The sequence below is a fragment of the Hibiscus syriacus genome, unplaced genomic scaffold, assembly GCF_006381635.1.
Source record: "Hibiscus syriacus cultivar Baekdansim isolate YM2019G1 unplaced genomic scaffold, ASM638163v2 tig00116951_pilon, whole genome shotgun sequence".
In the NCBI taxonomy this organism is placed as follows: domain Eukaryota; kingdom Viridiplantae; phylum Streptophyta; class Magnoliopsida; order Malvales; family Malvaceae; genus Hibiscus; species Hibiscus syriacus.
Window position 1 is genome coordinate 5411389 of NW_024063482.1, and position 283635 is coordinate 5695023.

The 283635-nt window shown below is 34.5% G+C and overlaps 21 protein-coding genes, 2 long non-coding RNA genes, 3 other non-coding genes and 16 pseudogenes across 29 annotated transcripts; 21 read left to right on the plus strand and 21 right to left on the minus strand.

Annotated features, from left to right (window-relative positions):
* Nucleotides 1-10498: 10498 nt before the first annotated feature.
* Nucleotides 10499-19123, plus strand: LOC120188521 (cysteine-tryptophan domain-containing zinc finger protein 3-like). Of its 2 annotated transcripts, XM_039191924.1 has the most exons (12): nucleotides 10500-11044; nucleotides 12492-12564; nucleotides 12674-12804; nucleotides 12937-13287; nucleotides 13420-14660; nucleotides 14865-15295; nucleotides 15386-15826; nucleotides 16145-17196; nucleotides 17294-17454; nucleotides 17583-17743; nucleotides 18345-18505; nucleotides 18923-19123. In XM_039191924.1, exons 1-12 carry the CDS (start codon nucleotides 10880-10882, stop codon nucleotides 19115-19117), a joined length of 4563 nt encoding a protein of 1520 aa, XP_039047855.1. In that variant the 5' UTR covers nucleotides 10500-10879; the 3' UTR covers nucleotides 19118-19123. The 2 variants fall into 2 exon arrangements, with proteins under 2 accessions (XP_039047854.1, XP_039047855.1); XM_039191923.1 differs by having other exon boundaries at nucleotides 10499-11044; nucleotides 15386-17196.
* Nucleotides 19124-30988: 11865 nt separating this feature from the next.
* On the minus strand, nucleotides 30989-31069 carry LOC120189185. Its single transcript, XR_005522484.1, has one exon. It is a non-coding gene; the product is annotated as a small nucleolar RNA Z155 (small nucleolar RNA).
* A 73-nt stretch (nucleotides 31070-31142) lies between these two features.
* Nucleotides 31143-31239, minus strand: LOC120189182. The gene has a single exon (XR_005522482.1). It is a non-coding gene; the product is annotated as a small nucleolar RNA R41 (small nucleolar RNA).
* A 1773-nt stretch (nucleotides 31240-33012) lies between these two features.
* On the minus strand, nucleotides 33013-33093 carry TRNAL-AAG. The gene has a single exon. It is a non-coding gene; the product is annotated as a tRNA-Leu (tRNA).
* Nucleotides 33094-34904: 1811 nt separating this feature from the next.
* Nucleotides 34905-36032, plus strand: LOC120188779 (annotated as a pseudogene).
* A 1358-nt stretch (nucleotides 36033-37390) lies between these two features.
* Nucleotides 37391-42034, plus strand: LOC120188528 (annotated as a pseudogene).
* A 5117-nt stretch (nucleotides 42035-47151) lies between these two features.
* On the plus strand, nucleotides 47152-54180 carry LOC120189044 (putative GTP diphosphokinase RSH1, chloroplastic). The gene is given in 25 exon segments (XM_039192383.1): nucleotides 47152-47176; nucleotides 47445-47635; nucleotides 48159-48329; nucleotides 48445-48510; nucleotides 48607-48699; nucleotides 48784-48915; nucleotides 49022-49123; nucleotides 49199-49276; nucleotides 49351-49422; nucleotides 49523-49630; nucleotides 49813-49910; nucleotides 50453-50513; nucleotides 50620-50682; nucleotides 50768-50824; nucleotides 50914-51015; nucleotides 51155-51313; nucleotides 51435-51446; nucleotides 51448-51567; nucleotides 51669-51755; nucleotides 51847-51918; nucleotides 52357-52443; nucleotides 52537-52987; nucleotides 53440-53501; nucleotides 53581-53649; nucleotides 53915-54180. Coding segments are annotated over 25 exon segments (2643 nt in total). The 3' UTR covers nucleotides 54020-54180.
* A 1578-nt stretch (nucleotides 54181-55758) lies between these two features.
* Nucleotides 55759-56658, plus strand: LOC120188529 (annotated as a pseudogene).
* Nucleotides 56659-61295: 4637 nt separating this feature from the next.
* LOC120189075 (fumarate hydratase 1, mitochondrial-like) lies at nucleotides 61296-65700 on the minus strand. The gene is made up of 15 exons (XM_039192409.1): nucleotides 65553-65700; nucleotides 65212-65479; nucleotides 65006-65116; nucleotides 64271-64354; nucleotides 63371-63469; nucleotides 63166-63216; nucleotides 63035-63084; nucleotides 62796-62877; nucleotides 62569-62663; nucleotides 62410-62476; nucleotides 62175-62321; nucleotides 61952-62050; nucleotides 61807-61836; nucleotides 61552-61617; nucleotides 61296-61473 (listed from the first exon to the last, which is right to left on the minus strand). Exons 1-15 carry the CDS (start codon nucleotides 65624-65626, stop codon nucleotides 61387-61389), a joined length of 1410 nt encoding a protein of 469 aa, XP_039048340.1. The 5' UTR covers nucleotides 65627-65700; the 3' UTR covers nucleotides 61296-61386.
* Nucleotides 65701-67323: 1623 nt separating this feature from the next.
* LOC120188530 (LEAF RUST 10 DISEASE-RESISTANCE LOCUS RECEPTOR-LIKE PROTEIN KINASE-like 2.2) lies at nucleotides 67324-67692 on the minus strand. Its single transcript, XM_039191934.1, has one exon. It carries the CDS (start codon nucleotides 67690-67692, stop codon nucleotides 67324-67326), a length of 369 nt encoding a protein of 122 aa, XP_039047865.1.
* LOC120189076 (rust resistance kinase Lr10-like) lies at nucleotides 67343-70571 on the minus strand. Its single transcript, XM_039192410.1, has 3 exons — nucleotides 69666-70571; nucleotides 68576-68610; nucleotides 67343-68466 (listed from the first exon to the last, which is right to left on the minus strand). The coding sequence occupies exons 1-3, from the start codon at nucleotides 70070-70072 to the stop codon at nucleotides 67730-67732; spliced, it is 1179 nt and encodes a 392-aa protein (XP_039048341.1). The 5' UTR covers nucleotides 70073-70571; the 3' UTR covers nucleotides 67343-67729.
* A 3895-nt stretch (nucleotides 70572-74466) lies between these two features.
* Nucleotides 74467-77338, minus strand: LOC120189077 (probable protein disulfide-isomerase A6). The gene is made up of 11 exons (XM_039192412.1): nucleotides 77101-77338; nucleotides 76784-76868; nucleotides 76464-76561; nucleotides 76298-76353; nucleotides 76008-76125; nucleotides 75872-75899; nucleotides 75700-75791; nucleotides 75450-75606; nucleotides 75221-75345; nucleotides 75004-75106; nucleotides 74467-74532 (listed from the first exon to the last, which is right to left on the minus strand). The coding sequence occupies exons 1-11, from the start codon at nucleotides 77253-77255 to the stop codon at nucleotides 74467-74469; spliced, it is 1083 nt and encodes a 360-aa protein (XP_039048343.1). The 5' UTR covers nucleotides 77256-77338.
* A 647-nt stretch (nucleotides 77339-77985) lies between these two features.
* Nucleotides 77986-80398, minus strand: LOC120188531 (annotated as a pseudogene).
* A 763-nt stretch (nucleotides 80399-81161) lies between these two features.
* On the minus strand, nucleotides 81162-82147 carry LOC120189078. The gene has a single exon (XM_039192413.1). The coding sequence runs from the start codon at nucleotides 82109-82111 to the stop codon at nucleotides 81242-81244; it is 870 nt and encodes a 289-aa protein (XP_039048344.1). The 5' UTR covers nucleotides 82112-82147; the 3' UTR covers nucleotides 81162-81241.
* Nucleotides 82148-83852: 1705 nt separating this feature from the next.
* On the minus strand, nucleotides 83853-86654 carry LOC120189079 (annotated as a pseudogene).
* Nucleotides 86655-89566: 2912 nt separating this feature from the next.
* Nucleotides 89567-90074, plus strand: LOC120188532 (annotated as a pseudogene).
* Nucleotides 90075-90472: 398 nt separating this feature from the next.
* On the plus strand, nucleotides 90473-91594 carry LOC120189081 (gibberellin 2-beta-dioxygenase 2-like). The gene is made up of 2 exons (XM_039192415.1): nucleotides 90473-90874; nucleotides 91310-91594. The coding sequence occupies exons 1-2, from the start codon at nucleotides 90584-90586 to the stop codon at nucleotides 91364-91366; spliced, it is 348 nt and encodes a 115-aa protein (XP_039048346.1). The 5' UTR covers nucleotides 90473-90583; the 3' UTR covers nucleotides 91367-91594.
* A 341-nt stretch (nucleotides 91595-91935) lies between these two features.
* Nucleotides 91936-93476, minus strand: LOC120189080 (ADP-ribosylation factor). Its single transcript, XM_039192414.1, has 6 exons — nucleotides 93314-93476; nucleotides 93137-93207; nucleotides 92652-92771; nucleotides 92448-92566; nucleotides 92254-92335; nucleotides 91936-92156 (listed from the first exon to the last, which is right to left on the minus strand). Exons 1-6 carry the CDS (start codon nucleotides 93459-93461, stop codon nucleotides 92151-92153), a joined length of 546 nt encoding a protein of 181 aa, XP_039048345.1. The 5' UTR covers nucleotides 93462-93476; the 3' UTR covers nucleotides 91936-92150.
* Nucleotides 93477-95257: 1781 nt separating this feature from the next.
* On the plus strand, nucleotides 95258-96956 carry LOC120188833 (heavy metal-associated isoprenylated plant protein 4). Its single transcript, XM_039192222.1, has 4 exons — nucleotides 95258-95380; nucleotides 95469-95650; nucleotides 96470-96557; nucleotides 96637-96956. Exons 1-4 carry the CDS (start codon nucleotides 95278-95280, stop codon nucleotides 96954-96956), a joined length of 693 nt encoding a protein of 230 aa, XP_039048153.1. The 5' UTR covers nucleotides 95258-95277.
* Nucleotides 96957-99920: 2964 nt separating this feature from the next.
* On the plus strand, nucleotides 99921-101118 carry LOC120188799 (annotated as a pseudogene).
* An 11204-nt stretch (nucleotides 101119-112322) lies between these two features.
* Nucleotides 112323-113895, plus strand: LOC120189142 (annotated as a pseudogene).
* Nucleotides 113896-120568: 6673 nt separating this feature from the next.
* LOC120188849 lies at nucleotides 120569-121171 on the minus strand. The gene is made up of 3 exons (XR_005522447.1): nucleotides 121113-121171; nucleotides 120768-120862; nucleotides 120569-120698 (listed from the first exon to the last, which is right to left on the minus strand). It is a non-coding gene; the product is annotated as an uncharacterized LOC120188849 (long non-coding RNA).
* An 8455-nt stretch (nucleotides 121172-129626) lies between these two features.
* On the minus strand, nucleotides 129627-130047 carry LOC120188850. Its single transcript, XR_005522448.1, has 3 exons — nucleotides 129997-130047; nucleotides 129814-129846; nucleotides 129627-129727 (listed from the first exon to the last, which is right to left on the minus strand). It is a non-coding gene; the product is annotated as an uncharacterized LOC120188850 (long non-coding RNA).
* A 2217-nt stretch (nucleotides 130048-132264) lies between these two features.
* LOC120188832 lies at nucleotides 132265-132983 on the plus strand. The gene has a single exon (XM_039192221.1). It carries the CDS (start codon nucleotides 132372-132374, stop codon nucleotides 132864-132866), a length of 495 nt encoding a protein of 164 aa, XP_039048152.1. The 5' UTR covers nucleotides 132265-132371; the 3' UTR covers nucleotides 132867-132983.
* A 659-nt stretch (nucleotides 132984-133642) lies between these two features.
* LOC120188533 lies at nucleotides 133643-136634 on the minus strand (annotated as a pseudogene).
* Nucleotides 136635-138169: 1535 nt separating this feature from the next.
* LOC120188706 lies at nucleotides 138170-142860 on the minus strand (annotated as a pseudogene).
* A 1140-nt stretch (nucleotides 142861-144000) lies between these two features.
* On the plus strand, nucleotides 144001-149208 carry LOC120188534 (annotated as a pseudogene).
* Nucleotides 149209-149594: 386 nt separating this feature from the next.
* LOC120188882 lies at nucleotides 149595-151577 on the minus strand (annotated as a pseudogene).
* Nucleotides 151578-166048: 14471 nt separating this feature from the next.
* Nucleotides 166049-167927, plus strand: LOC120188686 (annotated as a pseudogene).
* Nucleotides 167928-169784: 1857 nt separating this feature from the next.
* LOC120188536 lies at nucleotides 169785-176173 on the plus strand (annotated as a pseudogene).
* A 3642-nt stretch (nucleotides 176174-179815) lies between these two features.
* LOC120188726 lies at nucleotides 179816-180565 on the plus strand. The gene has a single exon (XM_039192127.1). It carries the CDS (start codon nucleotides 179893-179895, stop codon nucleotides 180358-180360), a length of 468 nt encoding a protein of 155 aa, XP_039048058.1. The 5' UTR covers nucleotides 179816-179892; the 3' UTR covers nucleotides 180361-180565.
* A 5297-nt stretch (nucleotides 180566-185862) lies between these two features.
* LOC120188566 (probable polyamine oxidase 4) lies at nucleotides 185863-190424 on the plus strand. The gene is made up of 10 exons (XM_039191954.1): nucleotides 185863-186256; nucleotides 186353-186456; nucleotides 186538-186626; nucleotides 186979-187092; nucleotides 187541-187628; nucleotides 187731-187816; nucleotides 187911-188013; nucleotides 188407-188504; nucleotides 189369-189798; nucleotides 190004-190424. Exons 1-10 carry the CDS (start codon nucleotides 186235-186237, stop codon nucleotides 190259-190261), a joined length of 1392 nt encoding a protein of 463 aa, XP_039047885.1. The 5' UTR covers nucleotides 185863-186234; the 3' UTR covers nucleotides 190262-190424.
* A 5113-nt stretch (nucleotides 190425-195537) lies between these two features.
* Nucleotides 195538-195981, plus strand: LOC120188537 (RING-H2 finger protein ATL56-like). The gene has a single exon (XM_039191936.1). It carries the CDS (start codon nucleotides 195538-195540, stop codon nucleotides 195979-195981), a length of 444 nt encoding a protein of 147 aa, XP_039047867.1.
* Nucleotides 195982-215199: 19218 nt separating this feature from the next.
* Nucleotides 215200-216703, plus strand: LOC120188579 (uncharacterized oxidoreductase At4g09670). Its single transcript, XM_039191971.1, has 2 exons — nucleotides 215200-215729; nucleotides 216045-216703. The coding sequence occupies exons 1-2, from the start codon at nucleotides 215259-215261 to the stop codon at nucleotides 216675-216677; spliced, it is 1104 nt and encodes a 367-aa protein (XP_039047902.1). The 5' UTR covers nucleotides 215200-215258; the 3' UTR covers nucleotides 216678-216703.
* Nucleotides 216683-218194, plus strand: LOC120188538 (annotated as a pseudogene).
* Nucleotides 218195-220543: 2349 nt separating this feature from the next.
* Nucleotides 220544-222751, plus strand: LOC120188860 (PSME3-interacting protein). The gene is made up of 7 exons (XM_039192244.1): nucleotides 220544-220700; nucleotides 220823-220897; nucleotides 221024-221081; nucleotides 221167-221222; nucleotides 221543-221605; nucleotides 222075-222143; nucleotides 222490-222751. Exons 1-7 carry the CDS (start codon nucleotides 220644-220646, stop codon nucleotides 222721-222723), a joined length of 612 nt encoding a protein of 203 aa, XP_039048175.1. The 5' UTR covers nucleotides 220544-220643; the 3' UTR covers nucleotides 222724-222751.
* Nucleotides 222752-224014: 1263 nt separating this feature from the next.
* LOC120188859 (protein decapping 5-like) lies at nucleotides 224015-231061 on the plus strand. Its single transcript, XM_039192242.1, has 8 exons — nucleotides 224015-224252; nucleotides 225114-225214; nucleotides 226296-226367; nucleotides 226552-227556; nucleotides 228597-228677; nucleotides 229724-229894; nucleotides 229990-230100; nucleotides 230763-231061. Exons 1-8 carry the CDS (start codon nucleotides 224099-224101, stop codon nucleotides 230907-230909), a joined length of 1842 nt encoding a protein of 613 aa, XP_039048173.1. The 5' UTR covers nucleotides 224015-224098; the 3' UTR covers nucleotides 230910-231061.
* A 1562-nt stretch (nucleotides 231062-232623) lies between these two features.
* LOC120188871 (translation initiation factor eIF-2B subunit delta-like) lies at nucleotides 232624-237121 on the minus strand. 2 transcript variants are annotated; one of them, XM_039192254.1, is made up of 8 exons: nucleotides 237116-237121; nucleotides 236478-236968; nucleotides 235745-235879; nucleotides 234959-235323; nucleotides 233751-234495; nucleotides 233550-233646; nucleotides 233416-233470; nucleotides 232624-233025 (listed from the first exon to the last, which is right to left on the minus strand). In XM_039192254.1, exons 2-8 carry the CDS (start codon nucleotides 236932-236934, stop codon nucleotides 232963-232965), a joined length of 1917 nt encoding a protein of 638 aa, XP_039048185.1. In that variant the 5' UTR covers nucleotides 236935-236968; nucleotides 237116-237121; the 3' UTR covers nucleotides 232624-232962. The 2 variants fall into 2 exon arrangements, with proteins under 2 accessions (XP_039048185.1, XP_039048184.1); XM_039192253.1 differs by lacking the exon at nucleotides 237116-237121 and having other exon boundaries at nucleotides 236478-236986.
* Nucleotides 237122-239686: 2565 nt separating this feature from the next.
* On the minus strand, nucleotides 239687-240796 carry LOC120188875 (allene oxide cyclase, chloroplastic-like). Its single transcript, XM_039192258.1, has 3 exons — nucleotides 240489-240796; nucleotides 240233-240354; nucleotides 239687-240108 (listed from the first exon to the last, which is right to left on the minus strand). The coding sequence occupies exons 1-3, from the start codon at nucleotides 240721-240723 to the stop codon at nucleotides 239707-239709; spliced, it is 759 nt and encodes a 252-aa protein (XP_039048189.1). The 5' UTR covers nucleotides 240724-240796; the 3' UTR covers nucleotides 239687-239706.
* An 8948-nt stretch (nucleotides 240797-249744) lies between these two features.
* Nucleotides 249745-252213, minus strand: LOC120188539 (annotated as a pseudogene).
* A 2176-nt stretch (nucleotides 252214-254389) lies between these two features.
* Nucleotides 254390-269912, minus strand: LOC120188873 (EVI5-like protein). Of its 2 annotated transcripts, XM_039192255.1 has the most exons (11): nucleotides 269713-269912; nucleotides 268857-269099; nucleotides 268511-268706; nucleotides 268212-268391; nucleotides 264050-264220; nucleotides 263853-263969; nucleotides 263554-263751; nucleotides 263404-263463; nucleotides 263222-263320; nucleotides 262778-262892; nucleotides 254390-254405 (listed from the first exon to the last, which is right to left on the minus strand). In XM_039192255.1, exons 2-10 carry the CDS (start codon nucleotides 268985-268987, stop codon nucleotides 262815-262817), a joined length of 1230 nt encoding a protein of 409 aa, XP_039048186.1. In that variant the 5' UTR covers nucleotides 268988-269099; nucleotides 269713-269912; the 3' UTR covers nucleotides 254390-254405; nucleotides 262778-262814. The 2 variants fall into 2 exon arrangements, with proteins under 2 accessions (XP_039048186.1, XP_039048187.1); XM_039192256.1 differs by lacking the exons at nucleotides 268212-268391; nucleotides 269713-269912 and having other exon boundaries at nucleotides 268857-269219.
* LOC120188874 (S-adenosylmethionine decarboxylase proenzyme-like) lies at nucleotides 257557-260424 on the minus strand. Its single transcript, XM_039192257.1, has 4 exons — nucleotides 260360-260424; nucleotides 260177-260261; nucleotides 259138-259294; nucleotides 257557-259028 (listed from the first exon to the last, which is right to left on the minus strand). Exon 4 carries the CDS (start codon nucleotides 258878-258880, stop codon nucleotides 257759-257761), a length of 1122 nt encoding a protein of 373 aa, XP_039048188.1. The 5' UTR covers nucleotides 258881-259028; nucleotides 259138-259294; nucleotides 260177-260261; nucleotides 260360-260424; the 3' UTR covers nucleotides 257557-257758.
* Nucleotides 269913-283635: the final 13723 nt, after the last annotated feature.

Genomic DNA, 283635 nt, shown 5'->3' on the forward strand with positions numbered 1-283635 from the left:
ATACTAGACTGATAACTATTGTTATAAGCGAACTCTGCCAGCGGTAAATACTTTTCCCATGATCATTTGAATTCCATTACGAATGCTCTCAACATATCTTCCAATATCTGAATAGTTCTCTCTGATTGCCCATCAGTCTGAGAATGAAAAGTCGTACTAAAGTTTAAACGAGTTCCCAACGCTCCATGCAAAGATTTCCAGAATCTAGAAGTGAATCGAGGATCTCGATCAGAGACTATGGAAACAAGAACTCCATGCAATCTAATAACTTCTCTAATATACAGCTCCGCATACTTTCCATAGAGAAATCTGTTCTAACCGGAAGGAAATGCGCTGACTTAGTTAATCGATCAACTATTACCCAGATTGATTCTTTTTTGTTCGGAGTCAAGGGTAACCCCGAAACAAAATCCATCATAACATTTTCCCATTTTCATTGAGGAATGAAAAGCGGTTGCAATAATCCTGACGAAATTTGATGCTCAGCTTTGACTTGTTGACATATCAAACACTTAGACAAAAATTCGGTGATGCTTCGTTTCATCCCTGACCACCAAAATTGATCCTTCAAATCTATATACATCTTGGTTCTATCGGGGTGCATCGTTAATAGACTGCAATGAGCCTCTGTTAATATTTCTTTCTTCAAGTCCTCATTGTCAAGTATCACAAATCTTCCTTTGTAATACAAAATTCCATCTGACTTAACCTCAAAAGTCTTTGATCTCTTTGCTCTTCACTTGCTCAATTCTTTTCAAACACGTTCTATCTTTACTTTGCAGTTCTCCTATTCGTTCTAACCATGCTGGTTTCAACTGTCTTGATGCATACGCTATCACTTTCCCTTCTCGCATAAGCACACAACCCAATCCATTATGAGATGCGTCACTGAATACTACAAAATTCTTGTCAGATTCTGGTTGAACCAATACATGAGCTTCTGTCAAAATTTTCTTTAAAGTTTCAAAGCTATCTTGATATTCATGAGTCCAAACAAACGGTACGTTCTTTCTCATTAACTTCGTTAAGGGCAGCCCTATCATCGAAAAATTCTTAACGAATCTTCGACAATAACCGGCAAGTCCCAGGAAACTCTGAACTTCAAATACATTCTTTGGAACTTCCCAGTCCCTTATAGCTTTAGCCTTCTGAGGGTCCACTCTAATCCCAACTGCCGAGATCACATGCCCCAAGAAAATTACTTCGTTTAGCCAGAATTCACATTTGGACAATTTCACATAAAGATTCTTATCCCTGAGAATTTGCAAAACTAGCATCAGATGTGCGCTGTGCTCTTCAATGGATTTCGAGTAAACCAGTATGTCATCAATAAAGACAACAACAAACTGGTCCAAATAGGGCTAAAAAATCATGTTCATGAGATCCATGAAAGCAGTTGGTCCATTCGTTACTCCGAATGACATTACGATGAATTCATAATGACCATATCTCGTTTTGAAAGCCATCTTCGGAATATCTTTCTCCTGAATCTTCAATTGATGATAACCCGAACGTAGATCGATCTTCGAAAATACCGAAGCTCCTTTTAGTTGATCAAACAAGTCATCAATGCGCGGAAGGGGATACTTGTTCTTGATGGTCACCTTATTAAGATGTCGACAACTTATTAAGATGTCGACAATCAATACAGAGACGTATTGATCCATTCTTCTTCTTAACAAATAACACCGGAGCTCCCCAAGGTGACACACTTGGTCGAATAAATCACTTTTCTAACAACTCTTGCAATTCTTTCGGAGCCATCCGATAAGATGCCATTGCAATTGGAGCGATTCCTGGCATTACTTCAATTTGAAATTCTACCTCTCTATCTGGAGGTAATACTGGCAACTCAGCCAGAAAAACATCAGGTAATTCTTAAACTATTGGAATCTCTTCTAGCCCTTTCTCTATAGCTCTTAAATCTGTCACATTTGCAAGAAATCCTTGACATCCCTGTAGCAATAGCTTCTTAGCTGACATTACATTTGCTAAAGGATTAAACCTTTCACTACTCACACTTATCTCTGTTCCTCCTGGACTTTTCAGGGTTACCTTTTTCAATCTACAATTAACATCTCCATAATAACGGAACAACCAATCTATTCCCAGAATCACTTCAAACTCGTCAAAGGGTAATTCCATCAGATTAGCAGGGAATTCAATTCCCTGAACCTTTATGGGACACCCCTTACAGACTTTATTCACCTGAGCACTATGGCCTAAAGGATTTGTTACTATAATCTCATTACTCGTAGCTTCTAAGGGAATCCTCAATTCCTTTACTAACTTACTTGTAATGTAAGAATAATTAGAACCCGGATCAATCAATACCAATACTAATTTATCATACAGTTGAAAAGTATATGCTATAATATCAGGGTCATCACGGTATTCACTTGTCTTTAGATTGTACACCCGTGCGGTTGACCGAACTTCAGGTTGAGCAGAGGGTTCAGACTGGTTCCTTCCTCTGCCTCTTCCTCGTCCTATTTATGAGGCAGAACCAACTCTTTCAGATGGTGCAGGCTCACCAACCATCAATGGACAATCCCGGATAAAATATCTGGTATCTCCGTATCGAAAATAAGTCCCATTAGCCATCCGACAAGCCTTGGAATGGTTTTTCCCACAGTGCTGACACTGTCTCGCTTGACTCGAAGTAGATCTCCCAACACCAAATCCCACTGACTGCATCTGTCTAGGTCTTGCCTGACTTGCTCCCCTAGCAGACGATGCAACTGATTCTGATCTAGCTTGTGATCGAAATCCTGAGTCTATTCCTCTTTTTGATGGTGCTGAGCTAGAAGAAGCATCCGTTCTCTTTGATGTGTGAACTCTAAAATCCCCGAATCTCTCATTCTAAGCTCTTTCAAGAGCCTTGGCACGATTGATCACCTCTTAGAACGAGGACAAATTCAATACTATCAACATCTCTTTCAATCTAGGGCGTAAGCCCTCCACAAACCATTCACAAGCCTCTTTTTCAGTAAGCACAAGCTCAGATGCAAACCTGCTCAGCTTGTTGAACTCACATTCATACTCATATACAGAGCGGTTCATCTGTTTCAAATTCAAAAACTCCTGCTTCATCTGTCGAATAAATTGATCTCCAATGTTATTGTTTTTAAATTCATCTAAGAATAAAGACCAAGTCAACTAGTCACTGGGCATCCTCATGGTGACGTTCGTCCACCATATTCTCGCCTGACCCCTCAGCAACGAGACAACTCCATCTAACTTCTCCACTTTAGAGCAGTGGAGACCATCCAACATGATTTTCAAATCATTTAACCAAAGATCCGCCGCAACCGGACCTTCCTCGGCTTCTCCCTTAAATTCGGGAGCTCCTAAACCTCTCAACTCTTTTGCTACATTCATCCTTTGAGTTGGTGGAGCAGGAGGTTGAAGACGCGTCAGAATAGCGTCTAACGTTCTGAAGAACATATCCTGATCTTACACAGGCACTCCTTGAGATGCATGTTCTTCACCTTGCCTAGCCAGGGCAGGTGAATTACTGCTTTCAGCAGGCCTATCTTCTCTCGCTTCACTTCGGGAGCTATTATGTCCGGACATCTAATAAGAATAAACACATTGTTCTATTAGCAAAACAACATACTCATACTATACCAGATCAGAAGTTCTCACTATTTAAAGACTCTATAGACTCTGGTTTATACCTAGAATCGGCTAAACCATAGCTCTGATACCATTAAATGTAACACCCTCAACTCATACCCGACCCGGATACGAGTCCAGGATGTCACATTGACTAAACAAAATAATACAAAAAAAAACGATAAAACATTTGAACTTATTTTATTAAAATACAATAATATACATATATTAATATAAGTTTATCAAAATACTCAGAGCATACACAACTTAACCCTTTAGTTATATGCCAACATCCCTTTACATAAAAAATGACCTACTGATGAAGTTGCTTCTAATCTGATAATTACAGGAGTAATGTTGTCCAGCTGCTTAACATCGATCGTCTACTTTATCGGATCCTACGTGTGAAACACTCACACGCTAAGTCATCGACTTAGTGAGGCAATATAATAATATCAATAAATATAAAATGAATTGCCAAAATGAGATGGGTTGCAATGATAAGATGTATGTAAACAATGCAATAACCAGAACCATGTTTCTTACACATATACTTATCAAATTCACATTCATAAGTTTACCTTATTAAGTTCATTAGCCCATGGTACCATACTGAGAACCTAAGGTATGTGAGTATTGTGAGGTTGTGCACTATGCTGTCACCACAGCTTGTATAATTGCACCGAAGTGCCACGTAGAATTGCACCGGAGTGCCGCGTAGAATTGCACCGTAATGCCATATAATAATATCCATAAGGACCACATATCATTCCTCAAGAATCATATACATATACTAGGGATCAAGTATGTGTCTCACAAGACTTCACACATGTTCCAAAGAATATATATATATCCCGAATGACCGCGTAGACCCTCTACCCTTGGCATGCCAACTATACCTATAGTTCTCATCTACATAACATGGGCTTTCACAATTCACATAATTTGTATCACGTAGACATATTATTTTCATACCTTTATCACATAGCTCATACACCTTTTTCTTGCATATTCATGTCACATAATGCATATAGTATAAATTCATGTCATGTATCATAATATGAAATGTGATCATGTATTAAAATATTGAATCTAGACTTATCACAAGTCTAGAACTGAATATAATACATATTCATGTTAAGCATATGCACTCACCTAGATTTCTTTGTCTTTCTCTCAATCAATCCTACTTGTCAATTGTTCCAGAACTCGTTTAGGCTCGATATCTACATAGTAATTCATTGATACTTATCAGTATACTAATTAATATATTCTAAACTATCATTTTTTAGGCTAAAAGAAAAGCCATTTTCATCTTTTAATGGAGGTATGCATCGATGCATAAATCCTATTCGATGTTTGTATTTAATGGGGTGCATCGATGCACTCCTTATGCATCGATGCATCGATGTCATTCGATGTTTTCTTTTAAATTAATGCATCGATGCACCTTAAATAATTTCTGGGATTTATCATTGATGCATCGGTGCACAATGAATGTGCATCGATGCACATTGCCCAGAATTGTCATTTAAGCACGAAAATCTCTTCTTAGTCTACTTAACACTTTATATTTCCCCTCTTTTATATCCTTAACTTGCATACTCTTACTTAAACTAATTATTATCCATTTCGTACCTCTAAAACTTAGAAATCCAATTCTCCATATAGAATTTAAGAATATAACCCAAATTCTAACATGTTCTAATTTGAATTCTAACACCTCATACTTCTTAGTTAGCTTTATGACAAGTCAAATCCTACTTCTAATTCTTATTAGAAACTCTAATCCAAGATTTCACTTTTCTACTTTCTTTCTTTAATTCTTCATATACTCCTCATCTTATGGTTTTAAGATAATCTAAGCTTTCCTTAAGCATAGTTATCAACTAAGGATCAATAAGCAACCGTAAATTCATCAAGAATTTGATCATAAGAAAACTCACCTTTAGCTTGGCTTCACGGTATAGAATGAGAATGAAGAAGAAAGAAATATCCAGAACCTTGTTTCTCTCATTAGCTTTCCACGTGGTTTATTAAATATCCTTAAGAAACATTTAATTATTTCCTTGCCAAAAGACTCATTTTCCCCTTTAGTTCCCCATGCTTTACTAATTGATCCTACACCAAATATTTCAATCAATTACTTCAACTTTCAATTTATCAACTTTGATGACTAAATTTTAAAATTTCACAATTTAATCACTAACCCGGTATGGAGGATGTTACAGGGAGGCTCATGCGTGATGGGTTGTATCAGTTGTTGCCACACATTGTGAAGGACTCGAGCTGGCAGTTGAACAATGTCTCAAGAGCGTCGAGTTCAATAGACTTGTGGCACAAATGCCTTGGTCACTCTTCGATGGCTGCTATTCGAGCTGTAATGAAGACTTGTAATGTCAGTTCTAGTGAAAATAAGTTGTCTCATGTATGTACATCATGTTTACAAAGCAAGGCTCATAAATTGCCGTTTTGTAATTCATTAACTGAATACAAGGAACCTTTTCAGTTGATTATTTCAGATGTTCGGGGGTCCAACACATATTGTTTCTACTGATGGTTATTCGTATTATGTATCTTTTATAGACGTTCACAGTAGGCATACTTGGGTTTATCTACTAAAAAGGAAATCTGAGGTTATGCAATGTTTCTTAAATTTCTACAAGATGGTAGAAGTTCAGATTGGTTTCAAAATCAAAATTGTTCAGACTGATAGAGGAGGAGAGTATCAAGCTCTCAAAGGTTGGTTCCTTGCTAATGGTGTTCAATAACAGATTTCCTATCCCAGTACGTCTGAACAAAATGGGAAAACCGAGAGAAAACACAGGCATGTCGTTGAAATGGGATTAGCACTGCTAGCTGAGGCTAAACTACCCTTAAATTTATGGAGTCATGCATTTATTTCAGCCTTTTATTTGATAAATCGCTTACCAACTGAAGTATTAGGTGGCAAGTCTCCCTTTGAGATTCTCTATAAACAGACTCCTGATTACTCCATGCTCAGGATTTTTGGGTGTGTATGTTTTCCTCTTTTAAGGTCGTTCAACCAATATAAGTTGTATTTCAGGTCAAAACGGTGCACTTTTCTTGGATATAGTCTGTTATATAAAGGGTACAAATGTTTAGATGACAGTGGGAGAGTCTTTATTTCAAGATATGTTGTATTTGATGGAGTTTTTCCTTATGCTGGTAAGAATGGAGATCGGTCAAGTTGTGGCACTGTCACTTTGATAAATTTTCTGCCTGTAATACAATCTTCTGAAGAGTTACACAATGGTCAACCTAGACGGTGTGTAGAGGTTGTGCCAAATACAGTGGGTAGTTGTAATCGTAGCCCTGACTTGTGTCTTCCTGGCACGTCACATGCAACAGACACTGTGGAGAATGTGTGTACAGGTAATGGTTTAGAAGTGCCTGCTATGGCTTGTGGTGAAGGATTGACTAGTGCTAATGGTGCACATAAGTTACATGTTCCAGTTTCTTTGAGTGATGATGCTGTTATAAATGAGTCAATTCCTAGTGCTCATGATGATGTTGAACGGTCCAATGTTCATCCCATGGTGACTCGAAGTAAAAATAGGATTTGGAAACCGAGAGTATTTCAGATGGCTTGCTCAGATAAAGAACCGAGGACCATTCGAGAAGCCATGGAGAGTCCTGAGTGGAGAGCCGCTGCTCAAACGGAGTTTGATGCACTCGTGAAGAACAACACCTGGACGCTTGTTCCTCTCCCAAGTGGAAGGAGAGCAGTGAACTGTAAGTGGATTTTCAAAATCAAACGAAATGCGGATGGATCCATAGTAAGGTACAAGGCTCCCCGAGCGTGGTTTGAAAGGCTAAAGGAGTTTTAGTGGCTTAGGGTTTTGTGTTAGCAAAGTCTTATGCTTCAATGTTTGTTAGGGAAACTACTAACAGCATCATGTATCTACTGGTGTATGTAGATGATATAATCATTACATGCAGTTATGAAAAAGAAGTGCAAGGTATTATCAATGTTCTTAACAAATAGTTTGCACTAAAGGACCTTGGGGTCTTAAGTTTTTTTTGGGAATCGAAGTGTGTCGAGAAGCTGATGTGATTATCTTGAGTCATCAAAAATATATACGTGATTTTTTGCTTAAAAGTGGACTTGAAGATGCTAAAGGCCTTCCTACACCCATGGTTACTAATTGTAAACTATCGGTTGACACTGGAACACCAATTGAGGATGCAGCTCATTATAGGAGTATTGTTGGTGCTCTGCAGTACATCGTTATCACGCGACCAGACATTGCCTTTGCTATGAATAAGGTCTGTCAATTCATGCAAGCACCGTGTGATGTTCACCTTCAAGCAGTAAAACGGATACTGAGGTATCTGCAGGCTACTGCTGATTTTGGTCTTCGTTTTTCAGCTTCATCGCGGTTGTCTTTAGTAGGCTTTGCTAATACGAATTGGGGGTCAGATGAAGATAGATGCTTGACCTCGGGATACTATATCTACTTTGGTGGTAATATGGTTTCTTGGAGTTCTCGTAAACAACAGGTAGTTGCTCGTTCTACGGCGGAAGCTGAGTACCGGAGTGTTGCTTGTGCTGCTGCGGAAATGGTATGGCTTGAATCATTGTTGGGCGAGCTGCGAGTACCCATTCATGGGAAATCTGTCTTGTGGTGTGACAACTCCAGTGTTGTAGTTGTTTGTGCAAATCCAATCCTGCATTCCAAGTTCAAACATGTTGAACTTGATCTGTTCTTTGTTAGGGAAATAATTGATGCTGGCAAGCTATCAGTTCAGGAGGTACATGCTTTTGAGCAGGTTGCTGATGTCTTAACTAAACCGTTGTCTGCTCCAGCGTTTCTTAAACACAGGCAACGGTTACTTGTCTCACAGATCTGAGGCAAATTTGTTGTTTCAACAATTGAGGAATGTGGTGAATAATTTTTTTTGAGTGAATTCCTTTTTTCAGCAAGAAGTTATGCCCGATGATATTAAGTAATGGGAGAGTTGTTGTAGGGGGAATGTTGTTTCATGGTCTTGCGTGTCTTGCATATGTTAAAAGGCTCGAGGAAGCTAGCAGTAAAGTAGGGGGGATGTTGGTGTATGAGCTGGAGTTGGGACGGTTTTAACTGTTGGTTCCTGTGTAGTTAGGCAGTTAAGTGTTAGTTGGGGTGGTTATGAGCTGTTAAGCTTCTTGGATTGCTTTAATCAATTGTATAAATATATCTTTCCATAATTGAGAGAGAGTTACGATGATATGAATGAAATTTAGCATTTCAACTGTTTTTCGCTTTTCTTTCTCTGTTTACATTACACTGCTCATCGTTCCTTAGAATGATACTATAACACCTGAGACTATGGTGGCCGCCGGTGGCGGTGTTATTCGGGATAGTGCTGGCAGTTGGAAGTTGGGCTATGTTCGCAATATTGACCGGTGCTCTGCTCTGCATGCCGAGCTTTGGGCGATCAGAGATGGCCTCGACCTAGCATGAGAGAGTGGAGCTAGGAAGATCGTAGTAGAGACCGACAATAATGAAGCGGTTCTTATCCTTAACTCTACTCCTCAACCCAACGACGTTACCATCGTCCGCAGAATTCGGGAGCTGCTAAAGCTGCAATGGGAAGTCATTATTTCATATATCAACCGTGAAGGAAATGTCGTTGCAGACTCTATTGCTAAAATGGGTCAGTCAGTGAACTTGGGTCTCGTTGTGCTGGAGAAACCTCCGATGGGGATCCAAAGTCTCCTCGACAAAGACATGAAGCTTAGCTTACCTAGTTAATTACTGTTTTACAATCTTTTATTTTAAAAAAAAAAATTAATGCTGAAAATGGTATATGTGTTGAGTGACAATATTTTTTTTGATTAGTCTATGATAAGTACGAAAATTTCTCATCTTATACATTATGGCTTTTGTTATCATGAATGAAGAAAGTAAGCTTTCACTCGAGATATAATCATATATCTATCAAAGCATATAACTTTATCATCGTTACTCGGAGATTCTAAATATTCGTAAATCTCGGAATCAAACTCATTTTCATCCCGTAGAAACCGACGCAAAAAACATAAAGTATCCGACAACTATTTAAATGAACCAAAATTTGTATCAGCTCATTCTTACCATTTACCGAACTGTTAGTATTATTAGATTCAAGTGAGGATGACAATAATGTATCCCTTGGCGATGTGGGATACAAAGCACGTCACGATTTAATCTACAATGCATGTAGGACGAATGCACGATAATCAACTTCTAAAATAATAATAATAATAATAATAAAACAGATTATCATAGAAAATAAAAAAAAATGAAAATATATGATAATTTGAATATCTTAAAAATTCAATCAATCCCTAAATACAAACTTATGTTTCTGAGATGATTCGAACGGAAAAATAATTGTTATTATGCGTTTGTTTGTTAAAAATAACAAATTAGTTTCGTGTTTAGTTATTGAATGAGTTTGATTTTTTAACAAAAAGACAAATTTATTGAAGGATGGTTAAATATTTTGGAGAGAAATTTGTGACGTATCATCGGTTAGATAATTAATATTATCCAAATTTTATTGTAATTATGCCCAAATCACCTTTTTGAGATGTTTTCATTTGATGCATTATGAATGACTCTCGACATGATATTAAAGATATAAAATTTATGCGATTATTTGCAGAAAAATGACATATTTGTAATAAAATTTTAATTTTAGCGATAAAGTGATCTATTTATAATAATATTTTAATTAGGCGACTTATCTGTAACTTTTAGAAGAAAAGTGACATGTTGATTACTAAATTCATAATTAAGTGACTTTAGCTATAGTTTACCCTAAAAAACAAATAAAAGGCGGCTGCAATGTACGCCTAAACCAGAGAGAGTCGCTCTCTCTCTCTCTCTCTCTCTCTCTCATTTTCCATTCTATGTGCCAATCCGTTCCAGCTAAAGAGATCGCGTCGAAATGAATAAACAAATAAATAAAATTTCTCTTAAAAACATTATAATTTCTGGAGATGCTTGTGTTTAAATGCCTTATTCCTTTTGGAAATTGAACCGTTCTAAAATTTTGATTAGGTGTTTGGATTCGTGATCGAGTTTGTTCTTTTTTTCCTTCCAATTGACGAGGGTGAAAGAGCTCGTTTCCTCACGGTGGGTTTTAGGGAGTTGTCCAAAATGGTCTGGAAAGGATTCGTGGGATTCGAATGATAGAAAATTATGTTTGACAATTTGATAATTCGGGTGAGATTTACTCTTTTATTTTTGCTTTATCATCTTGTTGTTGAATGATTTCCTTAGGGTGTAACGATGCGAGGAAGGGGTTAGGGTTAGGTTATGGTGAAAGAGAAATGGAAGAGTCTGAGCTTGAAGAAGGAGAGGCATGCACTTACAAAGATGAATATGATGGCACAACCGGCCCCGAGAATGATCTATCTTCTCTCTCTTACATTGTAAGGAAATTTGGGGTCTTTTTATTTCCTTTTAGCTGCAAAAAGCTGTATCTTGTTTTTTCTTAATTAATGTTTAATTATGTTGTTTCGACTTATTTTTATTTTGTTGTTGGGTTTTAGATCCAAATTAAGGATTTCGACGCTGATTAATTGCAATTTGGGTAATATAACTTAAGTTTAAACCTTTTTACTGTCTAACTTTGTTACTTTCTGTACAAGATATGTTTGGCATTTTAGTTTTTTATTCCAATATTGCAAGTTTGTTTGGTTTATGATGCATGGATATAGAGAATTTAGTTTTTAAGAGGTTTTAATTAAGTGAATTGAATTGTTTTCTGCAACATGTGGGTTTTGTTTAGTGTATGTATGTAGTGCTTTGTTTATAGTTTTAGGGATTTCAAGGCATCGGATGCAAGTTACACATGTTTAGAGACAACATTGCTCCTAACTTTGTTTCCGTGTAATGTTGGTGATGTTTAATTATGGTAATCCTGAATTTAATGTTTGTAATTGGAAGTTAGCAGAGTAAGATTTAAGTGGTATTCTTTGCAACTTTTGTTTTAATGTAAGGTTGATGCTGTTTTATTGTGGTAATTTTTTAATATAACCTTGGGATTTCATAGTTGGACCTTCGGAGAGTAAGATTCATGCACATTAGCTAACTTTGAATTGTTGGATGTGAGTTGGGCACATGTTACCATAGAAGGCATTGCTTGTAACTTTGGTTCCATGTAAGGTTGGTGGTGTTTGACTACGGTAATCTTGAATGTAACATTCGCAATTGGAAGTTAGCACCGCATATTTTGTAACGCTTGTTTCTGATACATTGCCACCTGTGTACATATACTTTAGGAAGCCACGTGGAGTGAATAAACTTACAGCTATGACCCACTTGGCTATTGACTAGTCCCAAGACCCATATAAGAATCTGTTGGAGTAGGGAGGTTTAACACTGTAAATCACTGACCCCTCAAAGCTATTTGGTTATAAATATGCTAATGGGTCCTAGCCTTGTTTTTCATCTCTGATTGTTTATCATCTTTGTATTAGGCTTCTGGTCCTTTCATTACAGATTGCCTTTATCGTTGAATTTATCCAATAAAGATTTCTTTTTGGTTCCTTAGATTGCTGTTCCTACGTATCATTATCCCTGCTTCTATCAGTTTCCATGCAAGGTTGGTGGTGTTTTATTATGGTATGTACTGGGATTTTCATTATTGAAAGTTAGGAGAGTAGCTAAGATTCAAGCTCATTGGTTAGCTTATAGAGTCTTGCCATAGTATAAATGTTTTTAGAGGATTAGCTCCAGGTGCTAACATTGTGATGTAGGATTACATGTTCATAAACCTTTTGCATTGTGGTATCATTTTTCTGATGCTTTTTCTTAGTCTCTCTCCTTGTATTTCATGATAGTTTTAGTGATATGGCTCTTGTAATGTTTTTTAAGGATGAGAAAATTCAACATGTTCTTGGACATTTTCAAAAAGATTTTGAAGGTGGAGTATCCGCAGAAAACCTGGGTAAGTCCGAAGAAAAAGAGAACCATGGTTCTCGTAAGGTCAAGAGTCAACATAAGTTGGAATTAATAATTTGAAATTGATGAATTTGGGATTCTGGACATTCTTTCAGGGGCAAAATTTGGTGGATATGGATCATTCTTACCTACCTGTCCACGATCTCCTGTCTGGTCCAATAAGAAGAGTCTGCCAAAAGTTAAGAGCTGCAATGCAATTAGATCTCCTAACGAGATACAAGTGGAGGTAACAGTTTCTGTCTCTTTTCCTTCCCTGGAAGTATAGTTCATTTTGTATAAGGGAGGAACCTTTTGCAGGATTTTGGTTGATTTGAGAAGTCCAAGTTAAAGTGAGTACTTTCTTTGTTTTGTTATATAGGATGGTCGTCATCCTACAAAATTTGGAACTCTCCCTGCTTTGAAAGCATCATCTGCGAATGATTTGATTAAGCAAGAGGTTAGCATAACATCTACTCATGCTCATGATCTTGGCTCTAGGTGCAAATATGCTGACAAGAAAGCTGCCAATCTGCCAAAGAAGAAAACATTGAAGCTACGAATCAAAGTGGGTTCAGATAATTTGTTGACACAAAAAAATGCTGCAATTTACAGTGGTCTTGGCCTTGATGTCTCACCATCTTCTTCCTTAGATGAGTGCCCTTCTGAAAGTGAAGGGATGTATCAGGAGACACAAGAGCCGTTATTTGAATCTCCAACCCATATTATTCAGGTAAATACTTCATTTAATATCTATTATTCTTATTTAAAGAGTGTTTTTCTTTTTTTCTAATCTTCTATTTTCTTACATCTGATGAACCTAAATTGATCAAAAAAATTTCTTTTTCTGGATATTTTTGAGCAGTTGATAACATCCTTCCCAGTGCCTGGGGAAACACTACTATCACCTCTCCCTGATCATCTACTTAGCTTGATTGTAAAGGAGAAAGCTTCAAAAGAGAATAGATCAAAAGGAAAGGGTAATCAAATATTATCGGGAGACGAAAAAGCAGATTCAGTGGAGAAAAAGGCATTCACGGTAGAAAGGAAGGGTGACAACAAAAGAGAAATAAGGAATGACAATGGTATAATGTCAAAGAACGAACTAGATACTGACACATTGGCTTGTAAGGAGTTTGTTTCAAAACCATTGCCGCTTTTGCTTAATTCACACTCGGCTGTTGACAAGGTAAAAGATAAGAGCATAGCAGGAAATAAAGGTGTCCATTATGTAGCTATGGAGGAGTCAGTGGAGCCAATACTTGCACAAAATATTCGCGGGGATAATCTAAGGGCAAATTCAGCACAAAAGGTTCTGAATGATAATTCAGGCTGTGCGAGAAAAAATGAATATATTAAAGCAGAAAACACTTGTGATTTTCTCAAAGCTGAGTCTAATTCTCTAAAAAGTAGCAAAGCTCTAGAGAGTGAACCAGCAGATCCTCTTAGGAAGAAGAGCAGTCAGAGAGCTACCTTGCATGATCAAGACAATATGAAGTTGCCTCCTGCCAAGGACCATACCTCTTCTGGTGGAAAAAATAAATCAAAAGGCAATCATGGTCAAGGCAGTCTAGCCGCTGAGGTACCAAAAGAAAGCTCGAGGCTTGCTTTTTTGATGCCGAAAGTTAAGAAGACTGCTCATGTGAACAATAATACAAACAAAAGGGATTCAGGAGAACAAAAATTAGATATAGTTTTACAAAAGGCTGAAGATTGGTATAGAGAATTTTTTGGAGATGTTGGAGGAGGGGAACAGGAAGAGTACCAAACAAGGACATTAGAAATTCATTCTAAAGGTCGGATGAAGGAAGATGATAAGATTGGAAAAAATACATTAGCCATTAACATTGCACTTAATGACAGAAGAATTGGTAAGAAAAGTGAGGATTTACTGGTAAGCAAATCATACCCTGGAGCAACTGTGAATGGTGCTTCTAACTCTGGTAATGTGAATGCTGCAGGAGCTTGCCTTGGAGCTGCTCCTCCTGTATTGATAAAAGAAAACTGGGTTTCTTGTGATCAGTGCATGAAGTGGCGCCTTCTTCCAATAAGCATAAAGCCTACTGATTTACCCGAGAAGTGGTCATGTAGCATGCTTAACTGGCTGTAAGTTTTTTTATCATCCTTCTGAAATTTCGTAACTGTAATTTATTGGTTTAGAGTTCAGACTCCCAAGTTTTTCATACATATTTATTGTTAAATGGTGTTGGAGTCAACATGAAATGGTTTTGGTGGTTAACTTTGTGATGGATTGCGGAGAAATACCTCCTCTTTTCTGTCTCTAATATTGTTAATCTTGTAAATGTTTAGGCCTGCAATGAACCACTGCAGCGTTGATGAGGAGGAAACTACAAAAGCTGTTTTTGCATTGTATCAAGTTCCTTCTGTAGCAAGTCAAAATAATCTGCAAAATAATCCTGGCAGTACTATGTCCAGATTACAATCAGCTGATACCCTGAAACCTGAACAAAATCAACAATTTTTTGGTTCACATGCCATGCCTCCTGGAAGAAAGAAACATGGTTCAAAAGAAATATCAAATGCAATAGATAAAGATGGGCCAGTTCCAATGAAGAACATTCAGGCTTCAGTTCTATCTGGGAGTTCAACTGATATAACTAAATCTCCTGTGGTAAGTGAACTTGGTTTGCTTGATCCTAGAAAATGTGATTTGCCAGCCAAGAAACACAAAAGTAAGAAGAAAGAGAAGCATAAAGTGTCAGAACACATATCTGGTGGAGGTACTCTTGTTAAACATGTATTTATTGTACATTTAGTGTTTCTTTTTGAAATTATATAATATGTTGCTTTCATAAAACACATGCAATTAGGTGATTCCAAAACTTCAAAGATGAAACGAAAAAGGACCTCTGATCAAGAATCTTTAAGGGCGTCCAAGAAAATTAAGTCTGAAATTTTGCATCTTGCTGGTGAAGATTGTATGTCCGAGCATGCTGGTAAGGGGGTTCCTAGCACAATTAATGATCTACCTACCACATTAATAGGAAAGGATCAACCTAAACACTGTGAGCGTTCTTCTGACAATGATCAAAAGTTGGATAAGGAGGACAAACATCAGGACTCTGGTAAAAGGCCAAAGGAAAAGGTTCAGGTTTCCTTGGCTGATGGATCAATTGATATGATGAATTTTGATGGTGGGGATGTTTCAAGAAAGAGGAAAGTTGATGATGATGGCAGAGTGTTTGTGAAAGAAGAGTTCAGCAAAAATGACTACAGGCAGGAAAAGAAGGCCAAGGCATCTGTTTCTGGGGGGAAGGATTCCTCCTCTGCAAGTAAAAGCAGTAGTAAGATGGAGAAAGAAAATATAAATTCAAAGAATCACCATAACTTGGGTGGTAAAGATTCACTGAAAAGGGATTTTGCATCTTCCCAACCTTCTTTGGCAGCAATCACAAGCTCATCTAATCTTTCTTATTCACATAAATCAAATACTGGCTTCCATGAAAGAAAGGACTCACCTGAAAAATCAGGTTCCTCATCTTCAATGAGATCTGCTAATCCAGATAAGCTTCCATTGTCAAAGAGGACAGGGAAAGATGAGTCTCGTGATGCTGGTCTCTTTGTTGCAGGTAGTCCAAGTAGGTACTCAGATGGTGAAGATATGGGTCAGAGTGACAAGTCTGGTATAAGGAAGGGAAAAACTTCTCTCGCAGCTCAACATTGGTCCCTTGACTCTTCTATACTTGATGTTCAGGATAAGGATGATGATCAAGCAAGTGGCAGTAGAGCCAAGGCTTCAATTGAATCTTCTTCTAATATCAGAGAAGGTCAATTTATGAATGGTAATGTTGACTATTTAGGTCAAGAGGCTAAATCTGTCGGTGAATTAACAACAATGGATAAACACCATGGTGTAGAAAATCAGAATGAAAAACATGGTGATGGTAATGTCTCTCAGACTAGAAAGTTGGGCAAGGGTTCCGCACAGTCTAAGGATAGGAGACATAAACTTAAATCTGATTCTGTTGATGAACTGGAAGATAGTGTGCCTTCACGCAGCATAAAACCTAGGGATAAAAGAAAAAACTTCAAGGAGAGGCTTGGTGTTAAGTCTATTGAAAGTGAGAATAGATTTGTTGATGATAATAAAGCATCTGCGGGAAAACTGTCCGGTGAGAGTAGTAAAAGAGAAAGCCAATCAAATGTTGCTTGTTCAGATGCTAAACAAGATGCCATTGGAGGTCAAGATGTAATATCTTCTGTGAAGCAGAATATTGTGCAGGATGGCAATGCTAGCAAGTATATGAAGAGATCAAACTCTGACAAATCTGATCATGCTGAAATTGCTTCTGGGAGAGGGAACTCACTATCATTGCCACCCTCTGGAGGAACTCCAAAGGAGATGCTGACTCATTGCCTCCGGCCAACTGGGTCCCAAAAGGGAACTGGAGCTAATGGATATCAAGATGATGATGCATTGAAGAAGGTACAAATAAAAATAAAGAAGGCTGGTCATCAAAATGGGACTCAACATGGTAGTTCTAGACATAGTACATCAGGTGGACATAGGATCAGGGACATTGATGCCCCTAGTCCAATGAGAAAGGATTCCTGTAGTCAGGCAGCTACCAAAGCTTTAAAGGAGGCTAAAGATTTGAAGCATATGGCTGATCGTGTCAAGGTTTTTACCTTATTGTTTTCTTATTGCAATTTTATTTTGGATTGGCCTTTATCAAGCTTGATTTTATCCTTTTTCGATCTTTGAAAATTTCTATTAGAACTCTGGATCAAATGAGGAGAGTACTGCACTTTATTTCCAATCAGCATTGAAGTTTCTACATAGTGCTTCTCTACTAGAATCTTGCAATAGTGAGGGTACTAAACAGGGAGAGATGATTCAGTCTTTGCAAATATATAGTAGCACTACAAAACTCTGCGAGTAAGTTTCTAGCTAAAATGATTTCTTGCAAAATGGAATATTCTGACTGCATTTTGTTTTGTGATGGTTTATTTTGTGTCACTTTTTGTGTGTGTGTGTGTGTCTGTGTCTACTAATTGATATTTCAGGTTTTGTGCTCATGAATATGAGAGATTAAACGACATGGCTGCTGCTTCTTTGGCCTACAAGTGTGCAGAGGTGGCATATATGAGAGTCATCTATACCTCTCATGCCAATACAAGTAGAGATCGACGTGAGTTGCAGACAGCTTTACAAATGGTTCCTCCTGGTAATTCAAAGAACCTAGTGATTGTACTGGCTGTATTCATTGATGCTTGTCTGTCTAGCCCATAAACTTTTAATTGTTGTACTAGTGGTTCTTCTGCACTTAGTGATCAAGGAGGAGGAGCCTCTCATATTTGTTCTGGAATCTTGTTGCTTAATTTGTGAAGATACCTCTGCATGAGAAGGTTACATTTTAGAAGCATAACAGAAATTGATAGCTTTGCTTAAACGAGTAGTTTACTTCCTTACACACCATTAATACGTTTTTTGGTTTTCTTTTTCTTTCCACTGATAGAGATACATATCCATTCATCTGTAGGAAGTGGAGAACATGAATTTTGTGTTGTAGTTGCGATTTGACATTTAAGATGATTTTACAAATTTGCCTTTGGACTTAAGTTTAGGCTTACATGCACGTGAAAAGATATTTTCAAGCCTGCTCATCTTTCTCTCCCTAGTCCCTATTATCACCCCCTTCTCTTTCTTTCTTTCTTTAGTTTATGGACATCAAAATCTTTATAAATACTCTAAAGTTCTGCTGAATGAGACGAATTGACAGCTTATTTAACTTCTTTTCTTGATATTAATGGATGTTTCCATATCAGGCGAGTCTCCTTTTTCTTCTGCCTTTGATGTTGATAATTTAAACCACCCAATGACAGCAGACAAGGTTGTTTTTCCAAAAGGTGTTAGCTCTCCCCAGGTTGCTGGAAATCATGTTGTTTCTGCTAGAAACCGCCCTAACTTTGTGCGGTTCCTCAATTTTGTAAGTGTAGTTAGGTGATTTTGAATGTGCAATTCATGTGTTTTTAGTGTTATGAGCGCTAAAGCATTACTGAACATTCCCCCATCCCCAACACTCCAACCTTTTACCCCGTAACAGTGTTTTTTGGGTCTTATGCCCAAAAGCTTTTTTCACATTCTCACAAATCCTGTCTACACCCTATACCTACTGGTTTCTGTATGCTAAAATTGAGCATATGGTTTTGAAACTTTGTGCTTGTAAAGCAGGAGAGGTTCTTAGGTCTTGCTAATGAACCGTGTCTTTTGGCTCTCTTATTCGTAGGTTGTCATTTTATTCCCTATTGGCTTGTATATCCTGTATAAGTTTAGTGATCCATGTCCATTCTTGCTAATGAACCGTGTCTTTTGGCTCTCTTATTCATAGGTTGTCATTTTGCAGGCACAGGATGTAAATCATGCCATGGAAGCTTCAAGGAAATCACGAATTGCTTTTGCACATGCTAAATCAAGTTTGTCTGGGGATGATAATGGGGAAGTTATATATTCTTTGAAAAAGGCTCTTGATTTTAACTTCCTAGACATAGAGGGACTGCTACGTTTAATACGCGTTGCGATGGAAGCCATCAGCCATTAAGAAAAGTAGTAGTTGATAAGCACGATTTTATACTAGGAGGGATTTTCCTTTTGATTGGTTAATCCTTGGTTATGCAGTTCTTAAGAAGAAAAGGCAAATGGGATGACCAGTTTTCTATTCTGCAATGCATAACAATTATATTAAAGAACTGACCAGTGCCTCCTTTCTGACACTCATTGTACATGTGTGCGATACAAGATAAATCTGGGATTTTCTGTATTTTCTTTCGCGAGCTTCAACTGCATTCTGACTTGGAACAAGCTCTGTTAGTATCCTTCTCAAGATGGTATTGAGGACATGCTATTCTTAGGGTTTCTATTACGATTGTTCCAAGTTGTATAAATAGGTGATTACACCCCAAAAGAATTTTGGTTGAAGAAATAACTTTTATAGATAAATCCCTCCACAGATCAAAGCACATATTGGTAGAATTCTAACAGTAGAGTTCGCCAAATGATGTGGCATCACTGTTCCTCAGGTAGTTTTGGTTCACCTGACTAATTAGTTTGTTAGTACCATTTTACTTGGATATCTCTTTAGGAAAATATCAGAATATGCAGCAGCAACTGCTTGCCCATTTGCAACGGTAACTGCTGTTTTATCAGTTCAAGCACCAAGAAGCAGAGTACTATAGTTGGCAGTCTCAGGTTTGCTTCATTCTCTTGCCCTCAATGTTAGTTGAACTTGGTTGTGAGTGTCAGATATGGATATGTTTCCTGCACGGATATGTTTATCATTTTGAGTGTCCTTGGGAGTGTCATGTTCCTGTACTTATGTCTGAATATTCTTTACATGGTGTTGGACATGGTTTCCTCGGGAAGGATGAAGAGTTGGAGGAACATAACTTGCCCTTAACCGTTCTTGTTTTAGTAATCTTTCAGTTTTACATTTGTTTCTTGTACTGGTGCAGGCCAGCCTTCATAGTACCTGTCATGTATACACTTTATGCTTAAGCAAGATGCGTTGAAAGAATATAGGAAAAAGATATTTGGTGCAAAATTCCATCGGTAGAGATACAAACAGGGTTGCTGAAAATAAAATTTCTTTTTTTTTCCTTTTCCCCTCTAAAGGTTGGCACACTCTCCGTTGTTCATTTGATTGCTTCATTTTCCGCTCTGTGATACCTTTGGATCTAATGATTCTTATCTTCTGTGGCAGTTGACTTTTATTTCCCCTAAACATGTCTTTCTGCGTCTTTGTACAATTCGGAAATTTGAAATGTGGCAATTGCTGTTGATTGTGGGAGAGAGGTTTCTATCTTCAAGTTGGCCATCTTCTTGACGCTGATAGGTAAAAACTCTTTCACTGGCCAATGTTCTTTTATGGAATGACAGTTTTCTTCCAAGTGTCTTGTCAGTTGCAGCCAAACAATGTAGTTGGACTTGGGAGGGCATATAGTTTTAGTAATTCTTAGGGTTGATCCTTAATTGATTTAACCGACTGAACGAATTAAATTAATTTGGCTTGTTTTGTTTTTTGGTTTTGAAAATCAGTTATTTGGTTGTGTTAAAGCACACTGTATCATTTGATTTCAGGTTGAATAAGTTGTGCAGTTGCATGAACTGGGAAGCTGCTTATGGATTGATTGGTACGCAGCTCGTAAAGTTTCCGCATCCAGCACTCTTACCAATACAAAATGCAGACATGAGTGAAAATATGAGCTTCCATTCTACAAATAAACCAAATTTTGTCCGACTTTAGAGTCTTAGCCGGGACTTATACATGGACCACTATGTCGAAATTGGTTGTCCTCCCGTTATTTCACCTAAACATATTGCAGTGGTGGTTAAATCTCCAGGCGACATTTTGCAGTACAAAATTTATTGTTTTAAATGTCACTAACGGAATTTTTTCAATTGTTTTGACCAATAAAAAAAATATACTTATAATTTAGGGATTTATTTTGACCCGAAAATAGTTTTAAGTATTTAAAGTGATTATTATATAATTTAAGAATGAGAAAATCGCCTCAGTGACCAAAAAAAAGTTATAATATACGATTTTAACCAACTTTTTTTGGATTTGCCAAAATGACCAACAAAATCGCAACGCGAAATAAAAATCGCAACGCGATCCCCAGAATCGCAAATCAGTTTCCAGAATCGCAAATCAGTTTCCAAAATCGCAACGCGATTCTTGAAAATCGCGATGCGATAGTACAAATTCGCATTGCGATTTTCCAAAATCGCAACGCGAATATGAAAATCGCAACGCGAACACATAAATCGCAACGCGTATCCGTAAATCGCAACGTGTATCCGTAAATCGCAACGCGTATGGGTAAATCGCAATGCGTATCCGTATATCGCAACGCGTATCCGTAAATCGCAACGATAATACATAAAATCGCAACGCGTATCCGTAAATCGCAACGCGATATTTAAAGCGCCATTATAATCGCTACGCGTATTTTATTTTCAAATTACAAAAAGAATATTAAGACAAAATCCCGTAATCGCAACTCATAACCTAAAACCTAAAATCACAACTCAGTCCCATCTCCATCTCTCACTCTCTACGGCGAAGAAATCCGTCCCCATCTCCGAAGATTTCCGTCCCCATCTCCGGCGAAATCCCTCACAACCATTCACGGTCAGAAATCCCTCACAATATTCAGAAATGGAAAATCAACCTCCGAGGGTTAGTTTTTTTAATTATTTTTATTTTGAAATGTTTGCATTATTGTAGGTTTTTCATATTGAAACTGATGATAAGTTTACTGGTCATTTCAATAATAGATTAACCATTTCACTTAGATTTCATTTCGCGTTACGATTCTGTCGTTGCGATTTTCATTTCGCGTTGCTATTCTCTCGTTGCGATTTTCAAGTTAGTATTTGTCTTTGTCTTTGTTCTGTCTTTTGGTTGAAGTAATGCAATCCATTCAAGTTTCAATTTGCAGAAGAGTCGCAACGAGATAAATGAAAATCGCAACGAGAGAATGACTGTCGCAACGAGAGAATCGCAACGCGAAATGGAAATCGCAACGAGAGAATCGCAACGCGAAACCAAAATCGCATTGCGATTTTCATTTCGCGTTGCGATTCTCTCGTTGCGATTTTCATTTCGCGTTGCGATTCTCTCGTTGCGATTGTCATCTCGCGTTGCGATTCTCTCGTTGCGATTTTCATTTCAACCAAAAGACAAAACAGTGTTGCAAATTTTAGTTTAAAGAATAAACTACTACTTTTTATGTTTATTGTTTTTGGTATATCTTCACAGTGTAGTTTTTGGTATATCTAACTTGGTATGTTTATTGTTTTTGTAGAAATTTTTTTCGGCTCAATTGACCTTGAGAAATAAAGTCAGCCTGGCCACTACAATTGCAAAGAAGCTTTCACCTGCTCAAAGACAATTGTTTGAGGAAACCTGCTTCGGGCCATGGCTGAGAGTACAGCATCCGGGTGGAGATGCTAATTTGACCCATTTGTGGCTTCAGACCATGACATCAAATCTACCCGACAGTATACAACGTGGTGAGGAAGAGATATGGTTTCATTTTCCACCAGCGTATACTTGCTTTGGGCGGAAGGAGTTCTGCTTAATCACTGGTCTACGATTCGGACACGATGATGTAGGCCGGTACACTCGTCATATCGCCCGCCCATCATGGTTATCCCGGGTTTTTCCGGATGAGTCAATGGAGAAGCCGAACCTACATGTCGACGACCTGAAGAAATTATTTAATAAGAAAGCTGGTTTCACTCGGATGGAAGACGTCGATGTTGTCCGAGTATGCCTTCTACTACTTGTGTATGCCGGCTTTTTAGGCAGAGAGGCCAGACAACCTATTCATCGGGAGCTAATAATATTGGTAGAGGACCTGAATGCATGGAATCTGTTTCCGTGGGGTTCGTATATATGGAAAGCTACCTGGACTAAGTTGTCGTCTGCCTTTGATGACCGCAAAAGTTTGCGGGGCGATGGGTCCAAATACACTTTGTCAGGCTTTGTTTGGGCCTTTAAGGTAAGAATTTCTATATAATGTTTCTAAAATTATAATTAATTATTTAACAATTACTAATTTTGTTATTATATTGTTTGTAGATTTGGATATTCGAGGCTTTCCCCAGCATGCGTACATATGCAATAAAAACGTCAAATGATATTCCCAGGGCTATTTCCTGGAAGAGGAAAACTCTGTTGGATTGGGAAGACTTAATACCATATGCCACAATAAATAATGTAAGTTAACACAAATACTTTCATATAATATATAAACAAGTTATTAATAGTAGACGTTTAACTTTGTTTGAGTTTTTATATTTTAGGAGGCCAACATTCCATTACAAAGACTGTCACCCACGGAGGAAGAGCTTGCCACTGATTGGTGGCAAGCTAGTCAGAGTTTTTTTGATGGCACGGATGATGAGCAGCATCCACTTCCTCCAATTCGAGAGCCATCACCTCACCTAGAGCCATCACCCGATCGTGACGACTATACACCTCTAGAACGAGAGCCATCACCTATCCCGTCACATCATCGAGCCTCTTCTCCACCATCACCTCATGATAGGCGACCGGCAAAGATGCCACGACTCCTATCTCCCTGTTCTCCACCTCCACCTCAACGGGATGAGTCAAGGGAGTTACGTGATGAGGTCAATGCCTTGCGTGAGGAGATCGGTACTCTACGCGATAACGATGGTGCATGGCGTGTGGAGGTGTCAACTTTACGTGGTGAGGTTGCCGCTCTACGTGAGATGATAGTATCGTTGCAGAATGAGGTTCATACTCTACGCAACGAGGTAAGTTTAAGATTTTCCATATTTAACTTAATGATAAATTTACTCGTAATTTCACTTAGATTAGCCATTTCACTTAGATTGCTTAGTAAATTTATTCGGTTGCTGCCAATTCTGCTAAACTGTGTATTCTTTAACACTGTGAAATAGTATTTGTCTTTGTTTTGTCTTTTGGTTGAAAGTAAATTTGTTCGGTTGCTGCCAATTCTGCTAAACTGTGTATTCTTTAACACTGTGAAATATATTTGTCTTTGTTTTGTCTTTTGGTTGAAAGTAAATTTGTTCGGTTGCTGCCAATTCTGCTAAACTGTGTATTCTTTAACACTGTGAAATAGTATTTGTCTTTGTTTTGTCTTTTGGTTGAAAGTAAATTTGTTCGGTTGCTGCCAATTCTGCTAAACTGTGTATTCTTTAACACTGTGAAATAGTATTTGTCTTTGTTTTGTCTTTTGGTTGAAAGTAAATTTATCCATTCAAGTTTCAATTTGCAGAAGAATTTATAGTTTACTTTCGCAACACGAAACTTAAAATCGCAACGCGAAACCAAAATCGCAACGCGAAATGAAAATCGCAACGACAGAATCGCAACGCGAAACCAAAATCGCAACGACAAGATCGCAACGCGAAACCAAAATCGCATTGCGATTTTCATTTCGCGTTGCGATTCTTTCGTTGCGATTTTCATTTCGCGTTGCGATTCTGTCGTTGCGATTTTCATTTCGCGTTGCGATTTTGGTTTCGCGTTGCGATTTTAAGTTTCGTGTTGCGAAAGTAAACTATTTCTTCTTCTGCAAATTGAAACTTGAATGGATTGCATTACTTCAACCAATAGACAAATCAAAGACAAATACTAACTTCAGGGTATTAGTTTGAAACATATTTTTCTTTGTTATCTGATGCATTTTGTGAACTATGATAGAATAATGACTTGGGTGAATACAATGCAAGTTTGAAACATATTTGTCTTTGTTTTCACTGTTTAAATATCATGTCTGTTTATTTACTGATTTTTGTATTTAATTATTTAGCGGCCCGATAGAGTGGATGCTTTACGTCGGGTTATGCTTGCACGACGGAGTTCACGCATCAGACAGCGTGCACGTGCTATTAAGTCTCCGTACACCCCAATAGTGCGAAGACACCGCAAGAAGAAGCCCGACTCGCCTGTCATCCCTCAAGAGTCCACTCCTATCGTTGAAGAGGCCCCCCATATCATTCCTCGAGAGTCCCCTCCCACCGTTCAAGAGGCAACTGTCATCGTTGAAGAGGTCCCTCCCACCATTCCAGAGCCCGATTCACATGGGGTAATATATCGAAGTATTGAGAAACCCCCACCGGTTCCGGACATGATGGATGAGAGTTGGCTCTCGTATGAGTTACCGGCCAGTACCATACCGGTATCTGAAGAGGAGAGGGAACAACTACCGGACACAATTTTGGATAACACCCTTTGGGCTAAGACCGCAGTTGATTTTTATCTACATGAGCGGAGCAAGGGGTGTTTCACTGACATATGCAAGCTCACCGATGATATCTTTTTGTTGCTTGAACGGCCTTGGTGGGGCGTATTATTAGGGGTCGAAGACAATGGCTATTTCGATGGGGGGGTAAGTCTTATATTTTTCTTATATTTCAATTTGATTAATTTTTTTTTAAATTTATGTAAGTCACTAATATATGTCTTTTTTTGTAAAACAGCATATCGATGCGTGGGTGACACGTCTTCTAATAATAAGAAAACTTAAGAAAAATAAAAATATACGATATACAATAATGCCGACGTCTTTTCACGCCGTTCACTTGAAGAATGCACGAGATGAATCATTTGATTTGGGCAATGGACAAGCTAAACTTTATCCTGCATGGTGGGAGGTCGATAAGGTTAGTATTTATTTTAGATTGAGTTTAAAGGTTTTATGAAATAAGTGCGCAAATGAATGAATTATTACTTATGATTGCAGGTGTTTATCCCTGTTTTGGAACGTAAACATTGGATTCTCGTCGAGCTTCAGCTCCCATCCCTTAAGACAATAGTGTATGACAGCATGATAAATTACATATCATTGGCTGATTTAAGAGATGTTATTAAGGGATGGAGCTCTCATTTGGCTAAATTCTTGGATGCGATCAATTATTGGACTCGTTCTGGAAACAAGAAGCCAAAGAAGCTCAATATTACAGTTATTAGAGACGAGACCGCGCCACAACAAACGAGCGGAGCCAGAGGAGATTGTGGTCCTCTCGTATGCTTGGCGTTGGAGCGTTTGACGACGGGAAGCATCAAGTATCTACCTCCCACCGATAGAGATAAAGCTGCAGTAGGCTTGTGGTTTCGGCATTATATGGCTAAATCGATATATACGAGACGCTGCCTACCTGCATCCGCGTTATAAAAATGTCCATAAACAATTGGTAAGTTTATATACTTATAAATGAAAATGTTTGGTTAAGTAATTAGAATTCAATAATTTGCGTAGAAAGTGTTGTTTGAACAAATGTTTGGTTTCTGCAGGTTAATCTCAGAAGTGAACTGCGTGAAAATGATGTCGAGCTGCAAAAGTTGATTCAATAGTTTAATTGATTGTTTTTTGATTGTTTAATTGATTTGTAAAAGTTGATTCAATTTTTGATTGTTTAATTGATTTGTAAAAGATGATTTGTAAAAGTTGATTTGTGTAATTGATGCGAACATAATTCTTATTTGTGCTTGTTTAATTGATTGAAATGTAATGGTTGATTTTGTTGATTTCAATCTGCATTATGTTGAAGGCAAAAATGACTATCGCAATGCGAAATGAAAATCGCAATGCGAAATGAAAATCGCAACGAGAGAATCGCAATGCGAAATGAAAATCGCAATGCGGAAATGAAAATCGCAATGCGTTTATAATTTCGCATTGCGATTATCTCGTTGCGATTTTCATTTCGCATTGCGATTTTCATTTCGCATTGCGATTCTTTCGTTGCGATTTTCATTTCGCATTGCGATTTTCATTTCGCATTGCGATTTTCATTTCGTATTGCGATTTTAATTTCGCATTGCGATTTTCATTTCGCATTGCGATTCTCTCGTTGCGATTTTCATTTCGCATTGCGATTCTCTCGTTGCGATTTTCATTTCGCATTGCGATTTTCATTTCGCATTGCGATTCTCTCGTTGCGATTTTCATTTCCGCATTGCGATTTTCATGTTGGGATTTTCATTTCGCGTTGCGATTGTATTTTCCGTGTTGCGATAGTCAAATGCATGCCTAATAGTGATAACAACTGAATAACAAGAGTTGGTTAAGTCAAAATGGTTGGCCTGAGTCATTAATTCAACTGAAAATGTTAAAAGTTCACACATAAAATCCACATAATACAACGTTTGCATATGAGCTTTTGATGGCAACGTTTACATAATACACATAAAATGTTAAATGTTAAAACGTTTACATAATACAACTGAATAACAACGTTTACATAATACAAAGTTCACACCATATGAGCTTTGGATTTTGATGAGGATCCATATTTTGGTAGAGGAAAAGATGATTTTGATGGCACTGGTGATCCACATGTCAACCTTGTATGACCACTTTCCTTGCACCGACTACATGTCGATCTCTTCTTCTCTTCACCCTTAGACGGTATACGATCGTGACTTTTTGGTCGGCCAGGTAGCCTTCTGTCCATGGCTGGTGGCAAAACTGTTTGTAAGTCATCTGGTATGTCCCACTCAGAAGGATGTGGAATAGGGTAGACAATCTCGGCATAAGTCTGTCGATAAACTTCTGTAGTGTAGCAATCCATAGCGTATGCGCTTGAATCATCTTGGTTTAAATGAAGAGCAACTTTTATAACATGGCCACACGGATAACCAGATGTTTGCCATTTCATACAACTACACGTCTTTGCATTTAGATCGACTAGCCCATTTAAGTTATTATCCAGTACTTGAAACAAAGTGTTTGAACATGGTTCAACTCTCCATGACGTTGACTTCACAACACGTTTCGTTATCTTTTTTTCAGTCCATGGTGTAACACGATGTTCCAATGTTCCTGTAAATTTAAATAAACAATACTTAGTAAAATATATAAATATGATAAGTTACGAATTCAAAGAAATAATACCTGCATGGTTTCTTTTCTTGTAGTACCACTGTTGAATAGAGGCTCGAAAAAACTCCATTAACATAGTAATGGGTAATTTCCGGGAATGACGACTTAGAGCGTTGATTGATTCTGCACTATTAGACGTCATGAAACCATATCTTGCTCCAAGTTGATGTACTCTTGACCATCTTTCAAACCCGACATCTTCTAGTGTTTGAGCACACTGAGGCAAAACACGTCTTAAACAATTTATATGTTTATTGAAATCCACTTCCCGATAAGCTTTTACAGCCTTCCAGTATGTCCATTTGTGCTTTTTTATACCAGCAGACCTTGATTTTAGATTTCTATACAAATGAACACCACAAAGTCCATGAAAAGCATCTGGGAAACACCTTCTAACAGCGTTGTCAATTGAGTTTGCCCTATCGGATATGATTGTCAGATTGCTAATAGGACCTATGCAATCCCTAAGATGCCCCATAAACCATGTCCATGAATCAGAGGTTTCAGATTTGCCAACCCCGTAAGCTATTGGCAATATCCCATTGTTAGCATCCATGGCTACTGCTAATAAGTTTACTCCAAGGTATCGACCTTTCAAATGTGCTCCGTCAACTATAATAACTGGGCGCATGCAAGTAATAAACGAACGAATCTACAAAATAATATACACAAGAAATATAATCATTTAAATGTGAAATGCATGTAACTAACAAAAATGAGTCAACAAAATTATATTGATTTACTAACCGTAGCACCAATGGCGATAAACAGCAACTCAAAGCGTCCATCTCTATCTGTTTTGATATGAGTTACCGACCCAGGATTTTTCAGCTTTAAATTGTGACAATAAGCCGGCAGTTGGGCAAACGATGCTTCTGGCGACCCCCTCAACAATTCCAAGGCATAACATTTGGCTCTCCAAGCTTGAGAATATGATATACTAATCTTGAACCGAGCATTCATGTCAGTCATAATTTCATGTCCCCGATATACCCTGCCATTCAAAAACATTAACTCAGCCAGAAAACCACCCAACACCTTTTTGTTTGCCTGTCTATGGTGAGGAAAAACTTGGGTTCTTGAACATGTATGTTTATCAATAAAAGTCCTAACTTGAAACATTTTGCAATCTTTTATTCTCTTTGCAATCATACGCCACGTACAGTTTTTGTCAATCATACACCTTGTTTCGAAACGATCTTTGCTTGATTTGTTAACTTTTAGTTGATAGCCATCTTCCACACATTTCGTATATAAAGCTATCTTCAAGTCTTCCTTTGTATCAAAACAATCATCTTTCTTGATACGAATAACTTTTGTGTAACAATCAACTGCTTTCTTTATCAACTCTTCTTCCGGTATCTGAAGTAATTCTGGCATATTCCAGTTATACGCCCGTGGCATTTTCTTTTCTTCGGGGACTTTTTCTTCTTCTTTTTCTTCTTCAGGATTATATGAATTACAGAATGGATGTTCAACATGTTCATTCACAGTCGTAACTTCCTCCTCATTATCATCAACATTACATTCTTCGGCAACGGCTGTTTCATCATCAAAATTCGGGTATTGACCAATATCAATATCATTACACGCATGGTCTGTTTCTTCTTCTGAAACATCATCAAAATCCGTGTATTGACCAATATCAAAGTCCGGATATTGACCAAGACCAAATTTCGAATACTGACTAGTAATCACAATTTTTTCTGTTGGCTCATCATCGTCTAACTGGTCAATACGAAAACCGGAATTTGGTGCTGAAAGTTGATTGGGATTTGGATTAGAGAAAGGTTGTGGGTTTTGAGAAAAACTTAGTTGATTACTACCCGCTACTGACCCAACAATACTACTTCTAGGTTCAACAACATACAATGTAACATCATCTTGTGAAACACTAATGTAAGCAATGAATCGTTCAACATCTTCATTGTCGGTTAACAAATAAACTTTACCATTTCTCTGATAAGATAGCCTAAATCCACTTAGGGGCTCTAAATTCAATTTATTTGAAACACGTAGCATTAGAGTTTCATAAGTTAACTTTTGTAAAGACAATTTTAGTTGAAGATTTATGGGTAAAGGCATATATTGTAAAACACCATTAACATTATCCCATGACCCTCCAAAACACAAATCTATCCAAACATGATCAACATTAGATGATTTCATGGTTGTAACTAAACAAACGAGATGCGAAACTAAGACCTGTTGCCGGATGGGGAAGGATGTCGTTGGATATAGGAACGGATGTCGCCGGAGAGAGTGATAGATGGAGATGGAATGACTTGCGATTTAGGGATTTAGTTTATGATTTCAGTGTTATATACCCAAAATTTCAGTGTTGTGATTTACAGATTCTCGTTGCGATTTACGGATTATCGTTGCGATTTACAGATTCTCGTTGCGATTTACGGATTATCGTTGCGATTTACGGATACGCGTTGCGATTTACGGATTATCGTTGCGATTTACGGATACGCGTTGCGATTTACGGATACGCATTGCGATTTACGGATACGCGTTGCGATTTACGGATACACGTTGCGGTTTACGGATACGCGTTGCGATTTACGGATACGCGTTGCGATATACGGATACGCATTGCGATTTACCCATACGCGTTGCGATTTACGGATACACGTTGCGATTTACGGATACGCGTTGCGATTTATGTGTTCGCGTTGCGATTTTCATATTCGCGTTGCGATTATGGAAAATCGCAATGCGAATTTGTACTATCGCATCGCGATTTTCAAGAATCGCGTTGCGATTCTGGAAACTGATTTGCGATTCTGGGGATCGCGTTGCGATTTTTATTTCGCGTTGCGATTTTGTTGGTCATTTTGGCAAATCCAAAAAAAGTTGGTTAAAATCGTATATTATAACTTTTTTTTGGTCACTGAGGCGATTTTCTCTTTAAGAATTTATTTTGAAAAAAATAGTTTAAAGAAGAATTATTTTTAGTTTAAGCCAAAAGAAAAGCCAGAACATATAAGAAAATTAGGGGAAAGAGGGATATAGCCAAATGATCAGATAATTGTAGTCTGATTATTAAGTCAACATTAATATGTTTTTTTCAGAACAAAGATATCATCATCTCAAAGGCCTTGAATCCAGTTCACAAAATCACCCAAAGGATTAGAAAGCGAAGTTAAAATTGGAACACAGAATAAGAGAAGGTGGCTCAGAAGGATCCATTGGTGGATTTGTAATCAGAAAATATGGTGAAAACCCGTTCATAAAATAGGTAGGTTTGAAGCATCATCGCCTCCTTCACATTCAAAAGAATATTAGAAAGGAAGAGGAAAACAAGTAGTAGATAGAGTCAACGGCTACGAAGTTGAAAAAAAGGGTAGATTTGAAACAAGTCTTTGAGCAGCGGAGTTCCCTTTCGCTATCGCCAATATAAATAGACAACTTTTAAGTTAGGGTTAGGGTTTCGTGAGGAAGAAAACGGATAATCCTTGACACGATTCTGCCTCGTGTTGAAAAGTTTAGCTTTAAATATACTAATGTTTCAATATTATTTCAAAATTTAAAAGTTAAATTTTTATTTTATTTTTATAAAGGATTAAGGGTTACTTTTGGCCATGTAGTAGATCTAATTTATAATTTTTGTTTCTATCGTATTTTCGCATCAATTTAACATTCAAAGTTGTTTAATTGTATCATTCTAAACCCTAAACTATAATCTCACGACATTTAAACCTTAAATTTTAATATCTAACTTAAAACTCTTAATTTAGGGTTTTAACTGATGAGTAGGGCATAAGATGATGCAATTGAGCAACTTCAATAGTTAAATTGATGCAAAAATATGATATGGGCGAAAATTATAAATTGAATTTACTACGTGTGCAAAAGTGACCCTTTTATCTTTTATAAAATTAAGTTTATGTATTGTTTTTTTATTTTACAAATTTTGATCTTTCTCCTAATTTTTTCCATTTTTATTATTAATTATTAATTTAAAAATTATAAAAATAATATTTAAAATTCTTACTTTTATAATTTTTAAATGTTAAATTAAAAAATACTATAAATATAGAAAATTAAAAAAATATTTTATTTTATAAGATATTGTGAAAGTGTTATTTGAAAAAAAGATGGTTTAAGTGAGTTTGAAGACTAGAGAAAGAGGATGCAAATTCAAATTCCTTCTCTAATAATGCATGGTGACTTCTATATTGATCCTTAGTGTTAGTTTGCAATGACAAATCCAACATTATTTTTAGGGTGTGCGTATATGTATTAATAACAGAAGTTCGTATGGAGTAAGTACAAATAAAATTTCAAGGTAGACACCTCCAGTAAAACTATTAACTAATTTAAAGAAATTTGAATTTTAATGTGAGCATGTGTCCACCCTGAACAATACATACATATGCAACTTTTAGTGTGAGACATAATATTATAGTGACTATTCGTAAGCTAGTAGAACTTACAGATATCATTATCAAATAGTAAATTTAATTTTGATAGATCAAATAAGGTAACTAGTAATCGTGTCACTTGATTGTAACTAGTTGAAGAAAATAAAATTTCAAAATATTTGATCAACATAAGAATTTCTCTGAAAGCTTCAATCAACAATTAAAAATTAAAACGTATTTATTATTTAAATTAAAAAAACTAAAATCCCTAACAAAGAGGAGAGCTAATGCTGGTGATTAGTAATTATATTTTACGTATGGACCTGTCATTTATTGTTTAGTATGTCATTGACAATCGGTAGTATTACAAAGAGAAAAGTTGACAACATATTTAATATATTGATAAATAGAATAAAATTTTGAATATTATAATAGACATTTTTAAAATATAAGTATTAAATTAAAATATTTGACAAAGTAGAGGGGTCATATCTATTAATCATTCCATTAAAAAACAACAAAGGGAGGTACTACATCTATAGAATATTTTGAAATAGAATTGAAAGTAGGGGTATTATATTAAAATTTGGATAAAATACAAGTACCAAATCTGTCATTATCCCATTAAAAGACAACAAACAGAACAGAAGGGAAAAATAAAGTTAAAAAATACATGTTGAGAGTGGGATTTGAACCCACGCCCTTTCGGACCAGAACCTTAATCTGGCGCCTTAGACCAACTCGGCCATCTCAACTGTAATACCTGAGATTTAAATTTTGTTTTTAATATTTAATACAAACGCACAGCTGAGTTCACTGCCCAAAAATTGGTATGTGAACCAACCACGTGATAAACAAATTGTAGTCGGTAATCAAATCTAAGTAGAAAATTTATTTGAAATGAATAACCTAACATTGAAGACTAATATTTAAAATGTAACAAAAGGAAGAAAAATATAAGATCAAATTCTTTTAAGATGAGGTACACATGTAACATTTCAATTCTTTTACCGAAGATAATATGATATTATCTTAATTTCTATTACGATAGAATCATTTGTCATACTCGAATATTAATTTTATCGAAATTTTTAATGAGTACTCTTTAATTTCGTAAGTAAAAGTAATTTCTTTCTAAAAACGTAGTTACAATCACGATTATAAATAAAAACATATAATTATACTGATAAACAAAATACATTCCGATGAAGCTCACATAAAATTTAAAACAAAATAAAATATGAAATGAAAACTCATAAATATAATATTCATACATAGTAAAACTTAAATTCGAGAAGAAGGTGAAAATATAATTCAAAACATACATTTTTTTTCAATTTTTTTTTTTGGAAGTGTAATTCAATAAAATAAAGTAAACATGATTGTTGGTTGAGAGGAAGGTGAATGATGACTGTTAGTTGAGTTTAGGGACGGGCATTCGGCCAACCCGATTCGACACGAAAATTTTACATCCTTCACCCGACTCAACTCAACTCGAAAAATATGTACCCTCCACCCGATCATATTTTTTGATATAAAATCCGAACCCGATCCGACCCGACCCGAAATAATAATAAATTTTATTTTTATTAAAAAAACAATGATTTAATTGAAAAAAATAATATATAGAGGGGTATTATTATAATTATTCCTAAATATATAAGGTAAAATTATATTTTTTCGATGTTAGATTGGGTCGTGTATTTTTTACCCTAAACCCGAGTCTATCCCGACCCGATCAAGTCGGATCAGGCTGAAACCCATCAGGTTCGGGTCCTATGCCATCCCTAGTTGAGTTAGACAATGTAGTAGGTTGCAATTCTCAAATCTCTACCATTTGTACAGATAAGTTTTAACTTTTTAATATTTGTTTAGACAGTTTCTTTTACAAAATCAATAAACTTTTCTCCATTTGGGATTATCCCACTTCCTAGAAAAACAAGAAATATAATAAAAGAATATTAAATGTTAATTTTGATATATCTTTTCCTTTATCTAAATCCCATATTTATAGGGAAATGTTGGCTGAAAGATAATGGTGAATTTTATAAAATAAAAAATTAATGAATGAATAACGATGAAGTTTCATATGTACCTTGTAACCGTAATTAAAGATATATATATATATATATATATATATATAATCAAATTGAATCAGAATTTATGTATTGTAATTGAATTTTATTGTATAATTTTAATATTTAGGAATAGCTTGCATTTAGCTTTAATACCTAGAAATGCAAATAAAGTTTTATCCCACTAATTTCACTTAATCTATTGCTAAACGCAATGCATTTCCTAACTACACGTTAAAAGAAGGAAATGGTTTTCCTTGTCTGATGTTAGAGAAACTCGCAAAAAATAGTTAATTTCCCGACATTGGTTGAGCAACGTGTATTTTCAGAACAATCTAAAATAATATTTTATTTTGAATCTTACGGTATAAGGATTAAGAATCGTGGATATTCATTACAATAATATCGTCTTTTAGATTTAAATTTATATAAAACTTTTCTCTCTCTATATATAGCTGGTGGTCCGTTCATGCATGTAGGAAAACGAAATCAAGTTGCAGTTTACTTAGAAATGGATACTCCTTCATTTTACTCTGCTATAATTCTCTTCCTACTTCCGTTACAACTCATCGCTGTCCCTTCGTGTCCTCGAGATTGTGAACCGATCGACGCCACCGACAAGAACCGGGTTCATTTCGCCTACAACTTGGAATTCCCAGAAACTGAGTGGTTCCTGTGTGGTACACACGGAAGAGGTCTCGATGCCTTTGAACCGGAATTTGCGAAGGGCGGACCACCTCCGATCGGTTGCAAGAAGGCCAATCTCGACCATCTCACTCATCGAGTCATGGAGGAGTTCGGTTATCAGGAAATTGGCCATCTCAGGTAAGCTTTTATGCATGCGAGTGGTATTGATTTCAGGCAATGACATGTTTTTGTTTACCTTTTAAGGGCCATTAGAACAACAGTTGGTGGAATCCAAAGGCCTCCAATAGATATAAGCTCTGAAATTTTTGCCAAAATTTTTTGATGAAGCAATGGGGTATTGTTTGGATCCTCCATTTGATCCCTATGCAGATGGCATCAAGTATTTATTGGGAACATATTGTATCCCCTATGTCGGACTCAACGGCTACGTCGGTACGATCCCGTGCCTTAAAAAATTCGCTACGAAAAAGGTAACTCCAATACTAAATCACGTCCTACACTGTTTAGATCTTCAATTAATTGCTTACTTTTTTTCCTTCTAATAGTTGGTGGCCGGACTGATGGGGGTGGAGTCCGGACAAGACGCGACCGTTCGAGCATGGCTGTATAGGATAGCGAATTATAACGTGGAGCCTTACAACATAACGGTGAACGAGTTCACAACAAGGATCTCGGAGCTAAGAAACAAGCTAGGTCATTGCGGTATCAAAGATGAAGGCCTAATGGTACCTCCGGAGCTCGGAGCTGAGAACCGGACCAGCAGCAACGTCCTGTCGGCCGACTACAATTCACTCTCCTACCCGAGAACACCGGCGGAGATAGTAAGAATCGTGTATGGCACCGGCGACGAACATAAGCCCGGAGGGTTCTTTCCCGAGGGTGCCAATGGGAGAATTGCGAGAGAATACCTCTATAATGATAAGCTTAAAGTGCTTTGAGTAATATTAATTAGAAAGCTCTAAGACAAGTAGTAGTAAGTAATAATTTAATATGAATAATGTGCTTAATGTATTGCTCGATTCAAACTAGTAGATATGGCTGATTTGCATTTTATTTTAAAATCTATTGTTTCTATGCTTGATTTCTTCTTTTATTCTTATATAAATAAAACAAAATTTATTTAGTGGAATCTTTATAAGGGATTAATCCTGTGTTTGGTCCCCGAAATTAAAACTGATTCTTTTTTATAAGGGATTAATCGTGTGATAGCTCCCTAGAATTTTTAATCCTTTCTTGATAATGACAATTTATTAAGTGTGTATATTGATGTGTGACATTAGTGATATATTTTGATATACGATATTCATTGTAGGCTCGTCTATAATTTAATAGGGCAAATTATACAACGGTCCCCTGACTATATGGTGTTGTTTTAGTGAATCATTCGACTATTAAAAGTTACAAAATGATCTTCCGACTATATGTCATTATTTTGTTTAGTCCCCCGCCTATTAAAAGTTACAAAACTTTTCATATGTTCCAAACTCGTCATTTTCTGTTAAAAGATTGGCAATCGTTTGAGCTGAACGTTAACCTATTAACTGAGATATGATAAAATCATATTTTAATGATGTTTATTGGCATTGACGTTGCTTTCAAGCACTAACTCGACAACTAATGTTTTAAGCATTGGCTCGATGGTATAATGTTAATGAAATGTCGATCTATAAAATACAACTCAAACAGTTCTCGGATCAGATTTTATCATATCTCAGTCAATATGTTAACGTCCAGCTTAGATGACCACAATTTTTTTAATAGAAAATGATGAGTTTTGAACATATGAGTAGTTAAATGATTATTTTATAACTTTTAATAGTCAGTGGACTCAAAAAGCAACACTCTATAACCGATGGACCATTTGTGTACTTTACCCTTAATATATTGGCATTAATTTTTTTAAGCTTGTTTCTCACATTGGTGGGTTACGTTAAGCTTTCTTCTTCTTATTGTTATTATTATTTGAGGAATTTGGACAGGCAAAGTAGATAAGGTTGTTGGGTCTAAGTAGGTTATGTGAAACCACTTGGAGAATATTAGATTTGTTTCCTTTGTGTGCTTGGACGTTAAACCATCATTTTTCCTCTCTTTCCATATTTACAACCAAAGATTATGAGTTCTAATATGTTTATATAGAATTTCATCGACTTAAAGATTTAAAAAATTACAGGCAGTTTAAGTATTATATTAAAATAATTTAATTATAAAATAAGAGTAAACTATTTTTTATTTTAGGTGCTTAGTTTTTTTCTTTATCAAAATTTGTATCTATCATTTCATTTAGTAATTAAATCATTTGTTAAAAAATTCTACGATGACAATAATAACAATGAAGGTGAGAACATTTTTTTTCAACTGAGTTTTATTTTAGATCTCAAATTTTCTGGTTCGAAAGGTGCGACATAGGACAACAACGATGAGAATAAGGCAAAAAGTTATGACCTAGAAGTGACGTGAATCTTCCTAGATGTTTGAGCCCCCAAACAATGGTATAATCATATTTGGATTCCTTGATCCGATCCGATCGTTGCTTCAATGCCTAATAATGCCCGAAATAGAGAATATAGAATTATGCATGAAGTCAATCGTGACTTCCGTGGAGCCGTATAAAAAATAACATCTCACATCATCGTTAAAAGAATGAACGCCATTTAGTTTTAAGTTAATAATTTTATTTTATGGTAAACTATATATTTAGTACTTAAACCATCTATTTTTTTCGTTTTAATACCTAAATTTTCATTTATTTCAAAATCATGTCTAACGTTTACTTTTTGTTTCATTTTTTATCTGCCGTTAAAAACTTAAGAGATCTGATGCACGTGACATTTTGTATGGGTGAATTACATCATTCATCACTTAACTATCTTTCCACTCCTATTTTGGTTACTAAAGTTTAAAAATTTTCAATTTATCTACTCAACTTTCAAATTGCTCATGCTTTAACCACTCTAATTTATTTTAGTAATAATTTTTGCGATATGATTTTTTTTATTATTTTATTAACATCTAATTAAAACAAAAAAAATTAAATTTGAAAGTTAGGAGTGATTTGAAAATTAAGTAATTAAATTTAAAAAAACTAAATTTCAATGACCAAAATAGGAATGCGAAGATAGTTGAGTGATGAATGATGTAATTTACCCATAAAATGTGTCATGTTGTAACAGTTAAGCTAAATTTTTAATGGCGAGGTACCAAAACGAAACAAAAGATAAACGTTAGATATGATTTTGAAACAAATGAAAGTTTAAGTACTAAAATAAAATTGATAGTTTAAATACTAAACGTGCAATTTAGCCTTTATTTTATTATCTTTGATGCGTTGTTTTCTTGTAATAAAAAAACATTTTGTGTTATGATTGTAATAAGTAATTCACTCATAACGTGATTTTTGACACCATAATTGTTACTCGTAACTAAGAAGTTTATTAAACTTTTTAACCTACATATGACGTTTTTGAATCAAATTTTTTTAAGAATAATAATAATAATTATTTTAGTCATTGAAATTATTTAATTCGTTTACTTCAAAAATGAGTTAAATCATCACGTAATATTCTTGTAAATTTCTCACGAGCAAGCCAACTTGAAAGTTAGCAAATTGTTTTTTTACTATACCGCTTACTAAGATTACCCATATGAAGAAGTAAGGACTATGATCCAAACGTATACGGAGCAAGTGGTATATTATAACCTTAGGATACAACTCATCTTCATAGCTATTGTAAATAACAGTCGTCTAACGTGACTAATCTTATGAGTCTAAATAAATTACGATCCTTAAAATTCCATGTCACGAAGGCTACGCTGCAAATACTAGCTCTTGACAATATTTATCAGGTTTCATAGAACTTATGTCTTGCATGTAACACGATAATCTTTATTGCTCGGTAAACGATACATTTTCGTTAATATGATGACATGGTCATAATGGTGTTTTTATGTGAATATATTAATCCTCAAAACAATGTCATTCTATAAGACTGTATAAATCTTTCAATTTGTATATCAGTTTTATCATGAAGTTTAGAAATAATTAAAGTTTAGGTTGCTGGTCCATTATGACTTGTTATCTATCGTCGTTCACAATAATATAAGTATTAAAATCTTCGCAATTCATTCATCATTTTTCTCTTTAAATTGGTTTTTATGAAATCTAATTAAAGTTGATAAAAATTTATCTAAAGATTCAACATACTGATCTCTTCTGATCATTTAGTTTTGAGGTAGGTTGTTTATCTTGAAATAATTCTTCTCATTGTTTGAATTTTTAAACAAACATTCAAATCCCTCAAATATGAGAAAAGCTCCAAAACCTTAAAAATGATGTTTTTTTTGTTTAATAATGTAGGTTTTAAATAGGTCTTGAGAAAATCTAAACTTATAAAGTGATAAAGACTGATAACATGGACGAATACAAGATTTCATATTAGGGGACAAATTTATAAAATTTTATAAATTTTAAGTACTGAAAATTTATAAAATTTTAGAGACGAAAATATATATATAATAAAAAATACCTAAAATATAAAGATATTTAAAACTTTTAGGACGCGATTATCCCCACCTGCCTTCTTCTAGTTCCATCTCTATATGTTAGATAAATTCATTGATGTCTAGAACAACTAAAAAATAGTAAAAAGTGATAATTTCTTATACTGACAAAAAAATAAACTCTTCTTTTGATTTTGATGAAAATTTTGATAAAATAGTATAAAAAATAGTAATGTTTTTAGTTCCACATCAATACAACATAATACTATGGGAACACAAAAGAGCTATATGGATTGTTAATAAATTAATAATTTAGTGGTATAATAACATATAAAACTAGAATTTAACGCTATAATAATGTTAATTTATAATTTTGGACAAATTTAATAAAAATAGAATTAACATAAAACTTGAGAAAATATTTTTTTTTAAAAAAAATTGCGACCGACTGTCATTACTCTTGTTGGTATTTTCGATTTCGTTTTTCATATTTAATTTAGGGTTTTAAGCCGATTGATTATATTTATTTTCCATCTTTTTGCTACCAAACCCCCCTTTTCCCCTGAAAAACTGTAAGTAGTTCACTATTCTCTGATCGTGCTTAGGGTTTAGAGGTAAAGCGTGATTGTTCAATTTCAATGTTTTGTATATATTATTTCTTTATCATACCCTCTTTGACATGGTCATTGATTTTTTCTTTCTGTTTTTTCCTTTTTCTTCCTGCATGTATCTTGTTCTTCGTTAGGTTTCGGTTTCATTCAAAGAAAAAGGGAAAAATATGGCATCTTAATCTCTTTAGCTTACCTTGCTTATCTATTTGGTTGCTTAGACCCCCCAAAAAAATTGAGAAATCCAAAGAAAGAAAAGAGAACTTGTCATATGCCAACGAAGGAATTTTGGGTTAATTTTTGTTTTTAGCTTGTTTCTGAATAATTTATTTTCTTTGCTGGCTAACCGGTTTTATCTATATGTAAATCGTGGGCAGCTTCCTCTTTCCCTACTAAAAACTGCACAGGGTCATCCTATGGTAAGATCATTCACACTTCCTTGTCTCCTGTTATTTCCAGTTTTGAAAATTTTGTTTTCTTCAGTAATTGTTTTTTTTTTTGAAACAATTGTGTGTTTGATTTTTCTTTGCTTTTTATTTTGTTTGTTCATAGCTGGTGGAACTGAAAAATGGGGAGACATATAATGGACATTTGGTCAATTGCGACACTTGGATGAACATCCATCTTCGTGAGGTTATCTGCACTTCAAAGGTACCAATATGAATTCATTTAATGTTCTTGTTTTATTTTATTTCTTCCTTGGAATAATAGGAAGAATGTTGTTGTTAATTATGGTCAGGGTTTGATTGAAAATTTAATGTAGGATGGAGACAGGTTTTGGCGAATGCCCGAATGCTATATCCGTGGAAATACAATCAAGTATCTTTGAGTTCCTGATGAGGTACTTTTTTCACGCATATGCCGTTGTTTCATTTGCTTAACTTTAATTTTTCATAGATAAGGGTATTAATCTCCTTTGGTTTCATTCACTGTGTTGGATTTTATAAATGGTTGATTATTAGTTTCTTTCATGAAAGGATAGAGTTGAATTTTAGCTTCTTCTTTTGTTATTGTTGTTGTTGGTGATGATGACATAGCTTTCTTTTATCGATGGATTTGTGTAAATTGTTGTTTGGTTTTGTTATAGCTTTCTTATATTGCCCTCGTACCGTTTTAGTAGCTTTTTGCCACTCTACCAATCGTTGTAATTTTACCATTTCGATTTCAGGTAATTGATAAAGTTCAGGAAGAATCGAAGAGTCGTGCAGGTATGATTTAATTCTCTTGCTAGCTATGAGATTGAAACGATCATTATCTTAGTATTCAGTTTTAAGTAGAAACATTTGGGGTACAGATGTACTTCTGCATATGAAAACCAGAATCTTTAACTTGGCCTTTTGACTTTGCTGACTTCTCCAGATAGGAAGCCTCCTGGTGTAGGTGGCCGTAGCAGAGGCAGAGGAGGTCGAGAAGATGGTCCTGGTGGAAGGCAACCGAAAGGAGCCGGGCGCGGGTTAGACGACGGTGCTAAGAGTGCTGGTGGAGGCCGAGGCAGGGCTGGTCGAGGTAAATTTGCTAAAACACGGTTTTGTGGCTCAGCGGATGATTGAATAATCTATTTTGACCGGCTTAACATTTGATAAATTCAGGCTAATGGACTGCCTTTTTTTCTCATTGTGACAGGTAGTGGCAGAGGTCGAGGTTGATTCGATGCCTGCTTTATTTTGGGATTAACATGCTATTCCTAGAAGCAGGTGGCATTCAAATGACTCGAGTTGCCGGTTAATTTGATCAAAGTGGTTGCCTTAAGTGCCAAGTATTAAGTGCATTGCATATTTCAGTTAAGGAACTTTGTATGTATTATGGTTTGATTAACTTTATGTTCTTTCTCTGATAGAGGTAATAGCTTGCAAAGACAATTTGTTAAATTTATGGGTGGAAAAGATTTTCGAACACATTTTCTCCAAAAACTATTTGTTTAACGGTACTTGTAGCTTTAGAAGTGTTTTTAACACGATTCTGACATGATAAAATATACGAACACGAGAACCGCCTAGTCTAATTATATTATAATCATACTGAAATAGCACCTCTAATTTATCACCATCGATCTTCTAATCATGCAAATATTAGCTCAATCAGTTGATGAAAACAGCACACTTTGATCTCACTATCAAAGACACCACCAACAAAGATAGCTGACGGTTTACAAGAATTTGACATTCATCTCCAGCTAACATCACATCACGTGCTTGCATCGGCTTCCTTTTTGCACACATTACGAAAAAATGTAGAACATTGTTCAACAGCATGCAATCTAATAGAGAATACACTGATGCACCTGAAACTCGAGTTAGAAGCTCCGGAAAGAGGTGTGCTAATGAGCACCGAGGGACTATTGGTGGGCTAGCAGATGTTCAGAACTCATTCAAAAACAACAAATCAGGATGACCATCCACCCATCATCATCCAAGACGAATGTCTTTTCCGACCCTCAGCAATTACTATAGATCAGTATCTTACCTCCACATTGACCTTATCGTAAAGATACAACTTCAATTCATACAGGATATTGTCTGCTCCGGCATTAGCCGAAAATGTGAACACTCCCTCTGGTTCAAGATTGACCTTCACATTCTTCGAATCCGATAAAAGCACCGTAATGTAAACCTTGTCAGCTCTTTCAGCCCACTTCACCTCTAGATGACGATTACAACAAGAATAAAAGGGAAAATTTAAAATTTTCACCATAGTTAATAAAGAAAAATCCAGGAAAGAAAACCCAAAGAGAGCAATTGGCAATGAAAAAATCCCAGAAAGGCAACCTAATCATAACCCCATTATAGCATTGATATCCAATAGTTAATTAACAGAACCTAATAAATGAATTAAAACAAAATTTTAATTTATTGTATGTAAACACAATTTCATGTTAAGAAATGAATTTCGCAGTACATGTGTAACTTGCCGGGACGTTTGAGTAGTAGGTTGAGTTGGTAATGCAAAGAATTTCATATTGGATTCTGTTTTTATTATTTTATTAAAATTTATAATTTACCGTTCCGACAAGAGAGATATAAAGAGTTGAGTTAATTTTTGAAATAAAAATTAAAAATAATTTTTTCTACGGATACGGTGATAAAACATATTGTACTGTCAGACAGATAATATATATTTAAATCTTGAAGATACAATTACTAAAAGGGGTAATAAAAAACTCCCTAAAGATTTATCTTCACAAACTATAAAACAAATATGAATGGTAACTTGGTTTCCATCACAATAGTCGACTTTATTTTTTTTTCTTTAACTAGGAGAAAGAGTATTGTCGATGGAACCAAATAAGTCTTGGCAAATGTAGTGCTTTATTTCTTTTAGGTTGGGTGGAAAATCAAAGCAGTTTATCGATCATTTGTCGATGTCGAGGTACTCTATCTTCATGAGGAGGTAAAATAGAGATTAACAAGGGTGAGGTGGTTCGATAGAGGTCACATCTCGTCTCTGAATCATTCTTGTGAGGTTTTATAGTGATCGTTAGTGTTTATGTCAATCGTAGGGTCATAATAACTGCTAGTTGATTAAGTGCATATGATCAGGTGGAATGGATTTGATTCTGATAAGTTACGTGGGCATATTAAAAGTCCTATCAATAAGTCGCGGTTACCCGAGATCTAGAGCTTTGAGATTCTACCTTTAAAAATGTTATCTTATATCTTACGGAGGTCTTCAGATGCCGAAGATACTTTAGGATTATCTGAATATCTTTTGATAAGAAGTTTGTATGTGAAAGCCTTTTAACTGAAGTACAAAATTTATCCCTTTAATCGAGTAAATGCCATAAAGATTTATATTAGGAAGGCTTGCCCTTGTTTGGTTGAATGAATTTGCATTCCATTCAAATTCACTTAAACATAAATAAAGATAGTAGCTGAATTTATAACGCTATTGATGAAGACAGGAAACTGATTCCACCATCCTATGACTATAACAGAACAAAGAATTAGGGTTTGGGAAACAACCGAAATCTAAATTAAATTAATAAAATGTGTAAATATTAAAGATTATTTTTTTAAAAAAAATTTAAAATTAAGATTAGGTTGACACTATGCATAAATATTGATGATTAAATTTGTTCATAAAGAGAGTGAACAAACATGTTACCATTAACATTAAACTGCATCGAATTGTGTAAACTATATTTCTAATATTTTCTTTCGTTAATAAACGATTGTCAAGGGCTAATCTTGAGCAGATTCTCATTATTGGTATGATAATTGATTTGTTAGTTCATAATTAATAGATTTGCTGATAACATAACGATTATATTCAATTCAATATAAGCACCATCTTTCTACTTATTTATTTTTGCAAGATAATCGAATAAAGACTTTTTGCTTTTATTTAATAATTCATATATAGAATAATACAAATAGTTGCATAAAAAAATACAAATAGTCGTGGGCATGCATGATAATGACACAATTTCGGAGGCGCTAAATAGAAAGACACATCTCATGGCTGTCAAATTTATTACGTAGTAGTAGTAGTAATGTGATGTACGTCACATTATTAATTATATTTGGGAGTCAGAGTTTTATTAGCATGCAATATGGCTCTCAATTTTCCACAATGATCTTGTCGATATAAGCATGCATAATTATACGGGAAGAAATAGTACTGTGAATGAGATCATATTTCAATCTGGCTCTGTAACCATCCTTAACAATTTCATAATAATCCTTCTTCATCAAGCTCCTCTTTGATTTCACACCAATTGATAGTTTGATCGACGGTGATATCCGTAAACATCTGCATATTTCAATGGGTTTAACGTAATATTGTATGTAAACACAACTGCATGTTAAGAAATGAATATAGCAATAGCTTGCCAATGCCTATAGCAGGGATGTTCCAGGCAAGAATCCAAACTTTGGCATCACCCACCATTTGGTATGCAAGACCAGCGGCTGAAGGATTGACCTTAAGCTCACCAATATCTCCATTCTTAATTTCTTTTGTGAAATCCGTCAGCTCAGACCCCTCCCAAGCAACGAAGCTAACAAGGTTTAAATCATGGCCGGAAAAGTTATGAATCCAGACCCAGCCACTAGGTTCAACCATGGTGGTTATGGTAGCTTTATGTTTTCTGGTTTTGGTTGTGCTTTTAATGTATCGGTGCATACCTATTTATATACTGCTCGGTTCCATGTTACTGACATTAAAGCTGTATGTTCAAACAATTAAACACAAACTCTAACAACTATTCTTTTGTTGTTTTTTGAATTGATTATTATCATAAATGTGGTAAATACACAAGTTGGTTCTAATCAATAAACTCTAACAACTTTTATTTTGTTGTTATTTGAATTGTTTGTTTTTTAGAGTTCAGGGTTTTGAGTTATTTAATTATCAACGAGATGCTTCTTCTATTTTAGAGAGATATATATATGAATTAATATTTAATAGATTGATGGTGTATGCTTTTATTAGTGAATAAAACGAAGACTTATTATTATAAAATTTTAAAAATAAATTTTCAGATTCATTCGTGATGACATGTTATCACCTAGTTCATTGATGATACATAAAATTATACATTATCGATGCATCAAATATCTACCTTATATATATACATACATACATACTGTTGTCGAATGTTAGATTTGTAATTTTTTTAGTTATCTAATGATCCTAAAATCATACGTTGTCAATATAATTTAATGTCAACCAGGAGTAAAGTAACGTCCCTTGTTAGTACATATTCAATCTTTCTTGGAATCAAATCACTTTAAAAAAAATTCCACATTTATAATTTGATTCTATCTCATTCATTTAGGTATAATCATGTCAAACATATACATATAGTTACTTTAGTATATATTTCGTATTTCAATCCCATCATATAGGTATACAAAAGATGCTTTTTACATTTAGTGTTTGAAACATATCTTTTATCTCAAACACCATACATTAACATTATCAAATGATCATATATTATACATAATACATACATGTAAAATATAGACACAAAGACAGATTAAACATATTCATATTATCCAATTAGCAAAGCTATCATGCTTTTAATTTTGTATGCATAATACATATTTGAGATGTAATATGTTTGTTGTTAAAGTTGATTTTCGGATATGTTGTATGCAGATTATTGTTATTTGGACAACGTGTAGAGGCCTTTATTTCCCTCCACCTAGAACTAGAGAGATTTTTTAATGAGACTTCTACCGATCATCTTGTTTTGTAATTTTCCGACCCTTGAAAAGTTATAAAACAACCTTTTTTTAAAAAAAAAAAACTAATCAAAATTTTGTCATAGTCAAATTAGAATTAAACCGGATACACATATATTCAAACATCTTTTAATCCCTAATTTGTTGATTAAAAAATGTTTGAATATCCATGTGTTTGATTTAATTTTCGATTCTATTTTGGTTAATTAATTTTAATCAATCAATGTGATATCCTTGATTTAATTTCTGGCTAAATTGGATTGTAAGTGTTACATGTAGGCATTAATTTATGTTTGGGCCCACATCCATTCAAAACAAAACCTAGGTCCAAACCTAAATACCCCTAATTTTATCTAATGAAAATTCTTTTTTAACCTTGACTTCAGCTTACCTTTCATCTTTATTTTTTGCTTATACTAAACAAGCCTTCAATTATTTGAATATGAGGAAAAAGACAGATATAGTAAAAAAAGCATAAAAGCTTATTCATGTAAAATTGCAAAATTTATGGTCCACTTTAGCAATTTAACCAAAAAATAACAAGAAAGAAATATCTAAAAGGGAAGGGTATATCTGTGTGGCTTCAATCTCTCTCTAGATTATCTCTTGTATTCACATCCTCGCTTCAAATCCATCGCTTTACTCCAGTTTCCATCTCGAATCCGGAATTTGAGTGATTAAATCCTCGAAATTTCTCTCTTTTTTCTTCATCTTTGATTTGTTTATTTTTAATGATTGATAATTGAGCTACTGTTCTAATGCTTAGTTCGATTCATTGAGATTACTCTGCTGTTGTATACATGGCCTCTGCTTCTTCTTTATCCGGTACGTTTCACTTTCACTTTTATTTTCTCTTTCATTTTCTTTTTTTTTTTTTCTAATTTTATCCGATGAACTTTGTTTCTATAAGGAATGTTGGAGAATCAACGAAATTTTAGCTCTCGACTGGTTTATATTTGTTTGAATTTCGACTGTTCTTTTATTCTTTAAATTTTAATTTTTTTTAAATTCTATGCTACCGAAACTTTATGATGAAATTTAAGTCTATATTATTGTTAACGCCGAATTTATTTTTTGTTTGGATTGATTTTAGTTTCTTTGGAATGTGTGAATATATGTAAGTTAACGAAAGGGGAAGGAAGTGGGAGGTATGACTGTAGCGTGTTTTCTTGTGCTTGGAAAGCTCCAAGAGTCTTAACTGGATTCCTTGCAAGCACTGCTAATCCTTCTCATTCTTCCTCCTTCACCTGCGCTCGCCATGGGAGAAGAAATCGGGTCAAACCGGTGAGTTTATTTCAGTTTTTCCTCTTAGTGTTTGTTGGATTCTTTGAACTTCAAAGTTCTTTTTAAGATATATCTTGCATTGGTGATGGTATGAAATTCATTTTATTGTATTTAGTGCATTTTTAGTTGATTTGACTAAACTATGATTCATGTTGTGGTTTGATTATATGGATTTGATTTTTGTAATTTGCCTTCCAATTAGATTGGAAACTGGTTGGGATGGGTGGTTGAAGTTAGGTTGACAAATATGAAAAAAAATTCTGAGTTCAGATACTGCAAGTTGGTGTGTTTTTTCGTGCGTGGAATTGCTCAAAAGTTCCTTACTGGTATATGAATTTTGATATTGGACTGTGTTAGATTAAGGTGTAATATAAATGGGAAAATATGGATATATAATTGTTTTAGACACCTTTAGGTTGAATATTCATCTTTTAATCGAATTCTGGTGCCTTGTGTATGACTTTTATACGAAGGCATGCAAAGTTGCTAATTTGCGGCTGGTTGAATCCTATATTTTTGCCAGTCTCCTGATATAGGAGGATGCTATTCCACGGATGTTTCTGAGGTCACACTGCTTGGAAAACTCTTCAGATCAACCTTGCTTCATGTTGGTTGTAAAAGATGGAAATTGTGTAGTTCATCATCTTTCTCTTCAGATACCTCTAATGAGGTCTCTCCTGAAGGTTTGTGGGAGGTAAACTGACTGTTTCTGTATCTCATGTCTTTAAACAATATCGATTATTGTGTAAGCAAGGTTGTCACTATGATGTCTTCAAACTTAATTCTGATTATTTTTGTAATCGAATTAGGATCTGAAGCCTTCTATATCATACCTTTCACCTAATGAGCTGGAGTTAGTCCATAATGCCCTCGAGGTAAGGCCTTCAGTTTGCAAAAGTTTTTAACATGCACTTTCTGAAAACATCTCTTTGACGTTGTTATATCTATAAGTTGGTTTTTGTTTGATACAGCTAGCTTTTGAGGCCCATGATGGTCAAAAGAGACGGAGTGGAGAGCCATTCATCATTCATCCAGTTGAAGTTGCACGTATTCTCGGAGAACTTGTGAGTTAATAGAAGTATGCTCCCATTGAAAAATGTATTCTGCGTAGGGATCTGAAGTATAACTTACCTTAACTCTTGTTCTAGGAATTGGATTGGGAATCAATTGCAGCAGGATTGCTTCATGATACTGTGGAAGATACAAATGTTGTTACATTCCAAAGAATAGAGGAGGAGTTTGGTCTTATTGTACGTCGCATTGTAGAAGGAGAGACTAAGGTACTTTGTTTAATAAGAGTTATTATTGTTTAGCTTAATGCCATGTCAAACAACCCTAGATAGTTTTGGCTTAATTTGGCCTCTTTTTATCCACTTTCCTAATCAGGTATCAAAATTAGGAAAGTTGAAGTATAAGAATGAAAATAATTCAGTACAAGATGTGAAAGCTGATGACCTGCGGCAGATGTTTCTGGCCATGACAGAGGAGGTGTTTTCTTTAAAAAAAATATTTGATGATGTTTTTATGGAACATAATGTGCTAACCAACTGGTTTCCTTTCTAGGTCCGTGTCATCATTGTCAAATTAGCTGACCGATTGCATAATATGCGCACTCTTTCACACATGCCTCCACATAAACAGGTTGGTGGTACAGGATGATCCTTAGCTAGGAATAGATCATTTATTTATCCTTTGACACTGTTGTATGATTTCAGTCCAGCATTGCAATGGAGACATTGCAGGTCTTTGCTCCTTTGGCAAAATTGTTGGGAATGTATCAAATTAAGGTACATACTTAATGCTCTTTTTTATGAATACAATTCCCATTTCATTATCATAAATCAAGATAATAATTGGTTTTAACTCATATCTGATTACATTTTGCAGTCTGAACTTGAAAATTTATCCTTTATGTACACAAATCCTGAAGATTATGCCAAAGTGAAGAGAAGAGTTGCAGACCTCTACAAAGAACATGAAAAAGAGCTCGTGGAGGTAATTTTTGTCCTTTTTTACTCAAAAAATCATTTAGGCAGAGCTTTAGAAATATTATCCATTGATAATTTAAATAGTAATTTAACGTTGAACATCCATTTTATGAAGTGTCAAAGTTTATGATTCTTCAACTGATATCTAATTTTTTTATTATGATTATCCTCTTTTTTGTGGGGTGCTAGGCAGACAAAATTTTGATGAAAAAGATTGAGAATGATCAATTCCTGGAACTTATGACTCTTAAAACTGAAATTCGTGCAGTGTGCAAGGAACCTTACAGGTGAAGCCACGAGTTTTTTTCCTGCATTTTTGGTCGTTATTTATTTAGTTTCGTTCTCATGATACACATGTCAAGAAGCTTTAAGGATTATTTCAAGCTGCACTTTATGTCAACTGTCCATGGTGCTTACGTTTATTAGGTCTGTTATTAGGAAAACATTCTTGCTTACTTTCACATATATATGCCTTAGCTGATTAACTGCGAACTATGCATTACAGCATTAGTAACTGGGTGAGTTGTAGAAATGACCTACACTGGTTCTAAGCAAGTTTTGTGGGTGAGAAATGGGCTGGGAGTCTAGGGTCCTGCACCTGATTTTTAAAGGGGAGAGGAAATGCCATTAGACTTGAAGACGATTAAATTGAGAGAGATTTAGGTTATCAGTTTTAATAGCTATATTGAATATGGTGTTCCTTTGAATACTTGTAGATAATTTTTCCCTTCCCTGTATACCACTTTTTTATGATGACTTTTGAAGGTTTGTTTGGCAGAAATTTGAATGATATTTCCCTGACATGATTTTTTTTGTTCTTGGATCGCAGTGTGTACAAATCTGTGCTCAAATATGAGGTTCCAATCAGTGAGGTTAACCAAATTGCCCAGGTCTGTTTTGATATTTCCTTGAACCATCTTGACAACATCTAATATGAAAATTTTCTCATGGTCTACTTTTGCTTATTGACACATTGTTCCTGTTGGTTATAAGCAGCTTCGTGTAATCATAAAACCAAAGCCATCAGTTGGAGTTGGGCCTTTGTGTAGTTCGCAGCAGGTGACCTTTTTTTCTAATGCATAATTTACTTAGTTGTCTATGAATGCATATGTACTTGGGTAACAATTGCATTTACTTCGTGCAGATTTGCTACCATGTTCTTGGTTTAGTCCATGGTATCTGGACTCCTGTTCCTAGAGCCGTATGTATCCTTCTTTCTCCTCTATTTTGGTGTCCTTTTGATATTTGGTTATTGATGATTTCTGAAATATTGGTCGGTCTTTTCAACAGATGAAAGACTACATAGCAACACCAAAACCTAATGGCTATCAAAGCCTTCATACAACTGTAATTCCATTTTTGTATGAAAGCATGTTTCGCTTGGAAGTTCAGGTTCTTACATTCTCAATATTCCTTTAAGCAATTTCTGGAACAACTTTTTGCTACGTTATTTGAATGTTTAAACCATGCTCATTGTAATTAGTTTGTTTTGCAACTTATTTTATTAAATACATTTGTTGGTTTCTGACAGATTAGAACTGAAGAGATGGATTTGATAGCTGAGAGAGGCATTGCTGCTCATTATAGTGGGAGAGGTGTTGTTACTGATCTAGTTGGGCATACAGTGGCAAATGGTAGAAGTTCAAGAGGGAAAATAGTTTGTCTTAACAATGCAAACATAGCTCTCAGGGTATTACCTAGTTTTCATCAAGTTTTCATTAAGAATCGTCTTTAAAGGAATTCCTTGGGACCTTTTAAAGTCCCCAACAAAAATGCTATTTTTTATGGATGAAGCCTTTTCTTTTCACCAGGTTGGTTGGCTCAAATGCAATTAGAGAATGGCAAGAGGAGTTTGTTGGCAACATGAGCTCTAGAGAATTTGTAGATACCGTCACTAGAGACCTCTTATGTAGTCGTATCTTTGTCTTTACCCCAAGGGGAGAAGTATGACAATTCAAACACCATAATTTATTCTTTTGTTTCTATTAAAATATTAGCATAATTTTGTGGGGAGTAGTGATTTGAATATTTCTTGTGATTGATAGATTAAAAATTTGCCTAGAGGGGCTACTGTTATTGACTATGCCTACATGATACACACTGACATTGGAAACAAAATGGTGGCTGCAAAGGTACTTTTGAATTGCATGTTGCTAATTTTCCTATTACAGTGTCAGCCTACAACAAGAAACAAAGTTTAATGCTTGACCTTTTTCGTTTCAGGTCAATGGTAATCTTGTTTCTCCTACGCATGTGCTTGCGAATGCAGAAGTTGTGGAGATTATCACCTATAATGTTAGTATATATTGACCATGTTCTAATATCCATTTTGCTGAACTTATAATTGTACATGCTTCCTTGATAATATTTAAATTATGGGATAACTTGAATACCATTTGAATATATATATTTGTGTTTTTTTTTTCTTTAAAAATTTTGAAACTAGCAGCTAGGACCACCAAATACGGAGTATTGTTAATTTATAGGTCATTGGACCTATTATTGAAGAGATATTTACTATTTTACTGGTTATGACAGAGTAGAAGACGTGGGTTATTGATTAATTACTCAGAAAAATTTAGTTGTTGAATATTCTTATCTGCTTGTCATTTGCCCACTATTCGAAATTCACCAGGTTACAATATTGATGTTATAGATCATTTGTGCACAAACAATAACCCTGGGTTTTCCCCCCTTCTTTTCTCTCATGATCAACTTTGCCTCTTGACGCAGGCACTGTCAAGCAAATCAGCTTTTCAAAGGCATAAACAGTGGTTGCAACATGCTAAAACACGTTGTGCCAGGCACAAAATCATGAAAGTAGGTTGAATTCCATTGAGTATGGAACTGTGAATTATACATATTCTCTTAGTTGTCGAGACTCTAACTGTCTAAATTACTATTTGTAATTAGTTCTTGAGGGAGCAAGCTGCGTTATCTGCTGTGGAAATAACAACAGATAGAGTAAATGACTTCATTGCTGATTCCGAAGAGGAGAGTGAAATGGAGGACCTCTCGCATGATTCTGGACAGAGCAAACCTCTATGGGTGAAGATCCTGAAGAACATTGTGGACTTTTCATCCCCAGGAAGAAGTGAGGATGCCTTGGCAAAAAATGGAAGTATTTGGTCCCCCAAGGTCAATGGGAAACATAACAAACAAGTACATGATGTGGGTTTGAAGGCCGACAATGACTTGTTATCATTGGGCAACGGTGCTGCAACAATGTTACCTGCAAACATTCCGCCACACAAGGAAGTCTTGCCTGGTTTGGAAAGTTGGCAAGCCAGTAAAATCACCTTGTGGCACAATCTTGAAGGACATTCTATCCAGTGGTTTTCTGTTGTTTGTATAGACCGAAGAGGTAAATCATTTGGTAATTCTGATCTTGATCATTTCAAATTTGTTGGTGGTATATCGATGCTAGTGACTTGAAAAACTGAACAACTAGAGTACGTAGGAACTTATATTGCTATGAAATTAGGTAGGGATCCAATGAGACTGCAAACTTACATCCTTTAGTTGACTTGCCTATAGACATGACGTCTTAGTCTATGCTACTCCGAGTTTTCATTTTTCCTAAAGTACCCTCGTCTGACATATTTGGACATGACCATGGGGATAAGATTTTTCAAGGATCCTCCAAATACTTGAAAAACTTTTAAAAATTTAAATGTGTCCGTCCTCACTTTCAAATCCAAGTAACATAGGTCTAAAGCCAATAATGCCAGCATTTTTGTGGCAGCCATTAAAGTAGTAAGGTTGCATCAAACTGTTTCTTTTCCTTTCCTTTTGGCTAATTGCACATGATTTTAGGAATGATGGCCGAGGTCACGACAGCATTGGCAGCTGTAGGCATCACCATATGTGCCTGTGTGGTGAGTTGGTTTAAATTCATCGACGAGTTTTGTGGTAGTTTGATAGGTTTGTTATCATCTTTACTTTCTTCTGTTTCAGGCTGAGATTGATAGAGGAAGGGGAATGGCTGTCATGCTATTTCATGTTGAAGCCGACCTTGAAATTTTGGTACTGTGTTCAAATCCATTTTTACAATTTTCCTTTGTGAATTTGATTCGACTTGAATGTTGGATACGATTATGTTTCCTATTTAGGGTTTTGTAAAAAATTGAGATTTCTATGTATCTGGAGAATTTGTTTAGTACGGGTTTCAAACATTGAAGTTTCTAGAAAAATGAAGAATTGAAGAAACATAGTGAGACAGTTTTATGGTTTTAAAACGTCATGAGATGAGCTAAATACTGACATAAGAAACGGCTCGATTTTGTTTCAGGCCAATGCTTGTTCGAGGCTCGATCTAATCTTGGGCGTTCTGGGATGGTCTGTTGGTTGCAGCTGGCCGAGTTCAACAGAAACCAACCAACTCACGGATTGCTAATCCGATAATCGAATCAATAAATCCAACCAGTCAACCCAGCTGTGGTACGCTCGGTATGAAGTTTTGTCCCCCACAAAGAGCTAATGCTTAGTGTATTTACAGTATGTTTTGGATTGCTGTCCATAACCATTATCTGTTTGATAAACGCTGTTAAGACCAAATAAACCAGTGAGGAAAAAGTCGAGTATGGATCATATTCGGGGCAATGTGTATAGAGAGAAAAGGTTCATACACTTGTAAAGATACATAGGTTAAACACCAAGGTTTTTTCTTAAAAGAAATTGAATTGGATATATTTCATGTCCATTTCACGGTTTATGTTCGAGATTTGTGATTAATTCTGCCCGTGTTCGGGATCTGTGATTACATTCTCACCACCATGTTCGGAATTGGATATACGAGGACAATAACGATTGTTGAGGATTCGGCTGGTTATTTGATAAACCATATCTCACAGACTTCCCTCAATGAAATAGGGTTCTTGAGAATGAGCTTGGGGAAGGTAGATATGATAAAAAAAAAATCTGATTCTGATACGGTCATCAAAACAATACGAGTGAAGACGCTCAATAAAAAACGAGATTTCTTTTTCTTTCCCAATTGGATTTGATTCTTTTGTTTATTTATTTTACAATATGACCATTTTAATTATTAGATTTTTTGAATAAAGTATCGGTATACATTTGATATTTTTGAATCAATTGAAGGAGTAAGCTGTAAGCCTATTTATTTTCTGGTTCTAAAGGGTTATTAATATATTAAATATAAAATCATTCTTAAAACAGTAAATTAAGCTATGGGTAATTAGTGAAGGGTTGACATTTTAATTGCATGTGACTTTCTCTCTCATATGTCGAAAAGAACAAAAGGACAACATAAAATTAATTTTTTGTGAACATATCGAGTGACTTTAATGGTTGAATGAGTTGTTCGTCTTTAAGGTTTTAAGTAACTACGTCTACAGGATATATACGCGTGTCAACGGCTGAGTAAGGTTATGAACATATACTGCTTTATAATCACTCCATATTATTAAAAAAATGGATTTTAATCTTAGTTAATTATAAACATAATGACTCACAAAAGAGATTAATTGACTAATGATCAAGTCAATCACTATAAGCCCACCGGTTAAGACCTACACACATTCCGCCTGTTGTTCATTGGCTGTTGCCCATTTCTCCACATTTTTTCCTTCATTAATACATCAATTATAATGGAATTAATGAATAGTACTCTTCCTAAATGATTGTAAAAATGTAACTACTCGGATTCACTTCGAAGTGAATCAAAGCTAGGAATAAGTACAAGTTTTGATAATCTATCTCAATTCTACTGGAATATTATACTCTTTTATTTATCATCTAATCTGATTCAGATTTACAGAGTATCTATCTAATATGAAATTAATTCAACTTTTAAGATAAAAACATGCATTTAATTTGACATCACACAAATATATATATAAATTTATGTTCTTTTCATAAAATTGAATTGAATCAAAACTGGTCGAATACAAATTTCCTATCCATCCATAATGAGAGCCGTAATTTTGTTGGGGTAAAAGGCTGAGGAAAGTTCCATACCCCAACTTGTCTTCGCTGTATTCTATTTGCCTCTCCCTACTTAACCCCCGCCCCCCCAACCAACCATCATTCTCTTCTCCATCCCTTGAACCCTTCAAAATTTCCCTTTTCTTATCATTTCCATTAAGCTTTCCAATATCCGAATTACTTCCTCTTCTTTCAAAGAAAATGTGTGGTGGTGCTATCATCGCTGAATTCATTACCCGGAACGGCGGCCATCAATGGCTTTAGCTCTGGTCAGAGTGAATCCTGCAATGATGACTCGGTCTGTCTCTTTAAAAGACCCCGACCCCAATCCTCCTCAGGTACTAGTTGTTTCCTTTTCAGAAGCTTATTCAACCCTCTTGTTTCTGATTTTTGTTTTGAGCATTTTTACGAACAGGTAGTGGGCGGGCGGAGACGAAGGTGAAACGGCAGAGAAAAAACCTGTACCGAGGCATACGGCAGCGTCCATGGGGCAAATGGGCGGCGGAGATTCGCGACCCTAGAAAAGGGGTTCGTGTTTGGCTCGGCACTTTCAACACCGCCGAGGAAGCTGCCCGTGCCTACGACAGAGAAGCTCGTAAAATCCGCGGAAAGAAAGCCAAAGTGAATTTCCCCAACGAAGACGACGCTTTCTCCACCCAATATAACAAGTCAAACACTGCCTGGAATCCTGCCCAAAGCTATAATCTCAGCAACAATGAATTCCAATGTGACTGGAACGAACTTGGCGGGTTCTCGACTGACCCGATTGTCGTATCTGAAGAGGAAAATTCAGGGTCTAGCAATCAAAAGACGATGAATTCATGTTACCTTCCAGTAAAGGCCGAACAAGAAGAGGCAGTGAATAAAGCCGTGTTCGGGGTTGAAGAAAACGAAGTGCTGAAATTATCGGAGGAACTAATTGCTTTCGAGAATTACATGAAATTCTATGAGATTCCATATCTGGAAGGGGAACCGTCGATCCAAAATGCCATGGCTCAGCCGGAGAGTGTTTTCGGTGAACTTTGGAGCTTTGTTGATGATGATAGCAGTGCCGTCGCTTTTCCTCCGCCGTCGCTAACAATGTGACAGGACGGCTTTGGTTTTACTATTTTTATTGTTTCCTTGTTTTCTTTAGGATAAACTGCATATTTAGTACTTAAATTACTACTTTTATTTTATTTTGGTATCTAAATTTTATTTGTTTTTTCAAATCATACCTAATGTTTAATTTAATTTTAATTTGGTACTCGTCGTTAAAGAGTTAACAGAATTGTTGACATGTCATTAATGATGACGTGATTTTATCTTATGATTACACGTCAATATTATTGTTAAATTTTTAACGATGAGATACTAGATCAAAACATAAACTAAATTTTAGGTATGATTTTGAAAAGGAAAATAAAATTTATGTACTAAAATAAAATAAAAGTAATAATTTAGATACTAAACATATAATTATACTTTTCTTTAATGTTGTGAATTAGGATTAGATGAATTACTTTTTAATTGTGACATATGTTTGATTGTGTTTGAATTTGTGAAATACAAAAGCTATAGCTCTTAATTTAATTAATTAATTTTTTTTTTCACCTCATCGATATTGTTCCAAACGTTTTGGGTGGTGTAAATTGTAAAAATTATCCCCAACTCAATTACATTGGTGTAAGATTTCATTGGTTTTAACTATTTCCATATTTTGTTCATTGAATTTAATTTGATATATATTATTATTGATAATATATATATATAAGGAGAATATGGTGTATAACATATTCAAATACTTAATATATTTCAATTTACAAGTGATGAGTAATCCGAGTAATATACATGTTATAAAAGTTATTTAATGTATTATATAACTAATATTTATTTAATTAGATCACTGTATTTTATGTTATGTTCATTTAAATTATATTAGTCAAATTTTAAATAATTTATTAATTGATTACAAATATATTAAATTAATTAAAATTTTAAAGATATAATTAATATTTCTTAAGATCTCGTTAAATGAATTCAATAGTAAAAAAAATATTATTTTCCTTAAAAATTCAGATTATTATTCTTTATAAAAAATTACTTAAACTAATAAAAAATACTATCTTATAAATAATTTAAAATACTATCTTACAATTAACTTAAACTATTAAATTATAATTATATTTCTTAATCTTTATAAAACTATAGAAACGAAGAATGAGGATGAATTTTACTTGTAAAGAACGCCGGCGAAGATATGGGCCCCAAAGCGGGTGAGCTGGGCCAAGATGTCGGTAAAGGAAAAGGTTTAATGTAATGTAAGTTGGGGAAGCTGCGGCGCCGCCGGTGGTTTTGCGGTTACGGTTTTCATCGTACCATTTTTGTCTTGTCTGAAGAATCTAATGTCTTTGTCCTAAAGCAATGACACTGGCACGTCACCTCCAAATTTTGTTTTGCTTCTTACGCTTTGGTAGGTGAAACTGGCTCCCCTAGATTTCGTGCTTTCGTACTTGCCTCCTTTGAAGCATTCAAGTACAATTCCAACTCTTTTTTCCAATTCAATTGTTTTAACACTTCAATTTAAATAATGGGTAAAGTGCATAAATGGCCTCAAATTATAGTATATTACTTTATTAAATCTACATACTATTAAAAGTTATAAAATGATCCATTAACTATATTGTTTTATTAAGTTCCTTGACTATTAAAAGTAATTAAATAGTCTTCTATTCCAAACTTATCATTTTATGTTAAAATGTTGATAACAGTCCGAGTTGGATGTTAACATGCTAATTGTAATGTAATAAAATATGATTCAAAAATCTCAATCGACTATAATATCTCAGTCAGCATGTTAACGTTCAACTCATATTGTCATCAAGTTTTTAACAAAAAATGACGAGTTTGAAGCATACGAATAGTCGAGTGGACCACTTTGTAACTTTTAATAGTCGATGGACTCAACAAAGTCAAATTCTATAGTTGAGAGACTATTTTGTATCTTTTAATAGTCGGGGATTCAACAAAGTAACACCCTATAAATAGAGGATATTTTTTGTATTTTACCCTTAGACATTTTCATTCTTTGATTAATTTTTTTACTTTCCTCCTTTGAAGTACCGTTTTGCACTATTTGTACTACCACCTAAATTCGTAACAAATTTTTGTACTGCTACCAGCTGTATCCATTGATAGGAGTAACTTAAAATTTTTAATGGGAAAACTATATGTTAGTATTTAAATTTTTATTTGTTTTGAAATTACATCTAACGTTCATTTTTTTTTCATTTCGGTATCTCGCTGTTAAAAATTTAGCGAACTATTATAATATGTCACTTTTGAAATTTAATTTTTTATTTTAATTATATATTAATAAAATAATAAAAAAAATCATGTCACAAAAAATTATTAATGAAATAAATTAGAGTGATTAAAACATGAACAATTTGAAAGTTGAGTAGTTAAATTTAAATTTTTTTAAACTTTAGTGACCAAAATAGGAGTAAGAAGATAATTAAGTAATGAATAATGAAATTTACCCATAAAAATGGCACGAGCAGCCGTTCCGTTAAGTTATAACGACGGGATATTAAAATGAAACAAAAAATAATTATTAGGCATGATTTTGAAACAATTGAAAGTCTGGTACTAAAACGAAATAAAATTGAATTTACCCTTATTTTTATTAGATGTATAGAATTTTGCGAGAAATTGTTTTATTTATAAACCAAATAATTTTAAGTTGTAAAATTTTGGTTACAATAATTTATTATAAATCAATTTTGATTTATGTCTATTCGTTTTTATATATTTTTAGAATATGAAGGAGGCAGAAGCCAAGTCATTACACGCTCCTTATGTGAACATAGGGAGGGCCGTTACAGCTTCGGGCAAGATCATAAAAAACAGTAGGAAGAGAGACTGAATCATGAACATCTAATTCAGAGGGATGGCCAAACTTTGACAGTTTATCGGCAACCATATTAGCCTCACGATGGATATGAGTAAAAACAACGTTCCAATCGTCCTCACAGAGAAGAGCAACGGAACGGAGCAGAGGAAAGAGACTACAACGAAACGGTGGGGAGAGCAGTTTAATGGCATCGAGGTTATCTGACTGAACAATGGTATTCTTGAAATCTTGAGATTTCGCGAGCTTTAACCCTTAAAAGATGTCCCACATCTCAGCCTGAAGAACCGAAGTAATCCCGATGTTCTTGTAGAAAGAGAGCAGGTGAGAACCTTCATGGTCACTTATGATACCTCCGATCGAGCTAAGACCGGTTACCTGAGAAACAGCCGCGTCTGAATTAAGGCAGATCCAACCGTGAGAAGGGGATTTTCACTGAAAATTGTCCACTATGGTCGCATAGTTTTTGAACTGTCTTTGAGGCGAGAGGTTGTACAGTCTTGCCCATTGAACGCAAACATGGAGCAGTGTGGAGTTCTCCATGGGATTCCCCACGGATATGTAAGCGTTTCTGCGTTTCCATACGTGCCAGATCAGGGAAGCGAACAATTGATTCCAGAGGCCATCGCTCAAGGTGCAAAACTGACGCGATGAGATCCCTTGAACTAGCCAATCCTACAAAGAGAGATTAAAGAAATTCACATTCAAGGAATTTCCCAGAAGATAAAGTCATAAGCTGCGTGTATTAGGACAATCACGTAAAATATGCGAGAGAGTTCCATCATGGTGGCGACAGAGAGAGCACGAGGGCAAGAGATCTCTTGAGACGGTTATGGCTCGTTTTTATATTTTTATTAAAATTAATAATTTTAAATCTAAATATATTGTCCAAAAAACATTTTGATTGCCATAGTTTATTTCTATAAAAACAAAACCAATTAGTATCAGAATACTTTCATATCGCTTATAACATTAAACTAATTACAAAAAAAAAAATGTTACAAAGAGCCTAAAAAATCATCAATTGATTATAATGATCTATTTAACGGATGATTTAAAAATGATTACAGAATATAACATTAAATATATATTTTGATAAAAAAAATAAACATTTATTTTTCAATTAAAGAAAATTATATGGCTAACATCTTAAAAGATTGTGCCAGTTGTTTATCTTTATCTCTTTTGATAAGAAAAGAATTACAAACATATAATAAATTCTATACACAATTTGATTGTCTTTTGTTAGATTATATAAACATGACATATAATAAGTAATGATTATATGTTATTTACTATCATATAAAATCGATCTAAATTAAAGTGATATAATATATTTAAGTTAATTAAACTTCGGTTATAATACGAAGTATGACCCCCAAAATTTGAAAAATTAGTATTTGTTTGTTTCATAATTTTTAAAATTTTCATTAAATTTTAATATTTTTGAATAATTTTAATTAAGTTTCCTTTTTAAAAAATTTAAAAATATTTGAAGTAGCTCCTAAAATACTTGGTCAAAATATATCATTGTATTGGTCAAATATGAGTACATACCCAAATAATTAATTTTTAATTGATGATGGACTAATTAGAAATTAAGATTAATGTGTAAAAGTTATTTATTATGATTAGTCTCAAATTAACTTTTAAGACATCACATCTTCCGAAAGGAATGCTAATGTCCATGAAATATTTATATGCTAATTTAAAATGTCAAAATTATAAAATTTAAAATTTTAATATTAAAATTCAACAACATTAATTTATCGATAAACTCAAGTACGCATAAAAGTTACTAGGATTGATTTAAAAAGACCAATTTTCACTCGATTATTATGGAATTAATTAAAGTCGAGTTATGAAATGAGTGGGTTCTTTCATAACAGCAATTCTTTCATAACATAATTAAAATCCGGTCCTCAATCAGATGGACCGATCATCTTTTCAGGCACCACGAGACTTTCAAATTCTTCTTCTGTCAGCAGACCGAGCTTGGTCGTTGCCGCCTACAAAGACAAACCAAAACATAGTCTCAGATTCGGATTTTACAAATAATATTTGCTTCAAAAATGATTCTAAAGAACCTTCAAGGAGCAGCCTTCTTTGTGTGCTGTCTTGGCAACTGTTGCAGCCTTGTCATAACCGATTTTCTGGGGGAGGGGGGGAAACACCAAGATTTAACCATTGATTACACATTCGATTCTATTTACAATAAAATATGAGTTGGAACGGCTATTCATCGATTTTAATTTAGATGGAGTGCCGTAATATGTGATTTTAAAGAAATTCAAAGTACAAACATTCATGATTATGAGAATGAAACAAAGATGAAGACTTACAGGGTTCAAGGATGTCACAAGCATTAGAGACTGCAGATCGTCACAAGCCAACAACACATGATCATGGTTAGCTTCGGAAATCGGAATCGATATATGTTCTAAAATTTAGGGATGATGATAAGTCGAACACCAATAGATTACAGACCTCATGCAGTAATTTCGATATTCTTTCCTTATTAGCTTGGATTCCCTTCACACAGTTCTTCTCAAAGGAAGCAGCTGCGTCACCCAGCAACCGTATTGACTGATACCATAGAACAAAAGAAAACAGCAGTTATATCCGAATTCCGGACAAGTATCACGGTTCCGATATGACGGAAACGTGTGTCGGATTAGTGAAAATTGCAAGAAAAGAACAAATTACGTACATGTAAGAGTGCATTAGCCATCAGTGGCTTGAACACATTGAGTTCGAAGTGACCATTTGATCCACCCACTGTGATAGCCACATGGTTGCCCATAACCTGGGCGCAGACCATAGTAAGAGCCTCACATTGGGTAGGATTCACCTTTCCCTGAAAAAAAAATCATGAATAATTTTATTCGTATCATATCATCTCCGTATTCGTATAAATAAATCGATGTATAAGATGAGAGTTTTACAGGCATAATACTGCTGCCAGGCTCATTTTCAGGAAGAATAAGTTCACCAAGGCCACATCGAGGACCACTGCACAAGAAAATATGTTGAAACCATCAGAACAATATTACTAAACAACAAAATATAAAAAAAAAAATAAGGAGAACAAATATATATAAAACCTTCCCAGAAAGCGAATGTCATTTGCAATCTTCATGAATGATGCAGCTAAAGTATTCAAAGCTCCACTAGCTTCAACAAAGGCATCATGTGCAGCCTGGTTATTAAAAAGAAATTAAAATTTCATCCATGTTATTCGAATTCGAGTGTAAATGTGTTCGGTATTTCTTTTATATTTATATTCATGTTTAAAAATGTATCGAATAAAAAGAAGGTCGAGAGAATTAACCAAAGCTTCGAACTTATTTTCTGCTGTGGTGAATGGCAACTTTGTTTCCTCGGCTACTGCAGCAGCTATTTTCACATCAAACCTGAGATTGTTTTTCTCTAACATTACACTCTCAAAATAAATTTTATTCCATATAAAATATGATACGCGAACTTTAATTTTAACATAAATTAGACTCGTTAAGAAAATGAGTCATGTCTCACACCAACCAACGTTAAAACACGAAAAAAAAAACATACCCTTTCTTTGTATTTAAACCTGTTCCCACGGCAGTTCCACCTTGTGCAAGCTGCCGTAGAAAAAACATCCTATGTCAGTATTCTATATAGACTAAAAAGGAATAATGACAGATTCAAGCACGATGACAAACCTTATACAGTCGGGGCAAGGTTGAGGAAACCCTATCAATTCCATACTTTACCTGCAACCCAACCACAAAACAAATATTAAGTTACATGTTTTCAACATTTTTATATAAATTCGATTTAATTCGATATAAAATAACTTAAATGAACATGTGTAATCAAATTTCATCTCAAACTAAATAAAAGAAAGTTGTGGATAAAAGAACTTGCCTGTGTAACATATCCACTAAACTCTTGTCCAAGAGTCAAAGGCGTCGCATCTTGAGTGTGAGTGCGACCGATTTTAACAATATCTTTGAATTCATTGGACTGCCCAAAATAAATAAGTAAAAGTATAATGTGTCGGTTCGTATTAATATCGATTATACTAAATTTAAGATTAGATGATATTATATTAAAATTGTATCACTTAAGTTGACTATCATATTGACTTTGTTGAGTGTATTAACTTGAGTTGATTATATCAATTAGTGTAACATTTTAATTTTCTATATATCAAAGAACATTTTTTTATCAAATTAGGAGATTAAATGACATTTTTTGTTGTTTTATAAATTAAAAAGTTTACAATTTTAAGGATCAAAAGAATAATTTTATCAAATCAAAAGGAGGCACGTCGAAAACTACAAGGCCAGAAACAAAAGGAGCATTTCACATGGCGATTTGTGGAAAACGTCGACTTCATGTAGTGTGTTTGGTGAACCCACCCACATGCCTAAATTTATAAATGAAATAATATTATAATGACTCTTGAACTTCATTAAATCTGTCATTATGGTTCTTTCTCTTTAAAATCATATTTTAAATATATATAGACAATTTGTTTTAGATAATTTTACTTCTATATTAAACTTTACTATGAATTTTAAAAATAAAATAAAATTTAAAATATGAACACTTCAAATTTACTTACTAAAAAAGTTATAGTATCATTTTAGAAAATGGAACTTAATTAAAAATTAATTTTAAACGTTTATAATATTTTAAAAATTTATATTTTAAGTCGATTAAGTTTAATTTTATCAACATCATTAATAGGATATGAGATCAACATATTTAAACGTTTAGTATTTCTCGATTTAAAATCGTAAAAGTAGGGATGTGCAAAACCTTTGATTGCAGAGTGGAATGCAAATTCTTTAACTCGGGTAATAATCTCGAGTTTATTTCCATTGCTGCTGCAATGTGCATTACCTGTAAATAATTAGACATTATGAGACATGACATGTTAGATGATACATAGAACAAAGACATAACATGCTAAGCCCACCACATCAACTCTTTTTTAATGGACAATGACACAATAGGTCCCCACCAATGTCAAGTTGTCAAGTCCATGCCCTATTCATTTGTTTATTTTAGCCAATCTAACCCTCCATCTAATTCAAATCATCATCGCCCCTTTGCCATTTGGATTACCAAAAAGAAAAAAAAAACCCACGGGTCACCTTTGAATATTTTATATCTCAACCCGATTAATTGATGATGAATCTGAATTCACATTATCAATTAAATCATAGATCAAACGATAGACAAATTAATTATATTTAAATATGAATTCATATTAACGTTGGAATTGATATTATTCATGAACATCAAAATTGATTCTCAATCATCCATTTAGAAAAAGAAAAGGGAGTTTTAAAGAAAGAAGCCATCTCCACCATGAATCATGAACTTGAGTGGTGGTGATAATGGAGAAGGTAGGGCCAAAGTAATAAAAAGAAAAAAGACTTTTTGACTTTTGAAATTAGTCGGGATCAAATCATATTTAATCAAGTTGGTTTAAAAACATAATCTAAAAGGTAAGAAATCAACAAGATAGATCAATTAACTTTTACTTACAGTTGGGAATGTGTCGTTAGAAGATTGAGATTTGTTAACATGATCGTTTGGATGTACAAGCTTTTCTCCACGTTTATGTCCCAAAAGCTCAGCTGCTCGATTAGCAATAACCTAAGAAAATTTTAAAGTTACGAAACCATGATCACGATCGCTTATAATATTTAATATATTGTTGATATAAAGATCTATATGAGATCCGTATTTACCTCGTTAGCATTCATATTACTTTGAGTGCCACTTCCGGTTTGCCAGACAACAAGCGGAAAGTGATCGTTGAGTTTTCCTTCGGCTACTTCCTGTGCCGCTTCCATTATGGCTTTTCCAATAGCCGGATCAAGACCATACTCCATGTTCACCTTGGCTGCACATTTTTTGAGGATGCCAAAAGCGCGAATAATAGGTTCGGGCATTCGTTCCCGCGGACCTCCAATATCGAAATTTTGTAACGATCTCTGAGTTTGAGCTCCCCATAATCTATAACAACAGTAGCAATGTCAACGGAAAAAAAAGATGAAGAAGATCTGGAAAAAAAAGGAAGAAAACGAACTTATCGGAAGGGACATTAATGGGGCCGAAAGTGTCTCGTTCTTCCCTAAACGAACCATCGCAAGTGGACGCCATCGTGGAAATGATTGTGAGACTTTAGGGCAGCTTCATGTGTAGTTTATTTATAGATGCAGAAGAATGGGGACATATTAAATATGTGGATGGGGTTTTTTTTTAATTTTAATTTTTTTAAATAAAAAGGGGCAATTTTATATTCATTCACTCATAATCTTATATTTATTAAAAGAATTGTATTTGAGATTATTTGTTTATTCTATGATTGAGTTGGCTATACATAGATGAAGTAAGAGGGTACGACCGATTATTTGTTTAATAAAATATAATATGAATTATTGGGGTAATAAACCTTTATAAAATAACACAAATAGTCCATTACACCTGTTAGTTTCAAACTGTCCAATGAAAGAAATATTAAACAAGTCAAGTTGTATTTATTAAATTAGGTATGCTATTAATCAAGTCCTTCACTAAAATAAATACACTATTATAAACAAGGTTTTCTCTCTTAAGATAAGTTCAAGCATTAATTTGTTAGGAGTGTGGTGTCATTAGCCTTTAATCAAGCCACTACAATTCATAAGTTATTAAACAACATTTCCCCCCCAAATAGTGGAGCTAGGGCAGGAAAATTCTCTGTAACTTGCAGTGTTAGAAATTAAGGTACCATAATACTATATAGTTTGATCTTCTCCGAATATTCCTTAGTATGTTTTAATTGCTTGGTTTCTTGTGCAAAACAGGTTAATTACTAATATAAAAATGGATAAATATCATTTATTAACAATAATCTTTTTGGTACAGTTATTATCTATTTCCTGGCTAATATTCGGAATTTTGTGTTATCGTTTCGAAGTTTAAATTTGGAAATTCTTTTTAGAAATGTAATGTACCTTAACATTACATCCAACATTTGTTGGTAGGAATAACATGAATCTCAAGTAACTTGATCTAAAATAAAAATAATCTGAATTTGAAATTATATAAATTTAATTTAAAATATTAAAAAATAATAATCTAAAAACTAAATTAATTCAATATTATATATGACCTGACAAAAACTAATTTAATATAAATACTAAAATTAAATATTAAAAAAATTAAACTATCAGCGTTGATTAAAATTGTGTACCTAATTATTTTAAAAAAATCAATGTGGAGATAGGGATGGAATAGTAGAAGGAAATTAGGTCAGTTAGGTAATATAATTATTTTTAAGATAGAGAAGTGATATGATCTAATCTAATAATAAAAAAAATTGAAATATATAATAATGATTCATTTTGTCCTACTAGTTATCCACGAGTGAGGTGGATCCCAATTGCCCCGTAACAATGTGAACAAGTGGAGGGAATAGTGTAACGAAATTAGGTCAATTATATAATAGTGTTTAATTGGTTAGATAAATATAATATTTTTAACTGATATAATTGAGATATTATACTAATTTAAAAATTGATATTATATACAATAAAAACAATTATAATAAAAATGTAAAATTAATTTCATTGTACACCGATATAATCGAATTGTTTCTCATGTATAAATATAAACAAGGCGGAAACAAATTCAAGAGAATAAAGTTGAAAAGGATGAGTGGGAGAGGTCCATAAAGTAATTATAAAATGCCTGAATTGTGAAGTGTGGTTTGCCATGTTAGTGGAATCTTTTATTTTTTGTAGAAATGTTAGTGGGAGAGGTCCATAAAGGATGAGTGGAATCTTTTATTTATTTATTTTATTTCATTTATGTATTCAAGGACTTTGATCATGTGCCAAAGCTATGACACTGGAATCACTGCCTAATGAATTGATTTGGCTCTCAAAAATTTGTTGGCGAGGAAGAGAGAACATAAATAAGGGCTTACGAGGCATCTCGATGTCTTCCGTTCGTCCGTTCAACATTCCGACGACTCGTTTCATCGAGGGTCTATCTTTCTGATTTATTTGGATGCACCATAATCCCACCATTGTCATCTTCCTTGCTATTAAATCAGCTTCTGCCACAATATCCTTCTCTTCCACGAGCTTCTCGTATATCCATTCGGGGAAGTAAGCTTCATCGCCGGAAGAACCCGTAGCGCAGCTGGTTATTTGTTCGAACCCCCGCTTCCCGGCTACCATATCCAGGAGCAGCATCCCGTAGCTATAAACATCAGATTTATGAGAAGGATTTCCAACATTTTTTCATGAATATCTCGGGAGCAATGTAGCCAATAGTCCCTCTCGCGGTCGTCATTGTGACATCGCTACGGTCTCGAGAGTATACTTTGGCTAATCCGAAATCCGAAATTTTGGGGTTCAAACTCTGATCGAGTAAAACATTTTGAGGCTTTATGTCAAGATGCAAGATCCTCGACTCGCAACCATTGTGCAAGTACTCAATCCCTTCCGCAACGCCAATCGCGATTTCCATAAGCTTCTCAACTCCGAGTGAATTTTTTACTTCCTCTTTCGAGAGTAAATCCGCTAACGACCCGTTAGGCATGTACTCATAGACGAGAGCTCGTTTCGATCCATCCCAACAGAAACCGAACAAATTAATAACATTAAAATGGTGTATCCTACCAATGGTGGCAACTTCCATAACGAAATCGTCTCTAATAATGTCGCTGGACTTCAACAACTTTACGGCGACGACGCGACCGTCGAATAATTTTCCTCTGTAGACGTCGCTGTATCCGCCTGCACCGAGTTTATCCTTGAATCCATTGGTGATCTTCCTGATGTCGTGGTAGGAATAGTTGCTCAACAGATTTGATCGATAAGTTTTAATGAATTCTTTGGCATTTGTTCCGTCTGAAGTGGCTTGAATCTTCAAACATATCAGTGATGCTCTGTTCTTATAAACGAGTAGGGCTGCAATTACAATAATTGACAAGATTCCGCAGGCAACACCTGATTATGGATTTACACGTTCACATTAGAAAAAGAAACAAGATTTTTAATATTGATCAAAGGAACTACTTCAATAATTAATTATATACACAGGATTTCATCGTTTTACCTATAAGAATCTTATGCAATTGTGACAATCTTGGCCTGCCAAGAAATAAGAAAAAGTTATCAACTCCAAAAGGGGAAAAAATATGACTCGGGAAACTTGACAACGAACTACTCATAGTAATTAACCCGGATTAGTCGGTTTCACGGTAATCTTTTACAATACCTAATATAGATTGATCGATTATTGAATTAGATACTAATAATTATATCAAAAAAGTATATGTTTAATTGATTAATTTACTTAAATAACTGTTTGCAATAATGGGTAATCTATGTTTTATCTTCTAAATTCGAATGATAAGAAGGTCGAAGAGGAGAAAAGAATTCTATCTCAATTCTATATTAACCGAATGGTGGATATTACATATAAGATCAAGAAAAGATCAAAGCTTTGATTTCAATTCTGTGACATTGAAGAGATTTGAAAAAAAAAATTAATCTGAAACATAAAAAGAGGGGAGAAAAATGAACGTTTTAATTCCAGTTAAAAAGACAAACGACAATGATCAAACGATAGTGGGAAAAAAATTCGACCACAGAAAAGAAAATAATTAAAAATATTATTTTATGAAATACAAATGCCCAAAATGCGAGGTTTAGGTATTGTCATTGCATAACCAAAGGAGTGATAAAAAAATAAATTTCAAATGTAAAAAAATATAATCATAATTTTTTAAAATTAGGTGAGTAAAATAGAAAGATAGTAAAAGTTGAATGAGTAAAGGCATAACTTACCTTATCATGATTCCACATCCAAATAGCTTACATTGTATACAGGGAAGGGGGAGGGGCTTCGGCCTTGTTGGCTAACTATTACACTTTTTGACCCATTTTAAAGATTAATATTTAACTTAAACCCTTTATAAAAAGAATCTACAACTTTTATGTTAAACATATAATTTTATGCTCACTCCACACTTGCACATAATTTTCTACTTTGTTTTAAACATCTAATTTAATTTTATAACCCTTTAAACAAAGTAGAAAAGTATGCTTTTGGCCCTTTTAGAGATTAACATTTAATTTAAGCCCTTTTAAGATTATTTTTTTTAAACTTTCACAAATTAAAAGAAAGCGATTGAAATGTTTACTTGGTGGAGGTGATGCAGCCACCGTCGCAAAGGCAAACGACGCTTGCGCCGTCGACAAATCCACACTGCTCATTTCTCCTATTGCAATTCTGGCAATGCTCCGAACTATTCCATTGCAATGAAAATCCGGCAGCCAACGCTTTAGTGAGCTGACTCAGCTCTATAACACCGTCACCAGCAGTAACATTATTTGCATCGGCGTAGGATACCGGCACCATAACCAGATCGCAACCGCTCGGAGTTGTGAAATTGTTTAAGCTTCGTACTGTTTCACCCCTTTGACTTCTACTATCATTTCTCCATAGATAAAACCGGTACTGCTCGCCGTCTCCGTCGCAGGTGTAGTTGAACGCGATCCGGTCCAGAAAATCCCGAGCAGGCGGCGCGGCGAGGGGGGGGACGGGCATTTGAAGAACGTTAAGTTGGTAGTCCACAGAGGGAGACCGAGAGAGTGATTAGAAGGGAAAGCGGAGACCGGGATCGTGAGGTTGCGTAAAGACTGGCATGAACCGCCGTTCAAGTCCCGGATGAGATCGTCATTGACCAAGGTGATGAGATTGCCGCTGCCTTGATCGGAGGCGTTGAGGAAGATATCTTTGACTTGATATAATTGGCCGGAGAGCATGAGCTTGGGGACTGAGTCTGCTCGGGGAGAGTCGGGATCGGCACATGTGATTTGGTAGCCGGGGAAGCCGCAGTCGATGGAGGTTTTGCCGAAAGTGCTTTGATCGGAGAAGGGGAAGGGGAAGGTTATCCGGCCACATTGGAAAGGGGTGCAGTTCGTGGTCTGGGATTGAATTGGCAGGAGATGCAAGGTGAAGATTAAACATGACAAGGTTATTGTGGGATTGAGCATGGCGGCTGAGAGAGGAGGCGTACATGAATCTGAACCCCGACCGCATTATTGTTAAGCCTACACCATCAACAACCAGTTGACTTACTGACTTTGAATTGTCTAACAACTTGAATTACCATAGTAAAAGATGGGATAATGTACGACAAGTTTATCTCATCAATTTTATCTCATTCGTACTTAGCTCTTTATTTTTTTGATTTAAATGAAGAATTACAATCAGTAAAAAGATGAAAATTAATCGATATCTAAATAAAAATAATAATTTATTGTGAGAAAAATATTGAAGAATGGTCGATCACCATAATAAATGGTTTATTATTTCTTTCAGTTTTGATGATTGAGATATTTATGTTAATTTTTAGTGTTTACGTAAGTCGTAAGATCATCATAATTATTTATAAGTAGATAGTCAAAGTAAATATGATAGTTAGATTTTAAATTTTATTCAGACGTATTATGTGAGTTTATTAGAGGTCTTATATGTACACTGTAGTAAATTAGAAATCTGTGTTCGAAGGATGTAGACTAATATGAGGTTCTAATGGATGAAACTATGAATATCTATGGGTAAACTACACGGGTGACAACTAAACTATGATCAAAAATCATTTTAGCCACTAATGTTTCAATTAATGAATTTCGTATAATTATATGATAACACATGTCATCATATGATTGAAATTTTTTTAATTTAAATTAATTTAACCTTAATTATTTTCGTCCAATCTAATGGTGATATGTTCATATGATTGAAGATCTTGGTTATAGCGTGAATTAAACCCAGGAAAAGGGTAAATAAAGTGAGCACCCTCACCATTAAGCCAAACCAGCCTTTGGATTTTACTTTAAACAATACCATATATAACTTAAAATGTAATTAATGCCAGAAAAAATAAGAATGAAAAATTGGCATGGTGAGATTTATACCTAGGCCAAATATAGTACTAAAGAGCACTTAACCACCGAAATAAATCTTATAATTAAATATTAAATGGATATAATTTATACATATTTTAAACTTTAATCATTACAAGATTAAAAGAAAAATCGGGCTGAAGATTTTTATATCTATATACTATATTTAATAATTCTTTTTTATGTTTATAATTTATTGGCCATATATACAATCATTAAATAATTTTTTAAAATTTAATTAATAATTTTTATATTTTTATTAAAAATACAATATACGAAATTATTTATATTTTAATTATTTTTATTGAATTATATAGTTCAAAATTTGTAATTTAAGTTATAACATTTAACATGATTTAAATCAATTTTGAATTAAACATGTTAAACTATACAATCTAATAAAAATTAACTAAAATATAAATGATTCATATATTTTATTTTTAATAAAAATATTAACTAAATTTAAAAAAACAATTTAATGTTTATATAAATAACCAATGAATTATAAATGTAAAAATAGAATTATTAAATTTAATTTATAAATATAAAAATTTTCAATCCAAATTTTCTTTGTCTTGTAGTAATTAGAGTTTAAAATATGTATAAACTATATCCATTTAATATCATTGTTTTCTGCCATTGATCAAAATATAATATATATATATGTTATTGTGTAAAACAAAACCCAATGGTTTGGGATAGGTCAGTGGATGGGGCGTCCTTCATTCATTCCCTTTGTTCTGGTTTGATTCACACTGAAAGCAACTTAATTCATCCTTTGTTTTTCATTCAATTAGATGTGACCATCTGATTGAAAGAAAAATAATTAAAATTAAATTAATTTAAATTAAGAAAATAACTCTCAATCATATGATGACATATGTCATCATCTGATTAGAGATTAAATTTATTTAATTAAATTAAAATTAGTATCAAAATGATATAATATATATGTATTGAGGACCAAAAGTATAATTATACAAATTTTATTAACTGCCATGTCACCTCCTCCGTTAAAAACTAACGGAGAGTGACTTGAATGAACCATTTAAATAGTTGAGTGATATGTTTGTTTAAATTGAAATATCGGTGCTCAAATTGATTTTTAACTATAGTTTAGTAGTTATTCTTGTAGTTTACCCAATATCTATCTAAAGACTTTGACTGGTGGAGAACAAACGGATAAAAACTGTGTTAAAATAAAAAAGCGATTTCCAAAATTTCTTACCTAGTAAACTATTTTCAAAATTGTTAAGTCCTTCGGGCCATCAGTAAGTTTTTCGAGCATGATGATTAAATCTTTCAGGTCATCTGTCAGTCTTTCAAGCAAGATGATAAGTCCTTCAGAGCTGCTTGCGACCGAGCGAAAATTTGTGTCTATTTGTCTTTGCTCTATCCTTGTTCGCACAAGAATGAGCAAAGAGGGACAACTGTAGACACTCGTTTCTGTCAGGATATTTTGCTAATATTAATTATTATTATTACTACTATTATTATTATTTAACTATATTATTTTAATTTTCTTATTTTTGCAGGTCATTACAACAAGCCCAAATTAGACCCAATTACAAGAAGCCAATCTGCCCAAATCCTAGCTCGTATGTTTTAGGGTTTTCTGAATCCCTAGCTTAAACCTAGCCTTCCGCCGTCGCCTCCACTGTCAACCAAGAAGATCTGCGCCGCTGCCACTATTTTGGTCACTCACTCCCATCATCCGGCTGCTGCCATTTTATCTACCCGACGTCATCATCTCATACAAAACAGAGAAGAAAATCAGTAAAAAGAACAACCAAATCCAAACAAATCAAAAATCAATAAAAATCACATCAAATTTCAACCAATTTCGAAAAATGGGGGATCTCAACCACCAACCATCATTTGGCTTCAAAGAGCATGTGAAGGTGCCTATGAGCAAAGGAAAACATTCACAGCGACGGCAGTAGAATTACCACCAGACTTGAATCATCAAGCCACATATGCTTAAATGTCACGGTTTATGAATCAAGATCAGAGATCCATGTAAATATAAATGTTCAATAAATTTGTTCAACACATTGAAATTAAAAAAATTATTAGAGATTTTGTAAAATTATAAAATTATAACACATGTTACTTAATTAAGGAAATTAATGGTTCGTCACGATTTGACTCATTTTGAGTAATGAAATGAAACGTTAGACACCAAACTAAAATGAAATAAACGTTAGACACTAAACTAAAAAAAAGAGATAGATTGGGCACATTTTGTATACTTGTGCAAAAAAAAAACTAAATACTTGCGTGGATTTTTAAATTTGATTAAGAGTAAATTGTTATTACTCATTCTCAAATTATGACTCACATTCTAAATTAGTCTTTAAATTTTGAATATTTTGATTTCATTCTTAAATTATGACTCATTTTAAATTGGTCTTTAAACTTTGAATATTTCAAATACATCTCTAATTATGATCTTTATTTTATATTGGTATCATAACTTTTGAATGTTTCGATTTCATCCCCAAACTTTTGAATGATTTTGAGGGATATTACTGGAATGTTCAAAAGTTTGGAGACCAATTTAGAATGAGAATTACAATTTAAGGATGAACTTAGAATATTTGAAAGCTTGGGGACCAATTTAGAATAAGAGTCATTGTCTAAAGATGAAATTAAAATGTCTAAAAAATCTGGAAATCAATCTAAAATAAGAGTAGGAATTTAAAAACGTGGTATACAATTAATTTATCAATTAAGCATAACAGTTTGTTAAATACTTGCATAAATGGTTTATTTAACGGAGGACTCTATCATTCAAGACTCGAGCTAGAAACACAAAATTAGCCGAGGAAAAAAAATGGAGGAAGTGCCGAAATAAATCACTGTTCTTCTCACATTAAAATTCTTTGTGATGCATGTAAACAAAGGCCTAAACCATTTGCTGCCACAAAAAATTCCCCTCACGAATTGAAACTAGACTGCAAAACAAGATCCCGGCGACCGTCGGAAAACCGATCCTCAAAAACGTGGTCGAAAATTCATCGAATCAGCTCATGCAAATTTTGATAGGATGTTCTTCTTGAGAGTGAATTCATCAGCTTTTGCCGGGCTTATTGACTGTCACCAAAGAATGAAAACTCATGATTCGACCATATAATGAATAATAATAAAAAGCTTGATTTGTGAAGCTAATTTGCATCTTGACTACCTAAAAAATGAGCATCGAGCAAGTCCCATGTTAATCCGACTCGCATGGGGTTAACGGATATAGAGTGTTATATCTTTGTACCAAAATCCGAATATGTGAAACCTAGGGGTTTCTAACACACAGGGACGTATCCGGTTACGTCCCAAGAATTTTGAAATTCTCGTATAATTTAAATAATCTAATTTTACACTCTTAAATTTCTAGCCTAATTCTTAATATAAAATCCTATGTTCGTCCCTGCTAATACGAATATTTAAAGAAAAATATAGATTCGAAACAACATCACACAAAACATCGTAGCAATGGAAGAGACGTAAAGTTGTGACTGTCGAACAAGAGATCTAGCTTAAATTAACTTGTATTTCAAGAACAGCATTTACCTTGTGAAGAATGCGTTGCAGACGTTCAATTTCCTTCTTTGGATAATCAGCATCTTTCTTCTCCAAACAGTTTTTAGCAACTTTCAAGTATATATTTCCATACCTGACAGTCGGCAACATAGAATAGTAAGCATATAACATAAAGGAACTTTAAACAAAGTAGGAATTGACAAGAAGTTTTCCTTAGGAGCTGAATATTAAGAAACCGATTAAATACCTCGAATAGGAACCCTTGAATTTCTCGACTTCCTTTTCGATCTTTGAAAATGCTGCTTTCTTCTCATCGCCGGTAGCAGCGGCGAACTCCTTAACCAATGGATCCAAACTTGACAAAATACCAGCCTACACAAAGACAAGGGGAGAACAAGTGAACAACCAATCTCAAACAGAAGAAATGGTGATGACGAACATGATGTAAACAGCGTATACTGTGAGCTACTACTAACCTTTGAAGTTAGCTGCCCTTTTGCATTACGATTGGTGCCACACTTTTTATTGATGACAGCAACAAAAGCATTCAAATCTCTTTCACCATTGTAATCTTCACCAGTTTTGTTGCCCTTGAGAAAGAATTTCAATGTCGGAAATCCGGTTACTTCGTACCTGCACTCATAATGCATAGGCCTTAATATGCATCAACAGAATCCCTCCCTTTTATAAAGGAAACCCTAACTTATTGGCCAAATTTACACTTACTTTTCCGCTAAATCTTTGTATTTATCGGCATCTAGATTAGCTATTATTACATCATCTTCCATTTTAAATGCTGTCGCTACCTCTTCATAGGTCTATACAGAAAAAAAAAACAAAGGGTTAGAATAGTTTGCTACTTCAGCCAACTCTATTAAGAAAAGATATAGATGCTTACAGGGGCAAGGATTTTGCAATGGCCACACCTAGCAGGAAAAAGTTAAAACACATTCAGTAGAAAAATAAAATTGAAGCAGAAGAATTTCACCAGCAAAACTTGTTACATGCATGAGGAAAATAAACCAAACGCTTACCAAGGAGCATAAAACTCAACCAACACGTCTTTGGTCTCATCAAGAACAACCTCATCAAAATTATCAGCATTTAGCACTACAACACTGGATGGCACTGCGGCTATCTTCACTTTGGTCCCTGCCAAAAAATACATGAGTTTAGTAGAATTTTAGTGGGTTTATGCCATTGTGCATCAATGTACATTCAGCTAGTCAACTCAGAAACACACAGAAACAAGAAATCAAGACAGGGTTTCACAAATTAAGCAACAACAAAAAGGAACTTCCAAAAAGCAAAACGACACTCGTACCTCCTTCAGTATTCACAAACTCAGTAAGGGCCTCAACAGTTGGGTGCCCTTCATACCTATAGAAAACAATTTTGATGTACTAAGAGCAATGTTTGACACCAATTACAGAACACAAAGAAAATCAAAACTTTCCAATTTCTACTTCCACAAGTTAAATTAGACTCACGTTTTAGGTTCCAAAGAGCCTTTAGGGAACCATTGTACAGTTGGGTAGCCTTGAACATCATATTTGCTGCAAAGACTCTTGTGCTCATCACAGTCCACCTATACCACATCAACAAAAATGGAAAATGAATTCAACATAATACCAAGACAATCTTTCAATATAGTATAATTTTCACAGTTCACATTCGAAACGAAATTCACTGATCAATAATAATTAATATTCTAACAACAAAAACTGTTTAATTATTAATTGCTAAACTTTCCAATCAATAGAAATAGAAAGAAAACTTCATCATAATCATGTAATTATAAATCGTTAACCTTTCCAATCAAGACGGATTTAGCCTTCTTAAAACTCTGCGCAAGCTTCTCATATACGGGAGCTAGCTTCTGACAGTGTCCACACCTGTAATTTAAGAAAACGATTACCTTGAGACTTGCGATCTAATGTCTTTCTAAATCCAAAAAAAAAACTTACAGAAGATTCAAAATCAGAGCCAGGAAAATTCAAAAAAGGAAAACGATAAGAGAAAATCGAACACATTTTCATTTCAATTGCTGAATGTAAGATACAGTGATCGATTAATGAGGATCCAACGAGAAAACGAGAGAGAAAGAGAGCGATAGAAAATCGTTACCAAGGTGCATAGAACTCAACGAGAGCTCCTCTGTCTTGACCGACTTCCTTGTGGAAGCTTTCTTCAGTTAGTACGACAACGTCGGCCGCCATTGTTGATGTCAATAAGAAGGACAACATGGTTCCAAAGGCTAACCATATCTGAGATTTCTCCATTTTCCTTGCGTTAGTTTTCCTCTTTAGGTATCAATGATGCTTCGTCTTCGATTATACTCTGGTTTTCGATATTTATTCCTAGTTCATGGCTTGCCAAACAAAAACTACTATTTTTATGGCGGATACTCGTACTGTATTTGTTAGCGTAAATTATATTAATGGTCATTGAACCTTTAGGATATTTACACTTTAGTCACCAAAATTGAAAAACTAGTGTAACTTATCATTTTCCATTTTGATATCTAAATTTGATTTTTATCTCACTTAAATTATCATTTCGTCCCGATTTAATTAAAAATTACAGGTATTAAAAAAAGTTGACAATGTCAGCCAATAATAAAGCACCACGGATCTATTCAATTTCATCCATGTTATGAATTGTTTATTTGTTTTATTTACCATTCTTATTAGCAAATATTGTATCGATGTTAACTTCTTGAAGAAAACTAAGGCGGAAAGATGGTTTGAAACTTTAAATACCAAATTAATTTGGTTTGTGGGCTAAATTGAAATTTTTTTATTGCAAGGGGGAAATTCAGTATTTAACCCTTAAAATAATATAACTTCTATATATAGTATAACAAATCCAAAGGAGAGTGGTTAAGGAAGCTAATTGAAAAAAAGTACAATACAATAGATTTGCTGCCACAAGTAGATTTTACAGATCCAAAACCAGAATACATCAAACTTACAAACCCACCAGGGGACTGGTTCAAAATATTTGATGAATCTTTCCTTAAGTCGGGCGTGATGGGATGGAATCGAGTTTGGGATTTTGTAACCTCATCCGAACACGTTTCTTGGATCGTTACCTTACTTGATATACTGAGACATCCATTTGAAGCCATCGCCGTATCCCATTTTGCGGACAATGCTGCACATAAACACCTCTAGCGGACGGACATTTGAGTCGGCTAGGTTTACTTTGCCCTTGCCGGTGGTAAAGTTTGTGAGCCCAAGATGGTAACGTAACTCGTCCTCAGAGGCGGCATATGGTATATCGATCTTGTTTCCTAGAATAAGAAACGGAACATTGGCGAGGGACTCGTCTGAAAGAAGTTCGTCGAGTTCCTTCTTTGATTATGCAAACCTCTCTTTATCATAGGCATCTACCAAGTACACCACAGCATCCACCTGGAACACAGAGAATACACAATTCAAAGTATTCACTCAAAACCAGACAGCCCATTGCATATAACGAGCAACAATAACGACAAACACACATGGTAGAAAACAAATCAAAGTGAAAAGGTAGACGGAATGTAGTCAAAACGCCATTTAAACCCAGTTGTATCCGGAGAATGTTGCTTGAAAGCATTGATCATACTGATATCAAACCACTTACAAACACTTTATGATACTACCTTAGCATTCCAACCGGAAATTATGGACCACATCATTCAAAAACCAGGCAGGCCTTTCCCAAGGCGAGGCTGGTTTTGGAGGGAAAAAGTAGGATTGGGAAAAGAAAACCATCCCATGCTTCACAGAGAATCTATCATTTCCGTGCTTTCGTATTATCTGGTTTCGAAAAATCTGCACGAAATCAACTAAAAGCTAGCTACAAAGTCAAAGAATGCTACAGCGGCACAGAGAACACTTGGCCATCTTTCCAAAATGAAATATATTGAAGATCTAATTTAAGAATGAAAAAAGAGCAACTATTTACAGCAGATGGATACAATAATTTAGATTTTTGGTTATGTATTCAATAAGATGATCGTCAAGACCAACATCACTGAAAATTCATGACTGTAAAGACATGAAGATAGATCAGGCGCAAAAACACGGCCGGAACATATGAACACAAAGAAATTTCTGTGATCAAAACATTCACTTGAAATTCCAAGAGGAAAATATTAAGCCGAGAGTTTAGATGGCACAACGAAAATCATGTATCAGTTGTGAATCGTCTCGTACAAACAAAATCCCAACCATATATGAATCGTTGCAACTTATATATTCATCAAACGAGGAGTCTAGTGAAGTATTCGAGTATGACATCCATTGTCATAAAATGTAACAAAATCGAAATGAACAAGAAGAGTCAATATAAACCTTAAACCTTTAAACCAACATAACACAGAATTGGCCAAATAGGATGGCAACACCATTAGAAATGAATTACAATAACACAGAATTCAGCGAAACTAACAAGCACGAAACAAGAACGATCATTGAACCAAAAACCAAACAAATGTTAAGAGAAAAAAAAAACAAAAGGGCATTAGTTTCAGCTATTGGTTACCTTAGCATAGTAATCCTTCCCAGACTCTGCGAGCAATCTGATGACCACCCAAGTCAAAAGCTTTGAACTTAATTTTCCCAATACTGAGCTCTTCCGATGTGGGGTACTGAGTCGGCTGATGCTGAACCAATCTCTGGAAACAGTTCACTACTTGATCAACATCGCTACTTACCCATTATTCCATTGCAAAAATTAATGAAAAACGAAGGATTAAAAGGGTTTAACTTCAATCTCTAGGACTGAAACAAGCATAACACCCTAAAAATTTAGGCAACAAAGAGATGGACAGAATCCAAAATTATAAACTCTGAAATGAAATTGTTGGTGAAAAAAACACAATTGGATGATGGGAGAGAAGCGGGAAATGTTTAAAATGGAAAAGAAAAAAAACGAACCTCGTCCTTAAGCTTTTTCAAAAAACTTTCTTCTTATTTTTATTGGTTTAGTTGTTTCTTTTTTTTTTTCAAATACTTTTTCTTTTCTTTTAATTGTTTGAAAACATAGAAATTGCTATGAAAAAAATCACCTGCAAAAGCCCTGATTCCAGCTTGTTTGGGTGGATTTCTTTGGACTTTGGATGCAGTTTTAATAGCTATTTTTTTGCTTAAATTTTGGTTTGGTTTCAATTTTTTTGTCAATTTGTTATTTTTTACGTTAAATATTATTTGCATTATATATAACTTAATATATTATTTATTATTCATTGTATAATATTACTTATTATTGAAAAATAAATTTATGTGTTGAGTAAAAAATATAATATAAGTGAATTCTTATACATTAAAAATTTTAAAAATAAATTGAATCAAATTGGGTGACCAAAACGTAACAAAAACTTAAGTTTAGTGATGACTTTGAAGAAAAAAAAAGTAAGGCAACTCAAATAAAACCGCATAAATAGTGGAGTGACTAAATATGTAATTTACCGGTATTTTTTTTATGGAGTTAACGTGGATAAATGAGATAACAATTTATACTTTAGAGATAAAAAATACTTTAAGGGGCATCTCGATAAAGATGATATAGTTTAGAGGGAAGTGGTGCATTTAAGCTTAAAATTATCTATGTAATACTCAAAATACATAATCGTTATTTTTTTTTTCAAAAGACATGTTTGATAGTATGTGTAGTGCCATCATTTTTAAATTCTAAGATTTTTTTATTATTTTTTTAATGTGAAATTAACATCCTTCGTCTCTTTAAGACTAACATTTTCTCACAATTAATTTCGTGATGTTCTTGTCATTATCATAGTTATCCACTCTGTCTATCCCACTCAATAGAGCACATTTTTCACGGTTAGTCTTTGTGATGTCCTCGGCACATATTGTTATTACAGTTGTCTATTTTGTTTACACTACCTACTACAATGCTCCACATAGAATCAAAGAATCAGAATATGACTCGTCACAGCGAGAAAAACATGTGTCATAAAATATATAATATCAGCATTTCAAAATTTTAAAGTATTCTACCTCTTCAAAGTATGATATTGGATATAATTAGATTTTTTTAATTAGCTTTGGGGATTATATCCCCATGATAGGACTACTGCGTACAAGAGGAAAATAATACAAACAAGAGTTGGGAGATGAAAAAGCAATTTGTATATTTATCATACAAATCTACAAGTTGTAATTAACAAAGACGAGATTCGCCGTCTTTCTTTTTTTCACAATAAAGGAAAGCCTTCACTGACTCGATATTATCTGGCCAATTTCAATATTTGTAACTCATTTTATACCTTTTCTTCATCTTCTTCTTCCTCGCTAATTATTTCATCAACGTGCTCCCTTCTTCCCCTTCTACGGAGCAACACAATCCCAAGCCAAAGGAGAGCTTTAACAACCCTAACCATGCCGATTGTGACGGTCAAGTAATATATCCACCAACCTAGAAAATCCGCCATTTCAATGTCCGTCGACATCTCCTTCTTAGCTTCCGCCACAATCACCAATGACTCAACTTCATCCCTCAGCTTCCACCACCACAGTGTACCGGCCGCCACCGCGATGGCGGTCCTATGAACCCACCTCTCCTCACTAGCACATCCGAAGATCGAGTCATCCGCCACCGGTTTCACCACCGTTCTGAACCAAACAAGCATGATCTCATGCAAACCCAAGAAGAAAATCATTCTACTGAAAAAACACCTTTTAACGCCAAAACCGGCACCGTCGACGCCTACCGCTACGCTTCCTTCGATCCCCAATCCGACGGAGACTTGCACGATGCATAAAACTATCCAAGCAATGTACAAACGGGGCCGCCGACGATGAGTGGTAGTATCCGTTACGAAGCTGAGTTTCCCAGTCAAGCCATGCGCAAGAGCGACGATGCTGACGGATGTGACGAGTGAATAGATAAGAGCTGGATTGGCGTAGAAGTAGAAAGACCAGAGGAAAGACGGCGGCGGCGGCGTTGAAGGGTCCGACACGGTGGCGTTCAAGACGTAGTTGACGTAGGAGAGCCTGGCGACGAGGAGGAAGGCAAGGGGAAGCCAGAGGCTGAGGAGGAGGATGGCGAGCAAGTGAAAGGGTTGTTTCATGGTGGGAGAAGTGAGGAATTTCCCAGATTTCTGATATAAATTCTCCCACCACAACACCATTTTTTCACTCAAGAGATGTTTGGAAGATCTGGAAAAAGAAAACTCTCTTGTTTGTGTGGTAAGGAAGTTTATATAATAAATTCAATAATTTGTAGTATTTGAATGAAAAATTTAAAGGTTTAAGAGTTGTTGCCACGTCCATACGTTAAATTAGTTGACACAAAGACTTGATATCTTATTCCGTCTAAATTAATAATTTATGGTATCCATTTGTATTATAAACTCGTATACTATTAATTCTAAAAAATTGTTTTATATAATGTGATGAAAAAATATTTTATAAGAATAATGTCATTACGTGTCTTATTTAAATATTAAAATTATAAAGTTTAAAAGCTTGTTATCTTTTGAATTTCCTTCGTAAATAATATTTCTGCTGACGCTTATTGAAGTTTTCGAAATACGAATCAACAAAGATTCATATTCCCTGACCAGCTAATTCCTTGATATAACTATTGTCAATCTCATCATGGTCGAAATCTACTATATGATAGTTAAATTTATTCATTTTGTCGACATATGAATAACAATCACGACTCTAGATCTGATATTAACACTAAGAATTAGTATATAAGTCATTCTGCACAACAAGAGGGGGGAAATGATTTTTCCCTCTTAATTTATCCTCTCTTAGAGAGACACACTCTCTTAATTTCTCACTGTTTACCATTTTTTTAGTTCGTTGTAACTATCGATCATAATTTTCCATCTAAATCAAATGGAAGATGGAAAAAATCATATAAAAAAACCAATAAATTTCCGATCAAAATAATATAGTTAATTAATGTTAGCTTACGAATTACCTAAACCTATTGACAGTTTGGATTTAGCCAAACAGGCAAAGTCAACTTAAAAGAAGTCATTAAGGTCCGATTTATTATTAGACATAGAGAGGGCAAAACTTAATTTAATTTAACTTAATGATTACTTAAGCATTTGGTTATACGTACCTAAACTGACTGATATATCTCTACCACCATTTGGACTGTTGGTTACCATGGAACTATAATACATATATTAAAACCAATGCTTTCAATCAAAATAAAATAAAATAAAACCATGCTTGTCCCGTTAACAATGTATACATATAAATACACATTAATATAACAATTGTCAGCTAATTAGATCCCGAATATTAAGCTTTCACAATGGGGATTTGGGACCATTATAATATGGCTAAATAATTTGAATTAAATTAAAGCTAATTAGACAATAATTGTAGTCATTGTTTGATGGAATTCAAACAAATCCCGTTGAAGCTTGGTCCCTTTTGACGTAAAATAAAAGTTGAAATGTGAAATTGGTACAGATTGGTTTAATACTAATATTTTTAACTGATGTTTGTATTAAATTTTATATTAAAAAGGAAAAAGAAACAGGTGCTGTATTTATTTTTACATTAAATTTTATATATGTTATTCAAATAAATTCATTCCCAATTTCTTAATTGAACATATGCAAGTAACATCTTATCCACCTGATTACACAAATGCAATGCCCATTAACATATCAAAACAGACTTGGAAACAAACGCCGAGAAAAGATGTGAAAACTACTGTATGATGGTGAAAAAAGGATAGCCAAAAATGTATCAGACAAGTCCCGAGCAGCTTCAACCGGTGGACCGACGGATCAGACAGTAAGAGATGAAGTTCGAAAAAGGATGCACTCTTAAATCTTCTGACCAAATTTTACTGATGGGGTTTTTGTTTGGAATTACAGAACATGCAGTGCAGGATAACTTCTTTGCGTGTGTTTGGTTTTAGATGCTTTGTTTCAGAGTCATGCGGCGGATGGCTACAGAAGATTTAGGCCGATAATGCTCGTCCGTATCCACTTCTTCGATTTCCTGTTCAAGACATTGCAGAACACAATCGATATAATCTAAGTGCAATATTTGGGTATGACAATGGGAAAACAGTGTTGAATATGCCCGACCATGAGTACTGATGAATTATGCTTGTTACCTGAACAATATCCTCTCCCTTAACGACCTTCCCGAAGACAGTAAGCTTGTCGTTTAGATCTGGGATTGGTGCAGTTGTGATGAAAAACTCAAATGCCCCATTTTCATGCTTTGCCTTGGAAGTTCCAAGCATGAATGCTTCATGCTTCACACTGGTAGAACGTCAGAATTTAAGTTACAATAAATAGAAAATGCCTGCAGTGCTTTCCTCATTGACAGGATGGTAAATCAGTGGAGGATTAGTAAGGGGTCCAAATTAGTTTAATCACCAATGTACTAACCTGATATCGAGTTGGCTATAATGCTTTCCTTTCAAAGTCCAGTCCTCTGCAGCTCCCAGTTTATCGCTATCTCCAGCATGAATGACATAATGCTTTATAACATGGTGAAAAAGCATTCCATTGAAGTGTCCTCTCTGGCTGCAGATCAGTTAAAGTCATGGTAAGTGGGGATGACTTTCGAATACACATCTTGTTCATTTACACAAACTTGATTTAGAACAGAACACAAACTAGATGGAGCCTCCTGCGTCAATTCCTTTAAATGAATTTGATGTTTAAACCAAACACTCAGCATGAGACTTATGAATTAAAACGATAATATATTTTCATGCTGCCTTAATAAATATGACACACACTGCTCAACCAACAAAATCAAAATCATGAAGCCAAAAAAGATGGCAGTTCCGGATATAAAAGGAATTGTGATTCACAGAAAATGATTTAATGTATTCTCAACTCTTCCACAGCAGGATTTGATCATCTCTCGCATATCCTTATTTCAGTTAAATTACTCACCTCGTTGAATTTTACTTTGTGCAAAGAAAATACATCATTTTATGTGAAATGAACACCGAGTCCAACACTTACCATAAATCAAGGAATTGATCAACAACTTCAGGAGAACTATCCTTGAAGAGCTCCACAGTTATAGAGCCTTTTGTGGTATCTAAAACCTAGTCATACGAAGGGGAAAAAAGAGCCAAGTCAATGGATAAAACTCATTTTAATTGGGAGTTGTATGTACAAGCCTAAAAGTTAAGATCAAGTAATCACTGAACATCTTGGTCAAACTTGATTCATTAAGAAAGGCTAACATGTTAAGATCGTAAGATAAAATTGATAAACTATAAGGCCTAACAAGAAAGGCTTTTTCCTTTTCCTAAGAGACATGCTACGGAATTATGTTCTTAATAGGTGCTGCAATCAAGAGCATTAACGTGTTAAAAAGAATCAGTTTTTCAATGTCTTTTAATAAATCCATGTACTCAGCAAGTTAAAGAAAGAACTCCTACCAAAAAGCTTAATGAATAGATATAAGACATTTTCACAGGAAAGGGGAGTCAAAACATAAGTATATCATATATGGTCCAACTGCAAATTTCTACAATATTGTTTATCAGAACAAAGCACAGCATATTCCAGGGTAGTACAACAAAGAGTAGACATCATTCACTGAGACAGCAAGTATTAATTAGAGGAGAGCTTGGCAAGTAAAGAAACCTACAGCATATCCAGGGAGATCGGATTTCTTCGAATCCAAGAAAGAGTTGTCACCCTACCAGACACAATCAAGATAGAAGATACGAAGTTTAATAAACAAAAGGAGAACTGGCACTATACGTAAAGCATCATAAACCGCGATTATTTCTGAAAACAAGAAAAGTGAAAATTTTCCCTAAAATGTCCTAGAAAGTAGAAACACAATATATTGGTACTAGGCAGAAAGTTAAGTTTCTATTGCTATAGAAAAAACAAAAATTATCAAGAAACTCATTAGAGAACAAAGAATAAAAGATTCTTAAAAAGTGTACCTTTAAAATTGATTCCTTGTCCTCATTTTCAATTCTTGACCTAAAGAAAGGAAAACTGGGTCAAATCCAATCAATTAGGAAATCGGGTAAAGTACACAAATGGTCACTGAACTATGTTGAAATGATCTTTTTGGTCACAGAAGTTTAAAGAGTTGCAAAATGATCATTAAACTTCCCAAACGGTTACAAGTGGTCATTAAACCTTATCAAAATATTACAAAATGATCATTAAACTTATCAAATTGTTACAAAAAGGTCCTTAAACTAATCAAAATTTATAACTATTTTCTAACGTGCAGTGATCATTTTATAACAGTTCAATAAGTTTAATGACCATTTTGTAGCTTCTGAAATTTCAGTAACCAAAAGGATCATTTCAGCATAGTTTAGAGACAATTTGTGTCCTTTACACTAATAAATATTAACCCTATTCCACTCTCCACAAGCAGTTTCATCTCTAAATTTCCTGCTCTAAAATTACCACTACATAGTTAACGAACATTGTAGCACTATATCCCATTCTTGAAATTAATTAAACTTAATCTCCAATTATAGCCAACACAATACCCAAATTGCAACGAACCTTTGAGACCAGTGTCTGTACGTGGCATAGAGGAAAAACACAGCCAAAACAACAATTAAACTGAAGAGTATAATTGTTGAAACGCTAATTCGAGCTGGCCCCTTCTTCTTTTTTGCTTTGTTGTAGCAGAGCTTGTGGTTTGATCCTCGCCATGAACTCAAAACTTCAGTGCCAACAATAAAACCTGGAGATTTTTAAGTAGAAAAGAACCCGTATCAAATACTAGAGTCAGTAAATTCATTGCCATATCTGAAACAGTAAATATATGATATGAAAAAAATCAATAACTAAATTTATTGCTTTAATCCGCAGATTTGGAACAACAAATATATATAGTAGGTGCTAACTGTTAAATTTAAGACTTGTAGAAACAAAATCCAAAACTACAAGAAATCAACACTGAAGTTGAATATCCTGAGATCTACGAATATATGAAAGCATACGAGAGAAGAAAATGAAGATGATTTCTGACATGAGTTTTTCATCCAGTTGAAAGAAGAGGAAAAGTAAATTTATCCTGAGATCTAGAAAATATAATTTTCTCGAGAAAACAGCAGAAAATAAGAAGAAAACTAATCATAAAACTTCAAAATTTTCAAATCGGTTAACATTGACTCAATCGAGAGAGAGAGAGAGTACATGTATTCTTCCTTTTCTTTTGGCGTGAATTTCCTGGTGAAAAAGTTTCTAATTTCTTGGCTTTGATAAAATCTTAATTTCTTGCAATTTGCATTTTACCCCTCCACTTTTGATTCTTTTCAACTTTTCACTATTCACTATTAGAGATGGCAAGTTCACCTGATTTCCATAGGTTTTTAATCGATCCGATCTAATAGGTCGGTCTTTTTTAAAATCCAGTTTTTATAGCAAATTTATAAAGACTGAAGTTGGACCGGATTTAGAATGATAAATTTTTCATTCAACTTGAAATAATAATATAATTTCTTTCTATATATTTAAAAATTATTATGATAATATCTCTTTTTATAAATTTTTAATTATGTTTATATTTTATCGCATTATTTTTTTATTTACATATTTGTATCATGTATAATGTGAGTTTTTATATGAAAATTTAAACCAAATTTTGAGTCGATTAAATCTTTTTTTAAATTTTAAATTGAATCAAATTTAAATGAATGAGATATGTTTATCGTGTTGATCAAAACCTAATTCAATCAGTGTCATCCCTATTCAGTATTCACGTCAAAATAAAAAAAGAGAGTAAAGTATATAAATAGTCTTTAAACTTTTAGGACGCTTTCATTTTGGTCACCTAACTTTTAAACTTATAATACAATCATCGAACTTTTAGTTCGTTTTTAGTGAGTTCTCTGTTGTTACCTCCCGTTAGTTTTTTGATGACGTGGCATCTAACCCCGTCAACCCCCTTCTTATTTTTCTCCTCTAAACTAAAACCCCTTCACCGCCTTTCTTCTTCATCTTCTTATTTTTCTTCTTTTACTCTCTAAACTAAAACCTCTTCACCACCTTTTTTCCCTTTTTATCTACCTTTCTCGTTGATGTTGTTGTTTTGTATCGAAGAGTCATGACAGTCATGATAGCCGTTAAATGTCAAAGGGTCATGAGAACCATAAAATTTTGACAACCATGTTAAGGTGGTGTTGTTAAGAGTACAAGATGGGCAAGGATTGAAAATCCTCCACAAGTATAATAAAAAAATATGGAGATAGTTTATGTACCCTTTAGGCCTGCACCCGATTTCGGACTTCACATACAAGCACCTTAACCTATAATTAGTGATGTCATGGAGACTAGCGCAACTATCGTTGTCACTCCCATGGGAGATCAAAGGGTTGCTATTAATGATGGGGATTCGCCCATTATTGATTTGGCCAAGAAAATCGTAATATAATAAAAAAGATGAGGAAAACAAAGGATATGTTAAGGAAAAGAGGAAGTATCTTAGGCAAAAACAATGAAGTTGCCATTAACAGTTTGATAGCACTAGAAACTTTGCAGAAATTATTTTTAAAGGTGTAGATATTGAGAAGCGATTGAGTTCACGGTTTCTGAGAGTCTATTTCTAACCGGAAAGTGACGGGTTATCTTTCAAGCTTTGTTATACGGAGAGGGAGGGGTTATCTTTCAAGGTTGGCTTTCTTGCTTTATGCTTATTTTTTGTCGAGCATGTGTTTATAAGGGTGAAGAAGAAGAAGAAGAGGGGTTAACGTGGGGGTTCACACGGTCAGGTGTTTCAAAATTTAGGTGACCAAAATACAAACTTCCTAAAGGTTTGTGGACAGTTTATATACCTTAACCTTACCCTAAAAAGAAAAAAGATGAATTAAATAAGAACGCCTGAGCCTATACTCAGAGTATCTATTAACGGGCCTTATTACTGTTACCCATTTCTCTTGGGCCCTTATTACAAATATAATAATGTTTCATCAATACACCAAAATTATTATTATTATGATTAGAGTTAATTGCATCACATGTCCTCAAATTATAACTTTCATTTTAAATTAATCCTTAAACTTTTAAAATATTTCATCCTTAAATTATGACTATCATTATAAATTAATCATCAAACTTTTAAACATTTCAATTTTACCCCTAAACTATTACCTTCATTCTAAATTGATCCCCAAACTTTTTGAATATTTCAATTTCATACCAAACTATACATATATACTAATCACAACCTTCGTTAGACCAAGCTATATTATTAGATGTTTGAAAACAAAACAAATTTAAATTAAACTATGATTACATGTAAGAGGAATTTGTGGGAGCCGTGGTCCCGAGTAAAAGCAAGCATCTTATACGTATAGTACAAGACAGATGCCTGTGTGAGCGAAATGCAATGCAAGAGGATCAAAAGCACCTTGTTTGACTCTATTCGAAGCTAAAAGAATCTTACCACAAACGGCTTTATATATTTATTTTTGAAAGTTGTTCCGGCAAATTGGCCATCCATTGTATAATCCCAAGGAATACTGTAAACTTGTCTTAATCTTAAAATGATCACATATGGTATGTGTAACATGCATTGCTCAACTTCTATATAAATCCCACCACCATTTCATGCTTCCCTCAACGACCAGTCGAACAACCCTACAAAAAAACATGAACAACAAGACTTGTTGTTCTGCAGTCTTTCTTCTCATTTGCTTCGTCTCAATCGTTTCGGAATGTTTAATGGTCGAGCAGATCCGAATACTTGCAAACCAAGTGGCAAAATAAGAGGGCCTAAGCCTCCCAAGGCATGTAATCACCAAGGCTCCGAGTGCTGCAAACAAGGCGAGCTTTACGACATTTACAAGTGTTCCCCGCCGGTTCCAAACCGGACCAAGGCAATCCTGATGCTACTCAACTTCGGTAACGAGGATTCTCATGGACCTTCCGAATGTGACGACAAGTTTCACTCCGACAAAGAACTTGTGGTGGATCTTTCAACCGGATGGTTTAACAAGAAGAAAAGGAGTAGCCACTTGGTTAAGATTTATGGTAACGGAAAATCATTAAGGCTAAAGTTGTTGACGAATGTGACTCCACGATAGGCTGCGACGCTGATAACGATTATGGTAACGGAAAAATCATTAATACAATTGAAGAAATATTGAAACACAATTGATTAAGATCACTAATAAATTAAAGGAGACAAACATGTTGGACTAGGTTGGCCCCGATCATGTCGTCTCCCTACTCCCCACCTAATGTTCATAAATTACCTCGCCTTCCGAGTATTCATAATGTAATATAACAATCATATCATAATAATTTTTAAAATCATTATAATATTATAATTGTATTCAAAATTTAAAAATATCATGATTTTTAAAAAAATAAATCACGTTAGCAATAAATATTATGATTACGTAACGATCATAACATCTATAACAATAAGACTACAATTACAATTTAATACTATACTCTCATTATTACCCTAAACATAATATTATAATATATACATAATGGACTCATTATATTATTATAATTTTTTGGTTGACGATGTTTACATCTTCCTAAATTCAGAACACTGGCTCCAAATTTTATAATAAAAAGTTCTGTCTCTTGTATAAATAGTAAGCATTTCCTCCGCCATGATTACACACGTCTTCCAACTCTCATAGGGAGGAGAAAATGGTGGTGGAGTCGCCTGTTTCGGTGAGAAGCAAGAAAAACAGGGCAGTAGGGATTCCTTCGATTGACCTTTCTCTTGATAGGTCCAAGGTGTCGGAGCTGATCGTCCAAGCTTGCCAAAACTACGGATTCTTTAAGGTTATTAACCATGGCGTTCCTACGGACACAATATCCAGATTGGAAGACGAGGGGATAATTTTTTTGACCGTCCGGCTCGTGACCAGCAACATGCGGAGCCGACTGACGGTTTTGGTTATGGTTCGAGGAACATCGGTCTCAATGGCGATAAGGGTGAGCTTGAGTATCTTCTTATTTTACCTAAATCTTTTATATATATTATTCAGGTGTCAAGTACATGTTTTTTACTCCAAAAAAATGGTTGTCCCTTTTTCCCATATGTATGGGGTAAGGGGGAGGTAAGATAGTAGGCTACCCCCAATACCAGATTGAGAGCAACTTCCGTAAGAGACCTCCGAATTATGAAATGCCCTCCGTGTGACTCAATCCCACGACCTCAAGGTTAAGAACCTTGTGCTCTACCAACTGAGTTGGATGGTCAGATGGAGTGTCTAAACTCAAATCAAATTGAGTAACGGATGAAAAGATAAAATACTCAAATCAACTAAAAATTCGACTCGACCCATATCTATCTCTAATCATGTCTGATTATCATCCCAACTCGAATTCTAAATATTATTTTATAATTTATTGGTTGGGTTTGTGCAGTGGTGCGGCGAATGGTTATATAAAAGCAGTCAGAGACTTGGCAAGCGAGATTCTTGACCTAGAGGCCGAAGGTCTACGAGTCCATGACAGGTACGTCTTCAGTAAACTAATCGAAGACGTCCAAAACGACTCCGTCTTAAGGTTCAACCATTGTCCTTCTCTCAAGACTTCAAAATCACGCAAAGACGATGATGAAGTTGGATTTGGCGAGCATTCCAACCCTCAAATCCTCACCATTTTACGATTCAACGATGTTTCCGGCCTCCAAATCTCTTTGCCTGATGGGTTTTGCCTTGCGGGTCAGTCCATTTACTGCTTTAAAATCCTTACTGTATGACATGATTTTGACGAAAATGATATGCCTGACGTAACTATATTATCATGAGCTAGGTTTTAACAAATGGAAGATTTACGAGCGTGAGACATAGGACAATGGCAAACTCATCTCGGACCAAGCCTCTTCAAGCCGTTCACTTGGGGTGACTATAAGAAAGCCTCCTATTCCTTACGCTTGGCGAATTGCCGTCTTGACCATTTCAAGGCTTCATTCAACCAATGATATCTCAATTATCTAATTAATAATATGAATTACGCAGAAATGAATTTGTATAACAACCTTAAACAAATGCAACCCAAAAATGAACAAATGTATCTTTCTTCCAACTATCAAGATAAGAAACACGAGAGAAACCGAAAATTTATCGATTATTCTTAAACTACAAGGTAACAAATGACAATGTTTGCAAGAAACAAGGAACACAGAAAACCAAAACATTTTAAACGGCGGTGGAAACATCGACAGTTCCAAAAGGGGCCAGCATTAGTGAGATAGAAAGGTCATCTAAGCCTGCAATTGCGTATAAAACATCAGAATAAATGAATAGAATGTATGAGAAGCAGAAGAAGCTCAAAGACTACAATCAGAGGCATCTAAATGAGCTTACCTTGTTTGCGATGTTGTTTGAGAGCCAGTCCAGTCCTTCGTACAGTCCTTCACCTGATGTGGCACATGTGCTCTGGATATACCTGCAAAAACATATCATGTAGAGGAAATGTAAAGATCCACAAAAGAAGGGGACAACACACACACACACAAAAACAGAGAGCGAGAGAGAGTGAAGAGAATTGTTCGTCTCACCAGTGGCGCTGACGCAGGGAATGAAGGCCAAGCTTGTCTGTGATCTCAGCAGCATTCATTGCATTTGGAAGATCTTGCTTGTTAGCGAATACTAACAGCACAGCATCCCTCAACTCATCCTGCCAAATAATAAGTTAGATTTGTGATCACTGGAGTGATCACTGGAATCATAACACCAGAAACAAGAATCTTAAGTTCAAGTACCTCGTTCAACATCCTGTGCAACTCATCTCTAGCTTCAACCACACGGTCACGATCATTGCTATCAACCACAAAGATAAGTCCTTGCGTGTTTTGGAAATAATGTCTCCACAATGGTCGGATCTATGTAGAAATATAAAGCAAATAGGTCAGCTAAATAATTAAGACAAACAAAACATCCCATAAAAATGTTTTTCATTGTTCCAACAGATCTTATAAGATCTAAGTTAAACTAAAAACACAAGGCTCAATTACGACCATGCAAATTATCCGTATCTCATATAAGGACATTTAGCATTCGTTCTCCCCTTTCACAGAACTGCACACACATTGATGTTATCAAGATACTTAATTGGTGATGGAATATACGAGACAATAACAATCCCGCCCATATAATAAACCATTCTCTATCATAAATAAAACATATTGGAAAGTCCAAACTTTGCAATTAATATTAACATTTTTTAATAAAAGCAAATCCTTGTTACCTTGTCCTGGCCACCAACATCCCAAACAGTGAAGCTGATGTTCTTGTATTCAACGGTCTCAACATTGAAACCTACACGATTATAATATATAACAGTTAGTCAAATCCTTCTTTGAAACGAAATTCGTTAGGTTAAAAAATAAAATAAAACATATAAGGCAAAAAGGAAACGACCTACCGATGGTGGGAATGGTAGTAACAATTTCTCCCAACTTCAGCTTGTAAAGAATGGTGGTTTTACCAGCAGCATCAAGACCAACCATCAGTATACGCATCTCCTTTTTGGCAAAAAGTCGGCTGAATAGCTTTGTGAAAGACAGTCCCATTTTTCACGTCTGCCAAAAACACCAAAATCCACATATCAATTTCCAATGATCATCAATATAATCTGAAAATTCAAGATCAGAGCAGATCCGACGGCCAGAATTCGGGAGCAACATAAGTTCGTTCGAGGAACTATTGCAAATCAAACAGGACGGAATTGGACAGATTCAACATATAACAAGTCTAAATTCGATCTACTGCAACATGAAATCAATTTGAAAAAAATGTAGATCGACGAACATTAACGAACTTACGACGCTTCCAATACTCAGATCAAATGAAACCATACAACGAATTTGAAGATTCAAAAGATTTTCACAAACTTTCGAGTCAAAATTAAAGCTAAAATTAGAAGAAATTTAAAATAAAAACTATTGAGAGAAAATTAGAGAAAAATTAATTGAGAAATGAAATCTTTAGAGAAAGAGAAAGTGAGCAAACTTGCCTGAGAAAAATCGCAGCGTTTAGTACGAGTAGTTGAACTTGAACGAAGATCTAATCAAAGGATTTAAGCAGATTTAGGTTTTTATATATCCAAACAGGATCTTAGCTTGACGGAACGTCGTCAATTTTTTCTTTGATATTTGGTAGAAATTTGCTTTTTTTCTGATAGTTAGCTTGGCCTTATTACGACGCCGTTATGACGGTCCCCATATGCATGCGTTGTACATCGTAGCCACATCAAAGAGGAAATTGGCTTTCCTAGAGGGATTGATCATTTTTTTTTTCATTAATAGCTTCTAACTCTCAATCATTTTATATTAAATATTTATATATTTAGTATTTATAGTGTTTTTTACCCAAGACTTTAAGGGACAATAACAAATTTTTTAAATATAATAAATATGTATTTTTATTTTACTTTTACATTTTTGAATAATCTAAAATATTACAATATAGTATATGTTTATAATTTTTTAATTATTAAGAACGTCTACGCACCCATAAATATAACTGTTTGAACTCATAATAATTGAAAATTAATAATTCTCCTTTTAATAATTATTTCAATGAGTTCAATTTTTACATATTTTACATTTTAAATAGACACATATTTTATAATTAATTGAATTTAAACCGATTGAATTAAATTTTATAATCATAACCATATAAATGTATTACTCGTGATTATAATTATAACCTTATAGATTAGTATGGTTCTTATATTTTTATTAGTATGGTTCTAATTTTAATCATAGGAAATGTGACGTTGGTTTAGAAGTTCGTTTAAATATTTAAACATTTTTGTACAAATTAATTTATTTCAGTTCTTAAATATTTAAAGAGTAACAATATAACCTGAATTAATGCTTGATCAACCTTCAGTCCAAAACTCAAATATACAAACCCAATCCATTTCATTTTTAATGTCTAACCCCTAAATTGTACATTTCCCAACCCAAAATTAATTTATACTCAATAATCCAGCCCAAAACAAGAACACTTAAATAATGATGTAAATTCCTTTCTAAATTCAAGCTAAATAATAAGCGGAAAAATAGAATATTCAAATCAAGTTCTAATAAATTAAAATTACGTTGAACCTCACTTATACTCATCTCTAATATGACATAGTTCCAAACATGTTTCTAGAAGTTATTAGAACATGATTAAAATAGTGAAAGTTGTGTTTCTGAAGTGTCAAGTAAACTGCGTAGTGGGTGAGCCACCTCAACTATTCGCACCAACATCCTAGTTTCCCTGCAATTAATAAGCTTGTTGTGACGTCCCATTGATTCTCACCTCTCTTGTTTCATTCCAATTAATATCCATTTCCTTTATTAGTTAGGGCTGATACCAGTCGTTTAGCTGCTAAAAATGGCCGAGACCAAAGGGGTACTTATCACTGCGGTTTACAGAGTGAATCTCCATTGCCGGCAATGCGCATGCGATATAAGAAAGCCTCTCGTCAGGACTCAAGGTACGTACATAATCAAGGTTGTGATGTTGATGATGAATCATTAATGGTGAAATGTGCAGTTGTGATATTGTTCGTAAGATTCATGCAGGGGTTCATGGTGTGGAGCTTGATATCGAGAAAAATGAAGTCAAGGTAACAGGTGGTATTGATGTGATTAAAATCCACAAGATGATAGAGAAAGTGAGCAAGAAGAAGGTGGAGATTGTGTCGCCTCAGATCAAGATCACAGACAAGGAGAAAGCTGCTGCAACACCCAAGGAAATAAAAAAGGTAATCAATGATCATGCATACTAAACATATTATAAAACTTGTTCATCTCCTTTGTAAATTTTAACTTTGTTGCAATTCTTTCGGGTCTCTAATCCCTCAGAGTTTCCCCTAAAATATTTCAAGATTAATTCACTCGAAAATAATTTCATCATTCTCTCCGCTTGATTATAATCCCTCAACATGATCGATGTCAATCGCATCACCAACTAAATCTAATATTTAACAGCTAAGTCTACTCATTTATCGCCCATCAATAACCATCAACCCTAGTACCGACATCAATCTCTTTATTATTATATGGTGTTAGGGACATATATACCGCACAAACAAAGTTGAAGGGGAGGATCTTAAACCCCACACTTCTCCAATCCTTTTCTCAATCCTTTCCGGACAACCATAACAGTTCTACGTCGATCCAAAAAAGTTTTACAGCCTAAAACCGCCACTTTCCTACTTAACCATCAACCAAACTCGTCTTTAAATGTTCGGCTGCCGGGTTTAGGGTTAGAACCATGTTTTGTATCGACACATTTCAGGCCACACCCACTATTCATCATCTTCTTCAATCAATTTTCTCTCTTCTTCATACCAACACCGATTGGGTTCTCTATCTAATCTAATGAGAATGAACAGCTTAAAACCATCACTTTCCTACTCACACCATCGACAAAACTTGTTTAAATGTTTGGCAGCCGGGTTTGGATCAGACCTATATTTCGTATTAACACATTTCATGCTTGTTCAATCCCAATCAGAAATAAACTATGAATCTTAAGCATTCTATTTAAGAGTATCTTACATTGCATATATGAAGCACAGCCAGTGGTACGCACAACATCAATGAAGGTCCATCTACACTGTGAAAAGTGTGAGCATGACCTACGGAACAAGTTATTGAAGCACAAAGGTACAATACCAACTCACTCTGCAACACTCTTAATTCTATATATTAATCTCAATGATATGTAAAAGAAAAATAAATGCAGATATTTACAGTGTGAAGAGTGATATCAAAGCACAGACACTAACCGTGGAAGGAACAATGGAGTCCCAAAAGCTGTTATTATACATTAAAAAGAAAGTGCAGAAACATGTTGAGATTATAAGCTCAACACCAGTGGAGGTAAAGGAAGAGAAGAAGAAGGAGATTGTGAAAGTTGAAGTCACAAAGGAAGAGGTCATAGCAGTAGTGGAAGAAAAGAAGATTGTGAAAAGCACAGGCCCCGATGCTCCATATTTTGTTCACTACGTTTATGCTCCCCAATTGTTTAGTGACGAAAACCCCCATGCTTGTTCTATCATGTAAATGAACCTTTGCCTACAATACTTATTCATACTCAAAAGATATTAAAAGATCAACATATTTAACATTGTCAAATTTAAATTTTTTCACGTATGATCTGTGTATCCTTCTTTGTGATCTCGTTTCTTTAATCTTCATTTACTAGTAACAAAAACAAATAATTTGCACCATAAATAGACTTTAAAAAACAGAACTCTTAATTGATTATTCATTACAACATAAGTGATGTGGAAGTGGGAACATTATCTATGTATGAAATCCTTGTTTATTAATAGTTCATACAGTCCACACACCTCACAGGAAGATTGTTGAAATACAAGCATACTTAAAAGAGACGATGCTCATTTAGTCAAACATTATTCAGTTTTTCAGTTGGAAACCCAAACAAGTGTATCTCTAATAAGGAAATGACAAATGGTGTCGGTTCTAGGCTTAACTTTAAGAACTTGAAATGCCAAATGCTTTGGGTTCCAACTCGACGTATCTTCATGGAAGACAACCAAAGCACTGGCTTTCGTTCCATCTCTGCTTACCAATGGAACTTTATACACAATTGTTTTATCGATTGAATGGCACATAAACACTGCACTTGGATACACGATCTCATGACAAACAACCTCGTTTTCTCCCATGTTTTCCATTCCCTTGTCGATAGAAAACATCGGGTTTTTTGTCTCTTACGAAAGCACTCTCGATAGAAGACAGATCTGTTTCCCAAGGTTTACGACACTTAAATCTATGAACTCGAATGATGTGGCACAAAACACTTTTTTGTTCTCCTTCGACGGCCGCCCTTTCAAATCTATGATGCTTTCGTTCACAATGTTGGCTTCACTTGTTTGAGGTTTTAACGAGAAGTTGTTCAAAGTTTCAGGTAATTTGTCACTTGTAAATCGTGTTACCTTGGCGACTAGGTTAGGAAGAAAAGCAGTTTTGTCACTTGTTCTTATGAGCCTTGGTAAATTCACCAGCTTACCGGTTCGTAGATCCTTTTGGAAGAAGTAAGTAGTTTCATCCTCTAAAGAGATTGTTTCCCCTACATTTGGTTTCCAAATATATTAAGCATGCATAAACCCTAGTTTTCAATAGATGAAACATGAAAGGTAAAATGATGAAATATAAATTTACTTTTGAATTCCTTGGAGGGGTCGTCGTGTCCAGGTCCACCACCATAACCTCCCCGCTCATAGGTTGGAGCAGTGAATTTGGTTGATGGGTATTTATGATCTTTGTGTACTGAAATACGTTGAAAAGATGTTAGAAACCCTAAACTCACAAATCAATACGATGTTGATGGGATGTTGTTCTCCTTAGAGAATTAGGGTTTGAGTCACTACATTTGCAGAGATATGTAAGTTGTTAATAAGCTAAAAGAAATTTCTAAACAGATATTATTTTTTAATCAATTCAGGCTAAAAAAATATGTTGAAAAGATGCTACAAATCAGATGGTGGCAAAATGTCTTTCAAGGCCTTTGGCATTGGATTGTTCGGGAACACTGATTTCCAGTAAACTTCCTCAGGCACAGCACCATGGCTCCCTCCAAATATGATCTGAACATATACTTGGAGTAAAGTAAAGACGAGAAGGAAACGAAATGCCATTGAAAGCAGAATGAAGAAGAAGAAGAAGATGATATGAAAATGGAGCACAGAGGTACATATATTAATACCCCCATGCATGTACGCTAAGACCCCCATTCGTGGTAATTGTCGCAATTGATTAGCATAGAATTGATTTCCTTTTGTTTAAATTTGTTGTTCGAGAGAGAAAAACAAAGTATTGACTTCTCTTGCTTCTTTGTTTTTGCATAAGATGTCTTTTAACATTGCCGATTTTACAGTTGACTTTTGAGACAATGGTTGGATCAGTTTAGTTGGCATCAACAATGATGAATTCAATATCTTTTGAAATACGTTGTACATATGCTAATTCATATGAATCGGGCACACTGCAAATTCTCCTGATTTCACCTTGTGCTCCATTGAGAACGTCAAAGGTACCATATGCAACGTTAGCTATGGATGGACATAGAATTTCATATCATTGGACAAACTTCTAAAATTTTAGGAGAGAATGAACTTATAAACTTCTATAGGTGAAAACAAATTATCAATAAAAAAATATCTATAATATATAATAATTTAAAATTTTCAAGGACTGTCTCTGATATTGCCATGCAAACTTTTTAACCCACCCTATCTTGACTTTCAGTCTTTCATTGTTCAACACCATTCTTGATGTCAATGAATTGTCTGTCAATGTCTGGTTGGAAGTGAGTAAACCGCGACGACACCTCAATTTTCTGTAGTACTTGTTGTCAAGCCGTTTTGGACTGATAATGTCAAGTGGTACAATAGTCGTTAAATCTCTTCCGGTCTCTGGTGACGAAGATGGATCCAAAGAGACGGATCATGTGCATGAGTGGCATTAAAAGAGTAGAGGCGGTTCGAGAACGAAGAGCAATAAGGGCCCCCGATAATGTCACCATCTCATCAACTGACATTACATGACTTTCCCGATAAATTGTTTTAAGAGAGAAAATCGTTTTCAAATGCGCATGACTTCCCCGAATACACTTAAATTACATGGCGAATTTATTGATTAAAAAAGATAAAGAAAATTGTCTACGTTAAAGGAATACTTCCCCAAAGACAGCAGCGGATGTAGCCTGTTCTTAAGGTGGACACATATCAATCCTGAAATCTGAATTTTTTCGATTAATTAATAATTTTATCGTATAGTAGTGATGATGAAATTTTATTACATACAAGTGCTTGTTGCCAATGCTTCAACCAGAAGCCGTGCTTTCAATATTACAGCTATTTGCTACACAAGTTTTGGGGTTCCAAAAGTAATACCAACCCCACCATCTCTACCTATAAATACCCTTCCAACATCTTCACTTTCGTATACACACTTTTCTTTTTCATTTTATAACTTCTTTCTTCTACCATGGCTGCCACGATGATTTCCTTGAGCTCAAATTTTCACATTGTCTTCCTGTTCTCATTCATGTTTAGCTGCTCACTTGTGGCTTCAGCATCTTAATTTGAAGGTGGGATTCTATACACAATTATGTCCTTCTGCAGAGATTGCCGTGAGAAGAGCTGTAAACGAAGCTGTATCGAGTAATCCCAGCGTAGCTGCTGGACTCATCCGAATGTATTTCCATGACTGCTTTGTTATGGTATGTGTTCTCATTTTCATCCTTTTTTTAAAAAATAATTTATACATTGATTCATTACTTTTTGCACATGGAATTCAGGGTTGCGATGCTTCAATCATTCTAAAATCCCTACCTGGAAACCCTCCGGTAGAGATGGAGCACCCCGCTAATAATACGAGTTTACGAGGTTTCAAGGTGATCGACGAATCCAAGGCTCGAATCGAAGCACTATGCCCGGGAACCGTGTCGTGTGCGGACATTCTTGCATTCGCTGCCCGAGATGGTTCCTACGAAGTTGGGAGGATTTACTACGATGTTCCCGCTGGAGGTCGCGATGGCCACGTCTCTTTGGGCGAAGAAGTGTCACAGAATCTTCCCCAGTCATCCTTCGGTGCACAACAACTTGCGCAAACGTTCGCAAGAAAAGGAATGTCGGTCGATGAGATGGCGACATTATCAGGGGCACACTCGATCGGCGTCTCGCATTGCTCGTCATTCGTGAACCGCCTCTACTCTTTTAACGCCACTCATACGCAAGACCCGTCTCTTGATCCTAACTGCGCTTCCTTTCTGAAAACAAGGTGTCCATCACCACCATCTGGGGCCGGAGGAGATTTAACAACCACTGTGCCACTTGACATGGTCACGCCAAATCGGCTGGACAACAAGTACTACAGTGAACTGAAACATCATCGGGGTTTACTCACCTCCGACCAGACATTAATAGACAGATCTTTGACATCGAGAATGGTGTCGAAGAATGGGAGGAACGGTGCAGGGTGGGCTAGAAAGTTTGCAAGGGCAGTGGTACATATGGGTTCCATTGATGTGCTCACTGGAGCACAAGGTGAAATCAGGAGAATTTGCAGTGTGCCCAATTGATATTTACTACATATGACTTGCCAGTTTAATCTGTTAAACATTCTTTTCATTCTTTCACATTTCAAATAATTGTTGGAGGATACCCAAAATGAAATATAAATCATTTCAATGATTGGGGATGAAAGTTCTAATTTAAAGATGAAATTGAATTATTTAAAAATTTAAAGATTAATTTAAAATAAAAAATCACAATTTAAGGATGAGTGGTGTAATTAATTTTATAAAAATCATAAAGTTATAACCCTTTAAAGATTTATAATTTATTTCTGGCCCATCAAGAAAATTTCTTGACTTCACCCTTAAAATCAAGGACGTATTCAAGATGAAATTTTAAGGAAGTAAATATAAATATATAATATTTTTTAATAGTTTAGGTAAGCCTAAGATAGTATTTGTTTAGAATTTTCTTAATCTATTGATTACGCACATACACAGTGCAACTGTAACTACTCGAATTCAGGATCTGAATAACATTCTTTTTTATCACTGAGATTACTTGATGGATTCCGATAGATTAATACTTAATTTATTTAATTTTAAAATAAATAGTCGCTAAAATGTTTAATGAATTATATATAATTAAAGATTCAATTCAATCATGTTTTGATGAAGTATATAACCAAAGATTTAATTTCTCAATTATCAAAGAAAGATTCTTCAATTAACGTAAATTAGTCATCTTAAAGTCACAAGTGAACTAAGGGGTTGTTTGTTTAACTCTGAATGGAACTATTCAACATTCAGCGTGTTTATTTCTCACTTCTGAATAATTCAGTGTTGAATGATTCAGCATCAAAGTACATTCTGAAGGATTCAGAGCAATTATCAAACAACATGTCACATTCATAGTTAATTCATACAAAGCCTCTGAATTATTCAGTATTTGAATCATTCAACGCTTAATCATTCTAAAGTAAACAAACAGCCCCTAACTCAACAAAACTCGTCAAATGCTATGAGAATTTAATGATAAATATTCCCCAAAAAAAACATAATTAAAGAAAACGTTGTCGTATTTTGCTCAGTGATGCATGCATGCATTTTAATTAATACAGCAATAATTGTTTGTGTCTGTTGGTCCTAAAGCTTGATTGAAACAACATTTGTCTTATTTTACTAACTTGGTTTTAGTGTTTTATCTTGTATGCTTCTTTTTCGTTTCATTTTTGTATTATGGAATAATTAGAAATATGAGATTTTCAAATTTTGTATGAAAAATTGAAAGAATAATTAATTATTAATCAATAAAATATAAATATACCATTAATATCTAAAAAAATATTAGTATGATGAATCGAAATAGATTTGGATTAGTCATTTGTAAACATAAAATGACTTTGTAAAATTTGGGACACTGCATAAACTCAGTTTGAACCTAGCCTAACTCACTATATATATATGGTAACACCTAACTCACTATATTAAACCTTATAAATTACTAATTAATAAATTAAATAAAATATTTTAAACCTAATTATAAATAGAAACATTAAGGACAATTTTCTCCTACGTAACCGGATATAAAAAGTTAGTAATATAAAAAAAGATAAATTATAAATTTCATCACTTAATTTTTTTTCTCATTCCAATCTTAGTTAATTTATCATTAGATATTTATTGGCGTTGTTATTAGGTATTTTTCTTTTATAAATTACAAAATGACCCCTAAACTTTTTTTTGTGTGTGAAAATGTTAAATTCCTTTTGATTTTTCAACGATGAAAACATCTTCTTCCTAATCTTAATAGTAGGGAGGTGAAGGAAGAAGTAAGCTATATATCTTAATTCTATGTTGATCAAATGATGGATATTATAGTTTAAAGTAATTTAGGGTTTTATGAGTTTTAGGTTTGAGATTGACTTTTACGAGTTTTAAAATGATTTTGGAGAAATATATATTGACAAAGTGGTAGGAGACAATAAGAAGAGTTTATATGTATCTTTAGTGGTTAAAGGAGATGCAAGAAAATAATAATTGTAGCACGAGCGTGAATAGAGATGAAACTGTTAAATTTTCATTTGTAGAGGAAGAAAATAAATTAAAGAAGAAAAAAGAAAATGATGTGGATAACACGTGAAAATCACTTCAATAAAAAAAATCCATATTAGCACATGTGGCTGCGAAGTCATCCTTCATTTATGATTTAACACCAAAAAATAATAATTACAGCACCTACATGATTAAAATATTAATAATCCATCTTTTGAGTAAGTAAATAAAACTAAAAAGAAAAAAGAAAATGATATGGGAGACGTTACATGGCTTTCATGTCAATAAAAAGTTCATATCAGTACATGTGGTTGACATCTCATCATTTCATCTAAGATTTAACAATAGAATGATAAAAATGAGCAAATAAAAATTCAGTGAATAAAATTATTTTTTTTTATTTTAGTGACTAAAATAAGAATAATAAAAAGTTGGATAGTGATATTTGTAACTTACCCTTTAAAACTGTAGTCAACCTTGATAAGACCCCTTGACCACTGCCGTGTCATGAAACAACCTTAAAATGGACAAGCGTTGAAATAAAAGTAGGCAGCCAGCTAGTGAGCCAACAACTCTTTATTTAAATGAGAAAATAATCTTAGTGATTAAAAATGTCTTATAATATACGAATTTATCAATTTTTTTGGATTTGCCAAAATGACCAACAAATTCGCAATGAGATCTTAAATTCGCAACGCGAATTCTAATTTTGTAACTCAGTTTCCAATTTCGCAACGCGAATCTGTAAATCACAACACATAAGTCAAATTCGCAATGCGAAAGTCAAATATTTTTACGCGAAACACAATATTAATTTTGCACCACAAATGTAAACAGTATTATCGCAAATCATCTCTAACCTAAAACCCTAAATCACAACTCAGCCCCATCTCCATCTCTCACTCTCAACGGCGACATTCGTCCCCATCTCCGACGAAATCCGTCTATCTCCATCTCTCAGAGCAACCCTCACAACCATTCACGGTCAGAAATGGAAAATCAACCACCGAGTGTTAGTTTTTTTAATCTATTATTTTTTTTTGAAATTTTTGTATTATTATTAGATTTTTCTTATATTGATGATAAATTTACTAGCAATTTCAATATATATAGATTAACTATTTCATTGATATTGCTTAGTAAATTCATTCGGTTGCTGTCAATACTGCTAAAATGCTTAGTATTTGTCTTTGTTTTTTTTTTGTTGAAGAAACCCTAAATCGCAACACCAAAATCGCAACGCGATTTTAGTTTCACGTTGCGAATTTAAGTTTCAGAAACTTCTTTTATTCTACAAATTGAAACTTGAATGAATTGCATTACTTCAACCAAACAACAAAGACAAATACTAACTTCACAGTGTTGCTAATTTAAGTTTCAAGAATAAACTACTACTCTTTATGTTGTCCTTGAACCTGCACTAAACCTATATGTTGTCCTTTTAAATATTTATATAAGTGCTTACTTCTGGAATGTTATCTGATGCATTTTGTGAACTATGATGGAATAATGACTTGGTTGAATATCGTGCTAGTTTGAAACATATTTGGCTTTGTTTTCACTGTTTAATATCATGTCTGTTTATAGTGTATAATAAGAAGTTTTTGATATATCTATATGTATGTTTATTGTTTTTGTAGAAATTTTTTTCGGCTGCATTGACCTTAAGGAATAAATTAAGCCTAGCCACTAAAATTGCGTCGACGCTTACACCTCTACAAAGAAAATTGTTTGAGGATATTTGCTTCGGGCCATGGCTGAAAGTGCAACATACGGGTGGAGATGCTATGTTGACACATTTGTTTCTTCAGACCATGACTAACGATCTACCCGAGGGGATACAACGTGATGATGAGGAGATATGGTTTCATTTTCCTCTGGCACATACTAGTTTTGGGCGGGAGGAGTTTTGCTTAATCATTGGTCTACGCTTCGGACACGATGATGTAGGTCGGTACACTAGTCATATCGCCCGCCCTTCATAGTTATCTCGGGTTTTTCCTGAGCTGGCAAAGTCGAAGACGAGTTTACACGTCGACGACTTGAAGAGATTATTTGATAAAGATGGTTTTACTCGGATGGATGACCTTGATGTTGTCCGAGTATGCCATGTATTACTTTTGTATGCCGGCTTTTTAGGCAAAGAGGGCAGACAACCTATCTCCGAGGACTTAATATTATTGGTAGAGGACTTAAATGCATGGAACATGTTTCCGTGGGGTTCATATCTATGGAAAGCTACCTGGAAAAAGTTGTCGTCTTCCTTTGAGGACCGAAAAAGTTTGCGGGGCGATGGTTCTAAATACACTTTGACAGGCTTTACTAGGGCTTATAAGGTAAGAATTTCTATATAATATTTCCAAAATTATAATTAATTATTTAACAATTACTAATGTTTGTGTATTATATTGTTTGTAGATTTGGATATTTGAGGCTTTCCCTAGCATTCGAACATATGCGATAAAAATATCAAATGATATTCCTAGGGCTATTACCTGGAAGAGGATCCGCATGTTGGATTGGGAAGAGTTACTCCCATATACAACGATAAATGATGTAAGTTAACACACAAATAGTACCATATATAAACAAGTTATTACTAGTATAAGTTTAACTTTGTTTGAGCTTTTATATTGTTAGGAGGCCAACTATCAATTATAGAGGCTGACACCCACAGAGGTTGAGCTTGCCACTGATTGGTGGTGCGCTAGTAAGCGGTTTTTTGATGAGACGGATGATGAGCACCCCCTACTTCGAGAGCCATCACCTGATCGGGCCGATTCTACAGCTCGACACCCAGAGCCATCACCTGATCGAGCCTCTTCTCCACCTCCACCATCACCTATTCCATCACATCATCGAGTCTCTTCTCCACCATCGCCTCATGATAGGCGACCGGCAAATAGGCCACGACATTTATCTCCCTGTTCTCCACCTCCACGGGATGAGTTAGGGGAATTTCGTGATGAGGTCGGTGCTTTGCGTCATGAGGTAGGTACTTTACGTGAAGATAATGATGTATGGCGTGATGAGGTTTGATCTTTACGTGGTGAGGTGGATTTTCTACGCGATGACAATGGTGCGCTACGCGGTGAGGTATCTACTTTACGTGATGAGGTTGCCGCTCTACGCGAGATTGTTTTATTGTTGCAGAATGAGGTTCATACTTTAAGCAATGAGGTAAATTTGTTTAATACTATACTAAAAATGCAAATAACCTTTTTTCGGCATTATTTATTTATTTTTTTTACTGATTTATGTATTAATTTATTTTCAGCGGCCCGATAAGGTAGATGCTTTACGTCGGGTTTTTCTTGCACGACGGGGTTTACGCATCATACGTCGTGCACGTGCCATTACGTCTCCGTTCACCCCACTAGTGCCAAGACTCCGTAAGAATAAGCCTGATGCACCTATCATCATTCAAGAGGCATCTCCTATCGTTCAAGAGGACCTTCTCATCATCGAAGAAGCCCCTCCCACCGTTCAAGATGCCCCTGTCATCGTTCAAGAGGTCATGCCCGCCGTTCAAGAGCCCAATTCACATGGCGTCATAAGTCGGCATATTGATAAACCCCCTCTCGTTCCCGATGTGATGGATGCGAGTTGGCTTTCGTATGTGCTACCGGCCAGTACCATTCATCAGGAGGAGAGGGAAACACTACCGGAAACAATATGGATAATACCCTTTGGGCAAAGACCGCAGTTGATTTTTATCTACATGAGCGGAGCAAGTGGTGTTATTCTGACCTACGCCAAATCGATGATGCTTTTCATTTGTTTCTTGATCAGTGTTGGTGGGGTATTTTATTATGGGTTGAAGATAATGGCTATCTCGAAGGGGTGGTAAGTCTTATATTATTCTTATATTTCATTTTGATTAATTTTTTTTTAATTATTAATAAATTATTTTTCTATAAAACAGCATATTGATGCATGAGTGTCACGTCTTCTAATAATAAGGAAATTGAAGAAAAGAAATACTCGATGGACTATTATGCCGACGTCTATTCACGCAGTACACTTGAAGGATCAAAGAGATGCTTCATATACGTTGGGCAATGGAAAAACTAAACTTTATCCTGCGCGGTGGGAGGTCGATAAGGTTAGTATTTATTTTTTTGAATATTTTAAAGGTTTTCATAAATTTTATTTGATGTGCGTAATTATTTATGATTTTAGGTATTTATCCCTGTTTTGGAACGCCGTCATTGGCTTTTCGTCGAGCTTCAGCTCCCATCCCTGAAGACAATGGTATATGACAGCATGTTGAATTACATACCATTGTCTGATTTGAGAGATATTATTACAAAGGGATTGAGCGATCATTTGGCTAAATACTTGGATGCGATTGATTATTGGACAAATTCTGGAAACAATAAGTCAAAGAAGTTCAAAATTACAATGATCAGAGATGAGACTGCGTCACAACAAATGCAGGGAGCCAGAGAGGACTGTGGTCCTCTCGTATGCTTGTGCTTGAAACGTTTGACGACAGGAAGTAAACAATATCTATCTCCCACAGATAGAGATAGAGGTGCAATAGGCTTGTGGTTTCGGCATTATATGGTCAGATCGATATATACGAGATGATGCCTACCTGCATCCGCGTGCTGAAAGTGTGCATAAACAATTGGTAAGTTTGAGCAAGTGTTAACATATATACTCTTTACTTGGTTTGAAAATATTTTGTTAAGTACCTAGAATTCAGTAATTTGTTGTTTGTTGGTTTTAGATGTGTAGAAAGTGTTGTTTGAGCAAATGTTTGGTTTCTGCAGGTTAATCCTGAAGTGAACTGCGTGAAATTGATGTATTTGTGCATAAACAATAGTTTGGGGTACACTTTTTTTGCTTTGTTTAATTGAATTTTACATTGAAAGTTGATTGATGAGGAAATAAGATTTATTTTTTGATTAATTGATTTGTAAAAGTTGATTTGTTGTTTCTAAAAAATTCAATCTGCATTATGTTTGAAGGCAAAAAAGACCTATTGAAGGTACAAATTCGCAACGCGAAAGTCAAATTCGCAACGCGATTTTCGGTTTGCAAATTTCACTTTCGCGTTGCGAATTTGACTATCGCAACGCTTATTTCGCGTTGCAAATTTGACTTTCGCGTTGATCGCAACATACAACATCAAGTTATATACAACATCAAACACATTCCAAGCTATAAATACAAGCTAAGGACACTTGAAGAAGCGAGAGAACAATTATCCAAGCAATCAAACACAAGAGAAAATCCCAATATGATAACAATTGAACAGATCATAGCAATGTTCAAACTCAAGTTACTAATGAATGTCTAACTGAAAATGTATGCATTCACACATAAAATACACATAATACAACATTTGCATTTAAAAATCACCTAAGTTAATAAGTCCCAAAAGGTGAAGCTGGTTGTGATTGAGATTTTGATTTCCTTTTGCTTGGCACCACATGAGCTTTGAATTTTGATGAGGATCCATTTTTTGGTAGAGGAAAAGATGATTGTGATGGCACTGGTGATCCACAGGTTAACCTTGTATGACCACTTTCCTTGCACAGACTACATGTCGATATCCTATTCTCTTCACCGTTAGACGGTATACGATCGTGATTTTTTGGTCGGCCAGGTAGCTTACTGTCCATGATTGGTGGCAAAACTTCCTCCTCATTATCATCAACATCTTCCTCGACAGCGGCTGTTTCATCATCAAAATTCTGGTATTGACCAATATCAAAATCATTACATGCAGGGTCTGTTTCTTCTTCCATCACATCATCAAAATCCGAGTATTTTCCAAGATCAAAGTCCGAGTATTGACCAAGATCAAATTTCGAATACTGACTAGTACTCACAATTTTTTTCTGTTGGCTCATAATCGTTTAACTGATCAATACAAAAACCGAAATTTGGTGCTGAAAGTTGATTGGGATTTGGATTATGAAAAGGTTGTGGGTTTTGAGATTGTGTTTGGTATTGGAAATGTGGTGAAACAAAATTTGCTTGATGATGAAATTGTGGTGGAACAATTAATTTTTGGGTTGAAGAACTTAGTTGATTACTACCCGTTAGTGACCCAATTTCACTACTTCTAGGTTCAACAACATACAATGTAACATCATCTTCTTGCGAAACACTAATGTAAGCAATGAATCGTTCAACATCTTCATTGTCGGTTAACAAATAAACTTTACCTTTTCTCTGATAAGATAACCTAAATCCACTTAGAGGCTCTAAATTCAATTTCTTTGCAACACGTAACATTAGAGTTTCATAAGTTCACTTTTTTAATGACAGTTTTAGTTGAAGATTCATGGGTAAAGACGCATATTATAAAACACCATGAACATTCTCCCATGACCCTCCAAAACACAAATATATCCAAACATGATCAACATTAGATGATTTCATTCTATAAATTGTAAATTAATTTATTAAACAAACTAGCTATAAACTATATATCATCACTAACTTAGAGAAAATCATACCTTTATTAAGTTGATAGTTGATAATTTGGGAGAGAAATCATTGAAAAATTATATATAAATAAAATTATGTAAAAAAAAAATAGAGATGGGGAATGATGTCTTTGGATATAGGAACGGATGTCGCCGGAAAGAGTGATAGATGGAGATGGAATGAGTTGCGATTTAGGGATTTAGGTTATGAGTTGATGTTGTTGTGTTGTTATATACCCAAAACATTTGTGTTGCGAAACTAAAATCTGTTGCGAATTTGAAATTCAGTTGCGAATTTGAAATTCAGTTGCGAATTTGAAATTCCGCGTTGCGAATTTGACTATCGCGTTGTGAATTTGACTTCTGTGTTGCGATTTACAAATTCGCGTTGTGAATTTGGAAACTGGGTTGGGAAATTAGAGTTCGTGTTACGAATTTGTTGGTCATTTTGGCAAATCCAAAAAAAGTTGGTTAAATTCGTATATTATAAGGCATTTTTGGTCACTGAGGTTATTTTCTCTATTTAATAACTCCGCCCTGTTTAAATAGTACGAATAAATATAGCTCAATCATTAAAAAAAATTGTTATTATTTTTAAAGTTTTGAGTTCGAATATAAATATTGTGTGCGTAAAAATATAAATATTTATTATTAAAGAATTAAAAAAAATTAAACATACATTATCTTATGTTCATCATAAAATTATAAAAAAAACAAATAATTATAGGCTATGTCACAGAAGGGTCGTCGTCAACCTTATTTATGTTAGGATAAATACAATTAAGGTCTCTTAATTATGTAATTAGTAGTAAATGAACTATTTTCTTAACAAAAATTACAAATGTGTGATTCAATTAATTTTTTTTTTTGCAAACGAGATATTGTATTTAAAATTAAAATAAACGTTTAATATGACATGTTATAATGACATTTTTTCTAATTAGAAACAATTCAATAAATCTAACTATTCTATTTAAAAATTTCATCAATTTCATATTTTTGTGATACAGTCAAACAAACTAACTCATCAGATCAATACAGTAGTTGGATAAATATATTACACTATAAAGCAACATTAAGTTACCGTTAAACTATTATTATATCATGAAAGTAACATGGAAGTAATATAATATTTCTACGTGAATAACAGACAATTTAGGTAAAGAACAATATCAAAATAATAAAATTTTAATTATGAAAGATTAAATAATAAAAATTTATAAAAGTTATTTTTATAATATTATTTTTTAATACAAGAATTTTATACTTATTTTAAAAAATAAAAGTATATATTTAAATAATTGTAGAAATCAAAATATAATATAAATTACTTTTTTATTTGATTAAAATATATAAACTAAGATGATATTAAATTAATAATATAATTAACACTATTTAATAAAATGATACTAACTATAAATTGATTTAGCGAGATGAAACATTATAAATAAGAAGTTTAAATTTTATAATTATAAACAAAATAAATTTAATTGAGATGATCCTTCCTGTAATATTTTTTAATATTTGATTTAGAAAAATATATTAATAAATATATATTAACAATTAGATACAAAATTAATTGAATGTCACCATCAAAGTCAAAGCTTCAAAGATTTTTTTGCATAAAGCTGAGGTTTGCAGTGATTCATGGAACTGACGGTCACCATTTTTATGAAGATTTAACTCGCTCAATTAATTGGTAATTGGTTATTTTCCTTTTAGGTTTTAATGTGATTTATTTAGTGGGGAGATTAGATAAACGAATTTATAAAACCATCCGATAAACGAGTTTTCAAATAAGCTTATTCGTAAATATTAACGAACTGAACATATATATATATGTTCTTGTTCGTTTATTTATTAAATGAATATAAATTTTTTTGTTAATATTCACTTATTTAACAATATAAACGAACAGTTCTTCAAACATTATGTTCATTTACACTTTTAATATAAACATTTGAATCATAAGACCGTCATAAATGAAATATTAATAATTAAAATATATTAAAATATAATTCATATATAATAAGACTTAAAGTATATTAAAATTAGATTAAGAACACATCGACTCTCTAGCTAAAATTTTAACAAGCTTCAATTTATAAAAATATTTTAATTCTCGTATGTATGTGTTGTTAGTTTTTATTAAGAAATTTAAAAAGTTAATAATGGTTTTATAGAGTGTTTCGCAAGTTGATACATTTTTATAATATTTTAGACACATATTTTGAGTTATATTTAGGCAAATAAATAGAATAATAATGGTTTGTTTACAAATTGATATTATTATAATTTAACCCTAATTTATTTTTAATGATTGTGAGTGTCAATTCATATCTATTTTAAAGATTCAATTCAAAAATAAAGATAGATTAATAAAATAACTAAATAAATATCATTTAATGGATATAAAACATTAAATTCAACCTTAAGAAAAAATATATATTATAAGAATGTATATAATCACCTAGTATTTTTTATGTAAAAAATTAATTAAACCAAAAAATATAGAAATGGAAGGGAAAGAAAAGAAAAGAAATAATTGTGGATAATAATTTAACAAAAATAAGATGATATTTTTTTACTAATAACATACACATAATAGACATGATCTAATAGACAGGTGTGCTATTATTGTAGATCACAAAAATGGTGGCCCCCATTTTAATTATGAATCATAAGAAGATCTAACCGCTACATTAAGAAAAACGCGTCTTCTTCTTCTTCCACTGTAGGTTACATACTTCTCCATGGTTTTTGAATTGTCTCTTTCTTTGACTGTAGGCCATAGCCTGAAGCCATTACTTCCCCCTCTTTCTACATAATATAAATACCACCCTACTCTCCCCTGCATTTTAAACCACCACCATCACTCTCCTTCTTCCTCTTCCTTTCAAACCATCCATGGCTGCTCTCTGCAAATTTCTAAACTTTATCATCTTTCTTCCCTTCATCGTTTCTCAAGCAAAACCAACGCAAAAGGAAAATGATACCTTTTCCATCTCCTTCCCTCTCACTTCCCTACGTTTCCCCCCTCATGCTAAATTTCAGTCTTTAGTTTCGGTGTCCAAGCATGCCCCGATGCGAAGGCCGACGTCGTATAATTATAAGACACGTTTAAGTATTCAATGGCTTTGATCGTGGCTTTACCGATTGGCACTCCGCCGCAGACTCAGAAGATGGTGTTGGACACCGGAAGCCAACTCTCGTGGATTCAGTGTCGCAAGAAAGCTCCCAAAAAGCCGCCTCCCTCGGCGTCGTTTGATACTTCTCTTTCATCTTCTTTCTCCGTGTTGCCGTGTAATCATCCTCTCTGTAAGACTCGGATTCCCGATTTTACCCTCCCGACGTCATGCGACCAGAACCGTTTGTGTCACTACTCTTATTTCTACGCCGACGGAACACTCGCCGAGGGCAACTTGGTCAGAGAAAAGTTCACCTTTTCACGTTCCAAGAGTACCCCTCCTTTGATCCTCGGTTGCGCTACCGATACCAGCGAGGAAAAGGGTATTTTGGGGATGAACCTCGGGCGGTTCTCCTTCGCTTCCCAGTCCAAAATCTCCAAGTTCTCCTACTGTGTTCCGACTCGTCGGACCCAACCCGGTGTTTCACCGACCGGGTCATTTTATCTCGGTGAAAACCCGATTTCCCACGGGTTTCAATACGTTAACCTTCTGGTTTTCCCTCAACACCGGACCATGCCGAATATGGATCCCTCGGCTTACACACTCCCAATGCAAGGGATAAGAATCGGAGCAAAGAAACTACCAATCCCCGTACACATTTTCCGACCCGACGCCGGCGGATCGGGTCAAACCATGATCGACTCAGGCTCCGAGTTCACTTACTTGGTGGACGAGGCCTACAACAAGGTGAGAGAAGAAGTGGTACGACTAGTCGGTCCAAGGCTTAAAAAGGGTTACGTGTACTGTGAAGTGGCTGACATGTGTTTCGGCGGCAACCCAATCGAGATCGGACGGTTGATAGGCGACATGACGTTTGAGTTCGAGAAAGGGGTGGAGATCACGGTGGATAAACATCGGATTCTAGCCAACGTCGGGGGCGGAATCCACTGCTTGGGGATCGGACAGTCGAACATGCTCGGGGTCGCGAGCAACATAATCGGGAACTTCCATCAACAAAATCTATGGGTGGAATTCGATCTGGCGAATAGGAGAGTCGGATTCGGTAAGGCTGATTGTAGCAGAGCCGTATAAAGAGAGAGAGGACCCAGCTGTAATCTGTGATAGGGAAAAGGAATATTTAATCGGACGCTGTAGAATAAAAGGTGGAAAAGATAAGTGTCATGTGAAGAACATGGGTTTTGTTTCAGAGGATTATCGAACAGCTGTTTCACTTCAGAGCTTTTGCATGTACTTCATCATCGGATTGCAGTTGGTGTTGTCTGATACTGGTAGTAGAAGTTGGAATGGGGCTCACGGTCGTGAGAGACTTTAGTTAGATTTGTATATACGAGTTCGAGTTCGAGTATTCGACTCGACTCGAAAATTTTGAAATGAAGCTCGACTCGACTCGAAAATTCGCGAGCTTAAATTTTTCAAGTTCGACTCGAACTCGAAATCCTAAACTGAAGTTCGTGAGCAGCTCGAAAAGGCTCGAAATGAAAAAAAATTATTAAACTTAACTCGATTGAAGCTTCAAACTCAAATTCGAACATGAACATTAAATACAAGAAATCTTATTGTATTTTTTTATAAAAAAATCAATACATAAATATTAATATTATTAATAATTTATTTCTAAAAAAATAAAATCTTAATATATTATATTTTCGAGTTGCTCACGAGCTTTTCGAGTCGAATATCGAGTAGCTCGTTTCGGCTCGTTAAGAACTCGAGTCGAGCTCAAGCTCGAGCTCGAGTCCATTCGATCTGAGTATTTATCGAGTTTTGATCGAGTCAATCTCGAGTAGCTCGCGATCTGTCTCGTCTCATTTACAGCCCTATATACGAGGACATAAAATTAAGGATAAATTACCCATTTAATATTAAATTATTATTATTATTTTATTTTAATATTTAAATTTTATTTTATTTTAAAATTATACTTAACGTCTAATTTAAGTTTTAATTCATTAAAAAATAGATTAAAAAATAGAATTTAAGATGTGATATTTTTTTATTTTTTAATGATAATTTGATATTATTTTATGATAACATATTATTATCACCGTTAAATTTTTTATATATGATTTTAAAAAATTAAAATTAAAATTCCAAAACAGAATAAAATTAATAATTTAAGTATTAAACTTATAATTTTTCCTAAATTTAATTATATTATAAAATATAATAATAAATCATGAAATTTATCATCGATCAAAAAATTAACCCGACTTATAACTAACCCTAATCACATGTTGAGATCTTGACCCAGGTAAGAAGTAAGGTGAAAAGATCACAAGAAAGATAAATATTGAAAATGATTGATTGAATAAACACAAGAGAAGTGACAATACAATTACATTATGTAAATGGATCATAACAAAACAAAAGGTTTGTATTGATATATTAGCTTTAAATAAATATTTTAACTGGTATAAAATAATAAAAATATTATTAGTTGTTTGATAGCTAAGTTCTTTTTTAATAATTTATGATGTTTAAAATGTAGTATTTTATTAAAAATTTAATCTATTAATAATGTATATAAATTATATAAATATTTGAATTCATAATTTTAAAATAAGACGACAAGTGTTATATAATAAATATTTAAGAGAGTAAAAGAAATTGTGGTTTTGAGGAGGAAAAGAGTTGGGGTCGAGTTTTAGTTGGATGCATGCCAAGTGGACGACAGCTTCTTTCAACTCTTTCGCCCACTCTGCCATTTCTACCCTCTTATTCCCGACATTCACATGATTAATTAATGCTAAACATATATTATCAATAAACATATTTTAATTAATTCGATCAGATCAATTAAATCAATCGATTTGATTAGATTAGTTTAAGATATTTTTATTGATAAATTTAATTAATTTATACATAATTTAATTTTAAATTTTTATAATTTTTTAACCTTTAATGGAAATTTATAAATTTACACATGTAACATAAAAATCATTCACACGAATTCGATTAAGTTGATTTGTTAAGAAAAATGGAGTGAATTGATGGAGAAAATTGAATGGTCAGCCTTAAAATGGGGATATAAAAAGGAAAAGAAGAACGTCCAAACACTTGGCAAAATGGAAATGGAGACGAAGGAAGATGGTGGTCCATTGGGGCATGATTGAGTGTGGAAGCTAAGAAAGAAGGAATTAAGAAGGCAACACAGCTGTGAAAGTGATAAAGTTTCTCACTTTCTGCTAATTTTCTCGAGAAACTAACACGTACGCCCACTTTCTATTCAGCCTTTTAAAAAGAGAATCAGAGGGGGGGGGGAAATGATTGATTCGGGTAAAAAATCACCGTCGTTGTTGAAAAATCAGCAAGATGAAAACAAAACATCACGTACAGACAAACCAACACTACGCAATTTGCTGTTTCGTTGCCCATTTAATTTTATATTGTTATTTTAGAGAAAATCTCATTAGAGGACGATGATACTTACTCTATTCAGCTATAATCTAATCATTCCTTAATCAATGTAGGATTATTTCTCCTTATACAATCCCCCTTACTATTGTCTTTGTTAAATCAAAGTAGGTAATTTATTTTAGGTTAAACAAACAAATGTAATAAGACGCTATTTTGTTAGTCTCCTAACTATTTAAAGTCTTAACATGATCCTTAACTATAAGATACTATTTTATTAGGTCTTTAAACTATTAAAAGTTATAAAATGGTCATTGAACTATTTATATGTTCCAAACTTGTCTTTCTCCGTTAGAAAATTGACATTCGTCTGTGTTGGACGTTAACTTACCGAATGAGATATGATACAATCATATTTTAATGATATCTATTGACACCACCGTTACTTTCAAGTATTGTCTCGACGAAAAATATTTCAAGCATTGTCTCGACGAAAAATATTTCAAGCACTGACTCGACGACATAGTGTAAACAAAGAGTCGATCCACAAAATACATCTCAAACGATTCTATGATCAAATTTTTATTATATCTTAGTCAACAAGTTAACATTCAAGTCAAATGGCTACAAATCTTTAACATAACATGATGAGTTTGGAACATATGAATAGTCAGAGGACTATGTTGTAACTTTTAATAGTTGGGAGACTCAAGAAAGCAACACCCTATAGTCAAGAGACCATTTTATAACTTTTAATAATCGAGGGACTCAACAAAGTAGCACCCTAGTAGGGATTGCAACGGGTCGGGTTTGGGCCGAGTATTGGTCCCCCGTCCCCGTTTAAAAAACTCGTACCCGTCCCCGTTTAAAAAACCGCAGGGATTTAAACGGGGATCCTCATCGGGTAATCGGGAAAAACTGCGGGAAAACGGGTATCCCGTTTAGCATAAACGGGTATCGGGTCGGGTATATATATTTAAATTAAATATATAAATATTATATATATATATTTTTAATTTAATTTAAATTTATTAATATTATATATATATATATATATATATATATATATAATTATTTTTAATATTTATCGGGCAGGGTATCGGGCTGGGTAATCGGGGCGGGGGTTACTAAATCCGTCCCCGTCTCAATTTAACATAAACGGTTTTTCTCCGTCTCCGTTTAATTCGGTTTTCGATTTTTCCCGTCGGGTTCTGATTTTTTTGCCATCCCTACACCCTAGGGACCATTTTGTAACTTTTAATAGTCGAGAGACTCAACAAAGTAGCACCATATAGTCGAAGGACTATTTATGTACTTTACCCTTTTTTTAATAATTAAATTAATATTAAGTAATTTTGTTTATAATTTGATAAAGGTTATTTACCGTTCAATATTGTTATACATTTAAATCAAATTTTATGAAAATATTTATACAATAAAAGAAAATATTGTTCTCTTTAGATGGTGTGTATATATATTATTAATAAAGGTGTGTATATATTATTAATAATTAATCATTGTTATAAACATATATTATTATTTATCCTCAAATTATAAAAAAAATAAAATTTTGTGTAAATTTAAGATTTGTTTGAATAAAGGCTCACATGAACATTGAAACAAGGTCCCCGCTCCCTAGTACACGCGTAGCTCTGCCATTCTCCTTGACTCACGGTTTTGGTAGCTTATTTTGGTTGCACTTTGGAGTTAATGCCACAGATATTATATCTGGTGGTTATATTTTGATTTCACTGCCCTTTTGCAAGGTTTTATTCATATATAATAAAATTTATTTATATAAATTTTAAAATCAAAATACATTTGAATTTAGACTAAAATAAATATAAACCAAATGTAGACATATTCAAATTTATATATAAAAAATATTTAAACTTAATCTACATAGCTAGCTGACCTTATTCTCATATGTAGTGGGGTAAGGGGAGGTAAGGTAGTAGGCTGCTCCCAACGTCAGGTTGAGAGTAGCTTCCGTAAAAGATATCCGTTATGAATTGCCCTCAGTAGGACTCGATCCCACGACCACAATATTAAGAGCCTTGTGCTCTACCAATTGAATTTAAACTTAATCTACATAGGATGAAACTTAATCAATTGAAACTTCAATTCGAATTCGTAAATATATTTACATACGACAAGACTAAAACTTAAGGTCTTAGAATTCATAAAACTTAGACTCTATCTTAAATCAAATTTATGTATAAACTCAGTTTTTCTTTAAACTAAATCCTAATTTAATTGACTTTCTTTCATTGTCATTATCATTGTCAGAGTCACTTATGTATTGACCGTTGATCATCAACTTTGTCTTTCACCCTTCCAATATGTCTTTTTTTTTTTATCTTATTTGTTCTTCATTTATTTTCTTTCTTCCTTCTTTGATTTGTCCTTGTCTTTATTGCTCGCTCTCCTCTCTTCATTTTTAATATATAAATATTTCGGCTCTCTTTCGTTCTGTCTCCATTTCTTCGGTTCTCAAGCGTCTCTTCCTTCTATACTTGTGATGTTTAATTTAGTGGATGGTGCTTTGATAAAAAAAATTGGCATATAAACAGGCACAAAGCCAGAATTAAAAATTGGTAGGGTCGAAATATTAGATTATTTAATAAAATTATAAAGACTTATTAAGTATTTAAATTTGAAATTTAGCATGAACCAAGCGACCTCAACGATTAAGAGATTATTGTTATCCTTGAGGTCCTGAGTTCAAGCACGTTTATTTAAGGGTACGAGTGTTCATTGTCAAATATTTGAAAGTCTTTGTACATATATTACCTTATATTCGCCTTAAATTTTAAAAACCCCTCAAAACTCAAAAATCAACTTCTAATTTGTCTAATATTTAAACCTAAAATGACTTAAATTATAATTACACCAAAAATTTGAGAACACAGACTTATCATTCTTTAGTTTGACCCCCACTTGATTAAATATTTAATAATTTTTTTTATATTTTTTAAATTTAAATAATTTTTTTTACATAAACCAAAATACTATTAAACTAAAATTATATCGAATATATAAATTTTAACAGGAGCCAAAACCCTATCTCGCTCAGCCCCTGCATATAAAAATAAAAAGAAGAAAAAACACAATCAAATCATACAGGGCTATATATTTAAATTTTATGGAAGCTGCTATTCTTTTAAGTTGGTGAGAAAGGAAAATGCGAGGTTTAAGCCGCGTTGTACATATAAAAAGAGAAAAGCCAGAAGCACTTGTTCATAAAACAAAAGCATCATTGCAATTACAAGCCTTGAGGAATTAAATAATTATTTTCTTTATGAAAAAGATTAAGTTGTAGCCATCGGAATGGAATGGAATGGAATGGAATATATGATTGCAGAAGGCAGGAGGAACCCACACAAACTTTGGGGTTTATCTAATACGAATTGCTAATCATCACTACGTCTTTTGCTTCACTCACTGCCTTTACTTTATGCTTATCTTCCCAACTCATTCATGACCTAATTACTGGCTTCGGATGTTTAGGCCCATAACGATATAATTAACTGGAGAGACTACCCATCATCTCTTATAGACCAACTTCGAACTATTAATTCATCGACGGCTAATAAATATTTTTGAGAGTGAGGACATATATTTTAAAAATAAAAAAATTTTGTATAAGGCGTGTATAAATAAATTTTTTTAAGAGTGAGTACAATCAGTAAAATGAATAATTAATATAAAAAAATTCGGATTTCAAGATAGACACGGACTCACCCTAAATCCCATTTACATCCGTCAGTATATTAATTAATAAATTATATAACAAAGGAAATGGTAATAAAAGAATGGAATGAATAAAAGGAGACTTTTATATTAAGTATATATTTTGTAATTGAGACTGCATTAAAACCATCTGTTTTATCTAGAGTTTAGGGTTTAAGATTTAGAATTTAGGATTTAGAATCTTTGGATTCGAGTTTGTTCGGGCCTTTGTTCAATCCTTGAATTTGGTTGGTTTATTAAAATTTGGGCTTCAAAGGCTTTCTAATTTATTATCGGGTTTCTTGTGTTACATAATCAATTCCTTCTTTATTGAATGTCTCAAACTGAAAAGAAAACATATACCAGAATGGCCTATGATAAGTGAAATCATACGCTTTGTAGAAGGATGATTAATCAACTATTTCTGGTTGTATTATAAGTATTTCAGTTTATCTATTTAACGGTCTAAATAGAGATTAATCTTGTCAAATCAAATAGTACTATAAGATATGACAAACTTCTTTCATCGAGTAATCGTATTTGCTTGTGCTTTATGCATCGTTTGGTTTGCATGGATGGAAGAGAGAAGAATTGAAAGGGAATTATGAGATTCTTATGCCAAAAAGTAAAATGCAATCCGTCTTTATTCGACACTACACGATGAAGCCTAGGGGAAGGATTTTCAGGTTACAAGTATCTAGAGCTACTCACACTGTCTAAACAGACAAAACGCCAAGACAATGACAAAAGAAACGAGATACACGTGACATAAAACGAAACAACCTACAAACTATACGTATACTGATATTGTACATTGATCAGCATGCATGCATGCACGCACGTAGGCCATCAATCCCATTAGCGTTCACTGTCAATTAGGTTGAAACATTGATTCATTTGATGGGGATTCCAAGAGTGAGCATGCTGGAAATAGTAGAGCTCATTCTCCAATATGCAGCTCCAGCATTTTGAATTCACCGACCGGAAACTCGGCTCTCTCGGGATCGTTAAAGGCCGGTTCGATCTGCACTTTCGAATTATTATTTATTATATGTTTTACGTATCATTTTGTTATTATGTTATGTTATTCTACCTTTGAGGGAAGAAGGGCCTGTCGAAAAAAGACATGAGCTGCGCTTTTGGAACCATCTCCTTCCTTAGCGAACGGATCTCATCGTCTTCAATCATCTATCACACCACTCATTAATGTCATTAGTGTCCTTATAGTCAATCAATTAATTAAATTTTACTATGTATTAATGTCATGTCTTGAAGATATGAGAGACATTAAACCCAAATCGAAAAAAGAAAATAGAAGTTTAGGAATTTAAAAATAATGTCGTTGTACGCCCTATTGGACATATTTTTTTGAGAATGGTGTAATAATCTCATGACACTAAGCATATGTTATATCATCCTTTTAGTCTCGTTTTCTTACCTTTTGTATTTTTTCCACTTGTCTCTTTTGTATCTCCGATAAATAAAATTTGGTGGCCATGTAACACCCCCAACCCGTATCCGATCCGGATACGAGTCCGAAGTGTCACATTGACTTTTCAAACATTTATTCGTATAAAATAGTGAGTAATTTAAAAACTTTGATAACATTTAACTTATTCAAAACGTTTACAAAATATATATCAGAGTTCATACAATTTATGTCTTTAGACTACATGCCAACTACACTCTATATACAGTACCTATATTTTCTGATCTGACATTTGGTAAGGAAAACTGACCTGTCTTGCTCCGCATTACTCTTTACTCTTCTCGAAACCTACGTGTGAAACAATCACACGCTAAGTCGAAGACTTAGTGAGGCATAAAGAAAACACATCTAATGGAATTCATACCCACTAATCATGCATGACTGTTTTATGCTATCAATTCTACAACTCATTTACATATACATCAACATATATTCGTGCATATTATGTAACAGATACCATTACCCCTATCACAGATATATCATGTCATGCACACATCATATCACAAATCATATACATATATCACATACATTGTTCTCATATCACCAATATCCATACCTGTAAGCATATTGCTTTAACATTCATGAATTTGTATTAATGAGTTTATTGGCCCATGATATCATATTGAGAACCTAAGGTATCTGAGTATTGTGAGGTTGTGCACTATGCTGTCACCATAGCTCGTATAAATGCACCGAAGTGCCGCGTAGAATTGCACCGTAGTGCCATATAATGATGTCCATAAGGACCACATAGAATTCCTTAAGAATCATATACATATGCTAGGGATCATATATGTGTCTCACCAGACTTCACACATGTTCCAAAGAATATATATATATCCCGAAAGACCGCGTAGAATATTGTCCCGAAGGACCGCGTAGAATATTATCCCGAAGGACCGCGTAGAATATTGTCCTGAAGGACCGCGTAGACCCTCTACTCTTGGCATGCCAACTATACCCCTAGCTCTCAAGACACATAACATGGGCATTTTCTTTTATACTTATCATTTCACATAACACATAGTTCAATTACTCATAGAACATTTTCATATGAGTCACATTTACATGTCACATAGCTTATATACTTTCTCACGTAGTTACATAGATCCATATCATATAACATATTTCACAAAGTGCACATAATCACACATATCATATCATATAGCTTAGATCATTTCTCAGATATTCATATAAACATACATATCATATCTTGTTCACATATGATCATATATGCTTCATATAACACATAGAACAATTTCTCCTAGCTTATATCAATTTTCAGAGTTCTTTCATATTACCTGATGACATATATCATATAGATATATAATAACGGATATCATATTATCTACCTTATGCTATATTTCTTTGTATTCCCTTAGATTATAAATTATGCTGTATTTCTAAACATATGTCATTTAATAGTATTTTTATTTAGGTACTAATTTAATCTCTTTACTTAATTCAATTTCATATATTCATTATAATCTTTTCATATAGCTCCATTATACTAATTCTTATAATAAATCATACCACTAGGTACTTGTCCAACTCATGTTTCCATTATGCATATACTGTTACCCATGTTTACCTAGTTCATATCACTTCTTATAAACTCACTTTCATCATATTTCCTATTATTACATATTTTATCTCATAACCATGTATCCACATAGTCTTATATTTCATTATCATATTACATATATTTGTTCTCCTATGACTCTTAATAAACATCTATTTCTATTTCCCTACATCTCTCGACTTATCTTCTATATTCCTATAATTTCATAACTTATTTTATATCATTTTCCCCTTTTTATTCAAATAAACCATCTATTTATTTAGTTCAATTTCTCATGACTTCCACAATACTCTTTAATAAAACTTTGTAGCTCTTCACTATAATACATAAACCATAGTTTCCTTTAATTTATCAATCTTCCCTATATTACTTATGTATCCTTATTTATGCCCTCGAATTCATACTATTCTCTTGGAGTCTCCTAACATTTCTCGTATAATCACTTATACCATATCCTATAACTTATACTTGATTATCTTATTCTCTCATGTTCATTTCATTTCTTATGACTCTATCATATAATTTATCTCATGTTCTTCCATTATTACATATTAAAGTCTTACATACATCATATAGCATATACAAAGCATATCATTATCTTTAGTCATGCATACATACAATCAATGTAATACAGATAACCACATAATTATAACCACACATAATCATGTCCATGACTTCATGCATATTACTCTAGGAAATAGACTCATCGCAAGTCTTATTTCCATTAAACACTACATATCACTAGTATGCACTCACCTTGCCTCACTAGTCCATTCCAATCTCTTATCTTCCCTTGATCGATCTTACTTGCCAAATGTTCCGGAATTGCTTTACGTGCAGAATCTACATAAATGTACATTTTGAGGCAATCATTAGATACCTACACCTTGTAATTGGATACTAGCAACTTAAACGAACTTATTAAACCAATATTCACATTTTTCCTTTAGGGGGAATCGGTTCCCTACTGAGGGGGTATCGATTCCCTCATGACATTCTGGAAATTTTTGTTCGTTTGAAGGGGTATCGGTTCCCCTTGAATGGGTACCGATTCCCCTTGCCCAGAAATCATATTTTTAACTCGAAAATTACTTCATTTCCTCTCAAACACTTATATCTCATCCCCTTTTCATTCGTAACTCTAGTACACATACTTAAACCAATCTATATTCATTTATTTCATCTTAAACCTTAAAATCCTATCTTCCATATGAGATTCAAGAATCATACCAAATTTTCAATGTGTTCTAATTCCAATTCTAACACTTCATACTTCTTAATTAGATTGATAACAAGTCAAATTCATCCATAAAACTTCAACAACCATACCATATCAAAATTTCATCTTAAAACTCATATTGCAAATTCCTTCATAATTCATTTATCTTATTGTTTAAATCTCATATAAGCTTTCCTTAAGCTTATTTAATACCCAAAGAATCAAAACTAAGCTTAAAACTCAAGAATTAACCAACTGAAATTAAACTTACCTTTGCCTTGCTCTCCCACGTATGAAGAAGAAGAAAGAAGAAGAGAACTCTGGATGTTTCTCAAATTTCCCACGTTTTTCACTCTTATAAAAGGGGGAAGAATATCTTTTAAAGGAAAAGACCATAATACCCTTAATTTCCTTTAATAATTACCAAATAACCTTCATTATATATTCAAATAATCATTGAATTATTTCATTCTTCTACTTTAGTCATCAAATTCTGAAACTTTACAATTTGGTCACTAACCCGGTATTGCGGATGTTACAAATCTCCCCTCCTTATAAGAAAATTCATCCTCGAATTTTCACTGCACATCTTAATAGGAACATATCTTCTAATGTTCTTATGTTGCTTCCCTGACTTATTCTTTCTTGTCATCATCAGAAACTTACTTTTCAATCCTTTAGTTTTCCAACTATCTTTTTCGTTTATACTTTCATCTCTATATCATAAATCCATCTATTTCTTCATAACTCTCTAATTACCTTATAACCATACCAAACTTGTATTTCGTCATCATTTGACCAAAACACAACTTTAAATCTTCTTCAATGTGATTAAACATACTTTAAGGAGTCAAACAATATTTTCACATCACCTTGCACACTTGTCTTATTTCTATATCAAAATCGTCATCTGTACTTCCATATTATCGTATCTGATTCCTTTAAATCAATCCCTTTCATTTCTTTATTCCTTATTCCTTATTCCTTATACATAAATCATATATTTCCTTTCATGTCCACATACTCTTGTCTTATCACTTATACTCATCTTTATGTACTAATCTTCATTGCATCCTCATTACTCTGATAACTCATTTCTTATACATAACTTCATTCTTTATCATTTATTATACTTGTATTTTCCTTCCTGAAGGTTCCATGCAAATACTTATCTCTGTTTCTACATTATAGCTATCTGCTCAGAATATACAACTATATTCAAATTCACATCATAATCAATTAACTCCACTATATCTTTCCTCCAATCTTATAACTCTAGCACCTTTACTCTGACAGCTAGATAATAACTTTTGTTCAATCTAGGGCACAAGCCCTATTATACCAATCATATACATCCTTTCCAATCTAGATTATCTCAAAATTCGCTTACTCAACTTATCAATTTCACCTCTATTCTCATACATCCTGAAATTTCTTTTGCTCAAACTCAACATTCTGACTTCCTGTGTCCTATAATCTGATCATCGATATACACATTCTCAAACACTTCTTATCAATCCTCAGCTTTACTTAAATATACAATTCTTACTTCCTTTTCCTTTACTATACCACATTACTATGATCCAAATATGCAACTATATCCAGATCCATTGCAGATCTGGTTATCATATCCTGACAATATCTTATAATCTTATAATTCCAGTACATTTTTATCACATACTCTAGTTAGCCAATGCTAACTCTTTTCATCTTAACTGCAAACCCTTATCATAAACATACTCTTGTTTATGCGCAATACTATCACTTCGTTTCAAACTCATAAGCTCTGACTTTATACATCTTATACACTTTTCACTGATGCACTTATCCTTGAGTTCTTCTATACGTACTCATCACGTCCTTAGATCTTTTTAACATTATTATGGTGACACCTGTTCACCATATTCTATCTTATCCACATAATAACAAAACTACTCTATATCGTGTTTCCGATTCCAAACGATGAAAACTTTCTATCACTATTCAGATATGATTTCAGCTTTCTGAAATCAACTTTTGATCTTACTAGGCATTTCCTGAGGTGTCCGCTCTTCATCCTGCCTGGCCAAGGAAGGTGAATAGCTATCACAATCAGGAATATCACCTTTCACTTACTTCGAAATTATCACGATCGGATTTCTACTGTATTAAACTATTCTTAATCTATTAGCGAGACAACATATTCCTTAAACTATCAGATCAGAAATTTTTCAATCTATGTTGGCATGTACATCTTTTATGACACTTTGGACTTCGGTTTATGCCGAGAATCGGCTAAACCATGGCTCTGATACCATTAAATGTAACACCCTTAACCCGTATCCGATCCGGATACGAGTCCAAAGTGTCACATTGACTTTTCAAACATTTATTCGTATAAAATAGTGAGTAATTTAAAAACTTTGATAACATTTAACTTATTCAAAACGTTTACAAAATATATATCAGAGTTCATACAATTTATGTCTTTAGACTACATGCCAACTACACTCTATATACAGTACCTATATTTTCTAATCTGATATTTGGTAAGGAAAACTGACCTGTCTTGCTCCGCATTACTCTTTACTCTTCTCGAAACCTACGTGTGAATCAATCACACGCTAAGTCGAAGACTTAGTGAGGCATAAAGAAAACACATCTAATGGAATTCATACCCACTAATCATGCATGACTGTTTTATGCTATCAATTCTACAACTCATTTACATATACATCAACATATATTTGTGCATATTATGTAACAGATACCATTACCCCTATCACAGATATATCATGTCATGCACACATCATATCACAAATCATATACATATATCACATACATTGTTCTCATATCACCAATATCCATACCTGTAAGCATATTGCTTTAACATTCATGAATTTGTATTAATGAGTTTATTGGCCCATGATATCATATTGAGAACCTAAGGTATCTGAGTATTGTGAGGTTATGCACTATCCTGTCACCACAGCTCGTATAAATGTACCGAAGTGCCGCGTAGAATTGCACCGTAGTGCCATATAATGATGTCCATAAGGACCACATAGAATTCCTTAAGAATCATATACATATGCTAGGGATCATATATGTGTCTCACCAGACTTCACACATGTTCCAAAGAATATATATATATCCCGAAGGACCGCGTAGAATATTGTCCCGAAGGACCGCGTAGAATATTGTCCCGAAGGACCGCGTAGACCCTCTACTCTTGGCATGCCAACTATACCCCTAGCTCTCAAGACACATAACATGGGCATTTTCTTTTATACTTATCATTTCACATAACACATAGTTCAATTACTCATAGAACATTTTCATATGAGTCACATTTACATGTCACATAGCTTATATACTTTCTCACGTAGTTACATAGATCCATATCATATAACATATTTCACAAAGTGCACATAATCACACATATCATATCATATAGCTTAGATCATTTCTCAGATATTCATACATACATATGTTCTTCATATATAGAACACTAGATATCAATTTTCAGAGTTCTTATATTATGACATATATCATATATAATAACGGATATCATATTATCTACCTTATGCTATATTTCTTTGTATTCCCTTAGATTATAAATTATGCTGTATTTCTAAACATATGTCATTTAATAGTATTTTTATTTAGGTACTAATTTAATCTCTTTACTTAATTCAATTTCATATATTCATTATAATCTTTTCATATAGCTCCATTATACTAATTCTCATAATAAATCATACCACTAGGTACTTGTCCAACTCATGTTTCCATTATGCATATACTGTTACCCATGTTTACCTAGTTCATATCACTTCTTATAAACTCACTTCCATCATATTTCCTATTATTACATATTTTATCTCATAACCATGTATCCACATAGTCTTATATTTCATTATCATATTACATATATTTGTTCTCCTATGACTCTTAATAAACATCTATTTCTATTTCCCTACATCTCTCGACTTATCTTCTATATTCCTATAATTTCATAACTTATTTTATATCATTTTCCCCTTTTTATTCAAATAAACCATCTATTTATTTAGTTCAATTTCTCATGACTTCCACAATACTCTTTAATAAAACTTTGTAGCTCTTCACTATAATACATAAACCATAGTTTCCTTTAATTTATCAATCTTCCCTATATTACTTATGTATCCTTATTTATGCCCTCGAATTCATACTATTCTTGGAGTCTCCTAACATTTCTCGTATAATCACTTATACCATATCCTATAACTTATACTTGATTATCTTATTCTCTCATGTTCATTTCATTTCTTATGACTCTATCATATAATTTATCTCATGTTCTTCTATTATTACATATTAAAGTCTTACATACATCATATAGCATATACAAAGCATATCATTATCTTTAGTCATTCATACATACAATCAATGTAATACAGATAACCACATATAATTATAACCACACATAATCATGTCCATGACTTCATGCATATTACTCTAGGAAATAGACTCATCGCAAGTCTTATTTCCATTAAACACTACATATCACTAGTATGCACTCACCTTGCCTCACTAGTCCATTCCAATCTTATCTTCCCTTGATCGATCTTACTTGCCAAATGTTCCGGAATTGCTTTACGCGCAGAATCTACATAAATGTACATTTTGAGGCAATTAATAGATACCTACACCTTTTAATTGGATACTAGCAACTTAAATGAACTTATTAAACCAATATTCACATTTTTCCTTTAGGGGGAATCGGTTCCTTACTGAGGGGGTATCGATTCCCTCATGACATTATGGAAATTTTTGTTCGTTTGAAGGGGTATCGGTTCCCCTTGAATGGGTACCGATTCCCCTTGCCCAGAAATCATATTTTTAACTCGAAAATTACTTCATTTCCTCTCAAACACTTCATATCTCATCCCCTTTTCATTCGTAACTCTAGTACACATACTTAAACCAATCTATATTCATTTATTTCATCTTAAACCTTAAAATCCTATCTTCCATATGAGATTCAAGAATCATACCAAATTTTCAATGTGTTCTAATTCCAATTCTAACACTTCATACTTCTTAATTAGATTGATGACAAGTCAAATTCATCCATAAAACTTCAACAACCATACCATATCAAAATTTCATCTTAAAACTCATATTGCAAATTCCTTCATAATTCCTTTATCTTATTGTTTAAATCCCATATAAGCTTTCCTTAAGCTTATTTAATACCCAAAGAATCAAAACTAAGCTTAAAACTCAAGAATTAACCAACTGAAATTAAACTTACCTTTGCCTTGCTCTCCCACGTATGAAGAAGAATAAAGAAGAAGAGAACTCTGGATGTTTTTCAAATTTCCCACGTTTTTCACTCTTATAAAAGGGGGAAGAATATCTTTTAAAGGAAAAGACCATAATACCCTTAATTTCCTTTAATAATTACCAAATAACCTTCATTATATTCAAATAATCATTGAATTATTTCATTCTTCTACTTTAGTCATCAAATTCTGAAACTTTACAATTTGGTCACTAACCCGGTATTGCGGATGTTACAGGCCACCTGATTAATTAAACGTATAATTACAATAAATTATACGTCATTTATGCATCTGATACCGAATCAAGAAAATTCGATCCGAAAAAAATCATCATAGTGAGTAAATTACGTACGGAATAATTGAACATGGCACGCTTAACAGCTCTCTGTCCAGTGTGAAGCTTGAATTCTTGTGGCCTTGTATTTTCCTTGGCTGGAGGCTTTGGTGCAACCTATTCATACAAATTTACCTTATTTTATTTCTAAACCCAAAGATCAGTGCAAACTAATATATGGATAAGATAAATAAGTTAATTACTTTGGAAGTTTTGTCTTTCAGCTGATCTTTTGTCTGCCAGAAAAAAATCAGAAACAATACACACTCGAGATAAACAACGTTTATTCATTGAACTCATTGAGTGGACTCAGTGGTAAAAGACATTAAATGAGAATAAGTAAAGTGGAGGTATCGAAAGGCATGAAATGAAATGAAGAAGATGACCTTTAATGCAGATTTGGGGTTTGATCTCTCCATGTTGGGTTAGCTTCCTTGAAGCAAATATGCATCAAGAGAAGAGCGGAAGTGGAATTTAAAGTGATGGTGGGGAGGAACAAAGAATCAATGTTTGGAGATTTGTAACTATCTTCTAGTGCTTTATCTGTTGCAACATTTTTCCACCAAACTTTCTGATTAAATCTCCCTCTCATCCACACGCATTTGATTGCCATTCTCCACTAAACTCCTTTCCCCTTTTCTCCATTAATTAATGCAATCTCTAACTTCAAATCGGATATTGATTTGGTCTTTGATTAAGTGATTAATTTAAGTGCTTAACCCACTAATTAAGAATCTTTTAAATGTTTGTCACATTGAGTTATTTGCTTGGTGATTAGATAGATATGATTTCAGCAATTTAATTAGGTGATTAACCCCATCTATGCTAACGATTACTTGAGAAATGTGCGTTGTTTACTTTTCTTTTTTGAGAAGAAAAATGAGAGCCTATGGTCCAACATTATCCAGCCATCTCAAAACAAGGAATCCAAGGTGTTGAAGAGTCTCACATGTAGCTGACTTAAACTTTACTACTGCCTTCATTGAAACACAATACGTGAATAAGGATTATAGTTTTCGAGATTCGAATTTCGAACTTACTGAATATTATCTCTTTAGGGGAAAAATTCACATAAACATACTTCAATACATTAAAAGAGTGGTTGACTCTCTATAGGAGTTGTGATTTCAATAAAAGCATTCGATATCATATGGGTGAAGATTAAATTCTAAAATATTGAAATCAAAGTAGAATTTGTTCCTTTCATTAATCAATACGTTTATAATATAGGAGGATCAAAAGCACAATTTCTACAATTCAAGATATTAAGGCCTCTGATATCCTGATATTATCCTTTAAATATTTGATCTTAATTCCGTCCCTAATAAAAAAGAGAGGGTGATAATAGGAAGGAACTCGGGTGAGTTAAGCAACTCGGTACTCTAATTCAAGTATCTATCAGACAATAGTGATGCTTTCTGGGTCTGGTCACCCTTCTTACATAAAAATAACAAACTGAGTTTTGAAATAAAAGGGAAAAGAAAAGGTAAAAAAGGGCGACCGAACAGAAGGTTGTTAGGAGGACAGTTTTCAAGCATTTGTAATATCTTGTTGAGGCCGTTCTGTAAGCAGCAGTGGCAGTACATGAAAAAGCTCAAACTAATAAAGTTAGCATAGAGAAGGATTTGGTCACATCACAAGTTAAGACGAACGTCAAACAGTTTAGTTAGGTGCTGAATCGAAAATCAACCCAACTAAATTGCTTTTCTTTACATTGAAGTTTTCCCCAACATCATTCTTTTATTTAATTTCTCCTCAAACATCACCTTCTAATTATAGATTTTATTCCTTTACAATCACAAATTAATAATAAAAAAAACTTAGTTATCCGTGTCTCTTGGGTAAAAGTTTGAAGTTAAAATATTGATATTATAAATGAAAAAACTTGAATTGAGAGTATTATATAGTAATAAATTTCTACAAGATTCAAGCTGAATAATTAATCAATAGATCAAATACTAATAATATATAAAAATTAATTAAAAACAACTTAATACATTTAAGTAATTTCTCATGTCGAGCAATTACATTTGGCCGTTTGATAAAATTATTCATCTCTGTCCCTTTGTATTTTTTTAGATTTCTAGATCCACCGGGAGCATTTCGTTTCCTTCCCTTAGAATTCTCGTAAATATTCTTAACTATTTGACAATAATAAAAGCTTAAACATCTTTACAGTCTATGGTGCTCGAAGAATCTGAGACCTTTAGTAATACCAAAATCATTATTTTGGAGTGCATAAATAATATTTTTTTTTATATTTCTGTCTACGTTTCTATTTATGTTATTTTCAACTTTGTTGTTTAATTGAGAAAGTATAATCCAAATAGGAATAGTCTTATAAAATATTGCAATTTAATTTGAACAAAATATCCATATGGGACACAGGAGATATTTGTAATATTTGCCTGCACAAATCCTTTTTTAATCACAACAATGGTGTTGACCAGTGGCTCACCAATGAAACTGCTTAACTTGTGGGAATTACTCATCTCGCCTACCCTTCACAAAACAATAGATTTAATATTTTATTATTTTTTACAAATATGATACATATAATCTTATAAAATAAATTAATAATATTTATATTTATCAGAAATTAACGGTTGAGATCGAATGTGTTTTAATCTAATGGCTGATATTCATTGGATAACACTATTAGAATTCTCCTCCTTCGCTGTTCAGTCAAACCCTTTCTTCAAATTCGTTTACCGGAGATAGAAAAGCAGAGAGCCAGAGATTTAGGTTTTCGATCTCAACGATGGCAGCAGCTCAAATTGATGTAGACACAGCAATGACCGACGATACGACGTCGAATTCCCTCGTACGGAACACTCGTTGCTGCTTCTGTTTCCCTTGCTTTAGCTACCGTCGTACTCCCTCCGTAGGTATAGCCTTTTGGCAGCGGATAAGCAGCACGTCGTCACAGGTTCAGCCAGGTACTGGATTTTGGATACGAAGCTTTACGGTATTCCAGAAGGTTCGGGAATGGTCCGAGATCGTCGCCGGTCCTCGGTGGAAGAATTTTATAAGGAGATTCAACCGGAATAAAAGCGGTAGCGGCGGTAGGCACGGACAATTCCGTTACGATCCTTTGAGTTACGCTTTGAATTTCGATGAAGGCCAGGGACAGATCGGTGATTCGGAAGACGTCGATAACGTGTACGGTGGGTTCCGGTCTTTCTCCGTCCGGTACGCTTCGGTTTCCCTCGGTTCGGAGAAAACGGCCTTGGCTTACCGGTCTCAAACCGAATGAATCATTTGAGCGTGAACCGGACTTTCTCTATTGATGACGTCATTATGGCTCGGCTTATTCGTTACTTTTTATTTATTTATTTGATTGCACTAGTGTAGGTTTTTATGAGGATGAGGTGTGCGTCTGTGCGAGATTGAGATAAGTACAAGATTTAGATTTTGTTTGTATTTGTTTCACTTTTGTCATTTTGTAAATATATTTTTTGTAATTATATTAAAAATCATTTAATATGATACATAAATAAAATTATATTGTAATAAATATAATTTCGAATAAAATTAATTATTATAATATATAAATAAATTGATTATAAAATATAATATAAAAATATTTGTTCTTTAAATTAAAATAACTCTTAAAACGATCCATATATATATATATATATCAGAAAGCTTAATCAATCAACTTTACCCGCACAATCAGTGTTTCCTTGACAAATTAATGGACTATAAATTATTTATTCAAAATTTTAATTTAACATCTATTTTTGTTAGATTTTATATTTTAATTTAATATTTATTATTATTAATATTTAAATTTTAACATCATGTGAATTAAATGGGTTTAAATACTAATTATGTTGCATTCATTCCATTATCAGCTTATATTTAATCGACCTTAGATATAATAATTGCTTTTGGATTCTTCATTTAATACAGCATAATTGATTTTCTCTCCAAATTCACAATGACATATATATATATATATATATATATATATATATATATATATATATATATATATATATATATCGAATCGAAACCATTTTAAAAGATAGAATTCCAAAACTTTGCAACAAAATATGGTAATTAATTCATATCATGTGAGACGCTTAATCATAGCATAATGCTGCAACATCAAAACCTTACAAGTCTTTTCTTTCAGAGACAATAGAAATGGAAAAGCACCTATAGTCCTCACTTTTGGTTAAATTTTCCATGACGGCTGATTTGGTCCGACAAAAGCACCAGTAAAGGGACGATGAGCCCAAATGTGAGATATGCCAGCATTCAATCCTCTGAAACAACATTTTCTATTTTTTTCCTGTTATAATAGTTTAACTTGCTTGGAAATCAAGGAAAAGATGCAATTTCTGCGACAGCAACTCGCGAGTTCCAAACGGAGGTTTGCCACTGGTGATCCAATCCTTCTGGAGAAGGCCTGCTTTGGCACTAGCCAGCATCTCATGGTGGAAAGCAGACACGATGCAGTAAATTGAAGTCCTTAAAACATCAGCCATGGCGTATGCTTTTGCATATAGTGGGTCATCTCTCCTTTTTCCGTCTCTAGCATCTCTTCTTCCGGCACTGAAAGTAGCCGATTTAGTGCCAAATGCTCCCATCAAATTATGAGATGGTTGCAAGCTTATATTTTTCCCCATCAATGTCTCAACAGCAAGCAAAGAAGCTATGAGCGTTGAGATGACAGCGGCATTGCTACCCGAGAGTTGAGCAACTCCGAATCTATCTTCTTTTCACGAGTGTGCAGTCAAGGAAGCAATTGCTCGAGCAGACCATGTGTATACCTGTAAAAAGGCAACAACAAATGTATTATTAAATTTGGCTTGTTCAGTACAATACAAATTAATTGATCTACATTGCTCAAAACCCCCATAGAAAAGCAAAAAATGAACCAAGTAGTCGATGAATATACATGAATTTTCATGCAAGAGAAAAACATCGGACATTACTAAAAAGGGTAAAATCCAACCTCAGATGAGCACGATTAGCCTCAAAAAGCAATGCTCCACTGCCTTCAATGTTCTCGATATGCAATAAGGTTATATATAGCAAGCGATGACAGAAACAAGAGAACCCACAACAAGAGCATTTAAGCAAATAAACCTACAAAAGAAAGTCATGTTGGAAAACATACATAGTTACCCAGAGATGGCAGTGAGTGTTGGATATGTATTGCACATAAGGTGAATAACTTGGAGATCAATTTACTATATTATATTACATAACATTATATAATTTATTTGCCCTTCCCTTTCCTTCTATTCAGCCATCAATCAAAGCTTTGTGTTACTCCTCTTTATAATCGTAAATGAACAAATTACACAAATAAACCAGCAATTAACTTCAAGTTACATGTTTGGACTCTATCATTGTGGTGTCCTACATGAAGAACACGCGGAATGGATGCATGCACGACTCTAGAATATGGTGCCATACCTGGAAGTCGTTCATTAGTTCAGAGCATTTGAATTCTGGCGGTCAGTTGATGACTGCAACTGGCCAGATATTGAGCATGTTCTATCATCTGAAGAACCTTCAAAGCCTTGGACCAACTTTGATGCAAGCTGATCCAAAGGTCTCAAGCATACAGCTGCAACTCTTTTGTAAGTCTCACCAGTTTCTTCAAAGAAGGCCGCTCGACGCCAGTAGTCAACATTATTCTCACAAACCATACAAAGATCAAGGTATGCAAGATATTTCAGAAAGGAAGCTGGAGAGGTCTCCTCTAGTGCAGCTAGGAGAGGCTCACTTGGATTCGTTTCTGCTGCTGCCGATCCTTTCGGTGGTGCAAATATGAACCTTTTTGTATGTAGCACCTATAATAGAACATGATTATAAGTGAAATGAAAGATTTATATTAAGAAACATCAGTAGCTGTGAAACATTAACCAAGAAGAAGATATCAGTTTAGCATTTTGAGCGCAGACAAGAGATTTGGTAAACTACAAATAGTTGATGAGCAATACAGCTATGAAGGTCGGGAAGATGGAATATAAAAGAGGAACTAGCTGCTTTGGAAGACGAGAAAGAAGAAGCAAGAATGGCTGTGTTTCTTAGGCAACAACTATGAGTACAGATGCTTAATTGACCGACATAATTAACAGTGCATGAATAGAATCTATTTAGAGATTTTATCCTCTTTCGAATCCGACACCTAAATCATGAGTTCTTCATTCACAAAGAAGCACTATAGGTCAAAGAGAATATGTCTAGGCATTAGAAAGGTGATTTACTTGGCCTAAAAGTGTAAGAAATAACAGTAATTTGAACCTTAATCACACAATGTGTAAGAAATGATAATAATTTTGATATGTTTCAAACCAACCTGATGCAAATGGTGAGTCAACTCCCAACAGAGAAACATAGAAAAGCCGGCAGCGTACGAGATTATATGTTGAGAAAAAAAGTTTCCGAGCTCGAGATCAGTGCCAAAACCGTGTGGCAGAAATACCAACAGCAGAGCTGAAAATAAATAAGCTGCAGCAGAAAGATTTAATGTTCTAGCAATGGCGGAATGGATCCCCATCTTGAAGATAAAGAAAAGGAGACGCTGTCGACAGAGAGCAAAAAAAAACAAGTCATAAAACAGAAAAGAAACAATTTAGAACAATAAACACTAACAACATCAATTCACCTGAATAATGGGGAACTGCAATACCCATCGCAGCTTATAAATATAAAAAGCAACAAAGAATAACCCCGAAACAAAACCCTTAAACCCCACTTTTCCATTGACCCACAAAGGGACACCGCCGAGAGAGAACCCGAAACAGCCGCCGCGGCCAGCAACACCGGCAAAATGCGTCTAAGTTTAGGCTGGGGAGATAAGACGGTCGAGAGGGACACCGAGAAGAGCAGCTGGGAGAGATGAAAGCTGAAAAAGGAGATGAAGATCGCGGTGAAGGAGCGCCAGTACACGATCGTTATCGCGAACGCCAAGTAAATCAAGCTACTTAGAATCGATTGCCATAGTAGGAACCCTACTAATCGATTCTTCGCTACCATGTCTGACTCCGCTGCTGTCCATGAACGCATACTGGTTTCCCCCCTTTCCAGTAAAAGGATTCAAACTTCCTGAAACTACTGCCACCAAAATAGACGTTTAGGTCAAATTTCAGCAAGAAGAAAAAGCACTCATCAAAGAGAAACAATAATATTTAAAGCAAACCTATAGTTATAATACGGAGATGATCGAATCAAGAGAAATTAAGAAAGAAAACAATGAAGCCCAAAAGTTCACAAAATATAAGAGAGAGAGAGAGAGAGAATATACAGAAATCAACAAGAGTCACTACTTACCCAATGTGTTGTTGAGGAGCAGAGTGGAAGAGGGTCAAAGCTGGCGACAATGTGAGATTAAGTGAGGAAAAGAGGGGCGGTGAGTGAGATATATGGAGGTGGCCACAAGCTGAAGGTGAGGGAGACAAAGAGAAAAGGGGAAGAAAATGAAAAGAAAAAGAAGAGAGAAAATGGAGTGAAAGCAGAGACGGGGAAGAAAATACAAGAAGGTAGCAATGTGTATGGGGGAAATATGGGAGGCGGCAGCTCATTTTAGTAATGAACAAATTGATTAAATTATTGAAATTTAACTAAAAAAAATTATTTCTAAAATCAACTAAACTAAATTGATTTTTTAGTCACTTAGATTAATTTAAGCACTTAATTTCCTTAAATAATCTAAGTTATTATAGTATACCAACTGATAGTAAGTAAATTGATTTTTTAATTAAACTATATATTAGAAAAATAAAAGTATCGTACTCAAATTAAATGTCTATACGCAGTTAATTAAATTAATATAACAATTAAATAGGATTATTTCATATTTGATAATTTAATTCTATATTTAATTAATTATTTGAAAATTTTAATTAAGTTTATATATATATATATATATATATATATTAAAAGGCAGTCACCTTGTTATAAATCTTTCCTAACCTACATAAAGAAAAAAAGAGTACCCCAAACAAGTGTGTAACGAAACAAAAGTACAAAACAGCAAATCAAAGAAACAGTCCCATGGCCAAAAGCACAACCGCAGCATATTGTTTACATCGACAGCACACAACCATGGGAATGGATAAGCTAAAACAACTAAACCACAGCACTACGAAAAAGGTATTCAACATACAACTCAATACAAAACAACAAACATATTCCATCACCAACCGACACCCCCTGCACTTCCAACCCTGAATAAGGTATTGGGTGGAGTTTATTATATATTGAGTTTATATTTTAAATTTGATTGGATCGAGTTTTATAGGGGACTGGTTATTATCAATAATAAATAGACCTTTAAATGATAAATCTAAATATGTGTGAAAGTAAATAAATATATAATAAAACTAATTACATAATTTAAGATAAAAAATTATTTATTTCATTTCAATATTATGAATATCCGTAGAAAACAATCAATATTACTAATAGCAAAATTGATATATTTCAAAATCGAAAAGAAAATGATGTGACCCAAAGTTCTATGGCATTACAACAACGGAGAAATTATTATTGACTAATGCAGAAAGTAAAAAGAAGAGAACAAAACCATAGAACAATGGTTTTATTTTCCGATATGAAATGGATCCTCCCATTGCAAGATCGAAACATTCAACCTTTAGCCGGATAAGTCTTCGGGGCCATTGATTTCCTAGCCATAAAAAAAATTACACACGAATTAGCAAAAACAAAACCAATCCCGGTAATGGCAACAAGGAAAATATCATTATCTCATTCATCTTTGTCACGGACGGACATAAAATTAAATTTTTAAAAGAATGACTGTCCGATCATTTTTATTCGGTCAATTCCTACTTATCCAGGTGTCTTACCTTGTTTGCGAGTACGGCTCCATCAGGAATCTCCAACTTTACCCCCTCTTTTGCAGCAATTTTCACTTTCCCCTGTAAAAAATAATGAGTTAAGCGTGTCAAGCGGAAAAACTAGAAGCATACCATATGAACCTTTCGCATAAAGAGCAAAATTAGCACATCATCGTACGCTGAATGGTGTAAAATACCTTGAGAACAATATTAGCACCGAACCACACATCACCACTCACGCTAAGGCTGTCGAGATCAATTATGCTTGGGATTGACTTGAACCGGCTTAAGAAGTTGCTAACCTGTTGAGCAGATTAAAAAAAAATCAACGTGGAAACAACAGCATTGATATGAAAGTGCAATATCAACACGTTTAGTACTTACCTTCTTGAATTCAGGCCCCAATTCAATGGATGGGTTTTCAGGATTTGCTCTAGCACTATTACGGCTAACGTTGCCGTCGGCTAAGGTGTAAAGGTCGGACTGCAAAAGAAAACACCAGGATGCGTTAAGGAAGCTTGTGATTACTATCCAGGGTGCACTGTTAGAGGAAGAAGAAAATAACCTGGACAAGAAGCAAATCTGAAGTCGCCTTCACCGGAAGGAATCGTGATCGATGTACGTTGATACCAATAGCACGATCAAAGAACTTGTTTAATAGGGAAATAACACAATTAGACCATTTTTTTAACATTATAATGCATCATAACTGTAAACAGTGCATTTTATACCCTGATTGCTGCACCAGCTGCAGTTTCCAGTTGAAGAACTTTGACTCCATCGACCTCCTGCAGCCGATTTTATTATTTGGAAATCGGAATTCTACCAGAGGCAAGATGGTAAAGGGAAAAAAAAGATACAAACCTTTGGGTTTGGAATGATCTCCATCTTGAGAGCATCAGCTTCCACAAGCCTCTTTATTGCATTCAGGTTCACCCACCTGTAAATAAAATCATTAGCGCCAAACCAATAAGCAGTTGACATTATTTTAACGAAGGGGAACTTACAAATTGTTTGTATTGAAAATTTTGAATTTCTCTATGGACTTGAATTCATTGACCTGTTACAAAGAGAATAGTATCAGCCATACACCTGAAAAATATTTATCTTTTGACAGTGTTTTAGTGTATGACAGTGGTGCAGAACCAGTAGACAAAGAAAGATGGAAAACGGATAACTTACATGTGCATCAGGAACTTGTGCAATTTCAAGGAGCTGAATCACACAAATGAATAAAATTACGTCAGTTAATGTCTAATTTCATTATTTTCTCTTCCTTTCAAACGGGGAAGAGGAAACATTAGTTATAGTAGGAAACATTCGTTTTCTTTCTCGGTTGGTGATTCACCTTTAAGCACTAAAATAGGTTACTATCATGATCACCATTGAGCAGTAAATTCTTATGGTTAACTGCAATTAGTTCTTTTCTGCAGAAATAACTCCAGGTTTTTCATTATTCTAAAGATACGAAGATTAAAGTATAACTCGTACTTTTTAAATTTTGCAGTAGTGAAAACCAACAATAATTTCAATTGTTCTGAAATAGGAAAATCTAAAAAACAATTATTATTATTTTTTATTCTACAATAGAAAAATTTATTAACAAAGTTTTAGTATGAGGTGGTTTATGCATTTGTTTACCAAGCCAATAAGCCATTATAGTAAAAAAATGTGAAACAGTTATTATACTCCCACGTTCCTATATTTGGTGCTTAAAAGAAAGATAGGAACTTTATCTTTAAAACCTCGGATATACTTCTGTTACCACATGGAGAGAGGATTGAAAGACAAATTCTAAAAGCAAATAAGAGTTCATTTCATGCCTGAACTTTTCCTTCATAAGAAATAAGAGTACCACCCTTCACATCAGCTAAGGTTTGGGTGTCACCTACAAAAACAAAGTAATATAGCAATAACCACAAAGCTAGGAAACCAAATAGCACAGCTTATAGTTCTCTTCTTGTACCTCCATACAATATTCACTCTTGTTCTGGATCAAATGGTTCAAAATTTCTAGAACACCTGTCAAGGACTGACATTGCCAGGGGGAAAAACTCGAGAATACTCAACAGTAGCATCCAAGTTGTATGATAACTAAATACACAGGAAACCAAAATGAGGATACTCAAGTCAACAAGAGCACCCAGGTTGTTGAGTTGGCAACAAACACGTACTCCTTGCCCTGTAAGGAACAATGAAAACAAATAACTTAGCAGAAAAAACCTATGCATCAATTGTTTTGGAAAAAGATCACATTGCATTGCAGCCACAACCTCTGATAAGAAAGTATCAAGCTTGCCACTGTTCTTTAGAGATTGGAACACGTCACCATGACCAGGAGGATACCTTCATCAAGAAAAAATGCTCTAGTAAAGAGATTACCATCAAACAAGCAATTCAAAAGGAAAAAGAAAAGTCAATTGCTCCAATAATCCACAAAGCTAATGAATGCAAGAAGTGAAGATAACTAGAAGAACTGGGATAAGTAAATTTATTCATTATGAACCATTCAAGTGGGTGCAAATATGGAACATTATAGAAAATATGGATGCAACTTTGAGAATCAGTCTAATAACTTAATCCACCATTACAGCATACAGAATCCAGTGAAAACATTATCCTTCATTTTCAAAAACTCCGACTCTCTTCAACTATCTTGTGAATGTGTTAAACTAAGAAACATACCCCAAAAAACATTCATAGCTCAGTTTTGAAAACAACAAACACAATTAACGCTTTTCTTAGGAATGGGTTCTTGTTCACGAATACTGTAAGAAAATTCTGAAACTCTAAACATTAATGTCACATTAATTCCCCATACTTTCTTGAATTAAGACTAACCACTTTTCCTTTATGATACATCCATCCTTTTATAAGACCAATTCAAAGCTTCAAAATATTATAGTGGTTTTACATTCAGATCTTTAAATTTATATTCATCTTTAGCTGTAGTTTACCATTTAATATTGGCATGCATCCTAACCATAATGGAGTGACTAGATTAACCGAAAAGAAGCAAATAGAGCAAAAAAGTTTACCATCCATCCTTGCCCGGCTGGCCTTTGCAAGGGAAAGGAGTAAAATCTTCCGCAACCAGGCGAGGATATTGGCTCTATGCAAATACAAGAAACGAGGGGAGAAATCAGAGATAATAGAATACAAGTAATGGATCTCTGTTTTATGTTGTCGAGTCTAAATTGAATCTTGAGAAGGTGAAATTCAATATATCAACCTGATTAAAGATGTGAATTTTAACGTTTACATTGGCATACGTTTCGACAATCTGCATTGAACAAGAATTATATGAAAATTAGATCGAATGCTAATGAAAATAAAAATAAACCGGTTGAGGTTAAGAGAAAAAGTTATATAGATCCAGAAAGAAACCTTCATTGTGTCATCATGAGTATTGAATGAGTTCATCAGCACCAATGGAACACTACATCCGTATTTCGTATTAAGATTCTGTTCAAACCAAGGAAAAAGACAGTTTTTAAATGAGCTGCATCTTACAACATAAGACAGACACGAAAATCAACAACTTAAAAGCGAAGGAAAATTTATAACCAGAATCTGAGAAACAATTAGATCAAGAAATGTGAATCCACTGCGGACTTGAATGACAGATCTGTTTTCGGGGGGGACGGGAATCAAACAAAAGAACAATTAAATAATTGTTACTGAGCAATGCAAAACATAAAAATAATTACAAATGATGATTAGGAAGAAAAAGAGCATACTTAGGACCAGTGCATCCCATAGTTGTCCCCAAGCCACCATTAAGCTTTAGAACAACAAGTTTGTCCAATAGCTTCTTAGTTTCAGCTGGATCTGCATTTAGATTAACTTATTAGATCAAACAAAAGTCGATCTGCACATTCACTTTTTTGTTTGAATGGATTAAAATCAAATAAGAATAATCACCTTCAGGAACCGGAGCCAATGTGTCATAAGGAACAACGACTTCATCAGTCGGTGTTTGGATCTTACTCCAATCTACATGCTGTGCTTCTCCACTTTTTTTAACAATTCAATGGCCACTTTCAATATCGTAATTAAAAATCTAATAACGATCAAAGAAAACAGGAAAAAAGGCTTGAATTGAAACGGAGACATTACCTGAGATAGCGGGAGACGAGGTTGAGGAATCCGTTTTTCTCATTTTCACTGCGAAATCATCAAATAGCAGAATTATGATTATCAATATCAATATCATCGTTAATAACAAATTCTCCGAGAAAATGAATGAAAAGCACGGAAATGAATCAAAGAAACGTACCTGATTTGAGAAAGCGAAGGAAGGTGAGATTTGATGCGATCCAGTTTTTCCATTGGAAAACAACAGTGATGATAACAAGAACAATAACAAATACAATGAAATCGAGAGAGAAGGCAAAGTGTACAGAGTGTGGAGAGAAGAGGATGTGTGTGTGAGCTTTTAAACTAAAATTTCAACCAGCCTCCTGAAATTCGCATCTGTGGTTACCAAATTTTCAATATATAAATAATAGTATTTAGAATCATTCGTAGGAAGGAAGCAAGCATGACGGACAGCTTGGCACCTGACCCAATCGCAGTGATCGTGATGGCTCCGGTTAGTTATAAAAAGTCACGTTATGCCCTTGAACTTATTACTTTTTGTAATTTGGTTCCTGAATTTTTCCCATTTAGTCTCTGAACTTGTCAACTTTCTTAATTTGGTGTTGAATTTATATTTTTATTCAAAATGATATGATATTCTAAGATTGTAATTTCAATTCATGTTATAGTTGGTGTTATTATAAAGTTTACATATTATTTTCAAATATTTTCCCACAACAACTTAATTTATATATTATTTTTATGAAAAATACAATAAGTTCTTGCTTTGGCGAAATGGTTGATCATGGGTACATTTTACAAGAAGTCCTGGCTTGAATCCCTGCTTTCATATAAGAGTTTTTACATTTTTAGATTTTTCGAACCAATGAGATAATGTCACGTGTTACAATTTTATTGGTGGAAACTGATTCATTAAGAAAAAATCACGTCATCTACCATCAGACTACTGTCAGTCACCTTTGAATTAATAAAGAAAAAATTATTAAACCTAATGACCATTTATTAATTTACTTAGAATGATCATAAGTTAATTCGGATTCAATTTTTAATTTATTCAAATCCGACTTATAACATCTCTTTACTCATTATTCAATTTAGATTTAAGAAAGTTTCATTCGACTCTGACTCTATCTCCATCTTTACAAGACGGTTTGATTCTAATATATTCGCCCAAAATTGGGTTATAGACAGAGAAATGGCGATATTATATTCTTCTAGTCCAGCTAAACAAAGCAAACCATTGCATGCACTCATGTCAAGAAAATCACGAGTGGGTACCTCAGATTTGGCCCACTGTGTAAAATTGAGATTCTTGCACCATGGGCTTCAACGTGGGCTAACTGAAGACCATATTTGGGTGGGGATAGTCTTGGATACAATGTGAAGGGGTGATCGAGAAAGGTGGAGGCGTGCAAATTCAGGATCGCAAGTGAAACAGATGAATCTCTTGCAAACGCACATGCAATGGAGGAGGCCCTTGATCAGGTATGGACCGAGGAGGTGGGTTGAAATAATCGTCATTTCTAAAAATTTAAAATTATAATATGTTTCAAATTATTTTATATATTTTTTATTGAAAATTTATTTCGTCCATGAAATTTTATAAGTTTACCTCCTGTTAAAATTTTATCCGACATAAAATTATACATCCATCCTTACCACCTTAACGTGAATCCTAGAGAGAATGTCCAATATTAAACGGCGTGGCATTTGAAAGAACATGCACGTCTAGGTATTAGTTCATGGCTCCTCACGGATGGCAACTGGTTGGGTTTCGTTGAATTTTTGATTAATTTCTCTATTCAAATTCAAATTCAAATTCGGTTAACTTATATTAGGGAGATATAGTGACAAACTAACTCCTAATATTTACCTAAACGGTCATGTTGCCCCTCATTCATTTTTTTGGAATATTTGAGTTTAAATATTTCATTTTTGATCAAAAAAACACATTTTAAATGAAAACTATTAGTTGACTAACTATCAATACATATTACTGAAATTACATTTTCACATGTGTTTGATTGATGACATGTCTCATACTACATCATTAAAGTGATGATTGATATGTACCACATCATCAAACAAATGATGTGGCATATGTCACGTCATCAATTAGGAACGTGTGAAAATATCATGTTAATAATATACGTTGATCGTTAATCAATTAACAATTTTCTTCTAACATAAACTATTTTGATCAAAACTTAAATATTGCATAATAAAATGCTCCACAACAAAAGAAAAGGGACAAAAAAAAATATTGGAGAATAATTTTGTCATCATATCATTTAGGAGGTCTCATCCAACCCAAATTTTGATCATAATTTTAAGATAAAAACTCACATCTAATCCGATTCGATAAAAATATAAAAAAAAATCTTATTTTTACTCGAAAATATATTTTTTTTTATAAAAAACGTAAATTTAATCAATAAAACTTATAGTTTCCTATATACACTTAAATCGCCATACTCAAAAAATAGAGAAATTGAACAAAGTTTGAGGTTCAAGTAAGCTCCAAGCTCTAATATGAACGGTGAAGAAGGTGGCGGGCAAACATAGACTTGAAAGAAGAGGAAACCGGTGAAGCAAGGCGACGCCAAAAAACGGGGTATTGCCACGTGGAGAGGTACGAAGCCTAGATTCGTAGCAAGCACATTGCATGAAGCGTGGCATAATCGTAAACGAAGGCAAACCCACACCAAAAAGCTTCAAACCAAATATTTATTTGCAGAGGGAAAAGGTCATTTGATTATATAAAATCAAAAGCTACAAAAAGCGATCCAAAGGGGGCGGTTTGGCAGTCTTCTTCTTCTTCTTTTTGTCTTCATATTAAAACCATTTTCTCTCTCTCTTCCCATCGTCTTCTTTAAAGACCACAACGTGATAAGTGAATCGCATTACGATTGTTGCTGTCAAAAATCGTTACGTAACACCACAATACGCTATAAATTGTGCCGCAATGTCGCAACAAACTTTAAATTATATGACATATAAAATTACATAGATGAATTATTCTAATTTAATTCTTAAAATTAGATTATAAATATATATCATTAATAATATCGTAAAAGTTATATTTAAAATTAATTACTTAAATTTGAATTAATTAAATTATTTATTAAGTTATTTTAAAATTAAAATTCATGATTAATTTTAAATTAAATTTTTATATTAACATTAAGTATCATAATTATATGTTTATTTATTATTATATAAATTTGTATAAGAGAAATTCACTTTATAATGCCATAATAGTATATGTATTTTATCTATTTACTATGAAACTATAAAATTTTATTTAATATATATAAAGAATAATAAATAAATAATATTATAAAAAAAAAAAAAAATATTCATTAACAAAATAAATAAATAATATTATAAATAAAATAAAGTTTAGCTACAAATAATAATGAAATTAATGAATCATCTCATGGTTCTCATTCTTACCAACCAAATTCATGTTATCCACTTTACCTTGAACAAAATCCAAGTTATGGATTTTTTGGTCATCATTTATCATACAACATGTTTCTTAGCAATGATGCATCTTATGATGCACATAATGTGATTTCTTCTTAACACGGAATAGGAATGAATCAAAACCACAATGACGAAGATGTAAATGCTTTAGATTCGCCACACCATTCATTTTGGTGGTGAACTGTAAAATATAGAATTTTTATATTTGTAGATATGTATTTTTTATTTCTAAGTTATGTAAAATGAACATTTTATGTTACAATGTAAAATTTTGATATGATTTTAGTGATATTGTTTGTATGTTATTCATTAACATTATAATTATTATTACACATTATCCAGTATTATAACAATTCTATAGTTTATATTTATTTTTAATAAATTTTTATCTATGAAATTAAATTTTTATTTTCAAAATAAAATATTAAAAGAGTATATTAATATTAATATATTAAAAGATAACTGTAAATGTATAAATATAATATTTTAGACGTATTTTGATTTTTGAGAAAGAGATTACGCCCGTGACAACCGCAACACATTACGTAACGTCTGCAGCAATCGCGACACCGTATCTGTAACAAAATCCGCAACCACAATTTGATACAATACTAAAAAAAATCAAGATCAATAGATGCAAAATTGAATTGGAGATCATCCCTGAAGTCGATCTCTACAAGTGCGAGCCTTGGGACTTACCAGGTATTCATTTTCTCCATTTTTAATGGGATGAAGTATTAGATAAGATTAAAAAAGTTCGAATCTTATTATTTTGAAATAATAATAATAATAATAATAATAATAATAATAATAATAATAATAATAATAATAATAATAATAATAATAATAATAATAATAATAATAATAATAATAATAATAATTGAAAGAGAAGTTTTTTTAATATAAACTTTTATAATACTAGATCAATGGATGGATATATGAGGAAATATTAAACTTGCAGGAATATCATCGTTACCTAGCAAAGATATGGAATGGTACTTTTCAGCCCTCGAGATCCTAATTACCGTCATGGATCAAGGTCGAGCCGAGCAACGAAATCCGGCTACCGGAAAGCCACTGGGAAAGACAGGAAAGTGAACTCTCAAACACATGCCGTGGGGATGAAGAAAACCCTGGTTTACTACCGAGGACGAGCACCCCACGGTACTCGAACAAATTGGGTCATGCACGAGTATCGTCTCAACAAAAGAGAATGCGAATCGGCTTCGCTAGGCTTGCAGGTAACCTCATCGTTTCCACAATTCTTAAGGCTTTGTTTTGGTCATACATGCAATCGCATGAAATCACTCTACTGGTTCCTCCTGCAGGATGCTTATGCCCTTTGCCGTGTATTCAAGAAAACTGCAATTGCCCCCAAGATTGCCGGGGAGGACTACCAACATGTCTCGACTTCGAATCGGATGGCCTGTGAACATTCATTGAGCCTCGAATTGTATTCCGAGGGCAGGTGCGAAGAGAGTTCCCATTTCTCGATACCGGTCGATAGTTCGTCGAGTGTCCTCGGTCGATCATCTATTGACATTTGCAATACCAACGATGTTAAATGGATGTCCCAAGATGCATTTGGATTTCCTAACTACGAAACCTTACCCTATCATCCATCTAAGGTAAACAATTTATACAACTATAAGTTTCCGATTCATTTACTCTTTAAGTCCCTAATCTTTTTGAAATAATGAAAATAAACCATGTTCTCAAACTTGTTTGAATTGGTTACTTTTAAGTCCTTTAATCAGTTATGGGATTAGACAAAATAAACTTATACCATTTTTGGTTTAAATACTTGTTAAGTCCCTGTCAGTTTTGAAGTCAATCAATTTGGCCCCATGGTTTTAAATACTTCTTATGCAGGTAGATGTAGCACAAGAATGTGCAAGGTTACAACACCGGCTTGCATTGCCTCCATTGGAGGTGGAAGATTACCCTCATGGTGGACTGATCACCAACTATAAGTTGATGATGACAGGTCCAACACATGAAAGCCAGCACGAAACCGATATTGGAGGAGATTCTTATCCAGGGAGATGCTTGGGGGGCTAATTCTAGCAACGGTGCTAATGATTTCACTTTCATGACTGCCAGTGGCATGCACCAAAACCAAGTGAACGAGATGAGGCATCCACCATACATGCATAAACCATTGGAAGAATCCATCACAAGGTCAATGGACATAAGCGAGGAGAGAATGGTTGAGAATTTGAGATGGGTGGGGATGTCAAGCAAAGATCTTGAGCAGGTATCTCTTCTTAAAATAGTTAATAATTGGTTTAATTATAGTTTTAATCCCTCTACTATGCTCAACTTTTAGATTTAGTCCTTATACTAAAATCAAAATTTAACCTTTCTAATTTGACGCACAATTCTTGTTTATTCCTTTTACTTGATCGGAATCACAGTATTGTTTTATGGAAGAAAACAAGATTATTCCAATTGAAAATATTTCGAGTTCTGCAAGGAATGAAGACATGACATTCAAAGTACGCATACCACAAATTCAAACACGTGCTACTCTCTGTGTTCCTTTCTCATAGTCATAAGTTCTATTTCTTTTTACATGCAGGAAGCGGACAACATTACAACACTATTGAATTCAATGACACCGGGATCAACAATGCAGAAATTGAAGATTTCACGCGAGGTTTCATTGACGACGACCCCAGCGATCACTTTCTGGATGAGGGCACCATGGATGATCTCGCTAGCTCACCGAGCTTCGAGGTCGTCGAAGACATCAAAGTTAACCACGGGATGTTCATTTCGACTTCTCAAGTTGCCAACACATTGTTCCACCACACGATGCCATCTCAAACAGTCAAAGGTCACCAAAATGCAATGACAGCAACCGGCTTACGATTCACCGAGGCAACAACACACCAAAATGCATTTGTCCAAGGGAAGTGCATGGGAATCATGGCCTTCACAAGCAATGCAAGAAAGCTTTAAGTGCCTTCCTTTGCATGCTTGTGCTTCTCTTGTATATTGAGGAAGAAGAAGAAGATGCCATGAATGAGAAAATGGGGGATGGATCAAAGGACACTAAGAGAGAAAAATGTTAGTTGGAATGAATTTGGGTTGCTTTGGAAAAAAATGGGAATTTTCTTCACTATTTCCTTGGTTGTGTACATTGTTGTTCTGATGGATCTGCTGACCCAATTTGTGTAATTTAACTTATAGTTGTCAATCGGAAGGTTGAAAGCTTAAGAAAGGAAGCTGATGCCTATCCATAGTTGAACACAAGTTTATCTTGATTTTAATTGTAATTTTTAATTATATAGATGTGTTTGGTTCGGATAATCTTATATTATACTCAGTAACGATAGATTTTAAATTCGGAGTCCTAATATTTTGTTTGGTTTCTCAATATTAACTACTGAGGACAATGTAAGATTACTACAAGTAAGCATTGTTTGGGAATATTGAGGTAGAATCTACTGTTCTATGAACGTTCATAGCTTTATTTTCTAATTCAATATCAAATGTTAAACTTATTTTAAAAAATTAATTCAAAAATTATGTAGTAAAATATATTTAAAAAAGCAAAAAAAAATCAAAGAGTAGGCTGTATACATGGACTCGCACATATATAGTTTATTCCAACATTAATGGCTTGGACTGTAGTAAATATAATAATTTTGACTTTCAAAGGCGTGATAATGCCAGAATCTGCTCATGTTGTTGCTCCCCATGGTATCCTGGAATTTCCTTATTCACTTGCGTAGACTTCTTCTCTGTAAGTTGAAAACTTTTGGCCATAGCTCTCAGCTGAAATTTCTGTACTTTCCCTGTAGAAGTCTTCGGCAACTGTGACAGAAATTTGACCTTCTTCGGCACCATGAAATGCGGCAGGTTTTTGCGGCAGTAAGCTATGATATCCGTTTCTCTCACATCCTCCGTTTCTCCACTCTCGTTCTCTCGCACCGATATGAAAGCGCAAGGGCTCTCCCCCACCGAGGGTGCGGCATTGCCACCACTGCGGCCTCTAGAACTCTGGGGTGTTTGTACAGAACCGATTCGAGCTCGACACTGCTGATGTTTTCGCCGCCAGAGATGATGACATCCTTTGATCGGTCCTTTATTTCTAGGTATCCGTCCGGGTGTATGACTCCGACATCGCCGGTGAAGAACCATCCGTCTTTGAAGGCTTTAGAGGTTGCCTCTTCGTCTTTGAGATATCCTTTCATTATGCTACTTCCACGCAAAACAATTTCGCCTATGGTTTTCCCATCATGCGGGACACTTGCCATGGTTTCCATGTCCTTCACGTCTACATCTTCCAGCGTCAGTACGCTGATCCCTTGTCGTGCTTTGAGTTTCGCTTTCCGTTCGTTGGACAAATGGTTCCACTTGGCTTGCCACTCGCAGACTAAAGCCGGGCCAGTGGCTTCCGTCATACCGTAAGCGTGCGTTATGTGGAAACCGAGATGTTCCATTTTCTCGAGCAATGACGCTGGAGGGGGTGCACCACCGTGAGGACTCGGACGGCGTTCGTCCGGTTTGGCCTCAAGGAGGATATTGAACACGTGGGCGCGCAGCACATGTGTTACTTCGTGAGTTGCTATGCTTCGGTACATGTCGTACGCAGAGGTATTGCGTATGCAACATTAGTCCCACCTCGGGCTGCAACGCCCCATGTAAGGTCCAACCGTTGCAATGGAACATGGGGAGAGACCAGAGATAGACCGGCTCATTTCCCATTTCCCACCCTAAAATCAAACTTAAAGTGCTAAGATACGCGCCTCGGTGGCTATAAACAACCCCTTTTGGTTCCGATGTAGTTCCCGACGTGTAATTGAGCGCAATAGGATCCCACTCGTCATGGATTTCGACGGGGACGAATCCCGGATTTCCAGTGTGAATCAACTCCCGTACTCCAACTCCCCAAGCCGAACACCACTGGGAGAGTCTAAGTCATCAATGACAATCACAAGCGGCATGTTTGAGGAATGGCCTTGTTCAGCCATCAACATCCGAAGAGCCTCGCCAGCCAACTGCACGTACTGATAGTCGACGAAAAAAGCCTTGGCCTCAGAGTGACGAAGAATGGGGTGGCGATGTTCTTAGCGTCGAGCCTGGTATTGATGGTGTTGAGAACAGCCCCTGCCATGGGGACAGCAAAATGCATCTCGTACATGGCCGGAATATTAGGAGCCAACACAGACACCTACAAAACAATTCCATTTAACATTAACGGAAGAAACATTAATTTACACACATCAAATACGAATGAATGATTGAATGAACTTACAACTGATTCTTATGTATGTTAAGAGACCGTAGACGAAGCAAGACGACAACAACGCTCAGAGGTTTGACGCCATGTGAAGCGAATATTCTCGTAGATGATGGAGGTACGATCAGCATAAGAATTGCTAGCCCTTTTGAGGAACATCAAAGGGGTAAGTGGTACATAATTTGCGTTGCATTTCGAGAGTCGATCCATTAAAATTTAAAAGAAATGAAAGGTAAGCTTTTGAAGGGGAGCAATGCAAGGCGAGAGAGGAGAGTAGTGAATTGCTGGCGAACTATGGCCGATGGAGAAATGAATATATAGGGGTGAACTGGCACATTGTTTATGCTATGGCCATTAGTTATACAAAATAATTATAAAAAAAAATGTGCTTATTGGGAAATTGCTGAGACATGCAACGGAATACGTATGTGAATAAATAATTCAAGAGTCAGGATGTTGGAAATAAAGAAGGTTGAATACATAGTTTTTTTTTTTCTGTTGACAACTACCCTTTGGATGTTCACACTTCAGTTTGGCATGTCACTTCCCATGTTCTTCATGTTTGATTTGAGATTTGGATATTTTGTTTCTTGCATGTGGGGCTGCTTGAATCCTCCACCAATGGTCCAATACTAAGTCTCTCTTCATTTTGTTTTCACGTCACGTCCGTCTGTAGAAATTATAAAGAGTTATAATATTTATAGTAATATTAACCCTAGCCTATCATTTCAAAAATTAGTTTTGTGAAAGTTCTATTGTTAGACCTTTAACGATATAATATAATAAAACTTAGTCATGGTTAAGTTAGAAAGCTATCCCCATTATATAATTGACACTAATCGTTCTATAATCATAATATTATCTCGAGAAAGGAGAAAAATGACACACCTCTCTTATTTTTTGTCAGTTTTTTTCCTTTTCTTTATGAGTTCTTGAATTCTAATTCACACAAAAAACATTGGTTAAGATTGTTCTTTCACTGATTGCTATTCTCCATGTAAATCAGAAGAGATGAACCACTCATGACTGACGAGTTGAACTTATTTATATCAACAAAATTTTTCCTAAGTTTGACTTCATATATAATTAAGATTTAATGATTTGGTGAATTAGTCTATAACATAAAATCTCATATAAAGAAAAATTAAATCCATATGAGTTTATTTATATACCTTGGACTTATATCGAAGTTTTACGCGCATAATTATGTGTTAAATTAATGTTTCTTCATTACATTACATATAGCCCAATTTTTTTTTTTGATAAAATATATACAATTATTATTATTTATTTTTAGATATATTAAGTTAATGATTTTATAAATAAATATTTTCGAAATTTGAAATCTTAAAGTTGAAAATAAAATTATTACCATTAAAGGAAGGTCGTCGTCGTTATTGAACAAGTACAAAGAACGAAATTAATAATGTTTTATTGTGTATTGTTTTCATTGAAGGGTTTACTTTAATTAACAGTCATCGTAAGTTATTATTATTATTATATTTGGTATCAAGATAATTTAGTTAATGATTTTCAGTCAATTTTATTTTAAATTTTTATATATAAAAAAATAAAGGAAAATGAAACACGAGGTTTACTGATTATTTTGATATTAAAAACATAAAAATAAAGAAGCAGTCGAAAATTTTATAAGTTTTCCTAATTTTGACCAGTAAGTTGATCATCTTGACTTTCAAAGATGTTAGGAAATAAACCAAGTACAAGTAATTTCCCTATAACCAAAAGTGAGAATGCGAAATAAAAGCGGAAAAATAATACCCGAAATTTGATAACGGAGTTCAGCCAATTTATGCTTACGTCTCCGGACTGCTGCAGATCTTTTACTAAGAGAAAATTTACAGGTGTTTACACAACACACTTGAGAGAGAACTAGAAGATTTTGGGATGATTTTGAAGCTAAATGAGCTAGGGTATTTATAGTTAAAACTTAGGGACTAATATTGTAATTAAAAATAAAAATATTTTGGGCAGCCCCCCTCCCCAATTTGTTTTAGCAGCCGGCTGCTACTTAGCAGCCCAACTTGTTCTTTAATTTTCAACAATCTCCCACTTGAAGACTGATTTCAATCTGTCTTCACACCTCGATCGATGCAGCAGTATTTCTGGTCTTTTATTATAGCATGCCAACTGAAGCTGAACACAACTTCAGTTTGTCCGTAGTTACCGTCTTTGTTAACATGTCTGCTGGATTTTGAGCTCCACTGATCTTTTCAAGTTTCAAAATCCCATCTTCCAGAAGAGACCGGATAAAATGATATCGCAATTGTATGTGCTTCGTCCTGGAATGAAAAGACGGATTCTTCGCTAGATGGATAGCACTTTGACTGTCGCAATACAAGACATTGTTTTCTTGTTTCTTGCCTAACTCATTCAAGAAACTTTGGAGCCAGACCATCTCTTTGCTGGCTTCCGTAACAGCGACATATTCTGCTTCGGTTGTGGAGAGAGCAACTATCTTCTGTAGTTGAGAAACCCAACTCACTGCGGTTCCTCCTAGAGTATAGACATACCCTGTAGTGCTTCTTCTGATGTCAACATTTCCGGCTAAGTCAGCATCTACATAGCCTGTCAGTATCGTATCTCCACCTTTGAAACAAAGTGCTTTGTTTGTGGTACCTCGCAGATATCTGAGGATCCATTTGACTGCTTCCCAGTGTATTTTGCTGGATATTCATGTACCTGCTAACAGCTCCCACTGCTTGAGCAATATCTGGTCTGGTACAAACCATGGCATACATCAGACTTCCAATTGCTGAGGCATACGGCACCTTCACCATGTGTGCACGTTCTTCCTCCGTCTTTGGTGACTGTTCTTTGGAGAGTCTGAAATGAACACCTAAAGGTGTATTTACATGTTTAGCATCTTGCATGTTGAACCTGGAGAGTACTTTGTTGATGTACTCAGCCTGTGATAACATCAAAGTCCCCGACTTTGTGTCTCTCTTGATCCTCATCCCAAGAATCTGCTTTGCAGCGCCCAGATCCTTCATAGCAAACTGCTTCGACAATTTTTGCTTTAAGTGTATAATCTCTTGCATGTTTGAGCCTGCAACGAGCATGTCATCAACGTACAATAATAAAATAATGAAGCTGTTGTCGAACCTCTTGATGTAACAACAATGATCTGCTTGGCATCTGGTAAAACCACTACTACCCATGAAACTATCGAACTTCTTGTACACTGTCTAGGAGCTTGTTTTAAACCATACAAGCTCTTCTTCAACCTGCATACCAGGTTTTTCTTGCTTGCCTCTATGAAGCCTTCTGGCTGCCTCATATAGATTTCTTCCTCCAAATCACCATGAAGGAAAGCTGTCTTTACATCTAACTGCTCAAGATGTAAATTTTCTGCAGCTACAATTTTCAACACCAGTCTGATTGTAGACAGTTTCACGACTGGAGAGAAAATTTCATTGTAATCAATACCTTCTTTTGCTGAAAGCCTTTGACAACCAATCTTGCTTTGTAACGTTTGCTCCCATCGTGCTCTTCTTTGATCCTGTAAATCCACTTGTTATGGAGCGCTCTCTTGCCTGGTGGTAATTCAGCTAATTCCCACGTCTGATTTGACATAAGCGAGTCCATCTCATCTTCATGGAAGACTCCCACTTGACTGAATCCTCCACTTGCATTGCTTCATCATAACACTCTGGTTCACCATTGTCAGTCAGCAACAAGTAGTGTAAAGAAGGTGAATACCGTTGGGTTGGTTTAGGAATTCTGGAGGAGCGTCTCAGTTCTGGTGTGCCTGGTTCTTCCTTTTGAACTTCTTCAGGACTGATCTGAACATCATTTCCAGAAATCTCCTCGAACTCAGCAAATTCCTTTGTTTCAGCCTCGGTATTACTTGATTCTGCGGTTGACCTGTCTTTGTACATCACATTTTCATTGAAAATGATGTCTCTGCTTCTGATGATCTTTCGATTTTCGTAGTCCCAAAACCGGTAACCGAACTCATCACCGCCATAACCAACAAAGGCACATTTGTTGGACTTAGCATCAAGTTTACTTCTTTCAGCAGAGTCTATGTGTACATAAGAAATACAACCAAACACTCTTAAGTGTGAAAGGTTTATTTCTTTCTTGCTCCAAGCTTCCTCTGGTATTCCGCCATCCAAAGGAACAGAGGGCCCACGGTTGATCAGGTAAGCTGCAGTGTTGATAGCTTCAGCCCATAGAAATTTGGGCAATCCGGCATGTATCCTCATGCTTCTAGCACGTTCATTCAGAGTTCTGTTCATGCGCTCTGCTACGCCATTCTGCTGCGGTGTTATGGGAACTGTTTTCTCCATCTTAATCCCATTGTTTGCGCAGAAATCTCTGAATCTACTGTCTCTGTACTCTCCTCCATTGTCAGACCTCAACCTCTTGACTTTCAAACCAGTCTCATTTTCCACCATGGCCTTCCATTTTCTGAAGGTATCAAAGACTTCTGATTTCTTCTTCAGAAAATAAACCCACACCTTCCTTGTTGAATCATCGATGAAGGTGACATAATATAGTGAGCCTGCAAGAGATGGAACTGGGGATGGTCCCATACATCAGTATGAATCAATTCTAACCTTTCTGCCTTGGGTGCCTTGCCAATCTTTGCAAAACTGACTTTCTTTTGTTTCCAAAGATGCAATCCTCGCATAGTCCGACATCCACATTCTTTAGATCCGGCAGCTTCCCTTTTGACAGAAGTATCTTCATTCCTTTCTCGCTCATATGGCCAAGCCTTTGGTGCCATAGGTTTGATTTTCCATCAGCATCTGCTATTGCAATGATATTCTCTAAATTTGAGGTTACATAGAGAGTACAGTCTTCTTACCACGAGCAATGACGAGTGCTCCTTTGGTAATCTTCCATTCACAACCTGAAAAGGTTGTACTATATCCTTCTCCATCAAGCTGTCCAACAGAAATCAGATTTCTTTTGAGGCCAGGAATATGTCTCACTCCTGTCAGCTTCCAGGTGGTCTGGTTTGGCAGCTTTAGTCGGATATCTCCTTTTCCGACGATCTTCAAGGTTTCATCATCAGCAAGATGAACCTTCCCAAAATCACCACTGATATAGTTCTCCATGATTTCTTGGCATGGGGTGGAGTGGAAAGATGCCCCTGAATCCAAGATCCATGATTCAATCGGACTGTGACGCTTAGAATCATGGCATCACCTGTCTCCTCTGTCACGTTGGCAGATTCCTGTGCACCGGTATCTTTCTTCAGTGCTCGGCAATCTCTTTTAAAGTGACCTTTCTTGCCACAATTATAACAGGTAAAATCTTTCTTTCCCGTTCTGGATTTGGATCTGCCACGATTTGAATTTCTTTCTGAAGTTCTCCCTCTGGACTCCGTGTGCAAGGCTGAGGAGGTTGATGCTTCACCCGATTCTCTCCGTCGAATTTCTTCGCTCAGTACCAGATCCCGAACATCGTCGAATTTCAATTTACTATTTCCCGACGAGCTGCTAACTGCTGTAACAGTAGCATTCCAACTGTCTGGTAGAGATGATAAGAGAATTAAAGCTCGAACTTCATCATCGAATTCAATTTCCACAGAACTCAACTGGGTTGTGATTGTGTTGAGTTCATTCAGGTGTTGAGCCACTGATGCCCCTTCCGTCATCCGCAAATTGAATAATCGCCTCATCAAGTGAACTTTGTTTGAGGCCGATGGCTTCTCATACATACTGGAGAGAGCTGCCATAAGACCTGCCGTGGTCTTTTCCTTTGCTATGTTGAAAGCAACATTTCGGGACAACGTCAGTCGGATAACTCCGAGGGCTTGTCTGTCGAGAAGAGCCCAGTCTTCATTCTTCATGCCCTCTGGTTGCTTTCCTGAAAGAGGTTGATATAGATTTTTCTGATACAGAAAATCTTCAATCTGCATCTTCCAAAAACCAAAGTCCGCACCATCGAACTTTTCAATTTTCACCTTCCCTTCGTCTGCAGCCATCGCTCCCACTCGAATCTGGCTTCGTTTGGATCGTTTCTGACAATTTCTGCGAACCGCCGTGTATTAGAACACCTCCGTCGACAAACTCGTATCGCCGACCGAATTTCACTATTCACGAAATTCACTATTTACGTGAATAGTAATGAATAGTAACCTCGCAAAAAATTGACAAAATTCACAACCAAAAGCTCTGATTACCAGTTGTTAGGAAATAAACCAAGTACAAGTAATTTCCCTATAACCAAAAGTGAGAATGCGAAATAAAAGCGGAAAAATAATACCCGAAATTTGATAACGGAGTTCAGCCAATTTATGCTTACGTCTCCGGACTGCTGCAGATCTTTTACTAAGAGAAAATTTACAGGTGTTTACACAACACACTTGAGAGAGAACTAGAAGATTTTGGGATGATTTTGAAGCTAAATGAGCTAGGGTATTTATAGTTAAAACTTAGGGACTAATATTGTAATTAAAAATAAAAATATTTTGGGCAGCCCCCCTCCCCAATTTGTTTTAGCAGCCGGCTGCTACTTAGCAGCCCAACTTGTTCTTTAATTTTCAACAAAAGATTCATCATGTTTAGTATTTTCCTCATCGTAATCCGTTATTCTTTATTTAAATTGAAACTAACCAAACGAACTTAATAATTAAAAGATTAATGTTATTTGTTGGTGTCATGAGTTCAAACACTACGTATGTGATGTCATGGTTCGCCCTTATTGGTCTTTCGAATGGTGCGTTATTGTGTTAGTTCTTGGGCACATGGAGTGTGGCGTTAGAGCGTTGTTTTGCTTCTTCGGAGTTTTGTGTCTGTGTGCGCTCCGTTTGGCAGTACTAAAGTTGGGGTTTAGCTCTGAGCCCCGTTTGTGTATGCTTTTTTCGATTGTGGCTTTGTATTCTTGTTCTATTGTTGGTTTTTCTTTCATGGTGCACTCTTTTTGCTTCATTTAAGTTTAGGGAGTTTTCATTTTAACGAGACTCGTGATATTGTTTAGTTTTGTATTCTATTCATCTTGAATACAAAATCCCCTTTTCAAAAAAAAAAGTACAATAATATTTGTTTGATTCTACATTTGTATTAATTATACTATTAACTAACCACCACTTTTAGTAATTGTTTAATTGTTCAATATCATCTTTCATCCTTAAAAAAAACATCTTCATATTTGATTCGAATATGTTCGTTTGACCTTCTGTTCAAATTTAAATATAAATATTTATAATTTCATGGTATTGATCTGTTCCAATTTAAACGACTCTCTTTAACTATATACGACATACATAAATATTTCTTCATATTCTTTTCACATGTGCAAGTAAGATTTGTAATAATTTTTTTTGAATAGTTTGAGTGATTGCAATATAATATTTGTTCATAATCTTTCTTAACCATTGACAACACACGTCCTGACACAATTGCTCGAACTCATGACTTTTAAGAAAAACAACACTTATTTTAACTGATGAGATCACTTGATGGGACTAGATTTGTAATAATATTTAATAAATCATAATCATCTTAAATTATATAATCTATTGGTAATCTTATTTTAAAAAGAGAGAGATCTTTAAAATAAATTATTGATGATAAGAAAAAATTTGTAAAGAGTGGTAGTTGTAGAATTAAATTGAATAAAATAAAAATTGAGAGGTTAACATATAAAAATAAAAAAAAAATTTGTCGAAAAGAGAAATTGAAGTAACACGTGAATTCTAAAATAACTAATGAATATGTGGTTCAGTTTTAATAAAAATAGATTTAAAACAAGTAAAGAACCAAAGAAAGTAGGAAAGTAGGGATCAAATTGTAAAAAAAATATTACTTAGCTAAAGATCAAAATAACGTCGTTTTAGTTTGTTTTATTCATACGTTACAAATTTAAACCCTAGCCGAACTAAAAATTCAAAAAATTAAATTAATTCAAATAACTCGAAATTAAAAATTCAAATCGAATCAAACTTTACTCACATTATTAAATATAAAAATATTATGCACTTATTCTCCAAAAGTAATACTCAACGTGGCATAATGTCACAAAACATATCAGTATTATTATTTTGTAATTATGCAAGCAACACCCACCCCATTTATAACGATTTTTTTAATTATCAGTCAAAATTAGGAAAACTTATAACATTTTCAACTGCTTCTTTAGTTTTATGTTATTAATATAAAAATAATCAGTATACCTTGTGTTTCATGTTCCTTTATGTTTTATATAAAAATTAAAAATAAAATTGACTGAAAATCATTAATAAAATTATCTTGACACCAAGTATAATAATAATTATTATTATATACGATGGATATTAATCAACGAAAACACTTCAATATAAATATTATAGAATAAAATTTTATTAATTTTAATTAACTGTGTAATATATAATCGTACATTTAATATTTTGATATAACATCAACTGTATATTTTATTATAGAACAAACGTTAATTTAATATATAATCGTACATTTAATATTTTGATATAACGTCAACTGTATATTGTTAGATAAATTTAATTTATGATTTATAAAATAGAGGAAAAATATTGAGTATTAATGTTAATTTTTCATTAATAATTTTTTTATTTAAAAATAGATGACAAATATTGACTATTTATTACTTGACCTAACGGACTTGAAACGCAAAAAGAGACAGACGTAAGCATTGGTTGTGGATTCAAGCAGCCTCACGTGCAGAGACGAGCATATATCCATTTCCCAAATCAAAGAAAGAAGGGTAAAATTCCACGCTTAATTCCTAAACTGTTACTTTTGTTCTGTTTTAGTACCTAAACTTAATTTTTTACAAAATCATATTTAACATTTAGTTTAAATTTCATCTTGATACTTGTAGTTAAAAATTTAATGGTGATGTTGACTTGTCATCATAAGGTCATACCATGTCATAATTAAAAATAATAAAAATTATATCACGTCAATAATTCTGTTAATTTTTTAACAATGGAATATTAAATTAAAATTAAAATTAAACGTTAGATATGATTATAAAAAAATAAAGTTTAGATTTCAAAATAGAATAAAAGTAATAGTTTAGATACTAAATATATAATTTTCTCAAGAAAGAGAATAAATGAGTGGGTCGTCAATTTCCCAAGAAGCACCCTTTTTTGAGAAAAAAACTATATATTTATTTTTGTGTAACTAATGGCCACAACATAAACAATGTGACAGTTCACCCCCTATAAATTCATTTCTTTAAGGCCATAGTGTTGAAAAGTCAAATATGCATTTAGCATATAGGCAGCTAATAATGGGGCGGTTGGAAAAATGGCTTTGGGCTGCTAATGTAGTCAAAATTAGGTAACCAAATTGTTGAATTTATGTAATGGGTAAATGGAAAATTTAGTCATTGTAATTTAGGGTATTTATAAAATTAGTCCTTAAGCTTCAACTATAAATACCCTAGCTCATTTAGCTTCAAAACCATCCCAAAGCATTCTAACTTTCTTCCAATACTAGAGAATTTAGAGAGTTTTCTTTAGAGTTGTTTTCTCATTTTTATCAAGAGAGAATTATCATTGTTTTCTCCTTGATAGATCGAGAGATGTTGTAATTCTTATTTTCTCATAGTGAAATTCTTCTACCGTTACTTGTGGTTTTTACCCTATATTATTTAGGGGGTTTTCATGTAAATTTTGTGTCTCTTTTATCTTCAATTTTTATTTTCTGAAATTATCAGTTGCAATTTTGCTCTATCTGATAGGCGTCTTCCGCAACAATTGGTATCAGAGCTAGATTAGAGTGTGTAATATCTGTTTATTGTCTTTGTGATTACCACCAAAAGATAGATCCTCCAACATAAGAAAGTAAGAAGTTATTACACATTATTTGAAGGTTCCAGAAAACTATTCACGATAGTGAAATAGTGGGAGCTATCCGTAAAAGAAGCCATGACAACGAAATTTGATATTGAAAAATTCAATGAGAGAAATTTCTCATTGTGGAAATTGAAGATGAAGGCCATCATGAGGAAAGACGGTTGTCTAGCAGTTATCAGTGAAAGGCTGGTGGATTTCACAGATGACAACAAATGGATCGAAATGAACTGGAATGCTATGACAAACTTTCATCTAGCATTATCAGATGAAGTATTGTCAAGCATCGAAGAGAAGAAAACAGGTAAGGAGATATGTGATCATCTCACCAAATTGTACGAGGCCACATCGTTGCACAATAAAATTTTCCTTAAGAGGAAATTATACACTCACCGTATGACATAATCTACTTCAGTGATGGAGCACTTAAACACACTTAACACGTTATTTTCTCAGCTTACATCCTTAAGATGCACAATAGAAGAACAAAAACGTGCTGAACTTCTACTTCAAAGTTTACCTGATTCGTATGATCAACTCATCATCAACTTGACAAATAGTAATGTCACCACTCTAGTCTTCGATGATGTTACAGCTGCTGTTCTACAAGAAGAAAATCGGCGCAAGAACAAGGAAGACATACAAGTAAATCTGCAACAAGCAGAAGCGTTGACATCGATGAGGGGGAGATCAACAGAACGTGGCCAAAGCAGCAGTCACAAACATAGTAGATCGAAGTCGAGAAGCAAGAAGAATTTAAAGTGCTACAACTGTGGAAAGAATGGTCAATTGAAGAAGGATTGTTGGAGTCTAAATAAAAACTCTAATCCACAAGGCAATACTGCAAACACTTCAGATGATGAAGATACTCTATGTTGTGAAGCGTCAACCACCGTGGAAGGCAGAAAAAGATTTACAGATATATGGCTCATTGATTCGGGACCAACATATCACATGACCTCAAGAAGAGAATGGTTCCATCATTATGAACCTGTCTCATGAGGATCTGTATATAGTTGCAATGATCATGCCTTAGAGATCATTGGCGTGGGAACCATCAAATTGAAGATGTATGATGGAACAATTAAAGTTGTTCGAGATGTGCGACACGTGAAAGGCCTGAAGAAAAATTTATTATCCTACAGATTGTTGGATAATAATGCAAGCAAGATTGAAGCACAAAAATGAATCATGAAGGTGTTCCGTGGAGCGCTTGTGGTGTTGAAAGGCGAAAAGATAGCAGCAAACTTGTAAATGCTGAAGGGAGAAACTTTGCTAGAAGCAGAAGCCTCTGTTGCCTCATGTAGTTCAGATTCTGCAATGTTATGGCATCAGAAACTTGGACATATGTCAGAACAAGGAATGAAAGTCCTTGTGGAGCAAAAACTACTTCCAGGCTTAACAAATATACCACTTCCTTTGTGTGAGCATTGCATAACAAGTAAGCAGCACCGGTTGAAATTCAACACATCAAATTCTAGAGGCAAAAGTATTCTAGAATTGGTTCACTCTGATGTATGGCAAGCACCAGTTACATCCCTAGGCGGAGCAAAATACTTTGTCTCACTTATTGATGACTACTCCAAGAGATGTTGGGTGTACCCTATTAAGAAGAAGTCAGACGTGTTTTCAACTTTCAAAAACTTCAAGGCGCGGGTGTAACTTGATTCTGGAAATAAGATCAAGTGTTTTAGAATAAATAATGGAGGAGAATATACAAGTGGAGAATTTGATGACTTTTGCAGGAAAGAAGGCATTAAAAGACAGTTCACAATGGCGAACACTCCTCAACAAAATGGAGTGGCAGAGCAGATAAACAGAACCTTGTTAGAAAGAACAAGAGAAATGTTGAGGGATGCAGGCCTAGAAGAATCATTCTGGGCAGAAGCAATCAATACCGCCTGTTATTTGGTGAATCGAGCTCCATCAACTGCAATAGCGTTGAAGACACCAATAGAGATGTGGACTGGTAAACCTGCTGATTATTCAAACCTCCATGTATTTGGAAGTATTGTGTACGTGATGTACAACTCCCAAGAAATCTCAAAGCTGGATACAAAATCCAGGAAATGCAAATTTTTGGAGTATGCTGATGGAGTCAAGGGGTATCGTGTGAGGGATCCCACTGCCCGTAAAGTGATCATCAACAGGGATGTTATCTTTGTAGAAGATAAGCTACAAAGAAAAGAAGAAGATGGTAGCACTGAAAAGTCAGAGACTACACAGATACATGTGGAAAAGGATGTTGAACAAGGAGATTCTTCTGAAGCAGAACCAGCACATGATGAACAAAAACTAGAGAGTTCTGAAGCTCCAACAACTCGTCAATCAGATCGTGTGAGAAGACGTCCCAATTGACACTCAGATTATGTTATAGAAGGAAATATTGCATACTGCCTTTTAACATAGGACGGTGAGCCATCAACATACCAGGAGGTAATAAACAGCTCAGATGCTTCACTATGGATGATGGCGATGCAAGAGGAAATTGAAGCCCTTCATAAAAATAATACATGGAACCTTGTGCTACTACCACAAGGAAGGAAGCCAATTGGTAACAAATGGGTCTTCAAAATCAAGTGAAATTATGACGATCAAGTTGAGAGGTATCGTGCAAGACTAGTGGTCAAAGGATATGTTCAAAAAGAATGTATTGATTTCAATGAAATATTTTCTCCTGTGGTTTGACTAACAATAGTTCGAGTAGTTTTGGCAATGTGTGCTATATTGAACTTACATCTAGAGCAGCTAGATGTTAAAACAGCTTTTCTTCATGGAAATCTTGAAGAAGAGATGAGCCATCAACATACCAGGAGGTAATAAACAGCTCAGATGCTTCACTATGGATGATGGCGATACAAGAGGAAATTGAAGCCCTTCATAAAAATAATACATGGGACCTTGTGCCACTACCACAAGGAAGGAAACCAATTGGTAACAAATGGGCCTTCAAAATCAAGTGAAATTATTACGATCAAGTTGAGAGGTATCTTGCAAGACTGGTGGTCAAAGGATATGCTAAAAAAGAAGGTATTGATTTCAATGAAATATTTTATCATGTGGTTCGACTAACAACAGTTCGAGTAGTTTTGGAAATGTGTGCTACATTGAACTTACATCTAGAGCAACTAGATGTTAAAACAGCTTTTCTTCATGGAAATCTTGAAGAAGAGATTTACATGCTCCAACCTGAAGGTTTTGAAGAAAAAGAAAAGACGAACTTGGTTTGCAGGTTGAACAAATCTCTGTACGATCTAAAGCAGGCGTCGATGTATTGGTATAAGAGATTTGATTCCTTCATTATGTGCCTTAGATACAACAGACTTAATGCAGACCCTTGTGCTTATTTCAAGAGGTCTGGTGATAACGATTTTGTTATATTGTTGTTGTATGTTGATGATATGTTAGTTGCAGGACCCAACAAAGATCATATTGAAGAATTGAAGGCACAACTGGCTAGGGATTTTGAAATGAAGGACTTGGGATCAACAAACAAGATTCTAGGGATGCAAATTCACCGGGACAGAAGTAATAAGAAGATTTGGCTTTCACAAAAGAATTACTTGAAGAAGATCTTGTCACGATTCAGCATGCAAGATTGTAAGCCAATTTCTACCCCTCTTCCTATTAACTTAAAATTATCCTCCAGTATGAGTCCTAGCAGTGAAGAAGAGAGGATGGAGATGTCTCGAGTATCGTATGCATCAGTAGTGGGAAGTTTAATATTCGCTATGATATGTACAAGACCAGACATTGCACAAGCAGTGGGAGTGGTTAGTCGGTACATGGCGAATCTAGAAAAGAGCATTGGGATACAGTAAAGAGGATCCTAAGATACATCAAAGGGACCTCAAATGTTGCATTATGTTACGGAAGATCAAACTTACTAATCAATGGGTATGTAGATTCAGATTATGCAGGGGATTTGGATAAAAGCAAATCTACTATATGATATGTGTTCAAAATTACTGGTGGAGTTGTAAGCTGGGTTTTAAAATTGCAGTCAATTGTGGCTACATCCACAATAGAAGCAGAATATGTAGCAGCTACACAAGCCAGTAAAGAAACAATTTAGTTAAAGATGCTATTGGAGTAGCTTGGGCACAATCAAGAGTATATTTCTCTGTTTTGTGACAGTCAAAGCGCCATGCATCTAGCAAGGAATCCAACATTTCATTCAAGGAAAAAAAACATACGAGTTCAGTACCATTTCATTTGTGAAAAGGTGGAAGAAAGAACTGTAGATAAGCAGAAGATCCATACCAAAGACAACATAGCAGATTTCATGACGAAGGCAATCAACGCTGATAAATTTACCTGGTGTCGATCCTCTTGTGGCCTGTCAGAAACGTAAGCAACATGAAGGTACAAGGTAGAAAGAATGGTGTGAAGATATGATTGTTTCAATTAAATCTTCAAGTGAGAGATTGTTGAAAAGTCAAATATGCATTTAGCATATGGGCGGCTAATAATAGGGCGGTTGGAAAAATGGCTTTGGGCGGCTAATGTAGTCAGAATTAGGTAACCAAATTGTTGAATTTATGTAATGGGTAAATGGAAAATTTAGTCATTGTAATTTAGGGTATTTATAAGATTAATCCTTAAGCTTCAACTATAAATACCCTAGCTCATTTAGCTTCAAAACCATCCCAAAGCATTCTAGCTTTCTTCCAATTCTAGAGAATTTAGAGAGTTTTCTTCAGAGTTGTTTTCTCTTTTTTATCAAGAGAGAATTATCATTGTTTTCTCCTTGGTAGATCGTGAGAGGTTGTAATTCTTATTTTCTCATAGTGAAATTCTTCTACCGTTGCCCGTGGTTTTTACCCTATATTATTTAGGGGTTTTCCACGTAAATTTTGTGTCTCTTTTATCTTCATTTTTTATTTTCTCAAATTATAAGTTGCGATTTTTCTCTATCTGATAGCCGTCTTCCGCACCACATAGTTCCCACCAATTCTATCATTCTCTCCTCTCTCGCCTTGTATTGCTTTCCTTCAAAAGCTTACCTTTCATTTTCTTTGTAATTTCAATGGACCGACTCTTGAAATGCAACGCAAATTATGTTCCACTTACCCCTTTGATGTTCCTCAAAAGGGCTAGCAATTCTTATGCTAATCGTACCTCCATCATCTACGAGAACATTCGCTTCACATGGCATCAAACCTATGAGCGTTGTTGTCATCTGGATTCATCTATGCAGTCTTTTAGCATACACAAGAACCATGTTGTAAGTTTCATCCAATCATTCATTTATACATGATGTGTGTAAATTAGTGTTTTTCTTTTTGTTAATGTTAGATGAAATTGTTTTGTAGGTGTCTGTGTTGGCTCCTAACATTCCTGCCATGTACGAGATGCATTTTGATGTTCCCATGTCAGGGGAAATTCTCAACACTATCAATACCAGACTCGACGCTAAGAACATCGCCACCATTCTTCGTCACTCCGAGGCCAAGGTCTTCTTCGTATACTATCAGTACGTGCAGTTGGCTAGCGAGGCTCTTCGAATGTTGATGGCTGAGCAAGGCCAGTCCTCGAACATGCCACTTGTGATTGTCATTGATGACTTAAACTCTCCTACGGGTGTTCGACTTGGGGAGTTGGAGTACGAGGAGTTGATTCACACTGGAAATCCGGGATTCGTCCCCGTCGAAATCCATGATGAGTGGGATCCTGTTACGCTCAATTACACCTCGGGAACTATATCAGAACCGAAAGGGGTTGTTTACAGCCACCGAGGCACGTATCTTAGCACTTTAAGCTTGATTTTGGGGTGGGAAATGAGCCGGTCTATCTCTGGTCTCTCCCTATGTTCCATTGCAACGGTTGGACCTTTACGTGGGGTGTTGCAGCCCGAGGTGGAACTAATGTTTGAATACGCAATACCTCTGCGCACGACATGTACCGAAGCATAGCAACTCATAAAGTGACACACATGTGTTGCGCGCCCATCGTGTTCAATATCCTCCTTGAGGCCAAACCGGACGAACGCCGTGAGATTTCCTCCCCCGTCCAAGTCCTCACCGGTGGTGCACCCCCTCCGGCGTCATTGCTCGAGAAAATGGAACATCTCGGATTCCACATAACGCACGCTTACGGTATGATGGAAGCCACTGGCCCGGCCTTAGTCTGCGAGTGGCAAGCCAAGTGGAACCATTTGTCCAACGAACGTAAAGCGAAGCTCAAAGCACGACAAGGGATCAGCGTACTGACGCTGGGAGATGTAGACATGAAGGACATGGAATTTGGAAAACCATGGCAAGTGTCCTGCATGATGGGAAAACCATAGGCGAAATCGTTTTGCGTGGAAGTAGCATAATGAAAGGGTATCTCAAAGATGAAGAGGCGACCTCTAAAGCCTTAAAAAACGGATGGTTCTTCATCGGCGATGTTGGAGTCATACACCCGGATGGAAACCTAGAAATAAAGGACCGATCAAAGGATGTCATCATCTCTGGCGGCGAAAACATCAGCAGTGTCGAGCTCGAATCGGTTCTCTATAAACACCCTAGAGTTCTAGAGGCCGCAGTGGTGGCAATGCCGCACCCTCGCTGGGGTGAGAGCCCTGGCGCTTTCATATTGGTGCGAGAGAACGATAGTGGAGAAACGGAGGATGTGAAGGAAACGGATATCATAGCTTACTGCCGCAAAAACCTGTCGCATTTCATGGTGCCGAAGAAGGTGAAGTTTCTGTCGCAGCTGCCGAAGACTTCTACAGGGAAAGTACAGAAATTTCAGCTAAGAGCTATGGCCAAAAGTTTCCAACTTACAGAGAAGAAGTCCAAAGTCAATAAGGAAATTCCAGAATACCATGGGGATCAACAACATGCGCAGATTCTGGCATTATCACGCCTTTGAAAGTAGAAATTATTATTTTCTTACAGTCCAAGCCATTAATGTTGGAATAAACTATATACTCCATGTGCGAGTCAGTGAGTGTATAAACTATAAAGCCAATCTTTGATTTTCTTTTGTCTTGCTTTTTTACCCGCAAGCTGCTTGTAAAAGAACAGTGCTGCTTATTTCTTGTATTAAATAGAAAGATTTATAATGTTGCTTTCGTTTTCGGTCCGAATCCATATTTTAATTTTAATTCTTAAATACTATTTTGAATTTTAAAATTTAATTTTTATATATTAATTTTATATATTAACGATGTATATGATTATTATTGTAATATCATGGCAAACTGTGATCGCATCACATATTGTTTACGATTTTTTTAAAAGAATTTTTCAAAAAAGAAAATACTAAAATTAATAAATTTTTAAAAATATTACATCAGATCATCTAATAGTAAAATTTTGATGATACATCTCACTAAAGTTTTATTAGACTTAATCTATCAAGTGATTTTAATGATAAAAGAAAGTGTTATTCTTTTTAAAGATTATGCATTTAATAGTTATATCTATAAGATATATACACGTCATCAATAAAAAAAATCTAAACAAATATCTTATAAGCATCTCAAATTACTCAAAAAAATTATTTTACTTACGAGGAATTGATCATATGATTAATCTTAAAAAAAAACAGAACGTTAACATGTATATCCAATTTTAAAATTTTACGTATCGTTTGATAGGATTATAATAAGATAAATTATTTACTATTAAATGAACTGGTACAGTAATTAGTGCATCACCTTGACATCCCGAGTTATTCATATTAGATCCCGAATTTAATAAATTTTTATTTTTTTTAATTAATTATTGTATCTAATTTATTAATTAATTAATTCAAATCAATTATTATAAATGTGAGAGTGTCTCAATTCAGTTTGCTCTTAATAAATTATTTTATTTATTTTCATCTAATTATATTTTCCAAGAAGTAGAATTCAACGTAGCATAATACGACAAGAACATGGTTAGTTTGATTATTTTATAATTTTGCAACACCAACCCTTACAGTTTTTTTAATTATCAGTCAAAATTAGGAAAACTTATAAAATCTTCAGCAGCTTCTTTATTTTTATGTTAATTCATATCAAAATAATCAGTAAACCTTGTGTTTCATGCTCTTTTATTTCTTTTTATAAAGATTAAAAATAGATTTGGCTCAAAAATCATTAAACAAATCATTTTGACACCTAAATATAATAATAATTATTATTATATACAGTGACGGTTAGTTAAAGAAAAACCCTTCAATGAAAGCAATACACAGTGAATCTTATTAATTTTGATTAAATGATTTAATATATAATTATGTAATTAAATTTTTGATATAATATCAATAGTACATATATATATAACTAAATAAATATAATTATTTATAAATTTAATAATATAATTTTTATTTATGTAAAACCCTAACACGAGATATTTTTTTAAATATTAATTTTTCGTTTATAAAATTTAATTTTGTTTAATTAAAGTTAGATGACAGATATTGACTACTTAATTATCAGTTGATCAGACTTTAAAAGCAAAATGACGGCAGCCAATAGCATTGGTGGTGGATTCAAGCAGCCAAAGAAAATAAATGAGTGGGTGGGCAATTTCCCAGAAGCACCCTTTTTTTAAATTATTTTAATTATCTATTTCCCACAGCATAAATAATGTGCCACTTCACCACTATATATATTCATTTCTTTATGGCCTTATTTCCCCAGCAATTCCGTACTCTCCTCCCTCTCTTTGCATTGCTTTCCTTTACTTAGTAATTTTTTAAATTTAAAACTTCCATTTCATTTTCTTAGAAATTTCAATGGACCGACTTTCGAAATGCAACACAAATTATGTACCACTTACCCCTTTAATGTTCCTCAAAAGGGCTAACAATGCTTATACTAATCGTACCTCCATTATTTACGAGAACTCTTGTTTCACGTGGCGTCAAACCTATGAGCGTTGCTGTCGTCTGGCTTCATCTCTACGGTCTCTTAACATATGCAAGAATCAAGTTGTAAGTTTCATTCAATCATTCATTTGTATTTGATGTGCGTAAAATAATGTTTTTCTTTTTGTTAATGATAGATGAAATTGTTTTGTAGGTGTTTGTGTTGGCTCCCAACATTCCGGCCATGTACGAGATGCATTTTGTTGTCCCCATGGCAGGGGTTGTTCTCAACAACATCAATACCAGGCTTGACGCTAAGAGCATAGCTACCATTCTTCGTCACTCCGAGGCCAAGGTCTTCTTCGTCGACTATCAGTACGTGCAATTGGCTAGCGAGGCTCTTCGGATGTTGATGGGTGAACAAGGCCAGTCTTCGAACATGCCAGTTGTGATTGTCATAGATGACTTGGACTCACCCACAGGTGTGCGGTTAGGGGAATTGGAGTACGAGGAATTGATCCACAATGGGAATCCACATCAGGAACCACATCAGAACCAAACGGGTTGTTTACAGCCATCGAGGAGCGTATCTGAGCACTTTAAGCTTGATTTTAAGGTGCGAATTGGGAAATGAGCATGTCTATCTATGGTCGCACCCTATGTTTCATTGCAACGGTTGGACCTTTACCTAGGGAGTGATGACCAGAGGGGGGACTAATGTATGCATACGCGACACCTCTGCCTGCGATATGTACCGAAGCATAGCAACTCTCAAAGTAACCCACATGTGTTGTGCGCCCATCATGTTCAATATTCTCCTCGAAGCCAAACCGGAGGAGTTCCGCGAGATTTCCTCCCCCGTCCAAGTCCTCACAGGTGGTGCACCCCCTCCAGCAACATTGCTCGAGAAAATGGAACATCTTGGATTCCACATAACGTACGCTTACGGTATGACGGAAGCCACCGACCCGACCTTAGTCTGCGAGTGGCAAGCCAAGTGGAACCATTTGTCCAACGAACGTAAAGCGAAACTCAAAGCACAACAAGGGATCAGCGTATAAACGCTGGAAGATGTAGACATGAAGGACATGGAAACCATGACAAGTGTCTATTGCGGAAGACGGCTATCGGATAGAGCAAAATCGTAACTGATAATTTGAGAAAATAAAAATAAACATAAAGCATACACAAAATTTACGTGGAAAACCCCTAAATAATATAGGGTAAAAACCATGAGCAACGGTAGAAGAATTTCGCTATGAGAAAATATGAATTACAACTTCTCTCGATCTACCAAGGAGAAAACAATGATAATTCTCTCTTGATAAAAATGAGAAAATAACTCTCAAGAAACTCTCTAAATTCTCTAGTATTGGAAAAAAGCTAGAATGTTTTAAGATGATTTTGAAGCTAAATGAGCTAGGGTATTTATAGTTGAAGCCTAAGGACTAATTTGTAAATACCTTAAAGTTTAGTGACTAAGTTGAATTATCCCATTTATCAAATTTCAACAAAAGTTGCTATATTTAATTTTTTTTTCATGATTTCGGTAGTGCATTTAATTCCACCGAAAGTGGCTTGGCAACTTGTTTATTTTTCAACAATCTCCCACTTGAAGATTTGATTGGAACAATCATATCTTCACATAATTCTTGTTACCTTTTACCATCACGTTGCTTATGTCTCTGACTCCAGGTAAATTTATCAGCGTTGATCGCCTTCGTCATGAAATTTGTTATGTTGTCTTTGGTATGGATCTTATGCATATCTACCGTCCCTTTTTTCACTTTTTCACGAATGAAATGGTATTGAACTCGTATGTGCTTTGTCCTTGAATAAAATGATGGATTCCTTGCTAGATGCAAAGCGTTTTGACTATCACAAAACATAGAGACATACTCTTGCTTGTGCCCAAGCTCCTCCAATAGCATCGTTAACCAAATTGCTTCTTTACTGGCTTGTGTAAATGTTACATATTCTGCCTCTATTTTGGATGTAGCCACAATTGACTGTAATTTTGAAACCCAGCTTACAGCTCCACCAGCAACTTTAAACACATAGCCTGTAGTAGATTTGCTTTTATCCAAATCCCCTACATAGTCATAATCAACATACCCATTGACAAGTAAGTTTGATCCTCCATAACATAATACAACATTTGAGGTCCCTTTGATGTATCTCATGATCCTCTTTACTGTATTCCATTGCTCTATGCCTGGATTCGCCATGTACCGACTAACCACTTCCATTGCTTTTGCAATATCTAGTATTGTGCATATCATAGCGAACATTAAACTTCCCACTGCTGATGCATACGGTACTCGAGACATCTTCATCCTCTCTTCTTCACTGCTAGGACTCATACTGGAGGATAATTTGAAGTTAATAGAAAGAGGGGTAGAAATTGGCTTACAATCTTGCATGTTGAATCGTGACAAGATCTTCTTCAAGTATTTCTTTTGTGAAAGCCAAATCTTCCTATTACTTTTATCTCGGTGAATTTGCATCCCTAAAATCTTATTTGCTGATCCCAAGTCCTTCATTTCAAATTCCCTAGCCAGTTGTGCCTTCAATTCTTTAATATGATCTTTGTTGGGTCCTGCAACCAATATGTCATCCACATACAACAGCAATATAACAAAATCGTTATCACCAGACCTCTTGAAATAATCACAAGGGTCTGCATTAAGTCTGTTGTATCCAAGACACATAATGAAGGAATCAATTCTCTTATACCAATACCTCGGCGCCTGCTTTAGACCGTACAGAGATTTGTTCAACCTGCAAACCAAGTTCTTCTTTTCTTTTTCTTCAAAACCTTCAGGCTGGAGCATGTAAATCTCTTCTTCAAGATTTCCATGAAGAAAAGCTATTTTAACATATAGCTGCTCTAGATGTAAATTCAATGTAGCACACATTACCAAGACTACTCGAACTGTTGTTAGTCGAACCACAGGATAAAATATTTCATTGAAATCAATACCTTCTTTTTGAGCATATCCTTTGACCACCAGTCTTGCACGATACCTCTCAACTTGATTGTCATCATTTCGCTTGATTTTGAAGACCCATTTGTTACCAATTGACTTCCTTCCTTGTGGTAGTTACACAAGGTCTCATGTATTATTTTTATGAAGGGCTTCAATTTCTTCTTGCATCGCCATCATCCATAATGAAGCATCTGAGTTATTTATTGCCTCCTGGTATGTTGATGGCTCACCGTCCTCTGTTAAAAGTAGTATGCAATATTTCCTTCTATAACATAATTTGAGTGCCAATTGGGACGTCTTCTCACACGATCTAATTGACGGGTTGTTGGAGCTTCAGAACTCTCTGGTTTTGGCTCATCATGTGCTGGTTCTGCTTTAGAAGAATATCCGTGTTCAACATCATTTTCCATATGTATATGTGTAGTCTATGGCTTTTCAGCGCTACCATATTCTTCTGTTCTTTTTAGTTTATATTCTACAAAGATAACATCTCTGCTGATGATCACTTTGCGGGCAGTGAGATCCCACAAGTGATACCCCTTTACATCACCAGCATACCCCAAGAATTTGCATTTACTGGATTTTGGATCTAGTTTTGAGATTTTTTGGGAGTTGTACATCATGTACACAATACTTCCAAATACATGGAGATTTGAATAATCAGCTGATTTACCAGTCCACATCTTCATTGGTGTCTTTAGCTCTATTGCAGTTGATGGAGTTTGATTCACCAAATAACATGCGGTATTGACTGCTTCTGCCCAGAATGATTTTTCTAGGCTTGCATCCTTCAACATTGCTCTTGTTCTTTCAACAAGGTTTTGTTCATCCGCTCTGCCACTTCATTTTTTAAGGAGTGTTCGCCACTGTGAAATGTCTTTTGATGCATTCTTTCCTGCAAAAGTCATCAAATTCTTCACTTGTGTATTCTTCTCCATTATCTGTTCTGAAACACTTGATCTTATTTCCAGAATCAAGTTCCTCCCGCACCTTGAAGTTTTTGAAATTTGAAAACACGTCTGACTTCTTCTTAATAGGGTACACCCAACATCTCCTGGAGTAGTCATCAATAAATGAGACAAAGTATTTTGCTCCGCCTAGGGATGTAACTGGTGCTTGCCATACGTCAGAATGAACCAATTCTAGAACACTTTTGCCTATAGAATTTGACGTTTTGAATTTCAACCGGTGTTGCTTACTTGTTATGCAGTGCTCACACAAAGCAAGTGATACATTTGTTAAGCCTGGAAGTAGCTTTTACTCCACAAGGACTTTTATTCCTTGTTCTTACATGTGTCCAAGTTTCTGATGTCATAGCATTGCAGAATCTGAACTACATAAGGCAACAGAGGCTTATGCTTCTAGCAAAGTCTCTACCTTCAGCATGTACAAGTTTGCAGCTATCTTTTCATCTTTCAGCACCACAAGCGCTCCACGGAACACCTTCATGATTCCTTTTCGTGTTTCAATCTTGCTTGCATTATTATCCAATAATCCGTAGGATAATAAATTTTTCTTCAGGCCTTTCACGTGCCGCACATCTCGAACAACTTTAATTGTTCCATCATACATCTTCAATTTGATGGTTCCCACGCCAATGATCTCTAAAGCATGATCATTGCAACTATACACAGATCCTCCTGAGACAGGTTTATAATGATGGAATCATTCTCTTCTTGAGGTCATGTGATATGTTGCTCCTGAATCAATGAGCCATATATCTGCAAATCTTTTTTTACCTTCCACGGTGGTTGACGCTTCACAGCATAGAACATCTCCATCATCTGAAGTGTTTACGGTATTGACTTGTGGATTAGAGTTTTTATTTAGACTACAACAATCCTTCTTCAAGTGACCCTTCTTTCCACAGTTGTAACACTTTAAATTCTTCTTGCTTCTCGACTTTGATCTACCATGTTTGTGACTGCTGCTTTGGCCACGTTCTGTTGATCTCCATCTCATCGTTGTCAACGCTTCTGCTTGTTGCAGATTTACTTGTCTGTCTTCCTTGTTCTTGCGTCGATTTTCTTCTTGGAGAACAGCAGCTGCAACGTCATCGAAGCCTAGACTGGTGACATTACTATTTGTCAAGTTGATGGTGAGTTGATTATACGAATCAGATACACTTTGAAGTAGAAGTTCAACACGTTCTTGTTCTCCTATTGTGCATCTTAAGGATGTAAGTTGAGAAAATAACGTGTTCAGTGTATTTAAGTGCTCCGTCACTGAAGTAGATTCTGACATACGGAGAGTGTACAATTTCCTCTTAAGGAAAATTTTATTGTGCAGCGATGTGGCCTCGTACAATTTGGTGAGATGATCTCATATCTTCTTAGTTATCTTATTCTCCTCGATGCTTGACAATACTTCATCTGCTAATGCTAGATGAAAGTTTGTCATAGCATTCCCGTCCATTTTGATCCATTTGTTGTAATCTGTGAAATCCACCGGCCTTTCACTGATAGCTGCTAGACAATTGTCTTTCCTCAGGATGACATTCATCTGCAATTTCCACAATGAGAAATTTCTCCCATTGAATTTTTTAATATCAAATTTTGTTGCCATAGTTGCTTTTACGGGTAGCTCCCACTATTTCACTATCGTGAATAGTTCTCTAGAACCTTCAAAGAATGGGTAATAACTTCTTACTTTCTTATGTTGGAGGATCCACCTTTTGGTGGCAACCACAAAGACAATAAGCAAATATTACACACTCTAATCTGGCTCGGATACCAATTGTTGCAAAAGATGGCTATCGAATAGAGCAAAATCGCAACTGATAATTTGAGAAAATAAAAATAAAGATAAAGCAGACACAAAATTTACGTGGAAAACCCCTAAATAATATAGAGTAAAAACCACGGGCAACAGTAGAAGAATTTCACTATGAGAAAATAGGAATTACAACTTCTCTCGATCTACCAATGAGAAAACAATGATAATTCTCTATTGATAAAAATGGGAAAACAACTCTCAAGAAACTCTCTAAATTCTCTAGTATTGGAAGAAAGCTAGAATGTTTTGGGATAATTTTGAAGCTAAATGAGCTAGGGTATTTATAGTTGAAGCCTAAGGACTAATTTGTAAATACCTTAAAGTTTAATGACTAAATTAAATTATCCCATTTATCAAATTTCAACAAAAGTTGCTATATTTAATTTTTTTTTCATGATTTCGGTGGTGCATTTAATTCCACCGAAAGTGGCTTGGCAACTTGTGACAACTTGTTTATTTTTCAATAGTGTCCCGCACGATGAGAGAACTATAGGCGAAATCATTTTGCGTGGAAGTAGGATAATGAAAGCGCATGAACAGAACTTTGAATGAACGTGCCAGAAGCATGAGGATACTTGCCGAATTGCCCAAATTTCTATGGGTTGAAGCTATCAACACTGCAGCTTACCTGATCAACCGTGGGCCTTCAATTCTTTTGGATGACAGAATACCAGAGGAAGTTTGGAGCAAGAAAGAAATAAACCTTTCACACTTAAGAGTGTTTGGTTATATTTCTTATGTACACATAGATTCTGCTGAAAGAAGTAAACTTGATGCCAAGTCCAACAAATGCGTCTTTGTTGGTTATGGTGGTGATGAGTTCGGTTACCGATTTTGGGACTACAAAAATTGAAAGATCATCAGAAGCAGAGATGTCATTTTCAATGAGAATGTGATGTACAAAGAGAGGTCAACTGTAGAACCAAGTAGCTCCAATATCAAAGTTGAAACAAAGGAATTTGCTGAGTTCGATGAGATTTCTAGAAATGATGTTCAGATCAATCCTGAAGCAGTTCAAGAAGAACCAGGCACACCAGAACTGAGACGCTCCTCCAGAATTCCTAAACTAACCCAACCGTATTCTCCTTCTTTGCACTACTTGTTGCTAACTGACAATGGTGAACCAGAGTGCTATGATGAAGCACAGCAAGTGGAAGATTCAGTCAAGTGGGAGTCTCTCATGAAAGATAAGATGGACTCGCTTATGTCAAATCAGACATGGGAATTAGCTGAATTACTACCAGGCAAGAAAACGCTCCATAACAAGTGGATTTACAGGATCAAAGAAGAGAACGATGGGAGTAAACGATACAAAACAAGATTGTTTGTTAAAGGTTTTCAGTAAAAAGAAGGCATTGACTACAATGAAATTTTCTCTCCAGTCGTAAAACTGTCTATAATCAGACTGGTGTTGAAAATTGTAGCTGTAGAGAATTTACATCTTGAGCAGTTAGATGTAAAGACAGCTTTCCTTCATGGTGATTTGGAGGAAGAAATCTATATGAGGCAGCCAGAAGGCTTCATAGAGGCAGGTATGAAAAACCTGGTATGCAGGTTGAAGAAGAGCTTGTATGGTTTAAAAAAACTCTTAGACAGTGGTACAAGAAGTTCGATAGTTTCATGAGTAGCAGTGGTTTTACCAGATGCCAAGCAGATCATTGTTGCTACATCAAGAGGTTCGACAATAGCTTTATTATTTTATTGTTGTACGTTGATGACATGCTCGTTGCAGGCTCATACATGCAAGAGATTATAAACTTGAAGCAAAAATTGTCGAAGCAGTTTGCTATGAAGGATATGGGCGCTGCGAAGCAGATTCTTGGGATGAGGATTAAGAGAGACACAAAGTCGGGGACTTTGATGTTATCACAGGCTGAGTACATCAACAAAGTACTCTCCATGTTCAACATGCAAGATGCTAAACTAGTAAGTACACCTTTAGGTGTTCATTTTAGACTCTCCAAAGAACGGTCACCAAAGACGGAGGAAGAACGTGCACACATGGAGAAGGTGTCGTATGCCTCAACAATTGGAAGTCTGATGTATGCCATGGTTTGTACCAGACCATATATTGCTCATACAGTGAGAACTGTTAGCAGGTACATGAATAATCCAGGCAAGGTACACTGGGAAATAATCAAATGGATCCACAGATATCTGCGGGGTACCACAAACAAAGCACTTTCTTTCAAAGGTGGAGATACGATACTGACAGACTATGTAGATGCTGACTTAGCTGGAACTGTTGACATCAGAAGGGGCACTACAAAGTATGTCTATACTCTAGGAGGAACCGCGGTGAGTTGGATTTCTCAACTACAGAAGATAATTGCTCTCTCCACAATTGAAGCAGAATATGTCACTGTTACGGAAGCCAGCAAGGAGATGGTTTGGCTCCAAAGTTTCTTGGAAGAGTTAGGCAAGAAACAAGAAAATAATGTCTTGTAATGCGACAGTCAAAGTGTTATTCATCTAGCAAAGAATCCGTCTTTTCATTCCAAGACGAGGCACATACAATTGAGATATCATTTTATCCGGTCTCTTCTGGAAGATGGGATTTTGAAGCTTGAAAAGATTAATGGAGCTCAAAATCCAGCATACATGTTGACAAAGACGGTGACCATAGACAAACTAAAGTTGTGTTCAGCTTCAGTTGGCATGCTAGAATAACAAGACTAGAAATGCTGCTGCATTAATCGAGGTGTGAAGAAAGATTAAAATCAGTCTTCAAGTGGAAGATTGTTGGAAAGTTAGCAATGGGTGGCCACCGAAAGTGGCAAGTTAGGCACCGAATGGTGCATTTAATTTTTGTTGAAAAAATGGTAAATTGCATAAATGCATTTTAGTCATTGCACTATAGGGTATTTACAAGATTAGTCCTTAAGCTTCAACTATAAATACCCTAACCCATTCAGCTTCAAAATCATCCCAAAAATCATTTCTTTCTCCCAATACTAGATAGCTTTCTTGTGAGTAGTGAGTATTTTGTAAACACCTGTAAATTTTCTCTCTTAGTAAAAGATCTGCAACAGTCCAGAGACGTAGGCACAATTGGCTGAACTCCGTTATCAATTTTTTGGGTATTATTTTTTTTTTTATTTCGCATTCTCACTAATCCGGTTATAGGGAAATTACTTATTACTCGTTTATTTCCCAACAGATAAAAATTGGAAGGTTTTATTGTAATGGAGCTTTACATAAATTCCATTAATTGTTGGCTAAAAGATTCCCATGTATTGTTACTAATTGTAATTGTATCTTGAAAAAATTATTTGTGACAAACTTGGAATTGGTCTCTTCTTCACCACTTGCTAAAACCCTCGGTTATCCCTCATTTCTATAGCATTCATCCTCCATCACAATCCAATGGCAGTGACTTATGCTTTTGGAATGCAGGAGTTAACCCACAATTCTCTGTCAAGAGACTTTACACAGAAAGCACAAAGGATCGTTGGAATGAAAACCATCCCTAATGGTCCTTAGTATGGAAGCTTGCTGTGCCGGAATGAATTCGACGTTTTATTTGGTTTGCTATGCAAAATAAACTTTTAACAAATGAAGTTCGATGATATCGGGGTCTATCTCACGATCCCTCTTTTTCGATTTGGCTAATATAAATATCATCTTTGCTTCATCTTGAGATTCAACAAGTAACTTGGAATCATCTTTGTGCTTCAAGCTGAACTTTGGGATGTTTATGAAAATCTAAAGCTGGCTTGGTCCAATAACTTGGAGGAAATCTCGCTCCAAACTGATAGTGTTGATGTTCTTAAGTTCTTATCTTCCAACCCTTCAGGCAGCCCCTGCTCCCTCATCTGAGTCATTAATGCTACAATCAACAAAGCTTGATTGGTTGATATTGCTCTCATCCGACGTGAAGCTAACGAAGCAGCCGACAAATTCACCAAGAACTCTTCTTCTTCTACATATTACTTTTGCGTTTATGGTGTTGCGTCAAATTATTTATATAGGGCTCTCCATAGAAATTGTTACGGCCCCTCATGACAGAATAATCTCCTCTTGATATAATGGCTTATGCATCCACATTAAAAAAAATTATTTGTGACTGCAATTGTTACTTTAGGAAGATACAAGTACCTATATTGTATATTTGGAATAGTATAAGGACAAATGTGCAAATGTACACAAAGTGGACGAACAAATTTAATGTCATGGGTATAAATAAATTTGGAGGGGGAGAAAATTAGATATTGGAATTGTGATCGCAAATTTGTAATCGTAAAATCCGAAGAAATTGCCGTGAAGGAAGAATGGGAAAGTGGAGTCAATGTGCGATTGCGGCGACGATTCTGGCGCTCGGCCACCTCTCAGTATCGGCCGCCGCAAGACCTTGCAAGACTTTCTTCGTCACCTCCTATTCATTCTCTTTTGAAAACCCTAACTATCCTTCCTCCTCCTCCGCCTCCACCGGATTCGTCACCGTCGTCACCGAGATTAGCCAATTGAGTCTCAAACCATCCGATCCCAAGTCGTCCGATGTCTTCAGCTCCCTCCGTGAGCGCAGTAGGGACATCCTCAGCGTAGTCGTCGCTCTTCTCTTTGGAGTCGCTTGCGGCGCTCTCACGGCGGCCACCCTTTACTTGGTATGGACCTTCTTCTCCTACCGGTCTGATTATCATCAAGCTTTTCTGGAGGAAGATGAGAGCGACGGAGAACTTAGCCCGAAGAAGGTTGGGTATGTAAATATTCCCACCGTTAACGTTAAGGAAAACCCTTGATCAAATTATATGTATATTTAAGTCTTTATTCTGAATAAGAATCGTGTATTTATTGTTGTCGTTTGGATAAACACATATCTATGTTTACACATTTTATTTAAATCCTATTGATAAAGTGTAATCTAAATATCATTACTGCAAGACTCCTTCGGATGCTGTATTACGTTTCCTTTGTTCAATGTTTCTTTCATTTGCAATAGATCCATTTTTTTGTTTCTTTTTTTAATGCAAAACAAAATGAAACCATAGGTGAATTACCCTTGAAATTGGTGAGATATGTGGTACTTGATGCTTCAATTGTTGATCTTGCTGCCATAATCTGTTTGCTTTGCAATAATAACGTCTATATTGTTATCATGTGTGTTGTCTTGTGATTGTTGATTTTACAGGCTTTCTATGTATAGTGATGGAATATCTATCATTAGGCTTTCAAGATTATGATTATTACTCTCTTGTTGCCCTTGATTTTTGTATGTTAATCTTGTATTTTTTTCATTTGATTGATTGGTTCCTATCAATGATTTGTCGGATCAGTCATCGACTGCTATCTGCACTTTTTGGCGTAACATTGTCTGGCAGATGAAACAAACGAAGCTGCTGATATGTTGGGTAGATTATGGTGGTGCACCTCCTCTATATACCACCTTAACCTGTTTCAGTAGGCACCAGTAGCCGACTTTGCCAATATTGTTTTGGCAAACCTTAAGTTATTCAGTTAATATGTATGTGACTTTAATGTTGTGTCTTAACATTTGGTTGTATTTTGGTTCTTTTTATCCTTAATAAATCATCTTAACCTGTTTCGGTAGGCGCCACTTAACATTTATCTTTAAAAGATAATAGCCAATAGCTTACTTTACTGGTATTATTTTAGGAAACCTTATCTGGCATATTCAAGTAAATTGTATGATACATTAATATGATTGTGTCCTGGGGGAGGTTTACTCTGATTGAAAACATGACTTGACTGGTTGAGTATGGGCTGGTAGGATAACACAAGTCTTCCTTCTGGGAAACAGTGTTTTGTATTAGAGTTACCTTAAAGGATGGTTTAGGAATTTAAACTTGGTTAGCATCTAAGCTAAACTAATGAGCCAGTTTCTTTATCTAAGCTCTACTTTGGTTTTGCCTTTATTTCTGGTTTGTGCCTGTTTTTTTAACATTGTTTTCTTTCATCAATGATGCATAAGCTCTCACTTTAATACATTGGGAAATGAGAGGTATAATATTGTGATATCTAGGCTTACTGCACTTGATATTCCAGGAATGAATCCAATTTTCAACTTTGGTTATTATTAATATTTCTGTTGTTTGTCAGATCCTTCTGTGTTGTTGTTTGGTTCGTCTGCATTGATAACTTGTTTTCAATAGTATAATGATCTGATATTAATGTATGTTTTGGTATAGAGGTTTTCATGCATGGAATAAGAAGTCTTGGGATTTAAGAGCTATCAATAGGGGTAAAGTCAGAAATTTTTTGATTGGGGTTGAGACTGAATTATTGTTTTTTATGAGGGTCAAGAGTAGTTTTACCATTTTATTAACTAAAACCATATACAATTTTTGGAATCGAATAGATTTTTTTAAACTAAGTGGCGGCAAGAGGAATTTTATCATTTTACTTGATAAAATTTTATAGTTCCGAGGGGATAAGAAAAATAATTTTACCAAACCAGTTGTTAGGGATGATAATTTTCCTAATCCTGATGAGTCCAAACCGGATCTGGTCAGAGTTTTTCTTTTGGAGATGTGGAAGTTGTTTTAGGTGGTTTGAAAAAGAGCTGGTTACGTGATTTGATGAAGTGAGATGGGTGTGGATATTTTACTTTGTTTGGAAGAGTGAAAAAAGAGTGCACTTGTATGATTGATTTATAGATACAAATAAGCAGGTTGGGTCTACGAAGGAACCCTATTCGAATCTATATTTCGGGCCTAGCAAAATCGTCTTTGGTTCCATCGTAACATTGTCCACTATGTTACGCCCAGACCACCTCAATTTGGTACATTATGTTAATCAATATTCTTAAAAAGATCTTTTGTCCCTTAAATGCACCGTTTATTTGGGTGGGTGTTTTTTTTTTCTTCTTCAAAATTTCTCCATTTGTCTCTATTTGCATATGATTAAGTAAGAGGAGCAGTCGGGTTTGACCATCTTGCCGATGCCGTGCATGAACCGAATCCGATGGAGACGAAGCTGGTGGGCAGCTTCCAGCTGCTCTACGTAATCAGCAACAACACTACGCATTGATAACAACACTTTTCGAATATACCACACAAATTTATAATAAACTTCAAATAAATATTTGAATACACAAATTATATGTCCATTGATCAACAGCGAACAAACAATCGTAAAACAACAAAAAAAGATAATAATATACAGATTTACATAGATTACTATATATTTATATATATAGTTGTATGGACACGGTACTAGCATTCACTACATATTCTTATATTTTTTTCCCGTGAAATTAGTTTTTCATTAAATGGATTGATTAACTTTTAAAACAGGTGAAATAGAATTAGAGTCACAAACTCTTATAGATTATTTGTGGATTTTTATCGTATTTGTATGTATTTTCTCTTATTATTAGTCTGTTTAAAACATATATTTATAATATCTTTTTTATATATTAAATTTAATAAGATATTCATTATCTGTTTGTGCTTGCATGCCCTACGCACAACTTGGTGGAGTGGTTGAACAAATAATTGCACCATCCCACGTTGGATGGCCAAAAACTTCCATTTTGGTCCTTTAATTAATTTAAAGCAACAAAGTAGGCCAATGAGAATCAGCCGTTAGATTCTGCTGCGGTGTTCAAAAGAAGGGGTAAAATAAATTTTATGTTACGTTTTGAATCTTGGTTTCTTGTGTTTTATTGTATAATTTAACAATAAATTACAGTCGTTAGATAAGTTTTAATTATTTATATGGTTTAATTAGAATAAATACAATAACTATATACTTCTTATTTTGAATATATATTATTTTTTATCCGGGTATTTACTCATGCTTCTGGCTTGAAATTTCATTTTATACCCATTTTTCTTTATATTAGATAAATTATTATTATTATTTAGTTGTTTTCCCGGTTTTCAATGCTTGGTCTTGATTAATTCGGACCAACCCGGGTTGCACACATGACTTTGGTGGGTGAGTCTCCAACGGGGATTTTTTACATACACAATTACTCGAACTCGAGACATACTTAAACGATATCAAATTGCTTACCACTTGAACTAACCTCATTGGTAGATAAATTATTTTAAAAGTCGTATAATTATTAAACATTTTCCTTATACTATTATTTATATACCAAAAGTGAGATTAATGTTCGGATTCAATAATTTTTCTTGAAGTTATAATTTTTATAAACATTAGTATTACTTTTTATTTTATTTTTAAATTTAATTATCGAATTATGATATAAACTTTATACGATGATATGAAATTATGCGACCACATTACGTCGTCACTTAAAAAATTTAAAAATATACAAAAAATATATACATTTTTAAAATGTTTATCTCATAGTTCCATGTCATCACACCTTAATAAAATTTAATTTTAATTGTCAAATTTTGGATGCGGAAAAAAGTTTAAAGGACTAAGTTGATAAATTAAGAAATTGAGGGATTATATATTGATTTATCCCAAAGGGGAATGGTAGAGTTGGAGAGAATGGAAGTAGGACGCAATGCCTTCACATACAATTTTGTCTTCTCTGTCAATCTATTGAGCTTGCGAGCTAAGGCTGCTATGCTAAGCATCTCTGTCAGCACCACTTGTCTAAAAGGCCTAGATTGGACCATTGTTTTATTTATGATATTTTTATTAACAAAATAATTTATTAATTTTTTTGGACAAACCACAGAATATTCAAACAGATTATAACAAGTGTGATTTTTCTTCATTTCCCCCAAAATTTTATTTACAATTTAAGTCGCTTTTTAGAGTAATTTATAGATATTTAAACCATTAAATTTTTAGTTTTATACTCTCAAACTACCCATCATTTATTTTTGTTAATAATATTGGTTTGTTTTATACTAAACTTTAAATGGAAAGAAATAGGACACTCAAACTTTAAAAAAATAGATTATAAGGTAGTATACGTTTAAAAAAAACTTTAAATTTATTACCATTAAATGTTAGCATCCTTGATATTTATAGTGCTTAAATATAAAATTTTAAATAATAATAATAATAATTTTTTATCACCGAAATCATTATATTCATAATTAAAAAATGACTTTATTAGGAGGAAACAATAAAAATCTTACGTAAAAAAATGGTAAAATGTCGGCATTGTGACATAAAACACAAAAATAAAAACATACTCATACTTTGGTACATCCAGCAACCATCTGTCACGCATGTGCAAGAGCTTAATTGGTTCGACCGACCTACCTATCTATTTCATAGTTAGATTCTCTTTGAGTTACGTAAATTTAATTATCGTATTCGACTAATTCATTGACATAAATAATAATAAAATTATTATATTATTTTTTTTAAAAAAATTAAAATTTAAGTAATTATATCGGTAATATATATATATATGTATATATTTTTAATTTGTTTATTGCTAAGATTTTAGTATACTAAATTTAAGTTTTAGTTAAAATATGTATATTATTTTTTTTACTTTTATTTTAATTCAAACTCATTTTGTCTTTCATTAATGCGATACAATATATAAAGTTTTACATAGTACTAATTACCAACATATTAAAAATATACAAATAAATCTTAAAATAAAATTATAATACGAAATAATAAAATATAATACCAGCACGTGACGTCATTAAATGAGTATCACGAGGGTTGATTGTTATATCATGTATAACCAGTAAGTTGTCTGATATTTACACGAAAATAAACTCAAAATATTATCTCAAGATAATAATAAAATACTATATTCAAATCAAATATTATGAAAAATATAAAAATTATTCGATAAGTATACAGTTGTATTACAAAACTGAGATTACGAGTTTTTAAGCAACCTAAAGTTTAAAATAATTTCTTTGAACCGAACATTTATTTTACAATTCTTTTATAAAATTAAATTGAATTGTTAATAAAATCTTATGAAATTACGATAAACATATATAAAATATTTATAAAATCAAAATATATGTAATCGAATCTTATAAAATTAATAAATCATAATTTAAAACTATAAAATAGAATTTTTCTAGTAAATATATAAATATTAGCTTGACTTGACTTAATTTTTTTAATAGTTTTTAAAATTTACCTTTATAGAATTAAACGGGGAAAAATCATTGATCTTTTATTCATGAAAAGACAAAAGCTTTAACATTCTAAAGTTTAATTTTCAGAATTACCCTCCATTAAAAAAAATCTATCCCTTGATTGATTGATTTATTTATTGTTAGTAACTTGCAGTGAGGTCCTCAAATTTGTATTTATTGCAAAACGACCCTTCAATGATCATCCGAGGGACTAGTTGTACTATATATATATCGTTTTATGGTCTAGCCGTGGTGTATTTGTGCGAGGAAGAGATTGATTTGCATTAGTCTTCGTGGAAGAAAGATAAAGGAGAAATCCGCCGTCTCCGTCGCCGTTTCCGTGGCCATTGGCTTCCCTATTCCACCAGCTTCGCCCGCTGTCTGTTACTGTCTATATTGAATATAACCATAATCTATGCCAGTCCCAGCCTCTGGGTACCCTTCTATTTCCTTATGAACGCCTTGAACAAGCCGTGTTGCTCCTCTTCCTCCTCCAATCTCAGCCGCTTCATTGCCGGCATCTTAATCTCACTTCTCTTCCATTCTTTCACGTTGATTTCTAATTTCCTCACTCCTATACACCCTTAAATTTTTCTTTTCTAATCCATGGATCTGCTTCGCTACCAAGGTTATTAATCTCTTTCTGATAATCCACAGCTTATTTGATTTTGATTTATGAGTTCTGCGCTCAATTCTTATGTATATGTTTGTATATACATATCAGGCATTGAGAGGCAGAAGGAGCCGGCTGTTCCTTCTGTTATTGTGATCGGAGGTGGTATTTCTGGCCTTGCTGCTGCACGTGCTCTCAATGATGCGTCTTTTAAGGTAATAATTCTATATTGTTGTTGTTTTTATTTTGATCGTTGTTTTTTGCTGTCAATTGATGAACTTTTTGTTTTCCGTCAGGTAATCCTGCTGGAATCGCGGCAAAGACTTGGTGGCCGCATCCATACTGATTACACTTTTGGTTGCCCTGTGGATATGGGAGCTTCATGGTAATCCATCTCTTTCTCATTCTTTTTCTTTAACAGGCTTTAGGTCTTGATGTTTCTCTACAATTCTATTGAATGAAACCTGGGAAATGTTAGATTTCATCTTCTGTCAGATGTGAGATATTTGGTTTAAATTGTTTGCAAATTACTTGAGCTGATCTGAAATTGGGTACTAGTGTGAACTATGGAAGGATTAAATCGATGAAAGAGGGTTCTCCAGACTTCTTTGCTAGCATCAAAATTATATTTCCCCTTGTCAGTTATATTTTATTTGCCAAGATCCGAGTGTTCGAAGAAGCTGATATGAGATAATGAATGTATGGACTGTCTTTTAATTATCATTCTGATATTTCAGGCTACACGGGGTATGCAATGAGAATCCCTTAGCTCCTTTAATATGCTCTCTGGGTCTTAAACTGTACCGTACTAGTGGTGACAACTCTGTGTTGTATGACCATGATTTGGAAAGGTAATCTCTCATAACTTTATGCTTATGTGTTTCTAAAATGCTGTCGATATCATGTGTGATTCTTTCTGATAAATGACAATATCGGTTATACCAATATTGTGCTCGTCTTCTTTATTGATTTTTTTCTTCTCATGTTGCTCATGGCTTTCATCAATTGGTATTTGCATCATTATACTGGTGTTGGTTCCTAATTCATTACCATCTCTCTTTTCTTTTATTCCCTTTAAACAGTTGGCCACTTTAATCTCTTATTTAATATCACTTTCTGAACGTGTTAATTAGTTACTATTAACCAAAGGTGATAGTTTTAACATGTAATAGATCTTTCATGGGTTAAATCTCTATGTACAGCATGAAAACCAACATGCAGCCATATCTTCCATTGTTATAGTTTGAACTATCTTTTTCTTTTCTTTTTTTTGTAATGATCTAAATTTACTTTTATCAGTTATACACTTTTTGATATGGATGGCCGTAAAGTTCCACAAGAGATGGTTGTTGCAGTTGGAGATGTATTCAAGAGAATACTCAAAGAGGTATTGTATCAAATACATGAGAAAATCTTTTCATTTTATCTTGGCTATAAGTGGGCATTCTAATGTCATGAGAAAATCTTTTCATTTTATTTATTCCTCTAGACTGAGAAAGTAAGGGATGGACACTCCAAAGACATGTCAGTCCATCAAGCAATATCAATTGTGTTAGAGAGGCACCCTGAATTAAGGTATTTGTATTTGGCATCTCTATCTCATTTCTTTATCGATAAACCTGGTTTTACTTAGTGTCATTGACAATTTGACATATCCTACTGTTTTTAGACAAGAAGGACTTGCCTATGAAGTGATGCAGTGGTACATATGTCGAATGGAAGCATGGTTTGCTGCAGATGCAGATATGATATCCTTGAAATGCTGGGATCAGGCAAGTATTTGTAGTGTAGCCACCATACTCTAGTATTTTGCTGTTCTTGGTGAAAACTTGATAATATTGTTTATTGATGTGGTGTAACTATTACTTGTAAACATGATAACAATCTTCAACTTTGCATGTAAGCTAGTTGTTAAGTTGGAATGAGTTACAAAAACAGCTAAATATTTGTGGAGAGTTGCCTTGTAATTGCATATTATTAACAATACTAAATTTAGTGGGTGGTGCTCTTTTCATATGCTTGTTATTTTAGAAAATTCCGATTTTGTTTTCTTTTTTCTCTTGGTGTTTGTGTCCTCATTGAAAATCTACCGTACTGAACTTTAAGGAGGGGCTATTTCTATATTACCTTAAAATACCTTGTTGTTGCTGATTTGTGCTGTGCAGGAACATGTTCTTTTGGGTGGCCATGGACTTATGGTGAAGGGTTACGATCCTATAATAAAAGAGCTTGCTAAAGATATTGATGTACGCTTGAATCACAGGTAATGATTGGTTCATCAAAATGGTTCGCTTCCATTAAATGTTTTAATGCGTCTAAAAGAATATTGTGCTCCTCATACCAAAGAGATTTAGTCTAGAGACAAAGCGTATAACTATGCTTGAGACTCTTTTACTAGTATAGTATTAGTAATTAGATTCAGCGTTTTCTCATATTAATTACCAACTGAGTTTATTATGTAGTTTGGGCACCAACAGAGTTTATTATGAACCAAGATGGTTACCTGTTTGACATGTTACCTGAATATAAAAATGTGCAATACAGTACTTGAACTTTACTTCCACTTAATAGATTGCTTTCACCATTGGTGGTAAGGTATGGCATATCCTCAACCCACTCGATTACTTGATAATGATGTGGCACTGATGTGGTGAAGATTGACAATGCTATGCTTAATCTTAGTTGGAGTTGTATAATATGCAATCTGGTAGACAAGCAAAATTTGAGCACTTTATTGCACATTTTAAACTTTAGATGCAAAACCACATTTTGCTATATAGTTCAGGTACCAAATAAGTCTTGCTAATAATTAAAAATTTGCTTTACTTTTTCTCCATTTAAGCTCACCCTTCATTTTTTTTCTCCGTTCTCTTCATTTATCCATTTCAAAATTTTGTGGTTTTGATCGTACATTTACTCAAATTTCAATTTATTTACTTGGTTGTTGCATAGTTGAGCGACTGTGATCTCCACGTGCATAGCTCAGCATGTTAATTTTGTTGTCGGGAATTGTAAATATCATTGTGTAGCATATAGAATGGCCCTTTGTTTCTTTAAACATGAAAGTTATCTATGGTGCTTTTCAGGCAACAAAGGTTTTGATTCTTTTTTGGATGTTGATGAGTAGGGTCACTAAAATTTCCCAAGAATACAATAAGGTGGTAGTCGATATTGAGGACGGGATGAGCCTCGTTGCTGATGCAGCTCTAGTAACTGTTCCCCTTGGTGTTCTTAAAGGCAATTTGATTCAGTTTGAACCAAAATTGCCAGAGTGGAAGGTTGCTGCCATTTCCGAAATCGGTGTTGGTAACGAAAACAAGATTGCCTTACTATTTGACCGAGTCTTCTGGCCGAATGTTGAGCTGCTTGGCATTGTTGCACCCACTTCTTATTCTTGTGGTTATTTTCTCAATCTTCACAAAGCAACAGGCAACCCTGTTCTCGTCTATATGGCCGCCGGAAGGTTTGCTGATGATCTCGAGAAGTTTTCTGATGAGTATGCCGCTAACTTTGTGATGTTGCAGTTGAAGAAAATGTTTCCTGATGCATCTGATCCGGTAAATATAATCATTTTCAGCTACTAATTTATTCATTAACCAGATATCCCCTATACTAGACTAGGTTTGTTTTCAGGGAATTACTAATGCTCTAATCTTACCCGGTTTGTCTTCTTGTTCTAGTTTCCTCTATTTTTATAATGGTTTGATTGTCTCCTAAGAAAGGTGTGAGCTGATATCTGAATTTGATAAAATGCGAAAACAGGTTCAGTATCTCGTGTCCCATTGGGGAACAGATCGAGACTCCCTTGGCTGTTATTCATATGATCCGGTGGGGATGGCAGGAGATTTGTATCAGAAGCTTAAAGCACCTTTCGGCAATCTCTTCTTTGGAGGGGAAGCAGTCAGCGAGGAACACTCAGGGTCGGTGCACGGAGCCTACGCTTCCGGAATCATGGCTGCTCGAAACTGTGAGAGCCATCTCTTACAGAGATTAGGTAACTTCAAAAGAAGGCTCCACTGATCTTTAGGGATGATGGTGCGTTATTAGAACCCACATTTCCCCTCCAGATTTCAAGGATTTGAACCTTTTTCTTTTACCTTTTTACAAGACTTGTGTGAGTCCGATGTGAACTTTTATTTACGCTGCTGGCTATCATTTTATGCGGCAAACGTTGTTTACAAATGCCCTGCATCAATCCTCATTCGTCATTTTCTCAACTGGCATTTCAATTAGGTGTATTTAATTCGAGTAATGTAAGATTATCAATAATAATTATTATTCGAAAACGTTAAAACGTGATTTATTTCTAAGTTCCACGATATTTTTAAATGGCGAGTAGGATATATGATCGTGGAAGCAGATGAAATAATAATGCAAATCATGAGGCCCAGCAAACCAAAACCCCATGTTTCCTGCACATCATCGTTCACTTACAAGTCAAGTCTAAATTAGTTCGAAAACTTAGCCATCAATTCAAATTTAATGTCTGGTCCATTTAAAATATATTAATCAAATCGTAAATTATTTTAACATTGAAAATTGGATAATAAATATTTAGAAGTATAATTAATATATCAGTTCCAAAATTACTACAAATATATATATATTGAAAAGTATGATTACATAACAGAAAGAAACTATGAATATTTATTTTAATATCTAAATTAAATAAAGAAAAATATCCGCAAATATCCATATCTACCGTGAAGTTATTTAATTGATCATTTTTACCACATCATCAACCAATTAAAAGAGTACATGTCAATCTTTTTTCCATATCATTTATTCACATAAATCTTATTTTCTAAATCAATTTCTAACGTATCACAATTAACTTAAATTTAAAGATTATTTGTAGGGTCTTTTTAATTCCATTTTCTTCTTCAACAACACATATCAAAATTGAGAATAAACCCCCTACCATGAAATTGAAATCGTGACTCTCATGATTTTCATGTACCTTTGCTTCTTTACGTTTTCACCCTCGTTCACTCCCTTTATTTTCTCTAGAGGACCAAAACTTGCATCAATATCGGCCCAAACAGCACCATTACTAGAAATTACCTGGAAAAAAAATCTACTTTGAGAGGGAATCGTTATGCGTAATCTACTCTGAGAAAATCTTCATTTGGAAAAAATATTTTGATGGATCTATCGCTGCAAAAACCCACAACTATAGAACCTGATGTTGATCTCTAACACTAAACAATTGTTTGAAAACTTTCTCCACCCCTCCTACTTGAAGAATTCTTGTCCCCAAACTAACTTTTCCTTCATCTGTTTCAGTGATCTTTGGCTCCAATTTCGCTGCGGTTCTGAAATGTGAATGTTAGATACTAATATCTTTAATTCTTTTTCAAATTTTCTCATATGTTTAGAAGCCATGGTCTCGGATTTTAAGACCCTAAAAATAATTGCTAAATTTAAGTTTAATTGTGATATGCATTCAATGAAGAATTTGATTTGGAAAGTAAAATTTATATGAACAAATGACATGGAAAAAAATTGACATGCATTCTTTTAATTGGTTAGAATTATTAATGATATGGTGGAAAGGGTCCATGAAATAATTTGTCGGATCTACCATCACAATTGCTATCTATACGGTGAAATAATCTTTCATTGTTTCCAATGTAAAAACAAGCACGTGTAGTTCGTGAAGGATTTTAGTTTACTAATCAATTTATGTTTCAATCCATTAGTTTGATCTGATTACGAGAATTATAACTATTTTTTATTTGATAGTGTTTATCTTTCATTATCGATTATAGTATTTGTTTATATGTATAATTTGTCTAAATTGTTCAATTAGGTTTTTAACCATTTCCTTTGGTGACTCTATTTTATTTCTTTAGTGGTTAATGTGTGCATCCTGATAGTTTTAAGGAAAATGATCCATTAATATAATTAGCCTATCCTGATTTTTGTAGACTATTCTTAAATATTATTGCATTTTATCTTTATTCAATAAAATTAACAACTATTATTAATTCAAAAGAAAATTCATTCTGTGTCACGGTACTTGGATAATGCCTTTCATCCGATTCGGTATGGTGAATTTATGCTTTCCGACATTGTCCTATGGGATGTGAGTTGGTTTCATCACGTGTTCATTTTGCTCGATGTTGCTGTCATCCTCAATTGTTCGATATCTTCAATGGCGTCTGATGTTCTAGTGTGGAGTGGTGTTGAGATACACAAGGAAGCTGAGGGTGCTATCCACGTGTAAAGTGTCAAGGCTATTAGGAAACTATTCTAGAAGTAGTTTGTTAAAGTTTATTATGAACCTGCTATAAGAAGCTAAGGCTAGGTGATGTATAAATTACGCTTAATGAAATATATTTTCTGGTATTCTGTTTGTTTCAAGTTTTTTTGCCTACTGCAATGCTTAACATGGTATCATTCGCAGTCGATTCTGGTACTTCCTGGTGCTTCCGTTTTTTATTTTTTCACTCACAACATGGTTCATGGAGCTAGTTCTGAGGATACGGCGACCTCCGGTGGTGAAACGGTGGTTCACTCCAAGCTGTTCACTAACAAGAAGATTAGTATTGTTCTTGATGAACTCAACTTCTTGTTGAGAAAACAACAGATTCTTCTCGTTGTTCGTAATCACCGATTGGAGAAGCTGTTGCATGGCTTGGTTCAGCCGCCGCCTCAGACAGTGATCCTTGATGACGGGAGAGTGGTGGAAAACGAAGATTATGAGGTTTTTATTGCACAAGATAGTGCTTTAGCGTTGTGGTTTCTGTTCACTGTTAGTCCATCGCTTCTTCCTCAGTTGGTTGGGGCGGAGTCCGCAACGGAGATCTGGTCAGCCGTAAACAATTTTTTTACGAGTAAATCCACCACTACCATAATGAATCTGCATTATCGGTTGAAAGCGGTTAAGAAATGAGAGTTGAGCATGTGTTCTTATATCTCTCAAGTCAAGGAAATCTGTGACGCTTTGGCCGCGTGTGGGAGTCTGGTGTTCAAGCACGAGAAGGTTCCTACAATCTTGAGTGGGTTACCAACTGAATATCGTTCGTTTGTTGCTGTGGTTACCGTTAGCCGAAACCCTGTCACGTTTGATGGCGTTGTGTCGAGTCTTCTTGATGTTGAGCTTCAGCAGCAAAGTTTTTACCGATTTGATGGCCTGAGCATTAGTATTAACGTTGCTCAAGCTTTTGCTCTAGTGGTTGTGAATCATTCTGGTGCAGTCAATATCTCTGGTTTTGCCTGGTGAATTGGCTAAACACGCGGTCTCTTAAGGAACCAAAGCGGTTACCAAATTTACCAGTTCTTAGATCTATTCTTGTTCTTTTGATTTCCTCTTAATTTGATATTGCAATTAGATTAGTATATTCGCTAAAAAAAACGTCAAGGAACCTTGTAAAAGAGGATGAAGAGGAAAGAAATGAAGGTGAATAAGAAGAACGAAAGGAAGCATCGACACTTTCGATTCAAGTGAACGGGAGGAAGCATAAGCACTTTCGATTTAATTGTTCATCTTTTCATCAAGAAGGTTGAATGTTAGAAATTAGTTTTTTCATCAAGCAGCATTTGAAGTGATTTGTTGAACTGGTAAAAGAGGATGAAGAGGAAAGATTGGAGTGCAAGTGTGCTAATGGTCAGAAGAGGAGAAGAAGAAGAAGCGGAGAGAATGTTGAGATACATAAGGAAGCTGAGGGTGCTATCCACGTGTAAATTGTCAAGGCTATTAGGAAACTATTCTAGAAGCAGTAGTTTGTTAAATTTTGTTATGAACCTGCTATAAGAAGCTAAGGCTAGGTGATGTATAACTCACGCTTAATGAAATATATTTTCTGGTATTCTGTTTGTTTCAAGTTTTGCCTACTGCAATGCTTAACAAGTGGTCACTCTTTTGGAGCATACTTTGTTCACTCCGGCTATCATTAGCTTATGCGCCAACGTCGAGACGTAGTGCAAGTTTCAAAACTTTGAAATTACTTGTCTTGTTTGCCTACTCTACCGAAGATTATGTTGTTTGGTTGAAGGGCAACACATGAGGCCCTTTTCATCGGTTACCAGTTGTCACTTGCGAATGTAGCCGATGGTCGCTGCTACATATGTGGTGCGACAGATGAGACCGTTCTGCATGCGTTACCAGACTGTCCCGACGTGCAACAGATTCTATCAGCATCAGGGTAATGTCCTCCCCAGATGGCAATGTGTTGCTATGGAATTTATTGCATAGACGCAATGTGTTCGTTCATAAGGGTAGTGTCCACCCTGGACGTGCAACAGATTCTATCAGCATATGTTGTAGCTTCCTCTTCATTCGCAAATCATTGGATGAAACCACTTGCTAACATTAATGTTGATGGTGCTTGTCTAATGGCAGCAGGTACTTCGGCTGTTGGCCTCCTTGCTTGTGATTCTCATGGTCATGGTTGTTGATCGTGCTGATCCGATGATGTTGGTGTTATGGAGGCGTATGCCCTCACTTATAGCATTCGGTTAGCGGTTGAATTAGTTTATCCTCATGTTATTCGACATTTGAAGAATCATGACACATACATGCATTTCGATGCTCAATTTCTACCTAGTTGAAGCCCATCGTTTGTTGGACGCGCACAGCCACATTCGCGTCCAATGCATTTGACGATCTGCCAAAGGCAGCGCACACCATCTCGAGTATTCCGCCTCCAGTACTATTTTCATCTTGTTATATTTTAAACATAATTGTCTATCTTGTATTTATGATATTATCATTAACGAGGACGTTTACACGTTGATACGACATAAATACTTCTTTTTTTAAAAAATATTATATTTTCTTTATTTTTTCTAAAAGAGATTTTTTCATAAAAAATATGTGATTTAATTTATTAACCTTCAAGACATCATCAAATTATTATAATTTATTAACAAAATTAAATAATGACATCTCATCAAAAAATACTTTAAATAAATCTAATTTTAAAAAATAAAATCATATATTATTAATATATCCAATACCAATAAAATAAAATACATAATTTGTGAAGTTCTACGTTGTTCATGTAATTGTACAACAACTAAACTAAATATTAAGAGAAAGCGTAGTAAAATATTGATTTTTAATGCTATCCAAATCCTAATACAAGAAGGAATTATACATATAACACTTTTGAAATAAAATATTGATTCTTTATATAATATACAAACCCTAATACGAGTAGGAATTACATATAAAGAAGTCATAAATATTAAATTTGTTTTCCTAATAAACATCAAATTATGCAAACATACGCCTATAAAAAACATATTGTCACGTACCGTTCTTTGAATATATTTCTTTCAACATGGTAATGGCACCTGATATGATTGTGTTTGTATTATGGGCGCTGCTACTTGTATTGATGGTGATAGGTTCGGTCAAATTTTATTGCCGCAACGATCTGGATCGGGATCTCGAAGCCGGACTAACGAGCTACTCTGTACGAGATGACCGAGCCGTGCAGGCTTCGAGACCGAGTACGTACGGGATCATCGTCCGGTATAGGGGTGGGGAGGAAACGGAATCGAGTTGCGTCGAGTGTGTTATATGCTTGGATGAATTCAAAGACGGAGATTCTTGCAGGTTCCTTGCCGGTTGCAAACATTTGTACCATCAACTTTGCGTAGATCAATGGTTGGTTCAGGATATGCATTGCCCGCTCTGCCGTCGTTTTGTCTATGGTTTGGAATTAACACCCACGACGACGAGTGGCACTGATCAGAATCAAATTTGTTCCTCTCCGATTTCGACTTGAAATTCTTTGTTTGTTTATTGTTATTGCTATGTTATGCATAAACTATAAATTTAATTTTAATATTTAAATTTTTTTAATTAGAATTTAAAAGTACTTGAATGATGTCTCGGTTTTTGGCGTATTAATATTTCGACCGTCACTTAAATTTTAAGGTATTGACGTTTTGTTTTAATCATCTATTCGTTAAACTCTTAACTATTATTAACGTTTTGATCATCTACTTTTTTGACATTAATATTTTGATCACCGGAATAGTTTGTTTGAGTTCAACCATCTAATTCTTGAGTAGGGATAGGCATGTGATCTGAAACCGATAGGTTTCGACCCGACCCGACCCGACCCGTTCGGGTTAATTTTTTAAATCGGATTTGAGTCGGGTTCAAATTTAGGGTGAAAGATACCCGACCCGAGAAAAACATATAATTTTACCTTTATATTTATAGATAATTACAACAATGTCCTCTATATATTATTTTTTAATTAAATTTCTATTTTTATTAAATAAAAAAATAATTTATAAATAATTATTATTTTGGGTCGGATCGGGTTCGGGTCAGGTGGATGATGTATATTTTTTGAGTTAAATCAGAATCGGATGGAGAGTGTATAATTTTCGGGTCAGGTATAATTAACCGAAAATCCGAATCTATCCATATCCAACCCTATTCTTGAGGGCGCGCAGATTTAAAACTAATTTATTGTTTATATTTTAATAATAATTTATCACTTAATAATAATAACAATTTTAGAAGTAATTTTTAGACTAATTTATCGTTAGATTTCAATAATATTTTTTAATCTTTATAGGGTAATAAAAATACTTAATATATATTATAATTTAAATATAATTCAATTCTTCCTCTTATTATCTATATTTTATTTTGACACCATTTGTTATTTAAACTACAAGAAAAAATAAATAATATAAATTGGATAATATTTTAAAAAATATTTTTTTAATTAATTAATCTTATAACTAGACAAGATTTTTTCACACTTATTCTATTAGTGAAACAAAATATTTGATATAAAAATATATTTATTAAATTTATCGATAGATAATCTTACATAGAGTGATAAGTAATTTGTACATGTGTTTTAATCTTAATTGTTATTAAGTCTTAGGTTAATTCTGAATAATTCCTTTTCTTCTCTTTTTAAATAATATAATAATACTAATAATATCAATTAAATTCAAATTCAGTCACTAATTAAACTCGTAATTAGTATAGATGGGATTGAGATTGTTTAATGTTTAAAATTAGTTTTTAAAAACAATTTATTACTTAATTTATGGATTAGTTTAATATTTTATTTAAGTATATATATTTTTTTACCTCACGGTTTCAAGGTTTGGTCTTGAATAATTTGAACCGACTCACATCGCACATATGTCTTTTTGGTGGGTGAGTCTTTCAACAGAGATTTTCTACATACACAATAACTCAAACTCGAGATTTTACTTAAACGATATTAATTTTTTTATTACTTGAACCAACCCTGTTAGTAATTTAAATTTGTTTTGAAATATCAAATAAAACTCATTTTCTAAATCCTTTACAATTAGAATGAGCCACGTAATCAAACACGGTGGGTCTGAATTCCTGCAAATCCCAGATCGGTCCAAAAATTTCAGCCCGACGGTCGGTGGAGTCAACTGTCAAGTCTGGCTAGCAAACAATTTATATATCGTAAAATTTAATAATAATAATAATAATATATTAAAGGAGCTGCCAGCGAAGTCAGGCTCCGATTTTCACTCTCATCCTACGCGAAGAACACTTAGGTTTCTCTCAATCTTCGCATATTTCGCCGGCTCCACCGTCTTAGATCTCCGGCCTAACTATACGCTCACTCTCTTACTGGACCGATCTAACTATGAGTGATTGCTCCACTTCATCGGCAGCTAATTCCAGGTACAGGTAGACCTTTACTCGCATAAATGTATGTGTGTGTGTATAGTATTTGCTACTATATCGTGCCGAGTTATTTTTTTCCTTTTAGTTTTTTTTAATTAATTATGCTACCTGAGTATAATATTGTAGTGAAATTCGGTTAACACATTGATGATATTCTCTATATCAAAATGCTTAACTTTCATAGGTAGACCTAAAACCTCAGAATCTATAACCATAGGACCCTAAATAAGACAGGTGACATCAATACAACCCGCTTGTGAAATATTTTTTTTTCCATAGCCAGTGTATTGGATAGTAATCAATGTTATAATCATTATTGTCGTCATATGTTTTACGATTTTTATGTTATAACCATACTCTTGCATTGATGGGGTGGGGAGATTTGAACCAATAACCTCTTTGGGCCTCGGCTTTTCTTTTTATCCCCTAGGTCTTGACCTTTAGTAATTCAAAGTAGTATTATGCCTCTGTATGGGGGATTTTACACAACTTTTACACAAGTGAATTGTACCAATAAACTGAAAACTTACTTTTTCATGAATGTGAATGCTATGTACTCGTCTTTTTTTTTCATCTTAACCAAATCCTCAGATGTACATTAGTTTAATTTGATCCACAACATTTTTTGATCTCACCTCAAATATGGTTGAAATGAAATCCTCGTCTTTTGTGGATATCCGTGCGACCGTGTCTGTACTTGAAGGTCTGTTTGTCCATTCCTTTATTCATGCCATCTCTTTTGTTTAAACAAGAAGTACTTGGAAGATCCTTGTTTTTTTTTTGGATAATTTCGTTTTCTGTTATTACCCAAGAACAAATCTGTTACAATCAACTAGTTACAAGAGCATTCTGCTAACAAAAAAAAATCAAAATCACTATAAGTCCCAATGCTCAGCTAGAGAATTATTAACTCTGTCATTCCTATTTATTTTTCTATCTCTCAATTGAAAACCAACTACATCCTTTATGGCATGAATAAGATCTAGAGGATTTCTGGTTCTGGCTTGAAACAGTCGTTTATTTCGTTCATCCCAAATGATATAGATAAGAGCAGTAAATGCGAGCTTCATGATGGAAGCTAGAAGTGATTTTCCGTCCGAGTGTGTGCAAGCCCAATCAATAAGAACATCCCAAGAGCATATTGTAATCTGAAGACCAGAGAGGGAGCAAACAGAGTTCCAAAGTTGAGCAGCCACAGGGCATTGAATGAACAAATGTTCTCTGGTTTCGCATGGATCATCGCATAATACGCATTTGCAGTTCGTGGTGATTCCCATCCGGTTTAGTCTATCCTTAGTTGGAAGTTTATCAAGTAATGCCATCCAAGAAATCAAACTATATTTGGGGATATGCAGGGGAAACCAGATGATTTTCTGCCATAGGACAGGAGGTCGTCGATCTCGTAAAGCATCCCAAATATCATTAACTTTCACTGCTCCAGAATTGAGAATAGGAAAGGCCACAGATCTGAGTTTAAAGATACGCCTTAGGCTCCAGCTATATGATGATCGAATGGCAATATTCCAGAAATCATTATCTTTTAGGACATAATATTTAATCCAAGCTACCCATAGAGAGCCTTCACCTGCTAGAATGTTTTTAATAAGGTGAATCATACAAGCTTTGTTCCAGGTCTTCAAGTCTTTAATACCGAGCCCACCCTCGGATTTTAGGAGACAAACTTTCTTCCAGCTCACTCTAGCACCTGATGCAGATTTGTCAGCTCCTTTCCATAAGAAACGTGAACAAAGCTGCTCTATCTTGTTTAGTACCGAGTGAGGCAGAAAAATCTGTCTGCACCAGTAATTGGAGATACTAAACAATACTGCTTTTATTAATTCAAGCCTTCCTGCATAGCTTAGGGTTTTAACAGACCAATGATTCAACCTTACTCTAATATTATCAAGGAGAACCCCACAATCCTTTTCAGTGATTTTTATAGAGGCAAGTGGAATTCCTAAGTACCTGACAGGGAGATTACCACATTTAAAGCCAATGATTAGTTGAATGTCCTCAAGGATTGAAGGATGCATTCCAGCAGCATATAAAGTACATTTTGATGCACTAAGTTTGAGGCCAGACATCTCATAAAACTGCTCTAAAACACTAGTGACCCCAATTATCGAATCAGTTGTACCTTTGCATAAAATTAGAAGATCATCAACGAAAGATATATGAGTAATGCCTATACCTTTACATTTAGGATGATAACCAAATATGCCTCTAGCAGCTGATAAATTGAGAAGTGCAGAGAGGATATTCATTGAGAGAACAAACAGTAACGGGGACAGGGGATCACCTTGTCTTATGCCTTTAGCTCCGTTGAAATAACCAATTAAGCTCCCATTGAAGGAAATAGAATACATTGCTGTGGAAAAGCAGAGTTCTATCCAGTTAATGAAGGTACTTGAAAGGCCAATAGCTTTCAGAGTGGATGAGATGAAATTCCAATTAAGCGTATCAAAAGCTTTATGGAGATCAATCTTTAGAGAGCATCTTGAAGAGATATTCTTCCTGTTTTATCCTCTAACCAGTTCTTGGGCAAGTAGAGTATTATCTACTATGCTTCTTCCTTTAACAAAAGCAGTTTGGTTGAGGGAAATGATAGTAGGAATTAGGGTCTGTAGTCTACTAACCAGAATTTTGGAGATGGCTTTATAGAAGACAGAACAACATGATATAAGTCTGAAATCCTTAACTTTGCTTGGGTTGGGGATCTAGGCACCAAAGCTATAATGGTGGCATTGAACACTGGAAGAAGAAAAGAATCAGAGAAGAATTGTTTTACAGCTGTAATTGTGTCTTCTCCTATGATATTCCATGCTTTTTTGAAAGAGTATGGAGTATATCCATCCGGGCCAGGAGACTTATCATTACCTTGGCAGAAGAAAGCAGACTTGATTTCCTCATTTGAAATTTCCTTAGCAAGGTCTTGGGCAGTATCATTGGTCACAGTGTACTGAAGAATTTCTTTCAACAAGGAAGTATCAATAGTTTTTACCTCATTATCAATAGTGCCAATCATGATTGTAAAGTATCTTATCACCTCTTCAGACATTAACTCAAAAGTTTCCAGCCTTTTACCTTGGTCGTCAACTAGGATGCGAATTGTATCTCTTTTGTTCTTGAGAGCAAGGGCAGAATGGAAGAGTTTGGAACATTTATCTCCCTCTTTTAGCCATAGAATCTAAGCTTTTTGCTTGAGGAACATAATTTTAGCAGCCTCAAGTATTTTAAGATCAGTTTGCAGGGTTATTTCCTTATCAATAGAGTCTTCACCCCTAAGAGTTTTGAGTTGTTGAAGTTATAATTCAGTTTTCTTTTGAAGTACCCTTGCAGTAATATCACTGTAGTCAGAATGATTAAGATCTCTAAGCTTGCTTTTCAGCCTTTTCAGTTTAAAAAAGAGTAACTGCATTGGGTTTCCTTGAGCAGGAATGATCCAAGAATGTTGAACAATATTCAAAAAGTTGGGGTGGTGAGCCCAAAAATTGAAAAACTTGAACGGTTTTGGTCTATTTGCTTGAGAGTCTTTAGAGGACAAACCAGAGACAGACAATGATCAGAGATACCTGGAGCAAGAAATTCAACATGGGAAGATTTGAAGCTGTTCATCCAGATAGGGTTAACTAGTACTCTGTCTAGTTTCCTAGCAAGGAATGAATTTTGCTGCTTATTGCTCCAAGTGAAGGATGGACCAAAAAAAGGGTGATATATTAGGTCAGTGTCAGCAAGAACGGTTTGAAAGTCTCTCATATCAGAAGAAACTATATGGCCCAATAGAACGGAGTCAGAACTTTCATTTGGGTGAAGAGTGATATTAAAATCACCTCCAAGGATCCAAGGGAATTGACCGAAACTTGAATCCAAATCACGAATTTGTTGCCAAAGTGATCTTCTCACAACGCCATCGTTACTCCCATACACCGCAGTTATAATAAGAGGAGTCCCCAGATGTAAACCCTTTATAGAAATACACTGAGCAGAAGATTGGATAACAGTAAAGTCCAAACCAGTTTTCCAAAGAAGCCAAATTCTACCATTCACAGCAAAATTATAGTTTGAAGCAGCAGTCCAATCTTTAAATTTGGTCAGTAGAATACGTTCGGCCTTAAATTCTTTTACTCTAGTTTCCTTCAAGCATAGTATTTCGACTTTATTTTGGAGAGCTCGTTTAAGAACTCTATCCTGCTTTAGAGGACAGTTAAGTCCTCTAACATTCCAAAAAGCAATAATCATTGAGTGTGATTGTCAATGGCAACCTCCTTGCCATCAACCACTACCCTGAGCATACTCTTTTCACATGCTGAGATAGGAGTTGGCTTCCTTCGAATCGTTTCTTTGTTCTCGTCCGTTGCTGCTATCTTCTTTTTCTTTTTCGGTTTATGTTTCCCTCTAAACCAATACAAACATACCTTCTCCATCGTTTATAGTTTGTTGAAACTTTGTATTAAATTTTACAGGTGGCGCCGCAATATTATACAAACTTTCATGTACTAGCAGGTTGGAAACGCATCTTTATTCTGTTCCCTCAGTTTCGGTTTTCACTCGTGCCATTTTTCTTTCTTTTCTTTTTCTAGATCTGTGACAAATGACCGATTAATATGTAGAGTTACGGGTATGTTCGAATCGATTATTTGTTAACAAATGAATGGATTGATAAGAGGCTAAACCCTTTTTCCCTCTTTGAAATCTCTTTAAGCTTATGTACCATGCCCCGGTCACCACCAAAGTGTTTGGGCGAAGATCGGTGTTGAAAAGTCAAGCTAGGTGGTGCACATGGCACCGAAAGTGCACAATTAATGGCACCGAAAATTAGCTAGCATTTGTTGAATTTTTTGGAAAATGGTAAAATCATTTTTAGTCACTAAAATTTAAGGTATTTATAAATTAGTCTTTAAGCTTAAACTATAAATACCCTAGCTCATTTAGTTTCAAAACCATCCCAAAGCATTCTAGCTTTCTTCCAATACTAGAGAATTTAGAGAGTTTCTTGAGAGTTGTTTTCTCCTTTTTATCAAGAGAGAATTATCATTGTTTTCTCCTTGGTAGATCGAGAGAAGTTGTAATTCATATTTTCTCAAAGTAAAATTCTTCTACCGTTGCCCGTGTTTTTTACCCTATATTATTTAGGGGTTTTTCACGTAAATTTTGTGTCTCTTTTATCTTCATTTTTATTTTCTCAAATTATCAGTTGTGATGTTGCTCTATCTGATAGTCGTCTTCCGCAACAATTGGTATCAGAGCCAGATTAGAGTGTGTAATATCTACTTATTGTCTTTGTGATTTCCACCAAAAGGTGGATCCTCCAACATAAAAAAGTAAGAAGTTATTACCCATTCTTTGAAAGTTCCAGAAAACTATTCACGATAGTGAAATAGTGGGAGCTATCTAGAAGCTATGACAATGAAATTTGATATTGAAAAATTCAATGGGAGAAATTTTTCATTGTGGAAATTGAAGATGAAGGTCATCCTGAGGAAAGACGGTTGTCTAGCAGCTATCAGTGAAAGGCCGGTGGATTTCACATATGAAAACAAATAGATCGAAATGAACGGGAATGCTATGACAAACTTTCATCTAGCATTAGCAGATGAAGTATTGTCAAGCATCGAGGAGAAGAAGACAGCTAAGGAGATATGGGATCATCTCACCAAATTGTATGAGGCTGCATCGTTGCACAATAAAATTTTCCTTAAGAGGAAATTGTACACTCTCCGTATGTCAGAATCTACTTCAGATGTACAATAGGAGAACAAGAACGTTCTGAACTTCTACTTCAAAGTCTACCTGATTCGTATGATCAACTTATCATCAACTTGACAAACAGTAATGTCACCAGTCTAGTCTTCGATGACGTTGCAGCTGATGTTCTTCAAGAAGCAAAATCGACGCAAGAACAATGAAGACAAACAAGTAAATCTACAACAAGCAGAAACGTTGACAACGATGAGATGGAGATCAACAGAACGTGGCCAAAGCAGCAGTCACAAACATGGTAGATCGAAGTCGATGAGCAAGAAGAATTTAAAGTGCTACAACTGTGGAAAGAAGAGTCACTTGAAGAATGATTGTTGGAGTCTAAATAAAACTCCAATCCACAAGGCAATACCGCAAACACTTCAGATGATGGAGATGCTCCATGCTGTGAAGCGTCAACCACCGTGGAAGGTAGAAAAAGATTTGCAGATATATGGCTCATTGATTCGGGAGCGACATATCACATGACCTCAAGAAGAGAATGGTTCCATCATTATGAACCTGTCTTAGGAGGATCTGTGTATGGTTGCAATGATCATGCCTTAGAGATTATTGGCGTGAGAACCATCAAATTGAAGATGCATGATGGAACAATTAAAGTTGTTCGAGATGTGCGGCACGTGAAAGGCCTGAAGAAAAATTTATTATCCTACGGATTGTTGGATAATAATGCATGCTAGATTGAAACACGGAAAGGAATCATGAAGGTGTTCAGTGGAGCGCTTGTGGTGCTGAAGGTGAAAATATAGCTGCAAACTTGTACATGCTGAAGGGAGAGACTTTGGTAAAAGCAAAAGCCTCTGTTGCCTCATGTAGTTCATATTCGGCAATGTTATGGCATCAGAAACTTGGACACATGTCAGAACAATGAATGAAAGTCCTTGTGGAGCAAAAGCTACTTCCAGGCTTAACAAAGGTATCACTTACCTTGTGTGCATTGCATAACAAGTAAGCAGCACCGGTTGAAATTCAACACGTCAAATTCTAGAGGCAAAAGTGTTCTAGAATTGGTTCACTCTGACGTATGGCAAGCACCGGTTACATCCCTAGGCGGAGCAAAATACTTTTTATCATTAATTGATGACTACTCTAGGAGATGTTGGGTGTACGAAGAAGTCAGATGTGTTTTCAACTTTCAAAAACTTTAAAGCGCGGGTGGAACTTGATTCTGGAAATAAGATCAAATGTTTCAGAACAGATAATGGAGGAGAATACACAAGCGAAGAATTTGATGACTTTTGCAGGAAAGAAGGCATCAAAAGACAGTTCACAGTGGCTAACACTCCTCAACAAAATGGAGTAGCAGAGCGGATGAACAGAAACTTGTTAGAAAGAACAAGAGCAATGTTGAGGGATGCATGCCTAGAAAAATCATTCTGGGCAGAAGCAGTCAATATCGCTTGTTATTTGGTGAATCGAGCTCCATCAACTGCAATAGAACTGAAGACACCAATGGAGATGTGGTGTAACATCGCAATACCGGTTAATGACTAAATTGAAAAGTTTCAGAATTTGGTGACTAACGTAGAAGAATGAAATAATTTAATGATTATTGGAAATATATGATGAAGGTTATTTAGTAATTATTAAAGGAAATTAAGGGTAAAATGGTCATTTGACCAGAAAGATTTTTATCTTTCTTTTAAGGTGATAAAAACGTGGAAATGGTGAGAAGAAAAGAAAGTTCTGGAGCTGGGTCATCTCCTTCCTCCTCTCTTCCCGTAAGCTCCAAGGTAAGTTTAATTTCAGTTGGTTAATTCTCGAGTTTTAAGCTTAGTTTTGATTCTTTGGGTATTAAATAAGCTTAAGGAAAGCTTATATGGGATTTAAACAATAAGATGAAGGAATTTGTAATATGAGTTTTAAGATGAAATTTTGATATGGTATGGTTGTTGAAGTTTTATGGATGAATTTGACTTGTCATCAATCTAATTAAGAAGTATGAAGTGTTAGAATTGGAATTAGAACACATTGAAAATTTAGTGTTATTCTTGAATGCCATGTAAATGATGGAATTTTGGGTTTAAAGAAGTGATTATGGAATAGAAATGAGTTTAAATATGTGTATGGAAGTTAGGAATATTAAAGGAAGTAAAATATGAAGGTTTAAGCTGAAATGAAGTGAATTTCGAGCTCAAAAATGTGATTTCTGGGCAAGGGGAATCGATACCCATTCAAGGGGAACCGATACCCCCTCAAGCGAACCAAAATTTACAGAATGTCAAGGGGGAACCGATACCCCCACAGGAGGGAACCGATTCCCCCTAAAGGAAAATTATAAATATTGGTTTAATAAGTTCGTTTAAGTTGCTAGTATCAAATTACAAGGTGTAGGTATCTAATAATTGTCTTAAAATGTATAATTATGTAGATTCAGAGCCTAAACGAGTTCCATACTCATTGACAAGTAAGATCGATAAAAAGGGGAAGATAAGAGATTGGAATGGACTAGTGAGGCCAGGTGAGTGCATATTAGTATTATATGATGTTAAATGGAAATAAGACTTGCGACAAGTCTATTTCCATAGTAAAATGCATGAATTCATAAATAGAAGTATATATGTGTATGATTTATATGTGTTGACATGTTATTGTATATATGTATTATATGGTTGATATGAATATGTGATTATGAATAGGTAGAAAGGAAACAAATGATGATATAAGAATTTATTATAAGATATATGATATGAAAATATGATATGAGCTATGTGAGATATGAATATAAAATCATATGAGAAGTGAAAAGAATTACATGAAAATAGACTAAGTGATTACATGTATATGTGAAAGAAGCTATGAGCTTATATGAATATGTTATATGAATGAAGCTATATGATACGATCTATGTGATTACATGCACATATGATATATTTTATATGAAATGACATATGAATAGGCAATACGTGATACATGTGATATGGTATGGAATACATGGTTACACATACATGTGGTATGTGACAGAAGAGAAATGACAAGTAATGTGAACTGTTAAATGATAATGCCCATGTTATGTGATATGAGAGCTAGGGTATAGTTGGCATGCCAAGGGTCGAGGGTTTACCTATGTTCTTCGGGACATATGGACTGTTTACCTATGTTCTTCGGGACATACTGTTTACCTATGTTCTTCGGGACATATGGACTGTTTACCTATGTTCTTCGGGACATATGGATTGTTTATCTTTGTTCTTCGAGACATATGGACTGATTACCTAGGTTCTTCGGAATCTATGGACTGGTCCTTCGGGACATTGATCGAGCTGTGGTGACAGCATATGTGTGCACAACCTCAATGTACTCACATACCTTAAGTTCTCACTAGTGTACATGGGCTAATAAAGTGATTAAACAAGCATACTAAATGTGATATGTATACGATGGGTTTATAAATGGTTATCAAAGGTAAGTGGTTTGAAATGTGTTACATGAACCATATGATGTTATGTGTGTTTCTTAATGATAATGATAGAGATTATGATAATGATGGTATATGTTTATGTATGCTTTATGTTATATGAAATATTATATGTTTTATATGCCTCACTAAGTCATCGACTTAGCGTGTGATTGTTTCACACGTAGGTTTGGAAAGCGAAAAGAAAAGTAAAGAGGAACAAGACAGGTCAGTTACTTCTTACCGAATATCAGATCAGAAAAGATCTCTTGAATTAGATGTTTTCTGTACATTGAAAATAGTTGGCATGTAATTAATGTTTTTGAATTGTATATGCTCTGATCGGTTTTGTCAAAAACATTTAAGCTCTGAATAGTTCTGGAAATATTTTGAATAAGTTACATGTACAAAAGTTTTAAATTACTCACTATTTTATATGAATAAATTTTTTAAAAGTCAATGTGACACTTCAGACTCGTATCCTGGTCGGATACGGGTTGGGGGTGTTACATTTAATGGTATCAGAGCTAAGGTTTAGCCGATTCTCGGCATAAACTGAAGTCCAAAGTGTCATAAAATGTGTACATGCCAACATAGAGTGAAAAAAAAATTATGATCTGATAGTGTAAGGAGTATGTTGTCTTGTTAATAGAATAAGAATAGTTTAATACAGTAGAAATCCGATCGTGATAATTTCGAAGTAAGTGAAAGGTGATATTCCTGATTGTGATAGCTATTCACCTGCCCTGGCCAGGCAGGATGAAGAGCGGACACCTCAGGAAATGCATAGTAAGATCAAAAGTTGATTTCAGAAAGCTAAAATCATATCTGAATAATGATAGAAAGTTTTCATTGTTTTGAATCGGAAACACGATATAGAGTAGTTTTGTTATTATGTGGATAAGATAGAATATGGTGAACAAGTGTCACTATAAGATTGTTAAAAAGATTAAAGGATGTGGTGAGTATTTGTATAAGAATTCAAGAATAGATGCATCAGTGACAAGTGGATAAGAGATATGGAGATATAGTTTATGAATTTAAGACAAATGGATAATATTGTGTATAAGCAAGAGTGTGGCTATAATAAGGGTTTGCATTCTAGATGAAAAGAGTTAGTGTTGACTAACCAGATTATGTGATGGAAAATGTATAGAATTGAAATTTTTTTTGAGATGTTGTTATGATAAGACAACCAAATATGAAATGGATCTGGATACAATTGTATATTTGGATCATAGTACTATTATATAGTAAAGGGAATAAGGATTTGTATATTTGAGTAAAGCTGAGGATTGATAAGAAGAGTTTATGAATGGGTATATTGATGATCAGTTTATAAGACAAAGTAAGTCAGAATGTTTAGTTGAACAACGGAAATTATAGGATGTATGAGAATTGAGGTGAAATTGACAAGTTAAGTAAACGAATTTTTAGATAATTTCGATTGGAAAAGATGTATGTGATTGGTTGATTAGGGTTGTGTTCTAGATTGGACAGATGTTATTGATTAACTGTCAGAGTAAAAGTGATAGAGTTATAAGATTGGAAGAAAAGGTAAAGTTGAGTTAATCAATTATGATGTGAATCTGAATATAGTTGGGTATTCTGATCAGATAGCTATGATGTAGAAAATGAGATAAGTATTTGCATGGAATTTTAAGAAATGAAAATACAAGTATAAGAAATAGGTTATCAAAGTTATGAGGATGCAATGAAGATTGGTATATAACGATGAATATAGGTGATAAGACAAGAGTATGTGAACATGAAAGGAAATATATGATTTATGTATAAGGAATAAATAAAGGAAGAATGGAATAAAGAAATGAAATGGGATTGAGTTAAAGGATCAGACACGATAAAGGTTATATGGAAGTGTAGGTGATAATTTTTGGATATACAAGTGAGCAAAGAGTGATTGGTGAGGTGAAAAGATTTTATAAAGTGTATGTTGAATCATATTTAAAGAAGATTTAAGGTCGTGTTCATGGTTAAATGATGATGGGAAACGAATTTGGTTATTATTATAAGGTAATTAGAGATGGATTTATGATGTTGATTGATGAAAATGGATTGATATTGCTGGTTGTTGTTTAAGTGATAAGTGACATGATATGAATGTATAAAGGAAAAAGGTAATTGAAAAGTTAAAGGATTGAAAAGTATGTTTCCTGATGATGACAAGAAAGAGTAAGTAAATGAAGTAACATGAGAACATTAAAAGATATTTTTTATCAAAATGTTCAGTGAAAATTCGAGGGCAATTTTTCTTAAAAAGGAGGGGAGATTTGTAACATCCGCAATACCGGGTTAGTGACTAAATTGAAAAGTTTCAGAATTTGGTGACTAACGTAGAAGAATGAAATAATTTAATGATTATTAGAAATATATGATGAAGGTTATTTAGTAATTATTAAAGGAAATTAAGGGTAAAATGGTCATTTGACCAGAAAGATTTTTATCTTTCTTTTAAGGTGATAAAAACGTGGAAAGGGTGAGAAGAAAAGAAAGTTCTGGAGCTGGGTCATCTCCTTCCTCCTCTCTTCCCGTAAGCTCCAAGGTAAGTTTAATTTCAGTTGGTTAATTCTTGAGTTTTAAGCTTAGTTTTGATTCTTTGGGTATTAAATAAGCTTAAGGAAAGCTTATATGGGATTTAAACAATAAGATGAAGGAATTTGTAATATGAGTTTTAAGATGAAATTTTGATATGGTATGGTTGTTGAAGTTTTATGGATGAATTTGACTTGTCATCAATCTAATTAAGAAGTATGAAGTGTTAGAATTAGAATTAGAACACATTGAAAATTTAGTGTTATTCTTGAATGCCATGTAAATGATGGAATTTTGGGTTTAAAGAAGTGATTATGGAATAGAAATGAGTTTAAATATGTGTATGGAAGTTAGGAATATTAAAGGAAGTAAAATATGAAGGTTTAAGCTGAAATGAAGTGAATTTCGAGCTCAAAAATGTGATTTCTGGGCAAGGGGAATCGGTACCCATTCAAGGGGAACCGATACCCCCTCAAGCGAACCAGAATTTACAGAATGTCAAGGGGGAACCAATACCCCCACAGGAGGGAACCGATTCCCCCTAAAGGAAAATTGTAAATATTGGTTTAATAAGTTCGTTTAAGTTGCTAGTATCAAATTACAAGGTGTAGGTATCTAATAATTGTCTTAAAATGTATAATTATGTAGATTCAGAGCCTAAACGAGTTCCGGAATCATTGACAAGTAAGATCGATAAAAAGGGGAAGATAAGAGATTGGAATGGACTAGTGAGGCCAGGTGAGTGCATATTAGTATTATATGATGTTAAATGGAAATAAGACTTGCGACAAGTCTATTTCCATAGTAAAATGCATGAATTCATAAATAGAAGTATATATGTGTATGATTTATATGTGTTGACATGTTATTGTATATATGTATTATATGGTTGATATGAATATGTGATTATGAATAGGTAGAAAGGAAACAAATGATGATATAAGAATCTATTATAAGATATATGATATGAAAATATGATATGAGCTATGTGAGATATGAATATAAAATCATATGAGAAGTGAAAAGAATTACATGAAAATAGACTAAGTGATTACATGTATATGTGAAAGAAGCTATGAGCTTATATGAATATGTGATATGAATGAAGCTATATGATACGATCTATGTGATTACATGCACATATGATATATGTTATATGAAATGACATATGAATAGGCAATACGTGATACATGTGATATGATATGGAATACATGGTTACACATACATGTGGTATGTGACAGAAGAGAAATGACAAGTAATGTGAACTCTTAAATGATAATGCCCATGTTATGTGATATGAGAGCTAGGGTATAGTTGGCATGCCAAGGGTCGAGGGTTTACCTATGTTCTTCGGGACATATGGACTGTTTACCTATGTTCTTCGGGACATATGGACTGTTTACCTATGTTCTTCGGGACATATGGACTGTTTACCTATGTTCTTCGGGACATATGGATTGTTTACCTATGTTCTTCGGGACATATGGACTGATTACCTAGGTTCTTCAGAATCTATGGACTGGTCCTTCGGGACATTGATCGAGCTGTGGTGACAGCATATGTGTGCACAACCTCAATGTACTCACATACCTTAAGTTCTCACTAGTGTACATGGGCTAATAAAGTGATTAAACAAGCATACTGAATGTGATATGTATACGATGGGTTTATAAATGGTTATCAAAGGTAAGTGGTTTGAAATGTGTTACATGAACCATATGATGTTATGTGTGTTTCTTAATGATAATGATAGAGATTATGATAATGATGGTATATGTTTATGTATGCTTTATGTTATATGAAATATTATATGTTTTATATGCCTCACTAAGTCATCGACTTAGCGTGTGATTGTTTCACACGTAGGTTTGAAAAGCGAAAAGAAAAGTAAAGAGGAACAAGACAGGTCAGTTACTTCTTACCGAAGATCAGATCAGAAAAGATCTCTTGAATTAGATGTATTCTGTACATTGAAAATAGTTGGCATGTAATTAATGTTTTTGAATTGTATATGCTCTGATTGGTTTTGTCAAGAACATTTAAGCTCTGAATAGTTCTGGAAATATTTTGAATAAGTTATATGTACAAAAGTTTTAAATTACTCACTATTTTATACGAATAAAATTTTGAAAAGTCAATGTGACACTTCGGACTCGTATCCTGGTTAGATACGGGTTGGGGGTGTTACATGTGGACTGGTAAACCAGCTGATTATTCAAACCTCCATGTATTTGAAAGTATTGTGTACGTGATGTACAACTCCCAAGAAATTTCAAAGCTGGATTCAAAATCCAGGAAATGCAAATTCTTGAAGTATGCTGATGATGTAAAAGGGTATCGCTTATGGAATCTCACTGCCCGCAAAGTGATCATCAGTAGGGATGTTATCTTTTTAGAAGATAAACTACAAAGAAAAGAAGATGATGATAGCGTTGAAAAGTGAGAGACTACACAGATACATGTGGAAAAGGAGGTTGAACAAGGAGATTCTTCTGAAGCAGAACCAGCACATGATGAACAAGAACCAGAGAGTTCTGAAGCTCCAACAACTCGTCAATCAGATCGTATGAGAAGACGTCCCAATTGACACTCAGATTATGTTATAGAAGGTAATATTGCATACTGCTTTTTAACAGAGAACGGTGAGCCATCAACATACCATGAGGCAATAAACAACTCAGATGCTTCACTGTGGATGATGGCGATGCAAGAGGAAATTCAAGCCCTTCATAAAAATAATACATGGGACCTTGTGTCACTACCACAAGGAAGGAAGCCAATTGGTAACAAATGGGTCTTCAAAATCAAGTGAAATGGTGACGATCAAGTTGAGAGGTATCGTGCAAGACTGGTGGTTAAATGATATGCTCAAAAAGAAGGTATTGATTTCAATGAAATATTTTCTCCTATGGTTCGACTAACAACAATTCGACTAGTTTTGGCAATGTGTGGTACATTGGAGTTACATCTAGAGCAGCTAGATGTTAAAACAATTTTTCTTCATGGAAATCTTGAAGAAGAAATTTATATGCTCCAGCCTGAAGGTTTTGAAGAAAAAGAAAAGAACTTGGTTTGTAGGTTGAACAAATCTTTGCACGGTCTAAAGCAGGCGCCGAGGTGTTGGTATAAGAGATTTGATTCCTTCATTATGTGCTTTGGATATAACAGACTTAATGTAGACCCTTATGCTTATTTCAAGAGGTCTGGTGATAACGAATTTGTTATATTGTTGTTGTATGTGGATGATATGTTGGTTGCAGGACCCAACATAGATCATAATGAATAATTGAAGGCACAACTGGCTAGGGAATTTGAAATGAAGGACTTGGGATCAGCAAACAAGATTCTAGGGATGCAAATTCACCGAGACAGAAGTAATAGGAAGATTTTCCTTTCACAAAAGAATTACTTGAAGAAGATCTTGTCACGATTCAGCATGCAAGATTGTAAGCCAATTTCTACCCCTCTTCCTATTAACTTCAAATTATCCTCCAGTATGAGTCCTAGCAGTGAAGAAGAGAGGATGGAGATGTCTCGAGTACCGTATGCATCAGCAGTGGGAAGTTTAATATTCGCTATGATATGCACAAGACCAGACATTGCACAAGCAGTGGGAGTGGTTAGTCGATACATAGCGAATCCAGGCAAAGAGTATTGGAATATAGTAAAGAGGGTTTTGAGATACATCAAAGGGACCTCAAATATTGCATTATGTTACGGATGATCAAATTTACTTATCAATGGGTATGTTGATTCTGACTATGCAGGGGATTTGGATAAAAGCAAATCTACTACAGGATATATGTTCAAAATTGTTGGTGGAGCTGTAAGCTGGGTTTCAAAATTGCAGTCAGTTGTGGCTACGTCGACAACAGAAGCAGAATATGTAGCAGCTACACAAGCCAGTAAAGAAGCAATTTGGTTGAAGATACTATTGGAGGAGCTTGGGCACAATCAAGAATATGTCTCTCTATTTTGTGACAGTCGAAGCGCCTTGCATCTAGCAAGGAATCCAACATTTCATTCAATGACAAAGCACATACTAGTTCAGTACCATTTCATTCGTGAAAAAGGTGGAAGAAGGAACAGTAGATATGCAGAAAATTCATACCAAAGACAACATAGCAGATTTCATGACGGATGCGATCAATGCTGATAAATTTACTTGGTGTCGATCCTCTTGTGGCCTGTCAGAGACGTAAGCAACATGAAGGTACAAGGTAGAAAGAATGGTGTGAAGATATGACTGTTCCAATCAAATCTTCAAGTGGGAGATTGTTGAAAAGTCAAGCTAGGTGGTGCACATGGCACCGAAAGTGCACAATTAATGGCACCGAAAATTAGCTAGCATTTGTTGAATTTTTTGGAAAATGGTAAAATCATTTTTAGTCACTAAATTTAGGGTATTTACAAATTAGTCCTTAAGCTACAACTATAAATACCCTAGCTCATTTAGCTTCAAAACCATCCCAAAGCATTCTAGCTTTCTTCCAATACTAGAGAATTTAGAGAGTTTCTTGAGAGTTGTTTTCTCCTTTTTATCAAGAGAGAATTATCATTGTTTTCTCCTTGGTAGATCGAGAGAAGTTATAATTCCTATTTTCTCATAGTGAAATTCTTCTACCGTTGCCTGTGGTTTTTACCCTATATTATTTAGGGGCTTTCCATGTAAATTTTGTGTCTATTTTATCTTTATTTTTATTTTCTCAAATTATCAGTTTTGATTTTACTCTATCCGATAGCCGTCTTCCGCAACAATCGGGAGTGATGTTAATCCTCTCATCCGGCAGTACACTCCATTTTTGAACGGTCCAGTTTCTGCAATACAGTGATGGTGGTTCAGATAGGAAGTCGAAATGGCTGCCGCTATGTAGATGAAGAATTGTTCTACACGAGGTTTAGTTTGCGTTAGTATGTTTGAGGTTTAATTCTATGCTCAAACCATGTACTTCTCGAACATTTAGATTTAGTCCTTTAAAAAAAGTCACTGGATTTTAGTTTTTTTTTATAATTGAAGATCGATTGATAATTTTGTTTATGGATTTTCATTAAATTGCATTATGTGGTATCTTAGTTCCTCTTGATACAATCACATTATTCTGACCCTTAATTTTTGTTATGATTGATTGAAGATTTATCGAATGAAATCTTGATTTTTTTTTCAGTTTTTGAGTTTAAATACGCATATTAGTTCTCGTCAACTTTAATATTAGACAAATTGACTCTAATTAAAAAAAAAATAGTTATGGTGTTATCAATTAAGTTTTAATTATATTAAAAGTTTTAGCAAAAAATGAAGTATTAGATTTTTAAATAATATCTAAATTTTCTTTATAAAATAAAGTAAATTAAATTGAAATAGTTGTCCTCATAATTAGTTTTTGTCATGCTCGAATTTAAATTAGTCAATTAATATATTATATATTTATAATAAAAAATTACATTTTTATTATTAAATCAAAAGAATGAAGATACTAAATTCTTGGAATAAAAAAAGGACTAAAAATCAATTATGGGAAGAATAGATGAACCTAGAGAATAATTAGACATTCATAATGAAAATTTCAGACCCAACAGCAAGAAATAAAAGATAAGGGAATCCATTGGAACACTCTCATATCCAACAAAACCACACACAAAAAAGGAAAATGGCTGAAACCGAAGCTCAAGTCCGTTTCGGCATCATCGGATGCGGAAACATAGCGAGAAAGCTCGCAAGAGCCATTAACTTAGCCCCGAACTCCGTCCTCCACGCCGTCGGCAGCCGCTCCATCGAAAAAGCAAAGCGATTCGTTAGTATTAACGGATTGGATCATCAAAGGGTCAAGATTTATGGGAGCTACGAGCAAGTGGTGGAGGACCCATCGGTGGATGCAGTGTACATGCCGTTGCCGACTAGCTTGCACGTTCAATGGGCGGTCATGGCCGCCCGAAACGGCAAGCATGTGCTGGTCGAGAAACCAACGGCTCTTGATGTGGGTGAGCTTGATAGAATAGTTGGAGCTTGTGAATCCAACGGCGTGCAGTTCATGGATGGGTCCATGTGGCTGCACCATCCTAGGACTGCTCAAATGAAGGAGATGCTCTTTGATTCCAAGCTTTTGGGAGATGTCAATTATGTAAGTGTTCAAAATTATAATGCTTATTTATTTATTTATTTATTATTTGGTTATAAATAACATTATTTAATTAGAGTTGAACAACAAAAATCGAGTAATCAAAAACTATATGAATTATAGGATTCGAATTGTGACGGTTAATTAACAATAAATGTCAGTATATATAGTATACATTTCCTTATAGTTTTCAAAATATATCAGTATAGACTTGTTTTAGTGATGGAATCTAACCGTCGGTAAAAACAATACAACAAGTTGTTTGTAGTGTCGGATCTACTGATTCTTGTTATAGAATTTGATGCTCTTCGTTTTCAGATTTACAGCACATCTACGACTTCACCGTCCCCGGAGTTCTTCGAGAACGACATAAGAGTGAAAGGAAATCTGGATGCCCTAGGAGCCCTCGGTGATCTTGGCTGGTACTGCCTTGGAGCTGTTTTATGGGCCAAAAACTATCAGCTACCAACCGTCGTCACTGCTCTACCGGACGTCACTAAAAACTCCAATGGAGTCATCATCTCCTGCTCGGCTTCCATTCAGTATAAGGAACCATCAGCAGTAGGAGCCACAACAAATGCAATCATCCACTGCTCTTTCCTCTCCGACACATCCATGGACTTGGCCATAACCGGTTCCGGAGGATCGTTGAATCTTAACGACTTCATCATTCCGCATCGAGAGAGTTCCGCTTCATTCGAGTTCACAAAGGGTGCGAAATTCGTGGATCTCCACATCGGGTGGAACGTGAAACCTGAAAAAGTTGTGGTGAATTGTGAGCTTCCGCAGGAGGCTTTGATGGTTAAGGAGTTCGCGAGGCTTGTTGTCGGGGTTAGAACGTCGGCATTGCTGCCGGATCGCAAGTGGCCGGAGATTAGTAGGAAGACTCAGATGCTGGTGGATGCTGTGAAGAAATCTATTGAGCTTGGTTGCGAGCCTGTTTATCTCTAAGTGATATGTATACCACTAAATTTGATACTGAAATATTAAAAGTTAAATTTAAATCATTAATTTATTTGTTATTTTATTTAAAACTAAATGTATATTGCCTCAATAATTATAAAATTTTAATAATAATATAATTAAGAAGAAGAAGAAAAACACATCATTCACGTTAGTTTCGAAATTCTCATTTTCTGTCATTTCGCTCCCCAGTGGAGCACGAAGAACCTTGAAACGGTGAGTCCTCTCACCGCAGCTCCAAAAAATCTAAACTTTCTTTCAATTTCGTAACGGAATACGAAATACGAGATGAGTTCTCTCACCACCAGCCACCTATCTAGTTTCGGTAGCTGCCCTGGATCGATTCTTGCCGCCCAGCGCCAGTTTCTCCGGCAACCTGATATCTTTTACTTTAATACCCTCCGTGACGGAATAACGGCGTCGCGGATGGTTATACAGGACTTCGTCAACGCTGTCCACATCGACAAGATTTCTCTCGTCGATAACGCCACCACCGCCGCTGCCATCGTCCTCCAACAGATCGGTCGTAGTTTTTCCGAGGGAAAGTTCGAGAAAAGCGACATTGTTTTAATGCTGCACTACGCTTTTCAAGCCATTAAGAAATGAATCCAAGCTTACGTGACGCACGTTGGTGGCTCCATCGTCGAGGTGCGGCTACCGTTTCCTGTAAATTTGGAGGAAGAAATCATTTCTGACTTCTGAGTTCAAAAAATCAAATCGAACGGTAGATAAGGTTAGCGATTATTGATCATATTACATCAATGCATCTGTTGTTATTCCTATAAAAGAACTAGTTAGGGTTTGTAGAGAGAAAGGAATAGAGCAGGTTTTCGTAGATGTTGCTCATGCGATTGGGAGCTTGAAAGTATACGTTAAAGAAATTGGAGCTGATTTTTATGTTAGCAACTTACATAAATGGTTTTTTTCCCGCCTTCTATAGCATTTTTGTATTGTAAGAAATCAAATGTATCATCTGATGTGCATCACCCTGTTGTTTCACATGAATATGGGAATGGATACCCATTGAGAGCTCATGGATTGGGACTAGGGATTAAAGTTTTCAGCTAGTGATTCCCACAGTTTTAGAGTTTGTGGATCGGTTTGAAGGAGGGATCGATGGGATAATGAAAATGAACCACGAACAAATGGTGAAGATGGGGAAGATGTTGGCAGAGTCTTGGGGGATAAATCTAGGGTCGCCTCAGGAGATGTGTGCATCAATGATTATGATTGGTTTGCCTTCAAGATTGAGTCTTAATAGTGACGAAGATGCTGTGAGGTTAAGGTCACATCTAAGGGATTGTCATGGGGTTGAAGTTCCGGTCTTTTATCAAGTTCCAAAGGATGGGGAGGACAGTGTTAGGGATGAAGATGGACATATTACAAGATATGTGAGAATCTCTCATCAAGTTTATAATACATTGGATGATTACGAGAAATTGCGGGATGCTATTAATCGGATAGTTGAGAACGAGAAAACTTGCGAAATGCTTTGTATAGAATGAAGAGGTAATGTTCCTTGATTTTGTCGCTCACTTGACTTGTTTGCTGGAGTGATTGTTGCTACCCTTTACGAATATTTCAAACCTATATAATGTTGAAACATAAGACCCAATTAGTATATCTTGTTATTGATTTATTGTGTTCCTGCAGAAAGCGAATCCTATGCTCTAACTCTAATCACTAGGGAAAGAAACAATATTTATATTTCTTCAATGCCACGATATGGATCCTATGTGAAATCCTTTCCCTGCAAGATTTTTTTTCATGTCGATATGAATGCCTTTTTCAAAAGTTTAGTTTGCGTACTGCTTGTGTTTATGCTTAATAGTTCCGGAAACCATTATAGATGAGGTGAAAGGGAGAGGGATAACGAGAACGGGGACAATTGATGGGAACATAACCTGATCTATAGACTATGCTTTATATGCAATATCATCTTAAACACAAATCTTCCATCAATGTTGGTTGCAATTTTTAGATTTGTATGAAATTTATTTCGAACCGGAAGATTATTGTATGCCTTAATTTTTTTGTATTTAATCTTGGCAGATGGTCATAGAAGATTGGAGCAGCCTTCAATGGTCTGTGTTTTGCCAGTTCTCAGATGCATGCTGCTTCTCATGGTTGTATTTGCCTTTTGAAACACTTAAAAAACCATTAACCATTGTAGTCTGACAATAATGATATTAAATATTCCTGATGTTTTGATACATAAGTTAGCAATAAACTAACTTCACTCATTAACCTCTTGCTATTGATGAATACGTCTTCTACCACTTTTTTAAATTTAATTTTTAAAAAAATATTTTTAAAACTTACAAAATTAAACTGAAAGAACTATTATTTTTTAAGGGGTTAGGGGTTTTCTCATATTTGAAATGTTTGTTTGAAAATTCGTATAGTGAGAAGTATTCTTTCAAAAAGATGAATAATATACCTTCAAACTAATCTCGGACAGTCGTTAAAGAAGATTGATGTATTAGAACGTCGAATCTTTAGGTTAAATTCTATTGATTTTGAGTAAGCTTTGTGAAAAAACAATTTGAGGAAAAGAGAAAAATAGAATGCAAATGTTTTAGTATTAATTTTATTATGAATGATGATCACGATGGACGACGATTAATCAATAATGATAGTTGAAGTAGAATAAAAATGATACATAAATCAAAGTTAATGTTTAAAAAAGAAAGTATCTTGAAATTTAGTGATAAAATTACTATATAGAGTAAAAATTAAGGGAAAGAACATTAATGATTTTATGACCTAATGTTTTAATTAATATCAAAATTAAAATTTCATTGAAATTAAAAAATTTAAAATTCAATGTAAAATAATATAATTTTTAAAATTAAAGGATATTTGATAAAATTTATCAAGGCATAGTTGTTAATTTTAATGAGTAGTAATTTAATTGACGTCAACGTTCTAAGTTGGGGTGGATTTAGATGACAAGATGTCACGTTCTTTTAATAAAAATAAGTTAATTGTACAAGTGAATCTTCACTTCTATTGATTTCCATAAATTAATTACCAGAATTAAAAATAAATCATTGCATCATTTAATTAAAATATTCGTTATTAACACATATCTCCTTCTATTTTCCTTTTTCAAAACTAGGTTTTATAATAATATGCAATCAATGAATTACTTTATTTTTTATATAGAATTTCTTTTATTATCTGCTTTATTTTTAATAAATTTGGTCAAATTCTAAAAGTACCCTATTTATTTCTCCATTGCATTCAAATGTTATCGTATATGGTTATATTCTGTTTTAAATTTAAGTATATTTAGATCATCGGTTCAGTTTCATACTATAACTAAAGATTATAATTCTAATTATTTGAATATATTGCATTATAATTACAATTATACTTATAATTTAATAAAAATATTACATGTATTTAAAAAGTGATCCAAATCATGCAAACGATTTACACAAACTGAGTATTTTTCATATTTTTATATAGAATTTAAATAACTTAAAATCAGTATGTGAGATTTAAAAAAAACAATTTAAAACAAATATTTGGGAAATCCAGTGTCCAAAAATATAAAAAGTATACATATATTTTTAAAATTTTTATTTATTTTTATCAAATTGACCCATAAAATAGAAACAACTAAACTGATGTTAATTTATTTTTTTATGATATTGGAATATTTAAAAGGGAATAAAAACAATTATTTTATAACTTTTTTGGATATAAGATGATAAAATAGTTGCAGTCAATTAGAACTAATAGTTTGAGGTGAAAAAAACCTAATAGTTTAGGGGTTAAATAATTAAATCAGTAAAAATGAAGGGTTAAAAAGGTTATTATGTCATAAATATGTGTAGGCGCATTCTCTTATGGAAGCTTTGGAAACACAAAGTCGGATCAAATCAAGTTAAATCAGGAGGTGTAGTGATTTTGAATTTGTGTGGAGTTGAGCTCTGGAATTTGAAAATGGCAGACGAATCGTCGCATTCAATCAAGTTGATGAACTTCGTCTCCGAGCAACAGGTAGCTTTATTTTACCAATTTCTCACCCACTCCATTACTAAACCCTAATTCGTTTTCGTTGATTATGATCAAAATCTCGTTGTTTGTTGTTGATTATTGCCTGGATTCGATAATTACGGCAGTTAGATGAAGCTAAAAGATCTAGAGGTGAACGGATTGAAGATGGCACTGCTCAGAGGGATAGGCCCTTGTACGAGGTTTTTTTTTTTTGCCCTGATAAATTTGCTCTTTTTTTCTTTTATTTTCATTTTCTCCAATGAAGCTCAAACAATTAATCGTTTTCTCTCTCTTTTTTTTTTTTTCTCTAAACCTTTTAAATGCAGATTTTGAAGGAAAATAAAGACAAGAAAGACGCAGAGTTTAATGAACGGTTTAAACATAGTGAGTGTTTTAACTTTCAGATTGTTGTTATTTGATGATGTAACTGTCTATGAGCTAAACCTTTGAACATTTTCTTCATTTGCAGGGCCACCCAAAGCTCTGGATGAAGACGAAACTGAGTTTCTTGATAAGTTGGAGACGGTGAGCACTACTTTAATTAATACAATGGAAGCTGTTGGAATTAGATAAATATGTTTGTTCTCTTTTGCAGTGATTGCAGATTGTTTTTCTCCTTTTGGTTGTGTAGTATGTAATCTTTATATTTATCAGAATGCCGAAAAAATTGATAGTTTCACCAAGTATAAGAGGCTTACAATGTGTGCATTCGTGTACTCCCACACACACACACATGTGCATGTTCACACATCTAAATATTCTATTAGGTGCTACCATTCCTGAATAGTTGAGTGTTCTTTTGTTATGCTTTTCAATTTCTGATTTTCTTTTTCTTGTTAATGTAGTCGAGAAGGGAATATGAACGTCAAGTAGCAGATGAGGAAGCTGAACAGTTGCAAAGTTTCCAAGTAATTTTCTACCCAGTAACCAGTGACATTTGTGATTTATCGCTATGAAAATAGTATTGAAAAAGAAGTATCTGCAACCATGTTGTGCTCGACTGATTTGGCCTTTACCTCCACCATAGTAATAATTTGAAGTCCGTTGTTCTATTTTGAGTTATCAGTTGCATATCTTAATTTTAATGGTAGAACTGCCTATTTATGATTATTTTTAATTTTCAAGAATAATTGTTTGTTTAAGGTGCTAAGTTGTAGTTTTTGATAATTACAAAGGGTAGTATATTATTAGTTTTCTAAGAGCTCTTACTATAGCACCAGTCTGCTGCTACTATCTTGCTAGATAAAATGTTTCTTGAGCAGCGTTTGAATGGTTGTGTTACTTGTTTAGCTAGCCATATGGATGTTTGTAAAACCATTTCCTATGCTGTTTTACTTTTCATTTCATCGGTGACACTGGTGTTTGTTTCCTTTCCAGGCAGCTGTTGCAGCACAGTCGAATATCGTGCTTGAAGTAAAAGAAACGCCACCTGTTCCTGCAAGCCAGGTTGGTTTCAGATCAATTAGTAACATGGTTGCACTTTTTATAAGGAACTTTATGGTTTGGAGTTGGACCATAACCATACCTTGAATTGACTGAGCTTTTATCATGCCATATGGTTTGGTAATTAGTTTTGGCATATTTTCGGATTTAATTTCCATGTAATCTAGTTGATTGCGTCCTTTGTTTCCTATGACATTAAGTTGATTACTTTTTGCATATTTGCTCGAAATAAATAACCATAGTGTATCTTCTGATTGATTGATCACCTAGTGAAACCGGTAACAATGGAGGCCCGTAACCAAGTGATTAGCCTCTGCAGCTTTTAATCGGATCTTGTTTCTGCTTGCAGGAGCAAAAAGCAACCGGGAAGAAGCATCCAGCGTCTCAGCCTCTAGGCATGATCATAAAAGTGAAGCCACAGGCAAAAAGGGCAAAAACCGAGCACGGGGAAAAACTAGCAAGTGCAATGAAAGCATCCGGTGCCGATAATGTGAAACCACCCGAAGGTGATCCCGATAGGTCTCTTAATGTTGCCAAGACAGGTCTTGTTTCATACAGTGATGAAAGTGAAGATGATGATTAGGAACTAAGCATGCCAATCTTGTAAATCGTATCTAAGACTAATGGTTTTAAATCCAAATTATTATACACCGAGTTGGTATTATTAGTTAATCAAATGTTAATTTAGTTGGAAGATGAAAGTGAATGATGTTTTTAGCCCTTTAACTTTTTTGATTTAACCATTTTAGTTCTTAATTTTTTTATTATTACTTCTCTTTTCATCCTAACTTTTGTTGTCAAATTGACCCAAAGACAAAATAGAAACGTGGCATTAATTTGATGTTAGTTATTTTATTTTTCTTATTGTGTAATAAGACGTTAATTTTTTTATTGTTGTTATGTGCACGTAATGAGTTTTAATAAAAAAATTGTTTTATACTAATGAGTTTTAATAAAAAATTATTTGTATAAAATCCATAATGTTCATGTGATGAGTTTTTAATCTATTGTAACAAATGTCATATATCTTTGAATAATTTTTTACCAGACATATTTTCTTAATGTTTTTCTTCCCATAATATTGCCCTAGTTTTATTCATAAACACCTCTATATCAAATACTCTTCCCTCTATTTTTCTTTTTCTCTCAACGAAAGCATAGGGTTAAGGTTTGATTTGTTTAGGCCTTTGGGCTTTAGCACCTAAAAGCACAAAAGCACAGAGCCACGGAACAAATGCACAAAGCTTCGAAGGCTGGATTGCACGCCTATCACTCGCCTATCACTCGCCATTAGGGGTGTGTAAATCCGGTACTTGAATTTTCGGATATCCAATTTTCGGGTATCGAAATTTTTGGGTCGACGATTTTTCGGCCCGTGTCTCGACCCGGATATTACGGGTACCCGGTAATCGAGTATCCATATTTTGTGGGTACCCGGTAATCGGGTACCCGATATCCGGTTTTTAATTTTTTATTTTTAAATTATTAATTTAAAAAAATATATACACAAATTTAAATGTTTGAAATTTCGAATTACATACTCTAATATCCGAACATAAAATTTAAAAGTTCAAAATACAAAATATAATAATTTATAATATAAATAATTCATTATATTTTATATAATTATATATAAGGGTACTAGAGTAACTGGATACCCGAAAAAATTAGATTTTGTGACCCGGGCTCGACTCGGAAAATGTCGGGCCGGGTACCCGACCCAGTCAGGTAAATTTTTTTAAAAAATTATCCAAATTTTTTAGATCCGGATCGACGGATCAACCGAATCGGTAATTTTGCACACCCCTCCTCTCCATTGTACGGTTTACACCATTTTACTCTTTCAGTTTTGCTCTAATTTTACGTTCACTTTACACGCAAAAGGAGGGGAAGGGGGGGAACAAAGGAACGAAACAAACAAGGAAGAAACAAACGTGGTTCCAAAAATCTCAACGGGCATGGCCTCAACCGAGAGCTCCAGATCTTCAACTGCGGGGTCTCCTGATTCATATATAGGCAGCTTGATAAGCTTGACGTCTAAGTCTGAAATCAGATATGAAGGCGTTCTGTTTAATATCAACACCAAAGAATCCAGCATCGGCCTGAGAAATGGTAAAGAAATTTTTAAAAATAACTTTCAATTTTTTTCTGGATTTTATTTAAACTTTCTTTGGGGTTGTTATTTTTTTATTTTTAATATTTGAGTTCTTTAGTGGATTTTACTTTGTGGGTTTTCTTCGTTAAGGTGAAATATTGTCTTGACTTGTTAATGTGAGGTTTGATTTTGGGATGCTTTGAACAGTTTCGCTTGTTTATTTATTTTGTTGGGTTATTGGGTGTTATAAATGTTTGCAAGTGAGATGATTGTTGAATGTTTAAACATCTGGTGTTAGTTGAGCAAGTCACTAGACTAAATACCCAGAGGCCTGGATTGTAGAAAACAAAGTCAAATCGAGAGATGTATATAGTGATAATAGCTGATAATTTGTTTTCTGACGAACTTTCAAACATCTGTTGCATATCTCAACTTGTAGGACCTATAAATGTAAATAATTATTCATAATGTTGGATGCCAACTAAAAAATTAATACACATCACAGTATTTCCTGTATTCTTAACATAACATCTGTATAACACATTACAGTTTTACATTTTACTTCTCTCTACATTTTACTATGTACTGGATTGCTGCAATAGTAAGAATATGGAAAGTGAAAATTGTGGCTTACCCTAGAAAAGAATCTGTTATGAAATGTAGGCATCTATATAATATCGCCTCATTCATACTAGAGAGGAGTATGGCTGTCAGGGCTTCAAATGTTAGTCTTGCTGCTTCGAATGTTATTGCCGTGCTTGTGGACTGTGGTTAAGAAAGACCTAGTCTATGTTTTAGGGACTCTTCTTGTACCTTTGGGGTTTTAAGATGCAACTATGTCCTTCTTCTAAATAACGTTTGTTCCTTTAAAATTGCAGTAAGGTCATTTGGGACGGAAGGGCGAAAAAAAGAAGCTCCACAAGTTCCAGCAAGTGATAAAATTTATGAGTATATACTCTTCCGTGGCAGTGATATCAAGGTATTCCAAATATTATTTGAACTAATGTACATTACTAGAGCTATTATCTACCTTTTCAATTATGAAGTTTTGCTTTCCACAATACATTATGGACAAATAATTGGACTCTGAATTTGAATTTTGGTTGTAGAAGACTGTTTCTGAGGAAATGTTGAATTGCTGTAGAGTAGTGAAGGCTTTTATGTGATTGCAAATGTCTTTTGCTTCAGTTATGGTGTTCATAAGTTGTTTATTTACTATCTAGATATGGGCCAAGCGAGGCTAGAAGATGCAGAAGTTGTTTTGCTGCTTGATCACCCTTCTTCGATTGCTTGTAAATTTGTTAGAATTTCCTTTTGGTCCATTCTGAAATACTTACAGTGTTTTTCTTGGTGTTTTAATTCATTCGACAAAAACTATTTTACTTGAACAATCTTTATGAAATTCAATTAAACTTTTATTGTATTTCTTCAATTTTAACTGTGGCATTATGTGGCCACAATGCAACCGCTCCAACAATTTTGAGCATTGTTTTCCTTGGAAAGAGGAGATTTCTTGGTGGAATTGACCTTTTGATGCTATGGTGGGTAGTTGTAGCACATGTAATATCTCAGCAGCCATTAATATATGGTTTCACCATGGCATTGATTAAAAATATGCTGTTTTATAGCTTTTGGCTTTCATTTTGCCAAGGTTCATGAAATTTGGCCAATTTGGATATTAGTGCCAAAGAATGCCATAGGATTGCCACTGATATGTACCTGGAGCTCAGTCTGGTTAGCAGTCTAAGGTTTTGATACACCATTTATTGATACTTACATATATTTTTTATAAGTGATCACATAAGTAAACTTAATTTGTGCTGCCTAAGCTTATGGTGTTATTGAAAGTTGTAATTATGCTACGAGGCTAGAGTGTAGATTTCACACTACTAAACATGGAAAAATGGGAAAAGGATTTTCTTGCGCTAAAGCATTTTAATTTAGAAGCCTCATTTTCCTATATTACAATTTGGTACCATATTCTTTTAGTGAATATAGAAAATTCCTTGTTTATTAATGCCTTAGTGGTCTTCTTTTCTTGTTCTGCATTTGTTTTTCAGGACTTGCAGGTTAAATCTTCTCCACCAGTTCAGACCCCGACACCTATACACAATGATCCTGCTATTATACAGGTATGGTTTTATTCTCTCATTTGTCCATTTTCCTCTGTTTCTCCCCTCTTTTCCTTTATCTCCCTCTAAATTCTTTTTTCCCCATCCTTCCCATCCCTGTGCATCACTTTGCTTGACAAATTTGCATTTTGAGCTAGTCATTAGTCAACTTGTCTTACGCATGTTGGATTCCCTTCTTCTGCAGTCTCACTATCCCCAGTCAGCAATTGCATCCAGCAGCTTGCCTTCTTCTGCTTCAGGCTCTATACAAGATCCGGGTTCCCAAACTTCGTCTATAGGACTCACAAGACCAACATTTCAAGCCAATCTTCCATTATATCAACCTGGTGCAAGTTTAGGGCCATGGGGTTCATCAAATGCTCCAAATACAAATAGTGGGCTTTCCATGCCAATGTACTGGCAAGGTTACTATGGATCCGCAAATGGTCTTTCTCCTCGGCAGCAAACTTTGCTCCAACCCCCACCTGGCTTATCAATGCCATCTCCCATGCAGCAATCTATGCAACATCCAGCTATGAATGCGTCTTTACCTACTGCAGCTTCTAACATGCCAGGTTCTCAGTTACCTGAAAACGCTTCTCTTTTGCTGCCACCCTTTGGTACTGGCACTATGAATTTGCAATCTTCTGTTCTTCCAGCACAGTCTTCTAACGTAGCTTCAGACTCATTAACTAGTTTGAATCAAGATAGGGCTTCTTCTTTAACTCTTCCTACTGCAGCTCCAAGTAGTAGCTTGCCATTGGTTCCTCCATCAAGTATTGCTTTAGATAAAAGTGCTGTCATGTTGTCTTTTTCTGAAAAACCAAAGACAGTCCCTGATCCCGTGATGCCATTCAAAGGCATGCCTGATTCTGCTTCCTCCATCTTAGGGACAAGTTCAGTTTTAAATGATGGAATGCTTCCTTTAGTAACCCCAGGCCAGCTTTTACAACCTGGACTGGTCACAGCATCTTTGTCTATGTCTTCACAAACAGTTCAGAAGGATGTGGAGGTTGTTTACGTGTCATCTCCAGAATTGACATCAGCCCCTGCATTAGCACCTGTGCCTGCAAAAGCATCACAACCTATGTTAGGACAAGCACCACAATCATTGTCAGCACAGGCATCACCGCCATTATTAGCACAACCACCACCAAAAACAGAAGGACAGGAACCTATATTGCCTTCACCTTCACCCTCTGATCATAAGGTATTGCTTCTGTTTTGCAAAATGAAAGGGCTTTAAAATCTGAGGAACTTTGGTCCTGTGACATATAATGTTCTACTTTTTTCCTTTTTTTTGAGAGGGTTAGTGAGGATTGTGGAACATCGTCTTTTATCCTTTGTGTTCCCCCCACCCCTTCCAGGCATACAAATTACAACATGATTTTCGCCTACAAATTAAAAAGATTAATTTAATGGAAATTGATGCTAAAAGGTGTACTGCTTAGGGCATGTCATTGGACTTAAACAATATTAAATCATCGCTATCAAGTTCTTCAAACTTGGAAGCATTCATATCATAAACAGTGTACAAAAGATTGTTTTTGTGGAAATAGTGAGATGTATTCATTGTCTTTTACTCTTAAATTCCTATTTCCTTACTCCTAAAGGAGGAAAAAACAGAGAAACATGGATTTATTGCATTCCAGTCATTTGAAAGTAAATCATTCCACTAGAAAATTTAGTTTTAGACTTTAGATGATTATATCTCTATAACTTAGGGACATACGATTTTCTGATATGGAATTTACTACATGCTTTAGTTTGGAGAGTCCGGTTCCTGTTAGTCCCCTCTCTAACGGAAAGAATCCCACTTTTTGACTCTGAAATCTTACTATCATGGTGACTTGGTGCAACTGAACTGATGTTGCTAGCATCTTAAAAAGAATTTCATACTACAGAGTACAGACCTCTCCTAAACAATGTGGCTAAGTTCCTAATAATTTTTTATTTCACTGAATTTAGAAATGTTTTCCCTTGAGTGATGTATAATCTATTACACACGTTGACTGGCCCAGTCAATTTATCTCTTGTTTCCTTAGACAGAGGAGGAATTGTATTACCAGGTTTCTTTAGTTGTGGCTGGTTTTACCATTTGCTATTAATGGCTATATTCTTTTTAATAGTTAGGGTATACTTTTATTTGTTCATAGTAACATATTGGATTGAAATGGTTACATGTAAGCTGACATGCGCTTTTACCCCCTTTTTGATGTTTTTTCTGCTGGTTCTTCGCTACCCTCCTAGCTACATGGAGCTCCAATGCACACTTATCATAGTTACAGAGGACGTGAAAGAGGACGAGGAAGAGGAAGAGGAGGAAATGAGGTTTGTTTTCTGTTTCTTTGCTTTGTGATATTGTAATTTATGATGCTAATTTTCTGAGCCCCGGAATTAGCCAACTTTGTGTCTCTAATGAAGAATGCATTTAATAGTAGTTTCAAAAAAATTCTTAATAACACTCAATGACTTAAAAAAACTGATTTACATCTGTGTAGAGGACTATTTTTTTCTAAATAACATTTACCGTTTGTGGACCCTTGATACCCCCTTCACCCCAAAGAAATTGAGCTGAACTTTCAGTATTTCAAAACATGAATAACTTGACAGAACCATTGTCCCTATACCCCCTCTTTTTTTAAAAAAAAAAAAAACTTGATTGCCCCTTCCTTCTCTATTTCGTAATTCAAACCTTGCCTATTGCAAAGGAAAAAAAATGATCTTGTTTGGTTCATTTCCAATATTATAATTGGAGGATTGCATTGAAACCATGATCTTACAAATGAAATTCTATACCAACTTCACCAAAATAATCTGGGATGGTATCCTTGGATGATCTTGAACATATGGAATTGATGCATAAGAGCTTATGCTTCTCTGACACTTCTAGTCTGTGTGAGCAATGAGCATGCCTACAAGCATGTGTGGTATTCTCCAGATTGCATGGTATCATTTCAATCAGTTTAGGTTTATTATATCACTCTAAAGGTTGCGATAAAACAAACAGTTACAATATTTTTTGCATAACTTTATGATGAACTCTTATTGTAGTATCATTGTGGGAATCAATTGGTCATGATAATGTTTTAATGTTTTTTTCTTTTGGTAGAAATTCCCAAGATTGCATTTAAAAGAAAAGTCAAAAGGCTTAAACAATTTTAATTTACTTTGCCTGTCAAGGAAATAATATTACCAACTAAACCCCCTTAGGAAAACGCAGTTTTGAAAATTATCACTTATTGCTTGTCAACCTTTTTAAGCGCTTTATTCTATTGGTCATTGCTTTGCCAACCATGGTGTACTTACAAGGCTCTTGACCTTTGTACTCCAATGGATATATAGCTTGTTTGTAATATCAACATTTGGCACTGCAGATTGCACGTTCGGCGACCAAATTTACAGAAGAATTTGACTTCACTGCGATGAACGAGAAATTTAACAAGGATGAAGTTTGGGGTCATCTTGGCAAAAGCAGCCATGCTCAGGAAGATGCTGACGATTTACAAAATGAAGTTAGTGTTGAATCCTCGAAAGTAGAAGTTAAGGTAAGAGCTCCCAGCATGGTTTTGCTTGTCAGTTCAGTTTCCATAATTTAGTTCATAAATTCCTTTTGTTACTCTTATTTTTCCTTCTTTTGTAGCCTGTATATGTCAAGGATGATTTTTTTGATTCCTTGTCCTGTGATTCGCTTGGTGGTGGATTTCGTGGTGGGAGGACTAGATTTTCAGAACAAATGAAAAGAGATACAGAGGTACTATATTCCATCTCATTATTCACATCATTGGAGTATTTAAATGTATGTATGCATTCATGCATCTATATTTCTGGAGTAAAAATAATCTTACAACTGCTTACACTAGGCACTAGAATCTTATATTTGCAGAGGTGCAAGATGCGAAAAAGTGCTTGCTTGCTGAAGGCATGGTACATATATGTGTCTATAAATATAAAATAAGTAAAGATATATAATTATGTTAATAAACTCTAAAGAATGGTATGGTTTGTTGTAGGAACAATGTAAAATTTTCTTTTTCTTTTGTCGATCATGTTGGTTTTTTTACATTTCCGTGTCTATTGTTAAATATGCATTGGGAAGTAAATAGAAATTTGAAAATGAAAGAAATTCAAGAGAATATCTATCGAGCTGACTTTTGTTTTTCTGGTACCTACTTAAGAAAAACGCGCCTAGGCATGCTAGGCTTATGTGCTTTGTTTAGAAATGACAAGTTCGATGTTGAAGAGGGAATTGGAACTTGGACTTTGACCAAAGAAGTTACACCAGTTAAAACAATCCTTGTTGTGGCTTCTAGGCTTGTGATGGATTTTGCATAAATCTCTGGCCTAGTATCTGATAATGTGTTCATTTCTTCAACATTCATCATGACTTTTTCACTCTTTACAATACCTATATAGACCTTTGGTGATTTCCCAAGGCATCGTGGCGGTAGAGGTAGCCGCGGACCTTTCCATGGTGGTCGAGCACGTGGTTCTTATTATGGAAGAGGCTATGGTTATGGAGGGAGAGGTAGGGGATATGGCACAGAGAATCGTGCCAACTAGTTAGCGGCTGGAATTGAGTACAATTAGTAGAACAAACTGTTAGAATAAATGTATGAATGTGTGTGCCCATCAAATGAAGATTGGCCTTTGATTGTACTCCTATAATGGTAGCTGCTTTAGGATTCTGACTACTGAACTATAGAAATAAAAAACTAATCCCAGAAGACGAGAAAGATTTCCATTGCACTGCTACATTATAAAGGTTTTGAATGGTTGGTTTGTGAGGGTCATTTGATATGTTAATCCCTGTCTTATTTTATTTTGGCAGTCCAATACTATTCTGTGTTATGTGAATTTCAGTTTTAATTACATGTTAAAGATTTTGCTTAATGCAAGACTGTTATGGTACAAGGCTTTGTCTAGTTGATTATATTTCTCCTAGGAGGAATGCATTCTTGATTTGAAATGTATTTTAAGATTTGCTAATTATTTGTATAAAAGAGTACCGTTTAGAGACGCTACCATTTAGGTATATATATATATATATATATGAATGAGGTAGGACCCATTCACTCTGTATTAGGTCTTTTATTTTTTTCATCTTGTAAGGACTGTTAGATGAGCAATGATAGATGGTTAAGACCGAGAAGATATTCTTAGAAAAAAATTGAAAAAAAAAATCACAATTTTATATTTTCACTCATCTAATCATTGATCTGTCGATTGGAGAATATGACGGCACATGATATTTGCCCAATTTACATTATCTTTATTATGCTTAGGACCTTGTACTTTAATCAAGTATAAAATGAACTATCGGCATGCTCAATTATCTGACAATGCTATCAATTCTAGAAATATTTAATTGCTTCAAAGGTCAATGAACTTCATACTGTATATACTTGAAAAAAAAAACATTTCAGAATGAGATAAATGTCTTAAATGTATTGTTGTCCCCATAAACTAAATCTTATATTTTTATATCTTTTAAGGATCGTTGGATAAGATAAATGATTAAGACCATTGATGGGAAACAAGAAGATATGTTTAGAAGAAGAAGAAAATAATCTCAACCTTATATTTTCACTCATCAAAATACAACTCATTGCATCGGCAAATATGACAGCACATTATCTCGCCCAATTTACATTATCTTTGTTATGCTTTGGATAATTGGATTCCTCTATTGTATTTCGAATGTACTTTTGAGTGATGCCACTTATGGTTATTTATGCTAAATACCATTCTTCTTTAAGAAATCATCTTAAAATGTGTAAAGCTAAGAATATATACTGTGTAATACATCCCAACCTTAAATATATATATTTTGGTATTTAGACTTTATTTTAGATAACTCCGCTTTTGGTTCAAATTTAAATCTATAATAAATAACTCATGGATCAAGTTTAAATATTTAATTGAATCAAAAAAGGTTTAGATACTAACCAGAACCTTGAGGCCAGATTAAAGTATCCAATTAGGTTAAAAAATCAATATATATTTAAATCATTACCAATATCTTCAGTGTATATTCAATCATTTTATTTCTTTTTGCATAATATAATTTAATTTCCTAAATTTCCAAACTAAGCATAGCTTACGTACATCATTGATTTTATATATTCTATTACAAGACTAAGCAAAGCTTATATTCATCATTAGGGTTTGAATTTTTCTTTAGTTGCAAAGCAAATATATTACCTTTGCCTGAATATTTGAAAATAGAAAGAGAAAATCCTATCGTCCAGGCATTCTTGCGTAGCAAGAAAATTCATCAAAATTCCAACAAAATCACCCTTTGATACCTCAAGGAAAGAAAAATAACAAACCAAAGGTTACTGCAACATATGAGATGAGATCAATTCTGCCCGGAGAGGCGGACGGATCGCACTCTTCACTGAGTCAGTTTAAGAGAAAATGAAAACAAAAAGTAACATCGGAAAACCATAGCCTCTAGCCTTATTCCAGGCAAAACAAAAAGACGATAAGAAACGAGAAAGTGCGTGACAAAATTTTCTCATTATTGTTCTGTTTGGATTGACCAAAATGATGGTCTACAACACGAGCAAAATTGTTGAGAATCCTCTGAGATACATTTACGCGCCGTTTCAAACTAGGACCACAGGTGTTCTCTTCTATATTCTCTCACTATCACGGGCACACTTGTAGGCGGAATCTAAAACAAGAAAAGCAGCTAATTGATTTATAAACTACTTGCAACAAAAATAAGAGATTCAAGTGCAAATGTGCTTTTTATCGTGTTGTGTTTACAATGTTTGCAGACTTAATGATAACAGCATTTTGCAGTAAATATCAGCAATGAATATTGATGATGAAAATGGCCAAAACCACAAAAATATCAATCATAATATCGTGTTGCAGCTGATATTTAAATCCCAGACAAGTAATTACGACTAATAGTAAGGTTGGGAAGGAAAAATACCCCGACTTTAAGGATATTCCGTGCTTCTAAAGAATGATACCCTACTATGTTTTCCTTAACTAAGTCTTAATCCAATTATGTTTCTTTTGGAACTAAAAGAAGCATTATAAAATCATAACTTACCATGCCATAATCTGTGATTATCATGGAGATGTAATCTGATGGTGTTGCATCGTAACTGTCAACGGAAAAGTTCATAATTGTCGGCTCTTAGAAAATAGACTTAGTTCCACATTCATCAAACTATAAACACTTACACTAAATTCAGAAGCTGAAGTTTTTCTTGATTGACGAAACCATCTAAGTAGTTGATATCCTCTCTGCCATGAACCTTTGAAATGGCTTCCGGGTTACCTGGAACAGATAACTAAGCCACATCAATTTAAGTGATCAAAATGAGGAATCAAGTGTAGATCTAGAAAAAGTTGACACCAAAATCAATCTCCAGAAATGCCTACCAAGCTCATTAAAACATATTGAATCAAGCTGCACCCTTTCATGAAATTTATATGCTTCACAACACACTAATACTGGTACACGGAACGCATGAGCAACCATAGCAACACAAGCAGTCCCAACTCTCGAGTAAACTGTTCCATTAGACAAGACTGATGAAGCACCCAGAAAAACGCGAGTAACCTCTTGCATGATACAAGAAACAGCATTTACATGAGTGTATGTACAACTAAGGCCCTTCCTCACCAACCTTCGTAGTAAGAGTTGTCCTTCAAGCTTAGGACGAGAGTCAACCACTACAACACGGAATTGTTTGCCAAGTTCATGGGCATGCAATAAAATCATCTCAACCACAGAGGATGCACCGTATGTGAGAAGAACGTCACCATCTCGAATCTTTGTAACAGCATGTTTGACTATCACCTTCTCTGCAATGATGATCTTTTCATTTATGAAACGATCAACATCTGACATAAGTGTAGCTTTTGCTTCTGATTCAGACAGAACCAATGGTAACTTTGCAATTCGATTCTTTAGAAACTTGATTGCATTGCCCATACTATTTGACAGTGGCCTGCATTCAATCAAGAAAGAAACATAACTACTTATCCTTGCAGTTAGGTCTCGAATTAGAGTTTTTTCTGGTGGAGTTGAGTAATCCTTGATAGCCTCTTTGAATGCTTGAAACATTGCAATACAACGTGCATTGCCACCCCATATATCCCCAGACAGATACTGCAATCCAACCTGACAAAGCAACAAAAGCCTGAATGAAACAAAAACTCAATGGTACTGCTATCTCTTTGACACATTGATCAACTGTAGCTGATCTACTAATAAAAACCACAAGAGATGCCAAAGTAAAAAACAGTAAAGCATTATTTATGAAGAACATATTACTGGAAGGTAAGACCCAATCTATAATTAAGTATTACTATTCTAAATATCATGGTGAAAATTTTAGATTCCTTGTATGATTGCCAAATGTCTGATCAATAGTTAAACAATTATCTTTCATATGTATCCTAAATGGACATGTATCAACAATTTAAATATGCTATGGATTTAAAAGATCTAGTACCAGTCATATACATTGTACAATGCACATATGCATAGATGTGGATATTTTTCATTTATGCATGTATACATATGTGGGTGCATCTGAACTGTTTTCAATGTGCAAATGAGCAAGTCAAGTTGGAAGGAAAACCTTGTAGACAGCAGGATGCATTGGATCAAGTTCAAAAAACTTGGTCTCTAAATCAGGGAGCTGAGTTCCATGTTCGTACTGAGGCAAATGCCTGAACAGCTCCACTCTATTCCTAACTTCAGTTTGTTTCACAACAGCACGCTTTTTGGCTTTCTCTACTCGGCTTGTATCATCATATTGCATTCGAGGATGAGGAGCATCTTTCTTCCTATCTTTCTCAGGTGCACGATCACCTACCTTCTTCTCAAAAGCTGCAACTTGAGAACCATCATTCTTTTGTGAAGATGGTTTTGCAGCTTTACTTGGTTTTGTATTTGCTGAGGTCACGACCTTAGATGCAGCACTTGATGCCTTAGTCCCTTCAGCTAATAATACATTGTATCAACAGGAACAAAGTTATTAAGGGTTTTTTAAAAGGTGAACTACACACGATAAAACAAATATGTATAGCTCAACAATCAACTCATTTAGGTTTTGAGTCCTGCTTAGGGAATACACTGAGTATTAGAGTTACACAGAAAAAGCCATGCAATGGAAATGTAAGGACGGTTCACGAGCAAGAAGTCATTTAAACAAAGCTGATCACTGATGCTTTGACAACATTTTTCTAGAAGCACATGTCCATCACTTGTGTCTGAAACATTTTTCAAACATGGGTACTAGTATATGATCCTCCAAATACATGAAAAAAACTTAGAAAAGAAAGGAATATACACGTGATGCACAAACCGGCATTTGACACTTACACCTGAGTCCATGTAACATAATTTCAGAGGCAGTATGTACCTTTTGCAGCAGCCTTAGCAGCTCGTTGAGCCTCCTGCAGGGCACGTCTTTCAGCTTTAGAAGTTTTCTCTTTCAATGACTTTGAACTAACAGGTCGATCATTCAGTACTTCAACTGATGCTCCACCAGCCTTTTCTGCAATCAATTTTTCCCTTTCAGCTTGGAAATGCTTCAGTTTCACTATTCTTTAGAATTAAAAGGCAAGACTCTAGTACATTCAACCATATTGCCCAGCTAGAATGAAGCTATTTTCCCCTAAATATGTTACTAAAATGTATAAAAACATGAATTCTAAATACACGATATTGATTGCAATTTCAAATTCATTAGAAATAAGCATCCGACAAGTCCATGAATTTGAGAAATAATAATGAAATGTTAATATTTACAGGTGTTTTATCACAGAAATTACAACATTTTCTAAATCGAAACCCATTTCCCAAATGCTATCACTGACGTCATGTAAATTCATCCAATAAAGTAAACAACCACTTGATTTTTTTTCACAATGAAAAATAACAAAACAAGTCCATTAATTTGAGAAATAATAATGAAATGTTAATATTTACAGGTGTTTTATCGCAGAAATTACAACATTTTCTAAATCGAAACCCATTTCCCAAATGCTATCACTGACGTCATGTAAATTCATCCAATAAAGTAAACAACCACTTGATTTTTTTTCACAATGAAAAATAACAAAACAAATCGGGAATAATGGTTTACCACCTACCAGAAATCCCCGGAGGCAAATTAACCACCGACACAGTCGTAAGCTCACTAGCGGGTACACTACTCGCCTTGACGCACGGATACGAGGATGACGATTTCACGGTAACAACCTTACGACTAGGCGATAACGACGAGGTCACGTCTTCGTTTTCAGTTGGAAGAGTTACCGTTTTAGCTGAATACGAGAACGCCGTCTTGGGGGAGGTAACTTGTAGATCCGTGCGGAATAAGGTGTCGGAATTGTTATGTGGCGGCGGAGGGATCATAACGGGGGAGACTGAGTCGACGGAGGGAGAGTGATCGTTAACCTGAGCGGAAGACGGAGATAGAGATTGGATCGGATCTAGCTGGCGTGGAGGATCCGAGCAGGATCGTTCGGGTGGCGCCGCCGGTGTAAAGAACCCAACTTGACGGACCTTCGGGTCGCTGACTGTTCGAGCGGAACGGCGAGGATCCATTGGTTGGAAATGAATTCTATCGGGGCAAATGGAACTCTTTTTCTAATTAAAGAAGATTTTTCCCGGGAAAATCTTAGGGTTTTAATGGAAGAGTGAAACGTAATACATTTTCTTTTGTTTAATAAATTTGTTTTTTTTCCCTCTCTTATTTTGTCTATTTGCTTTGTCCTATCGCTAAAACTTTTCTTTTCCAAATAATATTACCTGTGGAAAATCAAATTACTAACTCATATTTATCTCAAAGTACTGAATTTTGAGTCAAATCTCAATAAATTAATATTTGAAGATTTTTTCCTTCTAAATTTATGAAATGATTTGACTATTTTATGCTTTGAATCTCCAAGTGCCAATGGCTTCGGCTACAATTATTTCCTTCAATTCCAACTCCTTTGCCACTCTCCCTTTAACAACATTGGCTCATTATCAAATCCACCTTCAAATTCAAAAGTATAAATGTAGAATGTTTTTTCTTTACTTTTGTTATTATATGCATTTCTGGTACTTTAGGATATTTACTTAAATTCATTCTCATCGTTGAATATCTTTTACAGATAAATAATTTTTGGAGAGACATTCTGATAATATTTTATAATACTTTGTTTAAATGTGTAATAAGAGAGACTTTTTAGCTTTACTGAAGGTGACATGAGACTCCATTGGATTGGATTGATTTATTAAATAAATGAATATTATAACATTCTCTAATTTGTTATTTTTACGACGACTTATTCTAAAATTGGTTGACACAATTACTTTTGTAATATCTAAAAAAATATAAATTTAAATATGTTTAAGCACATCTTATTCTATGATTTGAAGGTTCGTGTAGTTTAGACAATTATATAGATACAAAATCTTGTTTATATGGATATCGTAATTGTTTTAAATATTTTTATGACTTTAAATGAAAATTCAAAAATAAATCATATAAGATGAAAATATAGTATATTATTTTGAATGATTCATTTAATATTACATTAATAAATCATGAAAAAATATTTGAACTATGGGTCATCAATTATAATAAAGGTAGAAAATGGGGACTTAAGCAATAGATCCGAGCGTTTTTCCTTATAGCCGATTATGATAAATATAATATCTCTTTCTAAATCATGAGTTAAGGATAAATTGATCCTTGAATTATTTTAGCGTCTTGATTTCATATTTCATTTGATGTCAATAACTCCTTTAATTTACCATTAATTAATGATAACATAATTTAATAGTAGAATGGCACGTAACAATATTTACGTAATCTCTATATCATGTGACAAATTGATTATTTTTAATACACATAAAATCGTAAATAATTAAAAAAACATAGTTGAAATAAATAAAATAAATTAGATACTAAAAGGGGAAAGATAATATAATTAGATATTAGGTTATCATTTAAGCTAAAATTGTAAATAAATGATGGAACAAAAGTAGCTCGTTCCAAATCATCGAAATGTTGAATTATTAGAAATTTTTTTATAAAAAAAAATGCAATTATTAAATTTGACAAGTCATTCATAGAAGTGGTGCGAATATTCCCACCAAAAGAATATCCATCACTATGACATCCGATGTTTGTACAGTCCTATAGTCTATGGTTAGTCACCAACATATCACTTCTCTCCTCTTTTCAACATTAAATTATTTTTAATAAAATTGTCACTTGTACTTTTCTGTCACCAAATATTAAAATTTTAACGAATATGATCTTTTATTATTATTTTCTAAATTTTGACATATTTTTTCCAATAATTTACATGTCATTTCCAATACCTATCTAAATGTCACCACTATATTAATAAAATAAAATAAATATAAAACTTTACTACTCAGAAAGGTGAAATTCAAATCCTTTTCAAGCACCCAACCACTAGACTAAAACATGTTTCATTAAGTTTTTACCAAAATTTGTATAAAACATGTCTCATTAAGTTTTTACCTATATATATATATATATTAATTATGATTTCTGATCTATTAATCAATTATTCTAAATTAATTTTTATATAGTATATTACAAAAAGACAATCTTTTTAACTCAATTTGTTACATTCTCAAATATCAATATCTTAGAATCTCAAATAAGTTTTTTTATTCTTTTTTTTTCAAGGTATAATAATAAAATTATTCATTTATATATAATTGATTATTCAATTTCATAGTTATAATTTCAACTTTAATATTTTAAAAATTTTCAAATGACCGCCTTTTATTCTTTAAATTATGCAAAAATAATCCTCCTTATTACATTAATTTTTCAATTTCACCTTTGCCTTTATATATATATATATATAATTTCAATCTTAATATTTCAAAGAAATGTATATAAACTCTTTTTTTTCTTTATATTTGTTTGTTCAATTGTAATTTAATTTAAGATTCACATCTCTTCATCTAATCAAAACTTTTAAAAAATAATTTAATTTTGATTCAACTCAATTATTTATTTGAAGAATTTGATCCTTATCGTTGAGTATTCATAAGGACTTACTAATCATTAAGATTTAAAATATCAACTAAATTAAGACTGAATCGAAAATAATTATTCGATAACTTAGTTATTTTATGCAAATAAAACATATTATTCATTGATGTCCAAAGGATGAGAAACAAAACAAGAACTCCACCATAAAAAGTAACATCGAAGAAACTCAATTTGATGGAATTCTCTTGCAAGTCCACTTCAATGGCTAAAAGCCAAAATCCCTCCCACTAAAACATAAAGTTCAAAAACGACGTCACTTTAATTTATTAAAATTATAACATTAAAATACTTTAATTAGTGAAATTTGCCACGGTGGCATTTGGCTGGCAAACCTTAGCGGCTGGAACGGCTTCAACGCCAGGGTGTGGCTCAACCGGCTCGCAAAGCAGCTCGGCCGGGAGTTCACCGATTCCCTTCAAATAAAATGTGTAGAAAATCTTGAAGGGGAAGACGATTTGGTGAAGTTTAACCTGGCCGGTGACACCTTCAAAAATGCCTGACCCACCAGTAATAGCCAGATACGTGTCCTCGTATGTCAAGTACGGTCCCTGCACAGCAATGTGACCGTAGCTTCCGAAGTAGAAGCTGAATATGGCCTCGTACCGGTCACCTTTCATCTCCGGTTTGTTCTCGATTAAAATGCATATCCCCGCAGTTATTCCTATCCGTTTCTCCAAGTCTCCCCTGTAAATCTGAAATAAACAGGACTAAATTATAAATGTCCAGAGATTCTAGGGACTGGGGGTATATTAGACCCTTCTTTGATTTTTTTGTCCCGATAAACAAAAAATTCAGTCAAGAAAAAGGAAAGCTTACTTTGTTGCTAAAAGGGACGAGATCGCCAAGTGAGTTAACAGATTTCTGGCTTAAACGAAGATAAGCTGGACTCCCACGATCTCTCTCGTTCATCTCATAAACATGCATTTCTTGAACTTTCTCTACAACAAAACAAAACCCAGAAAAAAAGTTTTAATCAACGAGATCAACCCAAAGAGACAAATCGGATTGAAAATATGAAAGTAGAAAACTGATGGGTTTCAATCAAAACTGGGAAACGAAGGGAAATAATTACCGGGAGTTGAGTTATCAGATGAAATGGTCTGGCTCTTGCAAGTGAAAGCCTTTTGGGGAGCCGAGAAAGTGGTGCAGTTCGATGCCAAAAGCTTGCGACTCTGAGTTAAAGATGGGTTTTTGATGAGTTTGATGGACGAAGCGGGCAACAAGGAATTGATGGTTGAAGTTGATCTGGGTTTCCCTATTATCCCAGAAGAAATGGCAGAGCTTAGAGCAGATCCCGAGGCAGCCATTGGTTCTTGAAATTTCGACTCTTCTGTGTTTGGGGAGAAAGAAAGTTGAGGAATTTGATGAGAAAATGACGAAGAGTTAGAGCATATTTATGGAAAGGAAGAATGGGAGGGGTTGGTGGACGGTGAATTTTGACACGTGGGGTTTTGGGTGTATGGTATGACGGTGCGACTATGGATTGGACTGTGGAATGTGCCAATGTGGATGGTCAAGGCAGTCTTAAATATATTACCACTATTCCTTTACGTGCGAAAAAAGGGGGAATTGTACGTTAATTTTGTATGTTGTTCAATACACGTGATTTGATTTCAAATAAACATTTATTTATTTGGACGGAACGAGGTTTCCATTTTTAAATTAGATGAGATATTATTTATTAAAAAAGTAAAATGATAAATTATATTAATAATCACTATTTATATTAGTTTTTCTAATAATATACAATGATTATATAATAGTATATATTTAATTTTTTTAATCTAAACATACACTTTATAAATATAATTGTTCGAATTCTAAATTATAAAGAATACTATTTTTTATTATTAAAATCAATTTCATGAATTCGATTATTTTATATTAATTATTGAAATAAAAATATTATTAACCTCATCATCGTTAAAAAATCTTTTATCATTAATGATACGTTACATTTTGTAAATTGTACATTACACGTGATTCGATTTCCAAATAAACATTCATTTATTTGGACGGAACGAGGTATTAATTTTTTTTTAATTAATTTGGAGCAGGTATTAAATAATATTTGTTTAAAGATAACTTTTAAATATTTGATATTGAACGTTCATATCCCTCATTACTAGTATTTAAATCTAAAATCTAAAAGAATAATAACAATTATTTTACCACCAAAATCTTTTGATCTGTGCTTAAATTTAAATTAAATGATATATTATTTATAAAAAAGGTAGAAAAATAAAATAAAGGATAAACTACATTAATAATCATTGGATTTTTAAAATAATTTTACTTTAGCCACTGAAACAAAAAAAAATCATTATTTTTTTATTTCTATCACTGAATTATAAAGTCATTAATTTTTTTCCTTGCATGATTTGATAATTTCTTCGATTGAAAAGATTATCAAATTAATCTTTTTTTTCTTTTGATTCAAATTGATCATAAAACTTTTCAATCTTCTCAAATCTCAATCAAAGCCAAAAGATAACACTTTCTTATTCATCACTATCGATCATTGGATGAACTTGAAATCGAATCATGTTAATCTTCTAGTCTTACCATCATTGGGTTTGACAGACACTATTCACTTAACCTTTACGGCAGTTTCCAATTAGTAACATTAAGAATTTTGTAACCTTTAGGAAAGAAGAGGTTGATTTGCTTGTCAAAATCGGCTACTTTAGCAAATCCAGTCGATCTCAGCGAATGGTACTTTTCGCTCGTTGCTATCATAATCTTTAGAATCGCTTTTGGGAAAACTTTCAAGGAAGTGAACTTGATGAGTTACAAAAACTGGTGATTGAGGCTAAAACTATGTTGGGAAGCTTTTGTGCTTCGAATTTTTTACATTTGACCGATTTATTGGTTTTCATAGAAAGATTGAGAATAGCTTTCTGGAACTTGACGTGGTTTCTCAGAAGGTTATCGATGACCACCTTAGATCGAGAACAACCATGCATGACGAAGAAGACAATCAATGTTCTACCGAGAATATTTTTGAAAGCATCACAGCAAATGCAATTGTAGAAGATGAAGTAAAATGAGAAAATAATTTTTTTTGGAAGGACAGGTTAAAAGTCAAATAATTTAGGTACCAAATGGTGCTTTGTCAAAGTCAAAAATTAGACACCTAATTTTTGTTAAAATTGGGTAATGGGATAATTAATTTTAGTCATTGTAATTTAGGGTATTTATAAGATTAGTCCTTAAGTTTCAACTATAAATACCCTAGCTCATTTAGCTTCAAAATCATCCCAAAGCATTCTAGCTTTCTTCCAATACTATAGAAGTTTTTAGAGAGTTTCTTGAGAGTTGTTTTCTCCTTTTTATCTAGAGAGAATTATCATTGTTTTCTCCTTGGTAGATCGAGAGAGGTTGTAATTCCTATTTTCTCATAGTGAAATTCTTCTACCGTTGCCCGTGGTTTTTACCCTAAATTTTTAGGGGTTTTCCACGTAAATTTTGTGTCTCTTTTATCTTCATTTTTATTTTCTCAAATTATCAGTTGCGATTTTACTCTATCCGATAGCCGTCTTCCGCAACAATTGGTATCCGAGCCAGATTTGAGTGTGCAATATATGCTTATTGTCTTTGTGGTTGACACCAAAAGGTGGATCATCCAACATAAGAAAATAAGAAGGTATTACCCATTCTTTGAGGTTCTAGAGAACAATTCACGATAGTGAAATAGTGGGAGCTATCAATAATAGAAGCTATGGCAACGAAATTTGATATTGAAAAATTCAATGGGAGAAATTTCTCATTGTGGAAATTGAAGATTAAGGCCATCCTGAGGAAAGACGGTTGTCTAGCAACTATCAGTAAAAGGCCAGTAGATTTCACAGATGACAACAAATGGATCGAAATGGACGGGAATGTTATGGCAAACTTTCATCTAGCATTAGCAGATGAAGTATTGTCAAGCATCGAGGAGAAGAAAACAGCTAAGGAGATATGAGACCATCTCACCAAATTGTACGAGGCCACATCGCTGCACAATAAAATTTTCCTTAATAGAAAATTGTACACTCTCCGTATGCCAGAATCTACTTCAGTGACGGAGCACTTAAATACACTGAATACTTTATTTTCTAAAATAGGAGAACAAGAACGTGTTGAACTTATACTTCAAAGTCTACCGGATTCGTATGATTAACTCATCATCAACTTGACAAACACTAATGTCACTAGTCTATTCCTTGATGATGTTGCAGCTGCTGTTCTACAAGAAGAAAATCGTTTGAAGAAGCAGTCACAAACATGGTAGATCGAAGTCGAGGAGCAAGAAGAATTTAAAGTGTTACAACTGTGGAAAGAATGGTCATTTGAAGAAGGATTGTTGGAGTCTAAATAAAAACTCCAATCCATAAGGCAATACCGCAAACACTTCAGATGATGGAGATGTTATATGCTGTGAAGCGTCAACCACCGTGGAAGGAAGAAAACGATTTGCATATATATGGCTCATTGATTCGGGAGCAACATATCACATGACCTCAAGAAGAGAATGGTCCCATCATTATGAACCTGTCTCAGGAGGATCTATTTATAGTTGCAATGATCATGCCTTAGAGATCGTTGGCGTGGGAACCATCAAATTGAAGATGTATGACGGAACAATTAAAGTTGTTCGAGATGTGCGGCACGTGAAAGGCCTGAAGAAAAATTTATTATCCTACGGATTGTTGGATAATAATGCAAGCAAGATTGAAACACGGAAAGTAATCATGAAGGTGTTCCGTGGAGCGCTTGTGGTGCTGAAAGGCGAAAAAATAGCTGCAAACTTGTACATGCTGAAGGGAGAGACTTTGGTAGAAACAGAAGCCTCTGTTGCCTCATGTAGTTCAGATTCAGCAATGCTATGGCATCAGAAACTTGGACACATGTCAGAACAAAGAATGAAAGTCCTTGTGGAGCGAAAGCTACTTCCAGGCTTAACAAAGGTATCACTTCCTTTGTGTGAGCATTGCATAACAAGTAAGCAACACCGGTTGAAATTCAACACATAAAATTCTAGAGGCAAAAGCGTTCTAGAATTGGTTCACTCTGACGTATGGCAAGCACCAGTAACGTCCCTAGGTGGAGCAAAATACTTTGTCTCATTTATTGATGACTACTCCAGGAGATGTTGGGTGCACCCTATTAAGAAGAAGTCAGACGTGTTTTCAACTTTCAAAAACTTCAAAGCGCGGTGGAACTTGATTCTGGAAATAAGATCAAGTGTTTCAGAACAGATAATGGAGGAGAATACACAAGCGAAGAATTTGATGACTTTTGCAGGAAAGAAGGCATCAAAAGACAGTTCATAGTGGCGAACACTCCTCAACAAAATGGAGTGGCAGAGCGGATGAACAGAACCTTGTTAGAAAGAACAAGAGCAATGTTGAAGGATGCAGGCCTAGAAAAATCATTCTGGGTAGAAGCAGTCAATACCGCCTGTTATTTGGTGAATCGAGCTCCATCAACTGCAATAGAGCTGAAGACACCAATGGAGATGTGGACTGGAAAACCAGCTGATTATTCAAACCTTCATATATTTGGAAGTATAGTGTACGTGATGTACAACTCCCAAGAAATTTCAAAGTTGGATCCAAAATCCTGGAAATGCAAATTCTTGGGGTATGCTGATGGAGTAAAGGGGTATCGCTTGTGGGATCCCACTGCCCGCAAAGTGATCATTGGTAGAGATATTATCTTTGTAGAAGATAAACTACAAAGAAAAGAAGACGATGATAGCGCTGAAAAGTCAGAGACTACTCAGATACATGTGGAAAAAGAGTTTGAAAAAGGAGATTCTTCTAAAGCAGAACCAGCACATGATGAACAAGAACCAGAGAGTTCTGAAGCTCCAACAACTCGTCAATCAGATCGTGTGAGAAGACGTCCCAATTGGCACTCAGATTATGTTATAGAATGTAATATTGCATACTGCCTTTTAACAGAGGACGGTGAGCCATCAACATACCAGGAGGCAATAAACAGCTCAGATGCTTCACTGTGGATGATGGCGATACAAGAAGAAATCGAAGCCCTTCATAAAAATAATACATGGGACCTTGTGCCACTACCACAAGGAAGGAAGCCAATTGGTAACAAATGGGTCTTCAAAATCAAGCGAAATGGTGACGATCAAGTTGAGAGGTATCGTGCAAGACTGGTGGTCAAAGAATATGCTCAAAAAAATGTATTGATTTCAATGAAATATTTTCTCCTGTGGTTCGACTAACAACAGTTCGAGTAGTTTTGGCAATGTGTGCTACATTGAACTTACATCTAGAGCAACTAGATGTTAAAACAACTTTTCTTCATGGAAATCTTGAAGAAGAGATTTACATGCTCCAGTCTGAAGGTTTTGAAGAAAAAGAAAAGAAGAACTTGGTTTGCAGGTTGAACAAATCTCTGTACGGTCTAAATCAGGCGCCGAGGTATTGGTATAAGAGATTTGATTCCTTCATTATGTGCCTTGGATACAACAGACTTAATGCAGACCCTTGTGCTTATTTTAAGAGGTCTGGTGATAACGATTTTGTTATATTGCTGTTGTATGTGGATGACATGTTGGTTGCAGGACCCAACAAAGATTATATTGAAGAATTGAAGGCACAACTGGCTAGGGAATTTGAAATGAAGGACTTGGGATCAACAAACAATATTCTAGGGATGCAAATTCACCGAGACAGAAGTAATAGGAAGATTTGGCTTTCACAAAAGAATTACTTGAAGAAGTTTAATGTTCGCTATGATATGCACAAGACCAGACCTTGCACAAGCAGTGGGAGTGGTTAGTCGGTACATGGCGAATCCAGGCAAAGAGCATTGAAATATTGTAAAGAAGATCCTCAGATACATCAAATGGACCTCAAATGTTGCATTATATTACGGAGGATCAAACTTACTAATCAATGGTTATGTAGATTCTGACTATGCAGGAGATTTGAATAAAAGCAAATCAACTACATGATATGTGTTCAAAATTGCTGGTGGAGCTGTAAGCTGAGTTTCAAAATTGTAGTCAGTTGTGGCTACGTCCACAACAGAGGCAGATTATGTAGCAGTTACACAAGTCAGTAAAGAAGAAATTTGGTTGAAGATGCTATTGGAGGAGCTTGGGCACAATCAAGAGTATGTCTCTCTGTTTTGTGACAGTCAAAGTGTCTTGCATCTAGCAAGGAATCCAACATTTCATTCAAGGACAAAGCACATACGAGTTCAATACCATTTCATTCGTGAAAAGGTAGAAGAAGGAACGGTAGATATGCAGAAGATCCATACCAAAGACAACATAACAGATTTCATGACGAAGGCAATCAATGCTGATAAATTTACCTGGTGTCGATCCTCCTGTGGCCTTTCAGAAACGTAAGCAACATGAAGGTACAAGGTAGAAAGAATGGTGTGAAAATATGATTATTCCAATCAAATCTTCAAGTGGGAGATTGTTAAAAGTCAAATAATTTAGGCACCAAATTAGGCACCAAATGGTGCTTTATCAAAGTAAAAAATTAGGCACCTAATTTTTGTTGAAATTGGGTAATGGGATAATTAATTTTAGTCATTGTAATTTAGGGTATTTATAAGATTAGTCCTTAAGTTTAAACTATAAATACCCTAGCTCATTTAGCTTCAAAATCATCCCAAAGCATTCTAGCTTTCTTCCAATACTAGAGAGATTTTAGAGAGTTTATTGAGAGTTGTTTTCTCCTTTTTATCTAGAGAGAATTATCATTGTTTTCTCCTTGGTAGATCGAGAGAGGTTGTAATTCCTATTTTCTCATAGTGAAATTCTTCTACCATTGCCCGTGGTTTTTACCCTAAATTTTTAGGGGTTTTCCACATAAATTTTGTGTCTCTTTTATCTTCATTTTTATTTTCTCAAATTATCAGTTGCGATTTTGCTCTATCCGATAGCCGTCTTCCGCAACAGGAGATGTGTAAAAAGATTATTCGAGGGGCACACATAAGGGGTTGGGGATTTATGTTCCTCTTTCACAATGGTAGCATTAAAGACTGGTATCACAGTGGTCATATGTTTGAAAGGGTTTAAAGGAGATTGTTGTAGGCTTCTTACCGAGTGCAACCATCTGTATCATCGACTTTGTGTAGATGAATGGTTGTTTGATGAGATGTGTTGTCCAATCTGCCGTGTTCCGATCGGTAATTCGAGAAATTCGATGTATTAGAGAGTGGTGTACGACTGAGAAGAGAAATTGTTAGTACGTATGAGATGCTTTCATGTATGAGATTTGTTAGTTGTTTAATGATGATGGTGTAGGAAAGTTTCTCTTCATTTTTTTTATCAATCTTTTGTTCGTAAATTATTTCAATATTGTTACTTAAATATAATTATTTGAATAAATATTATATTCTAATCGCCTTAAATTAATAAAAGATGAATTAAATATTAAATATTTAAATTCATAAAAAATTAAATTTAATATTTTATGTCATATATCAAATATTTAAATTTAAATAAATTCAAATCCGGATCCTCATAAAAGTATCTATTTTATGATATTGAATTAGATTAGGATATAAATTATGAATATACGAGGATATCTCCCATATCATACCCACTTGAAATCTATATTAAACAGTCATTTAAACATAAAAATCTATAAATGATCTAAATTTATAATCCGAATTATTATCCTTAATTAAACCAAAATGTAAATATATTAATTTATTTTTGCGAATTGAAATGTTACGAAATGGGATAATATTCATGTTTGGATAATAAGATTACTCTTTAGTGCGAATTTAGATAAACATTTCTGAATATCTATTATTTAATCCATATTATTTATGTGGATATATCGGATATTTAAAATATAAATTAAAAGTAAAAAAGTTAACAGATTTCTGACTTAAACGAGGATAAACTGGACACCCACGATCTCTCTCATTCATCCGCTAAACTCTTGAGATAACGTTCTCGAATAAATTATTTCACGAGATAATGCTCTCCCAAGATTAATTGTTCAAATAGGGTGAAATCTATAGTGTTGGCCGTAGGTCGTCATGCCATCCGAACGACCTACTAGGTCGCCATGTCTTCCCGACGAACTATGAGAGAGATTGCATGTGCCATGCACGTTCCAACACGTTGGACATCTGAGGCCATCCGACCGAGGGCATCCGACTGAGGCTATCTGAGCGAGCTATGCGAGGGCATTCGTGGGCAAGAGGAATCACGCGAGGAGCAGGAGGGAGTGCATGGCGACCTACAAGGTCGCCCGGAATGCATGGTGACCTATGCTTAGGGACGTGCATGGCTGGCCACGTAGTAGGTTACCCGAAAGATATAACGACCTACGACCAACACTGTAGATTTCACCCTATTTAAACAATTAATCTGGACCCAGAAGAAAGGGTGTAGCTTAAAGCAGAACTTGAGGCAGCCTTTGGTTCTTGATATTTTTTGTGCTCTTAGTGGAGTGTGTTTGGGGAGAAAGAAACTGGAGGAATCGATGGGAAAGTTTGTGGACGGTGAAATTCGGCACGTGGGTTTTTGGGTGTACTGAATGACGGTGCAACCATGCATGGACGTCGAGTCAAAGCAGTCTTCAATAATCAATATACTACTACTACTACTCTATTATTATTAAACGTGAAAAAGAAGGAAAACTGTACGTTAGATTTTGTACATTGCATGATACACGTGATTTTATATTTAAATACAAAAATATTATTTATTTGGACGGAAAGTTTTATTATTTTTTCATTTTAAAAGTTTACCTATATATATTTTAGGCAATGTCATGCTAAAAAATTAAAAAGAAAATTACGTCTCGAATAAAAATTTATAATATTTGGCATCATATTGTTCATTGATAGTATAAGATTTATACATTGCTGACGCATCAAATATTTTTCGAGCCTCTTTTTAATGTACAAATGGCATCCTAAGTGCAATTTACAAAATCTTGAATGCCAATTAGAGCCTTCCTCAGCTTCTTCAAAGTGCATAACTCTGTGCCAAAGATTTTGCATGTTCCTTTATGTCCCTAATGAATTTAAACAAAAAAAAATGAAATCATTTTTCAAGTGATAAAGAAGCTTTAGGAAAAGATTATGTTGTTGTGTCATACCTGCACCGTGGCACGGCGCAGTCGGATTCTTCGCACTTTGTCGAGTGCAGTTTCAGTATGAGCCATGTCTTCTTACAGTGTCTACAACCTCCAGCCGCCCTAATGGTGCACATTTTTTAATGGTAGAATAACTTTTTTATGAGATTGCAATTGGGGTCGGAGCAGAGTGAGCGACATCGAGCGGCATGCAGCGACAGTTCCAGCACTTCCTTTTCAATCAGATAACATTCCAGGTCAATTAACATTCATGTCGATCAACTGTTTTAAAGATGGACAGTATCTTCGTACAGATAATTTATCTGTCTTCGTGATCTCTCTGTTCTCAGCTGAAGAATCAACGTCGGAAGAATGAGGAGTCAACTTATGAATGTGCAAGGAACAACCGTCTCGTTGATGGTATGCATCACAAACAAAAAATTCAGAACAGGTCTCACAATGCCAGCACCGGTCTATTGGTGTGTCCTTGTTACAAATACAGCAGTTGGTAGTAGCAAGCAACGACTCCAGATTATGAAGGTAATATAGGATCATCATCGAGGTATGCTTGGCCCGACAAACTGTGTCGAACTGATAGTTGTTCTTCTGACAGAACAACAAAAACTTGTACCTATCTTCAAATAGACCATTATCCATGCAGACATCTTTATCATCAGTATCAGAAAGAACAACATCCACCATAATCTGGAAAAAGGATAGATATGCATAAATACTCCAACCTCTTCATAATAAAGGTAACGAAATGGTTAAAACTGCGGGAGCTAAGAACTTACCCATCGGAGTGAATGTTTTTCGCCATTCAATAAAGTGTGAGTGGAATCCTTGTAGGTTCTTTGTTTTGCATCATGGCACCTGAAAGATGACATGAAGTGTGTAGCGCAATGAATACCGAGGAGGAAATATAGTGCTAACCAGAAGACAACAAGAGAAAAATGCATAAACACTGACAAATTACCTTCCACAAAGCTGAAAGCTTTTACACAGATGGCAAGACCACTGGCATCTGTCTAATATGGCTCTGTGGCAGCATACACAGACGAACTGCAGGTGGGCGATGATGAAATCCTCCTTCATAGATAAAATATTTTGTCCCAGCTGCCAAAGAAGGAAGAAATGAAATAACATATTTAGTGACCATCATAGTTGCATTAAAAAGGAATTCAATAGAAAGATAGACTAAACAGATTCAAAATAGCATGGTTTGTAAATTTTTACCTTCTGCATCAGCAGAATATCCTTAATGGCATGACCAGATGGATTTGTGTGTCCCATGGTTTGCAATGTTCTCTTTGACACAGTTTTCATGCTCATATTTTTTGAGTCTTTCTTGATTTGTTTTATCACATCGTTGGCACCACCAGAACAATAATCACCATCAAAATATGGTAAATGAGCTGCTGTCACCTTGGTATTGTATTTCCCAGTGGAAAAAAATTGATCATACAAGTTCATCAAATCAACCACTATGCCAGATTTAGCAGCCTTTCGCAACATGGTCTTCCGCCTGCACTTGCAAAACTGCTGCTAGTCAAGATGTGTATGCAATCAAGGATACAAATACAAACAGACACAACGCAGCACGCACACAGACATATATATGAGATTAGTGTGTGTGTGAGGGAGAGGGAGAGGGGAGACATACCACTGCCGCAGCTTATTAGACTTCGGTATTTTCTGACCCTCTGGGTGGCAATACAAGATATAATCTTCTCCTTTCTTAGGTGGACAGGCCCATATGTAACAGGTTGCAAATCCCCGTTTCTTGCGGTAGTCAAGGTATCCTACCTAAAAACGGAAACAGAATACGAAAACAAGAAATGATCTCAGTGATCCAACTATAACAACCAATGAGATTTGAAAAGTGGAGCAGGAAATTATATGATATACCAATATTTCATGATAAACAACAGTTCAAAGAGCTTCTCCACTAGCAGCAGTTTCTGTTTCAGGCCTAAAATACTCAACAGAATCAAGATAGGAGATATAAACGCAGCGTTGATTTGGTCGACCGCATTCTGCGCCATATTCTTGGACATACATGATAAAAAGGCATACATCTGCCCCTTCAATATTCTGAAACAAAAGAATAACCTGAAAATGGAAAACCAATTTTCGTGGTTTAGTGAAAATGAAATAAATCTAGAGATTGGTCCCAAAAGAGGCATGTTACAATTTGGGAATACTAACTACCTTCAAAACATTTAATAATTTCCAAAAATATCTTACCTTGGACTTGTATGGAAATTCAGCAGGGTAATTCTGATCCTGAAGTATATCTAAAAGCAGCTCATTCACTTTTACATGTTTCTGAAACGATAAAACCTCCCTGACAATAAGACCTTCTGCTTCAGGAACCTATTGAACAATAGAACATATACCGTCAATGAAAAAGCTAAACTAAGTACAAATAACATTTTGAATCAAAGTCTGTCGCTACAAAAATGAGAACATTACACTGAAACGTGCTATCTTACCTCATCAATGCTCATTTCTTTAGCCCTTGCCTTCTCTTGCCTGTTTTTCTGAAGGAACCTAGACAGTCTTTGCTCTAAGTGGTCACTGAGTCTGGATAGCGGCAGATCTTTTGCACCAAGAACAGTCCTCACTGGTGGGGGCATCCGTTCTCCATTTTCAATTTCTTTTTTGCAGCATTTTGGGCAGACAAAATCTTTTCCTTATTATTTTTCTCATTAAAAAGAGCACATATCTGGTGTTGCCAACATTTACATTTATCACACTGAACCTGGTTAATGCACAACAATGAAAGCACAAACCTGGTTAATGCACTTTCTGAGAGTTGATATATGCTCCTTTATTTGCTGTGCTGTGAAATTTTCTATCAAGGACTCACCTCTGTTTTTGACTCTCAAACTTTATTTCCAATTGGTTGAAGTGATCTCTTTTATCATCTGCATTATCAGTACCATTTACGAATCTGATATCCTCTTCTTTATTATTGCCAACTAAATCAGTTTCTGCTACTTTATAACTAGCTGCAACCGCGTCTGGAGTACCAGGAAAACGCTCTGTAGCCGATATAGGATAACTATCTACCACATATTTGTCCATCTCTTCAGCACTTGAAGAATCTTCCATAAGCTTTGATAACCATTCGGTGTTCACCTCATCTGAACCCTCACCTATCTCTTTATCACCTGTGGAATCTTCTATATACTTTGGTAACAATTCGGTGTTCACCTCCATAATCTCATAATTAGAAAATTCAAGAAATTCTGGCGACTGCACCAAGGGTGGAAGGCTGGTAAAACTTGGTTGAACCTTCAATGAAGCCATTGCATAAAACGTACCATGATAAAGCAAGAAGGGAGAAGTAGGATTTTCCAGCTTCAAACGCTTTGGCAAATGTTCAATGACTTCTGAACTACCACATATGGGATGACCAGAATCTCCTTTACCCGAAACTCTTAGAAGATCTCTTTTTACATGTTCAAGATCAGGACAAAATCTATTGGCAAAAGGGAGCCGAAGAAGATGACGACGAGTTGCAGCTTGTCAATTTATGGGACAGAATGATTGATTTTGTCCAGTGAAAGGGAGCCGAGGAAGATGACCATGAGTCGCAGCTTGTTCGTTTACGGGACGGAAAGACTGATTGTGGCAGGTGAAAGGACATCTAGATTCAGGTTCTAATGGTCTTTGAAACCGCAAGTTATGAACATTAGTCGAAGCAGTCTTCCTCGGGTCTGCACCAAGCCGTACTTCAGTAACAGTAGGACAAACCGTCTTGCTCCCAACATGCACCATAGCCAAGTTGGAGAACTCCTTAATCCAGTTAGAATTCTACACAGAAAAATTATTATAAAAAGTATCAGATATTCAATCAATTTCACATTATCACAAACAAAACCTAATTGGTTATTCAACAAAATCTAGATTACACTTAACCTCTTTGTAAAGAAAATTCGATTATCGGTACATCAAAATTAATTGATACAATGAGAGCAAACCGAAACAACATAAAAACCCAATCAAAACCCTAAAAACGCCAATGATAATCAAGGTTACAAAACCCTACCTCCGCTAAACAGCTACACTTTTGAAAAAGACTCCTTGTCGGCGAAGTAAACAGAAAGAGAGTGAAACGAAGAGAGCAACTAGGAATGGTATCGAAAAACAGAAAATCGAATACATCAAGAATGATTCATAGAGCAGATAATCTCAATACTAAAGCATAAATATTTACGTTAAGTTCAGGGTTTCAGGGGTTACCTTTTTTAATATATCGCTATATAAGAAACTTGGAACGCAAGAAAGAGGCTGGGACGAAGACGGAATTTTGGCTTTTGTATTTCTTAAAATTACCCTAATGTAACCTAATCATGGCTTTGAATTCACCGACCCATAATATTATGTTAGTTTTGTATTTATTATTATATAAATGCTTTGTTACTAAAAATATTGTTTTTTAAAAAATATTTTTTAAATGATGATTTTTAAAAAAAATTAAGTTTTATTTATTGTATTCTATTTCATCTTTTGCTAATTATAAATAAAAAGATAATTTCATATGAAAATCAAAATTTATTTTATTTATACTACATTCATTTTCCTTATTCGTCATAATTAACTTCCATATATTACATAAAACTGAATCTATTAATGGTATCAATAATAAAAGGAAAATTATTTTTCTTAAAAATCTTAAATTCGAACAATTACTTTTCGTTGTATAAAAAAAACAAGATTGTATATAAGACATCTTAGGAAACAAAGTCTTAAAGAGAAATATAGACTCTAAAAACAACAAACCATGAAAACAATTGACAATAAATCAATCGATTTTGAAAATTATACTTCAACCGAATCATTATTATCAACGTTTTCTTGAGAATGAAATTGACATCTTGTTTTTTTTTCTAATAGATCAGTGAGAATAAACAAATATATTTTTAACGTAGGAAATATATCAATTATAAACAATATCACATGATTAAAAACGTTTAAGGGTGCGTCGGGTAATGTTGTCTAAAAGCACTTTTAGTTGAAAAAAAGTTCATTTTCACTACAAAATCAATGTCACATGGATAAAAATTGAAAAGAAAAATGATGTGGACAAACCGCAAAAGTTGAGTTAACTGACTTTTTTCATTTCCAACTTTACATTTAGAAGCAAATTTATATTTTTACTCTAAAAGCATGAGCTCTACTCATTTGTCATGAAAAAGAATTTTGAAATTCAATTTCTTTTATTAATCAAGTATTTACATTTTATTTCAATAATTCAATACTAACGTCTTTAAATAGCCATTATTCGCTATTTTTAAAAAAAGAAAATTATGATATTTTTGGTGTGTATAGTCATTATCTTGTTGTTTTTCCTAAAGAAAATTAAAAATATCTACGATGATATGTAATTATTAATATTTTTTAAAATAGTTTGGTATGTATCCCATAATGCACGTGTGTATTATTGGTGATAATGGCAACTTTCTTCCTACCCAAACAACATTGTCTTCATTAACAAATTCATTCGTCTTCGGAGGCTGCAGACTGCAGTCAACCACAATACACACCCAACTCACATTTCCAGTCCAACCTTAACTCGCTACTCACTTCCCTCGTCAACTCAGCCACTTACTCCTATAACAGCTACACCATCATGGGCTCCAGTCCACGATAGCAGAGACCCCACTACAGTAACGTTCCCATATGGTACGGAATCTCCGTTGCCCTCCAAGATCCCATAGTTTTATCGTCACATTTCCCTTTGTAACTTTGTCATATTAAATCCAACCTGAATTCCACATGGACATTCGATGATTTTCTTTTAAGATATCCTCAAGGAGAACCATTATATCCGATTTTTCCAAATAAAAGGTACCTACGGTGGGAATCATGTCTTCACTATAGCCCCGTCTGGTAAACAAAATAAAATTAAACATTAGACAAAGCCATTAACAACGCTTATATGCATCAGCAGGAAGAACAAAATAAATAAAAAATAAAAAAAATGCATTACTCACAGCAATGGAACTAACAAGGGACGCTTTTCCGGCATTCTGAAGACCAACAAGGGATAGTTCCATTTCCTGCTTAAAGAATAAGCTGCAATGCAGATACTCAGAAATAAGCACAGAAGTGCTTAAAAACACTACTTCACGCTAACTATTACCTCATGTTCTCATAAAAAACTATACAATGATATTTGGCGTCTATGATGATTATACAAATTGATTACCTGGATGGGAGAAAGAAGCTAGACGGCATGGCCTATTCAGGGACAATGACAAGTAAGTGATAAAAAATCGAATAATATGACTATTAAAACCCGGAGAAATAAAAAGAAACAGTTTGGTACAATATTGGTTTAAAATTATCACTAACATCACTACTCGATAATTCCAAAAGAGCCGCTACCGAATTTCAATAACATATTTGTAGTCATGCACTTCAAAATTTAGAAAGAAGTTACTAATTTAAAGCCAAAAAATTGACCAAAACGAAATCGATTTAACTAAGAAGCCTACTACATTGCCTCTCTTTGACTAAAGAGTATAACACCATTACACCTCTAAAACAATGAAAATGCAGAATCTCAAAAGAACAGATGAACTCACTCATGCCAATAATACCTCCACAGTATTAGAAAAGAGACATCAAACATTGGCCATACTTCCCACTACTATCATGGCGAACAAAGGATATATTTGAAATGATCCGTATGAATATAGAACATTTTTACAGCAGTCTTTTATAAATCTAAAATCAAATCTAAAGTACAAAGCAAGAAATGTAAATTGAAATTCCACTAATATCCCCAGCAGCCAACCACAGCAAAACACAATTAAAACCCAGTCTTGCATAGTCTTACAGAACTAATATCGAGATCAAACCGTAATCGCTTATAGAATCAAGAATTTCCCTAATCTCTTATTATATAATATGGGAGAATTACCTGCGGAGCCAATTGAGAAGTGAAACCCACAAACCCATTTTGAGGAAACTGCAGAGCCGAGAGAGTGCAGAGAAGGATAGCTAAGGAAACTTCAGTCCCTCGGTTTCCCCTTGTTTTCTTGTCTTTTGTAAACAAAAGCTTACGTGTGGATGTGGTTTCCTATTATAAATCAACGATGAATTGAAACCAAAATTATTTTATATAAATAACATATTTTTTATTATGAAATTTTATCGTTATTTGATTAAAACTTCGATTTAAAATTTTTAGATACAAGAGTAAATATATTTGACCGATTTGTCGAATTATTCAATCTTTATTTCTTCCGTAGTTATTCAAATTATAGATTTTAAATTTTCTAGGAACACTCATATTCCTTATCTTATAGATTTTCCCCCTCTTTCCCATATAAAACAAGATTTACAATTTTTGAAACAAAAACTATATAAAATATTATTGCAAGAAAGTTTAATCTTAAAATTTAACTTAATATATATTTCTTCAACTTAATCAGAGTCTTTTCAACAATAAACTGTACATTCAAATTCTAAATTTTTTAAATATTATATAAATATGTTAAAACTTATAATATAAATCTAATTTAGAACAAATATATATAAAACATATTTTTTTCAATATTTATTTTAATCTTTTATTACCAGATGAATGAACTCCCTTCTAATAGTATCATAGAATTAAGTTTAAATTTTCATCTCATAATAAATTTATACACTATTAAATCTAAATTAATTGACTAATAAAAAATATTGATTTTGTACTAAAATGTCATAAAAATTAATTTAATTTTAACATACACTTTCTTTTTATTATATCAATTTAACATTTACTTTTTAATTAAATTTGACTTTCTCTTTTTTCAAAAAAGTACTATTAAAATAACTAATTTTAACAATTTTAAAGTGGCAACTCACATGACAGCCTATAAACATTTCATACTAATATAAAATTATTTATCTTATATGTCATCATCCTAATAAATGATTTATATACATATATTTCAAAAATTCAAAATAAAAAACCCCAAAGAATATACACAAAATGCCAGACGAGATTTCTGTTTAAATATAGTGGTCGACTCATGCCATGTACAACATAATAACCACAACAAAAGCTGTAGTAACAACAATTGCACAATGCTTTCCACAATCCAATTTGCACTCAAAATCACAGGTAGAAATACATTTATTCAAGACAAAACAAAAAAAGTATTCATGAAAAGATAAAAGAAAAACACTAAAACAGTTCAACATCCTTATCCCTCTGTTCCTTCAACTCACTGCAATTCTCTTTTCCAGAAACAGACTGATTCCAAAGCTATAGAGCACTCAAATGGAACAGGACAGGCCTCACCCCTACCACGTGCTTATCCTTCTCCTCATCCTTTCCCCACCTGCACCATTTCTGAATTGAACTAGGAGACACACACATATCAGCACTGGCAAAGCTGTAGTAAACAACTGAACCGACATTCCCGAGCCATTCAAAGCATCTTTTTTCGCAACGGTATCCATTCACGGAACATGAGATTCCACACCCAAGGTCATCTCCATTCACGTTAACATGTACAGATACGGAGAACTCAGACGGTTTGAAACAAGCCAACACCCTCTCAACCAGTTGAGTTGAATTCAGAGTCTCGAGATCATAACCAGATGCCTCGAAACTGGCATAACTGAAATTATCTTCTGGAGTGATGTGAATTGTTGAAATCGCATCATTTTCGATTGAATTCATGGAGTAACCGCAAGGGTCGAACTTAAAATCGCATATCCGTGACTGCGGAAGAATCTTTCGTATACCTGAATTCTCGGTCATCAAAGCTGCTGAACTTGCATGAGTTTTGTAGAAGACGGATGCCTTCTTCCTGTCCAAGCCAGTCATGCACATTTCTAAAGTATACACTGCATTTGAATGACTACTCATTTGTGCAGAAGCAGAATAAACATGCCATTTCTTTGTTTTATTGGAACCACCCATGATATAAGCCTTTCTATAAGGACGAAGCTTAGGAAAATAGCGATCAAGGACCGCAACTTCCTCATAGAAGTTACGGTGTGGGAATGGTTGAGCCTTGGGAAATATGAAGCTCCCACGAGTGTACCTCACCGTCCGTACAGAAAGAGAAAGGCTGTTGGCCAGTTTCAGAATAGCAGGGATTGCAAAGAGCAATTTTGTAGTGCCACAAGTCTTTATGATGATTTTGTATGGGTAGACAAAGAGGCTCGATTCAGAAAGGACATAAGAATCAACATGATCGTTAGACAGTGAAGAAACGACCATGCATTCAGCCGGTTTTAGGAATTCATCCAGTTGAACTTTGGATAAGGCACGGAGGCCCATCCCTAGAGGATCAACAGCGAAACCAGGGTCAGAAAATGACACCTCAAGTCTTTTTTCATAGCCTTCGAATCCAATAGCAGAGACATGGAAGGCCATCTTCGATTAAAGTAAACACACGTAGAAAGAAAGAAGTACTAGAGAACAAGGAAGCAAGCAAGTAAACAAACTATATATGATTGCAGTGAGATTGAGGATTTGGGACTATCTAGGAACTTAGCGAGAGTCAGGATGGTTTTCGGACACACTGCAAAGAAAAAAAATAGAAAAAAGAAATCAGAAAATGTCAATTAACAGATTCTATCAGTATTTTTATGATGAAATATAAACCACACAATTCAACAACATAGACTCACGTTGGAGTAAGCAGCAGATCGGAACTTCTTGATCCCACCATGGGGTCGAACATCTTCAATGCTGTAACCTAGAGGAGCTTCATAGAACAAGGATCTACTACTACTGGACTTGATCTTTTTACCACCCTTGGTCTCCATTAGATCATTCAGTCGTTTCCTGATAGATCCACCCAAATAAAAGTTTAGCACTAAAATAACTTCAAATAATCAAGATCTGCCCCAAATATATAATACACAAATGATGAAATAACCTAATACTATACTACAGAGAAATTCAAATAATTAAGATGCACCAATCAACACTTCACAAGGCAGTGAAACAAACAAAGAAGAGTCCTCAGACATCAGCTAAAATTTCCGAATCTTTATAATAATAGTCATAAGTCATAAATCTTCATTCCAAAACCCCACCATTTTCAATGAAGAAGATAATTAACATGATAATTTTCTGATTCCTAGTAGATGGCTTAATCTGTGGTTTACATTATAAACATGAACCAATGGTCATAGAAGTCCAAAACAAACTTATTCAGTATCATTGCAAACTGCATAGTCGATTGAAAGGCATAACGACTGCGAAGCTCACTCCTCGGAAAGATGGGAAGTTTTAATCTCTCCCACAGCTCTGTTTGAAAGTATTGTGTGTGTGTGTATATATATATATATGGGTTAGGATCCACTTACACAAAAGTTTTACTCCTGTTTATGATTGAACGGTTAATCACATCCGCCTATTTTTCATTCATCCTTTGATCCAAAAAAGATTAAAAAAAAAAAACTAAACAGCTTTACACGATTTGAACATATCCTGCCTCTATATATATTCCACAACTTCTATCACTCAAAAGACTTCTATATACTTTATTGTAAAAGATTTCAGGCTCTTCAGTTCTACGACATATAAATAAACAAATCCTATCAACAATTAATAGCCTATAAAAACAATCCTAACATAAAGAAAAAAAAAGAAACAAAATTAAAGGCTTAAAAGAACATGACAATTTCAATTGACAAATGAAACGAAAAGGCAAATACTCACAATGTAAAACTAATCAAAATCTTGAAACAATCAGCAAGCCAATAACAAAAACCCCTCTTTTTGAACCCTTTTAGATCAACAAGACCTGAAACTCCAAAAAGAAAATCCAAATCAATCAATCTAGTAAAACATGCAAACAAATCCCAACAAAAAATAAATAAACAAGAATTCTTATTAATTTACCAGTTCAAATTGAAAAGTACGAAGTTGAACCCAGAAAAAAATTAAGAGAGAAAATAAAGTAAAGATCCAAAGGGTAGCTGAGATTTTTTTTCCTGTCTATTTTGAGCTTCTTTGCGAAGAAAACGCCGAGGGATTTTATTGTGGTTTTGGAATAACAAAGTTAAATGGTCATACCCTTTATTTCGGTCTTTTAATTTTGTTAAATTTCGATTATTTGCTCGAAACTTCAATAATCAAATGTTTCGTATATTAAAATTTAAAAGTAAGATTTTATTTTTATTTATCTCGTATTTTTTAAGAATAAAGCATTAATTAAATTTTAATTTAATGAATATCACTATTATTATAATATACAGAAATTTAAACGTATTTAAAATCATTATTTCTAAACTTTGTGATAATAATTATTTGGGTAAATTGGTAAAATGGGAATGAGGGGGTCCAATAAGGATAGAACATGGAAAGGATTGACATTTGGGCAAGTTGGAAGCTTTGATGGATAAGAAAGACTCATCAATGGTGACTCACCCTACACATCATAATTTAGTATAAAATATACTAATGATAATCATAAGAAGGAAAGCTTAGACAAAAATCAAGTATAATTAGGGATGGGTATGGGTCGGGTTGGGTTTTTGGTCCACCCAACCTCCACCAGAGACCCGACTCGACCCAATCAAAATAAGGTTTCACCTGATCCGATCCGAATATATGACTTAAAAACCCGAAACGAAATAATAAAAAATTTATTTTTATTCAATAAAAACAATAACTTAATTAAAAAAATTATATATATAAGGGTATTATTGTAATTATTTCTAAATATATAAGGTAAAATTATATTTTTTTCGGGTCGGGTATTTTTCACCCTAAACCCGAACCCGACCCGAATATCACACTTAAAAAAACCGACCGACCTGAACCCGAACCTAATTTTTTTTTTAAAAAAATCCGACGGGTCGAGTCGGAACCCGTCGGGTTCGGGTTGAGTGCCCATCCTAAGTATAATACAGGGGGATAATAGCACAATGCCCCCTGAACTATAAAAAATCTTTCAATGTAGTATGTATGTGTGTCTATATATATATATATATATATATAAAATGATGATTTTGGTATTTAAAGGTTCATTTTTTTATTAAAGTGATTCATATCGTTAATAATGTTAAGCATGAAATGATGTGATGTATTTTTTCAATTATAATTTAACACATAAGATCACATGCGCATCATTGGTTGTATCATATGTCAAGTTATAATCGACTGAATGTGTTGCAGTTCTTGCTATTTAACGAAATGGAAGTACTTTAAAATAAGAGACGTAATGAAAGTGCAAGTACAAAAAATCAACATTTTTAAAATATAAAACACCATATTGAAAGATTCTATAGTTGAGGAGTCCTTGGTGCTATTATTCCTATTATAAAAAATAAGAATATGATTTGTATAGGTGATCTCTCCCTTGGTGTCTTTTCATTGCTTCGGCTCTCTTCCTCGCCTTATTTCAACATTAATAACGACACACAGTTTTCCAAATATAGATGATCAATTATCCAAATATATATATATATATATGATCCTATGGAGAAGCAATATTAATTTTTTTAATATAATTATAATTTTAAATTTTAGGCTAAATTGTGTTTTAGTCACTAAGCTTTTATAATATTTTTGTTCTGCTCGTTGAACAATCAAACAAATTTAATTATAATATTGAACTTTCTGAATTTATTTTATTAGTCACTCGACCGTCACATATGAGACAACTAGGTGGGTGACTTTCTTTCTGCATACGTGGGTAAAAAATATTTATTTATTTTTTCTTTTCTTTTTCCTCTATTTATCTTGTATTTAAAATAATTCATTACGAATTTATTCTTTACCTCAAGTTTTCATTAGAACATACTTCTTTGATATTTTCTTTGATCATTTTAGACATTTACGAATTTGTCTTATTGTTTTTTTTATTACTTTATCCGTTTAAAAATTTCTAAAACTTTTTTAAAATTCAAAAAAAAAAATTAACACAACCTAATTACTTTTTGGGGGATTTGAGTGTCAATCCAAAAATCCTAATGAGTATCTGTACAAAGAATACAATAAAATGTCAGTCTCATTGAACAGTTGTGGCAAAGAGAAGGCTGATACTTTAGTCTGATTTTTTTCGGTCTCGAGGATCGAAGAGGAATGTTTCTGTGCCTGTTTTCTCATGAACGACGCTCGAAGAGATGTCGTAAGAAACTTAATGGATATGTCGAAGTTGGTACTAATAACATTATTTTCCTGATATAATCATTGATATTCGATCGGTTAATAACATTATTTGATACATCATACTATAAAACACATTAATGCATTAGTCATTGCCATGTCCTAGTTGGTCTCCCACAAGATGAGTTCACCTTTCCTCTCCAACAAGAATGTACAGGTTGAGTGGTTGCTTCAATGCACTTGTTTACTCTTCAATTATCGCATTTGCATTTCCATATTTCTTCTCGTACTCAATTTTTGATTCCGATAAGCTCCGGGATACCTGCAAGCAAACCACTCTAACATAAGTATAGTGTCATCAATGATTGCAATTCATTACTAATCTCTCGACTTAAATCGAAAACGTTTTAGTCACTTGTTTCTAACTGCAAGAAACCATTAGCAGGCGGTTCTCAAATTGAGCAAACTCAATACAATATGCAAGCCATCAAGCAGAAATCCATTCATCAACAGATGCATCTAAAATAACATTTTTAAGTTAACTCTCTACATATTCAAATAACCGATCATCGTCGCACAAAAGAGATGCATGCAGATCTTCTAAAAGAATTTCGAAGTTGTTAAAGCCATAAATATTTGTGTCGAGAGAACCTTGATCGAATAAGCCATGGGCAGCAATATATTTGGATTCATTGCATCCTCCGGGAAGTTGCGCAAAGCATGAATGAGTTTCTCAAAGGGTAAATGTATCTGATGAAAAATGTAACATTGTAGCAATGAAAGGAAAATGGTTGGTTGGATCTCAAGAAAATAAGTGTTGTTGAACTACTTACCAAATCATCATGGCAGTATTTCAAAAGGGCCAAACCGACTTTAAAGACAATCGTGACGCCCTGGAAAATCAAAAGATGAAATTTATTTCGTTTGTCTGTTCTTTCATTTATCCAACCACTTGAACCTATATCAAAATTCCAATCACTAACCTCGAAGAGAAATACATCCCAAATTCGGAGAGCCAAAGGAAACGGGAAAGAGTACGAGAATACAGTTATGAACCACTGGCTAGCATACATGCTTGGATTTATCATCTCGCGGCTAAAGTGCTTACCCAGCTTCGGCAATTGCTCCCTCACCAAATGCTCAAACTGAAACAGGTATTGTTGTACAAGAGGCAGCCCGACCTACCAAGTGCATAAAAATTTTCAGTTAACCGATAGAAATAACATAAAATGGTTCATCCAGATCGTATATAGGAAAAATAGGTTTTAAATACAATAAATACCTGGTACAATCCTTCCATAGGAGCATGAACAGCTCCTTTAAGTAATGCAACCAATAACCAAAATGCATCCTCTTCGCTCATATAAAGAAGCAAAAGACCGGCTAAAAAACCCATTCCCTGCATTTTCAACAAAAACGAATAGAATTATTAATCTAGACATGAATGAATACGAGGGGCACCAACTACACGAGACAAACCTGGACATAGCCAACAGCTCTATCGAAGACAGAGTATGCCTTCAAAACATTGTAAAGGGACCTTTGGCCAGGTCCATGTCTCTGCTGAAAGAAAACATGTGTTGGAAAGGTGCGGGATATATCTCGAATTATATCCAGTTCTGATGCAGACGTCTCATAAATAACAAGTTGCTGCAACAGCAAAATGCTCATCAGCAAAGAATACGTACAACAAGGAAGAAGATTTTTATTATAAAAAAAAAGGAAAGAAAGAAAGAACGCAACAGAGAGAATGAAAGAAGGGAACAGTCTTGAGGCCAAACAAGGGGGGAAATCGAATGAGAGAATAACTTAAATATTTTGGTTTTGTTCAAATCAAGGATATTTCGGTGGACTACAAAGAACCACTACCTAAATATTTAGACCTCATCTTCACCAAAAGATTCAGAGAAACATGCTTAAAAGACTAAGGTGACATTTGGTTGGCATGAATCCCTAAGAATTAGGGAGAATTGGAATCTAAATCCACCACTTTCCCATATTTGGTTCAAGTTTTCCAAGGGAATTGGAATCCCACATGGCTTCAACTTTCTATCAAATGAGGGAAAGTGAATTTCATCCATTCTATGATGGAATTTAATTCCTTTGTTGGAGGGAATTGAAATTTGACCAAACTACCCTCATCAATCTTTTGGTAACTTATTCATATTGAATAAAAATATTTTTTTATTATTTTGGGTCGGGTCGGGTGAAACTTTATTTTGATCGGGTCGGTTTTTTTAAGTGTGATATTCGGGTCGGGTCGAGTTCGGGTTTAGGGTGAAAATACCCTACCCGAAAATATATATAATTTTACCTTATATATTTAGAAATAATTACAATAATACCCTTCTATATATAATTTTTTTTCCAATTAAATCACTATTTTTATTGAATAAAAATATTTTTTTAATTATTTCGGGTCGGGTCGGGTCGGATTTCTAATTCATATATTCGGGTCGGGTCGGGTGAAACTTTATTTTGGTCGGGTCGGGTCGGGTTTGGGTTTAGGGTGAAAAATACCCGACCCGACCCAAAAAATATATAATTTTACCTTATATATTTAGGAATAATTATAATAATACCCATCTACATATATATTTTTTTTCCAATTAAGTCACTGTTTTTATTGAATAAAAATAATTTTTATTATTTCAGGTTGGGTTTCTAATTCATATATTCGGGTCAGGTCGGGTGAAACTTTATTTTGGTCGGGTCGGGTCTCGGATGGAGGTTCCCTTGTTCTCGGGTCGGGTAGACCAAAAACCCGACCCAACCCATGGCCATCTCTAATTGGGATGATTTTAACTTATGATGTTTATTAGCATTATTTTTATAATTTATTGAAATGAATAATCAATCAATAAAATTAAAATTTAATTTTTTAAAATTTTTATAATATATTGCTACATGTAATTTATAAAACAAACTAAAATTAAGCAAAAAAAAAAACAGGAAGGGCAATTGTAACACCCTCAACCCGTTTCCGACCCGAATACGAGTCTGGGGTGTCACATTGGCTTTTCAAACTTTGACTCTTGACAAAATTTAAAGAAAATTTAAAACTTTCATTAAAATAAAAACTGTTTATTTACATAAATTGATCAAAATAACCAAAATCGATTAGAGCATATTCAGCTTAAACAATTAGTACATGCCAACTATGTTCAGATTAACCAAACACATTTAAATCATTTATTTTCTGATCTGAAACTTTGTAAGGAAAATGTTGACCTGTCTTGCTCCTCTTAGCTTCTCACTTTGCTTTTCAGAACCTACTTGTGAAACACTCACACGCTAAGTCTATGACTTAGTGAGGCATTAAACACATTAAAGTAACTTTAACTACTTAATCATGCATGAACATATCATATCATGCTATCATACAAAACAATATAGCATTTCATGTAATCAAATGTACACATATACACATCATCATATCAATCATATAATACAATTCATATCACAAAAGCATATAATTTACATGTAATATATATGTTTATTATTATCTCTTTGTTAACCCATGTACATCTATGAGAACTGTAGATATGTGAGTCTATTGAGGTTGTGCACTATGCTATCACCACAGCTCGTATGGGGTCTCACTAAGGGCTATGAATTTTGTCCCGAATGACCACTCCTTAAGAACCATATACATATTTCAATGGATCACATATATGTCTCATAAGACCCTGTAAATGTTCCAAAGAATACATATATGTCCCGAAGGACTACGTAAAACCCTCGACTCTTGGCATGCCAACTATACCTCTAGCTCTCTTTACACATAACATGGGCATTAGCAATCTATCATGTCACATATTCACATGTACACTTTCATATCACGTCATATAAGCTCATAGCTTCTTTCACATATACATGTAGTCACATATCTTCTTTTCATATTCTCATAAGATTACATAGCTTATATCTTATACTTTGTTTTCTCATGTTCACATATATCCTGTCATATGTCTCATATATATACATCACATAGCACATACTTCTCATATCATTGCATTCAAAAGCATGTTAACACATATAATCATGCATACATACAATTTATGTCATGCATATACGTATAATCATATATTCATGCATTCAACATAGGAAATAGACTTGTCACAAGTCTTGTTTCCATTTAACACCATAAACCAATTAATATGCACTCACCTGAGCCTCACTAAGTTCCAATCCACTTTTATGATTTTCCTTTCTTTCGATTGAATCTTAACTTGATGATCGTTTCGGAATTTGTTTGTGTTCGATATCTACATAATCACATATTGATACATATCAGTATCCAATTGATATACTCTAATCTATCATTTCTTAGACTAAAAGAAATGTCTATTTCAATTTCCCCTTGAAGTGCATCGATGCATTCTTTAACATGTGCATCGATGCACTACCCATGCATCGATACACAAATTACCTTCGATGTTTTCATTTTAAGGGGATGTATCGATGCACTCCTTATGCATCGATGCACTAATTGCATTCGATGTTTCTTCTTTAAAGAGTGCATCGATGCACATTGAATATGCATCGATACACCTTGTCCAGAATTTGCATTTGAGCACGAAAATGATCAACTCTTCCCTTAATTCTTCTATTTTAAGCCTCTAATATGTCATTAAACTCAACTACCATTACTTAAACCAACTTATATCTATGTAAATCATCTTTAACCTCAAAATCTTATCTTCCTTATGAAATTCAAGAATCATACTCAATTTCTAACATGTTCCAAATTCCATTCAATTGCTTCTAACTTCTTAATTAGACTCTTGACAAGTCAAATCCAGCTTTAGAACTTCAAAAACCTTTCTATAACAAAAGTCCATTTTTACACCCTTCATATAATTTCCTTTTTAATTCTCTATTCTTGATGTTTAAAGCTTATATAAGCTTTCCTTAACCTTATATAATACTCAAAGAATCAAAATCAACTTATAAATCCAAGAATTAAACAGCTGAAATTAAACTCACCTTTGCTCAGCACGTTGGAGATGAAGAAAGCAAGAAGAAGAAGAAGAGTTTTCTAGATACTCCTTCCCCTCCCACGTGTTTATCTCTTCTTAAAGAGAGAAATAAAAATATCTTTTATGACAAATGATCACTTTGTCCTTAATTCCTTTAATAATTACTAACAACTTTTTGGAAATATTCTCAAATAAATCATTGAACTATTTCATTCTTCTACTTTAGTCACCAAATTCTGAAACTTTATAATCTGATCACTAGCTCGGTATTGAGGATGTTACAGCAATCCTGTCATTTTACATTACTAAAATCAAATTCATCTGACATTTATGCGAACCAAACAGAATATGGAATTGGATTCCAATTCAATTTTCTGCCAACCAAACAGAATATAAAATTGGATTCCAATTCCTGACATATTCCAATTACTTCACAGATTCCAATTCTCTCAAAAACATTACAGCGAACCAAACGCCACCTAAGATGAAACCGATCAACTGGTTTAGGTAGTCATGAATAATTGATGTAGAGCTTATTGGGTGCATTTAAGCAAATACAATCTTCTTTCACTTTCAAATTTCTTCTTCTGGTGACTCAACCGTAATCTGATGAAAGAAACATAGAACATAACAAAAGTAGGCCTGGAAAATTCCCATGCATAAAATAACACGAATTGCCAGTGGGGCATTAAGTTGAACGAAAATAGTATCCATGAGGTAAGAATTAAACACATAACGGTTGTATTTGAGTTAGAAAACAGAGTGTAAACATAGGATAAAAGAAAATTAATAATGAAGCTGGAAACAGACCAATTTTCACCCCTTTTACTGTTAGAGAACTTAGCAAAATTGCATGTTAAGACATAAAGGAAAGTCAAGAAAAGGCCATAGCATTCCAAAATAGTACAGATTGTTAAAAAAAGGAATGCCAAAACCTGCACGAAATTAAAAGAAGTACCTCATAAACCCCTGGGTTCATCAGCAAGAGGTCTCGGCTTCCGGAGATCAACTGCCAAACAAGACCCCTTAAACAATCAGGAATTCCTTTCCTTATACGCCTTTTAACGACATGAGGCTTTCTCCTCACATAATGTTTCCAATCACTCCCACCAACCCCAATCATTTTCCTCCATTTTCTTACACTTCTAGCTTCCCTGGAAGTTTTCAATCACCATAAAACACAATCAAAATCAATGTTTATTAGCACGAAGTATAAAATCATAAAGACAGATACACTCATATCATCTAATAGAGATCGACACAAGAATTAAAGAAAATATAACTTTTCGTATTCAACCACTAACCTACTCTTTGCTAAACCTTCCGCAGCGCTACTATTACTAACATTCTGCTTTATAAAACCATATCTGTCCACGGGTGGTCCTGGCTGAAACGGTACTGGTTCATAGTCATCGATTCCTCTACCCCTTTCCATTTTACTATTCAAAGAAGCGACGGCATGCCAAGTGGCAAACCGACTAACTTTCTTCTAACCTTCAAGATGGAAAAGCACCGCGAATGTGTTTGATCACGTACACGGGCAGAATCTGGTAGCAGTAAAAGAAATCAATGACGAATCTTACAGCCACAATAACCAAGACAAGAGTAAGTCAACTTTTAAAGGACAACTCTATTATTCATCACACAAAGAGTCAATCTAAAATGATAGAAGTATCAAATAGACATACCTTGCTGCAAGCTGGATCTTTTTTCAAATATATATACAGAGTAACAGAATATATATCATTACCATTACCATATACCATATAAAATATCATTAAAAATAATAATCACAATTCGCAATCAATATGAAAACATGCAAATTCATTATTTAATAACATCAATTATAGACAACAAGAGGAAAGTATAATCCAGCTAAGGAAAAGGCTAAAAGAAACAAAATTGAACCTTTTTTATCATCAACGCAAATAAAACAGTAGATTTTCGAACCAAGAAACACGTTAAAAAAACAATTAAAAGAGAGAAACAAATGTAAACGAGAAGATCAAAAGGAGAAATTTAAAACCCACCAATATTTCACAATAATACAAAATGGGTATTCCAGAAATGCCAATCAATCAATGAATTATGATTAAAAACGAAAATAAAAAGATCCATGCAAGAAGTTATAAGAAGAAGAAAAGAAAAAAAGCAACAAACCTGGGAGCTTGTTGAGGAATTTGAGAAGTAGATCGAAGAAGATGCTGAATTGATGGGGTTTAGTAAATGGTTTATAAAGAGAAAGGGCAAGGCTGGTGGTTTAGTTCTGTTGCCATTGTTTCACCAAACACGGAGCTGAACGGGCTTAGCCTTCAAGCTTTTGAAACCCCTTTCCATAAATATCAGTGCTTCGAGGAAGATGGTTTCAAATTGGTTAAATGGGTCTAGATATAAATAGAAGAGGCCGCAGCATTAAAGGCTCACGTCCGGTTAATCCAATAATGTTTTTATAGAGGTAAAATGATAAATTCAATCCTCAAATTTTTTATTTACTATCAAATTGATCCTTATCTTTTATGTTAAATTGATATGATAGTTCGTGTCTACTTCGTTCAGGATGGAACTAGGATTCTAATTCAAGGGAGGAAATGTATAATTAACAGTAAAAAATGAAAAGGAAAAAATAAATTAAATTAAATTTTAAATTTTAAATAGATATTTATTCGTATATATTTTTTAAATGATAAAAATTAAGGGCAATGTCCCCTCAACCCAACACATACCTCTGTCCTTGATTCATTATTGTCGTAGAATAACAATAATTAATAAATAATTTTTAGATTTTTAAATTTTTAATATTTTAAATTTTTAAAATTAATTTATTATAAAATTATATAAAATGATATTGACTAATTAGAGAAAAAGGGTGATATCATTTTAGACGCATAAGTTTTATCACATTAATCAGGGATGAACTGATGAAGGCGAGTGAGTGTTCCCTAGAAATTTAAAATTACCATATATTTTAAAAATTTTATGTATTTTTTATTAAAAATATGTTTCTGCCCCCTAAAATTCTATAAGTTAGTCTCATCTTAAAATTTTAGAAGTTCGCCTCATAGTATAAATTTTTGTGTCCATCCATGATGTTAACAACAAGCAATTATTGTTATTTAGCTAATGATTTTCATAATTCTATCCAACCATGGCTATTATACCTTAAATTGAAAGATTAAGGACTAAAACACTAAAAAATATAAATTAAAATGACTATTCAATCGAATATTAGAAACATTTTTATCATTATATCAATATAAAAATAACAGGAACATGAACAAAAAAATACACAAAGTTATAGTATGTTATCAACTAATTCGAAGAAGGGTAAACAAAAATTCAAATTTTCTAATTTTGTTCCTATTAATGTATGCATATATATATAACTATTTTATTAAAATATATTTTATGATGGTTATATTTTTCATTTTTAAAATATTATTTTAAATTTTTTATTTTTATTTAATTGGTGACGACATCAGTCTTATTGTTGGTGATTGACTATCAATATTTTTTTATTTTCTATTATTTTCTTATATTCTTTGATTTATCTTTTTTTCTTAGTTTTTCATAAATCTACTTTTAACATATTTTTTTTTCTATTGACATGTTTTCGATTTTCTTTTACAGATCATTTGACCATTCCTTTTTTCCCCTCGTAGTTGGATTTAGAAACCTAAGAAATATAAATATTAATTCATGATATCCAAAGACATTTCGATAAGAATTCCTCTAAGAACCATTGAATTAACATACAGAAAATCGTTGTTTCATCTTTGATATATCGAATTACCGTGAATGATTAACCCTATAGTATTATAGTACATAACTTTGGAATATAAAAGAGGAGAGATTTATGAGAGAAGAATGTAAAGAAGGTGCTCAAATTTCATTCATACTGCTCACTGGCAAAAAGGATTCACACATGTTGAAATTAAAAATAAGAAACAAAATCCAAGTCTAAAATGGCCATCCCCGCCACCAGTTCAATATTACATCCTTTATGAAGACACTAGTTTTTTATTTCATTTGTTTTATTTATTATTATTATTTTGTTTTAATATTATTATTATTATTAAATAAATAATAATTATTATTACAAACAGGCCAAGTCCGGCCCAACCCAGACGAGCCCAGTTACAAGAGACCAAACCCAAACCCATATGGCCCAACAATAACCCTAAACCCATCTAGGGTTTATATCATCACCAGCAGCCGCCTCCACCTCAACCGTTGGATCTGGTAAGATCCAACGGTCCAGAAGCTTCCAGAGGAAACCCTAAGGTATCACAACCCTAGGGCCACGTCCCAGCCGCCGCTGCTTCCAGAAGACCCCAGCTGTCGCCTCCAGATGTTTTCAGCCGCCCCACGTCGACGTTCCAGCTGCCGCCGCCCTCAAAGAAGCCTCCAGAAGTGCCACTGAGCCATCCACATTGCTACCCTATGGTGAGTCACCACCATAGTTCGGTGACTCACTGAGGGCCATTCCATTACCCGGTCCGATGAACGTCTCGACAAGGCTATAAAGCCTCGGTTCGCCTGAAAACAAAGGAGGAGAGCAAGAACAGAGAACAAAAAAAAGGAAAAAAAATAGAAAGCAAACCACAAAATAAAAAGAGAAGAGCGAGAGAAACTTACCGGGGAAGACAATAACTCGATCGGAGTCACCACCGGCCTCCAAGCGTCACCAAAAACCTTCGAAAACCGAAGGTATTTTCCTAGATTTACTCCGATCGGGAGCTATTTAAGAGAAAGGAACACTGGAACTGTCATTAGGACGGTCCGATCTACGTTTTGGTATAAAAATAAAATTTTCCGGCCACCGAATGCGGTGGCCGGTGGCCGGCGGTGGGGATTACGGCGGCAGACGGCTGCCGGCCGATGACCGGCTTCCCTCTGGTGAGGGAAGCTAGAGAGAAGCGAGAGAGAATTCTCTTCTCTCTCAGTTAGAGAGAGAAGAGAAAGAAGAGAAATGGAAACGCTGGCCCTTCGGGCCAGCTGGAAGGAGAGTATATACCCCTTCCTAAATGATGTCGTTTTGGGAAGGGGTATATCCGTAATTTCACTATTGGCCAAACCCTTTCCGCAGCCATCTTAGTTTTGTAACATTCCATTTTAGTCACTGAAATCAAATTCTAAATGTTTTAATTTGGTCTTTTAATTTTGTTTACTTTATAATTTAATCACTAATATGTTTATATAAATATTTTAGATAAAATACGGATTTAGTCCTTTAATTTTAATAATTAATATTTTAATCTCGAGTACATATTTTTAATTTATTTTAATCTGATATTCGAATTTAATATAATTTTATTTTAGTCACCAAATTAATAAATGGATAAAATAACATGTTTAATCCCTGTAATTTTAAATAATTAATTACGAATTAGGTATTTAATTCTATTAAGTTATAATTTAGTCACTAATTTCAATTTTTATAAGTTTTATTTATTTTAAATATATAGTTTCAATTTTGTTCATTATATGTTTACTTTTAATTATTATTACTATTATTATTTAGCCATAAATATATATATTTATAATATTTATTTTATTTATTAAAATCTTATTTAATTACTTTTAACTTATTTTAATCTTGTTTTAATATTTATTTATTTTTCAATATTAAGAAAGGACAGTCTTAAAACAACTGGATGTCCATTTTCTAATATTTTTAAATAAATAAATATCCTATTTTATAAATTATATATTAATTGTTTTAATTATTTATTTATTTTTTAATATCGAGGAAAAGAGCTGTCTTAAGGCACCTAGAAGTCCTTTTATGATATTTCTAAATAAATAAATATTTTATTTATAAATATATATAAATTAATATATATTTTTCATAATTATAATTTTAAAATAATAGGATTATAAATTAAATATATTTTGATTTTTTAATTTCTAATAATAGAGACAATTTATAATAAAAAAATACCAATTTTGGGCGTTGTAGGGGTGTTAATCCTTCCCTAAACGTAACCGACCACGAATCCCTTTTTATTATTAAAAAAAACGAATTTTTGGTTATAAACGCAGATCAGTTCATCTTTTAACTGATGTTTTCTTAAAACTCTTTTAAAAGATAATTTTTAGGTATTCGACCTACCTAACCCAAAAGGCCGATGGCGACTCCCAAATTATTTTAAAAACCATTTATTCACATCACTTTTCCCGCCAAGTAAAAATTCGTGCCCGAGCGAAAACCGGTTACGACAGCTTGGCGACTCCGCTGGGGACCAGTCAAACTTTAAAATCAATTGTAAATTGTCTCTATCAGTTAGAAATTAAAAATTCATATATTTAATTTTTAATTCTTTTCTTTCAAATTTTTTATTACTTATTACTTATTATTTTTATTACTTATTATTTTTTATTTTATTTAATTTATTTTATTCAAGAATTAATTATTTATTGTCTGTTAGAGGTTTGAACATTTCTCCTCACACACAAACACTTACATTGCATAACATAAGCTTTCTAATCAAGCTTGTCCCTTTTAAGTGGGAGTGAAAGCGACGTCTTCATGAGAATTTATTCTCCGTGTCAGACCTAGCAAGTAACTTTTGGGATTCATATGCTCTATGTCTTCGTGAGAATTTATTCTCCGTGTCAGACATAGACAAGTGTATCCCCTCGAATTGAACTCGATCCATTTTAGTCTGTGATGGACTAGGATAGAGGGTTAGTAGCCCAAGGGGGCACTAACAAGGACAATTCGGGTACCTTTACTCCTAGAATTGAAACCTTGCATATAATAAACCCTAGAAACTCTCCCGATTGGAAACCATGCTAAAATTTTGTCAATAGGTATACACAAAGGAGAAATAAGCTCTAGCTTTTAATTTATTTCCTTTTTTTTCCTGAATAAATGCATGTGAACTAGTAATCATGTTGTTAGGTTAATTTTTCCAAACAAAGCATGGAACTAGAAAGCATGAAGTTAGGAAATATTATATACCATGATAGGTAGAATATTTTCTTTTCATTAATTGGTACTTACCAATTTATTTATTTTCTTTCTCATTTTTATTTTTCATACATTTTGTTTGGTTTTAACTTGTTTATATTGATTTCTTTTGTTTTGTGCCTGCATTACATGATCATGGCATAACCAAAGGTGTTGACTTAAAAGACTGTTCATCAAATTGGAAAGAAATCGTAAATGGACAAAAAGTTTTATGATCAAACAAAATATGATGCGGCCAAGGAAAGACATCCTGAAGAAACTACGAGGATCGAGGGAAGTTCTGTACATAGAGAACTGGTTATATTAATACCAAAAGTATTACACAAAGATCCTACCAGATTGATACCAAAAGCAGTCTATGGTAAGAGCATCAGTCAGGGCATTCAGAGTGGAGGAGGTTTTTACGAAGCTCAAGCATGTTATTTGAAGGACTTGAACGACCAAAACAAGAAATTGAGCACATAAATGAAAACCATGCATGAAGATTTTCAGAAGATCAGTCAAACCTTTCAAAATGCTGGCCTAGGAAGTACCCCAGAAGAATGGATAACATGGGTCACCAAGTTGAAAAAGAGCTGCAACTTATATGAAGATCTTGTTCAAGAACTTCTTGGACAGAAAGGTTCTCTTACAAGGGAAAATGAGCAACTCCAAGAAGTGACACAGAAGATGAAGGAGAATGTCATGGAAGAAGTTACAGTCCAGACAAGCAATATGTCCCTTAAGCTGATAGACTAATTTGGCTTTGGAGAAGTTAGGAATGAAATATATCCCTATATGTAAAGTTTTGTTTGATGTACCGAAATTTTTGCGTTCAATGAAATCTGTTCTAAGATGATCACTCTTGAGTAATACCTTTTCATACATGCATTTGTATTTTGCATTTGTACATTTTTACGTATGTATTTACATTTACATTTTTAAATTTACATCATGCATTAAAACATATTTAATTAAATAATAATGTTTATTTATTTTAAATATCAAAGAAAAGGGCAGTCTTAATATAATTGGATGTCCTATTCTGGTATTTTAAATAATTTACATTTACATTTTTACATTTGCATATTTACATCTGGCATCTTTGCATTTGTATTTTTATGTTTGCTTTTATATTGCACAATTTGTATTCTTATTATTATATTCACATATTTACATTTGCCTTTGGCATCTTTGCATTTTTTATGTCATAATACATTAAAACATTCATTCATTAAAATAAGGATTTCAAACGAAGTGATCTTGGTTTTTCCTTGAAGCAAGAACGCTCAGCACGACACAAGAAAAATGTCTAAAGAAACTGAGGATAGGCTAGCCAAATTTGAGATAGAGCAGAAAGAAATACAAGAGGAATTAAGGAGCAAGTTGGCACAAATTGAAGCTAATATCACAAATTCTCATATCGATCTACTGAACAATATGAAAGAAATGATTGAGAAGCACCGGACAGCTGGAAAGAGTCTTGTTGAAAACCCCACAAATTCTTTGGGTGTTACACCTGTTCATATTCCTGAGTTCACCTCTATACCCCAGGAAATTCAATCATTGATTTACTTCGCTGTTAAGAACTCACCATATCAAGCTGGAGCATCGTTCCCCACTGATTGTCCTACTACTTCTGAGTTGAAGCCTGATGAATTTTGTATTAGTAATGAGGTCCTTGACCTAAACAAATCAGTTGAGAAGGAAAAATTCACTCAACGACTGGAAAATATAGAAGAGGTGAAAAAATCTATAGAGACAGTTGAGTCATTTTATGGGTTTGATGCCAAAGAACTAAGTTTGGTCCCTAGCCTGGTTATTCCACCAAAGTTCAAGGTTCCAGATTTTGAGAAGTATAATGGGACCACATGCCCTTCATATCATATCACTATGTATTGTCGTCGTATGACTGGCTATGTAGAGAATGAAAAGTTATTGATCCATTGTTTCCAAGACAGTTTATCTGGGTCTGCATCCAGATGGTATAATCAGCTAAAACGTACTCAAATACGTTCTTGGAGGGATTTAGCTCAAGCTTTTTTGGGTCAATACAAGCACATGACTGATATGGCCCCTGATCGAACAATGTTGCAAAGCATGAATATGAAGTGCAATGAAAGCTTTCGACAATATTCATAATGATGGAAAGACGTTGCTTCTCAAGTACATCCACCATTGACTGAAAAAGAGTTCACTACTTTGTTCATCAGCACATTAAAATTTCCTTATGTTAATCACATGATAGGGGTTGTCCCTAATAATTTCTCTGACATCATCATAAGTGGAGAAATCATCGAAATGGCTATCAAGAATGGCAAGATAAGAGGCTCTGACAATACTAAAGTCAAGAAAGAAGTCGGGGTTAATACGGTGAGGTCTTATTCAGTTAAACATGGTGCCAAACCTTATAGAGTGATCAAGAAGAAAAAGAATGTGCAGGGATTTCAATTTCCTCCCTTCCACTGTTCGAGTGAAAAGTTGCATCCAAAAATGCTCTCAGCCAGATCAATTACTCCACAACTTAATCAATCACAGTGACCTCCAAATGAGAATTGGACCTATAAGGAAGTTCCTTGGATAAATCAGACTGGAATTCCAAATTGTTCAGTTAAGGTTCCTGGTAACCTTAAGGGAAATTGCCAAGACCCTTTAGAGCAAGCAATTCAAAAATGCAAGATAAAAGAAGGGGTTAAGGTTCAATGTTCAGAAACCGTTGTTGCAACAGAAACTAATGTAACAAAATCCTACGAAGAATATCGGGCACAAGAAAATGGGAAAATAAATCAAAAGGCTCCCATGGATGTAATTCGAGATTGGCCTATAGGTCTACGAAAGAATGAGGCAGATATAACCCAGAAGACACCTCAGATACATGTATCAGATTTTCCAAAAACCAGTAAGGCAAAGGACAACTTAAGAAATATGGTTAATATTACCCCAGTTATAGCTGAAATGAGCATTCAGAGCCCCCTCGATAACATGAGAGCATTCATTCGTTCAGAACGATCAAAGAAAGTGATAGCCTCGCGAGCGAGAAAAACTCTGAAGGTGTTTCAAGAATCTATCTCAGACCTGTACCCTCATTTGGTTAAAGGTCAATACATTACACCAAGATTGTTGAAGGTGTCACCAAAGCCTTATGCCCATTGCTATGATCAAAATAGCTTCTGTAATTTTCACTTGGGAGTATCTGGACATTCAACAGGGAATTGTTGGTCACTGTTAAAGGAAATAGAGACGCTCGTCGACAAGGGAGTCTTGACACAAGAAATGATCAAGAAATGGGGGGCAAATAAGGATAAAAATCCTGGGCCAAGTACACACCCAATAATAGAGGAGTAATGATGCATAAACAAGTGGAAGTGTTATCTACCACTGTAGTACTTTCTATTTTCAACATCTTGTTTGAATATGTTTTTTGTTCATTTCTCCGCCTTTTGTGCAATAAATAAATATGTGTTTCTTTTATGGTTATGAGCAATGAGTCAAATTTTAATATTGAGATTATTGAGTATCAAGTAGATTAAATATTCTTTTAATTTTTCAAGAGTTATAGATCTATTGGCAAGTGGTAAAATTATATCTTCAATATCCCATCCAATGCCAATTACTCGACCCTTACCAAAACCAAATCTAGACACTACATTTATATGAGACTCTGAAGAAATGTCTCTACCTGTTTTTGAGACACCAACTCTAGATGTTTACCTTATCGGATAGAGTTGATTGATGATATTACCTTCCACCATCTACATGACTTTAAGAGTCACACATTTATCCTTCCAAATACAAAACCACCACAAACCAAATAACCTCAAAAGAACCAAACTTTCAATTATCCATGAATCTTCCTGCAAGAGGAGACGAGATGAGGCATTATGGACCAACTTATCGAAGATAATTTCGAGTGATTGGAGCATACTCAGAGAAGAAAAAATGATTGATTTAAATAAATATATCATGAATTAATTACTTTTTCATGTAAGTAAAGTTAATCTTGAATATTCACCCCCCTGGAGATACCTCTTTTTACAAGGACTTCTATGTATGAGATGACTAAACTTCACACTCAGTTTAAGCATGCAAACTCATTGACATATCGCCCAAAGATGAATGAGGCTGTTGAAGGAGCAAATAAGAACATTAAGATGATCATTACAAAGATCACTGAAACTTACAAGGATTGGCCGAGAAGCTACCTTTGCCTTATATACATATCAAAATACTGTTCGAACATCACTGGGGCAACACCTTATTGTTCAGTCTTACCAATTTGAGATACCATCACTTTGTATCTTAAAGGAGCTAAAATTAGAGGAGGCTGAAGAGATCTAAGCTCGGTAGATACATTAGAAACGGATGATGAAAGATCACATCCGAGAGAGTTCCAAGAGGGTGATCTAGTACTAAAAAAGATCTTGCCTATACATAAAGATTTCCGTGAGAAATGAATGTCTAATAGGGAAGGGCCATACGTTGTAAAAAAGGCATTTTTCGGAGAAGCGTTGATCTTGGCAAAAATGGATGGGAAAGTTCTGAGAAACCAAATAAACTTATATTCTGTCAAGAAATATTATACTTAAAGAAGAAAAAAAGGACAAAAAGGAAAAAGAGGTGTTCAAAGCAATAGAAGTCTTATACTCATCCAGCAAAGAAATAAAAAAGAAAAATCCAGCAAAGAAAGAAAAAAGAAAAAAAGAAAAATGATGAAAAAAGAAAAATGAGAAAAAAAGGAAAAAAAGATGAAAAAGGAAAATTGAGAAAAAAAAAAGAAAAAAAGGGGGGAGAAATTGAATCAAGATGGGTGACTTCAGGGAGCCTCAAGTTACAAGATGGATCAAGTACAATTAATTCAGATATTCATATTCAATAAGAAGAGCAAGATGAAGATATGAAAAAATGGAAATGAATCCAAAATTTGGCAGTCTAGAGGGATCCAGATGATGGAAAAATCCCCAGCAAGGCAGATCCAAGTCAAGCAAAGCAAAATTGAAGGCATCTAAAGAGAATATCTTCAGAATTCATTCCGTCTCTCAAGATTGATTTTTATTTGCAAAAATTGGTTTTTAAAATCTTTAATGCATGATATAAAAAATGATAAAAAAGGGGTTCAAGATGTAAATTTTTAAATAACATCTTGAAACCAAATGAGGATTCGAGTTGAAAACCTGAAAAGGCGGCTCAAATATTGAATGGTGCAACAACGACATAAGAGATGATTTTAAGCTCTTAAATGAAGCACCGCACATCTCAAAGACGTTCCTGAGATTCTAGAATCAAGAAGTATCTCTACAAGATGAGCATAACAACCATATCTTCAAGTTAGTAGAAGCCGAAGCGACATATTGAACCAACTTGAAAGAACCTACTTTACCAAAATCAACCTACACCTCAAATCAGTCAATAATTTTGACACTTGCCATAGGACTATGATTTTTGAATGATTTAAAAGTAGTTGATTTATTTGATATTCATTAAATTCATTGTTTATGATTTGATTATATTGTGAACCTGAGAGGGGTAATACTTTGCAAAATTCTTTCATTCTTCAATAAAGAAAGGAGAAAAAACATTTTCAAACATGACAGTCTCAAATGAGGAAGGTCCTTGAAGCAATTGTTGTTTATTCTACCTCTGTTGAAGAAAAAGAATGAACGAGGCCAGAATAATGAAGCACTTCACATTTTTGAAGGCAAGTGGTCCAAGAAGCCAGAAAGTCTGGAGAATTGAACTTGTGACACTCTCCTATGACATTATTAGTAGCTCATCAAGAAAGATTATCGTTTATCTCATGCCGAGGGCGATAAGCATCACCAGACAGATTATTTTCCCCAACCATCAATTCATGTTCTCTAGAAGATTACATCATAGAACCATGAACAAGTCACTACCTGCACTCTGGTTATACCGTGATGCTGGCTCAAGTCTTGATACATCATTGCTACTTCTTCTATGCCGATCAATTTCTTTGTCAAGATGATATTCATTATGTCCTTCAAAAGATTGTTGAATTTGAATTTGAGGACTTATGGCACAGAATAAAACATTGGAACAGAATCTACCCTTATAGGCCTTTTATATAGGGTAACATTGGTTACAGGATTCCAAAAGTTGAAGATGACCAGTTTTTACTGTCAACTAAACCATTCCATGATTCGAAAAAAGTGGGATATATTGAAGCAGTAGAAGAGACAGCTGTCGTAGCAGTCATTGCAAGAAAATGCACCAACAAAAATCTTCTAGTTAATCATGATGATGTTTATTTCTTCCAGTAAGGTTGTTACTGGATGCTATCGGCAACAAGGTCGAATTCGACAAATCTACTCATCAATTGCTCCAACCGATCATCATTCAGTTCTTGCTCATCTGTTTTCAAAAGTAAGTCAAGACATGTCTCTATACAGATCCTCGTGTATGGTTTTTAGGGAAACCTAGAAGCATTTACACCTCATCAGGTTCAAGTGGAACAATTTTATTCATTCCAACCCATACCAGATTCCATTTTCAGCAATCATCAAGAACATACTTCTGGACAATCGAAGGTGGCTCATTGTCATAAGCTTCAAGAGCCTTACAGATCCTTTCTGTCAATTTGGCACTTCCTGTACATGTTTATAAACAGTTCAACTTTGTTCCTGGATCCCAGGAAGTCCATCATTTCTTTTTCAATGGAAAAATATCATGTATAGTGCGTAGAGAAAACAAGATAAGAGAAAATCTGTTCTCAATTGGCAGATTATGAATATAGCCCCTTTTCAGTGTAGTAGCATGAAAATGCTTCGAATCTATAAATTCTGGCTCTACATCGAATAAGTACTGTGATATTCCAGTCCAAACATTAACTGGAGCAAGTGCCATGTTCTCGTAGTAGAAATAAGGTGCCCCAATAGCATCTTCTGGAAGTATTCTTTGAGTTATCTGATCTGGTTCGGTAGGAACCCCAGAACCAATCATTGGAATTGAAAGATGAACTGTATGATCGTCTTCATTAAGAAGCTTCTTTTCAAGCTTCCTCTGCTTCTTTCTTTTCAAAAATCATAGCCCAAGTTTCGCCTTTGCTTGTAATTGGGATCATTGCATAATGACTTCCTATCTCCTGAAAGAAGTGCGTCAGCAGCCTTAGCCATTTGAACAGCACATATAAAATCTGTCAACTCTGTAATTGATGAATTCGGACCACATCTCTCCATGGCTATTGAAGCCTCAACCTATGAATATCCTGTTTTTGTCAAGTATAACAGTTTATTCTCCTCATCAGAATCAGAATTCAGGATTTCCTCGGTATCAGAAAGAATTATCAATGTCTGTGAAATCATCCTGAAATATTGTTTCATAATCAGATGAGTTGTTATCAGAATCAACATGTTGCATGGGTGCAGAGTTTTCAAAAGCCTGTACCACTGTATATGTAGTCTTGCTGTTGCATCATATTACTGTTCACATAAATTGGTTTCTCACCCACAGAAAAGTATATTCCAGAAATAGCCTTCACTGAAAACAAGGTTCACTATGTCAGCCTGGAATGAATTACCAAGCAATTTATACTAATCTGTCTGACTAGACCCCTCCAGATACAGAAAATGGTCACCTTATTCAGAAGACACATATTTCAGACGTTTCTGTCAGAATGATTGAGTACTTCTTAAATTTGTGACAACATGAAGAGAATTTCTCCAGTTACTTGACAATACTACTGTTTAGTGACACCAGAATGAGAGTATTCAAGATAAACAAATTTGGGGCACGAATAAAGCTACAAGTACCTACAACAGTTCAGTGTCAAAATTGGACCTCGTGTGGATCATGACATTTCAGTCAAACAGACATTGAGAGTGAATCGGACAAATCTAGAGAGACATCTTGAGGGCCCATTTCAATCAGAAATAGAATATTGGGGTATTTTGAAGGCTCACAACAATATGACTATTTGGGCATTCTTAGAGGCTCATCTCAACAAGAAGTAATATTGAGCACACTTTTAACATCTGTATCAGCAAATGTTGGGGCATTTTAAAGGTTCCTTCAGACAGATCCATGTGGGGCATTTTGAAAGCTCAGATTAATAAGAAGCAAATGTTGGGGCATGCTGAAAACCCTTTTCAATCAGAATCAGAAATGTTGAAATATTTTGAATATTTATCAGCAAAATATTGGGGCATGCTGAAAGCCTATTTCAATCAGAATCAGAACTGTTGATGCATCTTGAACACTTGTATTAGCCAATGTTGGGGCATGCTGAAGGCCCACAACATCCTGTGTCAAGATCATTGACTTGAACAAATATTTCCAATGAGACATAAAGATATGAAGAATGAAAATAATAAAACAGTGACAGTCGAGCTGACTATACATAATTGCTTCGTTCATCAGGCAGTTGCATTAGAATCTTGTTGTTGAACAAATATCTATTCAACAAGTATGGTTTCAAATACCCAATCTTCTTAAACTATGTGTCACATGACAATGTGTTCTTTGATAAACTACATCATGATTGCATGAATAAAGATGATCCCCAGGTAGACTACACGATCCAGGGTTTAGTTCCTCAAGATCTCATCTTTGAATTTTGTATTATATGTGTCGGTGATGATTGGAAATATTTCTCTGAGATTCCTGGCAGTTAGTTACAACCATACTGTTGGGATTACGAAGCTTTTTTTCACAATAGTTTTTACTTACTTGATGACATTAGAAAGGGAGACTCGACTCACTTACATTACTGTTATTCCCGCTATTACTGGGGTCATCATTTCCAGCTAGACTGAACCGAGTTTTCATCTATTTGGTTTATCATGTGCGTTTCATCCCCAGCATCAAGAATTCTATGGATATCTTTCCATATATGGTTCTTATAGTGGGTGTGTTTCTAATTCCTACAACGCTCATTACATAAGAAAACGTGATCAATATCACACTTACCCTTGCCTGAGACAATATCAAGATCAATTGGTATCTCTTATTCAATTCATCACTAGCATATCTTGAGAATTTGATCAACTTTTTGGTCACACCAGCATCTCATTTGTATTCCTATTAAGTTTTGTTCTCAAGTGGTCTTGTGACGTCATTCAAAAGCTTTGAACACTAGGTAAAGAGCTTCAATGATTGAGAAATCTTGGCAGAAACCA

Excerpts from the sequence above, each read along its gene's own strand:
- LOC120188521 (XM_039191923.1), top strand. The coding sequence starts at position 10,880 with ATGATTTCCTTAGGGTGTAACGATGCGAGGAAGGGGTTAGGGTTAGGT. Across the intron at positions 12,805-12,936 it reads CTAACGAGATACAAGTGGAG|GATGGTCGTCATCCTACAAA; the intron begins GTAACAGTTTCT and ends TTTGTTATATAG. Across the intron at positions 18,506-18,922 it reads TTGTGCGGTTCCTCAATTTT|GCACAGGATGTAAATCATGC; the intron begins GTAAGTGTAGTT and ends GTCATTTTGCAG.
- LOC120189075 (XM_039192409.1), bottom strand. The coding sequence starts at position 65,626 with ATGGCGTCCACTTGCGATGGTTCGTTTAGGGAAGAACGAGACACTTTC. Across the intron at positions 65,480-65,552 it reads ATTAATGTCCCTTCCGATAA|ATTATGGGGAGCTCAAACTC; the intron begins GTTCGTTTTCTT and ends CTGTTGTTATAG. Across the intron at positions 62,878-63,034 it reads GGTTTAAATACAAAGAAAGG|GTTTGATGTGAAAATAGCTG; the intron begins GTATGTTTTTTT and ends AAACAATCTCAG.
- LOC120188530 (XM_039191934.1), bottom strand. The coding sequence starts at position 67,692 with ATGGTAGCCGGGAAGCGGGGGTTCGAACAAATAACCAGCTGCGCTACG.
- LOC120189076 (XM_039192410.1), bottom strand. The coding sequence starts at position 70,072 with ATGCCCGTCCCCCCCCTCGCCGCGCCGCCTGCTCGGGATTTTCTGGAC. Across the intron at positions 68,611-69,665 it reads GGCTGCATCACCTCCACCAA|GCCAAGATTGTCACAATTGC; the intron begins GTAAACATTTCA and ends ATTTCTTGGCAG. Across the intron at positions 68,467-68,575 it reads ATTGCATAAGATTCTTATAG|GTGTTGCCTGCGGAATCTTG; the intron begins GTAAAACGATGA and ends ATCCATAATCAG.
- LOC120189077 (XM_039192412.1), bottom strand. The coding sequence starts at position 77,255 with ATGGAGAAATCTCAGATATGGTTAGCCTTTGGAACCATGTTGTCCTTC. Across the intron at positions 76,562-76,783 it reads AATCCGTCTTGATTGGAAAG|GTGGACTGTGATGAGCACAA; the intron begins GTTAACGATTTA and ends GATGTGGTATAG. Across the intron at positions 76,354-76,463 it reads GGCTCTTTGGAACCTAAAAC|GTATGAAGGGCACCCAACTG; the intron begins GTGAGTCTAATT and ends TGTTTTCTATAG.
- LOC120189078 (XM_039192413.1), bottom strand. The coding sequence starts at position 82,111 with ATGGTGTTGTGGTGGGAGAATTTATATCAGAAATCTGGGAAATTCCTC.
- LOC120189081 (XM_039192415.1), top strand. The coding sequence starts at position 90,584 with ATGGTGGTGGAGTCGCCTGTTTCGGTGAGAAGCAAGAAAAACAGGGCA. Across the intron at positions 90,875-91,309 it reads CGGTCTCAATGGCGATAAGG|TGGTGCGGCGAATGGTTATA; the intron begins GTGAGCTTGAGT and ends GGGTTTGTGCAG.
- LOC120189080 (XM_039192414.1), bottom strand. The coding sequence starts at position 93,461 with ATGGGACTGTCTTTCACAAAGCTATTCAGCCGACTTTTTGCCAAAAAG. Across the intron at positions 92,772-93,136 it reads ATGTTGGTGGCCAGGACAAG|ATCCGACCATTGTGGAGACA; the intron begins GTAACAAGGATT and ends ATTTCTACATAG. Across the intron at positions 92,567-92,651 it reads TGCACAGGATGTTGAACGAG|GATGAGTTGAGGGATGCTGT; the intron begins GTACTTGAACTT and ends ATTATTTGGCAG.
- LOC120188833 (XM_039192222.1), top strand. The coding sequence starts at position 95,278 with ATGGCCGAGACCAAAGGGGTACTTATCACTGCGGTTTACAGAGTGAAT. Across the intron at positions 95,381-95,468 it reads GCCTCTCGTCAGGACTCAAG|GGGTTCATGGTGTGGAGCTT; the intron begins GTACGTACATAA and ends AGATTCATGCAG. Across the intron at positions 95,651-96,469 it reads CACCCAAGGAAATAAAAAAG|CCAGTGGTACGCACAACATC; the intron begins GTAATCAATGAT and ends TATGAAGCACAG.
- LOC120188832 (XM_039192221.1), top strand. The coding sequence starts at position 132,372 with ATGGCAGCAGCTCAAATTGATGTAGACACAGCAATGACCGACGATACG.
- LOC120188726 (XM_039192127.1), top strand. The coding sequence starts at position 179,893 with ATGGGAAAGTGGAGTCAATGTGCGATTGCGGCGACGATTCTGGCGCTC.
- LOC120188566 (XM_039191954.1), top strand. The coding sequence starts at position 186,235 with ATGGATCTGCTTCGCTACCAAG. Across the intron at positions 186,257-186,352 it reads GGATCTGCTTCGCTACCAAG|GCATTGAGAGGCAGAAGGAG; the intron begins GTTATTAATCTC and ends TATACATATCAG. Across the intron at positions 188,014-188,406 it reads CCTTGAAATGCTGGGATCAG|GAACATGTTCTTTTGGGTGG; the intron begins GCAAGTATTTGT and ends TGTGCTGTGCAG.
- LOC120188537 (XM_039191936.1), top strand. The coding sequence starts at position 195,538 with ATGGCACCTGATATGATTGTGTTTGTATTATGGGCGCTGCTACTTGTA.
- LOC120188579 (XM_039191971.1), top strand. The coding sequence starts at position 215,259 with ATGGCTGAAACCGAAGCTCAAGTCCGTTTCGGCATCATCGGATGCGGA. Across the intron at positions 215,730-216,044 it reads TTTTGGGAGATGTCAATTAT|ATTTACAGCACATCTACGAC; the intron begins GTAAGTGTTCAA and ends CTTCGTTTTCAG.
- LOC120188860 (XM_039192244.1), top strand. The coding sequence starts at position 220,644 with ATGGCAGACGAATCGTCGCATTCAATCAAGTTGATGAACTTCGTCTCC. Across the intron at positions 221,082-221,166 it reads TAATGAACGGTTTAAACATA|GGCCACCCAAAGCTCTGGAT; the intron begins GTGAGTGTTTTA and ends CTTCATTTGCAG. Across the intron at positions 221,606-222,074 it reads AACAGTTGCAAAGTTTCCAA|GCAGCTGTTGCAGCACAGTC; the intron begins GTAATTTTCTAC and ends TTTCCTTTCCAG.
- LOC120188859 (XM_039192242.1), top strand. The coding sequence starts at position 224,099 with ATGGCCTCAACCGAGAGCTCCAGATCTTCAACTGCGGGGTCTCCTGAT. Across the intron at positions 224,253-225,113 it reads CAGCATCGGCCTGAGAAATG|TAAGGTCATTTGGGACGGAA; the intron begins GTAAAGAAATTT and ends TTAAAATTGCAG. Across the intron at positions 228,678-229,723 it reads GAGGAAGAGGAGGAAATGAG|ATTGCACGTTCGGCGACCAA; the intron begins GTTTGTTTTCTG and ends TTGGCACTGCAG.
- LOC120188871 (XM_039192254.1), bottom strand. The coding sequence starts at position 236,934 with ATGGATCCTCGCCGTTCCGCTCGAACAGTCAGCGACCCGAAGGTCCGT. Across the intron at positions 235,880-236,477 it reads TTTGCCTCCGGGGATTTCTG|AAAAGGCTGGTGGAGCATCA; the intron begins GTAGGTGGTAAA and ends AATTGATTGCAG. Across the intron at positions 233,471-233,549 it reads CTTCAGCTTCTGAATTTAGT|TTACGATGCAACACCATCAG; the intron begins GTAAGTGTTTAT and ends TTCCGTTGACAG.
- LOC120188875 (XM_039192258.1), bottom strand. The coding sequence starts at position 240,723 with ATGGCTGCCTCGGGATCTGCTCTAAGCTCTGCCATTTCTTCTGGGATA. Across the intron at positions 240,355-240,488 it reads ATCTGATAACTCAACTCCCG|AGAAAGTTCAAGAAATGCAT; the intron begins GTAATTATTTCC and ends GTTTTGTTGTAG. Across the intron at positions 240,109-240,232 it reads TCGTCCCTTTTAGCAACAAA|ATTTACAGGGGAGACTTGGA; the intron begins GTAAGCTTTCCT and ends TGTTTATTTCAG.
- LOC120188874 (XM_039192257.1), bottom strand. The coding sequence starts at position 258,880 with ATGGCCTTCCATGTCTCTGCTATTGGATTCGAAGGCTATGAAAAAAGA.
- LOC120188873 (XM_039192255.1), bottom strand. The coding sequence starts at position 268,987 with ATGGAAAGGGGTAGAGGAATCGATGACTATGAACCAGTACCGTTTCAG. Across the intron at positions 263,752-263,852 it reads CTATGGAAGGATTGTACCAG|GTCGGGCTGCCTCTTGTACA; the intron begins GTATTTATTGTA and ends TGCACTTGGTAG. Across the intron at positions 262,893-263,221 it reads CCATGGCTTATTCGATCAAG|GTATCCCGGAGCTTATCGGA; the intron begins GTTCTCTCGACA and ends GTTTGCTTGCAG.